The sequence below is a fragment of the Oncorhynchus mykiss genome, chromosome 1 (genome assembly GCF_013265735.2).
Source record: "Oncorhynchus mykiss isolate Arlee chromosome 1, USDA_OmykA_1.1, whole genome shotgun sequence".
NCBI classification, from domain to species: domain Eukaryota; kingdom Metazoa; phylum Chordata; class Actinopteri; order Salmoniformes; family Salmonidae; genus Oncorhynchus; species Oncorhynchus mykiss.
This window is the reverse complement of record NC_048565.1, coordinates 9,194,392-9,438,184: the sequence shown is the minus strand read 5'-3', so window position 1 is coordinate 9,438,184 and position 243,793 is coordinate 9,194,392. Positions and strand designations below refer to the sequence as shown.

The following is a 243,793-nucleotide window of genomic DNA, read 5'->3' as shown; positions in this document are numbered from 1 at the left end:
CAGCTTCTACCCCCAAGTCATTAGACTGCTGAACAGCTTCTACCCCCAAGTCATTAGACTGCTGAACAGCTTCCACCCCCAACTCATTAGACTGCTGAACAGCTTCTACCCCCAAGTCATTAGACTGTTGAACAGCTTCTACCCCCAAGTCATCAGACTGCTGAACAGCTTCTACCCTCAAGTCATTAGACTGCTGAACAGCTTCTACCCCCAAGTCATTAGACTGCTGAACAGCTTCTACCCCCAAGTCATTAGACTGCTGAACAGCTTCTACCCCCAAGTCATTAGACTGCTGAACAGCTTCTACCCCCAAGTCATTAGACTGCTGAACAGCTTCCACCCCCAACTCATTAGACTGCTGAACAGCTTCTACCCCCAAGTCATTAGACTGCTGAACAGCTTCCACCCCCAACTCATTAGACTGCTGAACAGCTTCTACCCCCAAGTCATTAGACTGTTGAACAGCTTCTACCCCCAAGTCATCAGACTGCTGAACAGCTTCTACCCTCAAGTCATTAGACTGCTGAACAGCTTCTACCCCCAAGTCATTAGACTGCTGAACAGCTTCTACCCCCAAGTCATTAGACTGCTGAACAGCTTCTACCCCCAAGTCATTAGACTGCTGAACAGCTTCCACCCCCAACTCATTAGACTGCTGAACAGCTTCTACCCCCAAGTCATTAGACTGCTGAACAGCTTCTACCCCCAAGCCATAAGACTGCTGAACAGCTTCTACCCCAAAGTCATTAGACTGCTGAACAGCTTCTACTCCCAAGCCACTAGACTGCTGAACAGCTTCTACCCCCAAGTCATTAGACTGCTGAACAGCTTCTACCCCCAAGCCATAAGACTGATGAACGTTAATTAAATGGCCACCTGCACTATTTGCATTGACCCCCTTGGTTATTGATGTATTTTTCTAATTGTTTTCCACTGACTCTCTTGAATTGGCTCGATGCACACTCACTACACTCTACCCACACATTCACTGTGACACTGACCGACTTTCACACTAGCTGCTGCTACTGTGTTTATTATCTATCCTGATTGACTAGTCACTTTTACCCTTACCTACATGTACATACTGTATTACCTCAACTACCTCGCACCCATGCACATTGACTCGGTACTGGTACTCCTTGTATATAGCCTTGTTATTGTGTTACTATTTAGAAAACATTTTCTTACTTTTTAACTCTGCATTGTTGGGAATGGGCTCGTAATAAAGCATCTCACAGTTGTTTTCGGCGTATGTGACCAATACGATTAGATTCTCATCTGAACAAATGAATGCTGTCGTTGTTATAATGAGGAATTTATTTAAATAAATGTGGTTTTCCTTGAAGATTTGAATGGGCTGAGAAAGCCTTTCGTGATGGATCTAGACAATCTGGTGAAAAGGGAGGGTTTGCGACTCTTCTCTTCAAGTGGGAAGGACGATGCGATATCATAAATTCCCTCTGGAGAAAAGGAGCCATGAGATTTTGTCATCGTCTCTGCAACGAAAGACCATCCAGCATGCCATCAATTTACATTTTTTCTCATTTATCAGACATCAGACAGACTTACAAGGAGCAATTAGGATTAAGTGCCTTGCTCAAGAGCACATTGACAGATTTTGCCTCGTGAACTCAGGGATTCTGAACCAGCAACCTATCGGTTACTGGCCCAACCTCTTAACCCACTAGGCTACCACCCAGCCCACAGTACAGTATGTCATAGGTAACAACTCAGAGGAGTACAACGTCTTTCCAAATGAATTAGTGGAATGGTAAAGGGATAATGTCTCAGTCTTGACTGAGCAGCAGCCTAAACAGCAGCAGGGCTTACCTGTAAAGTACACAGTAGGGGAAATGTTCTGAGGCTGGTACTCCAGAGACTCTTGAGGACAGAGGTTCTTACTAACATTCTTGGAACCCTGGTTGGTGGGAAAAGGCACATTAAAACAAACTGAAATGTTTTCGATATCTTAAAAGTACAGCATATCAACTGCAAAGAAGCAGTGCAATGCCATGACACAAAGAATCATATAAAAGGTCAACAGCAGTGTTATTCATGAAAGATGTATGTGTACTATACCTTTGTATTGAAGGTGAGGACCTGCTCTCCAGTACTGCTGATGGTATCCCTTTCCAAATCAAACACGCCTTCTACAATGTCACTGGTGGCCACGCTGGTAGCGGACTCAAAATAACATTTAGCAGTGGCTTTGGTGATCATTTGAAGAATGACCATGCAAGTAGAAGTCTTTGGATCGTTCTGGACTGAAACATCAAAGTTTATGTTTTCATACTCATCTGACCACTGTCTCAGGAAGCACTTCACTGTCTCTTCAGCAAATATCTGGAGAAGCTGAGAGGAGAGCTCCTTGGATATGGCACATTGTTCATTTCCCCATTTCAGCCTTGAAAGAATGGAGTCTGAAGCACTTTTGGCTGCTTCCAATGTTAAGACCTGTGGAGTGCTGTGGCTGTCCTGAAGGGCTATCACTTTATCCACCAATTCATGACTGAAAATGTGGATGGTCCAAGTGGAAATGATTTTTCTCAATTTCCTAACAGCAGATCGGAGGTCGTCAGGATGAGAAGCACCCTGTCCATCTTCCTGTGTGTTCTCAACACTTTCCACCATAATGTCCACTACCACCCCAGCAGCTTGCCTGACTTTGTCCACAAAGGTTACAGGAAGTAAGTCCTCTGTGTGAAAGAAGTCCTCAATGATTGTGTTTCTAACAATGGGAAAGTCAATCTGAGCAGGAAACTCAGTGGGGATGGGAGTCCCGGGTAAAGCAAAGTGCCATTTCGACTGCCTTAATTTTGAAGTAGGTGTTAGAGAGATAGAAGAGCGTGAAGAAGAGGTATTTCTTGTATTTTGGCCGTCAGCACTCCTACAACGGATCGTGTCAATATCCTCCAGCATGGATCCTGAGAGCTCAGTGGTTTTAGGTAGTAATTTGTGCGGAATGTCCACACAGGCATCGTTTCCACCAGGTGTAACACTGCTCTGGTTGACCTCAAGATGGCCGAGACTTGCTCTTTGTGATGCAGGACTGCTTTGATATGTAAAGATTTGGATTGAACCAAGTGTTGTGTCTGATCTTTGAAGATCTTTTCTGAGAAACTCCGTAATCTTACTTTGCAGACTGTAGTAGATGTTACGAGCAACAGACCAGATTCTTTTCTCAGAAACCTGTCCAGTGGTGAGCAGGGAGGTTCCAGATACCATGTCAGATGATTGGGTGGTCTGGGTGAGCTCCTGCTGGTCTTTCACCATGGTTTGTATAATATCAGTAGATGTGGTGGATGTAGATACAGACTGGAGGTACTTATCTGTTGTACCTTCCTCCACAATGTTAAATGATCTAGAGAGGACCTCACTCACTCCTTTCTCAGCTTTAGTTTGGAACTCATGACTAGAGAGTTTTTGGAGGCTCTTTGTTGAAAGACTGTGGGAAGATGCAATGCCTTTGGAGGCAGCCGTGCTACAATCTACACTTACTGGAGAGGTTCGCTCAGGAGAACCTTGGAGACGTTCAAACATGTCTTCACATGGTGTTGGGGACCTTGACAAGGAGATGTCCTTCAGCTGAGACAGAACACCACCTACCAACATGTTGACCTCAAGGGACATATCAGATATTTTCTTTCCTACTGTGGAGAAGCAAGGTGCATTTGATGCCTGATCCTCGCATGAGGTCAAGATTGTTGAAATGACCTCTTTGGTACTATTGGTCAGTAGAGCCTTGTCTGTTTCAGTCCAGAGAAGTTTTGAACTCTCGCTGACACCCCTGTTTAGAGCCACTTCAAGGTTCAAACTGTGCAAGTGAGGCACACTCTTACTAGCTTGCCTCAAGTCCTGGCTTGCCAAACAAATGTGCTCCTTAGTCCCAAGATGTCCAGAGTCCTCTGTGGGTATATGACTAGACGTTCTGCTCAGCATGTCTGACCTCCGCTGATGAATGATGAAGTCCTTTAATGTCTTCTGAAAATTGTTATATAAACTAGTGGTAGCAGACCAGATCCTGCTCTGTAACCTTTGTGAATTTTCCTGGAGGTCAGGTTCTCTCTCCTCTACTTCTGCAGGTTGCGCCAAGCTCTGCAGGTCTTCCGCAAATGTTTCAATGATGCCAAAGGCAGCAGAATCCGCACAAATATCCTTTGACCATGTGTACTGGTTTTGAATGGAACAAGACCTGGATGCTACAGAATAAGCAGGCTGTGCACTAGTTAAGCTACTGGTGGACTTTTTAACTAGGAACTCACTCACTGCTTGAGTGGCATTTCTCTTAAATTCCTCACTTGAGAGTTTTCTAATACAATCTAACAGACTGGTCAAAGAAGCTGTGGCCTTACTTCTGCTGTCCTCAATTTGACAGGGGAACTCACATACTATTGGTGATGAGGCCCTGGAATGGGCAATATCCCCAAGCTGAGCCAGAACACCCTCTACAAATGTATCTCTCTCAATAGAGAAGCCTGATCCTTTTTCTCCAACAGTGTACAGGGGGTCCTCCTTTGACATTTCAGTGTTGTACAAGACCAGAAGCTCTGAGATGACTTCTTTGGTGCAAGTTGTCAGAAGGAGCTTGCTTTCTTCTGACTCAGTTTTTGCCCAAAGAAGTTTTGAGCTCTCACTTAGGCCTCTTTGTAAAGTAACTTCACCAGTGGACTCTGGCAACTGAGGCTCAATCTTACTGGGCCTATATTTCATGTCTAAGCAAGGAAGTGGAACTGTCTCCTTAAACTCAGCATTTGTGATGTTGTCATCAGATGTGACAATGCTCTTTAGGGCAAATCTCTGAAGCTTGCCGAAATAATCTTTCAAGTTGTTTTGGATGCTGTGGTAAATGTGAACAGCAGCAGACCAGGCACTCTTCTGTTGGGGACTCTCTTCAGATTCAGCCAAGGACTTCATATCTGACACGAAAGTCTTAACAACTACTGACGCTGTTGAGCCCACTGGGTGAATTGACTCTGTCTTTACAATGCCAGACAATGTTTGACCTGATACAGCACCTGTTAACTCAGACTGAATGACTGAACTAGGAAAGCTCAAACTACTGACTTTTTTGTCAAGAACTCCACTCACTGCTTGTATTGCTGATGTTTGAAACTCCCGGCTAGAGAGTTTTTGGATGCTCTTAGATGTGAGCGTGCAGGAGGAACCAGATTCACTAATATTGTAGCTGCTCTCGTATTTCCTAATCAGGGCATCAAGATCCTCAATGAAGCCAACATGCGATGCCAAAAACGTGATCTTGTCCTTCAGATCTTCCAGCAAACTCTGTTCGTTCTCGTCAACAAAAGCCACCATTGTGTCAGAGATGGTGGTCATGACTTGCCCTGTTAGACTCTTGCTCTCTTGGTCAACTTTTTCAAGTTTAAAAGCCAGCTCTCTCACCATGCTGTCAGTCACCTTGGTCTGTGAGTCTCCCCTTACCGGTGTCACTAGAGAGATTTGACTTGCGGAGGCACTCTTAACGACCACTGATAAGGCCGACTTGACATCTTTAGCCAACTCTGCCATTACAGCAGGGGTTAGCATCATAGAGCCTGCACTTCCAGATGGAGAATTGGACATGCATGCAAGTTTGGAGAGAGAACATTGCAGGCTGTCCTGCACACAGGTGACAAGGGTGTCCTCTGAGACACCTAAGAGGACTTGTAGCGTCTCAGAGTTGGTTGTTTTCTTCTGCACATCAGACAGAGAGGTTAGAGTCCTTGGGAAAAAAACCCGCAGAAATCATCAAAGTCAAACAAATAATATGTAAGGCTGTGATGCACATTCAGTATGTCAAATACATCTGCACCATTGAAAACAATGAGGAAAACGCTGCTGTTTCTCTGAGAAAAAACCTTAGTGTGATGTCAGCCTAACTGCTTAATTTCTAAAGCCCAATAAAATGTATTTTGTATAAGTCATTTGTATTGAAACTGGCCTGTAGATATCTACCTATCCTGGCAATATCTATCCTCTACAAAAATCCAAATTGCTATAAACTTCAAATACTGTAACTTCTAATAACTTCAAGGACAATCATAAATACAAGGCAGTTTGAAGAAATGTTAAAGGGAAATTTCTAAATGTTTCAACTTCATATTCATCATCTCCAGCACCACCCCAACATCAGCATATGTGAAAAACGGGCATTTCTATGTTTTGTAGTAAAAAAAGAAAGAGGAAGATAAGTGTTTTCTATGACATCATCAACCAATTAGTAGGCAATGCCTACTCATAATTGGTTAAAATCACACGATGCACACTGATGATGTCATTAGAATCTACAGCTGAGCATTTAACCAACATTTTTGTTATTTTTCGGTTTTTAAACAATTAATTGACCGACGTCGGCTCAATTATTTGAATTCCATATAGTTAATTTTTTTCTTCTTCTGTGAGCTCGATGCTCAGTTTCTGTAGAGATAAATCAGATCAAGCACGAACTATGCAATGTAGTAGGGAGTTGTAGTTTCCAACAGGCCAATATTCTACATAGTTTAGCACAGAAAATACGGCAATTAATTCCCATAATCCATTGCACGCCCACTTGCTTGTCCACTCTGTGTGGAGCAGATACGGAAACCTCATTGACTGAGACGGAGAGACGAGAGAATGCATGAGAGAGATAAAAAGCAGTTGCGTTGCGAGGATTCTCTACCTGGAAATACATGACCTAAGTGATTGACAGTTGGTGTTCAGCGTTCATAAAAGTAGGTCTTATTTACTTAGAAGAACTACCAAAATAGTGGTTTTGTCAGACAGGATAAGCAGCAGCTCTATAGAGATGAGTTGATGACTTGGAATGAAATAATAAAGTCATCAAATACATATTTTATATGAGAAAGTAAATGATGGTTGATAAGTCATAAACAGTAATGGACAGTCACTACCATCATGGGACTTTTATTCATTGTTTTATTATGTGTTGTTACAGCATTCAACACACATAATCCATAGTGCATTCAATGTCTAAAAAAAGTATTGAAATCCAAAACCGTGATTATTTTTTAAATATTTGAATCGAAACCAAACCAACCTCAAAAAGCACTAATTTCTCAGCACTATTGGAAACAGTTACGTCCCTCTATATTTTTTTTACTACAAAGCATGGAAATGTGTAATTTTCACATATGGTGATGCTGGAGATGAATATGAAGTTGTTAAATTTCCCTTTAAGAACATACCTCATGGCCCCCTTGGGCAGGTAGCTTCCACTGCCCAGACTGCCCTTAGTCAGGTAAATCTCCTTGAACTTAAGTTGTGATTCCTGTTCTTCTTCCTCTTCCTGCTCCATACAGTTGGAGGAAGGGTAGGGAGTCGGGATGCGAAAGCTATTGTAAGACTTTCGACTGCCTGGCCTCTTAGGTACACCAGCCTCAGTAAATCTCACGCGGGACTTGGTGTTAGTCTTATCGTCTAACAGACTGGTGAGTGACGCTGTGAGAGATCTCTGTGACAATGGAGAAGAGGCAGCATCTTGGATGCCCAGTAGTTCGTAAAGACCTGGGATGATGATCTGCATCAGCTTGTCCGATAAAAACTGGACAATCCTCAGACACAAGCCGGCAAGCTGTTGTTTTGTCAGCTGTATTCCAGAAACAGAAGAAGTGTTTTAAAATGTTGCATAGTGCGTCTTTCAAAAGCTTATGAACAAGGTTAAACATTAGGCAGAGTTTTCATGGTAATCTGATTAAATTGTCAGTAACATGATCTTACCGGGTCAAACATGCCCTCACGAATCCCCCTCCATTGCCTGAAAACAATATTGTTATAAATGTTGTCATATCAGGATGCGTGGCAGAATTATTTTTATTTAATTATTTGCCTGATCGTGAAGTTATACTTGCTTTGTGTCAGTTGTTTTGACAAAATTGCAATGTGACAACTTTTCTAGCACTGAACATTTTTTTCAGATTGATCAGTTTCTAATTTGATCCTATTTCCTTGAAGGTGTGATAGTACCAAAGAAAACAGAACATACTTCTCAGTTAGGTTTTGAAGGAAGTCCATAAGTGTCAGATGTTCCACATTGTTGAGCTTTCCCTCTTCTGTGGTTTCCATCACTGAGGTTGCTCTGCTCCTGGTAGAATTGCTCTGCTCCTGGTAGAAATGTAATTATATTGCAAATAATCAAACTTAATTAACAACAAATATCATACTGAAATAATTATTAACTGTTAAAGAGGGGAGGAGCATTGGCAACGTTGGGGCAATTAAACAACTGCAACACAACAGAGATGGTTGTGGTACGTCAACATTGCCAATGATAGCATCACTGAAATGACAAGGTCAACTTACCATCTCATTGACAGCTTCAGAGGTCAGGTGGTCATCCATCACACAGACAGGCAGGTCTAGAGACTGGGACAAGGCTCTATGGTCATAACCAGGAGAGAATGGAAACATCAGAGCAGTCCCAATGGCAGAATCTAACCACTGTCTTCATGTCAAAGACTCACTCACTCATTTGCTTTGTCAAACCTACCCCTTAGAATGACTTCGATATTAAAAACCCAGGCTTTCCTAAAATGTTTACCTCAGCCAGTCTAGAACCCAGGTGTGTCTACAAAACACATGTACTCCTCCATAAGGTTCATGGCTTGCCTATTGTTTTATCCCAGTACAAGAGGGGCAACTGGATTCAGGATTAAACACAAGCAGTCTTTAAGGTATATCTTATTACAGTTTAGGCCTACCTTATTATTTTCTTCCATCTGGCAATATCATTTTAAGGAATGAAATCTGTTTTGTTGCTAGTATTATTAGTAACTGTAGGAAAATACAGCTGTAGAGTACAAGAATCAGCTACTTTCTGAAGGGCAGCCAAGCTCATAAGCAATTTAGAACCTACAGACAATTATGACAAAGTTGGAACGCATGAATGTGTCACAAACGCCTTGTGGTCACATGTTATTTTAGGGCGTGGCTCCGCATTCGTGACCGGTTCTCATATTTCTATTTCCCGGTATCCGTTAGTGCTGGAATTTGCGATTAATACTTTTCTCATGCCGAAACCGGATTAAATACATACCGGTTAAATGACAAAAAATATGATATTCGCAATGTCATTAAGCAACAACAACAAAAACATAAATAGCTACTACAATTTCTAAACATTATTTTGTCATCAGTTCAGTACCATTTGTTTGATTTTGTGGACCCACGACTAGACTTTATCCATGTTAGCTAGTTGCTAGCGATGCTAGTCAGCATAGGCTGCTACGTGATAAACAGTTCGCGTTAGCGAATTAGCTACCTAGTTAGCCAGCCTAACAAGCTGTCAAATCCAGTGGAAACCGATGCAACCCTGCTGCCAAATAAGGGCTAGCTCGATGACCCGTGGTAACAGTGAGGTCCCCATGAGTTTCAAGGCTTTAATAAGTGCTATCGTGCAGAAAAAGCGAATAAAATACTGGTTGATGAGCTAGCTAAGTTAGCAAGACGGGTATGACCGTTAACAGCGTGCATGCACAAATGCATGACGACACATTGTATCTCAGTGAAGCAGACATGCAGAACGAGATCGCCCCACCAAGCCAGATAGTAGAGGGGTGCAACAACGCCGGGACACAGAGGCATAGCTCATACAATTATATTTTGTTCCAGTCAATGACAATACATGTTGAAAAATAAATACCTGCGTCAAATATATGGCATCGCATGCTATTGCATAGATAGCTTGCATGAATTTTTTTTTTAATCTGGTGACCACTAGATGTCCTCGTATATCCACATTTAGATCAACTGTACTTGATTTTTCATCAGTACTGTGAATGACAAGCCCACTGAATCTAGTTTAATAATATTTATACTCAGCAGGTAGAGGCCTAGGTACTTCAAATCAGTGCTTAATTCGAGCCTTTCTGTTCTGGACAGTTTTTTCCGGAACCTATTTGGCCGAATCCGGTACCTCTCGTGCCATGAAAAAATATTTTAATTTTTGCTATGAAACAATTTGAATAAAAGCGATCAGAGTTCATTCGAGTTGCCTCCGTCAATTATCCTGCCCCCTCATCTCTCCAGAGTTGAACTTCATAATTTGTTTCCTTATATAATCATAGCTGCGTGAAGGGTTCTGGAGGAATTTTCTAAAGTTATGGAATTACTGCTGTCTGTTTCAGAAATAAATGAAATAATTCAGAATATTTTAATACGTCATGAGAAGCCCTATAATTTAGCCACAGAGGACCAATAGCTTCTAAGAAGAAGTTCTTATGACGGCTTACCAAAAGGCAAACGGCCTCCTGCGGGGACTGAGGCTGGGTTCAAAAATAAATGAATAAAATATAAATATAGGAAAACACACACACGACAAGAGAGACCTAAGACAACAACATAGCAAGGAAGCAACACACGACAACACAGCATGGTAGCAACACAACATAACCTGGTAGCGACACAACATGGTAGGAGCATAAAACATGGTACAAACATTATTGGGCATAGACAACAGCACAAAGGACAAGCACGTAGAGACAACAATACTTAATGCAAGGAATGCACAACTGTCCGTATGCGTGTCCAGGATTGGGTCTTTGAATGAAGAGATGGAGATTAAACTGTCCAGTTTGAGTGATTGTTGCAACTCATTCCAGTCGTTAGATGCAGCGAACTGAAAAGAGGAGCGACCCAGAGATGTGTGTGCTTTTGGGGCCTTAAACAGAATGTGACTGACAGAACGGGTGTTGTATGTGGAGGATGAGGGCTGCAGTAGATATCTCAAATAGGGGGGAGTGAGAACTAAGTGGTTCTTGCGACAGGTATGCAGAGAAGACGTGTTTACAGAGGAGTATGATGGAGATGGGGGTGTGAGCAGGTGTGATGTCGTTGATGTTTGTATGCCATCTTATGTTTTGTAAAAAGAAGAAAAAAAAAAAATATATATATATATATATCTTACAAAAATATGAAATCATTTTGATATGAGTATACGATGACACCTTGTGGTCGTAAGGTTGATTTGTCCCTAACCGTAATTTAGCTCCAGTTTCTGTTCAGCCTGTTGTGATCTGGCAGTGATACTTATGTACATTTGGGGTATTTGACAACTTAAAATATACTTCAATGTATGGGATACTTTTGTATCCCATACATTTCCCTGATAGACCACCACAAGTACATTTTGAATGGTCAGGCATGACATGGGAGGTCGAGTCGATGCTGACTCGCCTCCCAGTCCCTGAAAAAAATCCCCACAGCATGATGCTGCCACAACCATGCATAAGAATGGTGCCAGGTTTCCTCCAAACGTGACGCTTGGCATTCATGCCAAAGAGTTCAAGTTTGTTTTCATCAGACCAGAGAATATTGTTCCTAATGGTCAGAGTCCTTTAGGGACCTCTTGGCAAACTCCAAGCGGCCTGTTGTGCCTTTTACTGGGGAGTGGCTTCCATCCGGCCACTCAACCATAAAGGCCTGATTGGTGGAGTGGGGCAGACATGGTTGTCCTTCTGGAATGTTCTCCCATCTCCACAAAGAACTCTGGAGCTCTGTCATTAAGAATGGAGGCCACTGTGTTCTTGGGGACATTCAATGCTGTAGACATTTTTCGGTACCCATCCACAGATCTGTACTTCGACAGAATCCTGTCTCAGTGCTCTACGGACAATTCCTTAGACCAGATGGCTTGGTTTTTGCTCTGATACACACTGTCAACTGTGGGACCTTATATAGATAGGTGTGTGCCTTTCCAAATCATGTCCAATCAATTGAATTTACCACAGGTGGACTCCAATCAAGTTGTAGAAACATCTCAAGGATGATCAATGGAAACAGGATACACCTAAACTCAATTTCGAGTCTCATGGCAAAGGGTCTGAATACTTATGTAAATAAGGTATTTCTGTTCTTTTTAAATACTTTTGCAAAAATGTCTAAAAACCTGTTTTCGCTTTGTCGTTATGGGGTATTGTATGTAGATTGATGAGGAAAAATGTTTATTTCATCAATTTTATAAAAAGGCTGTAACGTAATAAAATATGGAAAAAGTATTACCGAAGAAAACTTTCCGAATGCTCTGTATGTCTGTGAAAACAAATCACAGAGGTTTGTGGCACCTTAATTGGAGAGGATGGGCTCATAGAAATGGATAGAGCGGAAAAGGTGGAATGGTATCAAACACATGGTTTAAATGTGTTTGATACCATTGCATTTGCGTCATTCCAGCCATTATTATGAGCCATTAGGCATTTTCAAGACACCAATGTTTCTTAAAGGGACTAGAAGAGAAGTAGTCAATTTCTCCTTAACCATTTTATATATATATATATATATATATGTGTGTGTTTACAAAACTGGAGTATGCGTATAACCCAGGGGTGGGCAATTCCAGTCCTCAAGGGCCTGATTGTTGTCACAGTTTTGCCCAGCCCCAGCAAACACACCTGACTCCAATAATCAACTAATTATGATCTTCATTTTAAAATGCAATTTGATTAATCAGCTGTGTTTTCTAGGGATGGAGACAAAGTGTGACACCAATCAGGACCTCGAGGACTGGAGTTGCCTACCCCTGAATTATAACCCAGTGCCACAATAAGTATGGCTACCTTTGCAGGTCACTGGGAAGAATGCGTTGTTATAGCAACTCTATATTCTCGCGATGATAAAAAAATAAGAGGGTGTCGGCGACGGTAGTCACTAGTTACCACAGCCATAAAATAAAATGGTTTATATCGTCAAAAATCATGAAAACTAAAGCTTTTTGGTCCTAATGTAAGGTTAGACATAAAGTTGGCAGTGATGCTATAGTTAGGGTTAAGGGATTAGAGTTAGATTAAAATCAGATTTTAAGAGGAGGAATTGTAGAAACGGGCGGGGTTTATGACTTTGTGTCTGTGGTAAGTCGTGACGACTGTCGGCGACTGCTGCGTTTTTGCCGCTAGTCGCCTCCTGTACTTCAGTGGTCGCCACAGACACAACAGCGTGCGACGTCGGGGGGCATGCCAAATACTGTCAGCGGTGAAGGTAAGCGTGTTAATGAGACAACCGAGAGTTTGGAGTGCAGGAACAGTTGTAACCTAATCGGGATTTTGTCTTTTTGAATCATAAAAGCAAAGGGCACAAAATTAAGGTGCATCCGCGTACCAACTAGTTCTGATAATTGACAACCACTCTCCAGTGAGTGACCTAGCGCTTGTGGAAATGGCAGCTCCCCGGCCAATAAAAGGTATTCTGAAGAACAAGAACAGCGGGTCGGGCATCAAAGTGGGCCCAGCCGAAGAAGTGCCAGTAGAGACTCCAGAACAAGGCGATCCTGGACTTCTGGAAGATGACCAACAGTGAGTAGACAGTCAGCTATCTTAGTTTCTTGTTGACACCGACAGTCTTGGTAGCGTTAGCTTAGCTTGCTCTGCGTTGTGTGCTGCCCTGGCTGAAAACTTTATGGACTTGCTAGCTAACGTAAACTCGTCAACAATGTGCCAGGTAGTACATTACATGAACTAACTAGATAACGTTAGCAAGTCAGTTGTCATGCTTGCTTTCCAATTCACTCACATTCTTCTCACTAGGACTGTTAACTTACCAGTTACTGTTGGCTAGCCAATTTGCTAGCTAGTTTTCCCGATAAGGTAACATTGGCTAGCTACGTTACCTAGCTAGCATTAGCAACGTCCCACATGTCTACTTGTCGATGTCAGTTGATAAGGTGGCTAGTTAATATTTTATCCGGTTTCACACCTGTAATCACGAGTAAATTTGAAATCTGATGTTCGTTGTTTTTTAAAGGTGGGCGATGAAATGGGTTGACTAGCTAGCTAGCCAAATTATAGTCTAGCCACAGACATTTTTTACCAGCGCAAACAAACAATTTTGAAGTAATTTTTTTTTCTACAGATATGTTTTTAGTAACAGACGATTTTAGTAATTTAGTTAAGATTTAAGAAACGTTATGTTGGCATCAGGTATGTTAGCCAGCAAGTTACCCATTCCTACTCTCCATCACACACATGATGTACAGCAGTAGCTGAAGGATTCAGACCTGTAAATGATATTCACTTATCATTGTGTGGTGGGCACAGACTGTCCGATACAGTTTAGTTTCTAAGACTGTGGGTAAATGTGGAAGCTGGATGGTAGCTTACTGTACACTCCACTCTTAGTGCCCAGAGTGCCATCAGAGAGTGTCTGCTGTCAAGGCACTGACTTCCACATCCCAAGCTGTCACGTTATATTTACACCATTGCCCTCTGGGGTTGTCAGAACTGTGGTGAGTTTATGCCTGAAGTCAGGCATTGATCTAATTCACTTTGCACATTAAACTGTCAGTGAGCTAGTCCTTTTGAGCTGTTCAGTTGCTCAAATGATACCTCTAGGAAATACACCTTGGCTAATTGCAACATGAGTGTTGTTTCTCAATTCCAGCTTGTCTTTTTAACAAAGAGCTGGTGGTCCATGTTTAGATGCACAGGTGGATAGAGATGGAGGTTGTTCGAGTTTCAATAATTCATGCATGTGATTTATGTAGTCCATTTATAGTGTTAGGTGGCTATCCTTCATATAACCTACTATGAGACTCATGTGAGACTGCCGTCCTTGTATGGCCTACTTATCAGTGAATTCCATTCCCAGCCGTCAAGTCAAGCCAGTTCTGTGTTGATACCAAAATATTTTCTCTGTAGGAAATGGGTAAAAAGGTTTCCTGAACGATTCTCTTTCTTCAAATGGAGTGGGATGAGACCAGCACGGCTGGCTGCGCTGTAGCCTACTCCTTCAGTTCAAGCTATGTCTGTAGCGAACAAACAAGAACACACGCAGACCGCTGCATGCACACACCCCTTCAGCACCAGAACTCATAGGGTGTTGTTTATATCCTGTCTCTAACAGTCCTCACAAACCAAAGCCACACACATGGCTTATTTTTTCATCACAACAATTTTTAGGCTCTTTCCCAAATGTTTTGCTTAAGCCATCTGTCCGTATTAGGGTACTACTTTCAGTCGAAATCAGATTTAAATTTGATGGATGAGCAGTAGGGTCGGGACGACAACATTGTCACAACGTTTTTTCCATGCCAAAAATAAAACCACAAAGCTGGCAACTTTTTGGTCCTTTAAAAACCTGCTTTGTGTAAAATATTGTGTGCCATAGCTTGGAAAATAAATATAATTCTGGATGACAACTGGTTGAGAGAATATCAAGGCAAAGGGTGGCTACTTTGAAGAATCTCAAATATAAAATATATTTATTTAGCACTTTTTTTGCTTACTACATGATTCCATATGTGTTTTGATGTCTTCAGTATTATTCTACAATGTTGAAAATAGTTTTAAAAGTTTAAAAAAAACTTTAATGAGTAGTTGTGTCCAAACTTTTGACTTGTACTGTATGTGCCAGTGTAATTATAACACTGCATGCTATTGTTATGGCGAAACAAGCCACATATTAAGTACTTTATCCTACTACACCAACACTATTTGGCTATACCATCTCAAGGTTAGCTTACTTCATTCAGTTTGCTGTGCTGGCAGACAAATGAATGATCTAAAGCTATTGGAATTGTATCTATGTTAGGCTCATTGCCACAGCAGTGAAATTTTCCCATGCTTTTCTAGATTTACAAAAAAAATAAAAAATCTCCAGGTAGACTAGTTGAGAACAAGTTCTCAATTACACCTGCGACCTGGCCAAGATAAAGCAAAGCAGTGCAACAGAGTTAAACATGGAATAAACAAACATGCAGTCAATAACACAATAGAAAAAGTCTATAGGCAATAAATAGGCCGTAGTGGCAAAATAATTACAATATAGCAGTTAAACACTGGAGTGATAAATGTGCAGAAGATGAGTGTGCAAGTAGAGATACTGGGGTGCAATGTAGCAAAATAAATAACAGTATGGGGGACGAGGTAGTTGGATGGGTTATTTACAGATGGGTTATGTGCAGTGATCTGTGAGCTGCTCTGACCACTGGTGCTTAAAGCTAGTGAGGGAGATATGAGTCTCCAGCTTCAGTGATTTTTGCAGTTTGTTCCAGTCATTGGCAGCAGAGAACTGGAAGGAAACGCGGCCAAAGGAAGAATTGGCTTTGGAGGTGACTAGTGAGAGAGAACTGCTGGAGCGAGTTCTACGGGTGGGTGCTGTTATGGTGACCAGTGAGCTGAAATAAGGCGGGGCTTTACCTAGCAGAGACTTATAGATGACCTGGAGCCAGTGGATTTGGCGACGAATATGAAGCGAGGGCCAGCCAACGAGAGCATACAGGTTGCAGTGGTGGGTAGTATATGGGGCTTTGGTGACAAAACGTATGGCACTGTGATAGACTGCATCCAATTTGCTGAGTAGAGTGTTGGAGGCTATTTTGTAAATGACATCGCTGAAGTCAAGGATCGGTAGGATAGTCAGTTGGGCAGCATGAGTGAAGGAGGCTTTTTTGCGAAATAGGAAGCCGATTTTTCGAGATTAAATTTTGGATTGGAGATGGTTAATGTGAGTCTGGAAGGAGAGTTTACAGTCTAACCAGACACCCAGATATTTATAGTTGTCCACATATTCTAAGTCAGAGCTGTCCAGAGTAGTGATGCTAGTCTGGCAGGTGGGTCCGGGCAGCGATCGGTTGAAAAGTATGCGTTTAGTTTTACTTGCATTTAAGTGCAGTTGGAGGCAACGGAAGGAGTGTTGTATGGCATTGAAGCTCATCTGGAGGTTTGTTAGCACAGTGTCCAAAGAAGGGCCAGAAGTATACAGAAAGGTGTCGTCTGCATAGAGGTGGATCAGAGAATCACCAGCAGCAAGAGTGACATAATTGATGTATACAGAGAAAAGAGTCTGCCCGAGAATTGAACCCTGTGGCACCCCCATAGAGACTGCCAGTTTCTCATTCTAGATACAGTTTCTCATTCTTTAAGTCATGTATTGTTTGGGAAAACGTGTTCCTATCTGTTGCTAGGTTTTCCTCCAATTGGTGGCAGATATTCTAAAACCTGCATAAAAACAATATGCAAATTTTTTCCACCTGAGATCGGTTTCCATCAAATTGACTTGTTGCCACTTAAAGGGTGTGCCTAACAAACAGCATTCTTTGCTGAGTTGTAATGGGAGGGACCACACAACATATCATGGAAGTTTACTGCTTGTTATATCAATATTTGCGGTTTCCACTGCCTTTTCTCACATGATTCATTTGACCAACTCAAAAAGATCCTACCTTGACTAGCATATATGGAAAATGTACTGATTTTTAAATGAGCTTTTTCCATCAGGCCTGTAGTAACATAATGTTTTTTTTTTTAAAGCCAACATGTACTTAATTCATGTGAAATGGTTGGATGGAACCCTGGTAAGGGTGGAAAGGGTAAGTGGTACCTAGTCAGTTGTCCAAGTGAATTTAAACCAACCCCTCTGAATCAGAGAGGTGAGGGACGATGACGACTGCCTTAATCCACGTCATTGGAGCCCGGGGAGCAGTTGTTGTTGGGGGTTAAGGGCATCTAGGGCAGATTTTTTATTATTTTTTTCTTCACCTTGCCGGCTTGGGGATTCGAACCAGCGACCTTTCTATCACTGGCCCAACGCTCTTAACCGCTAGGCTGTGTTGCCATCTCTTGTTTACCAAAGGGGACAGAAAAGACTGGAGCTTTCTTTCAATTCATTTTACAGCACCAAGGGGATATCCTGAGCCAGCTTTCCAAATATCCGTATTGCTGTCACAAAGAAGTTGTCCACTCTGCACCTGTCCAGAGTCCAAACAATCACAACTTCCTGCCATAGAGTTCTAGAAGGCCTGACTATTGGTGCCCCGTAAACAGTAGTCAAGTATCTTCTCAATTTCAATGTAGGCCATTTCATTGCACTCACTAATCAGTCAACATTGACGCATGGACCCCAAGCTCAGTCATTCATTATTCATGATAGTCAATGACTTTTAACTGAGTCACAGGCATGGTTCCATGAAACTCTATCTCTCCTCCATTGTCTTAGATGCCCAATCTGACCATTTCATGAGTGGGTTGAGGGACATTCATCGACTATCATGACTTTTGATACAGTGGGTTGAAAATGCCATTGGAGCAACCTGCATAGTAGCCTACTTCCTGCTACTTCCTACTTCCTGCTACTTCCTACTTCCTGCTACTTCCTGCTCCAGTATAGTAGATCAAATGGGCACTGCAGTCCCTTGACAATGGGCTTCACTGGGTTCAAGCAACAACAACAAAAATAAATGTATTTTTAAACAGATGAGTGTATTTCTATTCTTTCCCCGCCTACTACTCCCTATACTACTCCCTATTCTACTACTTTAGTGTGCTCTGGTTTTTACAAACAACACATCTTAACATTTTAGTCATTTAACAGACGCTCTTATCCAGAGCGACTTACAGTAGAGCACATACATTTTTCTACTGGTCCCCCGTGGGAATCGAACCCACAACGCTGCCGTTTTTGAAAGCACCATGCTCTACCAACTGAGCCACACGAAGACCACGGCTGGAAAGCATAGACCAGAGAGCTCTTTTAACACACTGCTTGTCTTAGCATATGCTATCTGATAGTGTAGTCACCTCCCACCTTTAGAGGGATGTACCCAGCTGTTGGCCTCTCCAAGAGATGCTCACTGCACACACACACTGAATGGGAGAGTCAAATAGCGTCCGTTCTCAAATCAAAGTTTATTAGTCACATCATGTGCCGAATACAACAGATGTAGACTTTACAGTGAAATGCATACTTACGAGCCCTTAATCAACAAATCAGTTGAAAAATAAGAATAAATAAGAATAACAGAAGTCAGATGTTTTTTTGTGTTTTTTTTTTACTTGAAGAGGTGGGTGTCGTCATTCCATTATGTATTTTTATTTTTTTAGAAGAGAGAAAATCTGACTGGCTGCGTCTGGTCTTGAGTGGATTTGCACGGGTGCTGTGTACTGTAAATCAGGCCAGGCTGGCTGGCAGTGTCTGGGATGTGTTGTATAACCAACCCCCTCACACATACAGAAGGATAAAGACAGACGCAGAAATACACAGACTGACATACAGACATTTTAGAGCAGTGAAACTGGCTCCTCTCCTCTACTGGCTTGTCAACACTCCTCACGTACAGACAAAACTCCCTATCTGCCCTGGCCCAGATGTAGTCACACTGGTTTGGCTAGTGTTTTCAAATGATTTAGAAATTGTCCATAAAGGTAGGGTTCAAAGTCTGGTGAATGTAGACCCATCAAAGTAGGGTTGGTGAAATTTAAAAAGTAAATGCAAACTAGTCATTTCCACATAAACAGTGAGCTCCAAACCTGTTTGGACAGTGACAGATTTTTGTTTTTGACTCTGTACTCCCAACACTTGGATTTGAAATAATACCATGACTATGAGGTTAAAGTGGAGACTGTCAGCGTTAATTTGAGGATATTTTCATCCATAAACCGTAAACCGTTTAGAAATTACTGCACTTTTTGTACATAGACCATTTTAGGCGACTAAAAGTATTGGGCCATTCACTTGTGTTCTCAAGCTTAGCATTTCATCTCATATTCATAGCACGCAATGATTACATCAAGCTTGTGACTCTCCAAACTTGTTGGATGCAGTTGCTAATTGTCTTTGGTTGTGTTTCAGATGATTTTGTGCCCAATAGAAATTCATTGTAAGTAATGTATTTTGTCATTTTAGAGTCACTTATATTGTAAATAAGAATAGAATATGTTTCTAAACACTTCTACATTGTGGAAGTGTACCATGATTACGTTTAATCCTGAATGATGAATGAGAAATACACACGCACAAATTCCATACCCCCAAGACATGCTAACCTCTCACCATAACAGTAACAGGGAAGTGTTTTTTGTTGTTGTTTTGGTTATGATAATTATGCCTCTGAATTTATCATTCATCCTTATTAATATTATTGTTATTATTCATTCAGGATAATCCATAATTATGGTAGCTTCAACATTTATGTTGACGTGTTTAGAAACATGCTATTCTTATTTACAATACATTCTTTACCATTTTACATTGGGCACAAAATCATCTGAAACAAACTGCAAATGCATTCAACAAGTTTGTAGAGTCACAAGCTTGATGTAATCGTTGCTTGCTATGAATATAGGACCAAATACTAAACTTGTGACTACTTTAAGACGCATATGAACCCAGCAAAAAAAGAAACGTCCTCTCACTGTGTTTTATTTTCAGCAAATGTAACGTGTAAATATTTGTATGAACATAAGATTCAACAACTGAGACATAAACTGAACAAGTTCCACAGACATGTGACTAACAGAAATGGAATAATGTGTCCCTGAACAAAAGGGGGGTCAAAATCAAAAGTAATAGTCTGGTGTGGCCACCAGCTTCATTAAGTACTGCAGTGCATCTCCTCCTCATGGACTGCACCAGATTTTCCAGTTCTTGCTGTGAGATGTTACCCCACTCTTCCACCAAGGCACCTGCAAGTTCCCGGAAATGTCTGGGGGTAATGGCCCTAGCCCTCACCCTCCGATAAAACAGGTCCCAGACGTGCTCAATGTGATTAAGATCCGTGCTCTTCGCTGGCCATGGCAGAACACTGACATTCCTGTCTTGCAGGAAATCGCGCACAGAACGAGCAGTATGGCTGGTGGCATTGTCATGCTGGAGGGTCATGTCAGGATGAGCCTGCAGGAAGGGTACCACATGAGGGAGGAGATTGCCTGCAATGGCAACAAGCTCAGTCAGATGATGCTGTGACTCACCGCCCCTGACCATGACGAACCCTCCCCTCCAAATCGATCCTGCTCCAGAGTACAGGCCTCGGTGTAACGTTCATTCCTTCGACGATGAACGCGAATCCGACCATCACCCCTGGTGAGACAACCTCGACTCGTCAGTGAAGAGCACTTTTTGCAAGTCCTGTCTGGTCCAGCGACGGTGGGTTTGTGCCCATAGGTGACGTTGTTGACTGCAATGTAAGGCTGGTCCTCACCAGACAACAGACCTACAAGCCATCAGTCCAGCCTCTCTCAGCCAGCCTCTCTCAGCCAGCCTCTCTCAGCCAGCCTCTCTCAGCCTATTGCGGGACAGTCTGAGCACTGATGGAGGGATTGTGCGTTCCTGATGTAACTCGGGCAGTTATTGTTGCCATCCTGTACCTGTCCCGCAGGTGTGATGTTCGGATGTTGTTACACGTGGTCTGCCACTGCGAGGACGATCAGCTGTCCGTCCTGTCTCCCTGTAGCTCTGTCTTTAGGCGTCTCACAGTACGGACATTGCAATTTATTGCCCTGGCCACATTTGCAGTCCTCATGCCTCCTTGCAGCGTGCCTAAGGCACGTTCACGCAGATGAGCAGGGACTCTGGGCATCTTTCTTTTGGTGTTTTTCAGAGTAAGTAGAAAGGCCTCTTTAGTTTCCTATGTTTTCAGAACTGTGACCTTAATTGCCTACCGTCTGTAAGCTGTTAGTGTCTTAACGACCGTTCCACAGGTGCATGTTCATTAATTGTTTATGGTTCATTGAACAAGCATGGGAAACAGTGTTTAAACCCTTTACAATGAAGATCTGTGAAGTTATTTGGATTTTTACGAATTATCTTTGAAAGGCAGGGTCCTGAAAACAGGACTTTTTTGTTGTTGCTGAGTGTAAGTGTATTTGTCCCCTACCATGGGGGGGACTATGTACAGAAAGTGCTGTAATTTCTAAACTGTTCCTCTGATACGGATGAAAATACCTTCACGTTAAAGCTGACCGCCTGCCCTTTAACCTCAGTCATTTATATAATTTCTGAAGTACAGAGCCAAAACAACATGTCTCACTGACATACTTTTGGAGCTCACTGTATGTCTCTGACAGTTTAATGTAATGATGTAATTTCATGTTTTGTCTTCACTAGCTTACATTGGTTTCTTACATGTATCCCATGGGTTATATATGTTGTGAAACAGTGGCTAAGAGCCGGCCTACCTCAGCAAGCCTGACTGAGCAGTATTGATATGTGCCTCATCCCATGATGTGCCATTTTAGTGTGAGACACAGCTGTACAGGGCACGTCTCCCATTGATTTAGCCCAGTGCCATCGACAGTCAAACTGCCTGCTGTGTGCCTGACTTATTGAGTACCCGTGTGTGTGTGTGTGTGTGTGTGAGCAGCTAGCGATGGCTCTGCAGGATTACTGCAGCAGGGAGCAGATTTATCACCCCCGCCGCCCCTCTCTACCATGATGGCAGGCCTCTGCATCCATAAACACGTCCGGGAGGCTGGCTACTTTGACAAAGGGAGGGGGGCGCACCAGCAGAGACAGTTTAACGGCTGTATTTGGCACTGTCTCCAAGTCCAGACAGCGGTGTTATTGAAGGCGCAAACTCTAGCCAGAAGCCCAGAGAGAGCCTACAATTTGTACCTGGGGAAAGTACATTTGTGAAGCATTTCAACCCACCCACTCACACTCACTCGCTTGATCAGCCTCAGCATCATGCTGAAGGTGAAGTGACCAACCTCTGTACAGGGCCACTGTCATTTTCCCAACAATGAATCATTTAATTGTACATAAGACCCTTTTTTTTTTTTAATTGCTGCCTTGTTTTTGTTCCCGAAATACACTACGGGAGTGAAAACTGGGTCACTGTGTAGTCCTAGATTAAATCTGCCAGGTCTCTAAGGTAATATCTGGTTGGTTTTTAGTACTACCCTGAGCTCATCTCTGGACTCATTCTTTTCAGGAAGAAGTCACAGAAATGGGACGAGATGAACATCCTGGCCACGTACCACCCGGCAGACAAGGACTATGGGTTGATGAAGATCGACGAGCCCAGCACGCCCTACAACAGGTGAGTTGCCCCATTCAATGTGTAAAGCACGATGCAATTCATTCTCATGAACAGGTCAGTACATAGTTACCCAGCGACTCTCAAAATGGCTTCCCATAGACAATGTTATCCAGTATTACCAGTTTTCGACTTTTTTGTTTACGAATACCTCATAATGGTATTCATTTATTCAATTAGTTAGGCCTATTACATGTGAAAATGACAGTTGGACTTTTCACAACATATTCTTTGCCCGGGGAAAACCAAAAGACAAACTTCTTTTCTCGAGTCAAATATACACATTTGTTGAGAACAGAAGTTTGTGATTGACTTGGTCTGAGAAGAAACTCTGCTCTGGTAAGTTTGGCATCCTGCTTTTATAATGTGTGTGAACAGTCCCTAGATCCCAGACTAATGTGACGTAGAAAGGAGACTATAATTTGATCATTTTTGTAGAGAATATGCTCACCCCGGATTAGATACAATTTCGATAGCAGATTGGCCTGCTCTCACAGGGCACCTCAATTCGTGCAGTGCAGGTTCAGTGTGTGTACGTGCGTGTGGATGAGTTTCTGCCTAGTCTGCATAAAGCGTAGGTGGGGTGGGCCATCTAAACTGGCACGTAACCCAATCTCCAAGGCCACTGCATAGAAGGTCACCGTTGTGACACACTGTTCTCTCCTTCTCTCTTCCTCAGGATGGTGGGGGACGAGGAGGATGAAGGGGCGCACAGCGACTCAGAGGTCAACTTGCCCACTGTGGGTGACCTGGCCTCCAAGTAAGTTATTTCTGACTGAAGAGGTCTGGGAGGGGGAAGGAGGGTCATTACTGACTGAATAGGTCTGGGGGGAGGTCATCACTGACTGGATAGGTCTGGGAGGGGGAAGGAGGGTCATCACTGACTGGATAGGTCTGGGAGGGGGAAGGAGGGTCATCACTGACTGGATAGGTCTGGGGGGAGGGGGGGGGGGTCGTCATCACTGACTGGATAGGTCTGGGAGGAGGGTCATCACTGACTGGATAGGTCTGGGAGGGGGAAGGAGGGTCATCACTGACTGGATAGGTCTGGGAGGGGGAAGGAGGGTCATCACTGACTGGATAGGTCTGGGGGGAGGGGGGGGGGGTCGTCATCACTGACTGGATAGGTCTGGGAGGAGGGTCATCACTGACTGGATAGGTCTGGGAGGAGGGTCATCACTGACTGGATAGGTCTGGGAGGGGGAAGGAGGGTCATCACTGACTGGATAGGTCTGGGGGGAGGGGGGGGGGTTGGCCTCACTGACTGGATAGGTCTGGGAGGAGGGTCATCACTGACTGGATAGGTCTGGGAGGAGGGTCATCACTGACTGGATAGGTCTGGGAGGGGGAAGGAGGGTCATCACTGACTGGATAGGTCTGGGGGGGGGGGGGGGGGGGGGGGGGGGGGGGGTCGTCATCACTGACTGGATAGGTCTGGGAGGAGGGACATCACTGACTGGATAGGTCTGGGAGGGGGAAGGAGGGTCATCACTGACTGGAATAGGTCTGGGAGGGGGAAGGAGGGTCATCACTGACTGGAATAGGTCTGGGATGGGGAAGGAGGGTCATCACTGACTGGATAGGTCTGGGAGGGGGAAGGAGGGTCATCACTGACTGGAATAGGTCTGGGAGGGGGAAGGAGGGTCATCACTGACTGGAATAGGTCTGGGATGGGGAAGGAGGGTCATCACTGACTGGATAGGTCTGGGAGGGGGAAGGAGGGTCATCACTGACTGGAATAGGTCTGGGAGGGGGAAGGAGGGTCATCACTGACTGGAATAGGTCTGGGATGGGGAAGGAGGGCTAAAGTTAAGTTATTGGACTCAAAGGTTTGGAATGTTAAATGTATCAAGGCTGTATGAGAAGGGTAGTGATGCAACTCAAACAGCATCTTGATACGTCTCGGTCTTATGAGACTGAAGGTGGGGGGGGGGGGCTCCGTATGGAGTTACGGCTTGAACGCGCTGTATAACAGAATGTACTCATCTGGATTTCAACTATTTGCAATAGGGTCTGGCTGCAGCAGAAGCCTTCTTACGCCACAGATGCTATGAGACATACGCACTCAGACAGGATGTTGAATGGTGCCAGAGAAGATGGTGCGTTACCGCCACCAACAGCACAGGTGGTGAAATTACGTTTAGAATTAGAAGATGGGTACTTGCTAGTGTGTGCTAGCTAGCGTGTGCTAGAGAGAGTTTGTGCTAGCTAGCGTGTGCTAGAGAGAGTTTGTGCTAGCTAGCGTGTGCTAGAGAGAGTTTGTGCTAGCTAGCGTGTGCTAGAGAGAGTTTGTGCTAGCTAGCGTGTGCTAGAGAGTTTGTGCTAGCTAGCGTGTGCAAGAAAGAGTTTGTGCTAGCTAGCGTGTGCAAGAAAGAGTTTGTGCTAGATAGCGTGTGCTAGAGTTTGTGCTAGCTAGCGTGTGCAAGAAAGAGTTTGTGCTAGATAGCTGTTAAAGCAACGGTGGTTAACGCAACACCCTGGACCAGCGTTAGTGCGCCGACTGGTATGTGCACAGCACAGTGACGCCCTGGAATAAAGCCACTGACTCGCGCGATACACCAGGCCCACAAAAGCCTACTGGTTGCACACAGCCGGATACTTCTCACTATTTGACGTCAAGGGCATGCCCCCCCCCAATAACGTTGAGTATAGAGTGAATGTTGATCTTGGTTAAATTGAATGATCAGCTAAATACTTTTGTAGCTGTCAGAAGACGGCCTCAGCAGTTGAGTTAACAGCAGAGGTAAAACTGCACAGGTGAAATCACCCCCCCATTTAAAAAAAAATACAAAAATCTCAAATTAACACCCTTGCCTTTCGTGAACTTAAACTGTCGTATATTTTTTTCCTACTAGCACTGACTTTGCTGATAGCTACTTTATTGAGGAAAAATGTACTTATTATGACTGAGATGTGGTTGTCCCACCTAGCTGTCTTAAGATGAATGCACTAACGGTAAGCTTCACTGGAAAAAATTGTCTGCTAAATGACTCAAATCTAAATGTAATCCATTTGAACTCTGCCATCAAAAAGCCTTATCCCACCGGCTCCATTTGACTAAAGGAGAAGTACTTTTCCCCAAGTATCCACTGTTATTCTCAATTTAGCCTACAGTCCAAGATTTTTTACATGTAACCTTTTATTGAAAGTCAGTTAAAAAATAAATGATTGTTTACAATGACGGCCTTCTCTAGCCCAGACGACGCTGGGCTAAATGTGCACCGCCCTCTGGGACTCCCGATCGCGGCTGGTTGTGTCACAAGCCTGGGAACGAACAAGGGTCTGTAGTGACGCCTCTAGCAATGCAGTGCCTTAAAGTCTACTGCGCCACTCGGGAGGTGTGTTAAGATAAGCCTCTTTCCAAACTCAAACATTGTGTGTGATAGACTTTTTCAGTAACCGATACCCTGTTTATTTACCTACAGAACCAGCCAAAAGTTTGGACACCTACTCCAATGGTTTTTCTTTGTATTTACTACTTTCTACATTGTAGAACAATAGTGAAGACATTAAACTATGAAATAACTTGGGAAGCACCGATGTTACGTTTTTGACAGATACCGATATCTGATATTTTCAAAGCCGAAAAAACTATTATTATTTTCTCAAATTTTAGCGGCATTTTAAGCATTCTAGTACAGTTTAATAGTTAACACACACATGAACTCAGCGGTCTAAGGCACAGTGCCAGCAGCATACCACCCTGCATACCACCGCTGGCTTGCTTCTGAAGCTAAGCAGGGTTGGTCCTGGTCAGTTCCTGGATGGGAGACCAGATGCTGCTGGAAGTGGTGTTGGAGGGACAGTAGGAGGCACTCTTTCCTCTGGTCTAAAAAATATCCCTATGCCCCAGGGCAGTGACTGGGGACACTGCCCTGTGTGGGGTGCCGTCTTTCGGATGGGACGTTAAACGGGTGTCCTGACTCTCTGCGGTCGTTAAATATCCCATGGCATTTATCGTAAGAGTAGGGGTGTTAACCCCGGTGTCCTGGATAAATTCTCAATCTGGCCATCAAACCATCACGGTCACCTAATAATCCCCAGTTTACATTTGGCTCATTCATCCCCTCCTCTCCCCTGTAACTATTCCCCAGGTCATTGCTACAAATGAGAAAGTGTTCTCAGTCAACTTACCTGGTAAAATAACGGATAAATAAGAGGCGTCAATACAGTCCCTTGGTTAGAATGCAGGCTGTATCACATCTGGCCGTGATTGGGAGTCCCATAGGGCGGCACACAATTGGCCCAGCGTAATCCGGGTTTGGCCACCCATTGTAAGTAAGAATTTGTTCTTAACTGACTTGCCTAGTTAAATAAAGATTACACACACCAAACTGACCGAAAAGGTTATTTGGTTGGCATTCATTCATGTCCCCATACCAGTAAAACATAATCAAAACATATTTATTTCACTTACTTACTATTCTGTTTCGTTGTTCAATCGTTTCATTCAACCAGGATTGCATCATACATGTCAAGCAGTGAAGTTTCAGCTCTGTCTGTTCGTGGCCTCTTCCTCGGTGCACACTGTCACTGTCTGTTTCCATCTTGTCCAGCTGTGTATGTAACATTTCACGTAAACCCTGTTGTCTGCATCGAAGTAGCGGTCCTTGTACACAGCATCGAGCATGGTGGCGACACCTAGCCTGTGTGGGCAGTTTTGTTGCCAGGGCAAACTGTTGTTAAGGGCAACTGTTTAATTCGACAATGTGGGCCAGTAAAAACATTCACATCGTCTGGAAAAGGGGCCATCTAACGTTACACACTAGCTGCTAGCTAACTGGTTATCTTAGTATTGGCGAAGTCAGAATGGGCATGCGCAACTCCACTGTCGTGACAGAATCGGCGGCGTTAGAATTAGGAATTAGAATACAAAGTCTACACTGAATAAAAATATAAACGCAACATGTAAAGTTTGTTCCATGTTTCATGAGCTGAAAAAAAAGATCCCAGAAATGTTCCATACGCACATAAAGCTTATCTCAAATGTTGTGCACATTTTGTTTACATCCCTGTCAGTTTTGTTGAGCAGGCGTTTGTATGACAACCAGCATATTCATGATCATGCAATACGACTTTCCTCAGTATGAAATCCTCGACGACCCACTGTGCTGTCAGACTCAGCATGCTCATGGGTCTGATATCGCTGGTCCAAATGTCAGTCGTGAAGCTAATAGCAAGGACGCAATTACTGTGTAACTCCGGTAGGGCAACATCGGAAAAATAGTACCCCTAAAAAAAAAAAGTGTACTAGACCAGTCGGCGAAAGCCAACATCACCCACGGCAGAAAACAGTTGATTGTCAAGGGCAATGAATTCCATTATCTTGGAGATAATGGATTTTGCCTTTGGGTTGTCTCGCTGAAATGTTCTTACTTTCAAATGACTGCTCGACTTGACTGCTCAATCCACACCGCAGACATTGTGGGCTAGGTTAGGAACGCTGTGTAGCGCAACATTTTACATGGTGTCGTTACGTTATGTACCTACGTTATACACAAAGATGTTCTTATCTGTGTTATATAGAGTATGCATGTAAGCTTTGACATCGGGTCGATGTTGGCATTGTTAGCTAATATCGGACGATTCCGATATGTTCACCGACTATATCGTGCATCCCTAGAAATAACCAAGACAGTGTTAAACAAATCTAAATATATTTTAGATTCTTCCAAGTAGCCACCCTTTCAATTGACTGCCAAGAGTGTACAAAGCTTTCTCTCAACCAGCTTCACCTGGAATGCGTTTCTAACGGTCTTGAAGGAGTTCCCACATATGCTGAGCACTTGCTGGCTGCTTTTCCTTCACTCTGCGATCCAACTCACCCCAAATCACCTCAATTGGGTTGAGGTTGGGTGATTGTGGAGATCAGATCATCTGATGTCGCACTCCATCACTCTTGGTCAAATAGCCCTTACACAGCCTGGAGGTGTGTTTTTGGTTACTGTTTTGTTGAAAAACAAATGACACTCCCAATAAATGCAAACCAGATGTGATGGCATATCACTGCAGAATGCTGTGGTGGCAAGTGTGCCTTGAATTCTAAATGAATCACGGACAGTGTTACCAGCATAGCACCATCACACCGCCTCCATGCTTCACGATGGGAACCACGCATGCGGCGATCATCCGTTCTCCTACTCTGCGTCTCACAAAGATACGCCGGTTGGAAGCAATAATCTGTCATTTGGACTCATCAGACCAAGGACAGATTTCCACTGGTCTAATGTCCATTGCTCATGTTTTTCTTGGCCCAAGCAAGTCTCTTCTCGTCTTCTTCTTATTGGTGTCCTATAGTAGTGGTTTCTTTGCAGCAATTCGACCCATGAAGGCCTGATTTACACGGTCTCCTCTGAACAGTTGATGTGTCTTTTACTTGAACTCTGAAGTATTTATCTGGGTTGTAATTTCCTTTCCTGTGGCGGTCCTCATGAGAGCCAGTTTCATCACAGCGCTTGATGTTTTTTGCGACTGCACTTGAAGAAACGTTCAAAGTTCTGGAAATTTTCCAGAATGACTGACTTTCATGTCCTCAACTAATGATGGACTGTCGTTTTCTCTTTGCTTGTTTGAGCTGTTCTTGCTGTAATATGGATTTGGTATTTTACCAAATAGGGCTATCTTCTATATACCACCCCTACCTTGTCACAACACAACTGATTGGCTGAAACGCATTAAGAAGGAAAGAAATTCCCCAATGCGCCTTTAACAAGGCACACCTGTTAATTGAAATGCATTCCAGGTGACTACCTCATGAAGCTGGTTAAGAGAAGGCCAGGAGTGTGCAAAGCAGTCAAGGTAAAGAGTGGCTACTTTGAATAATCTCAAATATGACATCTACTTTGATCTACAGTGAGGGAAAAAAGTATTTGATCCCCTGCTGATTCCCTCATTAAAATGCAAATTAATTTATAACGTTTTTGACGTGTGTTTTTCTGTATTTTGTTGTTGTTGTTATTCTGTCTCTCACTGTTCAAATAAACCTACCATTAAAATTATAGACTGATCATTTCTTTGTCAGTGGGCAAACGTACAAAATCAGCAGGGGATCAAACACTTTGTTCCCTCACTGTAACACTTTGTTTGGTTACTACATGATTCCTTGGGTTATTTCATGGTTTTCGATGTCTTCATTATTATTCTACACTGTAGAAAATTGTAAAAATAAAAAACTCTTGAATGAGTAGGTGTCCAAACTTTTGACTGGTACTGTATAAATATTAGATTGAGCAATGTCGGCGTGGCATTGACTAACATACAGTACGAGATGAGTAAAGCAGCATGCAAACATTTTTAAAGTGACTAGTGATTCCTGGGTCTATGTACAAGGTGCAGGGTTGCGTAACCAGGTGGAAGCCGGCTAGTGATGGATGCTTCCTTTCAGTCTCTCGGCCCCAGCTTTGATGCACCTGTACTGACCTCGCCTTCTGGATGATAACTGGGTGAACAGGCCGTGGCTCGTGTGGTCGATGTCCTTGAAGATCTGTTTGGCCTTCTTGTGACATCGGGTGTTGTTTGGTTTCCTGTGAGGGCAAGTATCCCCCCCCCCCCCCAGCGACGCGTTGTGCAGACAGCACCACCCTCTGGGGAACCCCTGCAGTTGCGGTGCAGTTGCCGTGCCAGGCGGTTGATACATCCCGACAGGATGCTCTCAATTGTGCATCTGTAACTGGTACCTTATATACCATAACACGGCGAGAGAGAGAGGGGCATGGCTATGATAACACTGTAGATTTTCAGTAGCGACGTAGTAGGAGCCAGTCTACTGCTTTAGCATTAGCCCTCAACATAGAGTGGAGCAGATGCTCCGTCACAGCCTGAAGGCCAAGCTCCACTGAGGCAAAGGTCTGTCACATGTTCTGTTACCACACGTTTTTATACCCACTTAACAGGCAGGGAGGTCAGCTCTTTGTGGGTGTAAGTAACATGCCATTATAGCAGTTTTTATCTAGTGTGTGTATACTTTTTTTGGCATATGTGTCCCATGCGGGAATTGAATCCACGACCCTGGCATTGCAAGCGCTGTGTCCACTCTACGTGTTTCTATTCCCTCTAAATCGACTCTGCCTTGGACGACTGCATTAATCTCAGCGTTACCTTTATCCCTCAATGTGATCACACTACTGATGCACTGAGTGTTTTCTTTGCGTTTCAGACAGCGTGATTAATGCATGTGGGTTAGAGGGAGTGAGTAAGCCCTTGTGTCTCTTCACTGGTATCTGTTCTCTCTGACATTTTCATCCCGGTGTTGACTACTAGGCCACAGATGCTCAAGGCACAGAACTATCTCTAACCTCACTGATATTACCTCTCGTCCTAATCTCCCCCCAGTGGAACGTATTGGCTAAACATCACGTAATGGTGTTAGATGGCTCTGCGCCCAGGAATTTGTTTCAGTGAAACAGCTTGGATCAATAAGTGCCACTCAATAGATCCCATCAACCCTGAATCCAGGGGAATGAGGACAATGTAACGGGAGGCGATTACAGACTTAGATCAGTTTACTTCCTGCAGCGTTGACTCGACCTGTCTGGTTGGTTTAAACCTGTGAAATGGAAATTAATAATTAACTTGCCTTATCTTGTGTTATGCCTCTTTGACATTTTCAAATCAAAATGTGTTTGTCACATGCTTCGTAAACAAAAGATGTGGACTAACAGTGAAATGCTTACTTACGGGTCCTTCCCAACTATGCAGAGGAAAAGGTAGCCTAGTGGTTAGAGCGTTGGACTAGTAACCGGAAGGTTGCAAGTTCAAACCCCCGAGCTGACAAGGTACAAAATCTGTTGTTCTGCCCCTGAACAGGCAGTTAACCCGCTGTTCGGGCCGTCATTGAAAATAAGAAATTGTTCTTAACTGACTTGCCTAGTTAAATAAAGGTAAAAAAATATATATATTTCCCCCCCACCATTTTTTTTTATATAACTCAAGGAATAAATACACAATAAGTAATGATAAATTGGCTATAATACACAGGGTACCTGTACTGAGTCAATGTGCAGGGATCGGAGGCAATTGAAGTAGATATGTACATTTACAGTGCTTTCTGATACAATGCATACCCCTTGACTTATTCCACATTTTGTGTTACAGCCTGAATTCAAGCTCTGTCAAATTGGTTGTTGATCATTGCTAGTCAGTCATTTCGGGTCTTGCCGTAGATTTATGTCAAAACTAACTTGGTCACTCCGGAACGTTCACTATCGGCTTGGTAAGCAACTCCAGTGTAGATTTGGCCTGTTTTTAGGTTATTGTCCTGCTGAAAGGTGAACTCATCTCCCTGTGTCTGGTGGAAAGCTGACTGAACCAGGTTTTCCTCTAGGATTTTACCTGTGCTTAGTTCCGTTTATTTATTTATTTTATCCCTAAAAAAACTCCCCGGTCCTTAGCGATTACAAGCATACCCATAAAATGATGCAGCCACCACTGTTTGAACATATGGAGAGTGGTACTCTGTAATGTGTTTTGGATTTTCCCTATAATAACATTTTTGTATTCACTTCAAAAAAATGAATTGCTTTGCCACATGCTTTGCAGTATTACTCTGGCAATTAGGTTAGTATTGTGTAGTAACTACAATGTTGTTGATCCATCTTCAGTTTTCTCCTATCACAACCCTAAAACTCTAACTGCCTCATGGTGAAATCCCCGAGCGGTTTCCTTCCTCTCCGGCAACTAAGTTAGGAAGGAGTCCTGTGTCTTTGTAGTGATTGGGTGTATTCATACACCATCCAAAAGGAGGGAATGTTTAATCCTGATCTTTAGTCTTGCAGTAACTGAGGGGTTGATACTTGATTCAAGACATTTCAGCTTTTCAGTTTTATTAATTAGTAAAAAAATGTGTAAAACAGTGCATTTGGAAAGTATTCAGATCCCTTGACTTTTTTCCAGATTTTGTTACGTTATAGCCTTATTCTAAAATGGATTACATTTTTAAAAATCCTCTTCAATTTACACAATACCCCATAATAATAAAGTATGCAAATGTCTTAACAAAAAATTGATACATTTACATAAGTATTGATCACTGACAGAGCTCCAGAGTTCCTCTCTGGAGATGGGAAAACCTTCCAGAAGGACAACCATCTCTGCAGCACACCACCAATCAGGCCTTTATGGTAGAGTGGCCAGACGGAAGCCACTCCTCCAGTAACTGGCACATGACAGCTCCCTTGGAGTTTGCGAAGAGGTACCTAAAGGACTCTGACCATGAGAAACATGATTCTCTGGTCTGATGAAACCAAGATTGAACTCTTTGGCCTGAATGTCAAGCGTCACGTCTGGAGGAAACCTGGTATCATCCCGACGGTGAAGCATGGTGGTGGCAGCATCTTGCTGTGGGGATGTTTTTCAGCGGCATTGGACTGGAGACTTGTCAGGATTGAAGGAAAAAATGAACGGCGCAAAGTACAGAGATCCTTGATGAAAACCTGCTCAGGACCTCCGACTGGGGCGAAGGTTCACCTTCCAACAGGACAATGACCCTAAGCACACAGCCAACACAACACAGCAGTGGCTTTGGGACAAGTCCCTGAATGTCCTTGAGTGGCCCAGACAGAGCCCGGACTTAAACCCAATCTAACATCTCTGGAGAGACTTGAAAATAGCTGTGCAGCAACGCTCTCCATTCAACCTGACAGCTAGAGAGGATCTGCAGAGAAAAAGGGGAAAAACTCCCCAAATACAAGTGCACCAAAACTTGTGGCATCATACCCAAGAAGACTTGATGCTGTAATTGTTGCCAAAGGTGCTTCAACAAAGTACTGAGTAAAGGGTCTGAATACTTACATAAATGTGATATAGCCTGGTTCCTCTCTAGGTTTCTTCCTAGGTTTTGGCCTTTCTAGGGAGTTTTTCCTAGCCACTGTGCTTCTCCACCTGCATTGCCTGCTGTTTGGGGTTTTAGGCTGGGTTTCTGTACAGCACTTTGAGATATCAGCTGATGTACGAAGGGCTATATAAATAAATTTGATTTGATATAAACTTGTTTTTTTTGCATTGTCATTATTGGGTATTGTGTGTAGATTGTTGGGGGCGGAATAAGGCTGTAACGTAACAAAATCAAGGTGTCTGAATGCACTGAAGTTCCACTTTTACCTCATGGGGTTTTGTGTGTAGGCCAGTGACCTATAATCTCAATTGAAAACATTTAACAAAAAAACTGTGGATAAAGTCTGTGGGAATAGTTTCTGAAGGCACTGTATATGTACATATCTACTACAATTACCTCCTACCCCTGCACATCGACTCGGTACTGGTACCCTGCAATAATAGCCAAGTTATGTAGGAGTGAAGTGACTAGGGGTTACTAGGCAACAGGATTAACAGTTGATTTAGGGTATGTGATGAGTCAAAAGTGTTTGTGCAAAGTGGGTCAATGCAGATAGCTACTAGGACTATTTGGGTAACTATTTAGTAGTGTTATGGCTTAGGGCTAGAAGCTGTTTCAGGGTCCTGTTGGTTCCAGACTTAGTGCGTTGTTACTATTTCCCGTGCGGTAGTAGAGAGAACCGTGTGACTTGGGTGGCTGGACAATTTGACCATTTTATTTTAGATCCTTCATCTGACACCGCCTGGTATAGCGGTCCCGGATTGCAGGAAGCTACCCACTGTAGCGCCATGCGGTCAGATGCCAAGCAGTTGCCATGCCAAGAGGTGACGCAGCCATTCAAGATGCCGTCAAATGGTGCAGCTAAAAAACTTCTTGAGGATCTGAGGGGCCCATGCAAAATCTTTTCAGCCTCCATAGGGAGAGGTGTTGGTGTGTGTGTGTGGACCATGTTAATTCCTTAGTAATGTGAACACGCTGTCGACCCGCTCCACTACAGCCCTGTCGATGTGCTTGGCCCTCCGTTTCCTGTAGTCCACAATCGGCTCATTTGTCTGATCGCGGTTATTTATTTCTACATTGAAATGAATGATATATCCTAGGCCTACACACTTAACTGTCTCAACGGATGCTGCACATTGCATATCCCCCATTTAGTTCGAGGGATGAAGACCACGTAGTTCAGTATTACATATTTAACACAGTATTCGTCACATGACACTACAAATGTAAAAAAAAATTCAGGCTTTGTCACCATCAACACGTCTAAAATAATGTTTGTTTGACTATTCAGTCCATTTCTCCCTCAACTGTCAAACTTAATGCACCGCCATCTTCAGAACAAGACACAGGATATCATGGCTGCTGTTCAAGGAAATAAAAGCACTTGGAAAGGTTTTAAAGGACGCTGTTTGAAGTATTACATCAGTGGCCGTCTGGTCGGCTATTGTGCAATCATATTGGGTCTGGTCTAGGCTTGAAAGAAATGTCTGTTTATGCTCTGGGCCTGTATGTGCATTGCTCGTGTCTACTCACATCAAAAGCCTGGTGTTGTGGAGATGGATGTCAGTAAATAAGTGAAGAGGATTGTTCTGCTCCGGCCTGAAACTCTATCTGAAGGCATTGTTCATTTTCACTCAGTGTACCATTGTTCAACCTCATCCTATTAAAATGGCTACTGCCTGGTCTCTCTCGCTCCTTCGTTTTCTTTGTCCCTCTTTCTCTTACTCACATACTCGTTTTGTTTCTCTCTACTTTCCCCTTACTCCCTTCGTCCTTACCCTCTTGCGTTTACTCGTTCTCTCCCCCTCCCCAAATCTATCCTCCCTCCCTTTCTTATTCTGTCTTTCGTCTCACTCTGTTCCTGTCCTCATCTGTATCCCTCTCCAAGAGAACCAGGGCCTGTTTTTAAATAATTCTGCTCTTCCTCCTTTAAAAGGTAATTTAGAACAAGAATGTTAATTAAGGACAACATTTTATTTTAGTAGAAGTGTTTCTCACAGTCAAAAGTCAGACTCTTGTGCCATATCCCAAACTTCACCCAGATTTTTTTATTTTTTTATTTATGAGGCAAAGAATTGAATGGTTTTGTCTGAAGGCGTGAAAGGTCACGCAACTGGAAAATGTTTGCCTGATTCAGCTGGTGGAAAATAAGGGAATTAGCAAGGCACTGACTTAACACCAGCAGTGTGAATCTGACTTCCTCTAGGGTGTGCGCCTGTGTCGTACTGCATTTTCACCCATAAGAGTATAAGCCCTGTTTAAGCCGCGGGGGGTCTTTGATACCAAGGATCATTTTGCTATTTGATTTTTGACCATTCGAAGTATAAAAATAAATATTTTAAGAATTCTATGACTTTTTTTTTTGTTTTTTTGGCCTTGCTGCTATTAGCTCATACAAACCCATTGAATAACAGATTCACTACATGGAACGATAGTTTGTTCTGAACTGTCTGTCCTATATCTGAAAGATCAGGAAACGTGGTTATTTTACATGTATTTAACACCTTATTTTTGACACTAAACAGTCTCCCATATATACTTCTATAAATGTTTCAACTGATACCGGGGAACCTTCAGTCGTGAGATCTGTGGGTGACCTAGTGCACGACAACCAACATGTTCATGATTCTCACCTTTTACACAGAGGGGTCATATTACTGTGTAGCCAAATCTGTAAGGACGCTACAGAGACGAGTTGGCAGATCGGCTGTACCGACTTCAGACAAGTCCCAAGACGCTTGTGGGGGGTCGTAGAGTGAAACGGAGAACACCATCGTGTTCGAGAGTCATCTTTCTGTAAAGGGGTCATAATAGTTTGTAGGCCACAAATGATTTTGTGAGGAGACCTGTTTTTTTTAAATTATATTTTATTTTTTGATTTCTCTTTCCCGGGATGTCTCATGGTCTGACAAACACCGCTCTAGCTCTGTCACCTTTCACCTCAGAAGTATTACGTAGGCAGAAGTGGTGGATTTGAGACTCATCCAATGCAAATAAAATATCTTAAACTGACTGTTCTGTCTGTAGCGTCCTTACGGTAATGGCTACACACTAATATGACCCTTCTGTTTAATGTGAGACCCTCGTGAACACGTACATGTTGGTAATTAGATTCCTTTGGGGGTGCGGACATTGATCTTGGAGGGTTGACTTTGATTCACTTGTGCTGATGGCCACATCTACTTCCCCTGCAAATTTTTTATTTCTGTCTTTGTTACATACTTTCTCACTTATTTCTCCCCCCCCCCAGGTTGACGGCAGCAGAAGGAACAGAACCTCGCTTCATGAGAGAGGAAGAGGAGGAGAGCAGTGAGGAAGAGGATGAACTAACCCCAGAGGCTCAAGGTGGGGCCTCTCACCCCCTCACGTCCCTATTCCCACTGGGCATCAGGCCCTGACTTTTCCCTGACCTCTCCTTGTGTTGTGTCAAGCGTTCTGTGCCTGATAACAGATTCTCTCAGCTCAGCAGCCCCGGGCACTGCCGACGGTCCAAACGGAGCTTGCTCCCGGTGACTGTTCCAATTGACTGTAGTCCATTTTGGCTCCAGACACACTTGTCTCTCTCCTCGCTTTCCTGCATTTTTATCTCTGGAGTAAAGGGGAAAGCAAGAGCTTAACGTGTAAATTCTCCCCAAATACTGAAATGTGTATCCAGACATACTCTCATAGATTTATAGTGTTGCAATGAGTTAGAACCCTACCTGTTTAAAAAAAATGTTTCTAAAAATAAATAAAAAACCACCTATAATATATTTGTATATGAGACCTGCTGACCTTCATACATACTATTCTTCAGAGTTAGACGGGCCATCAACTGAATATAACATGTATTTAATATTAGATTATCTTTTGATTTTCTAAATTGAGTGACCTGGATTTGAAGTAGTGTGCTTCGAACAATCAGCAAGGGAATTGATTGATTGGAGTGATCTTGACGACTAAGTAGTAACAAAATTCATCCCCAACACATTGAGCCAGCTGTCCCCTAACCTCACATTGTTACTCCATGAGACTGTACTAATGTGACATCACTAAGCCTCCAGACATTGGCTTCCAAATTTGAAATCTGTGTCACATCCTCTCTGCCACCTAGTTTCCATGTAACAATGTCCCTCAAGGTTGTTGCTTCACACTCCAAAGCTATTGTTTGCTAAAAATAAGCCTCTCCTGACAGCCTCTCGTGTACGGCTGCAATTGCAAGTCATCTTTTGAAAATGTCTCTTATTGCTTTCAGAAAGGGTTCCTGGTATGTTGGCTGTAAACATGTTATTTTACTATTTATTTTTTTAGCTCGTCGGCATTTACTTTTCATATAGCCACCATTTACTTTTTGCGGGGAAGGAGCAAGAAACGTTAAACTTTGACCCTGTTGCAACCGTCGTCATGATAACCGGACAGCTGCATGTGTTCTAAATGTCTTTTATCAATAGACTTTCCACTCCTTTTTAAATTCTTACATTCACTACACTAGATTAGCGGCTTGCCCTAGCCTACGCGTAAATCATTTGTAAGTACTTACCTTGTATTTTCCTGTTCTGGTGAGTAGAAAGTTGGCTAATGGTGAGACTATTAAATATGTTACAGCAATCGTGACTAGATCGGTTGGCAGAAATAGAAGTACAACACTATCAACGAGGCAGGTCCCACGGGCCCTAGGTTTGACACACCTGGACTACTGTTCAGTCGGGCCTTGTTTTGATAAAAAGAAAAGGTGGCAAAAACGTTGACTGAAACGTATTGGTATAAAAGGTATATTTGTGTAGTAGTAGATTGATTGCTGGAATTAGAAAGCAGTTATTTTGACGGTTTCATCTCAGAACCATGTCCTTGAAGGTAGATTAGATTCAACTGGAACTGGAACATCCTCAGGAAAGTTGGAACTGTTCAGTCAGGATCCTCAGGAAAGTTGGAACTGTTCAGTCAGGATCCTCAGGAAAGTTGGAACTGTTCAGTCAGGATCCTCAGGAAAGTTGGAACTCTTCAGTCAGGATCCTCAGGAAAGTTGGAACTCTTCAGTCAGGATCCTCAGGAAAGTTGGAACTGTTCAGTCAGGATCCTCAGGAAAGTTGGAACTCTTCAGTCAGGATCCTCAGGAAAGTTGGAACTGTTCAGTCAGGATCCTCAGGAAAGTTGGAACTGTTCAGTCAGGATCCTCAGGAAAGTTGGAACTGTTCAGTCAGGATCCTCAGGAAAGTTGGAACTGTTCAGTCAGGATCCTCAGGAAAGTTGGAACTGTTCAGTCAGGATCCTCAGGAAAGTTGGAACTGTTCAGTCAGGATCCTCAGGAAAGTTGGAACTGTTCAGTCAGGATCCTCAGGAAAGTTGGAACTGTTCAGTCAGGATCCTCAGGAAAGTTGGAACTGTTCAGTCAGGATCCTCAGGAAAGTTGGAACTGTTCAGTCAGGATCCTCAGGAAAGTTGGAACTGTTCAGTCAGGATCCTCAGGAAAGTTGGAACTGTTCAGTCAGGATCCTCAGGAAAGTTGGAACTGTTCAGTCAGGATCCTCAGGAAAGTTGGAACTGTTCAGTCAGGATCCTCAGGAAAGTTGGAACTGTTCAGTCAGGATCCTCAGGAAAGTTGGAACTGTTCAGTCAGGATCCTCAGGAAAGTTGGAACTGTTCAGTCAGGATCCTCAGGAAAGTTTGTTTATGGCGTATTGATCCTTCAACCGCCATTTTGAGGACAAGCATGTTAAAACTCTCCCCGTTCAGCTAAAACCTCCTCCCTTTTTTACTTTAGCTTTTAAATGCGCCATCCTAGTCTTTACTAAAGTAACTCTCTATGTATCACTGTCTCCTCCACAGACTGGAAATCAGGATATTTACAGTATGTGTCTGAGTTGTGGCTCCCCCTAGCCTCACTTTCTCTCTTTCAACCCACCTCAATTCAAAAGGCTTTATTGGCATGGGAAACATGTGTTTACATTGCCAAAGCAATTGAAACCTCTCTCTTTCTCCCCATCAGCGAAAAAGAAGCAGTTTGAAATGATGAGGAAGATGCATTACAACGAGGGCCTCAGCATCAGGATGGCCCGACAACTCATAGCCAACGAACAGGCGGAAGAAGAGGACGAGGACGAGGAGATGAAGGAGGACATGGAAACAGAGGACTTTATTGTAGATCCCCCGCATGACGGTAAGGCAAACAGGCATACTCAAACCTTAAGACGGTAAGCAGGGCGTATGCAGGTCCTTTACTATTGTGCCGTGTTCAAATACTCACACTAACCATACTATTTGTGACGTTAAATTGAGTACGCTTATTGGTCATAGTATGGATAGAGTTAGTGCGGATAGAGTTAGTGCGGATAGAGTTAGTGCGGATAGAGTTAGTGCGGATAGAGTTAGTGCGGATAGAGTTAGTGCGGATAGAGTTAGTGCGGATAGAGTTAGTGCGGATAGAGTTAGTGCGGATAGAGTTAGTGCGGATAGAGTTAGTGCGGATAGAGTTAGTGCGGATAGAGTTAGTGCGGATGGAGTTAGTGCGGATGGAGTTAGTGCGGATGGAGTTAGTGCGGATGGAGTTAGTGCGCCAAAAGTTCCCAGATGTCGCCAAAATACGAAGTATCCACCATATTTGAAGAAAATGGCGGAAAATATTCAGTCGAGGTACGAGCGCATACAAATTCATTACTTTAAGTAATTATGACAAATGTTGAGCACTGTAAGGAAGTAGTTACCTTTCTAATCAGTTACGTTACACGTTAGGTTGGCTGACAATTTGTTAGCTACGCTGTCCTTACGAACCACATAGCATTACAGCAGTATGTTTTTTTTATTTTATTTCAAAAAGTTTATTTAACTAGGCAAGTTCGATAAGAACAAATTGTTATTTTCAATGACGCCCTTGGGAACGGTGGGTTGACTGCCTTGGTCTGCCGCTGAACGACAGATTTCGATCTGGGATTCAATCTTGCAACATTACTACTAGTCCAACGCTCTAACCACTAGGCTACCTGCCGCGGGAATGTTAGTTACCTAACATTAGTTGGTTACTAGTACATCTAACTTGCCAGGCAGTAAATTAACTATAATCTAACTAACTACCCAACGTTCATTGACCTGATTATTCACGTCATTCTTAGCTAAGTGGTATAGTCGTTGTGCGTTCTCCATGGACATTGCTAATTCTGGCTATCTACTCCGATTTCAGAGCACTCTTGTCTGAGTGTGCCAGAGTGCAGAATAACTGATGAATTTACGAATTTACGCCCGTTAAATATGGCCGGGGCCAGTAAACGTCGGCAATGAAATTGTTGCCAGCAGCACAGTTACAAGCACCAACAATCTGGATAACATAAACTGCCTAACCGGCTAGGATGGGTAAAATGGGTAATGTGTTCTCTCATTTGTCTGGAAATAGCTAGTCAACGTTAGCCAGTTAGCTTGGGTGCTTGACTGCTGTTCTGAGGTCAGAACTCGGATCAACCCTACTCTTCGGCCAGAGCGTCCAGTGAAGCGCTCCAAGAGCGACGCGCTCTGAATTTACGAAAGACCAGAGCGCACTCCAGATTGAATTTACGAACGACCAGAGCGCACTCCAGATTGAATTTACGAAAGACCAGAGCGCACTCCAGATTGAATTTACGAAAGACCAGAGCGCTCTCCAGATTGAATTTACGAAAGACCAGAGCGCACTCCAGATTGAATTTACGAACGACCAGAGCGCACTCCAGATTGAATTTACGAAAGACCAGAGCGCTCTCCAGATTGAATTTACGAAAGACCAGAGCGCACTCCAGATTGAATTTACGAAAGACCAGAGCGCACTCCAGATTGAATTTACGAACGACCAGAGCGCACTCCAGATTGAATTTACGAAAGACCAGAGCGCACTCCAGATTGAATTTACGAACGACCAGAGCGCACTCCAGATTGAATTTACGAACGACCAGAGCGCACTCCAGATTGAATTTACGAACGACCAGAGCGCACTCCAGATTGAATTTACGAACGACCAGAGCGCACAGAGAGCGCCCCTGAACAGGCAGTTAACCCACGGTTCCTAGGCCGTCATTGAAAATAAGAATTTGTTCTTAACTGACTTAACCTTTATTTTAAAGGTAAAATAAAACACAGCTTTGGTCTTGAATGAATGAATAACCTTAATGGATTTAATTTAGTTTTGAACAGTCTTAGGAAGTGCGACGGATATGACTATGGTGACTATGCTGTTTGTGCCACTGCTTAGTAGTTTGCACGTCATGTGCATTTTTCAAACGTCAATATGTAGAGGAAATGATTCCACTTTACAGAGTATGTCATTGAGATGATGTGCCAGCAGAACAAAGCACATTTAGAGTTAGCAATCTAGCTAATGTGTTCTAAGTTCCCACTTCCTCCTGTGGTGAGTGATATGGGGCATAGCCTAGATCAATATGCACAAAAAAAAAACATGCAGGCAAATGAATCTCTAAAGAGACAAACAAGATATCTGATTATAATGGATCCTATTTTAAATATCCATCATGCATTGCCTGAACATGTTAGATGACATAGCAAACTTTTTTTTTCATGTCTCGCTTGACACTGGAAGAAGTCCGTCCAGAGCCACACTGCTAGACTACAGGAGAATGCTCACTGCTAGAATAGCACTGGTGAAAGAGCCCTCCCACACTGCTAGACTACAGGAGAATACTCACTGCTAGAATAGCACTGGTGAAAGAGCTCTCCCACACTGCTAGACTACAGGAGAATGCTCACTGCTAGAATAGCACTGGTGAAAGAGCCCTCCCACACTGCTAGACTACAGGAGAATGCTCACTGCTAGAATAGCACTGGTGAAAGAGCCCTCCCACACTGCTAGACTACAGGAGAATACTCACTGCTAGAATAGCACTGGTGAAAGAGCCCTCCCACACTGCTAGACTACAGGAGAATGCTCACTGCTAGACTACAGGAGAATACTCACTGCTAGAATAGCACTGGTGAAAGAGCCCTCCCACACTGCTAGACTACAGGAGAATGCTCACTGCTAGAATAGCACTGGTGAAAGAGCCCTCCCACACTGCTAGACTACAGGAGAATGCTCACTGCTAGACTACAGGAGAATACTCACTGCTAGAATAGCACTGGTGAAAGAGCCCTCCCACACTGCTAGACTACAGGAGAATGCTCACTGCTAGAATAGCACACCTACTTGTAAATATGAGCTATGTAGGTTATAGCCTTCGGTGAAAGAGCCAGCTCTACAAATACTACTTTTTTGCCAACATTGGCTCATTTCTTGAGAGGAATATTAGGAGTGTGGTGTGCGAAGAACTCAAATGGTATTGCATTTCAAGTGGTATTAAATTGATCTTGTCTTAAATAGTCTTAAATTTAACCTCCGGATACTTTGGGTAAGACATGGGGGTTCTCAGAAACCTTAGGACAGGACTAGTCAGAAAATGAACATTGGGATCACACTCTGGCGATATCCATTGAAAGAGAGAAAATGGTTGATTGTGTAACATTTACTGCAGCAAGCTGACAGCGTGCTAAGAATCAATAGCCAATCCATCACGGGCTGGAAGCTATAGCAAGCCTTTATTGGTCAATCATAGCCAAGCATTTTCTTTCTCCAACTTAAGCCCCGCCCACGCTCTTTTCGCTGAGCTTTTTTTTTCCCTTTCTTGCCCAGCTAACTTCGTTTGTAGTGAACAAACGTCACTGTGCAGACATCTCGGTGCTCTTCTGTTATTACCATGTATGTATATCCTGGGAGGATTTATAGTTTCAATGTCCCTCAGTCGAGCACTCGGATTTCCTTCAAGCCTTGCTGAGTAATATCAGATGTTTTAGCAGACGTTTTTTTTATCGCAGGGGTGGCGCCGGGAATCGAACCCACAACCCTGCCGGTGCATGCGCCATGCTCTACCAACTGAACCATACAGGACCACAGGAAGCACTGAGTACGCTGTGGAGACACTTCATTACCCTGTAGCCTGAAGTAGTAATATATAAACAGGGAAATTATAAATGTTCTCTTGGTTTTAAGACTTATGTACTAGCGTACATGCATGGGGAACCTTCTAGAAAGGCAGTTGGATTCTGAGAGGGTTAGATACGTGTAAAGCTCCACATAAACGTTACCATGCCCTGATTTTAGTAGGCCTTCCAAATTGCAAGAGGTCATGCAGTTCCTCCGCGGAGGACTGATGTGGCGCGTTGGAGAAAATATTAAAGGTGTTAATACTGGACTGTTGACAGAAAAGTCTGAATTGAGAAAGGGGCCTGTATTTAGGATCAGTTTGACCCACCCTTTTATTCATTGTGATTTAAAGGGGCAAAACTGATCCTAGATCAGCACTCTGACTCCGAGACACTTTGTGAATACAGGCCCCATGTTCACTCTACTATAAGACTACTAAAATGTTAGCGTTTCTGTTGTTTCTCTGTTCCAGTTACTGTTGTAATGAATTAACGCATATGGTGCTGTCACTCACATGTCCTCTCTTTTTGGATTGCAGCTCTGGATTCCTAGAGGAGGAGGACACGCCACCTCTCCTGTCCCCAGCCTGTGTGTCTCGGCTCTCATAAAACATTCAAAAGAGACACTTTGCTACATGTGCCGGGCCATAGAGCAGACCGCTTCATAACCTCACCTCGAACCCCCCCCCCCACGCGTGTGTATATTTCCCAGAAACACTGCAATGCAAAGCAAAGCATATCGACCCTGCCGGTCACTTCTCCTCGTTGCGAAAGAGTCCCTCTCAAAAAGTTGCCGTCACCTCAAAGGAAACCAGACCTATAGGAACCGAGACCTAAAGACTGTTATAACAGACTGTTATTATCAGTGAGGACTCCTGCCTCACTCCTTGCTCAATCACTCACCTGCTCGCTCGCTAGCTGCAGTCTGTCTTTGTTTGTCCGACTGTCCTGGCTCCTCCTGAGCCCCTGGCAAAAGCTGTCGGAAACCCCACTTCCTAAAAAAACAGCAACACCCATTGGATGGAAGTGGTGGATAATTATGATGATGATGGTGGTAGGAGGATTTTGGTCTTTTTTTTGTGTCTTAAGTTCCCCCTGTACCCGTACCTGTTTTTTATTTAATTTTAATTTGAACTAACTACCAACATAACCATCGTTGAAGAAACCTTGGTGAGAGAGCTTCTGTCCTGGGTTTTTGTCTCCGTCTTCTCCTCCGTTCCCCTGATCTTGGATGTAGGTTTGTCTGGTATGGATATAGGAACAACAAACTTAACATTTACTACCAGCCCGCAAGGCACCTCGATGTCCAAGGTGACCAGTATTTCAGTCCTACATAATATATACACGCCCACTATAGGATATTTGGTACAGAACATACATGTCCACTGACTAATGGGAATACATATGTTTCCAACAAGGTACCATCATCTTAATAGGGTGGCTAAATGTACTGTAATTGACAGCAAAACCAATTTATTCTCATGCAATAAAATGACCATTTTATTATGGATTGCGTTGTGATAAGTAACCATAAAACAGCGTAATATAACGTCATTTCTCACAGGACATCTGCATATTAAAATGGAGATGTCCAGGCTTGACATTATACCTATGGGACGCAGCTGTATTGTGCATGGCTACTAAAGCCTTGTGCTTATCAGCACTCATGCCATGTTCGCTCACGAAGATAATAAGAAGGACAACATTTGGGAAAGGAACCTCCCAGAGAAGGTTTGTACTACTGATAAGCAGGGGTGTATTCACTAGTAACCAAACGGGCCAAAACAGCGAGGGACTAAATAGCATTTTATCCAATAAGAAATGCTTGTTTTCATTGCAAAACATTTTGCTACAGTGTACACTAAGGAAAATACTCCAGGGCTGTTTCCTGTACAATGTGAATAATACTACTTACCATCCTGCAGTAGGACTTTTGGGGGTTTATGGGTTGATTGGCTGCATGAACGGAAAGATTTCTGGTATGTAGTTGATATTATGTTCACTCTTACATTCTGTATGAAAGGTATGGTATTGTGAGGTCGTTGATTTGGATCAATTTACCCCCATTTTAGTTTTTGCTTCCCGTTACCTTTTGTAATCTGCTAGCTAGCTTGGCGGACAAAATGAGTGATATCTGGGCAACCAAGACAGTTGGTTACTGTGTATTTATTGCCTCTGATATTTACGTCATGGCACATCAATCTACATGAACCTCGGAGAACCACTGTCCTCCAGTGATAAATGAAGTCTTAAACATTGAGTTTTGATGTCCTCTTCCTGAATGAGCACATTTTACAAAACAGTTTTTTTTGTTTTATCAGGGCATGTAGAGATTGTTTCTTTCTTCTCAGAACTAGACTACCAAGCCCTTTTAATTCTGGGGACTGAATGACCATATAAGCTAGGTGTCCATCCGTTGGATTCTGTCCTCACGATTTCAAAAGCTCAGCAGTGCTGGATTCCTTTTGAAAATTACAGCATCACATCCACAGGAAATACTGATTGAAACACTGACTGTTCCCACTATCCTCCTTGCTCTTTGTTTTTTTAATCTACTATTATCCAAATAATGAGGGAAGACACACAGGAGAAAAACAAAGTCATTAACACTTAAGAGTTATTACTATGAAGATTTATATTTTTTTTCTCCAATTTTCAGGACTTAAGACAAAAGGATGAGGTTGTCTGTGAATCAACTTGTATGACATTAACCCGGGGTGGTTATTACAAGGCAAATGTGCCTATATGATGTATTTATGTGTATTGTGAATGAATAGGCTATGCTCATGTTCTTCCCTGTGCAGTTCAAGGCTTGGATTCTACTGGCTACTTGTTGTCTTGCTTATATTCTACCATGTTTTCTTTCTTTACGTTGGACAGTGGACTAACATTCTGTGTTGTGATAATTTGTCTGTCCCCAAATAATGGACTTTTGATTTATTAAATTTTTTTTGTATCTTTAAATTGGCATGTTCTTAAACATAAGGATGTGTGTATTTTTGTCTCCCATAATTAAAAGATGCTGTTTATGAAGCGTCTGCTTATGACCTTGGTGTTTTTATGTGGAAGTAGAATGTAATACCATTGAACACCATTTTATTCTCCGGTTCATGTTTTTGATCCAGTGTACCTACGCCTAACAGATCACGCAGTACTTCTCTATGGCCACTAGATGGCAATAGTATCAAATCTTCATGTTGAGAGGGGCTATTACTCCATGCTGTTAGTTCTGTGGATTTATATTATATACGTTCTCCTTTTGTATTAGAATAATCCATTGGCAACTAGATGAGGTATGATACAGAAATTAAGGGTAGATATATTTAATTGAAAGAAATATTTAAACTCCTGATTTTTTTAATTTTTTTTCTCTCTTATGTTACTCTACAAATCCTTGTTTTTTTTTCAGTTGCTAACAAGCGTCGGTCAATACTGAAGCCAATTTTTCAGAACTCTTCAGTCTGCATTACCAACATGCATTTTTGCCAAAGCTCACCTCCAAAATGAACTCAAAACACTTCATACATGTCTCAAAATAAGCTCGTTCAACCATAACACTGGCAATAATTCTCACTCAGAAAGCATACATTGTCACTCATAACACACGGACCTAAAAAATACTAAGAGGGAGCATTACATAAATTATTAACTTTTATCTTTTAGAAGTTTCTATGATTTTTTACATCAGTATTTCTTTATAGAATAACACTTATTCACTTTGACTGTAAAGTCTATGTAACAAGAATGAATCAGAAATGCAGCAATTTGCTTCAATAGACTTTAGTTTTTCTTTATCTTTGCATATAGTAATTTACTTGTGGAAAAATAAGTTGAAACAAAACAAATTCCTGAGATTCTAAGGCTGCAATGATTATTACAACAAACATAGTATAATCACACATACAGTGCCTTGTGAAAGTATTCGGCCCCCTTGAACTTTGCGACCTTTTGCCACATTTCAGGCTTCAAACATAAAGATATAAAACTGTATTTTTTTTGTGAAGAATCAACAACAAGTGGGACACAATCATGAAGTGGAACGACATTTATTGGATATTTCAAACTTTTTTAACAAAGCAAAAACTGAAAAATTGGGCGTGCAAAATTATTCAGCCCCTTTACTTTCAGTGCAGCAAACTCTCTCCAGAAGTTCAGTGAGGATCTCTGAATGATCCAATGTTGACCTAAATGACTAATGATGATAAATACAATCCACCTGTGTGTAATCAAGTCTCCGTATAAATGCACCTGCACTGTGATAATCTCAGAGGTCCGTTAAAAGTGCAGAGGGCATCATGAAGAACAAGCAACACACCAGGCAGGTCCTAGATACTGTTGTGAAGAAGTTTAAAGCCGGATTTGGATACAAAAAGATTTCCCAAGCTTTAAACATCCCAAGGAGCACTGTGCAAGCGATAATATTGAAATGGAAGGAGTATCAGACCACTGCAAATCTACCAAGACCTGGCCGTCCCTCTAAACTTTCAGCTCATACAAGGTGAAGACTGATCAGAGATGCAGCCAAGAGGCCCATGATCACTCTGGATGAACTGCAGAGATCTACAGCTGAGGTGGGAGACTCTGTCCATAGGACAACAATCAGTCGTATATTGCACAAATCTGGCCTTTATGGAAGAGTGGCAAGAAGAAATTTCTTAAAGATATCCATAAAAAGTGTCGTTTAAAGTTTGCCACAAGCCACCTGGGAGACACACCAAACATGTGGAAGAAGGTGCTCTGGTCAGATGAAACCAAAATTGAACTTTTTGGCAACAATGCAAAACGTTATGTTTGGCGTAAAAGCAACACAGCTGAACACACCATCCCCACTGTCAAACATGGTGGTGGCAGCATCATGGTTTGGGCCTGCTTTTCTTCAGCAGGGACAGGGAAGATGGTTAAAATTGATGGGAAGATGGTTGGAGCCAAACACAGGACCATTCTGGAAGAAAACCTGATGGAGTCTGCAAAAGACCTGAGACTGGGACGGAGATTTGTCTTCCAACAAGACAATGATCCAAAACATAAAGCAAAATCTACAATGGAATGGTTCAAAAATAAACATATCCAGGTGTTAGAATGGCCAAGTCAAAGTCCAGACCTGAATCCAATCGAGAATCTGTGGAAAGAACTGAAAACTGCTGTTCACAAATGCTCTCCATCCAACCTCACTGAGCTCGAGCTGTTTTGCAAGGAGGAATGGGAAAAAATGTCAGTCTCTCGATGTGCAAAACTGATAGAGACATACCCCAAGCGACTTACAGCTGTAATCGCAGCAAAAGGTGGCGCTACAAAGTATTAACTTAAGGGGGCTGAATAATTTTGCACGCCCAATTTTTCAGTTTTTGATTTGTTAAAAAAGTTTGAAATATCCAATAAATGTCGTTCCACTTCATGATTGTGTCCCACTTGTTGTTGATTCTTCACAAAAAAATACAGTTTTATATCTTTATGTTTGAAGCCTGAAATGTGGCAAAAGGTCGCAAAGTTCAAGGGGGCCGAATACTTTCGCAAGGCACTGTACTTGTACAGTCCTGTGAGAGTTCTAGTAGTTATGACATCTGGTCATAAACCTTCCACCTCCACGCAGAGAGAAACTCCTCTATGGGGTTTAGGAAGGGGGAGTATGGAGGCAGGAATAGTACTGATATCCTGGGATGTGCAGCAAACCAGTCTGTGACTGAAGCAGCGTGGTGGAATGTCACATTATCCCACACAACAACGGAGGTAGGGGTGTTTATTTCCCTATCCTCTGCGTGCACAAATCGATTATGCAGGTCATTCAGAAAATAAATGAACCTCTCTGTATTGTAGGGGCCAGTGAGTGGCTTGTGTAACAACAAACCATCATTGGACAGTGCTGTACACATTGTGATGTTAGCTCCTCTCTGGCCTGGGACATCTATGGTTGCTCTCTGTCCAATCACATTTCTTCCCCGCTCAATATATTTCAAAATGTCAGTACATGTAAAAAATGTGAATAATACTGTTTGAACACTGCAGATTTGGTTGGTTGCACCCTTAAACCGGCCTCTCTCAAAGAGAGACCATGGTTTACAACATAGGCCACAATTATTGACTTTCTCATTATAGACCACCGCTCTTGGTCTTCCTCTCCTTTGTCCTCCACACATTCTCCCTCTGTTGTTGTTATACAAAATGAAGAACAGTGGGCCAAAATTAGAACCCTGCGGAACACCTGAGCACACCTCTATGGACTCAGATTTACAACCATCCGCCATTACACATTGTGTACGATTTGATAGGTAATTAATAAACCAATCTAGAGCATGACAATTTATTCCACAACTTTTTAACCTTTGCACTAACACAGCATGGTCCACTGTGTCAAAAGCCTTTGACAAATCACTAAAAACAGACACACAATGTAACTTCTTATCAAGAGCCCAGTGGATGTCATTTAAAACCTTCAATGTTGCTGAAACAGTGCTGTGGCCAGACCTAAAACCTGATGGCATTCCATTTAAGATGTTATCTTGGAAGTAGGTCTTTAGCTGCTTACTAAGGACTCCAGTACCTTTGACAGTACAGATAATGTTGATATGGGTCGATAGTTGTCAAGTAGCGAAGGATCTCTACCTATCAGGAGAGGCAGTACAAAAACAGATTTCCGTAACTTGGGGATTCCCTTCACATCAAGCGTGAGGTTAAAAATACATGTTAAGAGGGGAGCAATGATGTCAGCAGCTAGGTGTAGGAAGCGAGGGTCTAGTTCATCAGGGCCAGGGGATTTTTTTCCCACATAAATTTATTTCAGGGCTTTACACACTTCTGAAAAAAGAGAAGGATGAAAATTAGGAATTTAACCATCTCTCACACAGGCAATAGCACAGTGATCACATGTAATTTGCAAAAATACCAGAAGCATTAAAATGAAGAGTATTGGTTAAGATCAAATCAATCAAAGAGGATTTCAGAGGATACTTTATATTCAACCTTGTTACACACTTGACAATCTGAGTGAGATTTAATAGGTATTGCATTGAATTTATTTTAAATTGTTTGGTAACGAGACTAAAAACAGGACACCTCCGTAGGGTTTCAGCTGAAATTGCAATCAGCCGTCTTTGGAATGTTCAAATATTCTGCTGAGATGTTCCAATATTCTGCTGGGATGTTCCAATATTCTGCTGAGATGTTCCAATATTCTGCTGAGATGTTCCAATATTCTGCTGAGATGTTCCAATATTCTGCTGGGATGTTCCAATATTCTGCTGGGATGTTCCAATATTCTGCTGAGATGTTCCAATATTCTGCTGAGATGTTCCAATATTCTGCTGAGATGTTCCAATATTCTGCTGGGATGTTCCAATATTCTGCTGGGATGTTCCAATATTCTGCTGGGATGTTCCAATATTCTGCTGAGATGTTCCAATATTCTGCTGAGATGTTCCAATATTCTGCTGGGATGTTCCAATATTCTGCTGGGATGTTCCAATATTCTGCTGGGATGTTCCAATATTCTGCTGAGATGTTCCAATATTCTGCTGAGATGTTCCAATATTCTGCTGAGATGTTCCAATATTCTGCTGAGATGTTCCAATATTCTGCTGGGATGTTCCAATATTCTGCTGAGATGTTCCAATATTCTGCTGGGATGTTCCAATATTCTGCTGAGATGTTCCAATATTCTGCTGAGATGTTCCAATATTCTGCTGAGATGTTCCAATATTCTGCTGGGATGTTCCAATATTCTGCTGGGATGTTCCAATATTCTGCTGAGATGTTCCAATATTCTGCTGAGATGTTCCAATATTCTGCTGAGATGTTCCAATATTCTGCTGGGATGTTCCAATATTCTGCTGGGATGTTCCAATATTCTGCTGGGATGTTCCAATATTCTGCTGAGATGTTCCAATATTCTGCTGAGATGTTCCAATATTCTGCTGGGATGTTCCAATATTCTGCTGGGATGTTCCAATATTCTGCTGGGATGTTCCAATATTCTGCTGAGATGTTCCAATATTCTGCTGAGATGTTCCAATATTCTGCTGAGATGTTCCAATATTCTGCTGGGATGTTCCAATATTCTGCTGGGATGTTCCAATATTCTGCTGAGATGTTCCAATATTCTGCTGAGATGTTCCAATATTCTGCTGAGATGTTCCAATATTCTGCTGGGATGTTCCAATATTCTGCTGGGATGTTCCAATATTCTGCTGGGATGTTCCAATATTCTGCTGAGATGTTCCAATATTCTGCTGAGATGTTCCAATATTCTGCTGGGATGTTCCAATATTCTGCTGGGATGTTCCAATATTCTGCTGGGATGTTCCAATATTCTGCTGAGATGTTCCAATATTCTGCTGAGATGTTCCAATATTCTGCTGAGATGTTCCAATATTCTGCTGAGATGTTCCAATATTCTGCTGGGATGTTCCAATATTCTGCTGAGATGTTCCAATATTCTGCTGGGATGTTCCAATATTCTGCTGAGATGTTCCAATATTCTGCTGAGATGTTCCAATATTCTGCTGAGATGTTCCAATATTCTGCTGGGATGTTCCAATATTCTGCTGGGATGTTCCAATATTCTGCTGAGATGTTCCAATATTCTGCTGAGATGTTCCAATATTCTGCTGAGATGTTCCAATATTCTGCTGGGATGTTCCAATATTCTGCTGGGATGTTCCAATATTCTGCTGGGATGTTCCAATATTCTGCTGAGATGTTCCAATATTCTGCTGAGATGTTCCAATATTCTGCTGGGATGTTCCAATATTCTGCTGGGATGTTCCAATATTCTGCTGGGATGTTCCAATATTCTGCTGAGATGTTCCAATATTCTGCTGAGATGTTCCAATATTCTGCTGAGATGTTCCAATATTCTGCTGGGATGTTCCAATATTCTGCTGAGATGTTCCAATATTCTGCTGGGATGTTCCAATATTCTGCTGAGATGTTCCAATATTCTGCTGGGATGTTCCAATATTCTGCTGAGATGTTCCAATATTCTGCTGAGATGTTCCAATATTCTGCTGAGATGTTCCAATATTCTGCTGGGATGTTCCAATATTCTGCTGAGATGTTCCAATATTCTGCTGGGATGTTCCAATATTCTGCTGAGATGTTCCAATATTCTGCTGAGATGTTCCAATATTCTGCTGAGATGTTCCAATATTCTGCTGGGATGTTCCAATATTCTGCTGAGATGTTCCAATATTCTGCTGAGATTTTCTATATGTTTCAGTCTGGTTACTGCAGAAATGCAAGACATTTGCAATCATTCTGTTTTGAATCTGTTTTTAACAGTTTTGGAAACAGTGTTTTAGCATTTGAAAAGGTGCAGCAAATAGATAGTTTTGCAGGTGGTGGAGTATGAATGAGAAAAGAGTTCATGGATTTCAGAGAATGTGGTCATTGAATGCATTTTTGTGTGTGAACGCAATGAAAAAGTATTCAGTTTGGTCCACATACACTGCTGTTTCGCTGACTGTGTGAAGAATTTTGACAATGTGACTTCAGTTTTGACCAATGCATGTTAGCAAAACAAACTGTAATGTTAGATCGAGGAAGAGGCGATGTGAGAGGTTTTACTCTGCCCAAAATCTATCCACGAAAATAAGCCCACAAAGTGGGGGATTTTTGTATGACGGTCAGCTAACTGCTAATTTTCTACATGGGGCTCATTTGATTGAAAATAAGTTGCGTAATGTTTAGGTTGTTATGAATGACCTGATAGAAGTGGACACATGACATTTGGCCAATTGTTAAAACGACTACTATACGAGTGCTGTTCCGGTTGTCACAGAGAGAGAGGAATCATCATGGATATAAACCATCTTAGTATGAACATTGCCATTGAGGGCTTCCACCATTTTAAAGTAGTCAACTGGTTGGGGATTCCTATGAGTTGGGAGCGATCGGCCAATGAAGAAGAAAATTGCCAAATTTTGGCACTTTTATGGGCTCTTGAGTGGAGTGACGCTGCGGTCTAAGGCACTGCATCTCAGTGCTAGAGGCGTCACTACAGACCTTGGTTCGATTCCAGCCTTTATCACAACCGGCGTCGTTAGGGTTTGCCCGGGGTAGGCCGTCATTGTAATTAAGAATTTGTTCTTAATTGACTTGCCTAGTTAAATAAAATAAAACAATTCCGCTCACCACTAAATATGGTGATGAGAGGCAGTCTAGTGGGAGAAGATGGAGCGAGATGGATGGAACATTTTTATTTCAATAGAGTTTTCTATTCCCAAAACTAGACTCTGTTACAAACGGAGTGGACTACGTTTTGTAGACTTTCAGCCTTTGTCAAAAAAATGTTTTAATGACATTGTTTTGGAGTGCAAGAGCGAATTGATTTACTGCAGTGGGGCTGCTTCATAAAGTAAGCGTTCCATAACGGACAGCCAATAGAATCTCGCAAACTTGTGCTTGGCTCTGCCCACCTCCTTGCTTGTTCTGCCCACTATGATTAATTTGCTCCAATTGGACAACAGCCCCCCCCTCCCCCATCTTGGGTTAATTATAAACATCTTTGGCATTAACATGGGCAGGGCCATTTGAAGAGCGTCCACCATTTTAATTTAGTCGACTGGTTGGGACTTCCAATGTTATTGGCTGATCCCTCCTGGTGACCATGTTGGTGTCATGTCCAACCGGGTTATTAAAGAGGGCTCAGCCAATCTTTAAGAGGACAATGTACTTCATTCAGTATGGTCTATACGGTCACAGACGCTACATTCGCACAGATACACAAAGAGGAGTCCTCTATTTATCTCTATGGGTACAGTTCCCGACTATACCACATGTCCAGCCTCCTAGTCCCGAAGAGAGCCTTCTCTTTGGATGGTTCAAGTATCACTCAAGTCGTTTTTTCATGGATCAGGAAACACTGGACACGATGATTCGTAGATACAGCAGCAGCTTGTAATTGTATGCGTGAAATGAAAAGCCTCATCCCACTTGGCTGCTATAACCTAGCTAGTGAAGCGTTATTTTCCTATTCAATTTAACAAACAAAAAAACGATATCCATTTAAAAAATATATCTATTTTATTTACGTAGTTATTTTACTTGTAATTTGTTTATGGTTGCATTGTCGGGAACCTATTATTTGTCAGCCAGTTTTGCCGACGTGTTGTGGATTGATTCCCAGCTCTTTAACGGGGTAGCCGAGTCCAAAACAAGGGACAGCTGTTTAAAATCCTAGTGTTTTAATCCCTGTTTTTACTTGTTCAAGAAGATGAAGATAACGGTGGAATTCGAGGAATGTCTCAAAGACTCTCCGAGATTCAGGTAGACCAAATGTCCTTGCTACTTTTTGTTCCTCCTACATTTATCTGACAAGTTAGTCAAGTTTTAGCGAGCTAATATTACGGAGACGTTAGCTTGCTTCTTGTCAAAATAATAATTAGCTTTATTAGCTCCGGGGACTCAGCTCTTGTCCCCTTAGCTAGCTAAATTACCTAACCAGTTATCTGTGTATGTGAGACGGAATAACAACAAAATGTCAGTACAACGACTAGATTTATTTTATTCTGAAGAGGAATGTTAAGCTAGCGAAGTGATTGCTATTTTCACTGCCAGGGTCAACTCGGTTGTACAGTGCTACCTGCATTGTAACCTCATCACGAGCACGTATTTCCTTTGGTTTGTTTGGTGGATGGGAGGTGGTCATATGTTCATTTTTCATGTTGGTAATAAGAATATTTCCAGAGGTCTCAACTGGCAACCATAAAGTTGCAAGTTTATTGTTGCTCGTGATCCTACAGTAGTAACAAACATTACAGCTTGGTTCTAGGTTTTCAACAGTGCTGTCATTGACCTCCAATTACATTGTCTTCAATAATATTAGGCAGTTAATAGCTCCTAATATAATGCCCTGTGCTTGCTTTGAAACTGTAGAAGATGCGTCTGCCTCTCAAAGGTTTTCCACCTTATGTGGTTAAATGTTTTTGCTTTTTTGTTATCAAATTGTTATTTCATCCTATTCAGTAAAACGTGGTCTTCCCGAGCTTTGAGAAAGAGCCTCCACTTCCTCTCGGACTGCCCCCTTCTCCCTCCCTCTGCGCTGAACAACATCCTCTCTTACAAAATGACAAGCAGATGTTAGAAAGTTGTTGGCAGGAAACGTGGAAAGAGGCTTTACATTTTTTTTATTTTTTATTGTTTTTGTTGAATGAAAACATTTCCTCAAGGATCAGCTTGGGGGATGAACAAAAAAGCCTTACAATCAGCTGAGCTTGAAACGATGACTGGTACTCACTCTGGTTGGCACTGGTTGTGGCACCTGCGCTTTCGTTTTGGCTCCTTCACAAGACTCAAAATGCCTGCAATATCATAATATATGCCATTGAGCAGATGGATTTAGCCAGAGCACCTTAGGCATGCGTACATTTTTTAAATTTTTATATATATTTTTATAAACATATGCTGGGAATTGAACCCACTATTTTGAGATTGCAAGTGTCATGCTCCACCAACTGAGCTACAGAGGACGTTGTCATATCACACATCCTAGTTTCCCCTATCTGAATAATGTAAGAGGTGCTGCTCTGCTCTAGTGGACTGTCTGTGCCACTATTTAATTTTTTGTATTTGTTATCATATAAGGCAAATGTTTTTGCTCTTGATCGTGAGAAATGGCAGGGGTGTGCAAAAATCTTAGTCCAAAGGGTGTTACTGCCCCCCATGCTAACCAGGGTTGTCAGGTGCACAGTGTTTCCTCCGACACATTGGTGCGGCTGGCTTCCGGGTTGGATGCGCGCTGTGTTAAGAAGCAGTGTGGCTGGTTGGGTTGTGTTTTGGAGGACGCATGACTTTCAACCTTCGTCTCTCCCGAGCCCGTACGGGAGTTGTAGCGATGAGACAAGATAGTAGCTACTAAAAAAACAATTGGATACCACGAAAAAGGGGTAAAAAATAAATAAAATAAAAAAAGATAACATGCTGTAAACCCTCATATGCCAGGAAGTTGGTTCATCTGGGAGCTTTTGTCAGACAGCCATCAGTGCAGTCCACTGTGACAGGTAGACCTATGGACAGAGCCCAGGTTTCTACTGACCCCTGAACTGTGACAGGTAGACCTATGGACAGAGCCCAGGTTTCTACTGACCCCTGAACTGTGACAGGTAGACCAATGGACAGAGCCCAGGTTTCTACTGACCCCTGCACCGTGGGGGTCGTTGCTTCCAGTCACATGACCCTAACATGACCCTGGGGTTCATTGTGGGTTAGAATTTGCCGAAGATCCTTAAACAACATACATTCTTCCCACTTTGACCACCATTGATTCACTCTGTTTTCCATCGTGTTTGATTTGGCAGAGAAGAGGACAAAGGGAGAGCGGGCGAGTAATGGATGAAAACGGGGATGCAGACCAACAAAGAACTGTCTTTTGACATCTGTTTCCATTTGTGTGTGTGTGTGTGTGCACTTTCAACTCTGTGTCCAATGAATGTTTTCTTTTATTCCCAAGTGGGTAGGCTACACCCCACATTACCACCTCTAAGGTCTCATTTTTAGATGTAGCCGAAGTTATCATGTTGCCCTGAAACCTGTTTTCAACAACTTCTCCGGGACTCGGATGCCAAAAGGCTGCTGATTCTGTTATACCTTATTTGCGATATGTTATAAGATTGCTGAAATAAATACTCTAGCTCACTTATCTACAGTCAAAGTTTTCAGTGACAGACAGGCTGAGACTATATGTCAGCTTTTGATGAACTTTGAACCAAATTTTAGGCTTTAAAGCGCTTGTCAAACTCATTCCACGAAGGGAATGAGTGTCTACAAGTTTTCGCTCCACCCTTTTACTTGGTTAATTAAGCTCACTAATTAGTAAGGAACTCTCCTCACCTGGCTGTCTAGGGCTTAATTAAAAAGAAAAGCCAAAAAACCTGCAGACACTCAGCCCGTTGTGGAATATATATATTTCTGTGACAGTTTGGTTTTGCACACTGTTGTTCGACACATTCATTTCAGCCTACAGTATATTCAGCATTTTGAGGAAGTTTGCTGTTTAATTTTGCAATTCTGCATTGTCCTTATGTTCTCTTTCCTCCTCACCCTGTGACATTCTTTGTAATTGAAAGTGATGCAGAAACCGAGCTCGGCTGAGTGCCGTTTACATGATGTCACAGGCCGCTCGATAGTGGTAGCAATTTGACCTGCCTCATTGACAAACTCACAGCTGACACCTCATCACTGACATTGATAATGCAGAGCAGAGGACGGGCACCGGGATACATTCACCACAGTTCAAGAACGTTGATGGTGGGCCAGCCAGTCCCTGGGCTAACTTTAGTTAGCCTTTGAGTTTGTTCCTCACAGACGTCAAGTGGTGGTTGTACACTAACATCTTTGCTACCCTTCAGGTGAGCTCATTTGCACGCCCGATGTAGCCTCAGCCTAATCTACGATTCCCTTCGGATTTTACGGTATACCATTAGCAATGAACACACAGGACCTGTTTGCTTAACCGACTACTGAGCAGCTGTAACACTACTGGGTACAGGAGCTAATTAAATATTTATCGCTGTCTTTTTAAAATAGGTATGATCAAGGTTGAGGTTTATGGTTATGACTGATTTTTGGGTACACCTTTAGACCTGGCCTACAGTTGAGCAGAGCACTTGAGATGATGTCTATCAGCCGATTTACACTGCAACAGAGTAGTGGTATGGGGATCGTCAGAGTTATGGATGGAGTCAGAGGACTTGTGAAGCACTAGGTAACACACTGATTGTGGTTCTCCCTTGGACTGGCTCCCTAGTTACTGTAACTGAATGACACACCCAAACACACACATGCTTACTCATTGAGTCACTTAGCCTACACCATATGGGGCCATACTGTACTTTGCCTAAGATCCTTCATTTGAATATTACCACCAAGGATTTGATCTTGTTTGTTATTCCTTAGAGTTTGTGTGTAATGGTGGGTTCTTAACGCAGCGGACCCCCCCCCCCCTATCCAACATTCCCGTTCTCTAACAATTACAGGATATACGCCACAGCACAGGGGCTCGACCCCGGTCTTTAATTTTTCCGTCTAGAGTTACAGAGAAGTATGAAGTAGAAGTATCAATCGTTGGGACTGTCATCCTGTCCCTCTCAAACCACACTTCCTGCTTGTCTCGTAGGATCCTACATGATATCGACGTCCTCAAAAGTTGTCAGGAAGAGGCTGTGAGACACGGCTTTTGATTTGGGAGGTGTTACGGGGATTACAATTCCTGGATTCCTTTCAATAAATTCCCTTGTTTTCCAGAAATCCTGGTTGGAGGATTCTGGATTTTCTGCTTATTCTCTCCTGATTCTAGGGTACACCAGGGAATTTATAGAAAGTTCCCATAAATTTGCAACCCAATAGTGTGACTAACCTGTTTTTAAATACCTCACTACCGCTCTTAAACCTACCACACAACCCCCTCTTGGCTCACAGCCAGCAAACCTCCTCTAAGTAGCCAGAGGTTTACACAGGCAACGCTCAATGAGTCATTGGGAGGGAGTTCATTCACGTCTGTTTTTAGAATCTATACAGGTCAAAACCAGTGCTCCGCAACCTTTAGTATGGCCATTTGATTGTCTTTGTGGTGTGGGCTTGGGTGAGAAGGTTGGCTGAATGTAGGCTAAACGGACTCCCCACTACTCTCTGTCTTGACAAGCCTGTCCACACCCTCCCACTTGTAGCGCTGCATTGTGAAATGGTATAGCGGATTGTGTGTGTCAGCCTGGGCTACTTGAGTGGTTTGGCCTAAAAAGGGTGCTATATTTATTGAGAGACTTGGTACAGATGAAGTTGGACTTACATATGTGCCCTGTTGATGTCAAAGCTCCCCTAAACACCGATCTAGGATCAGCTTTCTCTCCCCTGATAAACTGAATCTAAACTACAGCAGCCAAACCCAAAACATTCTTGGACCAGTGCCTGGTCAGTGCCTGGTCATTCAGTGGACCAGTGAGTCTGCGTCTACCTCGTGGCCTAGACGGCCTCCTCTCTGTCGTTGCTGTCGTTTCCCCAGACCTGACTGAAATGAGTCTTCATGGACCTGTTTCAGCCTCTGTCATGCCACACACCAGCCTGAATCGCACTCGTACCCGAACTGCACAAAACACAGTTCCTCTGTCAATTTTTACATTTTCATACCGCAATAAAGGGCTATTAACCATGTGCTCGTGATTTATTTATTTTTTTGTAAACAATTGTTCTGTTGTCTGGCTTTTTCTGAGAGGGAAATCTGTATTCGCATACTTTCACACTGACTCAAATGAAGAGGTTACTGAGTGTGCAGGTCTTGCCGGTCAGACGTGGATTGTGAAATGGAAGTAGACCAGATGACTCCCTGTCTGCCTTTTTGGCAGCTAGCCGTCTTTATTATTAGATGGAGAGACGCAGATACCTGCATTTTGGCCAGGATCCCTGTGAGAGGAAGACGGGACACCTCTATCTCCTCCATAATGTTGCTTTTATCACAGCTCAGCGTGAGTTCTGGTGCTGCTCGGATGGAAGCTGGACTTACATTTTTTGTTTTATTTAAAAGCCATTATGAAAGGATGTGGTAATAACCAATGTATTATAACGATTTAAGATGTGTTGGCGCAAGATACAATCATTCTGCTACTGTAGGAGCCTTTTATGAATGAACAATATTCTTCAAGTGAGCGTCCAATTTCATTATTCTGCATCGTCGCCAGTTTTCTTTGACTGCATCCTATTTAAAGTCCAGAGCTGCAGACCGGAGGACTGTGTATGGGACTTTACCAATGCGTTTTAATGTTTGGAAATGCTGTGAAAGTATTCAGACCCCTTGATTTTTTTTTTTCACAATTTATTCTAAAAAGGATTAAATAGTCCCCCCCCCCCCCCCCCCCCCCCCTTATCAATCTACACACAATACCTCATGTCAAAGCAAAAACAGGTTTTTAGAAATGTCTGCAGATGTATTACAAATAAGAAACTGAAATCACATTTCCGTAAGTATTCAGACCCTTTACTCGGTACTTGTTGAAGCAACGATGACGGCCTCGAGTCGTCTTGGATATGACGCTACAAGCCTGGCACACCTGTATTTGTGGAGTTTCTCCCGTTCTTCTCTGCAGATCCTCTCAAGCTCTGTCATGTTGGATGGGGAGCGTCACTGCTCATCTAATTTCAGGTCTCCCCAGAGATGTTAGATTGGGTTTAAGTCTGGGCTCTGTCTGGGCCACTAAAGGACATGAAAATAAGAATGTGTTCTTAACTGACTTGCCTTGTTAAATAAAGGTGAAATAAATACACTCAGAGACTTGTCCTGAAGCCACTCCTGCGTTGTCTTGGCTGTGTGCTTAGTATTGTTGTCCTGTTGGAAGGTGAACCTTTGCCCCAGTCGGAGTTCCTGAGCACTCTGGAGCAGGTTGTCATCAAGGATCTCTCTGAACTTTGCTCCGTTCATCTTTGCCTTGATGCTGACTAGTCTTCCAGTCCCTGCTGCTACAATGTGATTTTCTGGATTTTTTTCCCCCCTCATTTTGTCTGTCATAGTTGAAGTGTACCTATGATGAAAATTACAGGCCTCTCTCATCTTTTTAAGTGGGAGAACTTGCACAATTGGTGGCTGACTAAATACTTTTTTGCCCCACCGTATCTACAACACAAAATCCATGTGTGTGTAGTGCATAATTTATTGTGTGTTTGTATGCATGTCTGCCTATGTTTGTGTGCTTCACATTCCCTGCTGTTCCATAAGGTGTATTTTTGTAAAAAAAAAAAAATCTGATTCTACTGCTTGCATCTGTGGAATAGAGTTCCATAGTCATGGGTATATGTAGTACTGTGCACCTCCCATAGTCTGTTCTGGACTTGGACTGGGGTATGCATGGGTGTCCGAGCTGTGTGCCAGTAGTTCAAACAGACAGCTCAGTGCATTCAACATGTCAAGACCTCTCACAAATACAGGTGGGGATGAAGTCAATCTCAGGCTGTAGGACCTGACTTGTTGATCGTGTTCAGAATGCAGAGCAATGCTTTATTATGGACAGACTTCTCCCCATCTTAGCTACTGTTGTATCAATATGTTTTGACCATGACAGTTTACAATCCAGGGTTACTACAAGCAGTCTAGTCTCCTCATCTTGCTCAATTTCCACATTTTCTTTTCTTTTTACTATTTTACTATTTTCTACGTTGTATAGTGAAGACAAACTAAGAAATAAGACCTATGGGATCATGTAGCAACCCAAAAAGTTTTTAAACGAATCAAGATATATTTTAGATTATTCAAATTAGCCACCCTTTGCCTTGATTACAGCTTTGCACACTTGGTCCAAGATGGCGGAGCAGTAGGACGTGTTGTCGTGTTCCTTGTATATATCGTTTGTTTTCGTTTCGTTTCCGTTTTTTTCTTCACATATCTTTAAAACTTTTTGCTGAACCTCAACTTCTTCTAAATACTCTCCTGCAACCCGCCTCACCCAACGTAGCTTTTTTCCTAAAGTATTTATATTTACTTCGGATCTGGAACCCCTCAACTGAAGCTAGCCAACTAGCCAACTAACTACCAGCTTCAGCAAAACATTGCTAGCGGTCTTCAGCTAACCGGTCAGCTAACCGGTCATCAGCTAACCTTTAGCTCGGAAAGCTCTCGCCAGTTCGAACAACGCGACTCTAACCAGAGCATAACGGACCTATCTATTATTTTATTTTATTTTTCACCCCCGGATTCCCATCGCAAACGGAACATTTTGAGCTCCTGGGCTACAATATCCAGACCCACGACCGGTCCATTGATGTCACCGCATGAAGAGGAATAAACAGACTCCCCCCATCGCGACGTCCCCAAAGGCTAACTCTCTAGCCCTTGCTATCTCCTTGCTTGCAAATTCGGCCTGCTAACTGCTAGCTTGTTTAGCCCGGTCCGCTAACTGCTACCGTGTTTAGCACCGTCTACTAACTGTTAGCTTGTTAGCACAGGCCTGCTAACCATCTGAATCGCCGCGTCCCAAACACTCACTGAACCCATATTTACTTTCTATCCCTTTTCGATTTTTAATTTGTTTATACCTTCCGGTAACCTGCCTCACCCAATGTGATACGGAACCGCTATTATCTTTACTTTTTTAGAACACACTCAAGAACCTTCAGAAGCTAACCAGCTAACTGGCTACAAGCTATTTAGTCATTGTTAGTTTTCTAACCTGGATAACACTCGCCAGTCCAGCTTCCCTGCCCCATCCACCGCTGCCCCTTGGACACTGATCACTTGGCTACATAGCTGATGCAGGCTGGACTGTCCATTAATTCACTGTAATCCATTCTGCTTGTTTATGTTTTATCTGTCGGCCCCAGCCGCACTTAGGCTCTGTGTGTAGTTAATCCGACCCTCTCTGCCTAATCTATCGCCATTCTACCTGCTGTTGTTGTGCTAGCTGATTAGCTGTTGTTGTCTCACCTACTGTTTTAGCTAGCTCTCCCAATTCAACACCTGTGATTACTGTATGCCTTGCTGTATGTCTCTCTCAAATGTCAATATGCCTTGTATACTGTTGTGCAGGTTAGTTATCATTGTTTTAGTTTACAATGGAGCCCCTAGTTCCACTCTTTATACCCCTGATACCTCCTTTGTCCCACCCCCCACACATGCGGTGACCTCACCCATTACAACCAGCATGTCCAGAGATACAACCTCTCTCATCATCACCCAGTGCCTGGGCTTACCTCCGCTGTACCCGCACCCCACCATACCCCTGTTTGCGCATTATGCCCTGAATATATTCTACCATGCCCAGAAACCTGCTCCTCTTATTCTCTGTCCCCAACGCCCTAGGCGACCAGTTTTGATAGCCTTCAGCCGCACCCTCATACTACTCCTTCTCTGTTCCGCGGGTGATGTGGAGGTAAACCCAGGCCCTGCATGTCCCCAGGCACCCTCATTTGTTGACTTCTGTGATCGAAAAAGCCTTGGTTTCATGCATGTCAACATCAGAAGCCTCCTCCCTAAGTGTGTCTTACTCACTGCTCTAGCACACTCTGCTAACCCTGATGTCCTTGCCGTGTCTGAATCCTGGCTCAGGAAGGCCACCAAAAATTCTGAGATTTCCATACCCAACTATAACATCTTCCGTCAAGATAGAACTGCCAAAGGGGGAGGAGTTGCAGTCTACTGCAGAGATAGCCTGCAAAGTAATGTCATACTCTCCAGGTCCATACCCAAACAGTTCGAACTACTAATTTTGAAAATTACTCTCTCCAGAAATAAGTCTCTCACTGTTGCCGCCTGCTACCGACCCCCCTCAGCTCCCAGCTGTGCCCTGGACACCATTTGTGAATTGATCGCCCCCCATCTAGCTTCAGAGTTTGTTCTGTTAGGTGACCTAAACTGGGATATGCTTAACACCCCGGCAGTCCTACAATCTAAGCTAGATGCCCTCAATCTCACTCAAATCATCAAGGAACCCACCAGGTACAACCCTAACTCTGTAAACAAGGGCACCCTCATTGACGTCATCCTGACCAACTGGCCCTCCAAATACACCTCCGCTGTCTACAACCAGGATCTCAGCGATCACTGCCTCATTGCCTGTATCCGCTACGGAGCCGCAGTCAAACGACCACCCCTCATCACTGTCAAACGCTCCCTAAAACACTTCTGTGAGCAGGCCTTTCTAATCGACCTGGCCCGGGTATCCTGGAAGGACATTGACCTCATCCCGTCAGTTGAGGATGCCTGGTCTTTCTTTAAAAGTAACTTCCTCACCATTTTAGATAAGCATGCTCCGTTCAAAAAATGCAGAACTAAGAACAGATATAGCCCCTGGTTCACTCCAGACCTGACTGCCCTCGACCAGCACAAAAACATCCTGTGGCGGACTGCGCTAACATCGAATAGTCCCCGCGATATGCAACTGTTCAGGGAAGTCAGGAACCAATACACACAGTCAGTCAGGAAAGCTAAAGCCAACTTCTTCAGGCAGAAGTTTGCATCCTGTAGCTCCAACTCCAAAAAGTTCTGGGACACTGTGAAGTCCATGGAGAACAAGAGCACCTCCTCCCAGCTGCCCACTGCACTGAGACTAGGTAACATGGTCACCACCGATAAATCCATGATTATCGAAAACTTCAACAAGCATTTCTCAACGGCTGGCCATGCCTTCCGCCTGGCTACTCCAACCTCGGACAACAGCTCCCCCCCCCCCCGCAGCTACTCGCCCAAGCCTCTCCAGGTTCTCCTTTACCCAAATCCAGATAGCAGATGTCCTGAAAGAGCTGCAAAACCTGGACCCGTACAAATCAGCTGGGCTGGACAATCTGGACCCTCTATTCCTGAAACTATCCGCCGCCATTGTCGCAACCCCTATTACCAGCCTGTTCAACCTCTCTTTCATATCGTCTGAGATCCCCAAGGATTGGAAAGCTGCCGCAGTCATCCCCCTCTTCAAAGGGGGCGACACCCTGGACCCAAACTGTTACAGACCTATATCCATCCTGCCCTGCCTATCTAAGGTCTTCGAAAGCCAAGTCAACAAACAGGTCACTGACCATCTTGAATCCCACCGTACCTTCTCCGCTGTGCAATCTGGTTTCCGAGCCGGTCACGGGTGTACCTCAGCCACGCTCAAGGTACTAAACGATATCATAACCGCCATCGATAAAAGACAGTACTGTGCAGCCGTCTTCATAGACCTTGCCAAGGCTTTCGACTCTGTCAATCACCGTATTCTTATCGGCAGACTCAGTAGCCTCGGTTTTTCGGATGACTGCCTTGCCTGGTTCACCAATTACTTTGCAGACAGAGTTCAGTGTGTCAAATCGGAGGGCATGCTGTCCGGTCCTCTGGCAGTCTCTATGGGGGTGCCACAGGGTTCAATTCTCGGGCCGACTCTTTTCTCTGTATATATCAATGATGTTTCTCATGCTGCGGGCGATTCCCTGATCCACCTCTACGCAGACGACACCATTCTATATACTTCCGGCCCGTCCTTGGACACTGTGCTATCTAACCTCCAAACGAGCTTCAATGCCATACAGCACTCCTTCCGTGGCCTCCAACTGCTCTTAAACGCTAGTAAAACCAAATGCATGCTTTTCAACCGTTCGCTGCCTGCACCCGCACGCCTGACCAGCATCACCACCCTGGATGGTTCCGACCTTGAATATGTGGACATCTATAAGTACCTAGGTGTCTGGCTAGACTCTAAACTCTCCTTCCAGACCCATATCAAACATCTCCAATCGAAAATCAAATCAAGAGTCGGCTTTCTATTCCGCAACAAAGCCTCCTTCACTCACGCCGCCAAACTTACCCTAGTAAAACTGACTATCCTACCGATCCTCGACTTCGGCGACGTCATCTACAAAATTGCTTCCAACACTCTACTCAGCAAACTGGATGCAGTTTATCACAGTGCCATCCGTTTTGTCACTAAAGCACCTTATACCACCCACCACTGCGACTTGTATGCTCTAGTCGGCTGGCCCTCGCTACATATTCGTCGCCAGACCCACTGGCTCCAGGTCATCTACAAGTCCATGCTAGGTAAAGCTCCGCCTTATCTCAGTTCACTGGTTACGATGGCAACACCCATCCGTAGCACGCGCTCCAGCAGGTGTATCTCACTGATCATCCCTAAAGCCAACACCTCATTTGGCCGCCTTTCGTTCCAGTTCTCTGCTGCCTGTGACTGGAACGAATTGCAAAAATCGCTGAAGTTGGAGACTTTTATCTCCCTCACCAACTTCAAACATCTGCTATCCGAGCAGCTAACCGATCGCTGCAGCTGTACATAGTCTATTGGTAAATAGCCCACCCATTTTCACCTACCTCATCCCCATACTGTTTTTATTTATTTATTTTTATTTTTCTGCTCTTTTGCACACCAATCTCTACCTGTACATAACCATCTGATCATTTATCACTCCAGTGTTAATCTGCATAATTGTAATTATTTGCCTACCTTCTCATGCCTTTTGCACACAATGTATATATAGACTCCCCTTTTTTCTACTGTGTTATTGACTTGTTAATTGTTTACTCCATGTGTAACTCTGTGTTGTCTGTTCACACTGCTATGCCTTATCTTGGCCAGGTCGCAGTTGCAAATGAGAACTTGTTCTCAACTAGCCTACCTGGTTAAATAAAGGTGAAATAAAAATAAAAAAAATAAAAAAAAACCCAGTTTCATGAAGTAGTCACATGGAATGCATTTCAATTAACTGGTGTGCCTTGTTAAAAGTTAATTTCTGGAATTTCATTCCTTCTTAATACATTTAAGCCAACCAGTTGTGTTGTGACACGGTAGGGGTGGTATACAGAAGATGGTCCATAATATTTTGCTGAGAACCGCTCAACTCAGCAAAGAGAAACGACAGTCCATCATTACTTTAAGACATGAAGTTCAGTCGATGCAGAAAGTGTCAAGAACTTTGAAAGTTTCTTCAAGTGCATTTGCAAAAACCATCAGTAACCTCTATTACAGAGGATAAGTTCATTAGAGTTAACTGCACCTCATATTGCAGCCTAAATAAATGCTTCACAGAGTTCAAGTAACAGACACATCTCAACATCAGGTCGAATTGCTGCAAAGAAACCACTGCCAAAGGACACCAATAAGAAGAGACTTGCTTGGGCCAAGGACCATGAGCAATGGACATTAGACCGGTGGAAATCTGTCCTTTGGTCTGATGAAATTTGAGATTTTTGGTTGTTGTGCTGTGTCTTTGTGAGATGCAGAGTAGGTGAATGGATGATCTCCGCTTGTGGTTCCCACCGTGAAGCATGGAGGAGGGTGGTGTGATGGTGTGGGGGTGTTTTGCTGGTGACACTGTCAGTGATTTATTTAGAATTAAAGGCATACTTAACCAGCATGGCTGCATCAGATGGCCTGGCAGCAACATTCGTGGTAGCGCCAGCAACATTAGTGGTAGCGCCAGCAACATTAGTGGTAGCGCCAGCAACATTAGTGGTAGTGGTAGCGCCAGCAACGTCGGTGGTAGCGCCAGCAACATTAGTGGTAGTGGTAGCGCCAGCAACGTCGGTGGTAGCGCCAGCAACGTCGGTGGTAGCGCCAGCAACGTCGGTGGTAGCGCCAGCAACATTAGTGGTAGCGCCAGCAACATTAGTGGTAGCGCCAGCAACATTAGTGGTAGTGGTAGCGCCAGCAACGTCGGTGGTAGCGCCAGCAACGTCGGTGGTAGCGCCAGCAACGTCGGTGGTAGCGGCAGCAACGCCGGTGGTAGCGCCAGCAACGCCGGTGGTAGCGCCAGCAACGCCGGTGGTAGCGCCAGCAACGCCGGTGGTAGCGCCAGCAACGCCGGTGGTAGCGCCAGCAACGCCGGTGGTAGCGCCAGCAACGCCGGTGGTAGCGGCAGCGCCAGCAACGCCGGTGGTAGCGGCAGCGCCAGCAACGTCGGCGGTAGCGCCAGCAACGCCGGTGGTAGTGGTAGCGGCAGCAACTTAAGCGGCAGCCACGATAGCAGCAGCCACATTAGCGGTAGCATTTGTGGTATTTAGCAGTACTGATAGCGGGGCCTGTTTTATTTATAGCTTTTGATGTGTCTGTGAATTCCTGGTCTAAAGCGCTGCCTTTGTCTCGGAACTTCCCTCATTAGTGTGACTCTTGCTCTCTGCTCATTATACAGACATACAATGGACTCGCTCCCAGGCTGTGACTGAGGCTACGTTCTAGATTTTGTTTGCCGGAAACACTCCTCAGCACTTTCACCAGTTCTCCCCTGAGGCAGAGTTTCATATGAAAAGAAAACATTCATTTTCTCTTGGCTATAGAGAGCAGGAAAGTGGGCCAATTCATTTAGATTTGGGTTTGATAGGAGTTATTGGGATTTTTTTAAAGGAATTGAACAGAACTAGCCTCCATTAATTACCAGACTACGTAGCCCTAGTGCTACATTATTCCCAGGGGGATTTGAAGTTGGGCCTAACCTTTTTTTTAAAATCTGTCCTTTAAAGTTGAATCAGGTTGGATATTGTTAGTTGAGTTAGTGTTGTCATTACGTTAATGGAAGCGGTAGCGGCAGCAACGTTAGTGGTAGCGGCAGCAACGTTAGTGGTAGCGGCAGCAACGTTAGTGGTAGCGGTAGCGGCAGCAACGTTAGTGGAAGCGGTAGCGGCAGCAACGTCAGTGGAAGCGGTAGCGGCAGCAACGTCAGTGGAAGCGGTAGCGGCAGCAACGTTAGTGGTAGCGGCAGCAACGTTAGTGGAAGCGGTAGCGGCAGCAACGTCAGTGGAAGCGGTAGCGGCAGCAACGTTAGTGGAAGCGGTAGCGGCAGCAACGTTAGTGGAAGCGGTAACGGCAGCAACGTTAGTGGAAGCGGTAGCGGCAGCAACGTTAGTGGAAGCGGTAGCGGCAGCAACGTTAGTGGAAGCGGTAGCGGCAGCAACGTTAGTGGAAGCGGTAGCGGCAGCAACGTTAGTGGAAGCGGTAGCGGCAGCAACGTTAGCGGAAGCGGTAGCGGCAGCAACGTCAGCGGAAGCGGTAGCGGCAGCAACGTCAGCGGAAGCGGTAGCGGCAGCAACGTCAGCGGAAGCGGTAGCGGCAGCAACGTCAGCGGAAGCGGTAGCGGCAGCAACGTCAGCGGAAGCGGTAGCGGCAGCAACGTCAGCGGAAGCGGTAGCGGCAGCAACGTCAGCGGAAGCGGTAGCGGCAGCAACGTCAGCGGAAGCGGTAGCGGCAGCAACGTCAGCGGAAGCGGTAGCGGCAGCAACGTCAGCGGAAGCGGTAGCGGCAGCAACGTCAGCGGAAGCGGTAGCGGCAGCAACGTCAGCGGAAGCGGTAGCGGCAGCAACGTCAGCGGAAGCGGTAGCGGCAGCAACGTCAGCGGAAGCGGTAGCGGCAGCAACGTCAGCGGAAGCGGTAGCGGCAGCAACGTCAGCGGAAGCGGTAGCGGCAGCAACGTCAGCGGAAGCGGCAGCAACGTCAGCGGTAGCGGCAGCAACGTCAGCGGTAGCGGCAGCAACGTCAGCGGTAGCGGCAGCAACGTCAGCGGTAGCGGCAGCAACGTCAGCGGAAGCGGCAGCAACGTCAGCGGTAGCGGCAGCAACGTTAGTGGAAGCGGTAGCGGCAGCAACGTTAGTGGAAGCGGTAGCGGCAGCAACGTTAGTGGAAGCGGTAGCGGCAGCAACGTTAGTGGAAGCGGTAGCGGCAGCAACGTTAGTGGAAGCGGTAGCGGCAGCAACGTTAGCGGTAGCGGCAGCAACGTTAGCGGTAGCGGCAGCAACGTTAGTGGAAGCGGTAGCGGCAGCAACGTTAGCGGTAGCGGCAGCAACGTTAGCGGTAGCGGCAGCAACGTTAGCGGAAGCGGCAGCAACGTTAGCGGAAGCGGCAGCAACGTTAGCGGAAGCGGCAGCAACGTTAGCGGAAGCGGCAGCAACGTTAGCGGTAGCGGCAGCAACGTTAGCGGTAGCGGCAGCAACGTTAGCGGTAGCGGCAGCAACGTTAGCGGTAGCGGCAGCAACGTTAGCGGTAGCGGCAGCAACGTTAGCGGAAGCGGTAGCGGCAGCAACGTTAGCGGAAGCGGTAGCGGCAGCAACGTTAGCGGAAGCGGTAGCGGCAGCAACGTTAGCGGAAGCGGCAGCAACGTTAGCGGAAGCGGTAGCGGCAGCAACGTTAGCGGAAGCGGTAGCGGCAGCAACGTTAGCGGAAGCGGTAGCGGCAGCAACGTTAGCGGAAGCGGTAGCGGCAGCAACGTTAGCGGAAGCGGTAGCGGCAGCAACGTTAGCGGAAGCGGTAGCAACGTTAGCGGAAGCGGTAGCAGCGGAAGCGGTAGCGGCAGCAACGTTAGCGGAAGCGGCAGCAACGTCAGCGGAAGCGGTAGCGGCAGCAACGTCAGCGGAAGCGGTAGCGGCAGCAACGTCAGCGGAAGCGGTAGCGGCAGCAACGTCAGCGGAAGCGGTAGCGGCAGCAACGTCAGCGGAAGCGGTAGCGGCAGCAACGTCAGCGGAAGCGGTAGCGGCAGCAACGTCAGCGGAAGCGGTAGCGGCAGCAACGTCAGCGGAAGCGGTAGCGGCAGCAACGTCAGCGGAAGCGGTAGCGGCAGCAACGTCAGCGGAAGCGGTAGCGGCAGCAACGTCAGCGGAAGCGGTAGCGGCAGCAACGTCAGCGGAAGCGGTAGCGGCAGCAACGTCAGCGGAAGCGGTAGCGGCAGCAACGTTAGCGGAAGCGGCAGCAACGTCAGCGGAAGCGGTAGCGGCGTCAGCGGAAGCGGTAGCGGCAGCAACGTCAGCGGAAGCGGTAGCGGCAGCAACGTCAGCGGAAGCGGTAGCGGCAGCAGCGGAAGCGGAAGCGGTAGCGGCAGCAGCGGAAGCGGAAGCGGTAGCGGCAGCAGCGGAAGCGGAAGCGGTAGCGGCAGCAACGTCAGCGGAAGCGGTAGCGGCAGCAACGTCAGCGGAAGCGGTAGCGGCAGCAACGTCAGCGGAAGCGGTAGCGGCAGCAACGTCAGCGGAAGCGGTAGCGGCAGCAACGTCAGCGGAAGCGGTAGCGGCAGCAACGTCAGCGGAAGCGGTAGCGGCAGCAACGTTAGTGGAAGCGGCAGCAACGTTAGTGGAAGCGGCAGCAACGTTAATGAAGCGGCAGCAACGTTAGCGGAAGCGGTAGCGGCAGCAACGTTAGCGGAAGCGGTAGCGGCAGCAACGTTAGTGGAAGCGGTAGCAACGTTAGTGGAAGCGGTAGCGGCAGCAACGTTAGTGGAAGCGGCAGCAACGTTAGTGGAAGCGGTAGCGGCAGCAACGTTAGTGAAGCGGCAGCAACGTTAGTGAAGCGGCAGCAACGTTAGTGGAAGCGGCAGCAACGTTAGTGGAAGCGGCAGCAACGTCAGTGGAAGCGGCAGCAACGTCAGTGGAAGCGGTAGCGGCAGCAACGTCAGTGGAAGCGGTAGCGGCAGCAACGTCAGTGGAAGCGGTAGCGGCAGCAACGTCAGTGGAAGCGGTAGCGGCAGCAACGTCAGTGGAAGCGGTAGCGGCAGCAACGTCAGTGGAAGCGGTAGCGGCAGCAACGTCAGTGGAAGCGGCAGCGGCAGCAACGTCAGTGGAAGCGGCAGCAACGTCAGTGGAAGCGGCAGCGGCAGCAACGTTAGTGGAAGCGGCAGCAACGTTAGTGGAAGCGGAAGCAACGTTAGTGGAAGCGGAAGCAACGTTAGTGGAAGCGGCAGCAACGTTAGTGGAAGCGGTAGCGGCAGCAACGTTAGTGGAAGCGGTAGCGGCAGCCACATTAGCTGTAGCATTTGTGGTATTTAGCAGTACTGATAGCTGGGCCTGTTTTATTGATAGCTTTTGATGTGTCTGTGAATTCCTGGTCTAAAGCGCTGCCTTTGTCTCTGAACTTCCCTCATTAGTGTGACTCTTGCTCTCTGCTCATTATACAGACATACAATGGACTCGCTCCCAGGCTGTGACTGAGGCTACGTTCTAGATTTTGTTTGCCGGAAACACTCCTCAGCACTTTCACCAGTTCTCCCCTGAGGCAGAGTTTCATATGAAAAGAAAACATTCATTTTCTCTTGGCTATAGAGAGCAGGAAAGTGGGCCAATTCATTTAGATTTGGGTTTGATAGGAGTTATTGGGATTTTTTTAAAGGAATTGAACAGAACTAGCCTCCATTAATTACCAGACTACGTAGCCCTAGTGCTACATTATTCCCAGGGGGATTTGAAGTTGGGCCTAACCTTTTTTTTTAAAGTCTGTCCTTTTAAAGTTGAATCAGGTTGGATATTGTTAGTTGAGTTAGTGTTGTCATCGCAATGTTACATTTGTGATCTATACCCTAGTCATCGTCCATTGATATTTTCCAGGAGGCATAGTCATCCAGTTGAACCTTTTTTTATTATGAATGATAAATCAATGAAATGGCATTTGTCTGTGGCCACCCAGACACAGCCATTTTGATTTAACAGTGCTCTGTTATTGTGGAGAGCACAGGGATCATTTTAAGCGGTTGAATCCATTTGTTTCTTTCATTTAGTACCAATCTATTTATTATTTTTTTAAACTGAAGGGGGGGGGGGGGGGATTATCCAATGCAAAGTAAGTGGTATTTTGTGCAGTTGGGGTGGAATCAACTGCTTCAGCAGCTGGAGTGTGCAGTCTTTGACGTGTCTATATTGCACATTGCAAGTCGTAATCAGTGGCAGCTCATATCAACCTAGAACTGCCCAGCGGAATTGTGAAACAAAGTAACGTGGCCTATGGGTATGACTTGGCTTCTTGTCTGAAATATACTCTGTGGCTCGAGTCATAGCTCTTTTGGCTTCAGCCAGCTCCTGATTTAACAGTTCTCATTTGGACTGCTGTCAAGACTGTGAGGATGCGTGGTGTCTGTAAATAGGCTTTTACTAATCCCAATTGTTTGTTAGTTTCGGTGTAGGTGTGTTGATAAGTTGTTCAGCTCCATGTTATGCCAGTAGGCAAACAACCATTTCTTTGACTCCATTCTGACAACTTAGTATTAAGGGAAAGCGTCTGTCTGCACATCTCCCATACACACAGACAAGGACAGACGGACGGAGTAGTCTTTAAGGGCTGAATTGGGATGATCTTTCGAAAAACATCTCACTGCTCTAGGAGTCGACGGCAACATGTTTTCATCTTGTTATTCACACTCCGCTGCCAGATGCTGTGGCGGGACGTGGCAGTCATAGAAACAGCTGTAGGGGTTTTGGATGGGCTCTTCCGCCTGTCCCCCCCCCCCCCCCCCCCCCCCCGCTACACTGTCTTCATTTGATTACGCCGGATGTACCATTCAACCCCAATGACATCGCATCAAACCCAAAGGGGATCATTCCAACTTTCCCAATCGCCACTATCACATGCTTATTCAGACTCGCTGATCCCTACCGTGATCCCTACAGTTATCCCGATGAGGAACGAGGCTAGGGATGTTTGGAGGAAATGAGATAAGCTTTCACTGCAGTATGTGTTTGCAGTGTGGAGGAATATCCCAGACTAACTCTGCACTCATTCATTTACAGTGTATTCAGAAAGTATTCAGACCCCTTGACTTTCTCCACATTTTGTTACATTACAGCGTCATTCTGAAATATATTTTGTTTTCATCAATCTACACACAATACCCCGTAATAACAGTGAAAACAGGTTTTTAGACATGAATACACACACTTTTAGAAATTTGTAAACATTTATGTATGCTTTGCATATGCAGGTACGTCAATTAATTTTCATACATTTGCTAAAAATGTCAAATCCCATTTTTGCTTGGTCATTATGGGGTATTGTTTGTAGATTGAGGGGGGGAAAAAACAATTTTAATCAATTTTAGAATAAGGCTCTATTGTTACAAAATGTGGAAAAAGTCGAGGGGTCTGAGTACCTTATGAACGCACTGTACCTTATGAATGCTCTGTATTTGGCACTGTTTGTGCCAAATTAAATAGTATAGGCCTACATAATTGATATTTAGGAGTGAGGGGGATCAATACAGTTAAATATCGGGATATTATTATTGAGCTAGTTTGCTGTACCTGCACCAAAACGCCGGTATTTCTTATTTCATAACAAAGCCCATTTTGTTATCAGCCCTTCTATTTCCATGACTGAGCAACTCGTTTTCTTATGTTCTCTTCCCTCTGCAGCGATATATGGTGAGCAATATGTTTTGGAACATCACATTGCAATAAAATCACTATAGATTCGCAATACCTATCCTATTGGCACCTAAGTATCGTGATCGTATCGTAGGTCCCTGGCAATTCCCAGCCCTAATATTTAGCTGGATTGCAGAATGTCTGGGTTACGTATTTTATTGATTTAGCAGGACAGATGCAAGTATAGCGTGGGAGATGGACATGGAGGGGGAGGGTACAGAAAGTCGTTAAGGGCACAGCGTATTCAAAGAGCTATGCCTGTACTGTATCGGTCTTCCATTCTACTCTCTGATCAAATGTAGATATGACGAGGAAAAAGTGCTAACATCACAAGCCAATGCGCCAGAAGGTTTTATTAGTGTTCAGTGGCAAGGGTCTCAAATACTTTTCACTAACCGGTCCTATATATGTTCACATAAGGGCTCAAAGTTCTCAGTCGAATTGAGATTCTGAAGCAGTGATCACCAATTGGTCGGCCTCCAAGGCATTCCTAGTCGATTGCCAAACATTTCTGAAAAAACAAAACAAAGACCAGCCTTGCGTTCTTATTTTTTTTTACATTTAAATGATTAGTCTCGTTCTGTTGTAGTTGCTTCCGCTTTTCTTTGACCATGTTGCTATGTGCATAATAGCAAAGTTACTCAGCTTGTTGGTGTTCAGAGAGAGAGAGAGAGAGAGAGCCAACTTAATTAGGTCTATAATCAACAGCCTAACTGTTAAAGAAAAGTTTATTTGTCACGTGCGCTGAATACCTTACACTGAAATGCTTACTTACAGGCTCTAACCAATAGTGCAAAAAAGGTATTAGGTGAACAATAGGTAAGTAAAGAAATAAAACAGCAGTACAAAGACAGGCTATATACAGACACCGGTTAGTCAGGCTGCTTGAGGTAGTATGTAGATATGGTTAAAGTGACTGCATATATACCTTTTATTTAACTAGGCAAGTCATTGAAAATAAGAATTTGTTCTTAAATGACGGCCTAGTGGTTCAACTGCCTTGTTCAGGGGCAGAATAACAGATTTTTACTTTGTCAGCTTGCAATCTTTTGGTTACTAGTCCAACGCTCTAACAACTAGGCTACCTGCCGCCCACGGCAGAGAGTGAACAGAGAGTAGCAGTAACGTAAAAGAGGGGTTGGCGGGTGGGACACAATGCAGATAGCCCGGTTAGCCAATGTGCGGGAGCTCTGGTTGGTCGGCCCAATTGAGGTAGTATGTACAGTTAGTGACTATGCATATATGATAAACAGAGAGTAGCAGCAGTGTAAAAAGAGGGGTTGGGTTGGGGGGTGGCACACAACACAAATAGTCTGGGTAGCCATTTGATCACCTGTTCAGGATCAGCACCTACCCTCACCACCTGGGGGCAGCCTGTCAGGAAGTTCAGGATCCAGTTGCAGAGGGAAGTGTTTAGTCCCAGGATCCTTAGCTTAGTGATGAGCTTTGAAGGTACTATATAGTGTTGAACGCTGAGCTGTAGTCAATGAAGAGCATTCTCACATAAGTGTTCCTTTTGTCCAGGTGGGAAAGGGCAGTGTGGAGTGCAATAGAGATTGCGTCATCTGTGGATCTGTTTAGGCGATATGCAAATTGGAGTGGGTCCAGGGTTTCTGGGATGATGGTGTCGATGTGAGCCATTACCAGCCTTTCAAAGCACTTCATGGCTACGGATGTGAGTGCTACGGGTCTGTTGTCATTTAGGCAGGTTGCCTTCGTGTTCTTGTGCACAGGGACTATGGTGGTCTGCTTGAAACATGTTGGTATTACAGACTCAATCATGGACATGTCTTCACTGATATTTTCAACATCTGCCAGTTGGTCAGCACATGCCCAGTGCACACGTCCTGGTAATCCATCTGGCCCCGCAGCTTTGTGAATGTTGACCTGTTTAAAGGTCTTATTCATGTCGGCTACGGAGAGCGTGATCACACAGTCGTCCGGAACAGCTGATGCTCTCATGCATGCCTCAGTGTTGCTTGCCTCAAAGCGAGCGTATACATGATTTAGCTCGTCTGGTAGGCTTGTGTCACTGGGCAGCTCGCGGCTGTGCTTCCCTTTGTAGTCTGTAATAGTTTGCAAGCCCTGCCACATAAGACGAGCGTCGTAGCCGGTGTAGTACGATTCAATCTTATCCCTGTATTGACGCTTTGCCTGTTTAATGGTTCGTCGCAGGGCATAGCAGGATTTCTTGTAAGCTTCCGGCTTGGAGTCCCGCATCTTGAAAGCGGCAGCTCTACCCTTTAGCTCAGTGCGAATGTTGCCTGTAATCTATGGCTTCTGGTTGGGGTTTGTACGTACAGTCTCTGTGGGGACGACGTCCTCGATGCACTTATTGATAAAGCCAGTGACTGATGTGGTGTACTCCTCAATGCCATCGGAAGAATCCCGGAACATGTTCCAGTCTGTGATAGCAAAACAGCCCTGGTTTTAGAAATCATCCATATAGAAACAAGACAGATCCTGCTTGTGATTCAGTGAACCAACCACGCAACCACATGGATAAACGATTTCACAAATTCTGCAGTTTTTTTTCATCTTTGCTGTAATAAAGGTTTGACTTTTTTTTCTTCTTCTTCTTCTTTAGAACATCCTCTCCGGTATTACTTATATAATTTTACTGTTTACACTGTTCTAAATTGTCAGAAAATAATAACCTACTTTCCTTGGTCTCCTTATTGTTATTACCATTGTTATTGTAATCATCATTATAATAAGTAATATCGTCATTACTAGGCTTTGTATAGTAGTCTTGTACAACCACTATTGAGCTGTGTGCCTAAGACTGCATCCTGTTTAGTGTTCATACCGTAGCTAACTTATATCTGTGTGTTTCAATGCTTTGTTATAGGTTACTGAATCATCCAATCGTTCGCCATCACAAGTCATTCATGATTTGTAATGCAATCAAGCATTTTAGTTATAAAATAAAACATCAAAGCAACCATTGAATATTTAGCGTAAAACAATAAATAAACCGTTCCGTGTTTAATGCATGAGACTGTTTTTAGCATTTTCTGTAATAAAGGCTTTCCCGAAAAATGTATTCCAACCGACTCTGGTACGCTTATAATTATTTTTTTTTTACATTGTTCCAAACGGTCAGAGTAATTACATTGTAATCTAACAGCACACAGCACTTGCTCCTTAACTCATTTTTCTTTATCTCCAGTATTTTCCACAACTAGTCTAATTTATTCCACACATCTGACTTTCCCTTTACCTCCTGAGCAACCAAACATTCCCCCGTTTTTCGAATTTATTTGTCACGTCGTCTGCATCCGTTATGGTATGCTGCTATAGGGCAGGCCCTGCTGGTCACGTCCATGTGTCACGTAAAGAGAGCAAGGGAATAGGGTATTTTTTCCCTAAACAAATGAGGGATTTTGGTTATAGAACCTTTCAGTCCGAAATGTAATTATTATTAATTATGCTGTAATTATGTTGGAGCGTCATTAACACGGACAGCGTGATTAGCACTGTTGCTGCAGCAGGGAGGCGAGGGCGACAACGAATGCTAGTCACACTTGCTGTCTTTTTTTTTTTTAACACAGCGTAGCAAGTCTGATCCCGTTTGCACAATCAAATCAATTGCGGTCGGACACCCTCTAGTCGTTTGTGTGTGTAATTTTTTTTAAACAGTGCGCTTAACATCTGACAAGCTCAGTGCATGTAGTTGATTAAAACACACAGGATGTGTCTATGGGAAAATTAATTGGTTGAAAGAACAGACGACTCTCGGTAGATTAAGATGTTGCTGTTGGACAGCCCTACTTTCTGTTGTTCATGTATGTTCTAAATGCATGTTCTCCTACTTCCACTCACGCTACAACCAGCACTGCAGCTGTAATGAAGGACTACAAAGGTTTATCGATAAGCTTGCTTTGTTATTAGCGGCTTGCTTTTTATCAAAGAATATGTCACTTTCTGTTGTCGTAGGAGTAACATGATTTTGTGCATGAGGCAGAATTAATGTGGTGCGACTTGAGTTTTTCAGCTGGAAGACGGTGTTCCTTTTGTGTCGGCAGGGGAACTAGAGAGCGGAGTGAGTTTGAGAGGTGGACCCTTAGTCTGCTGCTCTCTCCCTCCGCTGAGACTGACCATCAGATGCAGGCTCCATCAGCTCAGAGCCATAAAAATAAAACATATTTTTAAATGTATGCTCACTGAGCTGTGCCTCACATGTAAAACAACTGATCTATTGCCAGTGCTGAGAAGAACAACAAAGCATTGGCTGGGCAGTTCAAGCAAAACCAATATGCAGTGTTGTTTTGCCCCTACTGCCTCCACCTGCACAAACCTCATTACTACAGAACTGTTTTTAATTGGTTAATGTTGCATAGTCTTAAATAAATAAATAAATATATATTTAATTTTCTTTTGTCATGGGGAAAAAAAAACATGGCTGTCATTTTGACTGTGATCTCGATTCAAAAAGGTTGGTGACCTCTGTTCTAAAGTGACTTCTTGAAATTGTTATTCCAGTTTCCTCTTCCTCTCCAGTGGCTTGCTGCTGCTCCAAGGGTGTTGTTCCTGGGAAGACCAAAATGTGCTTTGCCACGTTTTAGTTGGAACAAAGTGCCAGATTTAGGCCCACGGCGTTACCCAATGTGTCATCTCTCAATCTGGCCCCTCGTGGGGTGTGTTCCCTTTTCCCTCCGTTTTTTGCTTCCTTTCTGCGTCAACCCTACACACAGCACCAACATCACGTGGAATGCTAATTTCAGTTGAATGACTCACCTTCCAGTAAAGCAGTGTATCGACCGTCCATTTTCCCTTGCATCCTTTAAAATAACTCATTGACTGTTATCAGTTGAAATGAAGCCCCCCCCCCCCCCCCCCCCCTTCTACAAGTAGAGTAATTGTTATGCTGTTTTTCTTCTCACAGGGCCACTATAGAGGAGGTGGAAGGGGATGTTGGAGAGTTGGAGTCCAAACTCGACAAGGTGAGTCCATATGGTCCAGATTTGGGCTTGGATGAACACAGTGATGGAACTCCTGCTGTTTGTGTAGATGAACCACTCCCTCGTCATAGTAACCCTGTGTCCCGGTCCCCTTTAACTGGCCTGAGATCAGTACGAGTTGACCTGGAGTGTCCTGGTCCCCTTTAACTGGCCTGAAATCAGTACGAGTTGACCTGGAGTGTCCAGGTCCCCTTTAACTGGCCTGAGATCAGTACGAGTTGACCTGGAGTGAGAAAACGAGAGTCTCAATCTGGAAAGATGGGTACATAAGAGGAGTGTGATGAAATCCCACTTGTAGTTCTATAAAGACCCTGCAGCCAGTCACTGGAGCATTTTTCTTTAAAAAACAAATTGTTTTGTTGGTGGAAGAGGTGGGATTTTACTTATTGCTTGCAAGGTTACTCACTATTCCTATATCTCCAGTGATTGCGGACTGCATTGTTATTGGTGTCTCCCCCACCTCTCATACAATACCCTGGTGTCACTTCCCTGTTGCTCTGCAGCGGAAGGATCTGCTCCAGGAGTCGTGGTGTGACTGCAGGGTGAGGGATGGAGGGGTGTGCCTGGAAGAGGAGGCTAAAGTTCAGGCTTTTCTTAGAAACTAGGCCTTGCCATTGAGAAAGGGAGCTACCCACACAACCAAGTTGAATCTTAAAGCAACACAGGTTTCATTGGGACAATATTAATTCCCCTTGGGTGTAAAGAATATAAACTACAGAGAATAACGTTGAATGACCAGTCATACGATCAAGGAAATCAGTGGCTATTATTATTATTATTATTATTATTATTATTATTATTATTTATTTATTTACATTTTTTATTCAAGATTGAATCTGCTGCATGACAAACATTGAAGTATCTAGGAGGTAGCAGTCAATGATGGCACGAATGCCCTGACTACACCGCCCGCGTCGCAAAATAAATGTAGGAATCTATGTTATTCAATTATTGCACCCCCACTGCTCGCGTGCGTCAACGAGCGTCTGCGTTGCCAAGGGCTAAAATAGAAGTCATTTCTTTTTCTGACGCAGATCGCGCTGCAAGTCCTGCCTCTCCCATCTCCTCATTGGTTACACACACATGGGTGATTGAAAGACTAACTTTGTTGCCGGTCGTCGTATGTGAAATATTATGAAAGTTTAGATGCCAATCACCATATAAGTTCTAAGATGAAAAAGCCTGGAAGGAGGAGAGATGACTAGAAATTATTCGGTTGACCATTTTATGTGTGGAATAATTGTCGGAGTAGAGGACCTTGTGCATTTCAGGTAAAATAACAACTCAATGTTTATATCTCAGGACAAATTAGTTAGCTTGCTGTTGCTATCTAAATAGGACAAATTAGCTAGCAAGTGCAAGCTAGCTAGCGAAATTGCCATACATGTTTAATGCTTTTCGACCTGTCCCCAAATTAATGTAACTGGTTCCGAGTTTGTTTTGATATTTTAACCTGCGTGTCGTGATCGCGTTTGGTGTGTGGGGGCAAAATAAATGTATGCATGATGGCGCACGCAGCCAATTTGGGTTCCGTGTTACACGGAAGTGCGCAGCTTTCTTGGGAGGGAAATGCAACCTCAGTGACCAGGTTTTATTTATTTTTCTAGCTCAAAAAGGGGCTTAGGTGGTGGCCGTGGTCGGCCCGTTGGTGTGTGAATTTGAGAACATTTTAGAGGCCCCCCATCGTTGGCGGTGTATAGACATTTTAGCAATTTTCTTGCGATTCTACAAATGAATCCATGGAGCTGAGACCTTTTTTTGCGGTTTTAAAGCTAATTTCCTTTATTCTACACATTTTGTCATGCCGCTGAGAGAATGTTGCCGTTTTTAAGGGATCCTTCGGTATTTTAACAATGAGGCCGTTGGTCTACTTCCCCAGAGTCTCATATGAAGTCGTGGATACCATTTGTCTCTGTGTCAAGTATGAAGGAAATTGGAGGTCGTTTTGTGAGCCAAAGCTAATGCAATTCTATGCATTTTGCCATGGCTAATGCTGTGTTCTTCTGCTCAAACATAACAATATACTGCTAAATATTATTATTATATTTTTTTTTATTCTTCCTGACTGTCTAGCTTTTATTTTGGTGATTGATAGTTCTCAAGGGTTATATAAAATAAAAAGTATATTTCTGGTGGATTTAAATTTTAGATTATCATCCTTTCTCCAAGTTGATTATTTATCAAACTTCCAGTGTTTGAACATGGAAAAGTGTCCTAAAGGGCCAGCGTGGAAAGCAAGCACTATTTCATCTCTCTCTCTCGTTCTCTCACCTCTAGCTGGTGAAGCTATGCATCGGGATGATCGACGCCGGCAAGGCTTACAACACGGCAAACAAACAGTTTGTCAATGGAATCCGCGAGCTCGCTGCGAGCTCCACCAAAGATGAAGTCATTGAGGTAAAAGACCTATGTTAACTTAGCTTGAGATTCTCAAGTCCAAACTGTCTGTTCATACTGTTAGACAACCGCCAGTTCCCTCGACTCTCTTTACTGGGACTCCTCTGTTATCTTCTCAGACATTTCTGCATTGAGGGTTCTGCATTTCTGTTCCTTTTTCGTGTCACTTTCCTTTACAGCTTCTCCCCTGGGTCTGAAGTTCAGCCATAGTGCATTTTTCTGAAAGAATGCCCTGGCTGAAGAATTCTCCCTGAAAGCACAATTGTTGCTCAAGGTTCCAATGACCTAAAGCAGCATAGCTCTACACTCGTGGATTTGCTCTTACCCATACCTCAGTCACCATCCGGAGGTTCTACTAGTCTGGGATTCAGTGTTTATGCCCCGTCGCTCATAAGTGTGTTGTGTGTCAGGGCTTGACTAAATGTCCACTGGTGCCACTTCATTTTACAGTTGGTGGCACCGGCCCATGATTTGGTCACACCAGGAAATAAATCTGAAACGTCGCTCAATAGAAAAAGCAAGTCATTTCTTATTAAGCCATTCACAGTGCATTATTAAGACATGTAATAGACTACTGGGATGGTAGTCAAGAAATCATTTGAATCCAACGTATCCATACAGGAACGGTAAATTCCATGTCCTAAATAAAACTATGCGGTTGTAGCCACTCGTAATGACCATATCTCATAAAGCCATATAAAAAAATCTTGGTTGTAAAATAGTTGCTATAGAGCACAAATGAGAAATAAAAAATGATACCTACAGAAAGCTGAGAACCTCCTCTCTTTTTAAGTGTGTTTCTCCTGCAATTGGATTTTGAAATGTTAGTTTACAATCAGGACAAACACTTTATTCTCCCAGTGTGCAGGGGGGAGAGGGAGTAAGTGGCTTGCTCAGCACAGCAGTAGGTCCAGCGAAACTGGCACAGCTGCAGGGCGGGACTTTTAATGACAGGATAAATGTGAGGATAATGCACATTTATGGTTTGACCAAATCCTGTTTTTAGCCTCCTAAAGAAAAAAAAAAGTGACCTTTGGCGTGAAGTGACCATGTAGAAAGGGCAGCCAAGTCAAAGGGTCGCAAAATGCAACTAAATGGTCGCAGCCTGGAGCCGTGTGTGTGAGAGACTATTTCATACAATAGGACTATTATCCATGGATAATACATTTTTGTCTTAGACGGAGGTTTTCACACAGCACTGTTCTGTCCCGTGTATCTGGACCTAACATTGCTGTTCTCTCCCGTGTATCTGGACCTAACATTGCTGTTCTCTCCCGTGTATCTGGACCTAACGTTGCTGTTCTATCTGGACCTAACGTTGCTGTTCTCTCCCGTGTATCTGGACCTAACGTTGCTGTTCTGTCTGGACCTAACGTTGCTGTTCTGTCTGGACCTAACGTTGCTGTTCTATCTGGACCTAACGTTGCTGTTCTCTCCCGTGTATCTGGACCTAACGTCACTGTTCTGTCCCGTGTATCTGGACCTAACGTCACTGTTCTGTCCCGTGTATCTGGACCTAACGTCACTGTTCTGTCCCGTGTATCTGGACCTAACGTCGCTGTTCTGTCCCGTGTATCTGGACCTAACGTCACTGTTCTGTCCCGTGTATCTGGACCTAACGTCGCTGTTCTGTCCCGTGTATCTGGACCTAACGTCGCTGTTCTGTCCCGTGTATCTGGACCTAACGTCGCTGTTCTGTCCCGTGTATCTGGACCTAACGTCGCTGTTCTGTCCCGTGTATCTGAACATAACGTCGCTGTTCTGTCCCGTGTATCTGGACCTAACGTCACTGTTCTGTCCCGTGTATCTGGACCTAACGTCGCTGTTCTGTCCCGTGTATCTGGACCTAACGTCACTGTTCTGTCCCGTGTATCTGGACCTAACGTCGCTGTTCTGTCCCGTGTATCTGGACCTAACGTCGCTGTTCTGTCCCGTGTATCTGGACCTAACGTCACTGTTCTGTCCCGTGTATCTGGACCTAACGTCACTGTTCTGTCCCGTGTATCTGGACCTAACGTCACTGTTCTGTCCCGTGTATCTGGACCTAACGTCACTGTTCTGTCCCGTGTATCTGGACCTAACGTCACTGTTCTGTCCCGTGTATCTGGACCTAACGTCACTGTTCTGTCCCGTGTATCTGGACCTAACGTTGCTGTTCTGTCCCGTGTATCTGGACCTAACGTTGCTGTTCTGTCCCGTGTATCTGGACCTAACGTCACTGTTCTGTCCCGTGTATCTGGACCTAACGTTGCTGTTCTGTCCCGTGTATCTGGACCTAACGTTGCTGTTCTGTCCCGTGTATCTGGACCTAACGTTGCTGTTCTGTCCCGTGTATCTGGACCTAACGTCACTGTTCTGTCCCGTGTATCTGGACCTAACGTTGCTGTTCTGTCCCGTGTATCTGGACCTAACGTCACAATACAGATTGATTAGATTTTTTTTATATTGAACTTTATTTGTCACATGTGCCGAATACAACAAGTGTAGCAGGTAGCCTAGTGGTTAGAGCGTTGGACTTGTAACCAAAAAGGTTGCTGGGTCGAATCCCCGAGCTGACATGGTAAAAATCTGTCCTTTTGCCCCTGAACAAGGCAGTTAACCCACTGTTCCCCGGTAGGCCGTCATTGTAAATAAGAATTTGTTCTTAACTGACTTGCCTAGTTAAATAAATAAAAACTGAAATGCTTACTTACAAGCCCTTAACCAACAGTGCAGTTTAAGAAAGAGTTTATTTATCAAATATTTACAGAATAAACTAAAGTAAAAAAAAAAATAATTCACACAATAAAACAATAATGAGGCTATATACTGGGGGTACCGGTACCGAGGGGTGCGGGGGTACAGGTTAGTCGAGGTAATTTGGACATGTAGGTAGGGGTGAAGTGACTATGCATAATTAATAAACAGTGAGTAGAATGATTAATTTGATTTAATTGTTCAGCAGTTTGGGGGGGTAGAAGCTGTTAAGGAGCCTTTTGGTCCTAGACTTGGTGCTCCGGTACCGCTTGCCGTGCGGTAGCAGAGAGAGCAGTCTATGACTTGAGACCTAGTATCTAACGTGCAGTCCTAGTATCTTTGTGTTACTCTTATTTTTTTTCTCCCACAGTCCAGTCTCACAACGTTTGCTGAGAGTCTGCAGGAGATGATCAACTATCACACGGTATGGCCGGCGACATTTGATTTTAAAACAGAACGTGGTTGTGATATACAGTTGGCTTGTGTGTCTAACCCAAAGACCATCAATGTTAAGTGCCAGTGGGTGGTTTTGACAGGAATGGGACCTTAAAATAGTCAGGCTTTCGTCTCGCTGAAAAGCAGAACTGCAAAACCAAAAACATCTCATGTTCCAAACACAGCCTTTAACCGCATGTAACAGGGAACAAACGTCCTGCCTGCTTAAATGCCTCCCTAGTCTCTTCTTTCAAGTGTGGTAGGACACTTGTTAATGTCCTACCCTCTCTACCATTCCCCCTAAACCCTATGGTGCACCAGAGCAGGTTTTAGATGGTGACTTAACACTGAAGAGACCTCCCTAGTCCTGTCTTAGTGTCCTACTGCCTAAACCCTAGGGTCTGAGACCATGACTCGACACTGGAGACTGCAGTGAGATCAGCTGAATGATTTGTTCCAAGTTTGCTACTCCAGTGTTAACCCCGAGCACATGATCCTTAAAGCACAGAGCCAAAAATCTGTTTTGTCACCATAGCACGGCCCTCCCCTCCTGTCCCAACCACACTGGTCTTATTGTCTGATCCTGCATCAGCAGGTTCAACACCGTGAGGCCTTCAACTTTGGTGTGTCTGAGGCTAATTTAGCTAACTGTCCGTTTTTGGAAGGAAGCTCTATGAGTCGGTCTCTGACTAACTAGCTGCTTCACGGCATGTCATTATTGAGCTGATTGGGTTTTGAAACCTTATAGGCTGGTGTGAATTAAAATATGCCTGAAGGGGGACAGTCCGAACAATGCTGATTTTTATTTGTCACGTTTTGTGAACTCTTCTATAAAGTAGAGGTACACACCCTGGTGCGATGGAGTGCTGACTTGCTGAACACACACCATTTGCGTGTAAATAAACGAGTTTCACACACTCCAGCTCGTCATAATTAAATGTGAAAAGGTTGCGGCTGTTACTCGGTTGGACAGGTACTTAATCAGTCATTTGTTTCTCTGCTTATAGATTTTGTTTGACCAGGCCCAGCGATCGATTAAGACACAGCTTCTAACATTTGTCAAAGAGTAAGTATGTCAACACATCACTGTTAAGTGTTCTTCTTGTACATAATAACAGTGGACATTAAGTTATGAACAGTATCTCTGTATTTAACATACAAATGGTTTCTGATAGATCATGATCTTGGTCGAAAATAACTAAGGAAGTAAATGACATGGTCGAGCCATGTAAAAAAATAAAAAAATAAATAATCACACCGCACAACTGCTCAAAAGGAGGAAGCCCACGCACACAAGCATCACATGCTTATGAATGAAGAGATTAGGGACAGCACATTGACACAATGGAGGATGGGATTAGACTCAGTCCAGGATGGCAATGTGTAATGCTAGGTTATTTGTTCAGAATATTAGCTTCTGTTAAAATAATGTACATTTGTTAACCTACTCGCTAATGCACCCACATTTTCCCAGAGAGTTTGCGTAAGAGTTTAAGCCTGCCTTTGCCCACACCACATACAGGCAAAACTCCTACATCAGGGTTCTTTTTTTTTAAAGAAACACTCAAAACTATCTAACCAAACAATTACTCACTCCTCCTAAGCAGTCCAAGGTGACTTTTATTTTACTCAGACTCGAGCAGTACAAGCCAAAAAACAAGATTTTGAGTACAAGCCAAAAAACAACATTTTGAGTTGAGGTAGTAACCTTTTCCTCTGTTTAGAGTAACTAGCGTCCTCCATGTCTGTACCAATTAATTTTAAATGTACAATGTCACACTGCACACACTAGCTAATGATTCAGGGTGCATGTGAGGCTAATAGCCGAATAGTCATTAATTGCTTTGTCAAGTACTTAACTCGAGCATATGACATCACTCTGAAGGCGGTAGACTCATTTGGACTCACAAGAAGGGAGAGAAATGATATGTTTATTGGACGTTACTTTCCTTTAAAATACCATAGACATAGAAGATAGACTTTTTCCTCTAATGATTAGCTAGACTGCTTGTTAATACAATTTTCAACGTCACACATTTTCTTATTTTCTCCTGAGTGGATTCAATTGGTCCTTTCTTCTTGGTTACTGGTATTTGGGCTATTACAGCCACTAGTTCTGTTTTTTGTTTTTTTTAAACAATGTGAATCATAGAATCTCACTTGCGCTTTTTAAAATGTATTTGAAAAAAGAAAATGAACTATGTGAAACCAGAGAGAATCTCATTCTCCATTTTTAACTTGTACAACCAAAACATGGCTGCAAAGAAGGTCTCAAAAATAAAATAAACAATTGAATGACAATGAATGAATGAAAGAAAGTAATGCCTATATTCCTGGATGAAGTACAATTTGACTAAATTGACAAACATTTAGCTGAGGTGAGGCTTTCCTCGGTGTGTCGTACGTATTTCTGACCTATGTTTTAACTCCCGCCCTTAGGGACCTGCGGAAGTTCAAAGAGGCTAAGAAGCAGTTTGACAAGGTGAGTGAGGAGAAGGAGGCGGCGTTGAACAAGAACGCCCAGGCGCCTCGCAACAAGCAGCACGAGGTGGAGGAGGCCACCAACATTCTGACGGCTACGCGCAAGTGCTTCCGCCACATCGTCCTTGACTACGTCCTCCAGGTACAGACCCAGGATCAGTTTACCTTTATAAATCCTTAACTTAACCTTCGGAGGTAAGTAAACATGCTTAGACTGACCTTTTTTATATATACGTTTTTCAACTTCATCCTACTATGAATTAGCAAAGACGTGTTCACCAAGCCCTGTCCTGGAGAGCAACCCCCCAGTGGGCCAGGTTTAGTTTCAGGCCAACACCTGCACATAGCAGATCATTGGCTGAATCGGTGTCACGATTGTATTCAAGGGCAAAACTTAGCTTTGCACTGGAAAACAAAAAATTGGTGTTTCATATTGGACTAGTTCAGTCCCTCCGTTTCAGTCCGTTTTCTTCTGTTTGTTGTCAAATTAATACGATTCAGGTGTGACCGTGTGAGGCTGGAACAATAGAGCCCCACAGTGGAGGTGTCATAATAACCATTGAACTGTTAGCTTAAGAGGCCCATCGGACATATTCTTTGGCCACTATACCTATTTTGCCAATTGGCCTGGTTTACCACACGGAGCCCTGCTGATCCGTCTGCCGATGTAACAACACGAGGGGGCCACAACAGACTTTCTTCCGTCGCGACGTCCCTCAAAGGCCCTTCTGCTAGCTTGCTAGCCCCTGCGCGCTAGCTGCCTGAAGCCACTCACTGGACTCCTATGATCACTCGACTACGAATGCCTCTCCCTAACGTCAAAATGCTTTGTCCATTGCTGTTTTGGTTAGTAATTATTCCCTTATTTCACTGTAGAGCCTCTAGCCCTGCTCAATACGCCTTCGTTAACACTTTAGTTCCACCTCCCACACATGCGGTGACATCAGCTGGTTTAAATGATAGTCTCTAGAAATATCTCTCATCTTCACTCTATGTACAGGTCTACCCCCACTGTATTCACATCCTACCATCCCTTTGTCTGTACATTATGCCTTGAATCTATTCTACCTTGCCCAGAAACCTGCTCCTTTTACTCTCTGTTCTGAACGTACTAGACGACCAGTTCTTTTAGCCTTTAGCTGTACACTTATCCTACTCCTCCTCTTTTCCTCTGGTGATGTGGAGGTTAATCCAGGCCCTGCTGTGCCTAGCTCCACTCCCATTCCCCTGGCACTCTCATTTGTTGACTTTTGTAACTGTAAAAGCCTTGGTTTCATGCATGTTAACATTAGAAGCCTCATCCCTAAGTTAGTTTTATTCACTGCCATAGCACACTCTGCCAACCTGGATGTCCTGGCCGTGTCTGAATCCTGGCTTAGGAAGACCACCAACAGTCCTGAAATTTCTATCCCTAACTATAACATTTTCTGACAAGATGGAACTGCCAAAGGGGGCGGAGTTGCAATCTACTGCAGGGATAACCTCTGCTGTCTTCAACCAGGATCTCAGCGATCACTGCCTCATTACCTGCGTCCGTAATGGGTCTGCGGTCAAGCGACCACCCCTCATCACTGTCAAACGCTGCCTAAAACACTTCAGCGAGCAGGGCTTTCTAATCGACCTGGCCTGGGTATCCTGGAAGGATGTTGACCTCATTCCGTCAGTAGAGGATGCCTGGTTATTCTTTTAAAAGTGCTTCCTCACCATTTTAAGTAAGCATGCCCCATTAAAAAAAAATTGAACCAGGAACAGATATAATCCAGACCTAACTGCCCTTGACCAGCACAAAAACATCCTGTGGGGTACTGCGTTAGCATCGAATAGCCCCCGCGATTTTTTACTTTTCAGGGAAGTTAGGAACCAATATACACAGGCAGTTAGGAAAGCTAAGGCTTTTTCATGTGCATCCTATAGCACTAACTCCCAAAGGTTCTGGGACACTAAATTCCATGGAGAATAAGAGCACCTCCTCCCAGCTGCCCACTGCATTGAGGCTAGGAAACACTGTCACAACAGATAAATCAGTGATTAATTGAGAATTTCAATAAGCATTTTTCTATGGGGGGCCTGTTGTCCTCTGGCAGTCTCTATGGGTGTGCCACAGGGTTCAATCCTCGGGCCGACTATTTTCTCTGTATAAAAACATAAAATACTGTAAAAGAAATGTAACACCGTGATATGGTGTTTGGCCGTATCGCCCATCTTCTCCAGGTTTGATGCAGTCAAGACCGGTGCTATGCAATCATATTAGATGATAAATAATATAGATATGGCAGCTATTATTCTACTATAGCAAGAGTCTGCTTGGTTGGTTGCGGTCTCTCGTCTCTCGCTCTCTCCTCGATGTTCCTGTGTCACTTGCTCACTTGGAGTAGCCTACACACACAGCATGGCCCCTGCTAGAGCGTCCCCTCTCTCTACCTCCTCTCACAGTAGCCTACGCACACAGCACGGCCCCTGCTAGAACGTCAACTCTCTCTCACAGTAGCCTACACACACAGCACGGCCCCTGCTAGAACATCAACTCTCCCCCTCCTCTCACAGTAGCCTACACACACAGCACGGCCCCTGCTAGAGGGTTACCTCTCTCTACCTCCTCTCACAGTAGCCTACACACACAGCACGGCCCCTGCTAGAGGGTTACCTCGCTCTCCCTCCTCTCACAGTAGCCTACGCACACAGCACGGCCCCTACTAGAGGGTTACCTCTCTCTCCCTCCTCTCACAGTAGCCTACACACACAGCACGGCCCCTGCTAGAGGGTTACCTCTCTCTCCCTCCTCTCACAGTAGCCTACACACACAGCACGGCCCCTGCTAGAGGGTTACCTCTCTCTCCCTCCTCTCACAGTAGCCTACACACACAGCACGGCCCCTACTAGAGGGTTACCTCTCTCTCCCTCCTCTCTCTCTCGTGCTTTATCAGCTCCGGATGTAGCTTAATAATGGCCTTTTCTGCTGTTTCTCTCCCTCGGATCGGACAGGGTCTGGGTCAAACCAGGTCTATACGGAATGTGTCTAGTTGTCCTCGGGTCCGTTTGGAACGGGTCTCTCTTTTTAAAATGTATTTCTGCGAATCGGGTCTTTCTGGCCAAGTCCCTGGGCCCTTTCGGAACAAGTCCAACTTTTTGGAACCGCGAAGGCCTCTACTCTGTAGCATGAAAGTAAAGGCCAAAGTGTCCATGCAATGCAGACCCTGATAAGAATCCTCACACTCAGGCACATTCAGCCTATAGGTCCAACAGGGTGCTGTTCACTCACTCGTCCCATAGATGGTCATAGTGTTTAGGGCTGTCACATTTAGTCTGAAGACCCAGGCTTGGCTTTTACAGTACACATGGCTTTTACAGTACACAAGGTATATTTCCCTGATAGCTTAGCTGACCTTTCACAATGGAGAGATTAGTTGTATATCACCAGAATACATTTACATGAATACAGCCCTGCCTGCTCCTGGTGTGGCTGCTCCTGGGCGGCTGCTCCTGGGCGGCTGCTCCTGGGCGGCTGCTCCTGGGCGGCTGCAGTGATGATTCATGGACAATGTCGGCTGATAAGGGGACCAGCCGTAGCCATAATGTGCGGCCCAAATTACACCTTATTCTTAATTTTAGTGGACTGCTTTTGGACTAGGGCCCATAGGACTCTGGTCAAAAGTAGTGCGCTATATAGGGAATAGGGTGCCATAAGACTCTGGGCTAAAGTAGTGCACTATATAGGGAATAGGGTGCCATAAGACTCGGCTAAAGTAGTGCGCTATATAGGGAATAGGGTGCCATAAGACTCTGGGCTAAAGTAGTGCGCTATATAGGGAATAGGGTGCCATTTGTGACGAAGACAGTGTTGCTGTGAATGGGGAAGTGGACTGTTTTCTAGTGCATACGTTTCACAATGAGGGCATTTTTCTGTTTTCAAGGGCTGATTGATAAATTATCTGTCTCTCTCGTCCCCTAAATGGGGTAGTGTAGTATTGAGCTTTTCTGCTATTAAGCACCGATAACCTATAGCCCATGCCTTGAAATCACAGCTGATAAAAACAATTTAAAAGGGGGCATTCCACCTAAGTTGTACATTTTTGAATGTGTTCTGTACGAGTGAGTTGTTCGTGTCGACGACCCCCCTTTTAATAGCTGTACTGGACTATTAAGACCTTTTCCAGTTGACTCTGTGCTTTACGTTGCTCAATATCCTCTCAACTGCCCAGTGGGTAAACAACCAACGCCCTAGAACCTTCCGCGGGTCTTTAATCCTTCAGCAGATATCAAGCAGATATGAAAGATGGTAGAAGCAACATGGTGATAGCACTCCAACTCTCCCGTCCTTTGTCGCTTGCTTCCACCGATCAAATATCTACACGCACTACATCATGAATTTGTCCGCGTTGGCCCAGATTAAGAAAAGCCCCCGTTTCTTTTATAGCTCCTCCGGCTTGAAATGAACCTGATTTGACCTGCAGACTGCAACAGGCGCTGTGTGTGTGTGTGTGTGTGTGTGTGTGTGTGAGACGTTAATTAACTCTGTCTAAAGGGTAAACCCGATAGGTCATAGCAGTTTGTGTACAGTGCAGCTGGGCATATGAGATCACAGGACACATCCTGACTGCAGCAGAGGGAGGAGGGGCTCCCCCTGATGTCAAAGAGAGGGATAGCCATCTATTCAATCTAGAGTGGCGTAATTCTTGCTAATTATATGCTAGTCATGATGCCCGTTTTAATGGGGACCAATTAATTTGAAATACATTTAAAGTTGACTGGTTGGAACTAGGAAGTGTTTGTGATTCCATAATTTCACTAGTACGGTGCTCTCTTTAGCTTTCTCATAGACATAATCTAACCCTGAACTCCCCCGCCCCCACCCCCCCCTCCCACACAGATCAATGTACTACAGTCCAAGAGAAGATCGGAAATTCTCAAATCGGTAAATATTGTTTTCCGGAGGACTTCCTCATATAAACCTAAGTACCAGTATGTTGATCCTACATCTCTTGCCTCATATCCGACATCATCTCTGATTGGTCTGTTCCTCTCCGCAGATGCTGTCCTTCATGTACGCCCACCTGACCTTCTTCCATCAGGGTTACGACCTTTTCAGTGAACTGCAACCGCTGATGAAACAGCTGGGGGGACAGGTAGGCCTTTACCCTGTTGTCTCCCGTTGTACTGTAGCTACACCTGGCCACAGCCCTGGGCCTCTCATGCCTTATAGCAGTGTTTTATCAAACCTCTCCTCGGGAGAGTTCAGGGCTATGAAACCTATCTCACCTGATTCACCTAGTCGGTCTTTATGATTAGTCGACATGTTGAATCAGGTGTGCTTGATCTGGATTATATCAAATGCATGTAACGTCAGGGCGCCATCCCGAGGAGAGGTTTGAGAACCTCGGTTATGGGCAGGGCATTCTCCAAGGAGAGATTTGAGAACCTCAGTCATGGGCAGGGCGCCCTCCGAGGAGAGGTTTGAGAACCTCGGTTATGGGCAGGGCGTTCTCCGAGGAGAGGTTTGAGAACCTCGGTTATGGGCAGGGCGTTCTCCGAGGAGAGGTTTGAGAACCTCAGTCATGGGCAGGGCGCCCTCCGAGGAGAGGTTTGAGAACCTCGGTTATGGGCAGGGCGCCCTCCGAGGAGAGGTTTGAGAACCTCGGTTATGGGCAGGGCGTTCTCCGAGGAGAGGTTTGAGAACCTCGGTTATGGGCAGGGCGTTCTCCGAGGAGAGGTTTGAGAACCTCGGTTATGGGCAGGGCGTTCTCCGAGGAGAGGTTTGAGAACCTCGGTTATGGGCAGGGCGTTCTCCGAGGAGAGGTTTGAGAACCTCAGTCATGGGCAGGGCGCCCTCCGAGGAGAGGTTTGAGAACCTCGGTTATGGGCAGGGCGCCCTCCGAGGAGAGGTTTGAGAACCTCGGTTATGGGCAGGGCGTTCTCCGAGGAGAGGTTTGAGAACCTCGGTTATGGGCAGGGCGTTCTCAGAGGAGAGGTTTGAGAACCTCAGTCATGGGCAGGGCGTTCTCCGAGGAGAGGTTTGAGAACCTCAGTCATGGGCAGGGCGTCCTCCGAGGAGAGGACCAGCATATTCCTTCCTTGCCAGGGGAGGTTTAAACGGAAAATGTGACCGAGCTCTTCCTCCTGCTGCTGATCCTCCTGCTGCTGTTCCTCCTGCTGCAATGATTATTATCTTGGTAGAGCAGAGTGGAAATGAGGAAGCTGGATGAGGAATGGTTATTTGTGGTTCATTGGAACTCTAATCCTAAGTAATACGTTTCCTCTGTCATCGGGTAGTGTTTTCCTCTCTGTGAGATGAGTTATCCTAGCTGCTGATTTAGATTCATTAAGAGGAGACTAGAATTACACTGATGTAGGAAACAAGCTCTGGGGTCATCCAGTGACCTAATTAAACAGTCAATAAATTACTCAATCTGAAGTTGTTTTAATGGAGTGGATGTGGCGCTAACCACGAAGGAGAGAATAAATCTCCCCACAATCCAATTTCACACATGATAACGCATCAATGGTGGCATCCATTTTGTTCAAGGAGGAGAGCTCATCTCTTAGAGGAGCAGCTGTTTATCCACGGTACATCGACATGTCTATGGGCTAGATTGAAAAGGAGCAAGCAGACTATCCTCTAGCTACATCAAAGGGCTGTTCAAGATAGTTTAGTAGCCTAGTTTGGGGTCTCTGGTTGCTAGTTTTCAGTTTCCCCTACAGACAGACTTGATCTCAAATACTTGCTAATCTAAAGTGTCTTCCTCGTCTCACGTCCTACATCTGCACTGTTCTGAAAACACTAGATCCCCTATACCCGACTGGTAGGGTCAGTACGGGCCACAGGTCCTGACTACAAAATCACACACCAGAAAATATATATTTATTATATTTTTTTGGGGTGGAACTGTCAGGCTTCGACTCCTGGTATCATAAAAACACGTCATGGAAAATGTGTCGAATTGCAGGAAATTAGCTTTAAATTAGCGTTTTCTCTCCGTCCACAAGAAGGGCGTGAACAGTTTGGGGTTGCGAGGTGGGGGGTTTGTTACTATGCCGATTTTAAATGACAATATACATATGAACCTTTGCCACCTAGGACATTTGTGTGCCCATCGGACCTTCTCAGACAGTACTTCAGCACCCTAGCACTTCTCAGACAGTACTTCAGCACCCTAGCACTTCTCAGACAGTACTTCAGCACCCTAGCACTTCTCAGACAGTACTTCAGCACCCTAGCACTTCTCAGACAGTACTTCAGCACCCTAGCACTTCTCAGACAGTACTTCAGCACCCTAGCACTTCTCAGACAGTACTTCAGCACCCTAGCACTTCTCAGACAGTACTTCAGCACCCTAGCACTTCTCAGACAGTACTTCAGCACCCTAGCACTTCTCAGACAGTACTTCAGCACCCTAGCACTTCTCAGACAGTACTTCAGTACCCTAGCACTTCTCAGACAGTACTTCAGTACCCTAGCACTGGAGGCATTAAAGCAATATTGCAGAAGCCTACTGGGGATTGTGGGGAACAGCGCTGGACCGTGTTCATTAGGCACCAGATGTAAGAGCGGGAGGGACTTCCTGGACTTGTCCAATCAGATAGTCATATTTGATTATTGCCCAATTGCCCCTGTTGAGGTGAAGGAAGCCTCTTTAAGACTACTGGTATGGGCACGAGGTATTTGTAGGCTTAAGGTGAGCAAAACCATGCAACCTACTTTTAATTTGACCTTTATTTAACTAGGCAAGTCAGTTAAGAACAAATTCTTATTTTCAATGACTGCCTAGGAACAGTGGGTTAACTGCCTGTTCAGGGGCAGAACGACAGATTTGTACCTTGTCAGCTCGGGGATTTGATCTTGCAACCTTCCGGTTACTAGTCCAATGCTCTAACCACTAGGCTACCTGCCACCCCACATTTACTCACACACTTAATGGTTTGTGTTTCAGCTGGACCTGCTGGTGGTGGATGCAGCCAAAGAGAAGAGGGACATGGAGCAGAAACACTCCACCATTCAACAGAAGGTACAACCCCCCCCCCGTTCCCCCGTCCCCGACAGCTCTATGAGCCTCTGGTCTAGAGTGGTGATCTGATGGGAGGGGATCTCTCAGCGATTTTAAAAAGCCTTTCTTATTATATTCCTACCCTTTTCTATTAGGACCAGCCCTGAAACTCTGCTGCGATTTTCAAAAATACCCCCCCCCCCCCCAGACATAGAAAAATACAGTATGTATTGTTATGAATGGAGCCATTATTAACTATCTACGTCATTGGAGAGGCTTGGGTAATGGCATCTCATTGGACAGGCTTGGGTAATGGCATCTCATTGGACAGGCTTGGGTAATGGCATCTCACAGGCTACGTCCTAAAATGGCGTTCTGGTAAAAAATGGTGCTCTACATAGTGAATAGGATGCCATTTGGTACACAACGTCAGGGTGATCTCATACAGTCACACAACTTACATTATTCAAGGGGGTCGGAAGCTCCAGAGGGCTCACTTAACAACGGGTATGTTTCACCACCACCGCCACCATCACCATCACAGCCCTCTAATGCCACCGTGTTGGGTGGTAGATGTCATCTAGGCCTAAGTCACCAACTAAATCCCCAGAAAAAGTCCCGTTTAAAATGTGTGCATGGAGGGGTCCCCTGCGAAAGAGACCTTGGTCTCAATGGAACTCCCCGTTTAAAGGTCAAATAAATGAAATTCCTTTTGTATTGGTAGTTAATGTAAGTCCAAGACACTTGGGACAAGTCTAACTGAAACCTGTTTTTGTACATTTGGTGAGTTTTTTTTTTTAAGTGCGTCTGTGTGTTTCTGCCTGGCCTCATGTAGTCTGCGTCTTCAAGGAAATGTCTTTCTCGCTCCCTTTTTTAGTGTGTGTAGGTGTGTGTGTGTGTGTGTGTGTGTGCGCGCACGCGGCACGTGGTGAGCAGCAGCTGGCTCTCCAGCCTAAGCACAATTTCCAGCCAGGACCTCTCTCATAGGTGGCCCGTGCCAACTTCTGCTCGTCCTTGAGCTCATTGCTTCCCAGCGCCCTCACTCTCCAACCCCCCCCTCCCTTTCAGTAGAATGCTATTTTTATATTGTCTCGCTCCCTCCATCTCCCTCTACCTCGGTACTTCATTCCCTCTTTCCCTCTCTCGCTGCCTCTTTCATACACTCCCTCTTTCCCTCTCTCTCTGCCTTTCTCCTAACTCCTTCTTTCCCTCTCTCTCTGCCTTTCTCCTAACTCCTTCTCGTCTTTCCCCTCCCGCTCGTTCTGCCAGTATGTATAAGCAGTTCTAATCTCTCCTCTTTCTTCCTCCTCCACTCTCTACTCTTTCCCAGGCTGCTCTGCAGGTAAGCCTTTTCCCCTGCCCATTTTTGTCTCTGTCCTGTTTCTGTGCTGTCTCCTGTTCTTTCTGCATGTTGACTGACCCTGACAGGGATTTAGTAGACTGCTAGAGCAAAACCGACCCAGTCATTCATGTAGACAGCCTAATGTAGTCACCATGATGTATTATTGACAAATGCCTGACGTGACCGGGTTAATTCCATGCCTGACGTGCTCTGTGTCGTGTGTATCCGTTGAAGTCCATGCATGCCGACTGTGGTAAATGCCAATCATTCATTCACCTTGTGTATTGTTGATACAGCATATTATTTAACTCTCTAGTCATTAAGCCTTGCTGCAAAGGGAATGGAAGAGAGATTTTGTTAGGTTGATAAATCTCAAACAATAAGCTAAATGCTATAGGTGCTATAGCTATTGACATTCACCTTGCCTAGCTAGACTCATGTGCATTTCATTTTCATGAGTGTGTTTTAGTACGTCTTATATCTATCTACCAGTGTGAATTACTAATTGCCAGAGGGCACCATCGTGTCACAAAGAACCTCATTGGACGAAGGGGGCTTGAAGTTTGTTCATGCTGCAGAAAAACATGCGTCTGTTCACAGGCGTACAGTGTGTGAGAGGGAGGAGTCGGCTCCATGGCTCTCAAACAGAAGCTGTATAAATGTTTCATGCCGGAGCTACTCTGCATGGAACTCCATGTTGGTTATTCTAACCCCATAGCACCAGCCAGCATCGACTTACTCACACACACACACACACACACACACACACACACACACACACACACTCTCACATCCCATCAACCTACACACACTCTCACATCCCATCAACCTAAACACACACTCTCTCACATCCCATTGACCTTCGCAAGCCGATGGGGCCTTAGCGGAAGGGGGAGGGGCCAAGCTCAGCCAGTAGCGGTGACAAGTGTTGATGACGGACGCACACAGAGGGAAGGGAGGGAGGTTTTGTTGTGGAGAGGCAGCTAACCTGCGACTGTGACGGGGCTGTCACTAGAGATGCTGCGACGGGACAGGTGAAGGTAGATAACGCTAGCTAACCATCGTCACGGTGACTGGGGCACACACACACACACACTAACCTGTCACAGACATGGAGATGGAGATTTTCAGCAGGTTCCACTATGTGTGGTATCTGGTGAGAGCGCTGGAGGAATAGGGCAAAACGTGTGTTTTTCTTTTCAGCTTGACATGGCTCTGTGCTATGGGCATTCTCTGTATGGTTAACAATCTCCATCTTGTATGTCAGAGAAACAAGTGTCCTCTTTTTATTTTTTTCAGTTTCTGTGTTTCTCAGCCTTTCTTGTTCTTCCGTTGTGAGTCTTTTAGGGGACAGAGGTTGATGGCCACAGCTTTTGCGCGTGGAGGTCCTCTGTACGTAATCGTTCATTTTAATTTGATATTTATCATTGACCCCAACCCCCACCCAACCCCACCTCTCCTGCCTGCACAACCAGAGTGATGACTGATTTGCATTGTCATGCTGTACATTAATGATTTTTTTGCCGAGGCGTGTTTTTTTTCTTCTCATTCTAATGTATGGCTCCAATTGTTTTTTTCCTCCTCACTACAAAGCATTAGCCTGGTCCCAGATTAGTTTTGGCTGCCATTCCAACTCCTTGGTCACTCATTGTCCAGTTGGCAAGGCCGGTTGCTGTCATTACTTAGGTCCCATTTTGAACCATTTACTTCCTCTTCTCCTTGAAGCAATACCTGATTGAACATGTATGGGAAGCTATGTGGTACAACCCTGCCTTCACCTTCCAATCCTGTTAGATTGCTGATTACTTCAAGGTAGGAGAGAAGGATTCAAAAAATATATATATATAACTTTTAAAGCAGGGCGATGGTTTGCCCACACAATCCATTTTTTGCCTTGGTCTTTGATTGGTTGGGGTTTGGATTCTATGTCCCAGTCTGTCTTCAGCCCTTGCTGATTGGCCGCTGTGCAGTATGGCTTTGTGTTTGGGTCTTACGGACAGGCTCCAGTTGTAGTAGTGTCTTCAGAGGGATGGCATGTTTTCACCGCTTCCCAAAATGAACAACTATTTCATTCCTCCAGGGTACATGCTGGGACACAGCCCCTGAATAATACATACAGCCCAAAAAGACTTAAGAGTCTGACTAGGTTACACACTAGTGAGGCTACACTGTACAACAAGGCTACACACTAGTGAGGCTATACTGTACAACCAGACTACACACTATTGAGGCTATATGGTACAACCATGCTACACTGTACAACGAGGCTACACACTAGTGAGGCTATACTGTACAACGAGGCTACACTGTACACCGAGGCTACACTGTACAACGAGGCTACACACTAGTGAGGCTATACTGTACAACCAGGCTACACACTAGTGAGGCTATACTGTACAACCAGGCTACACACTAGTGAGGCTATACTGTACAACCAGGCTACACACTAGTGAGGCTATACTGTACAACCAGGCTACACACTAGTGAGGCTACACTGTACAATCAAATCACATTTTATTTGTCACGTGCCGAATACAACAGGTGTAGTAGACCTTACAGTGAAATGCTTTACAGGAAACAACAAGGCAACACTGTAAAATGAGGCCTTAGTTACTGTAAGTAGACTGTGCACACTAGGGTAAATCATCTCCTCTTCCTCTGGTGTCTTTTTGAGCATTACATTGGGTGAATGATGCGTGTTGCCATAGAGATCCGGCATTTGACTAAATTCCCCCTGATTGGCCCTAAGGCTGGAGCTATGGTAATTACCTGGAATGTGTGAGTCACACCAGAGAGGAAGAAGCGAGGGGGTAACTTTTTTGAAGGCATTGTATTTTCAGTGTTCGATCGGCCCACTTGTATCTGGTCAATATATTGGATCATCTGTGGTCACACACAGTAATTGAAATGTGTTAGTCACATGCGATATCTCAATTGGCCCAAGTGGGCGGGGGGGGGGGGGGGGGGGGGGGGGGGGGGCTGCTGCATCATTTGTGGAGGACGACATGTTTACTGTTGCCTTGTTTGATCATGGTTAGTGATAAACCCAGCTGTCATATGAGACAGGATTTCCTTACCAAACTCTCTCACAAGACTGATTGGAGAGGGTGTGAGGACAGCTCTGTCCTTTTGTCTTATTTAGAGTTGTTATTGTCACGGTGGAGGGCTTAAACATAATTATTTCCCCCCACGATGAAATGGGAGGGGGGGGGGGGGGGGGGGACTACTATGGTCTGGATCTACCTCAGTTCGTATGTCAGTCACATGCAATATCTCACACCACTGACCTGACGATTGACCCGTCCTGCTCACCACTGACCCGTCCTGCTCACCACTGACCCGTCTTGCTCACCACTGGCCTGACGATTGACCCGTCTTGCTCACCACTGATCCGTCTTGCTCACCACATGCCCGAAGATTGACCCGTCCTGCTCACCACTGACCCGTCTTGCTCACCACTGGCCTGACGATTGACCCGTCCTGCTCACCACTGACCCGTCTTGCTCACCACTGGCCTGACGATTGACCCGTCCTGCTCACCACTGACCCGTCTTGCTCACCACTGGCCTGACGATTGACCCGTCCTGCTCACCACTGACCCGTCTTGCTCACCACTGGCCTGACGATTGACCCGTCCTGCTCACCACTGACCCGTCCTGCTCACCACTGACCCGTCCTGCTCACCACTGACCCGTCCTGCTCACCACTGACCCGTCCTGCTCACCACTGACCCGTCTTGCTCACCACTGACCCGTCCTGCTCACCACTGACCCGTCCTGCTCACCACTGACCCGTCCTGCTCACCACTGACCTGACGATTGACCCGTCCTGCTCACCACTGACCCGTCCTGCTCACCACTGACCCGTCTTGCTCACCACTGACCCGTCCTGCTCACCACTGACCCGTCCTGCTCACCACTGACCCGTCCTGCTCACCACTGACCTGACGATTGACCCGTCCTGCTCACCACTGACCTGTCCTGCTCACCACTGACCCGTCTTGCTCACCACTGACCCATCCTGCTCACCACTGACCCGTCCTGCTCACCACTGACCTGACGATTGACCCGTCCTGCTCACCACTGACCCGTCCTGCTCACCACTGACCTGACGATTGACCCGTCTTGCTCACCACTGACCTGACGATTGACCCGTCCTGCTCACCACTGACCCGTCCTGCTCACCACTGACCCGTCCTGCTCACCACTGACCTGACGATTGACCCGTCCTGCTCACCACTGACCTGACGATTGACCCGTCCTGCTCACCACTGACCTGACGATTGACCCGTCCTGCTCACCACTGACCTGACGATTGACCCGTCCTGCTCACCACTGACCTGACGATTGACCCGTCCTGCTCACCACTGACCTGACGATTGACCCGTCCTGCTCACCACTGACCTGACGATTGACCCGTCCTGCTCACCACTGACCTGACGATTGACCCGTCCTGCTCACCACTGACCTGACGATTGACCCGTCCTGCTCACCACTGACCTGACGATTGACCCGTCCTGCTCACCACTGACCTGACGATTGACCCGTCCTGCTCACCACTGACCTGACGATTGACCCGTCCTGCTCACCACTGACCTGACGATTGACCCGTCCTGCTCACCACTGACCTGACGATTGACCCGTCCTGCTCACCACTGACCTGACGATTGACCCGTCCTGCTCACCACTGACCCGTCCTGCTCACCACTGACCTGACGATTGACCCGTCCTGCTATGGAGATCCGGGAGGGAATCTGTTTTTTTATTTTTTATTTAACAATAATGCATTTTAAAACCGTGATGATCTCTAGTGGTAGTAAGAGTTGTGGTGCATTTAGAAGTTCCCCTCTCTTGGATTGAATGGGTTCATTTAGTAGTTACCCTCTCTTGGATTGACACAGTTGGGCATCTTTGTACAGACATTTTCCGTTCCCCCTCCATTTGTCTGCCTGCCATTGCCTACACTCTGTACTGTACCCCCCCATCCAAAAATAACCTCTGTTGTCCTACAGTATAAGTGTGTGTTTCAAACCAGGGGATTGCTAGGCTGAGGTGTTTAGCTCCAGGCCCCTTTGCTCAGGTTACAGTGCAGAGTGCAATCTGGTCGCCCCCCCCCACCACCACCACCACCACCACTACCCCGTTAGCTGTATGTAGAGGCCGAAGGTTTGATGTTGAAGCACAACACAGTGGTCAAACTCCTGTTACACACAGATCAACCAACGGCGTCTTGCAGACAGATGCAGACCTTACCCTGGAGCGATTGGGACGACTATAGGCCAGTGGAACCAAGATCTGACCGTATGGTTTTGTGTTGCCGGGGGCAGATTTGACCGTGCCACTCTAAGGACATGTTGTGTGCTAGTAGTCATTTGGAACTGAGAGGATATACTGCCATCGTTTTACACTTGTTTATGTTTATTATCCTACAATTAAAGTCTTATCTTTCCTACCACAGATAGAATTTGACTTGCCTTGTTAAATAAAAGTTTTTTTTAAAAACAAACAGAAAACAAATGATCTGTTTTTATTAAATCCTATTGTTTGTCTTCAAACTCTTAACAACAAGTTCAGCAGCACTTTGAACAGTGACACCCTCTGACTGCATGGTGTCCAGTGTCCCAGAGGCTTAGGAAAGTGTGGCAGGCTGGAGGGGGAGGGCTATCTCATGACAGTGGTGGCCGGTTGGTTAAGTTCACAGGGGTGTCGGTGGCTCTTTCAGAGAGAAGGCAACTCTGCCCCAGACCACAGGTGTTAAAAGGATTGAGTCAGCTTACTGTCACAGGAAACAAGGACGAGGACCGATGCAACAGAACTAGAATGAGTAGAATGGACGTCCCCATTCAAGTTAATGACGCTATAATGGGTGGATTGGCAGCTGTTTTAAGAGTCTATTTCTATGGTCACTGCTCCGTCCGCTTGGATCTCTCTTGGGCCTTGGATCTCTCTTGGGCCTGGATCGCTCTTGGGTCTTGGATCTCTCTTGGGCCTTGGATCTCTCTTGGGCCTTGGATCTCTCTTGGGCCTGGATCTCTCTTGGGCCTGGATCTCTCTTGGGCCTTGGGATCTCTCTTGGGCCTTGGATCTCTCTTGGGCCTTGGATCTCTCTTGGGCCTTGGATCTCTCTTGGGCCTTGGATCTCTCTTGGGCCTGGATCTCTCTTGGGCCTTGGATCTCTCTTGGGCCTTGGATCTCTCTTGGGCCTTGGATCTCTCTTGGGCCTTGGATCTCTCTTGGGCCTTGGATCTCTCTTGGGCCTTGGATCTCTCTTGGGCCTGGATCTCTCTTGGGCCTGGATCTCTCTTGGGCCTGGATCTCTCTTGGGCCTTGGGATCTCTCTTGGGCCTTGGATCTCTCTTGGGCCTTGGATCTCTCTTGGGCCTTGGATCTCTCTTGGGCCTTGGATCTCTCTTGGGCCTTGGATCTCTCTTGGGCCTTGGATCTCTCTTGGGCCTTGGATCTCTCTTGGGCCTTGGATCTCTCTTGGGCCTTGGATCTCTAGAACATTTCTATTTCAAAGGACCAGGCATGCTCAGTAGGCACTAAATAGGAAAATGTCTAGTTTGTGTGAGACTTCCTCACCCGTTTACGAAAATGCATTCTCCCTGTTTTAATTTTGATCAAACCCAAATATTTAACCAACATCTTTTCAAAGTACCCTGCTCTTCCTCTCCAAACTCCATAGAAATACAATTTAATGTGAGTTGTATAATTAGCCATGACTTTTATAGAAACCCATTGCTTTTGTTTTTGTGTTTGTTACTTACTGAATTTTTTGTAAGGTCAACAGGGTTGTTCATTAATGCCCACCGTAGAAAAACGTTGTGCAACGGAAAACGAAAGCAGGCTTTTCTTATTGGACAAGTTTAGTGGTTTTCTTCCGTTTCATGCCTAGTGAACATGACCCCAAAATGTGTTGCTCAATGGTGCTGAGTCGCTCTTCACCTGGACGCTCAGTGAATCGGGATCAGACTGTTTTGCCCGTCTTACTGACTGAACGTGTCTGTACGCCACAAGCCTGGTTGTGTGCTGTGTATTCTGTGTGAAACCAAGTGCTACCAACACCAAATGTTATTGTCCATTCAAATGTCTATTTTTCTCCCTCCCTTTCTCCCTCTGTGTTCCCCTACCTCTGCTCTCTCTCCCTCTCTGTGTTCTTCTACCTCTGCTCTCTCTCCCTCTCTGTGTTCTCCTACCTCTGCTCTCTCTCCCTCTCTGTGTTCTCCTACCTCTGCTCTCTCTCCCTCTCTGTGTTCTCCTACCTCTGCTCTCTCTCCCTCTCTGTGTTCTCCTACCTCTGCTCTCTCTCCCTCTCTGTGTTCTCCTACCTCTGCTCTCTCTCCCTCTCTGTGTTCTCCTACCTCTGCTCTCTCTCCCTCTCTGTGTTCTCCTACCTCTGCTCTCTCACCCTATCTGTGTTCTCCTACCTCTGCTCTCTCTCCCTCTCTGTGTTCTTCTACCTCTGCTCTCTCTCCCTCTGTGTTCTCCTACCTCTGCTCTCTCTCCCTCTGTGTTCTTCTACCTCTACTCTCTCTCCTTCTGTGTTCTCCTACCTCTGCTCTCTCCCTCTCTGTGTTCTACTACCTCTGCTCTCCCCCTCTCTGTGTTCTACTACCTCTGCTCTCTTTTTCAGGACTTCTCGAATGACGACACCAAGCTGGAGTACAATGTGGACGCAGACAATGGCATTGCGATGGAGGGCTACCTGTTTAAGAGGGCCAGCAACGCCTTCAAAACATGGAACAGGTTAGCTAGAGGACATGATGCAAATCTCTCTCCTTCTCCCCCTGTTCCCACTTCTCTCTCCTTCTCCCCCGCCTCCCCTTCTCTCTCCTTCTCCCCCGCCTCCCCCTTCTCTCTCTCTCTCCCCCTCTTCCCCCTTCTCTCTCTCTATCTCCAGCTGTGCCCTGTAATGACTTCACCGTTGTGCTAAACACCATGTTCAGTAGGTAGAACATTCCTGGTAGCAGTAATCTTTCTGTGTCCTCTAACCTTACGGTGGTTTTTGTTACTAGCTGGGTGGGGAGGTGATAAGTCACTGTTTAGTATTCATTCATCCAGGGCAGTCAGTCAGGAGGGAAGAATGGTGGGAGGGAGGTAGTGACGTGGTCATCTGACACCCGGGAGAGCGCAGCCTGAATGGCGTAGCGCTCCGTGAGCTGCATGGAGCTAGCAAGGAGATCTCCAAGCCTTTTATTGTCCTGTAGCCTCCAAACACATTCCCTGTGCTGCGAGATGGTCTCCATGCTGTTTGAAAAATGCAATATTATAGTGCCGGGAAGCTTTTTTCCAGACCTTCTGTCAAACCGTGACAAACGGTATAGTTTCCTACCAGCTCTTCCAGAATAGGATTTAATCACCATAATATCAGATAATTATTTTGTCAATTTATTTGTCCTTCATTAAATCTCTATCAATTTTAATTGACTATTAAATACTTCATATTGTCTCACCTGTTGACCGTGATGTGAATGCTCCTCTCCTTTCAGGCGCTGGTTCTCCATTCAAAACAATCAGCTAGTTTACCAGAAGAAGTTCAAGGTAAATCGGATTATTCCATTCGTATCCCAAATTGGTTCCCTGTATAGTGCACTACTTTTGACCAGAGCCCTATGGGTAGTGCCCTGTATAGGGACAAAGGGTCCCATTTGGGATGCGGCCAACATCGAATATACACTTCCAGCCCAAATTCCCCCTGCATTTGTAATACAACGAGGCAGCGTTGAATGTGGAGCACAGTTAACACAAAACAGATGAGTTTGTGGAATAGGGAGGAAAAACAATTAACTTTGCTGCAGGTAACCAGGTTACAATATGGAATTAAATTAACACCTGTGTTGTGTATACCTCTGAAGAAATTACATTTGCGTGCGTGTCTGTGTGTGGTCTCTTGAGGCTGCGCCGTACAATTGTGTGTGTGTGTGTACATTGCATTGTGTGTGTGTATATGAGTGTGTACATTGCATTGTGTGTGTGTGTGTGTGTGTGTACATTGCAGTGTGTGTGTGTGTGTATATGAGTGTGTACATTGCATTGTGTGTGTGTGTGTGTATATATGAGTGTGTACATTGCATTGTGTGTGTGTTACAGAGGCTGTGTGTACATTGCATTGTGTGTGTGTGTGTGTGTGTGTGTATATATATGAGTGTGTACATTGCATTGTGTGTGTGTGTGTGTATATATATGAGTGTGTACATTGCATTGTGTGTGTGTTACAGAGGCTGTGTGTACATTGCATTGTGTGTGTGTGTGTGTGTGTGTGTATATATATGAGTGTGTACATTGCATTGTGTGTGTGTGTGTGTATATATATGAGTGTGTACATTGCATTGTGTGTGTGTTACGGAGGCTGTGTGTACATTGCATTGTGTGTGTGTGTGTGTGTGTGTGTGTATATATATGAGTGTGTACATTGCATTGTGTGTGTGTTACGGAGGCTGTGTGTACATTGCATTGTGTGTGTGTGTGTGTGTGTGTGTGTGTATATATGAGTGTGTACATTGCATTGTGTGTGTGTTACGGAGGCTGTGTGTACATTGCATTGTGTGTGTGTTACGGAGGCTGTGTTCTCCTTTCCCAGGATAATCCCACGGTGGTGGTGGAGGACTTGCGGCTATGTACAGTCAAACACTGTGAGGATATCGAACGTCGTTTCTGCTTTGAAGTGGTGTCCCCCACCAAGTAAATACACACACACACATCCACACACACACACACACACACACACACACACACACACACACACACACACATACTTTTGTATATATGTTCATTATAGTGTATGTGGACACGCCTTCAAATTAGTGGATTCGGCTATTTCAGCCACACCCCTTGCTGACAGGTTTATACAATTGAGCTCACCGCCATGCAATCTCCATAGACAAACAATGGCCCATACTGTAGAGCTTAGTGACTTTCAACGTGGCACCGTCATAGGATGCCACCTTTCCAACAAGTCAGTTTGTCAAATTTCTGCACTACTAGAGCTTTCCCGGTCACCTGTAAGTGCTGTTATTGTTAAGTGGAAATGTCTAGGAGCAACAACGGCTCAGCCGCGAAGTGGTAGGCCACACGAGCTCACAGAATGGGATCGCTGAAGAACGTAGCGCATAAAAATTCTGTCCTCGGTTGCAACATTCACTGCCTAGTTCCAAACTGCATCTGGAAGCAACGTCAGCACAAGAACTGCTAGAACTGTTTGTCGGGAGGGGTTTCCGTGGCAGAGCAGCCACACACAAGACTATGATCACCGTGTGCAATGCCAAGCGTCGGCTGAAGTGGTGTAAAGCTCGCCGCCATTGGACTGTGGAGCACTAAGAACGTGTTTTCTGGAGTGTTGAATCACGCTTCACCATCTGGCAGTCCAACGGACAAATCTGGGTTTGGTGGATGCCACGAGAACGTAACCTGCCCGAATGCATAGTGCAAACTGTAAAGTTTGGTAGAGGAGGAATAATGGTCTGGGGCTGTTTTTCATGGTTGGGGCTAGGCCCCTTAGTTCCAGTGAAGGGAAATCTTAATGCTACAATGATATTCTAGACTATTCTGTGCTTGCACCAGTTTGGGAAAGGCCCTTTTATGTTACAACATGACAATGCCACCATTACAAAGCGAGGTCCATACAGAAATGGTTTGTCGAGGTCGGTGTGGAAGAACTTCACTGGCCTGCACAGAACCCTGACCTCAACCCCATCGAACACCTTTGTGATGAATTGGAATGCCGACTGCGAGCCAGGCCTAATCACCCAACATCAGTGCCCGACCTCACTAATGCTCTTGTGGCTGAACGCTGCACGGACTTGCTTCCAATGTTCCAACGTCTAGTGGAAAGCCTTCCCAGAAGATTGGAGGCTGTTATGGCAGCAAGGGGGGAACCAACTCCATATTAATGCCCCTGAATTTGGAATGAGATGTTTGACGAGCAGGTATCCACATACTTTTGGTCATGTAGTGTATATACACTTACAGATACAAGTGCACACAGAGTACCTAGACACCCCAATATTGTCACACCACACACAGTCTGGTGCTGCTCAGTAACAAATTGAAATCTAGTGTGTAGAGGTCTATCAGGCCAGGAAGGGGGAGGCTGACGTCCTGGTGTCCCTCCCCCTTCAGGAGTTGTATTATGCAGGCTGACTCTGAGAAGCTGAGGCAGGCTTGGATCAAAGCTGTCCAGAACAGCATCGCCACTGCCTTCCGGGAGCAGGGAGAGGACGCTGAGGTGAGTCACCACGCGCTGCCAGAACTAATGACCTCATGACATTTCTCCATGTTATTTATTTGCCATTTGTTTTCGTTTAGTACATGTCAGGATGTACGTCTGAACAAAAGTAAAGGATTTCCCTCGTGTGTGTGTGTGTGTGTGTGTGTGTGTGTGTGTGTGTGTGTGTGTGTGTGTGTGTGTGTGTGTGTGTGTGTGTGTGTGTGTGTGTGTGTGTGTGTGTGTGTGTGTGTGTGTGTGTGTGTGTGTGTGTGTGTGTGTGTGTGTGTGTGTGTGTGTGTGTGTGTGTGTGTGTGTGTGTGTGTGTGTGTGTGTGTGTGTCTGACAATAGACAATGAAGTAGCGGTCTTCTAGTGTTATATGTTGTGTATAACGGCGTGTTCATGACCCTCCAGAAGCTGGACCGGAAGTCTTCCACGTCCACTGGCAGCCTGGACTCAGGCGGCGAGCCCAAAGAGAGGTCACTGAAAGGGGAGAGCGCCCTCCAGAGGGTCATGGTCATTGGGGGCAACGCCTGCTGCTGTGACTGTGGTCAACCTGACCCACGCTGGGCCAGCATCAACCTGGGCATCACCCTCTGTATCCAGTGCTCTGGGATACACAGGTAAACTACCAGTACTTCTGTATGTAGTAATACACTGAACAAAAATATAAACGCAACATGTAAAGTGTTGGTCCCGTGTTTCATGAGCTGCAATAAAAAAAAAATCCCAGAAATGTTCCGTACGCACAAGAAGCTTATTTCTCTAAAACGTTGTGCACAAATATGTTTACATCCCTGTTAGTGAGCCAATAAAAGGCTTTCACCTGTGGGATTGTCTGGGGGGGGGGGGGGGGGGGGGGGGGGGGGGGGGGGGGGGGGGGGGCTGGCTGAGGAGTATTTCTGTCTGTCATAAAGCCCTTTTGTGGGGGGGGGTGAACTTAACCTGATTGGTTGCGCCCCTGCCCAGTCATGTGAAATCCATCGATAAGGGCCTAATGAATTTATTTAAATGGACTGATTTCCTTTTTATTTGAACTGTAGCTCAGTAAAATCTTTGAAATTGTTGCATATTGCAATATTTTAATTGCATATATTTTTGTTCACTGTATATATGTGTCACCCAATGCTCCCAGGATACACAGTACATTCCTATCACTGCAGATACTACACATCACGGTACTACGAACTTCATATGTATTCGTAGGCGTCATGCACATAGGAGGCACCGGAGGAAGTGTTTTGATTTTTATTGATTTTTTTTATTTGATTTATTATACTAGCCAGTTAGCAATGTTATGAAGATAGTTTTAGCTAGCCCAGACAGGTTCCCAACCTCATAACTAGGCTGTCAATCAAGTTAGAGTCGCTAGCTTGTCTAACTATCTTAGCAGACATGTCTGCTGGCATGATTGGTAAAAAAAAAAGCAAGCAATAACTAAATGTACCGAATAAGACTTGTATTCCTTTCAATCGTTTACCCAGATGTTAGTAGAGAAGCCTACTCAGTTCCTCTTCAATAAGAACCAGCAGTTCTGAGGATACAGACCGCTCGAAGTGTGCTTAGATATATATGTATTTTTTTTACATTTAATTAAGCATAATGGTGGTTACTCTAGATTTCAGGAAAAAGCTGTTTCAACTTTCAAATTCTCCAACGTACGGACGGACGGTGGACCGCATTTTAGACTGTAGAATGGTGCTGTACGACCCCATACCGAACTGTAGACTGGTGCTGTACGACCACATACCGAACTGTAGACTGGTGCTGTACAACAGTAGAAAGGTTCACATTTTTTTTTTACTAGATGGGGAATAAAACAATCAAAAGCTCAGTAAATCTGTCCCCATGTGCATTTTAGACTGTAGACTTACTCTTACTAGCTGCATACTCCCACCTTGTGGCCACAGTACAAACTACACCCTCAATTGAACAGCGTGTTCCTGTGATGAAGCTGTGTGGACTCAGTTATTTTTAGACAGTCTCTTTGATGCATGAGTTAATAACAGACTCTCACCATCTGCAGGAGTCTGGGGGTCCATTTCTCCAAAGTGCGCTCGCTCACCCTGGACTCATGGGAACCGGAACTACTCAAGGTGAGAAAAGAAAGGGGGGAGGGTGAGAGATGGAGGGGCACAAAGAGAGAGGCAGGAGATTTTCACAATCACATACTCCCTCTCTTGGATTCGCTAGTGACAGATCAATGCTAAAATGTAATGGTTACATATTACTGTCTTTTACATGTCATGAATTTGCATGAATGACATGCTGTCCTCGGAATGTGCTGGTTAATTTTGTCATAGTAACATAATTGTGTGTGTGTGTGTGTGTGTGTGTGTGTGTGTGGTGTGTTGAACACAGCTGATGTGTGAGCTGGGTAACGGGGTCATCAACCAGATCTACGAGGCTGGGAGAGAGGAGCTGGGAGCCATGAAGCCAAAGCCGACAGACCCCAGGTACTACCGCCGTGTTGTTCTATAGCTACCATTCATTGCAAGATGGCGCCGACAGAGATGCTCGCCTCGCTTCGAGTCCTTAGGATTATTTCTGTATTATTTCTTACATTGCTAGCCCAGAAAATCTTATGTATTATTACATACAGCCGGAAAGAAGTATTGGATATAAGTGCGACGTCAATTTACCAACAACCACCAGGAATACGACTTTCCCGAAGCGGATCCTTTGTTCGGACCACCACCCAGGACAGTGGATCTAATCCCAGAAGCTGACCCAAAACAACGTCGCCGCAGAAGAGGCAGACGGAGCGGCCTCCTGGTCAGGCTCCGCAGGCGGGCACATCGCCCACCGCTTCCGAGTATACTGCTCGCCAATGTCCAGTCTCTTGACAACAAGTTAGACTAAATTAGAGCAAGGGTTGTCTTCCAGAGAGACATCAGAGCTTGTAACTCTCTCGGGATACGTTGTCGGTTCAGCCACCGGACTTTTTCATGTGTCATGCCGACCGAGATACACCCCCGCCCTTCTTCCCAGAGAGGTGTTTATGCTTCATGATTAATGACTCATGGTGTAAACATACAGGAACTCAAGTCCTTCTGCTCACCCGACCTAGAATTCCTTACAATCAAATGCCGGCCATATTATCTCCCAAGAGAATTCTAGTCAGTTATCTTCACAGCTGTGTATATACCCCCTCAAGTAGACACCACGATGGCCCTCAAGGAACTTCACTGGAAACCATATATCCTGAGGCTGCATTTATTGTAGCCGGGGATTTTAACAATGAAAATTTGAGAACAAAGTTACCTAAATTCTATCAGCATATTGATTGCAGCACTAGCGTGGGCAATACACTCGATCACTGCTACTCTAACTTCCTCGATGCATACAAGGCCCCATTTCAAGATTGTTTTGATCACGCTGACTGGGAAATGTGCCGGGCAGCCTCAGAGAAAGTCTATCTATACGCTGACTCTGTGAGTGAGTTTATAAGGAAAGGCATTGGAGATGTTGCACCCACTTGTGACTATTAAAACCTACCATAACCAGAAACCGTGGATGGGTGGCGGCATTCGCGCAAAACTGAAAGAACGAACCACCACATTTAATCATGGAAAGAGGACTGGGAATACGGCCGAATATAAACAATGTAGTTATTCCCTCCGCAAGGCAATAAAACAAACAAAATGTCGGTATAGGGACAAAGTGGAGTCGGAGTTCAACGGCTCAGACACGAGACGTATGTGGCAGGGTCTACAGGAAATCACGGACTACAAAAAGAAAACATGCCACATAACCGACACCGTCTCGCTCCCAGACAAACTAAAGGATAATACAGTACCACAGTTGCGGCCCATTAAAAAAAGACTGCGCCCCCTTCTTCTCCATGGTTGACCTGAGTAAGACGTGTAAACCCTAGCAAGGTTGCAGCCCCATCCTCAGCATGCGCAGACCAGCTTTCTGGTGTGTTTATGGACATATTCAATCGCTCCTTATCCCAGTCTGCTGTCCCCACATGCTTCAAAATGGCCAACATTGTTCCTTTACCCAAGAAGGCAAAGATAACTGAACTAAATGACTACCGCCCCATAGCACTCACTTCTGTCATCATGATGTGCTTTGAGAGACTAGTCAAGGATCATATCACCTCCACTTTACCTGCCACCCTAGACCCACTCCAATTTTCATACCGACCTAACAGGTCCACAGACGATGCAATCACACTGCCCTATCCCATCTGGACAAGAGGAATACCTATGTAAGAATGCTGTTCATTGACTACAGCTCAGCATTCAACACCATATTACCCTCCAAGCTCATCATTAAGCTGTAGGCCCTAGGTCTCAACCCCGCCCTGTGCAATTGGGTCCTGGACTTTCTGACTTGCTGCCCCCAGGTGGTGAAGGTAGGAAACAACAGCTCTACTTCGCCTACCCTCAACACTGGGGCCCCACAAGGGTGTGTGCTCAGCCCCCTCCTGTACTCCCTGTTCACCCATGACTGCGTGGCCATGCACGCCTCCAACTCAATCATCAAGTTTGCAAACGACACAACAGTAGTAGGCCTGATTACCAACAATGATGAGACAGCCTAAAGGGAGGAGGTGAGGGCTCTCTGAGTGAGGTGTCAGGAAAACAACCTCTCGCTCAACGTCAACAAAACAAAGGAGATGATTGTGGACTTCAGGGAACAGCAGAGGGAGCACCCCCCCTATCCACATTGAAGGGACAGCAGTGGAGTCCTTGGCGTACACTTCACAGACAAACTGAAATGGTCCACACAGACAGTTTGGTGAAGGTGCAACAGCGCCTCTTCAACCTCAGGAGGCTCACCTAAAACCCTGACAAACTTTTACAGATGCACAATCGAGAGTATCCTGTCAGGCTGTATCACTGCCTGGTACGGCAACTGCATCGCCCTCAACCACAAGGCTCTCCAGAGGGTAGTGCGGTCTGCACAAAGCATCACTGGGGTCAAACTACCTGCCCTCCAGGACACCTACAGCACCCGATGCCACAGGAAGACCAATAAGATCAAGGACAACAACCACCTGAGCCACTGCCTGTTCACCTCGCTACCATCCAGAAGGCGAGGTCAGTACAGGTGCATCAATGCTGGGACCGAGAGACTGAAAAACAACTTCTATCTCAAGGCCATCAGACTACTAAACAGCCATCACTAACTCAGAGAGGCTGCTGCCTACATACTGACTCAAATCACTGGCCACTTTAATAAATGGATCACCAGTCACTTTAAATAATTCCACTATAATAATGTTAACATTTTTTCCATTACTCATATGTATATACTGTACCTCATACCAGCTATTGCTTGCCTATGCCGCTCGGCCATCGCTCATCTGTACCTACTCTCATTCACCCCTTTTTAGATTTGTGTGTATTAGGTAGTTGTTGGGGAACTGTTAGATTACTTGTTATATACTACTGCGCTGTCGGAACTAGAAGCACAAGCATTTCACTACACTCACATTTAACATCTGCTAACCATGTGTATGTGACCAATAAAATGTGATTTGATTTTAGCCACCACCATGTTTTATAGCTTTTAATTTTGTTTTCTATGAAGCAAATAAAGGGTAGTCCCATACAAGTCGGAGGTGTCGTACTACAGCATTGCACAAAGATTGCCATCTTTGCGTGGGTTGCCAGATTGGTTTAATTTGTTGATTTAGATAAAAATGTTGCTTGCTATCTTTGCCTGATTTGTTCAGGTTGTTGAATTCAGTCTTCCTCTCTCTCGGTGTCTTTCCCCAGGCAGGAGATCGAAGCCTACATCAGGGCCAAGTACGTGGACCGGCGTTTCGTGCAGCGCCCGTCCAATGAAGAGTTACGCGCCAAGGTGGTGTCCCTGGCCAAACGGGAGAAGAAGCTGAGCGGCAGCACGGAGCACCTGCCCCCCCGGCCGCCCCCGCCCACGCCCAAACTCCGGCCCTCCTCCAACGCCTCAGGTCAGTCAGGTAGGTGTCAACCCGTCCCAGGTCCGGTCTCTTAAAGGTGCACTCTGGAGCTCTTCCTCCTCGGTGGTGGTAGTATTGCGAATTCATGTATTCTGTGTACGCTAACTGTACATAAACACATAAACATGGCTCTAACCATGCAAATTCACCAAAAATGCCCATCGATAGCGCCTGTTCCGTTTAGATTTTACACTTGGAAAGACTTCCTCCCACTCAGTCCTTTAAAACGATCAAGCCGTAGGGCCTGTTACTGTTGACCCAGGAATACAGTACAAGCTACAGAGTGTGCCTTTTTTAAAGGATCAGCAACAGAATTGCGCTAATAGAACGATGTCATGCTCAGGACACACAACGGAAGGCACCCTCCCATCTTCTCTCTCGCGTTCTCTCTTTTCGTTGTAGTCTAACTGCCTGTGCTTCTATCCTCCTCTCCTCTCAATCCCCCTCTTCTCCACCCTCCTCCTCTTCTCCACCCTCCTCCTCCTTCTCCACCCTCCTCCTCCTTCTCCACCCTCCTCCTCCTTCTCCACCCTCCTCCTCCTTCTCCACCCTCCTCCTCCTTCTCCACCCTCCTCCTCCTCCTCCTTCTCCACCCTCCTCCTCCTTCTCCACCCTCCTCCTCCTTCTCCCTCCTCCTCCTTCTCCCTCCTCCTCTTCTCCACCCTCCTCCTCCTTCTCCACCCTCCTCCTCCTTCTCCACCCTCCTCCTCCTTCTCCACCCTCCTCCTCCTTCTCCACCCTCCTCCTCTTCTCCACCCTCCTTCTCCACCCTCCTCCTCCTTCTCCACCCTCCTCCTCTTCTCCACCCTCCTTCTCCACCCTCCTTCTCCACCCTCCTCCTCCTTCTCCACCCTCCTCCTCTTCTCCACCCTCCCCCTCTTCTCCACCCTCCCCCTCTTCTCCACCACTCCCCCTCTTCTCCACCACTCCTCCTCTTCTCCACCACTCCTCCTCTTCTCCACCACTCCTCCTCCTTCTCCACCCTCCTCCTCCTTCTCCACCCTCCTCCTCCTTCTCCACCCTCCTCCTCCTTCTCCACCACTCCTCCTCTTCTCCACCCTCCTCCGGCTGCTCTGTGCTTCTGGACTAACCCCTTTCCCCTTTGCTGCTTGTTATTTCTATCTTCCTACCCCTCCACCTTGTGCCCTTTTCTCTCTGACCTCATCCACTGCCCTTGCCTAGCTGCTGCCAAAGGCTTGAAGGCGCGCCGCGACTCTCTCTTCTGTCCAGACGAGCTTGACTCGCTCTTCTCCTACTTTGACACCTCTGCCAAGCTCAGGAGCAGTAAGTATAGCTCTGTGTTTCACCCTCCTTCCCTCCTTCCTTACATCCTTCCCTCCAGCCATCCATCTGTACTCACTGCTCTGGCTGTAGACTAATTCCCATTCCACGTTCCCTCGTCTTATTCCCTTGATGAGCCGTGCCGTCACGTTGAGTGTGTCGTTGTGGTCAGTGTCTGAGTTTCTGAGTCTCATTTGTCTTATTGTGGCTGTGGGGGTCAGCTGGGAAATTCTCACTGGCTGTGGTGACCAAAATGCACTGCGTTCTCTAACCACTTGGTTAAAGTTGGTGAATGTGTGTGTGTGCTGGTGTGTAGTGATTGACTGCTTGATCCCTTGCAGTAAGAAGTGCAGACAGTGGCATCCAGAACAGTGCAGAAGGAAGTAGGGAGATGCTGGCCACCAACAGCCTGGCTGAAGCAGGTGATGCTCTCTCTCTCACACACACACACACACACACACACACACACACACACACACACACACACACACACACACACACACGCCCGATGAGTCTCACTCGTATCCAGCTTATATTCAAACAGCTGTTCAATAACCCCACACACGAGCGCACACTGAAATGGTCCCACACACGGACGCACACTGAAATGGTCCCACACACGGACGCTCACTGAAATGGTCCCACACACGGACGCACACTGAAATGGTCCCACACACGGACGCCCACTGAAATGGTCCCACACACGGACGCCCACTGAAATGACCCCACACACGAGCGCACACTGAAATGACCCCACACACGAGCGCACACTGAAATGGCCCCACACACGGACGCCCACTGAAATGGCCCCACACACGGACGCCCACTGAAATGGCCCCACACACGGACGCCCACTGAAATGACCCCACACACGGACACCCACTGAAATGACCCCACACACGGACGCCCACTGAAATGACCCCACACACGAGCGCACACTGAAATGACCCCACACACGAGCGCACACTGAAATGACCCCACACACGAGCGCACACTGAAATGGTCCCACACACGAGCGCACACTGAAATGACCCCACACCTCTTAACTCCCTCTCCACCCTTCCCTCCACTCAGAAGCTGCCGAGGCGCCCCCCATGGCCATGCCTGCCACCCTGCCCCCTCCATCGCCCTGTAAGGAGCTGGTGGTGTTCTCGGAGCCCAAGGAGTACTCCTCGGGGCTGCAGCTGTACTGGGCCTCGTGTGCCCGCAGCCTGCCCGACATGGCCGAGGCCCTGGCCCACGGAGCGGAGGTCAACTGGGTCAACACCGACGACGACAAGAGGACCCCGCTCATCATGGCTGTGCAGGGGGTGAGGATACTTGAGTGTTGTGGACAGGTGTGGGGGTGGATCTGACCCTGTGTGTGTGCACTCATGCACGATAAATGTACTGGTACTTTTCTATTCTTCCAGGGCTCGTTGGTGACCTGTGAGTTCCTGCTCCAGAACGCAGGAAACGTGAACCAGCAGGACGCCCTGGGTCGAGGACCCCTCCACCACGCCACCATCCTGGGACACACCGGGTCCGTTCCCACCCCTTACCACCTATCACATCATCCAATCTGTCTGTTAGCAGAACGTTAAAGACCCCATGACCACGACTGCTCTCATAGAGAAGATATTAGAGAATACATTTATTTATTTAACTAGGCAAGTCAGTTAAGAGGGACGTCAGGTGGCCTAGTGGTTAGAGCATTGGACTTGTAACCGAAAGGTTGCAAGATCGAATCCCCGAGCTGACAAGGTACAAATCTGTAGTTCTGCACCTGAACAAGGCAGTTAAAAAATAAGAATTTGTTCTTAACTGATTTGCCTAGTTAAATAAAGGTCAAATTAAAAAATTTCAATGATGGCCTACAGGGGAACTGCCATATTTGTACCTTGTCAGCTCAGGTATTCAACCCAGCAACCTTTACTGGTCCAACTCTCTAACCACTAGTCTACCTGCCGGTCTGTTATTTCTAGATCTCACTTGGCAGACTGTTCCTTTTGTTCATGTGTTCTGGTTTAGATTAAAGCCTCGGCTAAGCCTTATTGTATGTTATATTTGATTGTAATAGACGAGGGTTGAGGTTAATTTGGGGGGGTTGAGGTTAATTTGGGGGGGTTGAGGTTAATTTGGGGGGGTTGAGGTTAATTTGGGGGGGGTTGAGGTTAATTTGGGGGGGTTGAGGTTAATTTGGGGGGGGTTGAGGTTAATTTGGGGGGGTTGAGGTTAATTTGGGGGGGTTGAGGTTAATTTGGGGGGGTTGAGGTTAATTTGGGGGGGTTGAGGTTATTTAGTGGGGGTTGAGGTTAATTTGGGAGGGTTGAGGTTAATTTGGGGGGGTTGAGGTTAATTTGGGGGGGTTGAGGTTAATTTGGGGGGGTTGAGGTTAATTTTGGGGGGTTGAGGTTAATTTGGGGGGGTTGAGGTTAATTTTGGGGGGTTGAGGTTAATTTGGGGGGGTTGAGGTTAATTTGGGGGGTTGAGGTTAATTTGGGGGGTTGAGGTTAATTTGGGGGGGTTGAGGTTAATTTGGGGGGGTTGAGGTTAATTTGGGGGGGTTGAGGTTAATTTGGGGGGGTTGAGGTTAATTTGGGGGGGTTGAGGTTAATTTGGGGGGGTTGAGGTTAATTTGGGGGGGGTTGAGGTTAATTTGGGGGGGTTGAGGTTAATTTGGGGGGTTGAGGTTAATTTGGGGGGGTTGAGGTTAATTTGGGGGGTTGAGGTTAATTTGGGGGGGGTTGAGGTTAATTTGGGGGGGGTTGAGGTTAATTTGGGGGGGGTTGAGGTTAATTTGGGGGGGGTTGAGGTTAATTTGGGGGGGTTGAGGTTAATTTGGGGGGTTGAGGTTAATTTGGGGGGTTGAGGTTAATTTGGGGGGGTTGAGGTTAATTTGGGGGGGTTGAGGTTAATTTGGGGGGGTTGAGGTTAATTTGGGGGGGGTTGAGGTTAATTTGGGGGGGTTGAGGTTAATTTGGGGGGGTTGAGGTTAATTTGGGGGGGATGAGGTTAATTTGGGGGGGTTGAGGTTAATTTGGGGGGGTTGAGGTTAATTTGGGGGGGGTTGAGGTTAATTTGGGGGGGGTTGAGGTTAATTTGGGGGGGTTGAGGTTAATTTGGGGGGGGTTGAGGTTAATTTGGGGGGGTTGAGGTTAATTTGGGGGGTTGAGGTTAATTTGGGGGGTTGAGGTTAATTTGGGGGGGGTTGAGGTTAATTTGGGGGGGGTTGAGGTTAATTTGGGGGGGTTGAGGTTAATTTGGGGGGGTTGAGGTTAATTTGGGGGGTTGAGGTTAATTTGGGGGGGTTGAGGTTAATTTGGGGGGGGTTGAGGTTAATTTGGGGGGTTGAGGTTAATTTGGGGGGGTTGAGGTTAATTTGGGGGGGTTGAGGTTAATTTGGGGGGGTTGAGGTTAATTTGGGGGGGTTGAGGTTAATTTGGGGGGGTTGAGGTTAATTTGGGGGGGTTGAGGTTAATTTGGGGGGGTTGAGGTTAATTTGGGGGGTTGAGGTTAATTTGGGGGGGTTGAGGTTAATTTGGGGGGTTGAGGTTAATTTGGGGGGGTTGAGGTTAATTTGGGGGGGTTGAGGTTAATTTGGGGGGGTTGAGGTTAATTTGGGGGGGTTGAGGTTAATTTGGGGGGGTTGAGGTTAATTTGGGGGGGTTGAGGTTAATTTGGGGGGGTTGAGGTTAATTTGGGGGGGTTGAGGTTAATTTGGGGGGGTTGAGGTTAATTTGGGGGGGTTGAGGTTAATTTGGGGGGGTTGAGGTTAATTTGGGGGGGTTGAGGTTAATTTGGGGGGGTTGAGGTTAATTTGGGGGGTTGAGGTTAATTTGGGGGGGGTTGAGGTTAATTTGGGGGGGGTTGAGGTTAATTTGGGGGGTTGAGGTTAATTTGGGGGGGTTGAGGTTAATTTGGGGGGGTTGAGGTTAATTTGGGGGGGGTTGAGGTTAATTTGGGGGGTTGAGGTTAATTTGGGGGGGTTGAGGTTAATTTGGGGGGGTTGAGTTAATTTGGGGGGGTTGAGGTTAATTTGGGGGGGTTGAGGTTAATTTGGGGGGGTTGAGGTTAATTTGGGGGGGTTGAGGTTAATTTGGGGGGGTTGAGGTTAATTTGGGGGGGTTTGAGGTTAATTTGGGGGGTTGAGGTTAATTTGGGGGGGTTGAGGTTAATTTGGGGGGGTTGAGGTTAATTTGGGGGGGTTGAGGTTAATTTGGGGGGGTTGAGGTTAATTTGGGGGGGTTGAGGTTAATTTGGGGGGGTTGATGTTAATTTGGGGGGGTTGAGGTTAATTTGGGGGGTTGAGGTTAATTTGGGGGGTTGAGGTTAATTTGGGGGGGTTGAGGTTAATTTGGGGGGGTTGAGGTTAATTTGGGGGGGTTGAGGTTAATTTGGGGGGGTTGAGGTTAATTTGGGGGGGTTGAGGTTAATTTGGGGGGTTGAGGTTAATTTGGGGGGGTTGAGGTTAATTTGGGGGGGTTGAGGTTAATTTGGGGGGGTTGAGGTTAATTTGGGGGGGTTGAGGTTAATTTGGGGGTTGAGGTTATTTAGTGGGGGTTGAGGTTATTTAGTGGGGGTTGAGGTTAATTTGGGGGGGTTGAGGTTAATTTGGGGGGTTGAGGTTAATTTGGGGGGTTGAGGTTAATTTGGGGGGGTTGAGGTTAATTTGGGGGGGTTGAGGTTAATTTGGGGGGGGTTGAGGTTAATTTGGGGGGTTGAGGTTAATTTGGGGGGGTTGAGGTTAATTTGGGGGGGTTGAGTTAATTTGGGGGGGTTGAGGTTAATTTGGGGGGGTTGAGGTTAATTTGGGGGGGTTGAGGTTAATTTGGGGGGGTTGAGGTTAATTTGGGGGGGTTGAGGTTAATTTGGGGGGGGTTGAGGTTAATTTGGGGGGGGTTGAGGTTAATTTGGGGGGGTTGAGGTTAATTTGGGGGGGTTGAGGTTAATTTGGGGGGGGTTGAGGTTAATTTGGGGGGGTTGAGGTTAATTTGGGGGGGTTGAGGTTAATTTGGGGGGGTTGAGGTTAATTTGGGGGGGTTGAGGTTAATTTGGGGGGTTGAGGTTAATTTGGGGGGTTGAGGTTAATTTGGGGGGGTTGAGGTTAATTTGGGGGGGTTGAGGTTAATTTGGGGGGGTTGAGGTTAATTTGGGGGGGTTGAGGTTAATTTGGGGGGGTTGAGGTTAATTTGGGGGGGTTGAGGTTAATTTGGGGGGGTTGAGGTTAATTTGGGGGTTGAGGTTATTTAGTGGGGGTTGAGGTTATTTAGTGGGGGTTGAGGTTATTTAGTGGGGGTTGAGGTTATTTAGTGGGGGTTGAGGTTATTTAGTGGGGGTTGAGGTTATTTAGTGGGGGTTGAGGTTAATCAGTGGGTTGAGATTAATCAGTGGGTTGAGGTTAATCAGTGGGTTGCGGTTAATTGTAGTGACAAAGGGGAACTCGGTCTATGATCTTAGTTCATGTTGGGGTATTACAATAGATTTTTTTTCCCTTTTTTAAATGTTATTCTCCAATCCAGTCAAGTGTGTTTGTTCCTGAAAAGAGGAGCCAATCAGAACGCGGCAGACATTGAAGCGAAAACGCCCCTATCCATGGCAGTGGACGCTGCCAATGCAGACATCGTCACATTGTGAGTGCCAAGTCTTTTGGCCTTTAAAAATATATATATACACACACACACACACTGAACAAAAATATAAACGCAACATGTAAAGTGTTGTTTCCATGTTTCATGAGCTGAAATAAAAAGATCCCAGAAATGTTCCATACGCACATAAAACATATCACTTTTTGTGCACACATTTGTTCACATCCCTGTTAGTGAGCATTTAGCCTTTTTTAGTTTCGTTTATTAGTTCGACCATTTAAAAAAACAAGCACACATAAAACTTAAAAGCCATACATGCACATGAATAAAATCATGGAGGATAACACGCAATAAAGTCTGGGACTTATTTCCATTGTGGTCCTCTTGAGACAAGATGGCTGGACAAGATCCAACACAGTTAAACACCGTATGGCAGTGAAACAATAAAACAAAAACAGAGAAGAACATCTCTCTCATCAAAAACAGAGAAGAAGAACATCTATCTCATCAAAAACAGAGAAGAAGAACATCTATCTCATCATTCCAGTTACATCATAGAGGTTATTCATATGGGCACAGAATACATATTTGACAAGGTAACCCATCCACCTGACAGGTGTGACATATCAAGAAGCTGATTTAAACAGCATGATCATTACACAGGTGCACCTTGTGCTGGGGGCAATAAAAGGCCACTCTAAAATGTGCAGTTTTGTCTCCCAACACAATGCCACAGATGTCTCAAGTTTTGAGGGAGCGTACAATTGGCATGCTGACTGCAATGTCCACCAGAGCTGTTGCCAGATAATTTAATGTTCATTTTCAACCACAAGCCGCCTCCAACGTTGTTTTAGAGAATTTGTCAGTACGTCCAACCGGCCTCACAACCGCAGACCACGTGTATGGTGTCGTGTGGGCGAGCGGTTTGCTGATGTCAACGTTGTGAACAGAGTGCCCCATGGTGGAGGTGGGGTTATGGTATGGGGCAATCATGAGCTACGGATAACTAAAACAATTGCATTTTATCAATGGTAATTTGAATGCACAGAGATACTGTGACGAGATCCTGAGGCCCATTATTGGCCCATTATACCACTGTTGGAGTTAGGAACCGAAGCATTTCGCTACACTCGCCATAACATCTGCTAAATATGTGTATGCGACCAATAACATTTGATTTGATGATAATGCACGGCCCCATGTCACAAGGATCTGTTCACAATTCCCTGATGCTGAAAATGTCCCAGTTCTTCCATGGCCTGCACACTCACCAGACATGTCACCCATTGAGCCTGTTTGGGATGAACTGGAGCAACGTGTACGACAGTGTGTTCCAGTTCCCACTACTATCCAGTCACTTCGCCCACCCATTGTAGAGGAGTGGGTACAACATTCCATAGGCCACAATCAACAGCCTGATCAACTCTATGCGAAGGAGATGTGTCGTTCTGCATGAGGCAAATGTTGGCCACACCAGATACGGACTGGTTTTCTGATCCACACCGCTACATTTAAAAAATATATATCTGTGACCAACCGATGGATATCTGTATTCCCAGTCATGTGAAATCCATAGATTAGTGCCTAATAAATTATATAAACTAAAACTCAAAAGTATTTTAAATGGTTGCATGTTGGTTTATGTTTTTGTTCAGTATACATATATATTAGATAAAGTGCATTTTTTTATGGAAAAGCAATTAGCCTTCTTTGTCACTTAATCGCAAATTCAAAATGGAGTACTGAGGCAACATTTTATTTGACTTTACACTGTCCCAATTCATATTGATTGCTTCTATAAGTCTAAAGGTGGGTTGGATAAAGATGACACAATGAATGACTGTCCTCCCCTCGCTCTCCTTTCCCCAGACTGCGATTGGCCAAGATGAACGAGGAGATGCGGGAGGCGGAGGGGCCCTACATGCAGTCAGGTCAATATTCCACCAACAGCCCCACAGAGATGCAATACAGGAAGTGTATGCAGGAGTTCATTTGCCTGCAGCTGGCTGAGCCTTAGAGATCATAGAGCCCCAATACAAAGACGAGAAGAAGCAACGTACTTTTATTAAGCAGACATTGGGCCCTGTGATGTCCTGTGTTCAATACCAGCCAGGTGGTGAGCGAAGCTGCACCTTGTGATTTAGACAGAGGTGCTCGGCTTTTTATTTCCAACCGGAGTCGAAGCCATTAGCTCCAGAGCCATTGTTTTGACTACTGAACAGCGGTGACATAAACAGTCCTTATTTTCTTTTCTTTTTTTAAAGTCGTCTGTTGCGTCCCAACTTTTAAACCGCCACGTCTTTATTAGTTGTGATGTCAGAAGAGCACGGTGCGACAGAGGTTGTCATTACTTTTAAACCGCCACGTCTTTATTAGTTGTGATGTCAGAAGAGCACGGTGCGACAGAGGTTGTCATTACTTTTAAACCGCCACGTCTTTATTAGTTGTGATGTCGGAAGAGCACGGTGCGACAGAGGTTGTCATTACTTTTAAACCGCCACGTCTTTATTAGTTGTGATGTCGGAAGAGCACGGTGCGACAGAGGTTGTCATTACTTTCGAACAGCAACGTCGGTCTTTACAAGCAGGCAGTAATCCCGACTTTTGAATGGCGGTTTTGACCATCAGGCTGTTGAGTGGCTAGCAGTGTGTTGCCATGCACCAGGTGTGATTTATTAGTGATTTACCTGAGGGAATATTTATGCACATTCCTGGTATGCTTATGCAATATCTCAGTGTGTTACATGTATAGTTCCCACAGTGAGTCTTAACCTCCCCCTTTTTAAAATACGTTTTCTTCTTCAGTTGTTTGAACTGTTTGTTACAATGATGAAGTATCAATTTTGGCACATTTTATGTATGCATTTTACTTGTATTTTATATAACGATTGGAACCATATAATGTCATTGTAAATGATGTATTGTACATAAATATACATACATTTCTATATCATATACAGTATAAGCAGAATAGGAAGTAAAGTTGAGCGAGATTCTCAGAAGCGGTAATGTCAGAAAGACAACACATTATGAACAAGGGTGAGTACTGTAAGTCGATTGTGCTTGCATCCTTGTTTTTGTGTGTTTTTTTTGTGTGTATTTTCTACACCTGTTTTAAGACTATTATGATTTCATTGATTGTTGGTCTAGCTGGAACATAGAACACCCCCCCCCCCCCCACTGGTAAGGGTGTGAATTTAAGTTTAGATGAGATATCAAGGTGGTAGAGTGTACCAAAAAGGAAGGGCAATAGTCTAGAAAAGTATCCACATTTACCCATGTACAGGATTTTACTGCATAATAGTTACATAATTAACTTTAACTTATTGGATAACAAAGAGACGTTCACAAAAATGTTTACTATAGGACAGTGTGAAGCCCTCTCCAGTGTTGTTGATAAATAATGAATGAAATGTTCCCCTTTTTAAATGTCATCCTTTCGTCTTCCCCATCACGCAGTCTTTGCCACCTGGCAATGTACCTGGGCCTGATGGGTAATTTTTAAATGGGCACCAAAAGCACTTTTATCAGCCTCATAGTTACTGACATATCCAAACTGAAGTCTGTACAAGCCAATATGCTCCCTAGTGCTTACTGAGTATCAGTGTTCCATGATCCAGGCTCTGTGGCCGAAGAGGATGGATATCAGCTGAAAGAGAACACGCTGGCCCAATCCCAAATCCATCCCCAAGCCCTAAGCACATGTGAAGATCTGAGAGGATTTTATTGGTGTACGCAATATGTTAAACATAGGATTTAGGGGTGGGATTGGGCCAGAGACTCCATGTCTCTCGTCAGCCATCTTATTGTATGTTGAGCCAGTTGGACATTTCAGAGGCAAGACGCGTTTCATTATGTCCATGGTGGTCTCATGCACCATGGAGTCTTGCTCTGACACCAGCCAGTGGTGATGCACCGAGGAGATTTGAATATCAGTTTAAATATAGCGATTTTAATGATTGCCCAATAGTGCTGTTCCTGAAAAGTCTAGTCTAAGGCTAGTTTGTATTGGGTCTGACAGGGTGAGGAAACAACTAGTTTGTAGTGGGTCTGACACAGTGAGGAAACAACTCGTTTGTAGTGGGTCTGAAACAGTGAGGAAACAACTAGTTTGTAGTGGGTCTGACACAGTGAGGAAACAACTAGTTTGTAGTGGGTCTGACAGGGTGAGTAAACAACTAGTTTGTAGTGGGTCTGACACAGTGAGGAAACAACTAGTTTGTAGTGGGTCTGACACAGTGAGGAAATAACTGGTCCAATTACCTCGTGTGGCCACTGGAGGGAGGGCTCCATTTAGAAATCCCCCACTTCACTCTGAGTGAGTGGAATATAAATGTAGAGTTTGACAGGGAGGTGACTGGGAGGGCATGCTGTTCTTTGGACTTAATGTAGTTCTACTGGATATAGTTCCTCCACTTCAAAAGTGTTTGGTCATTGAGTATTCCAAACTTTTGGAACACCTTCCACCTTCCTAATATTGAGTTGCTCCCCTTTTCCCCTCAGAACAGCCTCAGTTCGTCAGGGCATAGACTCTGCAAGGTGTCGAAAGCATTCCACAGGGATGCTGGACCATGTTGACTCCAATGCACAGTTGTCAAGTTGGCTGGATGACCTTTGGTGGTGAACCATTCTTGATACACACGGGAAACTGTTGAGTGTGAACAACCCAGCAGCATTGCCTGGCACCTACTATCATACCACCCCCCCCCCCCCCCCCCCCCCCGTTCAAAGGCACATAAATATTTTGTCTTGCACATTCACCCTCTGAATGGCACACAATCCATGTCTCAAGGCTTAAAAATCCTTCTTTAACCCGTCTCTTCGCCTTCATCTACACTGATTTGAAATGGATTTAACAAGTCACGTCAATAAGGGATCATAGCTTTCACCTGGTCAGTGTCATGGAAAGAGCATGATTTTGTATACTCGGTGTAGATTCAGTCAATGACCCATAGATTCTTGGACCTGTAACGAGAAGAATAGTTGATTTTAATACGGCTGGCTGTTCATGTACCGTTTTCTGTCATGATTTAAATCCAATGTGAGCGATATTTGCCTGTTATTACCTTGAAGTCAACAACAGACAGTTGTAGTAGTTGGGGATACAGTAGTGTTTTCTACAAAGACAATGTTTTACATTTTGTTAGTGTACAAACCTGAAGTGTATGAATGTGTTGTAGGGAAGGGATCCAATGGAACGATGCTGTCTGCTCAGTTACTTGTTGCACTCTTATTCTCTCATTGCTTGTCTCAGTGTCTTTCTCTCTCTCTCTGTCTATCACTTTGTCCTGTACTCTTTCTCTCTCCCCGGAGTTTGTGCCTTTCTTCTGTTCTCTCGTTTCTTTGGGATGCTGAGTCCAACACAGCTGTATTTTTGTACATAAATCCTGCACTTTAAATACAATACAGTTGGTAACAAAACTAATCTTGTGGGCATCTTTTTTTCTTCCACATCACAATTCACTGCAAAGAGTGGGGCTCCTTGCCTTAGTACTGCTTTAGGCCTGCACACTCCTCAAACATTGGGCTGCTTCTTCTTTCATTGTCACATCTTCCTCTGCATAATGCTGTTTCTCTCTACTGCCTCACAGTGGCGCTTTAAGGTATGGCCACATTTCTATTTCTTTCACTCCTTCTTCAAACCTTTGGCAATAAAACAAACCTTCCTATCTTACCTGTATTATGTGTGTCTGTGACAAAAGTCTGAGCTCTTGAAAATCTTCCTTTTGCAAGCTTGCATTTTATTCTACAGTACCAACTAGTTTTATTCTACAATACCAACTAGTTTTATTCTACAATACCAACTAGTTTTATTCTACAATGCCAACTAGTTTTATTCTACAATGCCAACTAGTTTTATTCTACAATGCCAACTAGTTTTATTCTACAATGCCAACTAGTTTTATTCTACAGTGCCAACTAGTTTTATTCTACAGTACCAACTAGTTTTATTCTACAATGCCAACTAGTTTTATTCTACAATATCAACTAGTTTTATTCTACAATGCCAACTAGTTTTATTCTACAATGCCAACTAGTTTTATTCTACAATGCCAACTAGTTTTATTCTACAGTGCCAACTAGTTTTATTCTACAGTGCCAACTAGTTTTATTCTACAATGCCAACTAGTTTTATTCTACAGTGCCAACTAGTTTTATTCTACAATGCCAACTAGTTTTATTCTACAGTGCCAACTAGTTTTATTCTACAATGCCAACTAGTTTTATTCTACAGTGCCAACTAGTTTTATTCTACAATGCCAACTAGTTTTATTCTACAGTGCCAACTAGTTTTATTCTACAATGCCAACTAGTTTTATTCTACAGTGCCAACTAGTTTTATTCTACAATGCCAACTAGTTTTATTCTACAATATCAACTAGTTTTATTCTTTAAGTGTCTGATAGTATTACTCCTAGTATTACTGAGTCGTACTTACACTGTAATGGTTTACTTTGTCCTTGCAGGAGATGAAACCTACCAAGACATTTTCCAGGATTTTTCCCAGATGGCTTCAAACGATCCGGAGAAGCTGAACCGCTACCAGCAGTATGACTCGCAGCAGAGGCCATGAGGGAGGGAGGCGACCTGGAGGTCTGTGGAAGCCGACTGGGCTTTTCCCTGGTCAGTGCTGTACTCAGCACGAGTATTGGAGGGTCTGTTTCACCTGAACCTCAATGGTGAAGTGGTATATCACTTTTAATTGGTTTGAATGGGTCTAAAATTGTACATTTTAAAGTAAAAAATGTATACATTTCATTGAGGCTGGATGGCTCAGGATTGTGAACCTAAACAATGTTTTATGAGACTCTGGACTGGTGCCTAGTTGGTAAAACAGTTCACATTTGAACCTGAGTGGTACAGTATTATGCTTTATATATAATGTGACAGTTTGGTTCAAAACATAGCCATAAACAAAAGTCGAGTCGTAATTGTTGTTTGTGAATTCATATAAACCAAATAGACCACTCATCGTGTCTTTTGAGGTTTAGTAGGCTTTTTACATGTAGATCATTTTTTTTTAAATATATAAAAAATAAAAAAACATTTTATTTGTGCTATCAATTTGCTTATCTCGTCCCAATTCAATGTGGTGTTTTTGTTGATAAATAAGCAGCACCTTTTTGTGATTTTAGCTATAGTGTGTTTTCACAGCGTTTATCTGTTGTATGTTAAAAATGAAAGTTAATGTTAATGGCTGGCCACCCACTTCCTCGTCAACACTGTTTAGTACGGTGAAACTTTGGTGTGAAGTGCTCGTGTCGCTGAGGTGTAGGTTAGTCACTCTTCCGTTACTGTTGAAAACCCTTAATGTGGCTCATGCATAAATGTTGATTGTGGGTATTTTGCTGTTTTACATTTTTTTGATGAGGCAATACTTTTGTTTTGTGATTTTTAAGATCTGAAGGAGGGTAATCCGTTTATTTTTTTGGGTGTGTGAGGAAGACGAGCCTTATGTTTTAAAGTATAATTTCATATTCAATCTTGTTTTAGACCGGAAACAATGACTGTTAAAAAGAGAAAAGATGACATGTTAGGCTCTTTCTGTACATGCATGTTTGAATTTAGGTCCCCATATTGTAGTATCCACTTTTTCCTGACATCTCACTATTTTAAACAGTATTATAGCATCCTGTTCATTGGATGGCAAAAAAACGACTTGTATAAAATATACCTTGTTTATTAATGTAGTAGTGTATTAGAAACACTAACGAGCATGTACCACCTTCCTGGATACGTACTACTGTGGCATTGCATTTACAATATGAGGAGCTCTCTTAAGCCCTGGTTATACTTGGTGCTATCATTTGCCTTTTGTCCTGATCTGGTCCACATTTTTAGATGATTAAAGCAACTGATTGTGATCAGATCCTCCTTACCACTTCTGGAGGTCTTTGTAAACCGATCTGGATTGTCAAACCATTTAAATCCACCCTCATCATTGACATGGGCCACCATGGACCGAAGGCATCAATATTGGTCTATAACGTAAAATAAAAATGATTATATCACATGTAAATGAAATGTGTAACTAGGGATTTTCCTTTCTTGACTTTTATTGGACTCTAACTTGTAAACTCTGCCCACTGAGCTTTCATCCAACCAATTAATTTGTCCCAACTACTTCTGTAGGTGGTCAGGAAGATCTGATCAGTGTTTTTTTAATTGTTTTGTTAGCACCAGTTATAAACTGGGCTATTCTTAAATAGAACATGATACAGATCTTTTACAGCTTTTGAATATGCATAAGTTAAATCTAAAGTAGTGGTACTTGAATCATTAAATATGCGCTTGTAAATGCTGATAATATAAAAAAAGACAATTACAAGATAACATTGTCTCCCTATACCACTCAGATATGCATATTATCGATATAATTAAGGACTATATTACATTTACTGCAAATCATGGACTGAATTTCTTGCTGAATGTTGGACTGTTTTGTTGTATTGATTTTATAAAAGCAATTTTCCGTTCTGATTGTCTGTTTTATTACATTAATTAAAGGGATACTTCACTATTTTGGCAATAATACCATTTTTGTCTGCATCCAGTGTGAAGTTATAATTGACTCCCGAAACTACCTCTAACTAGCGCAATAACTGTTAGTCTATTGTATCTACTAGTAGGCTAGCAGTTACCATAGACATTGTCATTGCGCTAACCCTAGTTAGCAACTTTAAACTGCACGCAGAGTTCATCTGACTCTGGGGAAAGTAGACAAAGGGCTTCACTCCCAAAATCTTGAAGTATCCCTTTAAGGGCTTTACTCTTATACACAAAAATTGGCGTCCTCATTTTATCCCTGACACATAGATGTTATCTGCTCCTTCTGAGAAATGTTGTCCACTCTTCCATGCAGAGTGCTTACCTCATGATGGATTGCTGTTTCTACTTCATAGAAGGCTGCCAAATATACTGAACAAAAATGTAAACACAACATGCAACAATTTTGAAGATTTGACTGAGTTACAGTTCATAGAATGAAATTGGTCAATTGAAATTCATTAGGTCCTAATCTATGGATTTCACATGACTGGTGGAGGGGCATAGGCCGGCCCACCCAATCAATCAGAATATTTTTTTTTCCCCACAAAAGGGCTTTATGACAGACTGAATTGCACCCCTCCTCAGACGAAGAAGCCGGATGTGGAGGTCCTGCCTGGGCTGGCGTGGTTACGCGGTTGTGAGGCGGGGGCTTGTGGTAGAGAAATGAACATTCAATTGTCTGGCAACAGCTCCGTTGGACACTTTACATGTGTTTATGTTCAGTATACAAACAATGCATGTGTGTCTGAGCCTCTCCAGCCATTCTTTCGCTGTGCTCACAGCTGTGATGACACAGCTATTCTTCCTTTCCCTATGGATCACCTTGTTGCTCCAACACAAGCCGCGTTTGTACCTGGGGCTAACATGCATCCGTTGTCCACATTCAGATTGTGCCCACATTTTCAGGAAGGGAAAAGAGATACCTAATTAGTTGCACAACCGAATGCATTTAACCTGTTGTGGAAATTCTACAAAGGGGCACTGTCAAATTTAAATTATTCTGTATTAACAGCATGCTGGAGAGGTCACAGTCAAATTTAAATGATTCTGTATTAGCATGCTGGAGAGGTCACAGTCAAGCTTAAATTATTCTGTATTAGCATGCTGGAGAGGTCACAGTCAAACTTAAATTATTCTGTATTAACAGCATGCTGGAGAGGTCACAGTCAAACTTAAATGATTCTGTATTAGCATGCTGGAGAGGTCACAGTCAAATTTAAATGATTCTATATTAGCATGCTGGAGTGGTCATATTCAAACTTAGATGATTCTGTATTAGCATGCTGGAGAGGTCACAGTCAAACTTAGATGCATAAAATACCAGTCTGAAGTGAGCTTTTCTGGTCTGGTTAGTTCTCGAATATACTGCAGACAAGTTATATTTGCACAATTTAACTTATCGTTCACTCATGTGACCGACCAATACTGGTTCATTCATAGCTGATCGTTCAGTCATAGTTTATCGTTCATTCATGTGACCGACCAATACTGGTTCATTCATAGCTTATCGTTCATTCATGTGACTGACCAATACTGGTTCATTCATAGCTTATCGTTCATTCATGTGACCGACCAACACCTCACAACACTTCTTCTCTCTAATTCCTTTACTTATATTTGTGTATTAGATATTACTGCACTGTTGGAGCTAGAAACACAACATTTGATTTGATTTTAAACAGATCTTTCATTCTCAAAATAAGGGTCTGTGCATACTGCCAAAATGCAGATACTGATGGTGAAGATTTGTTCAAACAGTCACTTGTATGAACACAGAAATTGGTCATTAGAAAAGCAAACATTTTCTTTCACAAACCCAAACCCTCAATCAGAGCTGTGCGGGGGGCTGCCTTAATCAACATTCACGTCATCGGGGAGCAGTTATCGTCGGGGGCTAACTGCCTTCCTTAAGGGGCAGAACGTCAGATTAAAAAAAATTTTTTTTTTAAATCCACGAGCGACCTTTCGGTTACTAGCCCAATGCTAGACATGGTATTAAAAGGAGTCTGTTATCTGTCCAATGTGTCTGCGTTGTGACCAGATTTTATTGTCCCTCCCTGTATGTAAACTATTTTAAAGATATTCTTTCATAATAATATATATTTTCAGCCACATTAAATCACCATTGACTTATGGCATCAAAATGGTCCATCGACACTTGCGTGCCTGACTACCTCAGGAGGTGGTCAGGAAGATCTGATCACAATGTGTATTTTAATCATCTACACCTGTCTGAAAATGTGGGCACAATCAGAATGTGGACAAGATCAGGACAAAAGATGCATGTTAGAACCAGGTATAAACAGGGCTTAAGAGAGCTCCTCATATTGTAAATTGAACATACGTCCCTGATGGTGTGTCACCCACTCAATAATTACACTGTTTATTTCTCCTGGTGCAAAAATGTAAGGCATCCAGTCCTCTAGTCCTTTCATGAGCTATGGTCCTCACAGCGGACATGTTTAGTCTGTTTCAAAGCATTGTCCTGGGCCACATCACAAAACTCCTACCCTGGTCACATACAGTAACTGCTATTGGCAATGGAAAACATCTGCCATGTAGGCCTGACTCCTGACTCCTATACTCCTGTAGGCCTGACTCCTGAAGGCCTGACTCTGCTATTTAAGATCCTATAGACGCGGAGTCAGCCTGTACCTGTCGAGCTCCAGACTGGTCGTGGTGGTAAAGGCTCAACTGTCCAGTCTGTACCCAGCCACAGGGCCTGGATCCTGGCCTTTTTTCTGGGAAGTCTGTGGTGGACTCCCCTGCAGAGAGGCAGAGTGCCGCTGCTGGAGACGTTTCCCCTCTATAAAAGAGAAATGTGCACAAAAGGCCAAGCTCCATTAATGTCACTAGCCGCAACGTCCAAGGGTCTCGGTACACTGAGACTCCCAGGACTACATCTACCCTGGAGGGGGAGGGGGGGTAGATGATGTCCCTGGAGGGGGGAGTAGATGTAGTCCCTAGGGGGGGGGGGGGGGGGGGGGGGTGTAGTCCCTGGAGGGGGGGGGGGGGGGGGGGTAGATGTGGTCCCTGGAGGGGGGGGGGGGGGGGTAGATGTGGTCCCTGGAGGGGGGGAGGGGTAGATGTTGTTGCTGGAGGGGGTAGATGTGGTCCCAGGAGGGGGGGTAGATGTCGCTGGAGGGAGGAGGGGGTAGATGTGGTCCCAGGAGAGGGGGGGGTAGATGTGGTCCCTGGAGGGAGGGGGGGGGGGTAGATGTTGTCGCTGGAGGGGGGGGGGGGGGGGGGGGGGGGGGTAGATGTGGTCTACATCTACCCACCCAGGTCATCTATAAGTCTTTGCTAGCCCCGCCTTCTCTCAGCTCACTGGTAACCATAGCAAAATAAGGCCTTAGGATCAGTCCTCTAGTTATGTTGCCATCTTGTAATCATATACAACATTGCAGACGCCTAAACTGACTTTTGCTCTTAAAACATTCAAAAAAGGAAGCTCCTAAGCCAGCAGGAGAATGGCAACTGTCACATGTCAAGGTAATAACTTAATCTACTGGACAAAGAGGCAGAGACTGAGGCCACATGGACAATGGCTTGGCAGGATACAACGGTTCCTCCCTCTCAGACCTTGATGTATCCACCTCATTAGCGGTAGCCCTCATTTTGCCCTCACCCTCTAACTCTCCAGTCCCACAGCTCAACGAGCTAACAACACTAATGGGTAGACCGCTCATGAGTTCACTCTGAAAGAATGGCTTGGGTTTCATACTTTGGAACTACTTGTGCAAAGAATCCAAAACAGTCCTGCCTGTATTTTCTAAATGCTGATGATGAATGGATGGCCAGAATGAATAGGCACAGTGTTACAGGCATTCTTTCACACCGCAAATCCTCCATCCTCCTCCACACATCCAGGGGGGGGGGGGGTAAAAGTGTAAGACGTGTCAGGTACTATACCTTCCCTTCCACCCCTCCTCTTACTTGCTACTTCCTTCTGCAGTTCTGCTGTTTATGTCTCTAGCCCTGGTTCCCAGAATGGGCTGGCCCTGTAGCCCCTCCCCTTTAGAGGAGACTATATTGGGGGGGGGGGGGGGGGGGGGGGGTGAGAGAGGGCTCCCTGGAGGCCTGTCCTCCACACCCGGTGAGCAGCCAGCGGTCAGCCTTTCCAGTGGGACGACCCGTATAGGAAAATGAAGTCCTCACCATCACAGGTCTGGCCTTCAGCTGTTCAGAGGGCCACAGAACACCCCTCTCTGCCAGGTGTGGGGAACCAAAGCTGGAGAGAGTGAAGAATGGCTAGTCTAGCCCATACTGACATCCCTCCTTTGGGTCAATTAGCTTTTACCATTACACCTTTATGGAAGTGCATGACATTATGGCTTCCATACGTCTGTGAGATTTGTTAGGAAGAGTAGCTGCTGCTTTCGCAATAGCTAATGGGGATCCTAATACAATACCCCTAGACTGCCTCATCTTCCACACTGGTGGTTGTGTCAGCCCTCCGAGAGCTGAAACCCAATATGTCTGAGGTTGACAGAAGAGGACATTTGAGGTGTTTAAATCAGCGGTCGCAGAAGCTTTGATGTTCCAAAAACCTTGCTGAGCAGAACCTAACCACCTGCAAAAGCAATAGGACTCCTGTTGCGGAGGGTGACTGGAATCAAACATACGAATCAAACATACAGCCATTCATGTAAAACACGAGAAAGCTAGGTCGCGTAAGAGCAGCTACTCTTGTGATGCAAACTAGACTCATGTCATTGGTACAGTATTTCTCTGCAATTGTACATTGGACATATTTATTTTTAATATAGCCAAACATTTCTTCCATTCTCCAATGTAATGGATTAAGGAAGAGTTCTGAACTCAGCTGCACTAGTTGATTGTAACCGGGGGGGAAAAAAGCTCAATTTAGTATATTTGAAAATAACATTTGTCAAGCACTTCAGAAGAAATTGCGACAGAGGCAAACAAACAAAACCACAGCATATTCATCACATCACGGAGGCATGAAAACAAACCACAGCATATTAATCATATCATCACGACCCAATAGATTGTCTCTTCATATTTTCCTAGATGATGCTCGTCTCAATGGGAGGTCTGACTGATGTACCCTGCCTTTTAGTTCAGAGATACTAGGATTTTGGACATCAGCCTAGATGCACAACATCCCACCCGTTAGATCTCAAGTCTCATTGAGGAGTCAAAACAGTCTGCCCTGTCCAGAGTCCCATGGACCGCCTGCATGTCACTCGCTGGCCTATAAGTCAAGCAAACACACTGGGGCCTTAACCCTGCCTTCAGCTCTATAGCCACACAATCAATTTAACAACCATCCCCTCCGACGATTCTATTGGCCCATCCTGACCCGGTGGGACTGCTTGTTTACCTAAACAACATGAGAGCTGTTGAGCTGCAGTCATTTCATCGACACCAGCGTTTCCAACAGACGGTGACTCCACGGGCGAGAGCGCCAAAGGTATGCTGGTTCCTTCTCTCATTCATCAGTATGCTGAAACGGCACTGGAGGCGCCAGTCTACCGCCTGGCCAGAACTGCTCCCCAGGGTTCACGGCTCGGACTGGCTGGACGCCACATCAGGAGTAACTTTTCGCCTTGTATGGTGTTGGGCATATTGTCCCCGTTGGGAAATGACGTCGAGGAGTTTCGCTTCTAACACCAACTACATCACAGCTCACCAATTTTAGAACTGATGTTGCGCCAGATATTGATTCATGAAGACAAGTTTGTGTTTTAGAATTTAAGGTTACATGACAGGTTCAGGTCACAGAATAAGGCCATGGTTAGAGTTGGTTACCTATAGAATTATTCCATTTGTCAGTACTGGGGTCATAAAGAACCAATGCTGCTGATGATGGAAAGGGTGCGTGTGCCAACATCTCATTACTCTGTTAAATTACTTGGTCAGATAAGTGAGTGCCAAGGATGGCATGTTGAAGAGGAGAAAAGCAGAGGCAAAATAAACAAAGACAAGGTGAACTATTTCAGATTTACAAGGTTCTTCCAGGAATTCAGATTTTCCACTTTTTCCCCCCAGAAATCTACAATATCCCACCCGCATAGAACAGACATACGGGAAGGGAAACATGGGCGGTCATCTCATCTCCTTTGGGAAACAGGGTGGAGAAGGGAGGCTCAGAGTATGACTAAACATTTCCTCGTGTCAGTTGGGGACTACAGGCTGTTACAACTTCCTGTGGCATGTTTGAGGTTTAGTTGTTCCAGTGTGACGTGTCACCTTTCCAACACCCAGGAAGCTCAGATTCAAACTCTCAGACAGCTATGCAAGCGTTATACCAAAATAAGTTTGTTACCTCACCAAATATGAAGTTTCACTGAGCAACTATTTTCATTTACTCTTGTATGTACTTCCAAAAAAAAGTCTAAATAAAAATGTACAAGCAACTGAAAATAATGTTTTTTCAGCACCTCCAACATATTGAGCTGTTGTCATTGGAGGTGCTGAATAGACACTTTTTAGGTTGCTTGTAAAAACAAATATTTAGATTTTTTTTGTAAGTACATACCGGCCGTAAATAAAAGATGGCTACTTAGCGAAACTCCATATTGGGTCAGTAATTAACATATTTAGACATAACGCTTGCAGAGCAGTCTAATGGGAGTTTGAATCTGAGCTTCCTGGGTGTGAAAGAGGAGACGACATCTCTAACACACAGATACTGGAGCTTGGTTGGGTACAATGCATTCGGAAAGCATTGTTTATTTTTTCACCTTTATTTAAATCAGGTAGGCCAGTTGAGAACAAGTTCTCATTTACAACTGCGACCTGGAGTATTCAGGCCCCTTGACTTTTTACACATTTTGTTCTTTTACAGCCTTATTCTAAAATTGATTAAATAAATCCTCAATCTACACACAATACCCTAAAATAACGAAGTGGAAAGATGTTTTTAGAAATAAAAAAACAGAAATAGCTTATTTACATAAGTATTCAGACCCTTTGCGCTGAGACTCAAAATTGAGCTCAGGTGCATCCTGTTACCATTGATCATCCTTGAGATGTTTCTACAACTTGGAGTCCACCTGTCGTAAATTCAATTGATTGGAGATGATTTGGAAAAATAAACACCTGTCTATATAAGGTCCCACAGTTGAAAGTGCATGTCAGAGCAAAAACCAAGCCATGAGGTTGAAGGAATTATTGATAGAGCTCCGAGACAGGATTGTGTCGAGGCACAGAGCTGGGGAAGGGTACCAAAACGTCTGCAGCATTGAAGGTCCCCAAGAACACAGTGTTCCCCATCAAACGGAGTAATCAGGGGAGATGGGCCTTGGTAAAGGAGGTGACCAAGAACCCAATGGTCACTCTGACAGAGCTCCAGAGTTCCTCTCTGGAAGGTTCTCCCATCTCCACAAAGACAAATTTCTCTGCAGCACTCCACCAATCAGGCCTTTATGGTAGAGTGGCCCGACGGAAGCCACTCCTCAGTAAAAAGGCACATGACAGCTGGCCCAGAGTTTGACAAAAGGGACCTAAAGTACTCAGACCATGAGAAACAAGATTCTTCTGTCTGATAAAACCAAGATTGAACTCTTTGGCCTGAATGCCAAGCATCACATCTGGAGGAAACCTAGCACCATCCCTATGTTGAAGCATGGCGGTGGCAGCATCTTGCTGTGGGGATGTTTTTCAGCGGCAGGGACTAGGAGACTAGTCAGGGTCGACGGAAAGATGAACAAAGCAAAGTACAGAGATCCTTGATGAAAACATGAAAACCTGCTCCAGAGCAGTCAGGACCTCAGACTGGGTCGAAGGTTCACCTTCCAACAGGACAATGACCCTAAGCACACAGCCAAGACAATGCAGGAGTGGCTTAGGGACAAGTCTCAATGTCCTTGAGTGGCCCAGCCAGAGCACAGACTTGAACCCGTTCGAACATCTCTGAGGATACCTGGAAATAGCTGTGCAGCAACAAAGTACTGAGTAACAGGTCTGAATGCTTACGGAAATGTGATTTTTGATTTTTCTAAATAAATTTGCTAACATTTCTAAAAACCTGTTTTTGCTTTCTCATTATGGAGTATTGTTAGTAGATTGATAAAACATTTTTTTTAATCAATTTTAGAATAAGGCTGTAACGTCATAAAATGTGGAAAAACTCAAGGGGTCTGAATACTTTTCCGAAGGCACTCTACATTGACATTTTCTGCATGCACTCAATGATACAGTAACTGGTTCATATAACCACGTTTAATTTGATTAGGAGCATTGAAATGCTCCCCTGACAAGCAGGAAGTTGGAGTGACATACTTTGTTTATTTTCTCTTCCCCCCCCCCCCCCCCGCGATGTAGGGGCATCACGTAGGGGGGGACAGAAGCTTGTTTTCAGGTGCACAGTAGACTTAACCAACCAGGGCTGTATTTCTTCAACCTTGTTTAACACGTTGTGGTGATAGACCACAGCTGCATGGGTTAGTGTTACTAAACAGCTGAGGTAGAAAGGACTATAGTGAGGAGGAATAACCATGGATTGTTCTCAAGCAGTGAAACACACTTCTCTCTCTCCCAAAATAGCTGAGGTCAAACGTCTGTAGCGACATAAAATGAGGTAAGTTAATTGTTTTCCGACATGCAACACATTCTACGGTGGCTTCACGTCGCCCCACTTGCTTTGTTAATTCTTGCCCAGCAGCATTTCATGTAAACTCCTCTTTCCCCCAGATGGTAATGGAATGAACAGGGCACATATTAAAACACTAACGACCTTAAAAGTATTAAGAACAGTTGCTTCTAATGTTACATTTTCAAACGTTAGCTCCATAACCCCAACTGGCATTCCACAGGCTTTCCTAAAGAACCGAACCCAACTTGGGAAACTAACCCCCACTTAAACTCAATGTGGAACATCCTCATCTAGTTCTCCGGTAACGGTTCGCACTTCGCAGCCAAAGACTAAAACGTCTGTTGAGATGTCAACATTGATCTTTTATTTATTTGTTTAGATCTGACGTGTATGTCTAAGAGTGTATTGCCCCTTGTGCATTCAATGTGAGTGTGTGTTCAAGCCCTGGGTATGGTAAGGAGACTTCAGCAGTGTGATGGGGAGACCGTTCACTGTGTTTTGTGTAAACTAGACTGGGCAGAATAATAGCAGGCTGGTGGCCAGGCTGTGATGAAACACTGGAGAGAATGTAAACCATCCTAAACGTGTATGATTAGGGGGAGTACACTATGTACACACAGCACATGCAGGGAAAAAAAATAAGCACACATGCTCCACTTTTTCATTTTATTGTACTGACAGAAAATGATACCATTTAACAAGAGAATGTCAAACATTCCCTGTCTGACAAAGGGGGCCATGACAGGGAAGGAGCATGTAAAATAAGTAAGGGGGAGTAGACAAAGAGGTGCATGCTGGGATGTGAAGATTATTCCTGTAGAAGCCTGGTAACGTCACCTGTGGAAGGAAAAGGACAGAGCGGTTAGGATACCACCTGACCAGGCTCTGTGTTTGATCACAAAACACCCATAATTCATAACTTTTTTTTTTTTACAGGACTGTTTTGTTTATTGGGCATATCTATATTCAAATGTTTATTAAATGACAATGAACTTTTAAATGATCATAATTTAAAAACAGTCATTAAAGTAACTGTACAGCGAAAAATCTTACTTTTAAAAGTTCATATTCTGTTAACTCGTACCCAAATAATGTTGACGACTCGTCATATACTCACTCGTGTGACCAAAGCAGAAATTGTAGAAAAATAAACACTTCAATAAACACTTCAAAAAAAGAATACTAAAACTTGTATGTCAGATAATTTAAAAAATGCCTGTCATTTCCTCAGAGGAGGATGAGTTGGCCAATCAGCAGTCTACTCACATTAATATTTTCAATTACAGGTATATTACACCCACAACATTCCAACACAGAAAAGCTGCTTTTTTTAACATAATCAATTACCATTTTATTGGAAGGAAAACTATTTCAACTAGATCTCTGGAAACATTGGACAGTTTAAGAGATTTTTTAAAATATTGACCACAGTGGTGTGTTTTTGAAATCACCGTACTCGCAGAGCAGGAGCATTTCTGATCCCAAAGGGCATGACAATATCTAAACTTTAATCTTGTTTAACATGGGGGGGATAAAATGAGGACCAAGACAAACATAACATTGTTTTGATGGCCAAAAATGACAAAACAATCTTGCTCGGCTCTCTATACCGTGCAATTACAGATGGAGGGTTTGGCGACGGCAGCACTGTTTACATTCCATAGGCACTGATGAACGCGAGCCAGGTTAGACATGGGAACAAGACCCCAAAGACCTGCACACTGTACCATTACCTCTCTCTGAACCATCAATGTGACATAGCTACTCTGAGACCGTTGCCTGTATAACTGTATTACAAGGCGATGCTGAATATTCAGGTTGCTTGATCCTGAAGGTTTGAGTTCTCGCACAAAGCGTGAGGAAATGGTCTCTATATTTACCCCTAGGCTGGGGATACAACGTGTTCAGCACTATCTACAGCATTTGCTGAAACAAAACTTGTTTCTAAGCAAAAACCCTCACTTTCAGAGTGAACCCATTCAAAAATGTTTTATCTGAAAACCATCAATTGTACCCAGATCCATCCTGTGGAAAACACTGGTGCAGGACACATACCTTTTTGCTTGGACAGCGTTCATTCGTCAACGTACTCGAAGGACTCGGGGGCCTCGGGCTCCTGTTCCTCCTCCTCGATCTTGGGGCCGTGGGCAGAGACAGGCTCCACCAGCTCCTCCTCTTCCTCGCTGGTGTCCTTCATGATGATAATGCCGCCGGTGTGCAGCTGGAGACAGATAAGGGACACGGACATGAGGGACACGGACATGATGGGTGTCTTTAAAAAAAAAAAAAAGTTTTAAAATTTTCTGGGGGTGGTGCGGGTGTCATATTACACAACACCTCGTCTACCTCCCCAAATTAGTTGGTTGTCTCGTCATACTCTGTGAGCACATTGCCCTTGTAGTGGTTGTACAGTACATCATGCAGCATGGTTATCACTGTAAATAATTTAGAGGTATGGTCAGGTCCAGACTAAAGCATCAGGTATGGTGAGTACTGCCCAGACTAGATTTTTCCTCCTACATTATCTCTGGGCAGCTAAGTAACACTAATTTACACACAGACCACACTACAAGACCTTTGGAACAGTTGCTGTGTGCTCGGATTGCCTTCTACGGAATAGGTGAAATGGAATCATCACAATATAGAAGGGGAGGTGGGAGGCATACCCTGGCCCCACAACAATGCTTCACTTCGTGTTAAAACACCGCCTTAAAAAAAAAAAACGAATAGTTTTAGAATACAGACAAGAGCAAAAACACTCAAGTGTCATATGATATGACCCATGATGCATTGCTCTCAGCTCGATGCGTGTTGATTTGACATGTAACCAAACGATAGTCCTCTTTATAGGAGTGGGATTAGGATAAGTGTGTGGGTGACTGCATCTCTCATGTTATTTACTGTGGAAAGCTGTCAACATTTTGCGCAGGGCCAGAGTGGTTTATTCTCAGGCAACTGTAAGACACCGTGGATATAACCAGGGCTTGGTTGGAAAGACGAAAAAAAGATGACTGATGACAGCTCCAACGCTGGATCCAAAAGCTAAAAAAAAAAAACGAACCGAAAATCTTTATTTTTGACCAAATTTAAAATGGCATTGCAGTTATCACAAAAACTACCGTCAACCGGTCTGGATCATCATCAAGGCTAAAATAAATAAAACATGCGTAATGCAACAATTCTGTCAATAGAAGGATAAACATCTTTCAAATCATTTGCCACGGATACAGTGCATTCGGGAAGTATTCAGACCCCCTCGACTTTCTCCACATGTCATTACGTTACAGCCTCATTCTAAAATTGATTAAATAAAATCCTCAATCTACACACAATAGCCCATAATGACAAAGCAGAAACTGGATTTTCAAAACGTTTGCACATTCATTATTTACATAAGTATTCAGACCCTTTGCTATGAGACTCGAAATTGAGTTCAGGTGCATCCTGTTTCCATTGATCATCCTTGACATGTTTCTACAACTTGATTGGAGTCCACCTGTGGTAAATTCAATTAATTGGACATGATTTGGAAAGGCACACACCTATATAAGGTCCCACAGGTGGCAGAGCATGTCAGAGCATAAACAAAGCCATGAGGTCGAAGGACTTGACCGTAGCGCTCCGAGACGGGATGTGTCGAGGAACAGATCTGGAGAAGGGTACCAAAAACAATTCTGCAGTATTGAAAGTCCACAAGAACATGATGGTCTCCATCCTTCTTAAATGGAAGAAGTTTATAACCACCAATACTTTTCCCAGAGCTGGCTGCCCAGCCAAAATGAGCAATAGTTCCTCTGTGGAGATGGGAGAACCTTCCAGAAGGACAACCATCTCTACAGCACTCCACCAAATCAGGCCTTCATGGTAGTAGAGTGGGCAGACGGAAGCCACTCCTCAGGAAAAAGGCACATGACAGCCCGCTTGGAGTTTGCCAAAAGGCACCTATAAAGGAATCTCAGACCATGAGAAACAAGATTCTCTGGTCTGATGAAACCAAGATTGAACTCTTTGGCCTGAATGTCAAGTGTCACGTCTGGAGGAAACCTGGCACCATCCCGACGGTGAAGCCTGGTGGTGGCAGCATCTTGCTGTGGGGATGTTTTTCAGTGGCAGGGACTGGGAGATTCAGGAACGAGGGAAAAATGAACAAAGTACAGAGAGATCCTTGATGAAGTCCTGAGCGCTCTGGAGCAGGTTCTCAGACAGGGGCGACGGTTCACCTTCCAACAGAACAACGACACGGAGCACACAGCCAAGATAACACAGGAGTGACTTCGGGACAAGTCTCTGAATGTCCATGAGTGGCCCAGCCAGAGCCCGGACTTGAACCCATTTGAACATCTCTGGAGAGACCTGAAAATATCTGTGCAGCGATGCTCCCCATTCAACCTGACAGAGTTTGAGAGGATCTGTAGAGTGGAATGGGAGAAACTCTCCAAATACAGGTGTACCAAGCGTGTAGCATCATACCCAAGAAGACTCGAGGCTGTAATCGCTGCCAAAGGTGCTTCAACAAGGTACTGAGGAAAGGGTCTGAATACTTCTGGAAATGTGATATTTCTGTTTTGTCTTTTTTAAAAACATTTGTAAACATGTCCTTGTCCCATTGCGCACTATCGACTCCTGTGGCGGCCCGGGTGCAGTGCACGCTGACATGGTCGCCGGGTGTACGGTGTTTCCTCCGACACATTGTTGCGTCTGGCTTCTGGGTTAAGCGGCCGTTGTGTTAAGAAGCAGTGCGGCTTGGCTTGGCTGGGTTGTGTTTCGGAGGACGCGCGGCTCTTGGCTCTCGCCTCTCCCGAATCCGTACGGGAGTTGCAGCCATGAGACAAGACTAACTAACAACCAATTGGAAGAATTAAAAAAAGAAAGAAAAGATTGCAGTTGATATGCAGCCATTGTCAATGGTAGGTAGAGTATGTTGGCTGCCCAGATGGCATGACTAGAACCAGACTACAAGATGACCCTGGATGAAAAATTGTATAATGATCGCTATGCAAGTATAAAGCGCGAGTTCTCAAACAACATAACAACAGATGGTTGAATGTCTATGAACACTCAAAGAAAAGTGAAAGACTAAAGTTACATACATGGGATGCTTTAGTGAATTTCAGAATGTCTGGAATAGAAAAGGCAGAAATAAAACAATTCATACATTCATACAAGATACATTACTGCAACAAGCCATCACATTGATGAGAAGTGGGAAATGAAGTCCAATGTACTACTGACAACCGAGCACATGGAGAGGAACACAGCAGAGAACCTGAAATGGCATTAACTACCATCGTTGCTGAGTGGCTGGGGGACAGCAGTAAGGTGAGTGCTGTCTACTAGGTAGCCAGGAGAGCAGTAGATTGAACTGCTCTGTCTACTAGGTAGCCAGGACTGCAGTAGATTGAACTGCTCTGTCTGGTAGGTAACCAGGACAGCAGTAGATTGAACTGCTCTGTCTGGTAGGTAGCCAGGACAGCAGTAGACTGAACAGCTCTGTCTACTAGGTAGCCAGGACAGCAGTAGACTGAACTGTTCTGTCTACTAGGTAGCCAGGACAGCAGTAAATTGAACTGCTCTGCCCCCTAGCGGTCATAAGCAGGACCATATCTGAATTGTGAATTCACGCCATTTTATGATTTTTTTAAAAACCCCAGTAAATTTTTTTTTTTGTGTGTGTCACATCTCTACCAGAAACGCACTTTTAAAAAAGTCACGTGTTCACAGAATCACACACCAACCGTACGTACCGGTTTGAAGGGCTGGTAGCGGCACGTCTCGGGCATGTTGAGCACTTTGAGCTGGGCGGGCATCACTCTGGCTGGGTTCTCCATCAGCTGGAAGTTGGGCTCGGGTTCTTTCTTCTTCTCCTTCTCCTTCTCCTTCTCCTTCTCTTTCTCCTCATCTTTCTTTTCTTTCTCAGCCTCCTGTACCTCCTGAGAATCCAACAAATACAATATTAAGCGTTTTCCCTCCCTTTTCCTGATGAAAACCCACGACTCAGTGAGTCCGCAATGCATTGGATGATAAAAAACATGACGATGGCAGTAAGGGTCACCTCGGAATAAAGTGAGTCTTCATTTCATATGTTTCCTGACACCACCACTCTGGAAGACGTGTTAATCTGGAGATGGGTGACACACTCCTTATTGGTTGTCTTGCACTTGTTGGCCAGTGATGTCAGGCTCTCCCTGCCTCCTATCTGTCCCTTGCCCAGGTCTCCCTGCTGCTACCACAAGGCCCTGCACCATCTGACGCTAGGCTGAAAACTGGACCATAGGTGTGCAATGACTTGTATCAGCAGTCCTGTTTGTCTACGTGTGTGTGTGTGTGTGTGTGTGTGTGTGTGTCAACTAAAAACAACACTTCCACACAGTGTTTGTGTGAGAGAATAAAACAAAATCTCCACTGTCCAATGCCTTTGGTTAAAACGAACAAACTGATATAACTGGGGGTTAAAATACTCCCTCCTTCTCGTTAACCTCGATGACACCAAGTCCAATCAATCAAACTGAGCGGATCCAACTTTGCCTGAGATCGCAGAGCCATCCCTCAACGAGGACGTGAAATCTAGCATGGTGGACGCCATCAAACATAGCGATTACGCCCAGCAGTCAACATCCCACTGAAAGCAATACTGGCACTGGGTTGACAGAGGCTGTCAGTAATGGTATGTATTCCAGCCGTGTGCTTCATGGATAACTTGGTCACATCAGTGGAGGGGGGGTTGGGGGACCTTGCCAGGGCTGGCAGATAGCTGCTCCTTAAAGGGATACTTCACTCATTTCCTGAGAACTGATATTTTAAAAAGGCCTAGTTCACTCACATTTCTTAAGAACTGCTACGTTAACCCATAAGAGTCTAAGCCCTGGGGGGCGGCGGGGGGGGACTTCGATTGCTGATTTGAAATTCTAAGAGCCCTTGAAGTATAAAAACAATTTTGTTGTTATTTGAATAAAAATATATTTTTGGCCTTTTAGCCGATACAAACACATGGAATAACAGATTCGCTACATGGACCAAAAGAAAGTCTCCTGCCCAAAAAATAATCTAAAGAAAGTTTGTTCTGAAGTGTCCGTTTTAAAAATGTGTTATCCTTTTATTTTATTTGACGTATTTTCATGTGGTCATATTAGTTTCTAGGCCAAACCGTTCGGACAATACAGACGTTTTCGTGAGAAGACTGATTTTCGGGATGTCTCATGGTCTGACAACACCACTGTAGCTCGGTCACCTTTCACCTCAGAAGGCCGCTATTGGCGGATGTGGAGGACTTAACGCGATGCTCATGCAAAAAAACAACGTATTTCTCTAGTTTAAACTGATGGATTGATGGGCATTTTATTATTACGCTAATTAGATTTCAGCTAGAGAGTTCACTCAAGATTTCCTGAGAAAATTCTTCTCTCTGCATGGTTGGTTAAGGGCTTGTAAGTAAGAATTTCACTGTAAAAGGTTGTTGTATTTGGCGCATGTAACAATTAAAATTTGATTTGGAACTGCTACTTTTAAAAAAAATGGGAGAGTTGACTCATTTCATTGATGGTTTTCTTACCTTTGAAATGGTCTCCTCTGCAGGTGTCTGTGTGCCTGGACATCAGACATAAGAAGCTTTGTGGGATACTGAGTGAAATATTAGTGGCGGAAGTTGCAGACTGCAGAGGTCCGAGACGTTAAGGGAGACTGTTTTCAGGTCTTAGAAACCATTAGTTCCTCACGACCAATTACACAGATCATTCCTCAATAGGCTGGTCAATACGAGCAAAGATCTGTTGTTTGGGACAGGGGCTACAGGATTCCTGCTTGAGGAAGGTTAAAAAACATCTACATAAAAAGCAAGACTTAATTTGAAGAAAAACTATTTTTTTAAACGATATAAAATAGAAAGTGGTCTCTATGAGGCTGGCCATCCTATGAAATGATTGTGTTCATACACTCACTACTTCCATCTTCTCCTCCTCTTTCTCCTTCTTCTCCTTCTCTTTCTCCTTCTTCTTAGCTTTGGCTGTGATGGAAAGAACAGCAGTAGACACCTATAATGGAGGAAGAGAGAGACAAAATGAAGGGGGTGTTGGCACAGTAAAAAAACAAGGCACTGAGGGACAATGACAAAACCTCTCAAAAATATCCGCTGTTTTTTTTTATATTACGTTATTAAAATGTACCCATGTTCTATAATGAGCCAAGACTCTGAGTGGCCAAAATAACATGGTCTCAGACTGACAAAATGAAAATGAGAGTTCAAAAGGGACTCTAATAACAATAAATGGATCTTGGCTGAGGACACTTCATTCAGGATGACCGTGAGAAGCTGCGAAGGCGACTTCAGTCCATTAAAACAGGGTGAACGTCACTATTGAGGGACTCTCACCTTCTCCTTCTCTTTCTCCTTGGGTACCTCCAGGGCCGGAGGGTAGGCGAAGGTGGAAGGCTTGCAGTTGGAGCGGTACTGCACCTTGGGCATCTGGACAGGGAAGACAACAGCTGAGAGAATAGTCTGGCATGGATACAGTGGGGTGGGAATGACATGGATACAGTGGGAATGACATGGATACAGTGGGAATGACATGGATACAGTGGGGTGGGAATGACATGGATACAGTGGGGTGGGAATGACATGGATACAGTGGAGTGGGAATGACATGGACACAGTAGAGTGGGAATGACATGGGTACAGTGGGGTGGGAATGACATGGGTACAGTGGGGTGGGAATGACATGGATACAGTGGGGTGGGTATGACATGGATACAGTGAGGTGTGAATGACATGGATACAGTGAGGTGTGAATGACATGGACACAGTGGGGTGGGAATGACATGGATACAGTGGGAATGACATGGATACAGTGGGAATGACATGGATACAGTGGGGTGGGAATGACATGGATACAGTGGGAATGACATGGATACAGTGGGAATGACATGGATACAGTGGAGTGGGAATGACATGGATACAGTGGAATGGGAATGACATGGATACAGTGGAGTGGGAATGACATGGATACAGTGGGAATGACATGGATACAGTAGAGTGGGAATGACATGGATACAGTGGGAATGACATGGATACAGTGGGAATGACATGGATACAGTGAGGCGTGAATGACATGGATACAGTGAGGCGTGAATGACATGGATACAGTGGGGTGGGAATGACATGGATGGGGTGTGAATGACATGGATGGGGAGTGAATGACATGGATACAGTGGAGTGGGAATGACATGGATACAGTGGAATGGGAATGACATGGATACAGTGGGAATGACATGGATACAGTAGAGTGGGAATGACATGGATACAGTGGGAATGACATGGATACAGTGGGAATGACATGGATACAGTGGGAATGACATGGATACAGTGGGAATGACATGGATACAGTGGGAATGACATGGATACAGTGGGAATGACATGGATACAGTGGGAATGACATGGATACAGTGGGAATGACATGGATACAGTGGGAATGACATGGATACAGTGGGAATGACATGGATACAGTGGGAATGACATGGATACAGTGGGAATGACATGGATACAGTGGGAATGACATGGATACAGTAGGGTGGGAATGACATGGATACAGTAGGGTGGGAATGACATGGATACAGTAGAGTGGGAATGACATGGATACAGTGGGAATGACATGGATACAGTGGGAATGACATGGATACAGTGAGGTGTGAATGACATGGATACAGTGAGGCGTGAATGACATGGATACAGTGAGGCGTGAATGACATGGATACAGTGAGGCGTGAATGACATGGATACAGTGAGGCGTGAATGACATGGATACAGTGGGGGTGTGAATGACATGGATACAGTGGGGGTGTGAATGACATGGATACAGTGTGGTGTGAATGACATGGATACAGTGAGGTGGGAATGACATGGATACAGTGAGGTGGGAATGACATGGATACAGTGGGAATGACATGGATACAGTGGGGGTGTGAATGACATGGATACAGTGGGGGTGTGAATGACATGGATACAGTGGAGTGGGAATGACATGGATACAGTGGAGTGGGAATGACATGGATACAGTGGGGTGTGAATGACATGGATACAGTGGAGTGGGAATGACATGGATACAGTGGGGTGTGAATGACATGGATACAGTGGGGTGTGAATGACATGGATACAGTGGGGTGTGAATTACATGGATACAGTGAGGCGTGAATGACATGGATACAGTGAGGCGTGAATGACATGGATACAGTGAGGTGTGAATGACATGGATACAGTGAGGTGTGAATGACATGGATACAGTGAGGTGTGAATGACATGGATACAGTGAGGCGTGAATGACATGGATACAGTGAGGCGTGAATGACATGGATACAGTGAGGCGTGAATGACATGGATACAGTGGAGTGTGAATGACATGATACAGTGGGAATGACATGGATACAGTGAGGCGTGAATGACATGGATACAGTGAGGCGTGAATGACATGGATACAGTGAGGCGTGAATGACATGGATACAGTGAGGCGTGAATGACATGGATACAGTGAGGCGTGAATGACATGGATACAGTGAGGCGTGAATGACATGGATACAGTGAGGCGTGAATGACATGGATACAGTGAGGCGTGAATGACATGGATACAGTGAGGCGTGAATGACATGGATACAGTGAGGCGTGAATGACATGGATACAGTGAGGTGTGAATGACATGGATACAGTGAGGCGTGAATGACATGGATACAGTGAGGCGTGAATGACATGGATACAGTGAGGCGTGAATGACATGGATACAGTGAGGCGTGAATGACATGGATACAGTGAGGCGTGAATGACATGGATACAGTGAGGTGTGAATGACATGGATACAGTGAGGTGTGAATGACATGGATACAGTGAGGCGTGAATGACATGGATACAGTGAGGCGTGAATGACATGGATACAGTGAGGCGTGAATGACATGGATACAGTGAGGCGTGAATGACATGGATACAGTGAGGCGTGAATGACATGGATACAGTGAGGCGTGAATGACATGGATACAGTGAGGTGTGAATGACATGGATACAGTGGGGGTGTGAATGACATGGATACAGTGGGGGTGTGAATGACATGGATACAGTGTGGGTGTGAATGACATGGATACAGTGTGGGTGTGAATGACATGGATACAGTGTGGGTGTGAATGACATGGATACAGTGGGGGTGTGAATGACATGGATACAGTGGGGGTGTGATGTTTACCTTGAGGTCCTTGTTGAGTCCGATGATGGCGGTGGGGGTGAAGGCCAGGGAGAGGAAGTGGGAGAGGGGGAACCAGAACCAGAACTGGGTGAACACCAGCAGGCCCACCACTGACGGCATGTGGGTGTGGCCCGTCCTCGACTGCAGGGAGATGGTGACGTTACGACCACCTGCACACAAAGAAGGGCACAGGGAAGTAGAGAGTTTCGACATTTCACTTTGATATGTATTGATTCCATTATAACGCTCAAATCTCATTATCACTTTGGTACATATTATGGCAATATATAATGTTATACTGTTATACTGTCATGCTTATAAAGGCTGCGTCCTTAAGGGTACTTTGGCCAAAATAAATACACTATGAAGGGAATAGGGTCGGGCACGCAGCCACAAACAAGAAGTGAATAATGAGGGGTTAATTAACTACCATACTACACTGACAAAGCCAGCCATTTCACTAAATCATCGTGATTACTCCTAAACCCAGGCCAGGGGACCCACTTTCATTTCCTTTAGATCATTTATGACCTTTAAACGTAAGATTTTTTATATATTTTTTAAATAACAAAATGGCAGTAAAACAATGTGGCATGGCTAGTGTGAGGTAATAAAGCCTTGTCCAGTGTACAAAAGGGGTCAAGGGCTAGGATGCAGACAAGTAGAACAATAGACCTCTTTTGCCCCCTGGGAGACCGCTAGGGAGAAGAGGATGAAGGGAGCTAGGGAGTGGGAGGAAGAGGGTTGCAGAGGGGTGACAGGATGGATGAAAAGGGGATTGGAATCAGTTGGGAGGTCCTTCCCCAATCCTCATACAAACATTGTAAAAACTCCCTTCAAAGCCAGAGTTACTAAGGAGGAACCCTTTGATTAAAATACATTATAACAGCAGAGACAGCTGGAAATGTTTCCAATGTGAAATCAGATCAGACAATGGTGGTTGAATCACGGGCCGTTTTTCATTTAAACAGCCCTACCCGCAGCCCAGTTGACTGGGCTGGTAATTACAATGATGACTTCTGGGTGATTTGATAACTTTATTTTGACGGCTGAAATGGGCTCCTAATGCCCCGAACAAATTGATTTACTGGCTGCCAGAGTGACTCACAGATTCTAGTTGCTGCGCCACAATGAGAGCGCACACACACACACACACACACACACACACACACACACGGTCTCTTAAAACTTGAGATGCAGCTTGACAGCAGTGTGCAATTTAATGGGGGGGGGGGACCTTTAAACTTCCTGTCGTTTTTGTCAACCTACTTTGTGGCAGTTACATTTTTATTCCTGGGGAAGGGGACATCCTTTCCCAGAATCCAAGGTGTTATGTAATTCCGAGATCAACTAGCGTTTTTCCGTGATGGCATAAGGTCCTTCGGCACAACAGAGCTGAGGGATTTCTGTCACACTTGATAAGAATGTCTAAATGATAAAATATATGTATTTTTTAAAAGGCTATAGAATGTCTGCTAAATGATAAAACGTGTATATTTTTTTAAGGTCTAGAGAGAGAGAAAGAGGGGGAGAGAGAGAGAGGGAAACATCTGGAGAGCGGGAACGTCCGGAGAGCGAGAATGTCTGGAGAGAGAGGGGGGGGGGGGGGGAGAGAGCGAGAACGTCTGGAGAGAGAGGGGGGGAGAGGGAGAGAGAGAGAGGGGGGAATGTCCGGAGAGCGAGAACGTCCGGAGAGAGGGGGGGAGGGAGAGAGAGGGGAATGTCCGGAGAGCGAGAACGTCCGGAGAAAGAGGGGGAGGGAGAGAGGGGAACGTCCGGAGAGTGAGAACGTTCGGAGAGAGAGAGAGGGGAATGTCCGGAGAGTGAGGACGTCCGGAGAGAGAGAGAGAGAGAGAGAGAGGGGAATGTCCGGAGAGTGAGAACGTCCGGAGAGAGAGGGGGAGAGAGAGAGAGGGGAATGTCCGGACAGTGAGAACGTCATGAGAGAGAGAGGGGGAGAGGGAGAGAGAGAGAGGGGGGAATGTCCGGAGAGCGAGAACGTCCGGTGAGAGAGAGGGGGAGGGAGAGAGAGAGGAGAACGTCCGGAGAGAGAGAGGGGGAGAGAGAGGGGAACGTCCGGAGAGTGAGAACGTCCGGAGAGAGAGGGGGAGAGAGAGAGAGGGGAATGTCCGGACAGTGAGAACGTCCGGAGAGAGAGAGAGGGAGAGAGAGAGAGGGGGGAATGTCCGGAGAGCGAGAACGTCTGGAGAGAGAGAGAGGGGGAGGGAGGGAGAGGAGAACGTCCGGAGAGAGAGAGGGGGAGAGAGAGAGAGAGAGAGAAAGGGGAATGTCCGGACAGCGAGAACGTCCAGAGAGAGAGAGAGAGAGAGGGGGGGGGGGGGGGGAATGTCCGGAGAGCGAGAACGTCCGGAGAGAGAGGGGGGGGGGAATGTCCGGAGAGAGAGAAAGAGGAGGAGAGGGGACATCCCTAGAGAGAGGGGGGGAACAGCCCTAGAGAGAGAAAGAGAGAGAGGGAACGTCCCTAGAGAGAGAAAGAGAGAGGGAGAATGTCCAGAGAGAGAGAGAGGGAGAACGTTCAGAGAGGGGGAACGTCCAGAGAGAGAGAGAGAGAGAGGGGGAACACCCAGAGAGAGAAAGAGAGAGAGAGAGGGAACGTCCAGAGGGGGGGGGGGGGGGGACATCCAGAGAGAGAGAGAGGGGGAACGTCCAGAGAGAGAGGGAACCCTTGGGCGTGTGGTTGTTTGCGAGAGCTGCTTCTGAATGCTAAACCTTCGGTAATGAACACCAGAGATCATGAGAAACGGAACCCTGTCTGTCACATTTCATATGATTATCCAACTGCCCCAAAAATCACAACCCCACTTATAACTAAAGACTAATACTCCCCATCACCTTATCTGAAATCAAAGTGGTACACTAGAAGTGAAGTGATGGTTCTTTGGGAGGAAGCTGCCTTCCTGACGTTACTCAACACCCTGCCTTCCAGGCCGTCTCAAAACACGGATGTGTATCAGGTAGCAGTGGCCTGACAGTTGTTAAGGGTAGTAAAGGGAGAGGAGAGAGCCTCCGTGTGCCATCTTACAATGACCCCATACTAAAGATTTTGTCTGGGCGGTTTCACACGACGGAAAACAGGGAGGGGGGGGGGGGGGGGACGACTCTGCAGTTCATCTTGGCAGGAGAACGAGGGCTCCCAGTTTGGTCTCGACTGTCGCTATAGTGACAAAGATCGGCTGAAAGCATTATGGGAACAAAAATAAACACTGCTACAGTACAAGAACAAGTACCACACACACACACACACACACACACACACAAAGGCCGTCAGACTAACAGTAATCACAAGTCATGTGGCTGTTGACATTGCTGACCCGCCAGGCGCTAATGCATCATAACATGATCGCTTCCAGAGGAAGCAGTTGGGAAAAATCACAGGGGGGGCGGGGGTGGGGTCAAGCCCTGAGGGGAGGTCTGGGACTTCCTGTAAACCACACACGTACGCAGACACACCTCCCCTTAACAGCAGACAGAAACAGATGAATACACCCACTTGTCTTCTAAAGAAATCCAACCCCTGTGACTCCACGTGTCACCACACACTGACCTGCATCCAGGATGCCCTGGGCCAGGATGGCCCCGAACTTGGCCATGACGTCATCGTGCTTGTCGTTGATGACCTTGGAGTAGAGCTGCCGGAACTGGTTCACCTGCGTGTCGGGAAAACAACAACAAATAAAAACACGAAGACTCCCTCCCATTGTTCAGTTCTTTTAGTGGGTCTCCACATTACAAATCTAACATTCTTATTAAATGAAATATGTTAAACATTTATTCTGCTTTGATTCGAAGTCAATGAGCACGCCAGGGCCCACAAGCCCTTACACCCCCCCCCTAATAATATTAAAAACAGGTTAAAACCCTTTGACGAGAGCCACTGTTGGTGGAAGGTAAGGACTAACTCAAGTCTATTTGACTCTAGAAATCCTTTTATGTTTCTCTAACTCAATTTTCCCTGAGAGACCGGCTATGTATTGGCTTCACTATTTGGAGAACAGCGGCACATACAATCTATAATAACAAAAGGTCATATGGCTAAAACACTTCCACTATGTGTGACCATGTAACATATGTAAAAGGTCATATGGCTAAAACACTTCCACTATGTGTGACCATGTAACATATGTAAAAGGTCATATGGCTAAAACACTACCACTATGTGTGACCATGTAACATATGTAAAAGGTCATATGGCTAAAACACTACCACTATGTGTGACCATGTAAGATATGTAAAAGGTCATATGGCTAAAACACTTCCACTATGTGTGACCATGTAACATATGTAAAAGGTCATATGGCTAAAACACTTCCACTATGTGTGACCATGTAACATATGTAAAAGGTCATATGGCTAAAACACTACCACTATGTGTGACCATGTAAGATATGTAAAAGGTCATATGGCTAAAACACTACCACTATGTGTGACCATGTAAGATATGTAAAAGGTCATATGGCTAAAACACTTCCACTATGTGTGACCATGTAACATATGTAAAAGGTCATATGGCTAAAACACTTCCACTATGTGTGACCATGTAACATATGTAAAAGGTCATATGGCTAAAACACTACCACTATGTGACCATGTAAGATATGTAAAAGGTCATATGGCTAAAACACTACCACTGTGTGTGACCATGTAACATATGTAAAAGGTCATATGGCTAAAACACTACCACTATGTGACCATGTAACATATGTAAAAGGTCATATGGCTAAAACACTACCACTATGTGACCATGTAACATATGTAAAAGGTCATATGGCTAAAACACTACCACTATGTGTGACCATGTAACATATGTAAAAGGTCATATGGCTAAAACACTACCACTGTGTGTGACCATGTAACATATGTAAAAGGTCATATGGCTAAAACACTTCCACTATGTGTGACCATGTAACATATGTAAAGGGTCATATGGCTAAAACACTACCACTGTGTGTGACCATGTAACATATGTAAAAGGTCATATGGCTAAAACACTACCACTATGTGTGACCATGTAACATATGTAAAAGGTCATATGGCTAAAACACTTCCACTATGTGTGACCATGTAACATATGTAAAAGGTCATATGGCTAAAACACTTCCACTATGTGTGACCATGTAACATATGTAAAAGGTAATATGGCTAAAACACTACCACTATGTGTGACCATGTAAGATATGTAAAAGGTCATATGGCTAAAACACTTCCACTATGTGTGACCATGTAACATATGTAAAAGGTCATATGGCTAAAACACTTCCACTATGTGTGACCATGTAACATATGTAAAAGGTCATATGGCTAAAACACTACCACTGTGTGTGACCATGTAACATATGTAAAAGGTCATATGGCTAAAACACTACCACTGTGTGTGACCATGTAACATATGTAAAAGGTCATATGGCTAAAACACTACCACTGTGTGTGACCATGTAACATATGTAAAGGGAGATTAAAATGTGACGGAAGTGATCCACCTGCGGGGCACATAGAACAGATCTGCTGCTTCTTAGACTTCCTTTCAAAGAGAATGACAGCTCTATAACATACTGCAGTGACATACTGCAGCTTTGAACAAGTGTAGTGCCTCCTGCTGTTTCTAGTTTAAAAACCAGTCTCTCGTGAACAATCTCTCGCACCGCCCCAAGCCTGTTGCTGTAACGTTACAGGCCATGACCAGATGATGCTTGAAAATGGGTCTGGCATTTCTTAAAACAGCTGTGACAGAGCTTGTTGTGCAAAATGGAGAGAGAGAGAGAGAGGGAGAGGGAGACAGAGAGAACAGCTATTTTTTTAGCAAGCCTCCCCACCTTTTCTCGCTCCCTCCTTGTACTTGGTATAAAGCTGTGGTCATATTAGGCACTGAGTCCCATCAACACAGCTGAAAGTTCAAAACACTTAGACAGCTTTTGGTTAGAACCTAGAGCCTCCACGGGAGTTAGGATTCATCAGGAGAGAAGATTTGATTTGAAGAAGAGGACTGGACTCAAAATAGAGAATAGAGAACCTTTCTATAGGATAGAATCACATTTAAAACAGATTAGCCAATCAACTTCAAGATATTTTAGTCTGAATAACAAAGTTACTGTTGGCCAATTTCTCTGGTAAATGTGGGCTGTGAATGAGATGGGCTGTTTCTCTGGTAAATGTGGGCTGTGAATGAGATGGGCTGTTTCTCATACACCCACCTTGGGACAGGTGACCTCGGTCTGCTGGATCATGATGAGGGCAGAGGAGATGAGGGCACCCTGTCTCACGTAGTTCACTGGGTCGTTGGTCATAGGTTCCAGCAGGTTGATGGCCTCCTGAAAAGGGAAAAAGGAAAATATAACTTGTCAATGACAATAAAATACACAAATTAAACTAACAACTAGGACACCCTAAAGATGAGGTAACCTAAAGGTTATCGTGCTGTGTCGCTTACAGTAAGTAAATAGAAGTTTGGTGATATTCCCTGAGTATGAGTGCAGTACTGCCAGAGTATAAGCCCCAGCTCCTTAAGGGAGAAGAGGCTCGGGAAGGTCAACGGTGAACTCTCTCAGCCTGGCTCAGAAACCTCTGGCCTAGTGATTGGACCAGCGCACTTCTGGGTATTAAGAGTTAAGCGCTGGCAGAGGGTGCTAGCTCAACCGCTTGGAAATCTTACCGGAGATGGGCTCAGCTGTGCCAGGAAAAACCTTAGCATTCAGCAGTGAGGATCCAAGATGAGGCCTACAATCACTTCAAATCTCTATCGGATTCATAGACTGAAACCTTATTGTCCTTAAAATTATTTATTTATTTATTTATTTACACCCTGCATATTTTATTTTATTTTTTTATTCACTTTACCTTTATTTAACAGTTAAGAACAAATTCTTATTTTCAATAAGGAACTGGCTGTTCAGGGGCAGAACGACAGATTTGTACCTCGTCAGCTCTGGGTTTTGAACTTGCAACCTTCCGGTTACTAGTCCAACGCTCTAACCACTAGGCTACCCTGCCTCCCCCTGAAAACAACTCAGAATCTTTGGTTATCTTTGGTTTTAGAATCTTTGCCACGGCAAGCAGAGAGGAGAGCTGTGGCGTGCAGGGAGCGATGGCGTAGGAGGGGCACTGGTAGAGCCCTGGCTACCACTATACACAGACATGCACATGGATTTTGTGTTGTAGATATGTGGTAGTGGAGTATGGGCCTGAGGGCACACAGTGTATTGTGAATTCTGTAATTAACATATTGTAACGTTTTTAAAAATTGTATAACTGCCTTAATTCTGCCGGACCCCAGGAAGAGTAGCTGCTGCCTCGGCAGGAACTAATGGGGATCCATAATAAACTCCAGGAAGAGTAGCTGCTGCCTCGGCAGGAACTAATGGGGATCCATAATAAACTCCAGGAAGAGTAGCTGCTGCCTTGGCAGGAACTAATGGGGATCCATAATAAACTCCAGGAAGAGTAGCTGCTGCCTCGGCAGGAACTAATGGGGATCCATAATAAACTCCAGGAAGAGTAGCTGCTGCCTCGGCAGGAACTAATGGGGATCCATAATAAACTCCAGGAAGAGTCGCTGCTGCCTCGGCAGGAACTAATGGGGATCCATAATAAACTCCAGGAAGAGTCGCTGCTGCCTCGGCAGGAACTAATGGGGATCCATAATAAACTCCAGGAAGAGTCGCTGCTGCCTCGGCAGGAACTAATGGGGATCCATAATAAACTCCAGGAAGAGTCGCTGCTGCCTCGGCAGGAACTAATGGGGATCCATAATAAACTCCAGGAAGAGTCGCTGCTGCCTCGGCAGGAACTAATGGGGATCCATAATAAATACAACTACAAAATAATCAACGTAAAACAGAATTAAAACTATAAAATAAAAACGTAATAAAAAAAAACGTAATGAGAAAGATAGGCTACAACAACCAAGAGCCAACAGGTGCTACTTAATAATCTGAATGGAGTTGTTATTTGCAACTGTAGGACAAGGAGGAAGCGCATGCAGTCTCAATTAGCCTCAATTAGCCTGGCTAGTCGGCTTGATGCAGTCAAGACGGGTATTAACGTAATCAGATTTTATAATAAATATCGAGCTATGACAAGCTAGAAATGAGTCGGCTTGGTATGCTTGATATTTTCTTCTGTTTTCTTCCGTCTCTCTGAATCTCCCTCCACGTGCCACTTGCTCACAGTAAACACTCCGCAAGGCCATTCCTCCGCCTGCTAGAGTTTCCCTCTTGCGCTTCATCAGCTCTGGTTAATAAAGTAGCTTACAAATGTACTTGTCTACTGCTTCCCTCACCTTGGAATGAGTCTGGATCCAACCAGGTCTATACGGAAGCAGCCTAGTTGTCCTCAGGTCCGTTTGGAACAGGTCTCTATTTTTTTTAAACAATCATTTATGCATATCGTGTTCGGGTGGGAAAGCCCCAGGTCCATTTCAAAACGGGTCCAACAACCTCTACCGTAGTCGGTTGAGGTTTCAATTGAGAGTATTTAATGTTAAGTTCAATCAGCAGAGCTGGCTGATACAGAACATGGCATACAGGGGCCTCAGTAGTACTGAAGGGTGACATCACTCCTTCGGGCTTGATGAAAGTTCTACACTGTCAAGAGGTTTAAATATATTGATTGAGCCAAACAAAAAAAACGGCTGCTATTACTTGCCTATTTGAAATGTATAGAATAGCTAATGTCAAACATGAAAAGGACTGCATAGTCACTCAGAAGAATGAAATCATTTCAATGGTTTACACGAGGCTGGTAAATACATTTTTTTTTTAAAAGTGGCTTCTCACGCAGAGTGCATTTTCTACCCAATTCGTCAAAACCCCAAAAATTGCACGTCGCATAAATGTTCATGACACCTTTGTATTGACGGATAGGGAGCGTGAAATAGGTTCCAATCCAACTCGCTTTCCTCAACATGTTTTTACCCAATACCAGTCAGCAAGAACCCAAATTACAGGGCAATAACAAAAATATCCAAACCCCCAGGATGTATAAATGATGACAGAGAGTATTAGCTCCATATGTAATAGCTAGCTGACCCACTTCTCCAGCCGCAACACCATTCCACTCACCAAAGGACGGAACTAAACGTACTGGAGGACTGGCTGTGTGAAGACTGGAGTCCTGGTCTGGCCCAGTCCAGTGTAGGTCTAGAACGTTCTCCCCTCTGGGCACCAAGGCCCGAGTGAAATGGGCTGTGACTGTTTGGGCTTCGGGCACCTGAGAGTGACCAGTCCCACATCATTAAGCAGTTCTGGGCCTGGCAGCAGCGTCTTCTCCCTCCCCACCCCCCCTCTATCCCTGACCACAATGTCCTTGCCTGGCCGACAGGGCCCAGTGGCAATATGACAACCAAACTGCGTGATATATCAAATGTATCTCAGACATTGTATTTCATTTATTACACTCTGGATCGACGTGTACGACAACGTGTTTCAGTTCCCGCTGAAATCCAGCAACTTCGCACAGACATTGAATAGAAGTGGGACAACATTCCTTAGGCTACGATCAACAGCCTAATCAACTCTGTGAGAAGGAGGTGTGTCGCGCTGAATGAGGCAAATGGTGGTCACACCAGATACTGACTGGTTTCTAGCAGAGCGGTTTCCTCAGAGTCCTGACACTTTATTCAGTCTGATAGACACTAACAGCTGCTAGAAATTCCTCCGGGGGGCAGCTTCCTAGGTAGGAAACAGTGGTATCCGTTTGTTTTGCTACATGCATGGTGTGGCAGGCTCGGAGCCGTCGGGGCAGGCTCGGAGCCGTCGGGGCAGGCCCGGAGCCGTCGGGGCAGGCCCGGAGCCGTCGGGGCAGGCCCGGAGCCGGGAGGAGCTGGCTAGAAGGAGCTTTCCCAATATTGCATAGACCCTTTTGATTATCTCAGAATCACGAGGCTGCATTAAGAAGTGTTTATTTTGGACTGGACAATGAAGTTGGCAGCTTGTTCACAGAGAAGTGAGGACGGGAGCGCGGTAGGGTGGGATAAGGAAAAGAGGGGCACTTACCTTGTTGCCTGTCCCGGCACAGCAGATGCCCAAGGCCATGGCGGCTCCGCAGCGCACATGGGGGTTGTAGCTCTCTGACAGGAGAGACACCACACTGGGGCATTGCTCTGGGGTCCTATAGAGACAGACAGAACGAGAAAGAGAGAGAAACATGGTTATCTTTTATTTATTTATTTCACCTTTATTTACTTGGGGGGGGCGTGTACGGTGTGTGAAAAGGGGCAATGATTTATAGGTCTGACACCTCCGCAAGTCTTGATGAATTGTATCCGGGGCTGCTGCTGTATGAAGAGAAAAACCTTATGCTTAACCATTTTGCAAGATTGAAATCTTTGACTTGAAGTATAATGGCACAGGTCTAGAGCAACATTTTTTTTTATCTCTTGCTTATCATAAATAGTTATTTCTTTGCTGACTGAAGCGAAAACTGAGCCAAGACAATTAAAACATACAGCAGGAGGAGACTCTGTCCTCTTAACTAGCCTACTACATTTGTCAAAATCCTTTAGTCTACCAAAAAGAACAGGCACGCTCAAACATAACGCCCGTCCAACAGGCACTGTTAATAATGATTTTTATATTAAAAAAAATATGATCAAGAACACCATTTAGGTGATGGGACATTGGCAGAAAAAACTGTGCCCCATGGCAACTTACGGTGTAATTTGGCAGAATGTTACCTCAAGTCTAAACACTGCCAGTGTAAGTGAATATTTCGGTCTAACCTTCCCAATCCACTACCTTCGACCATCGTGTTTTACATGTAAATGCCAGGGTTTCTTCCCTCCTCACATTTCCCTGGTTTCCACAGGTCCAACCGTTGGTTCATTTTGAACCAAGACCTTATACAAACTCTCCCAGGTCTGCAGCTGTGTCAAGCTGGTTTCTTTAAACAATTTACACAACGTAATTATAGTTAACCCCCTCTCCTCCCCTCAATAGCACCCTAACAGGAGTATGGGGTGAGAAAATAGAGGTAAGAGCAGGGTGGGATGTAGATTTTGGACCCTAACCTCATCTTTACTTAAGGCTCAAAGTGTCGTTAGGGTAAGGGCCATTTGCCATTAGGCGCTTGAGATTTAAAGTGAATTTAAATGGGCTCTATTCTAAGAGTAAAGTGGAGCAAGTGGCTCTGGGACAAGAAATGTAGGTTCTTTAAAGAGCAACTGAAGTCAATAAACAACGTATCATCTGATAGAAAACAGCCTCTGTGGCATCGATATTAAATCAGAAACATTTATTCTACTATCAAAATTGACTACAAAGTATAAAGAGGATAATTTTGGTCATAAAGTCAGTCTCATCCAAAACAGAGTTTTGTAAGTGAGTTCGTCATGATTTAGGGTTGTTCACTAACACAGGATACACAGGTTCGGTGATTGAGCTCTTTCCAATCCTACTGCAGAATACAGTGAGACAGACCTACCCAGAGGATCTGTCTTTGGTTATACTTGAGAGAAACACTGCATCAAACACCTCAGCTCGGGGGTTCCCAAACTTTTGTCGTCCACAAACCCCTTTTGATGTGAAAATATTTCCGGAACCAGATTTTTTTTAAATGCAATTAACGGCCAATGTTTCGTATATATATATAGATTTTTTTTCTTTCTTCTTTTTCCTCCCAGGGCTATGGCAGTCAATTACAAAACATTCTAACAGTATTTCTGATTGTCTTAACTCACGATACATACTTTTAATGTGGGGCTATGACAGTCAATTGCAAATGAGTCTGACAATGTCTCATCTCACCACCACTGATGAGATGGGTGTGTTTGATGCATGTCAGAGCTTCTCAAAGTGAGGGGGCATGGGGTCAGCATGGGGTCAACAGCGTGCACCTCACCTCTTGCGGTCACATCCAACCTAAATCGATATTTGGTTTTAATGCAGACGAGAGCACTGATGAATCCAGCGTCACACAGATATGAGCTGCCGAAGGGTACTGTGAGTTTTAATGGTCTGAGTGAGACTGCAGGGTATTTATTCCCTTCGAGGCAGGAACCAAAACACCTGTGAATGCTTTGTATGCAGCGCTCGGTCACACGACAGTTCGAAAGGCCGCACTGGAACCATTTCGATTCAAGAGCCACAGTCACGGCCTTTGCCCACGATCTAAGGGAACCGATTGAATTGATCTTTTAGATTTCAATACGTCTCATTTAGATTTTTAAGATGAACCACATTACAATGATTTTAAGACACAACGATGATATATAAAAACGTTCGTTATTTTGGAAATTCTCCCGCAACCCCATTTTCATACGACCCCTAGTTTGGGAACCGCGGCCTTAGCTAGATGTAAAAATTTAGCGACTAAAACATCCTCGTAAAAAAAAAAATCCTAATTAATTACAGATTTCTTTAGGTATCTTAGATTCATTCAGACTATTTTGAGGAAGTGATACTGGCTTTGTTCCATCCACCTAATCATCCTCAGCTTCCAATTGGCTCATTCATCCCCCCCGTAACTATTCCCCAGGTCGTTGCTGTAAATGAGAATGTGTTACTGCAATGCAAATGAGTCGTCTGTTGTATGTAACCTGTGCAATGTGTTCCAGTGTGTCTTTCAGTGAAAATTCCTGCCAAACCGGTCAGCTAAATCAAACATGTATTACTCATATTTGGTCACCAAAAAAAGGGAACGCAATTACGACTGGTCAGGAACAATACTGCCTGAGAAAGAGGGATTTCATCAGAAGTAGTGGTGACTTCACATTCACTTCTTACTCAAATCACTACAATGTGTGCTACATTATCAACACTGGAAATGTATTACAGCATAGCCCATGGTAATGTCTTGAATTAGGGAATCTGTCGAGACAGAGGCAAACAGCCACTATGGGATGAGGTCAGCAGCATTATATTGAGCGTGTTATCCAGCCTGCTATGCTGTAAAAAGGCAGTTGGATAAGACCAACACTGCCACGGCACGGACAGTGAAACCGATGAGGATATTACCATATGCCTTCAGATTTCCCAGAAAGGTTCCGTTCTCCGTAATGGTCATTGAGAGTCTGTCAGTTAGGTTTTAATCGTCATTCAGCCGAAAAAACGATAGGCGGTAAACCAATCCTCTATAATAAAAAAAGACCCCTCAGCCTTTTCCAAAAAAACAAGCATAATCGTCAACATCGCAAATCCCTCTCCATGACTCATGCCACTAACTCACAAATTTTTTTTTTTTAAATAGCGCAGCTCAACCAGAAAATATGACGCGTCCCTGCAATCGAAGAGGTCCTTTCTGTTTCTCAGAGAAAACCTCATCGGTTTGATGGCGTGAAGAGGCCAGGAGGACGTGATAATTATCAAGCGGCTTAAGAAAGAAAGCCCAGAGTAATATGGATCCCTTTTGCCGGACACCGAACACGTTGTACACATTATTACGGTTGTGCTACTGCTCAAACCATAGTCCTTCAAAACCAAAAACAGGCCGTCTTCATTTTAAAACCAATTTAAACTAGTAGTGTCAAACCAGCTGCACATTTCTCGTAGAAATGTGTGTTACAGATATGCCATTCTCATTGAAAGGAAGTCTAAGGAGTGGTAGGTCAGTTCTACGTGCACTTTTCTATGATTCCCATTTTAAAGTTGAGTTTTTACGTCTTTCACTTTTGTACACCAGCTTCCAACAGCTGAAAATACTATATTTTTGGTTATGGAAAATATTTCACTGCGGTTTGATGGTACAATGATTCTCTGCACTATCCTTGCTGGTTTTGTCACAAACTGAAATTAAGCCAAGTATTAGAATTTTAGCAACCTGGCAATGGCGGAGCGATTTCGGTATAGTGCATCTTTAAAATGTAATCCAAGTAGAGTCGCTAGCTGTAATCCGACACCACATTAAGCCCCTTACATACCGACCAAACTGGCAGTTTTTCTAAATAAATGTACACATTCATGTCATTCAATCATTTCTTGGTTCTATTTTATACGCTTGACGCACTGCGTCAAGTCCCGCCCTTTCCCCATCCCCTCATTGGTTTTACGAGCATATACCCACGTGGGTGATTGAAAGATGAACAAGATCCACACTTCAGTCCAGCTGGTGTCGGTAATGTACAACAACAAGAAGAAAAAAATCTGCATTTCAGGTAAAATAACAAACCAATGTTCATCTCCCAGGACAAATTAGCAACAGCGAACTAGCTAAATGTCCATGAAATGCCATGTCTTGAGGTTGAATATATGTGTTTTGCTTTGCTACCGTAGCAATATAAAATGGACAAGATGGTGCCGACAGTTTCTAGCTACTTTTTTTTGGATTGTGTGTATTATTGTATTTCTAGATATTTCTCCACTGTTTGAGCTACAAACACAAGCATTGACTGCACCTGCAATATCTGCAAATCTGTGTACACAACCAATAAACTTTGATTCGATAACATTTGGAGTTAATAAACACTGCTCCGAGAGGCGGCATGTAGCGTAGTGGGTAGAGCGTTGGGCCAGTAACCGAAAGGTTGGTGGATCGAATCCCAGAGCTGACAAGGTAAAATAAAAAAAAATAAAAAAATCTGCCTCTGAACAAGGCAGTTAACCCACTGTTCCTAGGCCGTCATTGTAAATAAGAATTTGACTTGCCTAGTTAAATAAAAGTTAAAAAATAAAAACACCTAGTCAATTGTACAATTGCTTTCAATCGAAAATGTGTCTTCCGTATTTAATGCAACCCCTGCTGTGCCTGCTGTGCGCGTAGGCTGTGCGTGTGCACCTGATGGTGTCCGACGCTGAATTTTAAAAATGATAATAATTCAAAAGCACAGTAGCACTAGCTCAATCCATCATGTCCCTTCCACTCAGCCGCCAGAGATGCCCAGCACAGTGGCACACGTAGGAAGCAGGGAAACACTAAGGCTAATCAAACCAATACCAGTTCATACATACACTGCCAAAAAGTCAATATGATTCACTTCGTCATTCCACTCGATCCAAATTAGTCATGAAAAGCAGTGTTTCTTTCCATACAGAGACATAAGAACATTTTGCAGGACTTCTCTGTACTCCATGAATCCCACTCCAATAAGAAATGACTACAGACTTAAACATGAGTGAAATCATGCCTATCCTGTCTAGCTAGAATATACGAAGAATTGGACATGTCATTGTCGTAAAATCTAAGTCAGCGGAATGTTCAATCAAATTGTATTTAAATAATTTTTTAAGTAGCATCCGCAGCGTTAATGCAGAAAGGTAGAAAACAGATGTGAGGCGCTAGCAGGAAGTCCCTGGGCAACTCCTAACATCAGAGGATCAGGAGCCTCCAAGTGATTCACATAGGAATCAGGCGAGGAGGGGGGTGACCTTTGGCTTTTGTTCTAATCAAAAGACAATTGCGCCGACTTGGCCGGGGGTGGTTAGGCTGGCAAGATTTGAGATGTCAAACATAACCAACCCCCTGTACAGGCACGGAAAGGGAGTCAAAAAAAACTTGGCTCTGCAATTTCTTATATAACCATCATCCGGAAAATGCGTTTTTAGTTTTTATCAAAAAAAAAAAAGAAGAAGTGATAATGCTGTTTCAACAGGACATGTGAAGCAACATTTAACCTACACAACTAAAAACCCTCTCCTCCTCCAACCACCATCCCCAGCCCCTACTGGAGGAGAGAACAGAAAGAGACAAACATAAACAGTAAGTCGGCTGTGTTGAAGGAAATTGCCTCCCAGAAACGTCGGCATTCGGCCAGCTCTGAGACATTCATCTGTCTTCTCCCTAGCCTGACTCATGGATAAGTGAGGTGGTAAGAGAGAGCGAGATAGGAGGGAGCGAGGGGGATGGAGAAGCAGTATGGGGGAGTGAGAGACGGAGTGCGAGAAGGGGGGAAGACAGGACATCTGAAAGTTTTCAACCTGTGATCGCGGTATGTGATGCGAATCGAAACCGGGGGCTCATCCAACAAGCGGGACAAAGGAATTTCCTACGGATGGAATGCACCAAAGTGAGATAATATTAGGCAAATATTTTCACAAGGGGAGGGCTGCCTGTGACATTTTTAGATTTTGGAGGAGTTCTAAGTTATAAAAACATGATCGGGAACAAGAAGGGAAAAAAAGCAGTCATTGAAGGAGTTTGAGGATCGAGTTGTTTGGTGATGAACAGCACTGGTTTTGCACGATTGAAAAAAAAGTGTGGATTATAGCAGCTCAGAAGGCGATACAAATGTACAGGACAAACCAAACAGGAGAACAGGGGCTGTTGCCTTTGATGAAGGTAAGAAAGACACTATTTGTTCATCATTCTAAAATAAAAAAATCAGTCAAATCTACAGGAAATGGTTCATGTTTTTGATCAAAAAGTCTGAGAACTTCTGAGCTGTGCTTGATTTTAATGTCAGACAGTTAACTTTAAAGGAAGATGAAACATTTTTTTTTTATGAGTTATAATTAATGATGGCATGGAAATAACATGTATAAGCGATTTAGAGATTGTGACAATATTGAGTGTAATATTATTGTCAATTAAATAATGACCAAATATGCTTGTGTTTGCATAGAACTTTGTTCTATAAAAATGGAGGGGGAATCATAATTACCCTAGTGCCACAGACTTAAACCACTATGATATGCAGTGAATAAGCTAGGTGTGTTACGAGTAACTATTTACACTACAAACCAACAGGGGAAAATTAAGGAAATTATATTTTACAAGTAAAATTGCTTTCAAAAGTGAAATGCAAAAGCTTTATTAAAATTGTATGTTCAAAACTGAACCATGCATAATTTAAACATTACTTCAATAAATACTTGTAGCAATGTTTTTATGACATGCAATCGTTTAACCTTACGTGTTAACAATTTTGTTTGACAATAAAATGTTCACACCACTACACAAAGAGACCCAGAACGACCATATACGCACTTGATAAAAAACTGTTTTTACACACACACACACAAAAAAAACATGTAGAAAAACATGCCAGAGTTAAGCGCGCAAGCAAGCAGTGATTACAGCCGATAGCTGTTTCCTTGGTCTAGAAACAATACTAACGACTGTGGAGGAAAAACCCATGACATTTGTTATGATAAATGTCACTCATCATTTGAGGTCTTCACACTGAAACTAATGTCCAAGGGGTTTAACATTGTCACTTTTGTTTCCTTCTAAAACTTTTAGTAGAAACTGGCCTGTTCTAGAGCGTACACAAACCAGAAGACAACGGCGCCCCCGGATTACGAGTCAGACAACCAACTCTTGACCTAACACCCCTTTTTCCTGTGGAGGTACATTCTGTGCTTAGATTACTGCCTTGAACACGTTTTGAGGCGACATGTTAAGTTTTGGAGCTGCTGGGCTTTTTTGATTGTAAAGTGGTCCTTTTTGGTTTATACGGTGCACCCGGTATGAGCCACCGCCCTGTGTACTGGACCTAAGCTGCCCTCCACCCACCCCTGCCCCTGCTCGCAGGACCCTGTGACCATGCTGACCAAGCCCCCTGAACCAGCCAGAGCAGAGCCCCGACCCGCGCCCAACCCAGCCGTCCTCCCCACAGCAGCATGTCCCAGCCAGAGGCACCCCCGCTGGCGGTCAACGGTTCGGGGTCCGGGGAGGTGGCTGGTGCTCAGCTACGCTGGGCCGCATTGCTCATCATTATGGTCATCATCCCCACCATTGGGGGCAACATCCTGGTCATCCTGGCAGTGTCGCTGGAGAGGAAGCTGCAGAATGCCACCAACTACTTCCTGATGTCCCTGGCGGTGGCCGACCTGCTAGTGGGACTCCTGGTGATGCCCATTGCCCTCATCACTGTGCTCTACAGTAAGTCACCTCCACATGGTTGACCTATTGCCTTGCCATCAGAAAGGACCCCTTCATTGGTACCTTCATTCAACCAATTGTAACTCAAGACCCTGCTGATACTAGGGTTGGGCGGAATACTGTATGATTTACACCTCACAAAAATGTTCAATTGGTTCTTTTAAAATAAATACCCGCAGTCAACTTGTGTCAATAGATAAAGCAGATGGCGTTCTTAATAAAAAGAAATATGCAACAGGAGAAATTAAGAAGCCATTCAACATAAAAACACCATGACTGGCTCAAAGAGCACATGGAAACTTTTGTGAGGAACCTACTAATGGTTTCCAGCGAAATATCTATAGACGCGCCAAATAAAAATTCTCTCCAAGCTCAGGGCTCCAGCTATGCATTTGGTTTACGAACCAAGTGTCTAGATGTCAAGATCAAGTTTCTTGGTTATAGCAGAGACAATCAATCCTCTCCCGGATCAACATTCTTGTTGTTTGATATTTGTTTTCTGTGTGCAGAAAAACTTTGAGTTAATTGTACAACTTTATGTGCTGGGGGTGTCTGTCTTCGCAATTGGTTTACATTCGCGTGCATTTAAAGAAAAAATTAAGCATAAAATGTATTTATTGTTACATTTTTTTAAATAAATGTCCACTAGTTTGCACTGACGATAATACTGTATACCCCAGGATGGTACAGGATTTAGGTATGAACATCTGTATACAACCCAACCACAGCTGATACTAAAAAGGTACTGATCCTACAAGTGTGAACAGTTCATAGAACTGCAACACCATGATTGCCTCAACATCAATTTGAATGATTATTTTTTTGGCCCCAACACAGCAGCTGATTCAAGCACAAAGGCTGGCCTCTTACTCGTGTTTAGCTTGGCTCCCATCGATCAGATCTAAATTGCACTTGGGTCGCCCCAGTTCCCATGGAGCCGCGATTATAAAGCTGCTGTCAGTTGAGACCAGAGAAACACCTGTAAATGTGCATTGCAAAGCAGATATCCACCTCAGTAGGTAAGCCACAACATTTTAATTTAATCTAGCAGATCTAGCATTCGATGACAAGAATTACCACCTTCTTTTGTTAACTGAACAACTGAGCAAAAAAAATAAATAAGCATATTCATAATATAATAATTCAAGAACAGTAGAGTTCAGACACCACGAGAGATGCTGCTGAATCTCCGCCAGCTACAGTATAAACAAATTAATAGCAGATGGCAAAAACACAAGATAGTGGACAATAAACAAGGTACTTCCTTTGGCTGTGTAATCACAGCAGAGGCACATTCACATCAGGTAGCAATGATCACGATGACCCAATTTCTGCGTGACTTATACAAACGACTTACCAATCACAAACCAACCTCTCCCTCGGCTCGCACACTCACGTAGGTCGCCAGGGAAAAATACAGATATAAGAGCGAACTGAAAAGATTTGCATTCGATTCCATTAAGTGACGTAGCTTTACAATTTATTTATTTAACCTTTAACTAGGCAAGAACAAATTGTTATTTACAATGACAACCTACTGGGGAACAGTGGGTTAACTGCCTTGTTCAGGGGCAGAACGACAGATTTTTACCCTGTCAACTTGGGGATTCGATCTAGCAACCTTTTGGTTACTGGCCCAACACTAACCACTAGGCTACCTGCCCCCCCCCCCCCCCTAACCACTAGGCTACCTGCCCCCCCCCCTAACCACTAGGCTACCTGCCGCCCCCCCCTAACCACTAGGCTACCTGCCGTCCCCTCTAACCACTAGGCTACCTGCCGCCCTCCTCTAACCACTAGGCTACCTGCCGCCCCCCTCTAACCACTAGGCTACCTGCCGCCCCCCTCTAACCACTAGGCTACCTGCCGCCCCCCTCTAACCACTAGGCTACCTGCCGCCCCCCTCTAACCACTAGGCTACCTGCCGCCCCCCCCTAACCACTAGGCTACCTGCCGCCCCCCTCTAACCACTAGGCTACCTGCCGCCCTCCTCTAACCACTAGGCTTTCAAAGCGCAAAATTAAAACCCCCCTCTCTAGCAGAGTCCTCTTTCTCCTGACACAGAATTTATAGTCGAGCCACTACTCCTCATTCATTCTGTTGGAGTAAACAGCCCTGTGACACACACACACACACCCCACCTCGACTGCTTGGCAGGAATCTGATTTCAAGTCATGCTTTCAGAAAACAGGCACCATCTTTGTATAAGAACCATATGTGCCGTGCAAACAGTGGGCACGAGGCTAACTGTATAGTGGGGGGTGGGGGGGGCTCCATCCTTCCATCAGACCTTAATGACGTCCATCAGGCCTGGGCGGAGGGGAAGGAGAGGATCAGGCCTAGACGAAGGAGGGGATCAGGCCTAGACGGAGGGGGGGGATCAGGCCTAGACGGAGGGGAAGGAGAGGATCAGGCCTAGACGGAGGGGAAGGAGAGGATCAGGCCTAGACGGAGGGGAAGGAGAGGATCAGGCCTAGACGGAGGGGAAGGAGCGGATCAAAGTCAAGGCCATGTGATCACATAAATAAGAGCCAGAGGCTTCCTGAGGAGTAGTAGCCCATGTTCAGTGGGAGGGGGGCTGTGTGTATACGTGTGCGGACATGTAAGTTCGCACAGAGTTCCATGTCTGAATGGACGCAAGGTACGTTTGTGCAGGGGCAGCTGTCATTTCTCTACTGGCTGGAGACCGAGCACACAGCAAGGGGGGCCCCTTTAGAGCCACTCGGCAGCTAAGGCCTGCAGCTCTAAGAACAGTGTGTGCAGGCAAAACGGCGAGAGAGGGAATTAGTGCAAACTTCCAAATACCACCTGAAATTTACCAGAGGACAGAGACAAGATGTTGTAGCTACAGTATTGTCACCACTAATACATCACCTCCACTAAACACTAGACTCTCTAAATTCCCAATAAACCACAATAACTACTTTCTTAAAATAAACAAGAGAAAGTAATAGCTACTTTGTTTTTTGACCATTTATCCACTTTTTTCTGTGTCTGCCTGGGTGGATCTCCTCTCCATCCCAAACCCTGGCTGCGGGAGAAGTTTCAGACTAACCGGGAGTAGCTATTGCCTCAAACTAGTGACGTGCGGTTGACTCTTTTACCGACCAAAGAGTTGAATCCCCACCGAGTAACTTGAACATTTATTTTGTTGTATGTTTGCCCGGCTGGCCGAAATGAAAAGAGCAGCATTAATACGCGCTACTCTAGAAAAATACATGTTTAGAACTACTGATTGCAAGGTGCACAAATGAATGCAATTAATTAATTATTGACCGCTATCGAAGGACAACAGGGATGTTTCTGACATAATAATTATTGGACGGGCCACCTCAGCGTTTTCAGGTCCAAGCAGTGTTTAAAAAATAAAATAACATTTTTAAAAAAGATAGCTAGCTATCGGTTTATTTTATTAAATGGAAAAATGCTTTCAGTGTAAACTTAACTAAAACCAGATAAAATATGTACAAAAGATAAAATGGACCTACATATTTGTACATAAAATCATCTTTGATAACTAACCAATCACCAGAATAAAAGCTAGACAGCTAGACAGAAAATTGAAATGTCCGAAAACAATGCAGTATTAATTGTTAGGTTACAGCGTTAGCCATGGCAAAACGCATAGTATGGCAGGAAACTAGCTTTAAAAACAGCAACGGAAAATAAATCTCAGAAATGTGTAGAATTGCAGGAAATCAGCTTAAATAAATAAAAAATGGGGGAAAAAAAAAAAACTCTACACCAACCAAATTGGGGCGTCTAAAATGTTGCCACGCCATCTGAACACCCCAGCCACGCCCACCACCTAAGTCACTTCTTGATCCAGAAAAAAAAATGGCTGCAGTTCACAAACGATAGTGCAATCTTTCTCAGCAGTCAAGCAACTGCTTCCCGCCAAGAGTCGTTCACTATCCATTTCGGTTGCGGCAGACAACAAGACCTCATTCCAGATGGTATCAATAAATAACTGTATTTGTATGCCTAGCAATCACAAAATGGACATTGAGTCATACTTTTATATGTCTCAGTAACAAAATTACAGATCCAATAAGCCCCCCTATGGTGAACGTGAGGCTTGTAGAATCATGATTCTTTTTAGTTTGAGTTTTTAGTTCATCGTTCATCAGTAGGGTAGTCCTTACTGAATCTAATGAACTACGATTATTTTGGAGTCAACGGAGTTGAAGATCAGTCACTAATTATTTATTTTTTTTTAAAGACGAACTTCCCATGATCACCTCAAACATCCAATATTAATGAGTTAGTGAGCCCAATCATAATTGGACCTTCTTCCAAAATTAAACATTTTACTGGAGGAGGACATGTCTAGTGTGCAATTGCTTTCGATAAGAGCTGTAAAAGAAGTCCCGAGGGCCCCTTTCACATCTGCCCAGCAGATGAATGTAAGGCTTTTACAGTCAACACCTTGAAAAATGACATGGTTCCAAATGTTTAACGGCTGCACTGTAGACTGACTACAGTGCTAAACTAAAAACATACAGCTGACTAAGGCTTGGGAGAACAATTAAGAAAAGCTATTTGAAGGATTCGGGAGGGGAGGGGGATGCACTAACCATAGCGCCATATTTACGAGGAAGCACCATTAGAAGTGTTTACATGACGGATAGAAATGTTTACCTCAATATATTTGGGCCGTGGCATAAGACAGTGCAGAAAACATGTTCATTGTTCTATAATCAGAATGAAGAGTAGAATTAAGATTTCACGAAATAGCCCACCAGGCCATAAGAGGATGACGACGGAACATTCTTACCCTTCTTCACTAATGAGCTTAAGACTGTTTCAGGGAGGGGTCACTCTTTTGCAAGACGAGCTTCGACCCCAGACTCACCCAGTCTCCCCACACACACACACACACACACACCTGGTAGGGCCTAGGTTTAGATCTACGTTTCGACCAGCGCTGTCTTTTAACCTAAACTTCCCCATAATTCATTTTGAGAACCCCGGAATGTCATTAAGTCAAAAACACGCCTCATTTAAAAATGTAAACAAAACCTCCAAGCGATCCATTTAGTGCTCTGGCAGAGAGCTTTATAACGAGAAAAATACAACGTATGAATTAATGAAGGACGTCGGTGCAGAATAGAAAACTCTAGAAGGGCTGTTGTTAAATCCTTCAAAATAATAATTATTTTCATCTGTGGGACATCTATTGTCAATCAAATTCCACGGAGTGCCGAGTGTCCCCGGGTTTTCGCTCCACCCTTGTACTTGATTGATGATTTAAGGTCATTAATTAGTAAAGAACTCCCCTCACCTGGTTTTCTTGGTCTCAAAAGGAAAAACCTGCATAATGATTGAGACACCCCTTACCTACGGTGCCTTCGGAGAGTATTCAGACCCCTTGACATTTTCCACATTTTGTTACATTTTAGAATAAGGCTGCCATAATGACAAAGCGAAAACAGTTGTAGAAATGTTGGCCAATTTCTTAAAAATAAAACAGAAATAGCTTATTTACCTAAGTATTTAGACACATTGCCATGAGACTCGAAATTGAGCTCATGTGCATCCTGTTTCCATTGATCATCCTTGACACTTTTCTACAACTTAGAGTCCACCTGTGGTAAATTCAATTGATTGGACATTATTTGGACAAACACACATCATAAGGTCCCACAGTTGACAGTGCATGTCAGAGCAAAAACCAAGCCATGAGGTCAAAGGAATTGTCCGTAGAACTCAGAGGCAGGGTTGTGATGAGGCAAAGATCTAGGAAAGGGTACCAAAATATTTTTGCAGCATTGAAGGTCCCCAAGAACACAGTGGCCTCCATATTTAAATGGAAGAAGTTTGGAACCACCAAGACTCTTCCTTAAGCTGGCCGCCCGGCCAAACTGAGCAATCGGGGGAGAAGGGCCTTGGTCAGGGAGGTGACCAAGAACCTGATGGTCACTGACAGAGCTCAAGAGTTCCTCTGTGGAGATGGGAGAACCTTCCAGAAGGACAACCATCTCTGCAGCACTCCACCAATCAGGCCTTTATGGTAGAGTGGCCAGACGGAAGCCACTCCTCAGTAAAAAGGCACTACAGCCCGCTTGGAGTTTGCCAAAAGGCGCCTAAAGACTCTCAGACCATGAGCAACAAGATTCTCTGTTCTGATGAAAACAAGATTAAACCCCATCCAACCTGACAGAGCTTGAGAGGATCTGCAGAGAAGAATGGGAGAAACTCCCCAAATACAGGTGTGCCAAGCTTGTAGCGTCAAACCCAAGAAGACTTGAGGCTGTAATCGCTGCTTGAACAAAGTACTGAGGAAAGCGTTCGAATACTTATGTAAATGTGATAGCAGTTTTATTTTTTAATAAGTTGGCAAACATTTCTAAAAACCTGTGGTTTTGCCTTTGGGGTATTGTGCCATTAGGGTGTAGATTGATTTAAATAGTTTTTTCCCCCTTCATCAATTTTAGTATAACGCTGTAACGTAACAGAATGTGGCCAACATCAAGGGGTCTGAATACTTTCCAAAGGCACTGTATATATCATACATAGAGACTATAAAACAATTGTGAGGTCTAGATGAGCTTTTACCAGATTTAGGATCAGTTATTCTTACAGAAGAAAAAAAGGATTCTCATATAAAGTATGGAGGCCCTTAAGAACTGTGGGCATGTCTTGTATAATCAGAGCCTGACAGACATCAATGACTCAGGTCAGATCGTTTACACCCCGGTATTTGCTGGAACGGGGACATTTTCTAAAAAATAAGCAATAATCATGATTTACATAATGACAATAATACTACTCAGACACAGCACTTCACCAAGACAGCGATCTCAGCGTAGTTTTTATTTTGAGTCCAACTCGGCTTTTTCCACAACTCTGGAATGGTGACCTCACCCCTAGAGGTTGGTAGCTCGGTTTTCATAGAATTCTCTTTCTCGCTCTTGAAGCTGGTGTACTGCAATGACTTCACACGTTTGTCTTAGAAATGTGGCCTTGGATGGACACCTCTGTAGCCTTGGCAACACTTATATATCAGAAACTTTACCAGCAAACAGATTTTTAAAATCTGGTATAAGCACACAATATCCTCACATGTAGAATTTGTTGAGTATTATTCCCATCGAAAGGAAGGGGCCCACAAAAAAAGTATATATACTCTTAGAAAGTAGCCTACCTATCAAAGTATAAATATCCCACAGAAAATATTTCTAAATGAAAAAAGGAGAAAGGGCAAGTGGTGCGTGGAGCTGAACAAAGCCCCTGAAATGGTGAGCAGTAGACGAGGAGCTGAACAAAGCCCCTGAAATGGTGAGCAGTAGACGAGGAGCTGAACAAAGCCCCTGAAATGGTGAGCAGTAGACAAGGAGCTGAACAAAGCCCCTGAAATGGTGAGCAGTAGACAAGGAGCTGAACAAAGCCCCTGAAATGGTGAGCAGTAGACAAGGAGCTGAACAAAGCCCCTGAAATGGTGAGCAGTAGACAAGGAGCTGAACAAAGCCCCTGAAATGGTGAGCAGTAGACGAGGAGCTGAACAAAGCCCCTGAAATGGTGAGCAGTAGACGAGGAGCTGAACAAAGCCCCTGAAATGGTGAGCAGTAGACGAGGAGCTGAACAAAGCCCCTGAAATGGTGAGCAGTAGACGAGGAGCTGAACAAAGCCCCTGAAATGGTGAGCAGTAGACGAGGAGCTGAACAAAGCCCCTGAAATGGTGAGCAGTAGACGAGGAGCTGAACAAAGCCCCTGAAATGGTGAGCAGTAGACGAGGAGCTGAACAAAGCCCCTGAAATGGTGAGCAGTAGACGAGGAGCTGAACAAAGCCCCTGAAATGGTGAGCAGTAGACGAGGAGCTGAACAAAGCCCGTGAAATGGTGAGCAGTAGACGAGGAGCTGAACAAAGCCCGTGAAATGGTGAGCAGTAGACGAGGAGCTGAACAAAGCCCCTGAAATGGTGCGCAGTAGACGAGGAGCTGAACAAAGCCCCTGAAATGGTGAGCAGTAGACGAGGAGCTGAACAAAGCCCCTGAAATGGTGAGCAGTAGACGAGGAGCTGAACAAAGCCCCTGAAATGGTGAGCAGTAGACAAGGAGCTGAACAAAGCCCCTGAAATGGTGAGCAGTAGACAAGGAGCTGAACAAAGCCCCTGAAATGGTGAGCAGTAGACAAGGAGCTGAACAAAGCCCCTGAAATGGTGAGCAGTAGACGAGGAGCTGAACAAAGCCCCTGAAATGGTGAGCAGTAGACGAGGAGCTGAACAAAGCCCCTGAAATGGTGAGCAGTAGACAAGGAGCTGAACAAAGCCCCTGAAATGGTGAGCAGTAGACAAGGAGCTGAACAAAGCCCCTGAAATGGTGAGCAGTAGACAAGGAGCTGAACAAAGCCCCTGAAATGGTGAGCAGTAGACGAGGAGCTGAACAAAGCCCCTGAAATGGTGAGCAGTAGACGAGGAGCTGAACAAAGTCCCTGAAATGATGAGCAGTAGACGAGGAGCTGAACAAAGCCCCTGAAATGGTGAGCAGTAGACGAGGAGCTGAACAAAGCCCCTGAAATGGTGAGCAGTAGACGAGGAGCTGAACAAAGCCCCTGAAATGGTGAGCAGTAGACGAGGAGCTGAACAAAGCCCCTGAAATGGTGCGCAGTAGACGAGGAGCTGAACAAAGCCCCTGAAATGGTGAGCAGTAGACGAGGAGCTGAACAAAGCCCCTGAAATGGTGCGCAGTAGACCAACATAATGAATGCCCACTACATTCATAGGGCACATCTAGAACAGGGAGGACACTAAAATATTGTGATCAAATGTGTATTTATTTTATAGTTTAATGTGTATATACAAATATTAAAAGTAATACTTGTTAACAAAAAAAATAAAAAACAGCCACTAATGCTTGAATTATGACATTACAAGCCATTAGTAAAACAGGTTAACAAGAAAAATCATTCAAGAACCTTTCCAACACACAATTATGGGGCAATTTCACGCCCAGGACCCAAAATAAACAAACACGTATGGCGAGAAGGGGGCAGAACACATCTACATAGCGCTTTCAGCTCCATACAAAGAGTCATAAGAAGCATTTCTCGGCAGTAAATGAATTATTTACTAAAATAAAACAGAATTCTTTACATCAGAGCTGGTTTTAAATCATTAGCTGGTGATGTCACTGATGTCCACAACACAAGTTCTGTTTAGAATGCAAAAGGTTTGCTGGACAAAATGGGACTAATCAGAAATTTGTCCCTTTTTCCAAATGGGCTACTTCCTCCTCAGGAATTAAAGAACATAAAACACCTGCGTCATAGGCCACCAAATTAAGAGAAACGGCATGAATAAATGTCCAACATCTTCACACTTCATTTCCTATTAGAAAAATATCCTACATTTCCACCTTTAATTTTGGCATCTTTGACAAATCTCTATTCCTCTCCCACACACACACAGCCCATGCAGTCCTTGACATTATAAAACGCAACAATTTCAACGATTTTTCTGAGTTACAAATCATAAGTAAATCAGTTCATTGAAATAAATGAATTAAACACTAACCTATGGATTTCACGACTGGTCAGGGGCCGAGCCAGGGCCAGCCAATCACAATTAGTTTTTCACCACAAAAGGGCTTTATTACAGACAGAAATACTCCTCAGTTGTCCAGGTCGCTGGTCTTAGACAATCTCGCAGGTGAAGAAGCCAGATGTGGAGGTCCTGGGCTGGCGTGGTTACACGTGGTCTGCGGTTGCAAGACCGGTTGGACGTACTGCCAAATTCTCTAAAATGACGTTGTAGGCGGCTTACGGTAGAGAAATTAACATTCTCTGGCAACAGCTCAGATGGACATTCCTACAGTCAGCATGCCAATCGCACACTACCTCAAAACTTAAGACATCTGTGGTATTGTGTTGTGTGACAGAACTGCAAATTTGAATGGCTTTTTGTCCCCAGCACAGGGTGCACCTGTGTAATGACCATGCTGATTAATCAGCTTGTTGATATTCCACACCTATCAGGTGGATGGATTATCTTGGCAAAGGAGAAATACAGTGGTGGAAAAATTACCCAATTGTCATGCTTGAGTAAAAGTAATGATTAATTTTCTATTAAAAGATGTCGCCTACCCAGTAAAATACTACTTGATTAAAAGTATTTTGTTTTATATATGCACACACTTAAGTATCAAAAGTAAAAAATAAAAGTATAAATCAGTTCAAATTCCGTATATTGAGCAAAGCAGATGGACACATTTTCGAGTTATTTATTTACGGATAGCCAGGGGCACGCTCTGACGAAGCACCCAGTAGGGATGACCAGGGAGGTTCTGTTGATAAGTATGTCAGTTAGACCACATTTTTCTGTCCTGCTAAGGCTAAGCATTCAAAACGTAACAAGTACTTCTGGGTGTCAGGGAAAACGTATGGAGTAAAAGTACATTATCATCTTTAGGAATTTAGTGGAGTAAAAGTTAAACAGATAATATTTTTTTCTTAAGTAGTTTTTTTTGGGGGGGTAAGTACTTCACATCACTGGAGAAATGCTCACTAACATGGATATAATCAAATTTGTGCACACAATTGAGAGAAATAAGCTTTTTTGCACATATGGAAAATTTCTGGGTTCTTCTATTTCAGCTCATACACTTTTACATCTTATATTTTTTGTTCAGTGCAGATGGTAATAAATTACTTGAATGGCTATTATGTTGATTTTTACAATGACTTAGAAACTAAAATCTAAATAGGCTCTTCTCAGGGTTAAAAAAAAAAAAAAAAACGATTTGGCACCATTGTAATGAAGTTTGAGAATTTGTCTAGAAGGGCATGGTTTACATTTCAAATGGTTCTGTATTGGCCTACGAGAGCAGCTAACAATCCAATGCTTCCCATCATCTGTCCATTTCTCAGATTCCGGATGGCCTCTTCCGGAGTTTCTCTGTCCAATCTGGCTCTTCCTGGACGTCCTGTTCTCCACAGCGTCCATCATGCACCTGTGTGCCATCTCACTGGACCGCTACATCGCCATCAAGAAGCCCATTCAGCACAGCCAGTATAAGTCCAGGGCCAAAGCCATGGCCAAGATAGCAGTGGTGTGGTTCATATCTATTGGTAAGCTGCTCAGTTTCTTTCTTCTTTTTTGTTGTCCTGTGTTGATATACTTGTTTCTTTACGCTATGACATTGCGGTTCAATTCCCCGGGCGCCTGTGACATGCCTCAGAAAAGCAGGATGCAATAAAAGCTGTATAAAAACGTTTACATACAGTACCTCCCTTAAAACTTAACCCCGACTTACACATTATCATAGTGTTAGCAGTCAAGGGGAACTGTGGGTAAACAGTTAATGAGCCGCAGAGATTTACACAAAAACGGCATCAAATTTAAAAAAGGGAGGTTTAAATGATCGAGTATGCCCCCAGGAAGGAAATTAATTTCACATCACTGCCCTTGTGATGAGCGTAGTGAAACACCACAAGGCTTAGCGCGCGTTATTTTTTGCAATTGTATCTTTGAGCAGTACAACGGCTTTACAATGTTGCTACAACGCTATGGATCACAGATTTGTTTTTCAGAAAAGTTTAAGCCAAAATAACATTCAAGACAAAACCAAGCATTCAAACCACAACCTTATTTGAGGACTCCTGGACCAGTAACCACTTGACTCTTCACAATAAGCATAAAATGTGCACTGCAGAACAGATCGAAATCTGCAATTTTACAAAACTGAATAGTAAAGCAACACTAAAGAGCCTCTGGTATTTTTCAGTAAAATTAGGTTACGAGACAAAAGGACATTTGGACTGAAGAGGATAAGGGGTAAGAGATAAAGCTAAGGACCCTTAGTCCATAAACAAGAGGGAGATGGAGCAGCTGAACCACTGGAATCCTCTTCACACAGAACGTGTTTCATACGACGGAATGTCAGACAAACTGGTTTCCTGTATTTGGCCCAATCATAAGTCTATACTCAAATTGGTCATTTGACACAGTCCAATAAGACAGTTCGAGACATAAACATTGGTTTTATTTTTCTGATTGTTGGGCTTCTTATTACTTCTTGTCCACAGAGTCTGTATTGTTAATGCTGTGGTAAATAAGGACACTGGTTTGCATTGAAATTATATATAAGCTTTCCAGTATGAAATTAAATTTAACACCCCTATTCTAGTTAACATCGTTAGCCATGACGGTTCCTCTGGCTGAAGCATTTAGGCGACTGGTGTGAGGACTTGGCAGAGTTCAGCCTGGCATTAATCAAGTTTCCAGTTTTATTAGTCACATGTACAGGATACACATGGTATACACCATCCAACGGACATGCTTACTAGCAGGTTAATGGAATTCATAGGGCGTTCAGACTCGTTCACAACAGCACGCTCTCAGTTTTCACCTCGGGGCGAAGGTTCGACACATTGACTTTCTTTCGGTGAGCAAAACCAGACGATTGCTTAAGAGTTACGCGAGCAGCACTTAGACGCCGCCACGACAGTAGAAGGGTCTCTCCGTCCAGGGTGTAGTGCTCACGGTCACTGTATTATAGCTGGTAATATATGATTTGTTTATTTGATTTTTAAGCAAAGAATGAGAACTTCCAGAAGTCCCAGAATGACCCTTTGCGCTACCTCTGCTGTCCTCAGTCGTGAAAGCCTGAAGCTTTAAACAGAGTTATACTCTGGCAACATGAAAAAGGAAAAGCAGATGTGAAGATTTCATGTGCTATAATAAAAGCAAAAAGAAAACCAGCATAAAGTCCACTGGCTGTGAGAAGATCCTGTCTCTACTCCCATAACACATTTAAATCCCAAACAACCAAAGTTGTTAGTCTTCCCATCTAACACTGTGTAGAGACAACAAAGTTTGGATTGATGATTTGACTGACCAAACTTCTCTCTCTCTCTCTCACACAGGTATCGCAATTCCCATTCCCATCAAGGGGCTGAGAAACTACCATCTTCCCAACAATGTCACCTTTAACAGCAACCACACCTGCCTACTGAAACCAGACAGCTTCCGAGAATTCATCATGTTTGGCTCCATGACAGCTTTTTTCATCCCTTTGACTATCATGATGGTCATCTACCTGCTCACCATCCAGGTGCTGCGCAAGAAAGCCTTTCTGCTCAGGTCAAAGGTGACCCAACGCTTCACTCGCCCAACCGTCGCCTCAGTCTTCCAGAGGGAGCAGTCTGCGGCTTCTCCCACAACTGAGAAACTGCCAGGAAAATCCATTTCTCCCGCCAACCCAATCATAGGTGACGAGATCCCCATCCGTCGCATGTCCACCATAGGCAAGAAGTCGATGCAGAACCTGACCAATGAGCAGCGTGCCTCCAAGGTGCTGGGCATAGTCTTCCTTCTTTTTGTGGTCATGTGGTGCCCATTCTTCATCACCAACATCACCTCTGTGCTGTGCGCCAGCTGCGACGTCCATGTGATCGGCCGTCTGATGGAGATCTTCGTGTGGGTGGGCTACGTGTCATCAGGCATCAACCCGCTGGTCTACACCCTCTTCAACAAGACCTTCCGCCAGGCCTTCACACGCTACATCACCTGTAACTACAGCAGCACCACTAACACGCCAGCCAGGCAATCTAGGGAACAGCATGGCTGCAGGAATCTGACACGGATCTCCTTCCGTTCATCTGTGGCGGAAAACTCCAAGCTGTTCGTGAAGCGTGGCATGAAGAACGGCATCGGGCCGGTGTGCTATCAGAGCCCGCCGAGGCGACGGCAAGCACCCATGGAGTCCTCTGCTAGCGTTCTACTGGACACTCTGCTCCTTACAGAGAATGAGGATTGCAAACCCAAAGAGCATGTCAGTTATGTGTAGTGCAAAAGGAAATAATTAGAACCAGAAAGTCATGTGAAAAAGACAAGACCAGGCTCGAGTTGTCCAGGGGTTCAGGTGACAAGACACCTTCCTTGAGCATCACTTCTGTGGATTCGGTGCTATTAAAAGAAAACAGTGTGCTCGCAGGGGCGAAACAAAAGGAGATGCCGATCTCTGTCAAACACTTTGGCGAGAAAGAAGAGGCCCTCCGATTCTATACAGATTGCTGAACATTAGGAATAAAATGAGACAGCAAATAGGTGCATCGAAGACAGACGGTCTGGAAACACTCAAGTGGATACAATGTGTATTCCCATGCTACCCATGTCACCTTGGGCTATTCGGTGGTCTGCTATGGACAATTTCCATGGAGGAGATGACATGCTTACCAATTGAAAGGACAAACACTCCTCCCACATAAACTAGACATTCAGCCTCCACATCACACAGAGTTCTGAAGGAATACACTATAAAATGCCACCCATTTTGACAGCAATGTTTTGGTAAGTGTTTTTATAAACTGTGAACAGATGTTATGAAAAGTCACAAGACCTATTTTCCCCAAAGTGTCATAATAATCCACTTGGATGTTTATATATATATATATATATATATATATATATATATATATATATACATTCAACAGACAAAACCTTTGCAAATGGGAAGCTAGTCAAATAGAAAATGTATAGCCTACGAATGGATGTGTGATGGTTCAGAAATGTATAAAAACTGTGCTTGGCTTAAAGAAAAGCCGTGTCCTTTTTTACAGTTCTTAAGAGGATCTTTGAAAGCAGATGTAACTACCGACCAAGTCATCTTATTTTAAACACGTCTTTTTCTCTGAAAATATGTGTTTTGCGGCCGCAACGGCCGATCTACTGTTTCACTTTCATCAGAGTTTATATAGTGTCTCCTTGATGGGGTGGTAATGAAGCAAAGCTAACGGGACACGAGAGCCAAAATAAACACACCATAAACCACGGTGCTCGGAGTTCATCGTCACAAACAACGACTACGAGGAGGCTGAATCCTGAACGTTAAGTGCGTAGGGACATGATCACTTTATGAGGGGCAATAAAAAGGGCATTTTGATTCATTCTCCGTACCAGTGAATTAAGTGACATAAAAACTCAAAAACAATTGACTTTATATAAACCTAAAAAATGTACTTTGATTTTTATGGTGAGTGTACCAAATTAGTCTACAGCATAAAATCTATAATAATAAGTCCCAAGGATGTACCACATGGCCAGAAAAGAAATGATAGAGCCCATGTTTGGTTCATTTACAAATTCAAATGCATATTTCTACCATCATGAGACTAGATGGTGGGGAGGAATATACCCATGCCCTTTCGAAGCAGTTGGGGAGTGAGAGACGCCAGCACACCAGCGTTCACTCTGACCTTTGACCCACTCAGAGACAGCAGCTCAGAGCACCACGTCCTGGTTTCCCAAGACTGTAAGGGGGCCTGGAAGCCATGGGGGGAGTGGGAGCTCAACTGAATGGTTGCCGCTCAGGAGGATCTCTAAACAGAGGAAGGATTTACACTAGGTTTATCTAACAGCCAATTGATCATGTGAATATCGCATAGCCTTTTTAGGGCTTAAAATAGTCCCTCCATTTTCCTCTGCTTGGCTCAGTGCCGTTTAATGCTGCAGTGCTGCCTGATGCTGTTGAATGCTGCAGTGATGCCTGATGGGTAAATTCACGTCAGAGAATGAGTGATAAGCCCCCGTAAACAGACCGAAAAACAATAATGTGGCTCGGGAGGATGACATGGCGCCAACGTCCTCAGACACTGAACTACCTGTAAAGGAGCCAGGAAGTAATTGTATCCTCTCAGCTAAAAGTTAACCTAAATTCTGTCATCCATTTGATGAGATGCTGATCACTATGTCATGTTGATAATCCGCATGCAAACCAATCACAGGATCACTCAAGAGTGCCAACACTAGGAAAGTGAGGGATAGTTTGCAGCTGATCAATGTAGGTTAGGCTATGCTTTCTGAAAAGTAAAATCACTTCCAAAAGTGTCATATCTTTGATCATGAATAGCATTTAAAAATGACAAGAGACTACTGAAACCATTGCACAGACCAAAACAAGGGTGGTTCAAAGATTATTCATGTTCCATAGATTTAACTTGGACATGAAACAAATTCTCACATTGCTGAAACTTAAGCACACTTTCAAAAACATTTAACTGTGTTGGTTTTTCAAACGACAAATGATACCCAGCGCTTACCAGGGTTGAGCTCAATTCAGAATTTTGGAATAGAATCCCATTCAACTCTTGACTTGAAATTCAAATTGTCTACACCCCCACAGGATGTAGAATTTGAATGACAGGAAGTAGAATTTAATTTGATTCAATTAAAAAAATTCCACTCAGTCATTGAATATGTGTTTCATTGAATGACAGGTGACACGCACAGACACCAAAGAATATCACTTTTCTGCAGAAACATTCTATTTGAACCTTAGTGCTTAGAATAGCCAATTAGATTTTCTTAACAAATAATAGTTATATTAGACCCTACCTTATATATTGTGTTTTATATTCTAAAGCCACGATCCGTGATTGGTACAAAGACATTGTACTTTTTGGGGTATAAATGTAAACCTATTGACTCCTGGAGAATATCACTCAGAGTGTATAGCCCGATGTGCTTAGAACTACTAATCGTCACCATTATACACACACACACACACACACCCCCCCAAAAAAATAGTAGGCTTTTATTTCTCTGTTTACAAATGTAGACAACCCATTTAAAACATATGGGATGATTGCTCTCACTATCAAAACATTTAATTTGTTTGTCTTTATTTTTTGAAGGCCTCAGGGTTAACTTGAGGGTATTTTCCCTATTTTGAACAGAATTTACAAGGCCCAGCACAGTCAAAAACTAGATTTACCTGTGTTTCATATATATTTCCATACCATGAGGTTGGAATAACACTGAAATTGTGAAAATTATGATACACTAAAAGGGCGTAAGAGCTGTTTGAAAAGACATTCCCTCATTGTGAAAAGTAAATAAGGTCTGAGAGGACAGAGGAAGTGGTAAACATCCTGCTTATCGATCAGTGGCTGCCAACTGACTTATGGCACTCGGTGGCATTGCGCAAACACACACAGCAGCACGTCTATCACACTACAGAGCGATGGAGTTTTGGCCTGCCTAGTGACATCACCAGGTGTTAATTGGTTAACAGACCAATAAGAAAGAGAGTTCCAAACCTCTGGCAATAACAGATCGTTTTCCTATCCCCACGCAGATCACTCCCAGACAGACCTAAAATTCTTGAATGACAAATTGGTCTTTGCTAAGAAGCAATTTTTTGAACACTTAAATATAAAACAATTACAGTAAGGTACTCAAAAAAAGGTGCAACATGAAGAAATTGCTACGCCATTTCCTGGTTGCTAAAATTCTAATAGTTCGCAAAATTTCACTTTGTGTGACAAAAACAAGGAAAATGTAATGTAGAGAATCATTGTACCATCTAAACCGCTGTGAAATACCTCACCAAAAATGTTGTATTTTCAGCCGTTTGAAGCTGGTGTACAAAACCGATAGTTCGACGAAAAAAAAAAAAACTGAATGGGAAGCATAGAAATAGTGCACATAGAACAGATCTGAAAGCAAGTCTTAGACGCAGTAGATCTAACTCACTTTTCTATGTGAATTTGGTCAGGTCACCCAAAAAGTTACTTATTGCAGTTAATTGTTACCCAGAAATGATTTGATATTGAGATAGAGAATATCTAAGGTCCAATGCAGTTGTTTCTGGTACTTTTGAAAGTAGTGCCTGAGCCAAAAGTGGTCCCTGAAAATTGAGTACTACGTCACATGTGCACAACATCATTGCTCTCTCGCTCTACTGTGTCTGTGTCTTGCTAGCTGTCACTCAAACCCCCACATGAGGGTAAAGGTAGGGAAAATGGCATCACACAACTTCTAGAAAACAGTCCATTTTAACCTAGGGATTTGGTGGCTAATTGAGGTAAGAAAGTAAATTTGCTCATAGATTATGCATGTATGAACTACAAACTGACACATCGAGTACAAATACTTACTATTTTCCAAAGTACCTGAGCAGGTCTAAGTGAATAATGAAATATAATAACTTAGAATATTCACACATAGGTTTTGTTTTCCTTGAGCATGAATTGAGTTTTTCTTGAAAATCTAAATTGCTTCAACAATTGTATTTACATACATACATATAAATAACGACATGGTTGATGTTATGTACAAGCTGTATTTGTATAGACTACTCCTAATATCGAAGAGGCAATTCTATTTCCTTTCATTCAAATAGCAATTCTGCATCCTGTTTATTACTTCAATTCAACAATTTTGAATTTCTGAGGCATTCTGAGCCCAAACATGGCGCTTACTAGGGGTGGGCGGTATACCGTATTTTTTTTAATAGATATACCAGTATTAATGCACGGACCGGTTTGGGTTTTTACTTTACCTTCTAAAACTGTATTTTATTATTTGGTTTGTTAAATGTGATACGCGGTGTTAAACGTCCATTTTTATAGTTTACTTTGCTATTTGAGTCATCTCTCTCCATGCTGCCCTTCCACACAGACCTAGCCCCGCCCCCCGTCACTCAAGGAGCGCATTTGTTGTTCCTAGAAAATGAGACACTTGCGTTCTCTCTGCATGGTCAATGCAGCACATGCAACAATGTTGATGACAACAATGCTGTTTTCACTTTGCTTCTTCATATAAATCCAGTAGCGTTCTATTATTACACTAGTCGTTTGTATTGCTTACATCTGCAAACAGCTAATTTGTCTTTTCTTAGCAAGTTGGGCCAAAATATTGTTAGCCGCTAATGCTAATCGCTAGGGAGCTAGCTAATAAATGTACTGAGTCAGAGCAAACATAATTAATTATACAGCCTGATAATACCAGTGGTGGTGTAGACCTAAATCAGCATGTTGTTTGTGCACCAGTACCTTCCACATCAAAGAGGAATACAAGAGGCATTAATATATGCTAGATTAAAGATTAAAGGGTCCCCTAGGAAACAATTAACATTTGATTCAAAATAAGGTTTAGATTATTTGCCCATATCGTGCATGGCAGTGTGGAAATACTCAAATGAACGCAGAAAATGCAGAAATTTATGAAAAATGCCCACTAAATAGTGTGGGTTGAAGTTGAATTGAACAGTAGAAAACAAAAATCAGAATGGAGACCCGTTGAAATCACTTAGAATGTATGCGTTACCACCCTGAGGTCATGCCCTATTTATAAAACAAATTTAGAAATTTCCTTACTTAAAAACAAAAATAGTGTCAAATACCATCATACATCATTTTCTTATAAAAAAAATAAATACAGTGATATGATATTTTGGCCATATCGCCCAGCACTAGCGCTTACATAAACAATTCAGCATATAAGAAAACGCAAATTAGCCCAGAGCTCCATCTGGGCTAAAGGTTAACCCTACTGCATGCCCTTGGTGGTTACTTAAAACCCCAAACAGTGTTCAGACAACAAATTCTTCAGGGGTGAAAATTCCACAGGCTTTGGTGAGAACTTGCGAAAACACCAATTCTTGATGGGGAAAACATGGAACTTGGAAATGTGGGTTAACCTCAGGGCCAAAGATGGGTGACAGCCCCGGTGGCAATCAGGAGTGGAAAAGCCCCATCTATTTATCTGAGGTCTAGGCGGAAGAAATCTCTCTCACTGTTTGTTTTAACGATCAGGATGAGGGGAGGGAGGCTACATAAAACTGCCAACAACACCCATCCCAAAATCATTTGGAAATGATGCCCGGGCTATGAGAGGAATGCAGCCTTTGTGTATACATGTAGGAGCTGATTGATCAGTTAGCTTGGGCTAAGAGAATAGCAGTGGACCAAGAGGCTGTAAAGTAGGGGGACCTCTGCTGGGCGGAAAGGGGATTACATAAGGGGATACAGGGTTGAATAAGGCCTTACCTGAACATGATGAATCCAATGGACTCCACCGCTGCCCTTCTGACATCATCGTTCACGTCGCTTACCTGACAGGTAGAGAACAATGTATTAATAGCAGAAGAAAAAAAATACAGTAGGGCAAGGAGATAACAGCTACTAATAACCATTTTCCTGCCCAAACACCAAACTCCCAATCTGCCCAGATATCAAAGATTTGGGGAAAGCCTATACTTGTTCATAAAAAGCTCTTAGCATCTTTATCTTGTGCAGGCTGCCATCTGTATGAATACCAACTCAACCATCTGCCCCAGTAACATTAATGAATCTATCAGGGCTTCCTGTACTACCCAGGAATGTATTTCATTACGGCGTTTAACATACCAACACATTTTCATTTACTGTGAGGTATACTCGTCTGTCATAACCATACTCCCAATTCCAATAATTCACAGCTTGACTATCCCTACTCTGTTTCCTGGTTGTCCGTGTTCTGCGTGAGGAAGGAGAATACTTACAGCCACATGCAGCAGGCGTCTGATGGCCTTGTTGTTCCCGGAGCCACAGTAGGCCATGCCCACTGTGTACATTCCGGAGCGGCGCAGGATGGGGTCCTACAACAAACGCAGTAGCCAGAACACAGAGCCTTAGCTAAGAGAAGAGTCTGCAGCAGTAAGGTTGCAACATTATTCAGTATTCCCGAAATCCCAGTTGGATAATTCCCGTAATCAGGAGGGAATAAGCAGGGGAGAAAAAAAAGGGATTTTATTGAAAGTTCCCAGATTTTGCAACCCTAGTAGGTAGTCATGGAAACAATGTATGGTCAACAAAAGGTATACCTCTTATTTGACAAATAACACATTTAAGTATGGGTACTGCATGTATCATTCATACTACGGTTCAGGACAGGTACTCATTGTCGCAGTAAATTGAAACGGATGACTACAGGCGGGAAGAAATAAAAAACACCCACAATAGGCAACAAGGTTAACAGTCATGGTTGCATAGCCAAGACATTAAAGGAATGAAGGTCAATATATTGGTAGTAGGGGATGAGGTGAGTTTCCCCTACAACGTATAGCGGAACCCATCCCCACGGCAGGCATAGCGGAACCCATCCCCACGGCAGGCATAGCGGAACCCATCCCCACGGCAGGCATAGCGGAACCCATCCCCACGGCAGGCATAGCGGAACCCATCCCCACGGCAGACATAGCGGAACCCATCCCCACGGCAGGCATAGCGGAACCCATCCCCACGGCAGGCATAGCGGAACCCATCCCCACGGCAGGCATAGCGGAACCCATCCCCACGGCAGACATAGGGGAACCCATCCCCACGGCAGACATAGGGGAACCCATCCCCACGGCAGGCATAGCGGAACCCATCCCCACGGCAGGCATAGCGGAACCCATCCCCACGGCAGGCATAGCGGAACCCATCCCCACGGCAGGCATAGCGAACTAGTGTGTGTGTTAGGGTGGTCCCGAGAAAACATTTTTTGGGGGTCGCCCGAGATTAGTCCTGTTCTTTCAACCAATCGATTGATCTAAATGTTTTTAAAAAATTCCCATATTATGCAGTTGAATAAATTCAACTACATACGCACTGAGCTTGTCTACATAAGCATATGGGTTGATGAAAGTTACAAATTAGTTACAAATTACTCAAGAGTGTTAAAACAAGTGACAGCGAGTGCCTGTGTGACTGGCAGACGTTCTCTCCTCTCTACTCCAGCGAAAAGGCACCACAGTAGGTGTTTAATCGCACTGCCTGTGCTGAAGCTGCTACAATTTCAGTCATGTAGTTTTACTTGTTTGACTGAAACGTTATCAAAATCCCTAATTTATTTAGGAAAACCTTTCCCCTCAATCCTTGCTCTCTTTATGTGAAACATGTAATTAGAGCTGGGCGATATGGTCAAAATTTCACATCCCGATAACGATACATATCACGATACAGCACATTTTCTGTAAATTCAAGGAATAGTTTACATAAAATGCCCACACGTAAAGGCCTATTTCTTGTTACATTTTGAATTAACTCAACAATAAAAGGTACTTACTCATATTTGATTATTTCTCTTTTACTTAGAACCTTTGTGCAAATGTTAAATTAAGCATTTAACAAAATCTAAAAAGGTAAATAGTTGCGCACAAAATAAATATAGGCCTAAAATATAAATCTTTTTGGGGGGGCTTTGCGTGTATTGCATGTTATTTTGGCATTAATACATGTCGCATTTCAATTTGCATGTGGTACCTTGGGTCGAGTGTTAGCACCAACTCACGAAACCCCCGTTTCTCCACCGTGTAAATTAGGGCCATGTCTTTGCAGATGTAAGTTGTAACGGGAGTTGTTATCTCCTTCCATCTTCATGGTTCTTTGCTGTGCCGCGGGCAAAAGCCTCTTGCAACGTCTGAGTCGAGGGTTTGTTTTGAGCACTCGACTGTACTTTTTTGGGTCTCATCCGTAGACTCTCTCCGAAATGTTTCACATGATTCTTGCGTAGGTGGTAAAGGAGGTTAGTGGCGTTTGAGCCTGTTGTCGGAGCCGGCCTGCGGAATATTTTGCAGAGGACGGTTCCTTGTCAGACTTTTCATATCCAAACCGAGACCATGCGACCGAAGTAGCCCCTCTTTTAGGTATGAGCTCCGTGTCACGTTCACTCTCCTCCATGTTTATTTGCGTTGCTTTGCGTGAAAGCGTCGTCCAATTGACGGAAAACATTACCGCAAAGAGTGCGATTTGCGACAACGAAATAAACAACAGAGCATAATATGAAACGATAGACTTTTCTATCGTCACACGATATATCGTCATATCGCCCAGCCCTACATGTAATCATAGCATGCACGTGACCAATAGGGCCAACCTATAGCCTTATCATAATCACATCAATAAATTGGTTATAACAAACTCCGAACACAGTAAGGTCGACTGCAAAACGAATGCGGAGGACGTGAAAAAGAAACTCAAAAAGGGTGGATGTTTACTGGTTGCTCAGGAGGGAAAGGGGAAGTCAGATGTGTGGAAGACATATGACCTAGTTGTGGAAACTACTGGAGATTAAGGAGGGTATAGGTGCAAGCATTGCGTGAGAATATACTTCTTTTTTTTTTACCATTTGGAACAGTGTAAACACTAATTAAATGTACTGTTCACCAGGGAAAAACACATATTATATATATACACACACACACACACCTATCTACACACACACACACACCTATCCATCTATATACACACACACACACACCTATCCATCTATATACACACACACACCTATCCATCTATATACACACACACACACCTATATCCATCTATATACACACACACACCTATCCATCTATATACACACACACACACACACCTATCCATCTATATACACACACACACACACACCTATCCATCTATATACACACACACACACACATCCATCTATATACACACATCCATCTATATACACACACACATCCATCTATATACACACACACACACCCATCTATATACACACACATCCATCTATATACACACACATCCATCTATATACACACACACACGCACACACACACACCTATCTATCTATATATACACACACACACACCTATCTATCTATATACACACACACACACACATCTATCTATCTATATACACACACACACACATCTATCCAAGTCTTTATTACAGCAGACTATTGCATGCATTCATGAATTGCAGTTTATTGTTTAGGCTAATTATTCAAAGCTCCCTTTGTCATTTAATGTTAAAACAAAAATGCTTGATTGCATTTCATGTCTCATTCTGCGTGATGGCATGAACGAATGAATGTAAATCTAATTCCTTCCGAATAGGGTTAAGGCATTGTTCGCAATATGCTGGTAAATTTTGCCATTATGCACATAGCAACGTAGGGAAAAATGCCAATTCTATGGCGCACTGAAGATTATGTTTCAGAACCACAGACAGTGACCATATCCAACACTGGATAAAGAGCCTTATTTACACAGTATATTAGCTGTAGTAGTGTTGCACTATTATTTTTACAATTTCACATCTTAGAGTGATGACCCAGTTGACTCCACAATGGATTAGTCCACTGAGACCAGCGTGAATCAAAAGAATAAAATAAAATAAAACTCAAAATAATTGCGACTGCTTGACTAAAGAAATATCGGTCAAACAGCCTAACGACCAAACAAAATAAATGGGGTCAGTCCTAGTACATGCGAATGCATTTCCAAGTCCCATTGTTACCTTGTCCCTGCAGAGGCTCTCGATGAGCGTGTCTGCCTCCTCCATGCGTCCGTACATCACCATGGCGATGCCCACGGCCAGGCCGCGCAGGATCTTCTCGTGCTGAGTCTCCTGGGCGTAGCCCACCATGTCCTCGATGGCCTGGGCAGACTTGGAGCCCAGCATGACGAGCCCCAGGGCCAGTCCTGCTGCCTCGCCTGTGAACAGAGGGTAAAAACATGAGCACCGCATAATGGCACCAAAGAAAAGTCCTTTATAAATCTGAACAACTGGCAGCACAGAGTTGATTTTGCTAGTATCACTGATCTCTTTTAAATTGCACAATCAATGCCGTTTTTGTTGCAAGCTTACTGTATATCAACAGATGCAAATATGTCAAGATGTTTTTAACTCTAAGGGCTGAACAAAAATATAAACGTAAAGTGTTGATCCCATGTTTCATGAGCTGAAATAAAATAAAAAATATTCCATATGCAAAAAAACACTTATTTCTCTCAAATTGTGTTTACACCCCTGTTAGGGAGCATTTCTCCTTTGCCAAGATAATCCATCCACCTGATAGGTGTGGCATAAAAAGAAGCTGATTAAACAGCATGATCATTACACAGGTTCACCTTGTGCTGGGGACAATAAAAGACCACTCTAAAATGCACAGTTTTGTCACACCATAATGCCACAGATGTCTCATATTTTGAGGTAGTGTGCAATTGGCATGTTGACTGCAAGAATGTCCATCAGAGCTGTTGCCAGAGAATGTTAATGCTCAAATCTCTACCATAAGCAGACTCCAAAGTAGTTTTAAAGAATTTGGTAGTACGTCCAACTCGCCTCACAACCGCGACCATTTGCATGGTGTCGTGTGGGAAAGCGGTTTGCTGAGGTCACGGTTGTGAACAGAGTGCCCCATGGTGGCGGTGGGGTTACGGTATGGGCAGGCGCCATAATCTATGGACAACAAACAATTCCATTTTATCGATGGAAATTTGAACGGACAGCGATACCATGACCTATTGTCATGTCATTCATCTGCCACCATCACTTCATGTTTCAGCATGATAAAGCACAGTCCCATGTCGCAAGGATCTGTACAGAATTCCTGGAAGCTGAAAATGTCCTGCATACTCAGACATGTCGCTAATTGAGCATGTTTGGGATGCTCTGGATCAACGTGTACAACAGCATGTTCCAGTTCCGACCAATATCCAGCAACTTCACCTAGCCATTGAAGAGGAGTGGGACAACATTCCACAATCAGCCTGATGATGAACTACACGCAAAGGAGATGTCGCACGGCATGATCCCGACCTGTTTCCTGATCCACACCCCTACCATTTAAAAAAAACAAACTGATCTGTACTCCCAGTCGTGTGACATCCATAGATTAGGGCCTACCAAATTTATTTCAATTGACTGATTTCCTTATAGGAACTATAACTCAGTAAAACCTTTTGAATTGTTGCTTTTATATTTTTGTTCAGTGTATAATAGTTGGCTAAATTTGAACTCGACTAGCACCAAATGCCTCACTGTCTGTTCAGGGTCGTGTACCTGTGACTGCATCGTCCTGGTACAGGTTAGACTTGAGCAGATCGTACACATCCTGCCTGGCTGTACCCAAAGCAGCCAATCCCAGGCCCAGACCTCCCCCGTGACGGACAATCTGTGGGAGGAAACAAAGCAAACCAAAACAGCTATCACAGACACGAATATAACTTTGATTTCAACTCAAATGTAACATGATATCCCCCTGATGGGCTTCGTTGGAATGATCTCCATATTGCTTAATGCATCAGCATGCTTCAGTTTGACTGGCACCTAGCCGGAACCGAACGAGTGTGTTCGCTTACTCCCTTAAAAAAGACCTACGCTTGAAAAACTAGAAAAAAGTGCCAATGTTTGTCCATCTTGAGATGCCGTAGCCAGTAGACACTTCCTCAAAATAGTCAGAATTCATCGAAGAGAACTCAAGAAATCAATTCAAGAAACTCAATAAATTAATTGTCATGTTTTTGCCGAGGAGATCTTAGTCACGCAATTGTACATCAAAAATGTTTGATGTTCTCAATTTAAAAAAAAAAACGTGTCAAATTGTTTATAATATAAGCACAAACTGTTCTGAACTGTTTCGGCTGGGTATCATGCAGATGCCTTTACACACACATCCGATCAAATCTAAGTAACCAAAGGGGTTGGGTGGGATATGGGTTGATTTGGAATTGATTAAGGGAAATGTGACGTGTCTGCATGTTGCCACTCACGTCGTTGCTGGCGTTCTTGAGCTGACTGAGCAGGTAGTCAATGATGTCCCCCCCGTGGTTGGCGTGGATTAGCCCGAGGGCATACAGGCCACCTCCCTCCTGGTAGGCTGATCCGGGTGAGGTGTCTTTGGGCAGATAAGTGGCCATCAACTGCAGTGCCTCTTTCTCGTGACCCTGAAAATATGAAGATTATTCAGCGAAACTTTTTTTTAATATATATATATATTTATTTTTTTATCAGAAAACCAGAGATATCCTTTTATGTTTTAAATAGTTTCCGCTAAAGTTTACCTTGTGAATGACGCCAAGACTGGCTGTGGCTGTGAACTTGGCCCAGTTGGTGGCTCTTGCAAGCCACTCCAAGTTCTCTCTGTTGAAAGAATGAATACAATCTCATCACACAGCCAAACACAGCATTAACCCTTTATATCCCCACACCAGGCTTCAGCCAAAAACTATTTTGATTATTTAAATAATATTAAAATATGTTTTGGGAGAAAATATAAGTAGTTGAATATTGGAATGTATTTGGAAAGTATAATTGGAAAGTATAAGCATTTATTAGAAAATGTTATTTAATACAGAGTACATACATATTTCAAATAAGTACTTCGATGCATTTGAACACAGGTCCTAGGAGTATTTAAAATAATGCATTTGGAAATAATAGTAGACTATTTATAGGAATTATTTGAAATACTTCCAGTAGAAGTAGTTGATTTCAGCCACATTATTTGAAAATACTCAGAAGCCAGGTCTGCCTCACACCAATAGAATGTACCACATTACCACCAACACAACGAAATATTATTTATATGATGTGAATTATTATTTATATATTATTAATATTATAATATATATATATTTTTTTTTTAATATATAAATATGACTTCCTGGAGGGTATGTTATGAAGTGTGCTGGCGAAACAGAAAGTGATATTCTCTATGTGTTTATGCTATAGCTGGTGATGATATAGTATAGTGGCTATACCTGAGGAACTGGTCACTTGTGGTCCCCGTATGCATGAAGGAGTTGGCTATGACCGTGGCTGTGTGACACACTGAATTTCGGACTGCATCCTGGATTAGGTAGACAAAGCAACAACAAAAATAATTGTGAAAGCCTTTTTTTTTTTACAATGCAGTACATGTCATATGCCTATGTCACATGCAATACATAGCCTGTTTAATACTCATAATGGCATCCTTTACCTTTGTGTTCTTGAGAATCATTAAGTCTGTGTTGTTGTTCCGGATGAGGAACTGCAGATGAAATTCGATAGCCATTTCTCCACTGAGAATTTTGATCATCTTCGCGTTCTGGTCCTTAGGCTCATCCTTCTATGCAAGCAGAGGAAGGGAAGGCCCATTCATTTGGGTGACAAGAACAGTAATATAAAATGGACAGCTTCTCTGCACGGCCATAAAGAAGCACCAAGTAGAGCTACTCACACTGTCTGCAGCTTTTCCTGCAGGGGAGCTGCTGGCCTTGTCGTCCGTCTCCATAGCGTCACTGAGACATTTTTTAAAACATATTGGCTAAATCAACTTTGTATCACAGTAGGTTACCTGTGATGTGTCAAGATAATTCACCTACACCGATCTTACTACATTTCATTCACATTTTCCCATAATCTTTTCCCAACCTACCCATCTCACCCTGTGACTACACCCTCATCCTCACGCACCTGTCTTTGTCTGGGATGGGCACAGTGCCTGTGTTGGTGGAGCCAGGCACGGCAGGGATGGGCGTGCCCACGGTGCGCAGGTTCTGGATGACGGAGGAGAGGAACTGCTGGCTGGCACTCTCGTACAGGTCGAAGCAGATTTGGTAGGCCATCAGCAGGTTGTCTTCCTTCACCAGCTTCTCCAGGATGTCGCTCACCGCCTGTGGGTCGTCCAGGAAGATCAGGCACTGTGGAGGAGAAAGAGAAGGAGGAGAGACAGAGTTTGAGTGTGATGCATGGTGGTCAAGTGGTTCCTTCCTCGTATTAGTTAGATGGGTTTATTTGATATTGTACATATTTGCAGCTAAAAGCTGAATTGCAGTAATCAAAAAGAGATTCAGGTGGGGTAAGGGGGAATGAAGAGCAATAGTCTGTAGTCAAGCCTCAAAGTGACTGCCTCTGCTGGTAACACGTGTGGGTTTGGGCACATGTAACCTGATAAAGATCCACCTCAGACAGAAGCATCGTTAGATTTAAGGTGAACAATATTTAGTGGATCTTTTCATTTCATTATGCACAGTTTCTCACCCCCCCCCTAACAGTAACATGTGCACGTGACTGTTTATTTTCAAAGAAATTCGCTATTGAATGACTATGTAATTCCACTGGATTAGGATGGTACTGTTTCAGATTGTGAAATCAGATAACCATCGCACCAAACTGCAGGCAGCTGAATGGATATTTTAAAAATCAGAGCCCAGTTTGAAGTGTGCTTTCTCCCCGTTACCTGGCAAACGTTGATGAAGTCAGGCTTCTCCAGATTCATGTAGAGCTTGACCAGCACTCGGAGGACCTCGTTGCGGAACTTCTTGTTCTGCATTAGTGACATGCAGACCTTCAGGCTGTAGGCCAGTAGGCCACTAACGTCATTCTGTACAAGACAAAAAGGAAGAGGGTTGGGATCTCAACATAAAATGTAAGTTGTTACTGAATGTTTTGTTGTTTTAAACCACAACAAAAAACATTTAAATAAAATGTAGGCTAAACCAAAAGTCATGGATCTGTGGATTTTCATTAAGCTAATTTTTTATTTATTACATTAAGTAGAAGTTGCGCCAAATTAAACAATCTGTGGAACCAAAACAGAATGTGTTCAGAAGACGACCAGGGAGCCACTGACCGATTCAAGGATAGTCTTCTCGAAGATGTCCAGGCGTCGAGTCTCCAAGGCAATGCCGATGGCCTGCTTGTACTTATGGTCGCCCAGGCAACGCAGGAACATCTTGTTGACGATGCCCTCCAGCCGGGGGTCGATGCTCTTCTTCTCCTCGTCCTCAGGAAGCTCGGCGTTCTCCACCCGCTGCTTGGTGTAGTGATCAATGCATTTGGCTACGGGGGAAAAGACCAGAGGTCATCAAAGAACTACTGTATACCGCTGTGGAATAATCAATTGGCATGATTAGTGGCATGCATCAGTGTGTTGATATCTAACAGTGGGTATACATAAATTGAACATTGTTGGAGGTGACTATGTGTAATGTAACTAAAAAGGTAAGCCTATGGATCAGCATAAGAAGCCCTTGAGGTCAGTACTAAGATGGAGTACTTGTGGATACCAAAACATGCAGTTGTAACATCACTCACCGATAATGGTCTCCACATATTCAGTGTCGTCTGTGACATTGAAAAGGTCTCCTGCACCCAGAGCGTAGTTCAACGACTCATCAAACGCCCCGAGGTGGTAGAACACTTTGGAAGCCACCAAGGCAGCAAACGCCCTGCTCCGAAATGTCTCATCTTCATACAGGACCTCGCTGTGAGGAGAGAACACATTTTTTCCCCCCTTGAGTAATTTCTTTATTCTAATTAAAAGTTGCACTATGCAGAAATTGCTCCGCCATTTCCTGATTGCTTAAACTAAATAGTTTGCCTAATTTCAGTTTGTGACAAACTAAGTTAGCTATAGTGTAGAGAATCAATGTATCATCTAAACTGCTGTGAAAAATACTTTACATAACCAAAAATATATTGTTGTTTCAGCTGTTTGAACCTGGTGTACAAAACCAAAAGTTAAAATAAGCAAAAACAGAACGTTAAGTGAATTTGGTCAGGTTGACATATTGCCAATTTAAACTGACCATGTAAATATTTGTGGCTTTTTTCCCCTTGTTTAAAAACTTACATTTTGTCAACAGATCCCGATATCTCAGCCCAGAAGTCATTGACAATGGAGTTCAGCTTGTGCAGAGCAAACTCCTACAAGCAAATTTTTTTTGTACAAATGTTAAGACACTTTACGCAAACAACAGTCAAGAATAATCATTGCCAAGTCAATAGGAATGTTAGTGGTCACCAAACATAGTCCAGGAGAGCTACGGTCCAGCACTAACGACTGCTTCCACTAACTAGCTACTTATGGTCTTTAATGTTATTAATGTTATTAATGTTATGTTATTAATGTTATTGTACAAGGCTTTTCGTCTTCTCTAGGTCCATGGTTGGTGACCACTGGTGTATTCTCACTGGATAACAAGCTTAAATTCATGATACCTTGAGTTGGGGCTCCTCCTCATCCAGCAGTGAGATGATTCCAGCTAAAAATCAAATGACGTGTAGTCAGTTTCAACATCATGGATAAACCCTGATGTGTGTGTGAACCCTGATGCACTTCAGTGTATGTAACGTAGCTAGCTAGCTAGGTTAGACAGAAAACGTTAACTTTCGCCTTCTCATTTATGACTGACAGAAAAGTTTCATGTGAAGCTTAAACAGGTCAAACTCGAAAGGGAAAGATCTTGTCAGTTGTATAACTGAATATATTCAACTGAAATGTGTCTTCCGCATTTAACCCAACCCCTCGGAAATCAGAGAGGTGTCTTAATCGACACATTTCAATTTAATAACTGGACTACGTCTCCCCTTTCCCTTCCGAGTTTGACCAGGGGCAGATTTAAACGTTGTCGGCTAGGGGATTCGAACCAGCTACCTTTCGGTTACTGGCTCAACACTGCTACTAGGAGCAGGAGTGACTAGAAATCCTAGCCGCCGGGCTACATGCCGCCCGTTTACCGGGCTATGAAAATATTACATTATAAACTAGCTAACTACGTTAGTTTGCCAGGGCACAGCTAGGTAACGTCAGCAGCTAACCAACGCGGTCGGTAAATTCCTAGCTAATGTTAGCTAGCCATCTGGCTAACGTCATTGTCCAACGACTAACGTTAATGGCGACTATAGACATGAAACAATATGATAGGAATAAAGTTGTTATCCAGCCACATAGGTAATTAGTTAACATGTGTTAACGTACAGCAGCTAAATTAGCTAACTGTGAGTTTTAAAAGTCTGTAAACTGGGTAGATAGCTAACTGGCTAGCTAACTAGCTATGTGACTCAGCTAAATCAATGGATGCTAGCTTGCTACCGTTAGCAATCTTTTACAAAACGCTGACATTTGCTAGTATGTTACTGCTTACCGGCAGACGTTATCATGGTTGGTTCTTTATTCTCCCCCTCTTAACTCCACGAACCCAGGTTATACCGTTTCAGTTAGTGACAATGAAATTATAAAACATCAACACCTTGAAAGTACAGTAGATGTGTCAGTTGTCCACAACAGCGGGACACTTGTCTGTTGAAAAATATTTTTGGTTCAATAATGAAAGCCCCCTTTCCAAAAACCCATAGTTAGGTATACCTAGATAGTGCCTGATGAAATTACAGCTCGTCGTCATTGTCAATTATTTAATCTCATCCTGATTCTTGGATAGGGGTAGGAAAAGTGATGAATAAAATAATTGTAATGGGCTGTATATTTTGTATTCTTAGCTAGAATATTTAAAACATCATTTCGGTATTCATTTTTTTATCCACAAACCGGCTTCTATTCTGCCAGTCTCGAATGAATCAGTTATTTTACCTGTCCTACACACGATGTTTTTCTGCCCCCTAGCGCCCCTTACAGAAAAAATATTACAGCTTTGAAACTGCATTCGACTGTGGTATTTTGGACACAGTAATAACATAATAAATATCGGAGTTGTGTCGGTTGGAGATCTTTGGTTATACGAAGGGAGTATCCGCTTGGTACGGTGCTGGCGCTAGCACTTTTGCTTTACGTATCAGTCTTTCGGGTTGAAAGGGAGTAAGCAAACAATCAAACTGGCGGCGGGTCGGCACGGCTGTGACTGGGTCAGAGATTGTAGGCAATTGTGATGGAGAAGGGAGTAGGAAAGAGAAAACAAAACAAAAGCAGTAGAGAAATTGAGCAGGGGTTTGAATGGGAGCACGAGGTCTATGGCGGCGGGGGCGGGGATTAAGTAGAAAAGGAAGTTTGAGGAGAGCAACAGTTTTAAATCTAATTGTATTGGTCACATACTTGTGTTTAACAGATGTTATTGTGGGTATGCTTGTAGTTCCGGCAGTGCAGCAATAAAAACAAAATACAGCAAGTTTCCTAAGGACTAGAAGCGAGGCAACCCTCTGTCTGCACCATTCAAGCAGTGGATTAAAGGGGTGATAACAGGATTGCCTGTGAGTGTTAGCTCTAAAGAGGTAAACTTGAAACGGAGGAGTATTTATGTCTGTAATAAAGCCCTTTAGTGGGGAAAAACTCAATGTGATTGGCTGAGCCTGGCTCCCCAGTGGGCGGGCCTATGCCCTCCCAGGTCCATGACTGCGCCCCTGCCCAGTCACGTGAAATCCATAGATCAGGGCCTAATTAATTTATTTCAATTAACTGATTTCCTTATATGAATTGTAACTCAATAAAGTCTTTGAAATTGTTGCGTGTTTCATTTATATTTTTGTTCAGTAGATAATCCTTGTCAGATATTGAACCTAAAAGTGCTGGAGAGGTTGGAGGGCCAGGATAGAAGTAAGGTAATGTGGTGTGGGGATTTTAATGCCCACAACACTCTCTGGGGGGGCAAACGGATGGATGGAAATGGCCAAAGGATCTGGTGTGTCTGAATGATGGACGAGGGACCAGGATTGATTTAGCCACAGGGAAAGAGTCTGCCTTGGACCTCACTCTGGTATCTAGTGCGATGGCAGGAATCTGTGTGTGGGAGGTATGGGAGGAGTCGACAGTAGGGAGTGATCATTACCCCATAGTATGCACAGTAGGCTGGAGGGAGGAGGAGGTGTCAGTGGATGGAGTAGGCAGGTGGGTGTTTGGAAGGGCAAAGTGGGATCAGTTTCAGGAGCTGAGTGAGCAGGTGATGGCTCGGGTGGATATGAGAAGGGATGTGGATAGTATGAATAACTGGGTGAGAACAGCTTTAGTGGTGGCAGCTACTGAGGCGATACCTAAGAGTTCAGGGAGGAGGAGGAGGAAAGCAGTCCCATGGTGGACGGAGGAGTGTGGGGCAATGCTGAGAAGTAGGAACGGGGCATTTGGAGTACTGAAAAGGATGTGTAACTTCCAACATCTGATTCAGTATAAGCAGGCTCTGGTGAGGAGAACCTTGGCATCGGTTCTTGGAAGGGCGACACCTGTGGGGAAATTGTGGTGGATGATTAAGAGGATGAGTGGGGTCAGAAGGGAGTGGGACTATCCAGTGTTGACGAGTGAGGAGGATATGGCAGTAACAGATGAGGAGAAGGCAGAGATGATGGCCAAAGCATTTGTCAAAGTGCATAGCTTAGCAACTTTTTCAGAGAATGGGGAGAGAGAGAATGAGAGAGGAGCACCCTGGAGTGCTGGATAGGAGGAAGGATGTAAATTATGCATTGAATGCACCATTTACCATGGCAGAGATGAAAAGGGCAATAGGTAAGGATGGGTTAACTTCACCTGGGAAAGACAAGGTGTGCAATGTTATGTTGGCCCATCTTAGTGTTGAGGCACTGGATAAGGTATTGATGTACAGATTGTGGGAGGAGGGGAAACTACCAGGCAGCTGAAAGGAGGCAGTAATGGTACCAATCCGGAAGCCATGGAAGGATCCAGCGAGACCAACAAGCCGGAAGCCAGGGAAGGACCCAGCGAGGCCAACAATCCGGAAGCCAGGAAAGGACCCAGCGAGACCAACAAGCCAGAAGCCAGGGAAGGACCCAGCGAGGCCAACAAGCTACTGCCGAATAGCTTTAACATCACATGAATGTAAGAAGAGCTTCTGGATATCAGGACAGCGATCACTCACCTCAGATTAGACAAAGATTTTTTCTTCAACAAGCAGGACGCACAGGACATTCTCCGAACACCTGACAATGCCAACATCCCTGTTATTTGCAAGAGGAAGAGACGCAGGTACAGAGGACACAGAGCGGGGTACCTCGTAAGGATCTGCAGAAGGCGATTGGGAAGCTGCCGTTACCATCAATATTACTCGCCAACGTGCAATCATTGGACAATAAATTAGACGAGATACGATCACTAATATCTACCAATGGGACATCAAAAACTGTAATATCTTATGTTTCACGGAATCATGGCTGAATGATGACATGGATATTCAGCTAGCGGGATATATGCTGCATTGGCAGGATAGAACAGCACACTACGGTAAGAAGAGGGGGGGTGGTCTGTGCATATTTGTAAACAACAGCTGGTGCACGAAATCTAAGGAAGTCTCTATATTTTGCTCGCCTGAGGTAGAGTGTCTTGTGATAAATTGCAGACCACACGACTTGCCTAGAGAGTTTTCAGCTATACTTTTGCGGCTGTTTATTTACCACCACAGACAGATGCTGGCACTAGGACCGCACTCAGTTGTATAAGGAAATAAGCAAACAGAAAACCGCTCCGGCGCTCGTAGTGGCCGGAGACTTTAATGCAGGGAAACTTAAATCAGTTCTACCTAATTTCTATCAACATGTTAAATGTGCAACCACCTGTACTCCACACACAGAGACATTTACAAAGCTCTCCCTCGCCCTCCATTTGGTAAATCTGACCACAATTATATCTTCCTGATTCCTGCTTACAAGCAAAAATTAAAGCAGGAAGCACCAGTGACTCGGTCTATAAAAAAGTGGTCAGATGAAGCAGATGCTAAACTACAGGACTGTTTTGCTAGTACAAACTGGAACATGTTCTGGAATTCTTCAGATGGCATTGAGGAGTACACCACATCAGTCACTGGCTTTATCAATAAGTGCATCGAGGACGTCGTCCCCACAGAGACTGTACGTACATACCCCAACCAGAAGCCATGGATTACAGGCAACATTCGCACTGAGCTGAAGGGTACAGTTATCGCTTTCAAGGTGCGGGACCCTAGCCTGGAAGCGTATGAGAAATCCAGCTATGCCCTCAGGCGAACCATCAAACAGGCAAAGCGTCAATACAGGGCTAAGATTGAATAGTACTACACCGGCTCCAACGCTCGTCTTATGTGGCAGGGCTTGCAAACTATTACAGACTACAAGGGGAAGCACAGCCGTGAGCTGCTCAGTGACACAAGCCTACCAGATGAGCTAAATCACTTCTATGCTCGCTTCGAGGCAAGAAACACTGAGGCATGCATGAGAGCATCAGCTGTTCCGGACGACTGTGTGATCACGCTCTCCGTAGCCGACGTGAGTAAGACCTTTAAACAGGTCAACATTCACAAGGCTGCGGGGCCAGACGGATTACCAGGACGTGTGCTCCGGGCATGTGCTGACCAACTGGCAGGTGTCTTCACTGATATTTTCAACATGTCCCTGATTGAGTCTGTAATACCATCATGTTTCAAGCAGACCACCATAGTCCCTGTGCCCAAGAACACGAAGGCAACCTGCCTAAATGACTACAGACGCGTAGCCCTCATGTCCGTAGCCATGAAGTGTTTTGAAAGGCTGGTAATGGCTCACATCAACACCATTATCCCAGAAACCCTAGACCCACTCCAATTTGCATACCGCCCAAACAGATCCACAGATGATGCCATCTCTATTGCACTCCACACTGCCATTTCCCACCAGGACAATAGGAACACCTATGTGAGAATGCTATTCATTGACTACAGCTCAGCGTTTAACACCATAGAACCCTCAAAGCTCATCACTAAGGATCCTGGGACTAAACACTTCCCTCTGCAACTGGATTGTGGACTTCCTGACGGGCCGCCCCCAGGTGGTGAGGGTAGGTAGCAACACATCTGCCACGTTGATCCTCAACACTAGAGCCCCCCAGGGATGCATGCTCAGTCCCCTCCTGTACTCCCTCTTCACCCACGACTGCATGGCCAGGCACGACTCCAACACCATCATTAAGTTTGCAGACAACACAACAGTGGTAGGCCTGATCACCGACAATGATGAGACAGCCTACAGGGAGGAGGTCAGAGACCTGGCCGGGTGGTGCCAGAATAACAACCTATCCCTCAACGTAACCAAGACTAAGGAGATGATTGGGGACTACAGGAAAAGGAGGACCGAGCACGCCCCCATTCTCATCGACGGGGCTGTAGTGGAGCAGGTTGAGAGCTTCAAGTTCCTTGGTGTCCACATCACCAACAAACTAGAATGGTCCAAATACACCAAGACAGTCGTGAAGAGGGCACGACAAAGCCTATTCCCCCTCAGGAAACTAAAAAGATTTGGCATGGGTCCTCAGATCCTCAAAAGGTTCTACAGCTGCAACATCGAGAGCATGGTTGCATCACTGCCTGGTACGGCAATTTCTCGGCCTCCGACCGCAAGGCACTACAGAGGAAGTGCTGACGGCCCAGTACATCACTGGGGCTAAGCTGCCTGCCGTCCAGGACCTCTACACCAGGCGGTGTCAGAGGAAGGCCCTAAAAATTGTCAAAGACCCCAGCCACCCCAGTCATAGACTGTTCTTTCTACTACCTCATGGCAAGCGGTACCAGAGTGCCAAGTCTAGGACAAAAAGGCTTCTCAACAGTTTTTACTGTCGGAAGTTTACATACACCTTAGCCAAGTACATCTAAACTCAGGTTTTCACAATTCCTGACATTTAATCCTAGTAAAAATTCCTTGTCTTAGGTCAGTTAGGATCACCACTATATTTTAAGAATGTGAAACGTCAGAATAATAGTAGAGAGAATTATTTATTTCAGCTTTAATTTCTTTCATCACATTGCCAGTGGGTCAGAAGTTTACATGCACTCAATTAGTATTTGGTAGCATTCCCTTTAAACTGTTTAACTTTGATCAAACGTTTCGGGTAGCCTTTCACAAGCTTCCCACAATAAGTTAGGTGAATTCTGGCCCATTCCTCCTGACAGAGCTGGTGTAACGGAGTCAGGTTTGTAGGCCTCCTTGCTCGCACACTGTTTTTCGGTTCTGCCAACAAATTTTCTATGGGATTGAGGTCAAGGCTTTGTGATGGCCAGTCCAATACTTTGACTTTGTTGTCCTTAAGCCATTTTGCCACAACTTTGGTAGTATGCTTGCGGTCATTGTCCATTTGGAAGACCCATTTGCGACCAAGCTTTAACTCCCTGACTGATGTCTTGAGATGTTGTTTATATCCACCTAATTTTCATCCCTCATGATGTCATCTATTTTGTGAAGTGCACCAGTCCCTCCTGCAGCAAAGCACCCCCACAACATGATGCTGCCACCCCTGTGATTCACGGTTGGGATGGTGTCCTTCGGCTTGCAAGCCTCCCCCTTTTTCCTCCAAACATAGCGATGGTCATTGTGGCCAAACAGTTCTATTTTCTATTATGGGTAAACAGTTCTATATCAGACCAGAGGACATTTCTCCAAAAAGTACAATCTTTGTCCCCATGTGCAGTTGCAAACCGTAGTCTGGCTTTTTTTGGCGGTTTTTGGAGCAGTGGCTTCTTCCTTGCTGAGCGGCCTTTCAGGTTAGGACTCGTTTTTCTGTGGATATAGATACTTTTGTACCTGTTTCCTCCAGCATCTTTACAAGGTTCTTTGCTGTTGTTCTGAGATTGATTTGCACTTTTCGCACCAAAGTACGTTCATCCCTAGTAGACAGAACGCGTCTCCTTCCTGAGCGATATGACGGCTGTGTAGTCCCATGGTGTTTATACTTGCGTACTATTGTTTGTACAGATGAATGCGGTATCTTCAGGCGTTTGGAAATTGCTCCCAAGGATGAACCAGACGTGTGGAGGTCTACTATTTTTTTTCTGATGTCTTGGCTGATTTCTTTTGATTTTCCCATGATGTCAAGCAAAGCTGCACTGAGTTGGAAGGTAGGCCTTAAAATACATCCACAGGTACACCTCCAATTGACTCAAATGATGTCAATTAGCCTATCAGAAGCTTTAAAGCAATGACATCAATTTCTGGAATTTTCCAAGCTGTTTAAAGGCACAGTCAACTGAGTGTATGTAAACTTCTGATCCACTGTAATTGTGAGTTGAATTATAAGTGGAATAATCTGTCTGTAAACAATTGTTGGAAAAATGACTTGTGTCATGCACAAAGTAGATGTCCTAACCAACTTGCCGAAACTATTGTTTGTTAACAAGACATTTTTGGAGTGGTTGAAAAACAAGTTTTAATGACTCCAACCTAGGTGTATGTAAACTTCCGACATCAACTGTATATGGGAGAAACCTGGAGAGGGTGGGGGCCTTCAGGTTCCTTGGGGTGTACTTTAACACTAGACTGACACCTGAAAAGTGTAAGAAGGTGATAAATGTGATGTGCTGTCTGATGGGGAAGGAGTGGGGGGGCTGTTCGTTCCTCATTGAGGACCATGTATGTTGTATTGATCCGATCTGTAATAGACTATGGCAGTATAGGTTATGGTTCGGCAGCCCAGACCTCATTAGAAAGGCTAGATGTCAATCAGGGGCAAGGAGTCAGAATATGTAGTGGGGTGTTTCGGACATCCCTAGTGTCTGCACTACAGGTGGAGATGGGAGATATGCCATTGCAGATTATGAGACAGCAGCTGGCAATGAATTATTGGGTCAACCTACAGGGACATGGGGTGTCTCATCCTGTGAAAGGCATTTTACAGGCATAGTGGGATCATGAGCGAGGACAGAACACAAGTTTTGGGTAGTTGGGTAATACCCAGGCGAAGGAAATGGGGCTGTATGGAAGGGAGTTTAGTCTAATGGTAGCTATACCTGTACATCCTCCATGGCTCCTCCCATCTCCAGTAGTTGATCTAGAAGAGTTGGAGAGACTACAGAAAGATAGGGAGGGTGTTGATCCATCTGGAGAGACTACAGAAAGATAGGGAGGGTGTTGATCCATCTGGAGAGACTACAGAAAGATAGGGAGGGTGTTGATCCATCTGATTTGTTTAAGAGATGTCTGCCTACTGTGTATCTGGATTTTATGGCCATTTACACAGATTCAAGAGATCCAAGGACAGGACGTACTGGGTCAGCATTTGTGGTGCAGGAATGTGGGGTGGAAATCAAGAAATGTATTACAGATCGTCTGGCTGTATACATGACAGAGGTGGTGGCCATACTGTTGGCCTTGCAGTGGGTGGATGAAGTCAATCCAGACAGAATAGTTATTTGCTCTGATTCATGTGCAGTGTTGATGAGTCTGCAGTCATTTAGTTCACATAGCAGACAAGACCTGCTTTATGACGCGCTACAAACCCATGGCAGGATTACATAGATGGGTATACAGATCAGATTTACATGGGTCCCAGCCCATGTGGGACTGGAGGGGAATGAGTCAGTTGAAGTACTGGCTAAACAACCACTTAGTAGTGGGGATGTTAAGGCTGTAGTTTCAATGAGCAAGGAAGAGGCAAAAAAGCCTGATATGGACAGTGACGGTGTAGAGATGGCAGGAGCAGTGGAATAGAGATACTAAGGGACGGCATTTAGTTCAAGTACAGAGGAAAGTCGGGGAGGGGAAGACGGAAGAAAGGGACAGAACAGAGGAGGCTATTTTTTACAAGATTAAGGGTGGGACACAGCCAGTAGATTAAGGGTGGGACACAGCCAGTAGATTAAGGGTGGGACACAGCCAGTAGATTAAGGGTGGGACACAGACAGTAGATTAAGGGTGGGACACAGCCAGTAGATTAAGGGTGGGACACAGCCAGTAGATGAAGGGTGGGACACAGCCAGTAGATTACGGGTGGGACACAGCCAGTAGATTAAGGGTGGGACACAGCCAGTAGATTAAGGGTGGGACACAGCCAGTAGATTAAGGGTGGGACACAGCCAGTAGATTAAGGGTGGGACACAGCCGGTTGAATAAGACTTTAAATGCGATAGGAAAGCATCCAACAGGAAAGTGTGATTATTGCCAGGAAACAGAGACAGTGGAGCATGTATTGCCACAGTGTGGGCATTATCAGAGGGAAAGAGAGAGGCTGAGATCTAGTATGAGGGAGAAGGGGATACAGGAAATTAGTTTAAAGAGTGTATTGAGTAGAACGTCAATACATAGTCTCTAAAAAATGGTGTTATCAATTTTAAGAGAAACAGGGCTGGCAGGTAGGATTTAGTTTATCTGTCTCTGTCCCAAACTCCAGTACAATAGTTGGCAGTAATGCACCATAACATTGGAAGGAAATCTGCCTCTAAACCCCACCGAAGAGTCAGAAAGTAGAGTCAGAAATAATGGCAGTGAATTCACATCAATTATTAATTATAGACCCATGATGTCACGTTCTGACCTTTATTTCCTTTGTTTTGTATTTATTTAGTATGGTCAGGGCGTGAGTTGGGTGGGCAGTCTATGTTTGTTTTTCTATGTTTTGGGGCATTTCTATGTTTCGGCCTAGTATGGTTCTCAATCAGAGGCAGGTGTCATTAGTTGTCTCTGATTGAGAATCATACTTAGGTAGCCTGGGTTGCACTGTTTGTTTGTGGGTGATTGTCTATGTCAGTGGCTTGTGTCAGCACAGGTCTATTTTGTAGCTTCACGGTCGTTTATTGTTTTGTATAGTTTTCAGTGTTCAGTACTTTCTTGATTAAAGATTTACCATGGACACTTACCACGCCGCATTTTGGTCTTCCGATCCATCTCGCCTCTCCTCTTCAGATGAAGAGGAGGACGACCGTGACACATGAGTAATTACAGGGTACACATGTAGCAGTTAAATATGAGAATAAAAATGTGGAGGATGTGGTAAGAAATATGAGATAAGAGCACCGCTCACAAGTGATTCCATTGTATTGAGTAAAGGTGTCCACATACATAGGTTCAGTTCGCTCCTTTGCGACTCAAATGTCTGTGCTCGCATACTCCTTAATGACATTAGCTTGAAGAACGAGGGAAAAAAATCTGCAATATTACTGTTGTTTGTCCCTTTTGAGCCACCATAGCAACAACATAGCCAGTAACACTTCCTCAAAATAGTCTAAATTAATCTAAAACAGAGGAAGAAATATGGGAGGGCACACCTCGTCTGTGTATGATTGTCAATAATAATGCAACGTATTCCTATAATGTCAGTCTTTTTATTTGGTGTTTGTTATTAGATATGAGGAGTAATGGGTTGAAGAGCCAACATTAAGTGAACTGCTGGGGAAATCTTCAGGGGATGTAGTATTTAATTATGTATTTAGTTTCCTTAGAGAGAGAGAGACAAGAATATTGGGTAGGATTTAGACCTTCTCTGTCTTTGATCCACACTCCAGTCCAGTTCATGGCAACAATGCAGCTTAAAGTTGGTTGCCAATCGTCATAAAAAAATCCACTGAAGAAGAAGCAATAAAACAGAGGAAGAGGAAGTGAAAGACCCAACTCGGCAGAAAATCTGTATCCCTCCAGCAGGTGGTGTGTTTTTGTTTCGCCCACCAAGCGAGGAGTTTTTGAATGTAGGTCAAAGAGAGTGTCGAATTTGAAAAAAATGAATGGCTTACACGCTGACCACACCGCTCCCGTCACGTGGGCGAGGGTTGCAAAATAAATGTACACATACATTATTCAATCATTGCACCCACACTGCTCGCACTTGTAAAAATCTATTTCCTCATGACATCCATACTGGACACACACGTGCATCCGCGTGCGCCATCTTGCGCACATTTATTTTGTCCCCCCACACCAAACGCGATCACAACACGCAGGTTGAAATATCAAAACAAACTCTGAACCAATTATATTAATTTGGGGACAGGTCAAAAGGCATTAAACATTTATGACAATTTAGCTAGCTAGCTTGCAGTTGCTAGCTAATTTGTCATATTTAGTTAGCTAGCTTGCTGTTGCTAGCTAATTTGTCCTGGGATATAAACATTGAGTTGTTTTTTTACCTGAAATGCACAAGGTCCTCTACTCCGACAATTAATCCACACATAAAATGGTGAACCAAATCCTTTCTAGTCATCTCTCCTCCTTCCAGGCTTTTCTTCTTGCGACTTCATATGGCGACTGGCATCTAAGGTGTATTAACACAACGGCCAACCAACCTCAGTTCATCTTTCAATCACCCACGTGGGTATAACCAATGAGGAGATGGGAGAGGCAGGACTTGCATCGCGTTCTGCATCACAAATAGAAGCAACTTCTATTTTAGCGCCTGGCAACGCGGACGCTCGTTGGCGCGCGCGAGCAGTGTGGGTGCCATGATTGAATAACATGTATGTGCAAATTTATTTTGCAACGCTCACACACGAGCGTTGTGGTCAGCATGTTATTTGCTACGTGAGGTTAATTTGATCGAATAGAAGTTTCACAATGATAAAGTTGTTACTAGTGTATTGATATAAGTAGGGGAACGTTACATCCTGGCAACTTTGAGAAAAATCACTTTATATCGGCGTTGCCTCAAGTAGGCTATGCATATTCATGGTATGAAGCTAGCAGAATAGCATCTCTCTCCATTGAAACCAGGCAGTTGACGTCAACATCTATAATCTAATATTCGAAAAAGAATTACAATACTGACATGTATCCACCAATCCAAAGAAAGGATAGGCAAGAGCTACACAGCCCTCTGTTCCCTCTTTCGAGGACAATGACTCCCATTGTTAGGGCAGAGAGAAATGTATCTTGCCATAATCTTTGTCTAATATAATCAAGAAATCTGTAATTATTTTTGACGTTATTGCCAAGGAGTTCTTAGTCGCACAATTTTACATATAGCTAAGATGTTTGGTGCATTTTTTTTTGCATGAAACTAGAAGTAGACTGCAGACAGCCGGTGCTTTCCTCGGCCAAGGCGGTGGGACGCATGCCAGATCTTACAATGCCTGGATAGGTATTTAAAGTATCAGCTAACCGCATCAAGTCTAGGTCAAAAAGGCTCCTGAACAGCTTCTACTGCCAAGCTGTAAGACTGCTTAACCCTCTTAGGCCTCACTCCCCCCTATCTGAGATATCTACTGCAGCCCTCATCCTCCACAAACAACACCAGTCACATTCTGTTAAAGGTCCCCAAAGCACACACATCTCTGGGTCGCTCCTCTTTTCAGTTCGCTGCAGCTAGCAACTGGGAGAGATCTGCAAAAAACACTCAAGCTGGACAGTTTAATCTCCATCTCTTCATTCAAAGACTCAATAATGGACACTCTTACTGACAGTTGTGGCTGCTTCACGTGATGTATTGTTGTCTCTACCTTCTTGCCCTTTGTACTGTTGTCTGTGCCCAATAATGTTTGTACCATGTTTTGTGGTACTACCATGTCGTGTTGCTACCATGTTGTTGTCATGTCAAATCAAATCAAATTGTATTTGTCACATACACATGGTTAGCAGATGTTAATGCGAGTGTAGCGAAATGCTTGTGCTTCTAGTTCCGACAATGCAGTAATAACCAACAAGTAATCTAGCTAACAATTCCAAAACTACTACCTTATAGACACAAGTCTAAGGGGATAAAGAATATGTACATAAAGATATATGAATGAGTGATGGTACAGAGCGGCATAGGCAAGATACAGTAGGGTATGTAAACATTATATTAGGTAGCATTGTTTAAAGTGGCTAGTGATATATTTACATAATTTCCCATCAATTCCCATTATTAAAGTGGCTGGAGTTGAGTCAGTGTCAGTGTGTTGGCAGCAGCCACTCAATGTTAGTGGTGGCTGTTTAACAGTCTGATGGCCTTGAGATAGAAGCTGTTTTTCAGTCTCTCGGTCCCAGCTTTGATGCACCTGTACTGACCTCGCCTTCTGGATGATAGCGGGGTGAACAGGCAGTGGCTCGGGTGGTTGTTGTCCTTGATGATCTTTATGGCCTTCCCGTGACATCGGGTGGTGTAGGTGTCCTGGAGGGCAGGTAGTTTGCCCCCGGTGATGCGTTGTGCAGACCTCACTACCCTCTGGAGAGCCTTACGGTTGTGGGCGGAGCAGTTGCCGTACCAGGCGGTGATACAGCCCGACAGGATGCTCTCGATTGTGCATCTGTAGAAGTTTGTGAGTGCTTTTGGTGACAAGCCGAATTTCTTCAGCCTCCTGAGGTTGAAGAGGCGCTGCTGCGACTTCTTCACGATGCTGTCTGTGTGGGTGGACCAATTCAGTTTGTCTGTGATGTGTACGCAGAGGAACTTAAAACTTACTACCCTCTCCACTACTGTTCCATCGATGTGGATAGGGGGGTGTTCCCTCTGCTGTTTCCTGAAGTCCACAATCATCTCCTTAGTTTTGTTGACGTTGAGTGTGAGGTTATTTTCCGGACACCACACTCCGAGGGCCCTCACCTCCTCCCTGTAGGCCGTCTCGTCGTTGTTGGTAATCAAGCCTACCACTGTTGTGTCGTCCGCAAACTTGATGATTGAGTTGGAGGCGTGCGTGGCCACGCAGTCGTGGGTGAACAGGGAGTACAGGAGAGGGCTCAGAACGCACCCTTGTGGGGCCCCAGTGTTGAGGATCAGCGGGGTGGAGTTGTTGTTGCCTACCCTCACCACCTGGGGGCGGCCCGTCAGGAAGTCCAGTACCCAGTTGCACAGGGCGGGGTCGAGACCCAGGGTCTCAAGCTTGATGACGAGCTTGGAGGGCACTATGGTGTTAAATGCAGAGCTGTTTTCGATGAACAGCATTCTCACATAGGTATTCCTCTTGTCCAGATGGGTTAGGGTAGTGTGCAGTGTGGTTGAGATTGCATCGTCTGTGGACCTATTTGGGCGGTAAGCAAATTGGAGTGGGTCTAGGGTGTCAGGTAGGGTGGAGGTGATATGGTCCTTGACTAGTCTCTCAAAGCACTTCATGGTGACGGAAGTGAGTGCTACGGGTCAGTAGTCGTTTAGCTCAGTTACCTTAGCTTTCTTGGGAACAGGAACAATGGTGGCCCTCTTGAAGCATGTGGGAACAACAGACTGGGATAGGGATTGATTGAATATGTCCGTAAACACACCAGCCAGCTGGTCTGCGCATGCTCTGAGGGCGCGGCTGGGGATGCCGTCTGGGCCTGCAGCCTTGCGAGGGTTGACACGTTTAAATGTTTTCCTCACGTCGGCTGCAGTGAAGGAGAGTCCGCATGTTTTGGTTGCGGGCCATGTCAGTGGCACTGTATTGTCCTCAAAGCGGGCAAAAAAGTAATTTAGTCTGCCTGGGAGCAAGACATCCTGGTCCGTGACGGGGCTGGTTTTCTTTTTGTAATCCGTGATTGACTGTAGACCCTGCCACATACCTCTTGTGTCTGAGCCGTTGAATTGAGATTCTACTTTGTCTCTATACTGACGCTTAGCTTGTTTGATTGCCTTGCGGAGGGAATAGTTACACTGTTTGTATTCGGTCATGTGTCCGGTCACCTTGCACTGATTAAAAGCAGTGGTTCGCGCTTTCAGTTTCACGCGAATGCTGCCATCAATCCACGGTTTCTGGTTTGGGAATGTTTTAATCGTTGCTATGGGAACGACATCTTCAACGCACGTTCTAATGAACTTGCTCACCGAATCAGCGTATTCGTCAATGTTGTTGTCTGACGCAATACGAAACATATCCCAGTCCACGTGATGGAAGCAGTCTTGGAGTGTGGAATCAGATTGGTCGGACCAGCGTTGAACAGACCTCAGCGCGGGAGCTTCTTGTTTTAGTTTCTGTCTGTAGGCAGGGATCAACAAAATAGAGTCGTGGTCAGCTTTTCCGAAAGGAGGGCGGGGCAGGGCCTTATATGCATCGCGGAAGTTAGAATAGCAATGATCCAAGGTTTTTCCAGCCCTGGTTGCGCAATCGATATGCTGATACAATTTAGGGAGTCTTGTTTTCAGATTAGCCTTGTTAAAATCCCCAGCTACAATGAATGCAGCCTCCAGATATATGGATTCCAGTTTGCAAAGAGTCAAATAAAGTTTGTTCAGAGCCATCGATGTGTCTGCTTGGGGGGGAATATATACGGCTGTGATTATAATCGAAGAGAATTCCCTTGGTAGATAATGCGGTCGACATTTGATTGTGAGGAATTCTAAATCAGGTGAACAGAAGGATTTGAGTTCCTGTATGTTGTTGTGGCCACACCACGTCACGTTAACCATGAAGCATACGCCCCCGCCCCTCTTCTTACCAGAAAGATGTTTGTTTCTGTCGGTGCGATGTTGTGATGCTACCATGCTGTGTTTTCATGTGTTGCGGCCATGCTGTGTTGCCATGCTATGTTGTAGGTCTCTCTTTATGTAGTGTTGTGGTGTCTCTCTTGTCGTGATGTGTCATTTGTCCTATATATTTTTTTATTTTATTAATTTAATTCCAGCCCCGTCCCCGCAGGAGGCCTTTTGCCTTTTGGTAGGCCGTCATTGTAAATAAGAATGTATTCTTAACTGACTTGCCAAGTTAAATAAAGGTTAAATATAATAAACAGCTAATAAAATGGCTTCCCAGACTATTTGCTCGGACCCCTTTTTTATGCTGCTGCTGCTCTCTGGTTATTATCTATGCATAGTCACTTTACCTCTACCTACATGTACATATTATCCTGATTACCGTGACACGACTGTACCCCGTATATTGACTCAATACTGGTACACATGTATATAGCCTCGTTATTGTTATGTTACATAATTATTATTATTTTTTTTCTTGCTTAAGGGCTTGTAAGTAAGCATTTCGCGGTAAGGTAACCTGTTGTATTCGGCGCATGTGACAAATATAATTAGATTTGTTTCTCCCCAAATGAATATACAGTAGTTGTTTCACAGCTGTTTTGTTATTTTAACCTGCATGTCTTGAACGTGTCTGGTGGGATAGACAAAGCAACATGCGCACGATGGCCCACACGGATGCCCGCTCGGAGCCGGTTTTGTCATCATGTTAGGCAGGTTTCGATAAAAAGCAATGTCGCAAAAAAAAAATCTTTGCGACATGGGCAACGGAAATGGCAGTTATAGGAGACAACATTTTTATCCGTTCGAGAGGGGTGGATTTTTCTTTAGAAAAAATTATGATGGAAACTGTGTTTTTAGAATGAATGATTTTTGTCGAATACTTTTGAAGGTATTCGGGGGACGTGATATCATCACCTAACTATACACTCCACATTTAATTCTAAATCCCTACTGCTTTTTAAAAAAAAAAAAAAAAAAAAAAAAAAAAAGTATGTCTCTTGGCCTGACTTTGCTTCACCTTGCTTTCTTGGTTAACGTGATGCAAGTTTCACCATCCAATTATTTCAGATCTACAGTTGTATTCAAGTTTCACTTTGCACAGACCTTGGCGAAACATGTCAAATATTAGTTAGTAATTGCATTGAGTTCTTGGGGACCTTCAATGCTGCAGACATGTTTTGGTACCTTTCCCTAGATCTGTGTGTAAGGGATCTCATCCTCCTCTTCTGAGGAGGAGTAGCGAGAAGGATCGGAGGACCAAAACGCAGCATGGTAAGTGTCCATAATTTAATGAAGCAAAAAATGAACACTGAACAAAAACAACAAACGAACAGTCCCGTAAGGTGAATTACAAAACACTAAACAGGAAATAAACACCCACAAAACCCAGGTGGAAAAGGGCTACCTAAGTATGATTCTCAATCAGAGACAACTAACGACACCTGCCTCTGATTGAGAACCATACTAGGCCGAACACAAAAACCAACATAGAAAAACCAACATAGACTGCCCACCCCAACTCACGCCCTGACCATACAAAAACAAAGACAAAACAAAGGAACTAAGGTCAGAACGTGACACTGTGCCTCCCCACAATCTCGTCTCGGAGCTCTACGGACAATTCCTTCAACCTCATGGCTTGGTTTTTGCTCTGACATTCACTGTCAACTGTGGGACCTTATATAGACAGGTGTGTGCCATTCCAAATCATGTCCAATCAATTGAATGTACCTCCAATCATGTTGTAGAAACATCCCAATGTTGATGATCAATGTAAACACAATTTATCTGAGCTCAATTTCGAGTCTCATAGCGAAGGGTCTGTAATTAAGGTATTTATGTTTTTATTGTTAATACATTTGCAAAAATGTCTAAAAAACATTTTTCGCTTTGGGTATTGTGTGTAGATTGATGAGGAATTTTTAGAATAAGAATAAGGCTGCAAACGAAACAAACCTGGGCAGAGGAACATACCGGAAGTCAACTACTATAGTGGATGACCCTAGTGAAACTGCAATAAAAGGCCCCTGAAGCAATAATGTCGTTTTACTCCATTGGTTCAATAACAAGCAGTGGCTTCAAAACTATAAATGAATTGTATTAAAACAGTGAATGAGGCGTACAAGAAATATAATGTAGCAATACATATACAAACTATATACGGTGCAATTATACAATCCTTTAGTTTCAAATCTAAATACAAGTTCAAGTAAACCCATAACCCATTGGATTATGGTTGGATTAGTGCAACTGCTATTGTCATTACACAAAAACAAATGTTGGGTTAAAAAAATTGGGTTGTTGATTTTGAGTCATTGAGCTTTGATCCACTGGGTCAGATCAGAAGACTGGAGATGTGGCTTTGTGGGGAACTGGCTTTCAGATAGTTATTTTTGGCCACCTGTGAGAGTAAATGTCATTCCTATTATTCTGTTCTGTTGTATTGTCAACACATGTTAAGGTTGGGCACTGACACTTTTGTAGCTTTAATAAGGCTTTAATAAGGCTTACACATGAGTTCCTTAAGTGCCTATGCGTATCGCAATGTTGGGATATTTACCACTTTGTTATATTTAAATAATGTTATACATTTTATATAAAAACATGTCATGTGCAAAAATATTAAGGAAAATTGAAATTTGCAGTGTACAAACTTAACAATGGGGTGGCAGGTAGCCTAATGGTTAGAGCGTTGGGCCAGTAACCAAAAGGTTGCTGGATCGAATCCCTGAGCTGACAAGGTAAAAAATATGTTGTTCTGCCCCTGAACAAGGCAGTTTACCCACTGTTCCCCGGTTGTACACCAGTATTTCTACTTGCACATCCTCATCTGAACATCAATCACTCCAGTGTTAATTGCTAAATTGTAATTACTTCGCCACTATGGCCTATTTAGTGCCTTACTTCATTTGCACATACTGTATACATATTTTCCATTGTGTTATTGACTGTACGTTTGTTTATCCCATGTGTAACTCTGTGTTGTTGTTTTTGTCATACTTGCTTTAACTTGGCCAGGACGCATTTGTAAAAGAGAACTTGTTCTCGACTGGCCTAACTGGTTAAATAAAGGTTAAATTAAAAATGTAACATTTTTAACTGGGCCAGGACGCATTTGTAAAAGAGAACTTGTTCTCGACTGGCCTAACTGGTTAAATAAAGGTTAAATTAAAAATGTAAAAGGCTGTCATTGTAAATAAGAATGTGTTCTTAACCGACTTGCCTAGTTAAATAAAGGTAAAAAAAAAAAGATGAACATGAATGACATTTACTCTCACAAAAGGCCCAAAATAATTGCCCCAATAGGCCACACTTTTCGATTAATTTAACCATCTATTGGGTTTTTATTCACTTTTATGCTTGGTTTACCCATCAGATGGGTGTTATTGGGGGTGTGGCTTTCAGATAAGTATTTTTGGACAGCCATGAAAGTAAACTTCATTCCTGTTCATCGTGATGTTTGTACACTGCAAATATAAATTTGCCTTAAATATTTTTGCACATTACATATTTTTATATACAATTAATAACATTATTATTTAAATATCATAACAAAGTGGTAACTACCCCAACATTGGGATACACATAGGCACTTGAGGAACTCAACTTGGGTAAACATCATTAAGCTACCGAAGTGTCAGTACTCAACCTTATCATGCGTTGACAATACAACACAACAGATTAACCAGAATTACATTTACTCTCACAGCTGGCCAAAAATAACTATCTGAAAGCCACTTCCCTACTAATCCACATCTCCAGTCTTCTGATCTGACCCGGTGGATCAAAGCTCAATAACCCAACTAAGTGTCCCAACTGGCTGGGTCAAATATAACTCAACGTTTGTTCTGTCCATTATTTACCCAGGGCTGGGTTGTTATTTTTTATATCCAGGGCTGGGTTGTTGTTTTTATACCCAGGGCTGGGTTGTTGTTTTTTTACCCAGGGCTGGGTTGTTGTTTTGTTTTTTTTACCCAGGGCTGGGTTGTTGTTGTTTTTTTACCCAGGGCTGGGTTGTTGTTTTGTTTTTTTTACCCAGGGCTGGGTTGTTGTTTTGTTTTATCCAGGGCTGGGTTGTTGTTTTTATACCCAGGGCTGGGTTGTTGTTTTTTTTATACCCAGGGCTGGGTTGTTGTTTTGTTTTTTTTACCCAGGGCTGGGTTGTTGTTGTTTTTTTTACCCAGGGCTGGGTTGTTGTTGTTTTTTTACCCAGGGCTGGGTTGTTGTTGTTTTTTACCCAGGGCTGGGTTGTTGTTGCTTTTTTACCCAGGGCTGGGTTGTTGTTTTTTATATCCAGGGCTGGGTTGTTGTTTTTTATATCCAGGGCTGGGTTGTTGTTTTTTTATATCCAGGGCTGGGTTGTTGTTGTTTTTACCCAGGGCTGGGTTGTTGTTTTTTATACACAGGGCTGGGTTGTTGTTTTCTATCCATGGCTGGGTTGTTGTTTTTTATACACAGGGCTGTTTTTAAAAAAAATTTTACACAGGGCTGGGTTGTTTTTTATTTTTTACACAGGGCTGGGTTGGTTTTGTTTTTTATCCAGGGCTGGGTTGTTTTTTATATCCAGGACTGGGTTGTTTTTTTACCCAACATTTTTTTTGTGCCGACTGAATTTCTAAGGCACACATTTTGGACTTTCTAATTGTTTCTAACTCTTTCTCATTGCGCCTATTAAATCTATATTGTTTTAAAAAACACTAAAACTCACTAGTTGCTGAATGTTAATTGAAGTCAAGCAAAAGAAAATAACAAATAAACAAATCAATTCTAAAAGCTTTAACAAGAGCAAGGTATTGTGTTTCGTTTGAAAACAGCATCCCATCACACTTACCGAACAGAATGAAGTAAATGGTCATAGTGTTTGTTGGTCACACATTTTTTCATTGTTGTTTTACAATTCAAGATGAGCTCATTGTAACAACAAAAGCAGATATTACATGACAATTATTTAAAGTGACATCATACATGGATGGTTATGTAACAGAGTAACCTCACAAGATACGCATGTACACTAAATGTATTAAGTTGCGTAACTTGAGTTATCGCTAAATTCAAATTGTTCATAATCACAGGCTAATGTATCAACTCTTCTCTGACCGATTGTAAGGCCAATGTGCCAGACATGTGACTTGTACAGACACCAATGTTCCTTGAGACCAACGTTTGAGTATTGTCCACAGTTGGACATGGGAAATCATGACCCACGAGTGTCATCATGACTGTCCTTTTTGGTTACACCACAGTCGGACTCTGCCTGGGGTCCAGAGGACAAAACACCCGTCTTCAGAGGGATCCCTTCCTCTGCACTAGCAGCGTCACCTGAAAAACAACAACATTTAACTGTTATCTACCCTATTTACCACCAAGGACGTACATGGAAAGTGGAATGGTAAGAGAGACAACGTCTGTTATACCTCTTTGCCTGTTTGCTGAAGTGTTGTTGGCCTGGCTGTTGTGTCTTCTAGGCCAAGGCAAACATTGGAATGGCCTTAAAAACATGTTCCCTCTTTCCTCAGAATTATCTGCAAAGGCAATAATGAGCATGAACATTTGGCAGCAAATCTATGGGGCAGATTGCTTAATGAATGTTTATTTTGTTCTGAAGTCAGCTAGCCTGTGAGAATATCGAATGCATGAAAAATGTCCCCAGTCTTGTGTGTCATGAACTGACCTAAATAGGCTATATGCCTACTGCCAAACATTTGTTAAGATTATAAAAATTATAAAAGTACAAACAATTCATAAGGCCTATGAAACGGTGCATAAAATAACTGACCATGGTTTACAAACCACAAACATCTGAAAATGTGTATTTCACCTGAGGATTGGGCCGAATAGATGGCTTTGCAGGCGTATTTCTTGATGGCCAGCATCCTATCCTCTGTCTTGGGAATGAAATGCCCTGCCCAGATGGCTTCTGGTGGATGTTTCCGAAACACCGAACGAAGCAGGCCCTCCAGAAATCCCACTGATTCACGCGTCTCGTTGCTCTCACCTGTTGAGCGTATTAACCCGACTAGTGCTGGGCGGACACCGCCACGTTTCGCACGTGACCTAACATCCTTCAGAATTTCTTTCAGGCAAATTGCGTTTGCACTGCCACTGAAAAACTCCTGTCTAAATATGAATATTATAATAGGATAGTCTATTATTCGCTTTCCTCTACAACTATTCATGCTTGAGGTTTTGGTCTTTTGGACGTTCCCATTGAGCCTCGGTGGTCCTTTATCCTCTCCCATAGATTTGGCACTCAATACTAAATCCTTTGGCCTCGTTGACAGAGGTATTTCGTTCCCCTGGGCTTGAGGCAAAGTCTTGCAGTTGTTTACTGTTTCGCATGTCCCAATATTTTCGCTTGTAGTATCCCCTTGACTATTTGGAGAGGAATAAATCTGACCGTTAGTGTTGTTGTTGGTATGGCTCGTGCCAAGGTTTTCAGTGCGCCCGCTATGAAACATGTCTTGAATGAACTCCTTTAATATCCCACTGGCTTCGTCCTCCTCATCCGATTTAACGGTATCACTTACTAAGTATATATTCTCTTTACCTCCAATTTGACGCAGTACTTGCTGAAATTCGATGTCCTCTGTGGGCTGCGGTGTGTCCTTTGGATAAATCGGACAAGCCATAGTAAATCGCCCTCTTTGCTCTTTAGCTACAAGACAACGCACACCGCTCAGACCACGCTCCGAAGAGTTTAAAAAACGTCAAAAGATACGTTTTATTTACACGGACTATTGTACTTCGGAGCTCCATGCACAAACATAAAATGTGTACATAAGAAACTTCCAAAGCGCTTAAGGAAAGAGGCACCGGAAGAAAGGGTGGGATTAAAGACTATGCCTATTGCTATTGGTTAGCCAGTCTTATGGGCGGGGTTGTCTTGTTTTTTGAGCCAACAAATATACCGTAAAATGTTTCATCATAATGAAGTTCATTTTTAATACATCTGATATAATAGGTAAATAAACCAATTTGAGAGTAATATTGACAGCACTACAGAGATAGACTATAAACAAACAAGAAGACAACAGAGAATAAAGAACTGAAGGAGGTCTGCATCCTCAGGTGGAGAGGTTCAGAAGAGTCCATGATGTGATGCAATCACAGTGGTCAGAGGTCACTCTTTCTTATTCCCAGTATTCGCAGGGAAAGCACCCCTCTGTTCTCTCCAAGACTGTAGAGAACTGGCTTCTCGAAAAGAACAGAGAGATCATGAAGTTACTTATGAACACAACTTGAGTATACAAACACAGTTGACTATGCCTATGTTATTACAGTGTCATTAATCCCCAGTTAATCCATAGTGTGTCCTGCTGTTGCTTTGTTTTTAATGCACTCTGAGTATTAGTGTTTTTTTGCTTGCTTGCTACATTGTGTTTCTTAATCTATTGTGTGCATTTTCAGTGTGAATAACCCTAACTGAATCCTAAACCTTGTAACTAGCCACAATCTCTGATAACATTAGTAATGTATTGATTATGGCTTTCTTTACAAGAGCTTATTTAAGCTCTTTTAAGTGTCAAGCCATAAAATATACAAGCGCCACAATAGTTGACTCTTTTACAATAAATGAATGATAAACCTGAGTGACTGCCCAAAGCTAACATAAACTGCTCAGTCATTGAACTTTAGACTTGCTGATTAATGGTTGACAGGAGGCCGTTTCACTTTGTTTGAGATTTATACTGTTGACATTCAGATTATCATCATTGGGATGTTTTGGGGTATTTTACATTTACCATTATTGTTATTAACAATTTTTTTATTTTACAGTATCAGTATCAGTATGATCGCATAAAGTTTGATAATTTGTGTAAACAGAACTAACCTCTTTGTATAGGGCAAGAAGTAACTCAGGGACAATAAATTCTCCTGGACCAAAGAGTGCCACATGCACACCTAAACGGACTGAAAGATGTTTTTATTTCAAAAGTGTATTAGAAAATGGACACAGTATGAATTCAGCTATTTTGGCCATAGTGTGGAGACGGTCTGGTCAAGGTCAATCGCCTTACAACATATTTCCACAGAATAACACAAACTCTGTCACAAACTCATTCATTATTAAAAAGTAAACAGCAGATATGAAAAGTTAGCACTACCTGTGATGTTTCTCTTTGACCCTGGATCCTTTTGACTGGCAAAGTTAGTTGGTGGACCAGAGTCTAGGTTTGGGAGGACAGAAACTTCAGAAGGCCTAGACACGGAGTTGTTTCCCTCACGTGCGACATATCTCTCTTCAGTTGTCCATTCTGCAGACAAGCCTGTTGGATATCAGGGTAATATGTACATGTAGGTCGAGGTAAAGTGACTATGCATAGATAATAAACAGAGACTAGCAGCAGCAGCATACAAAAGGTGGTCAATGCAAATAGTCTGGGAAGCCATTTGATTAACTGTTTATTATATTTAACCTTTATTTAACTTGGCAAGTCAGTTAAGAATACATTCTTATTTACAATGACATCCTACACCGGCCAAACTCAGTCGACGCTGGGCCAATAAATGGTGTATATCAGTTTCAGATTTCCAGTCAAAATAGCTTTATATGGTTTCAATGTTGCCAGAAACTATACTAATTACCAGGGAGTTTGCAAAAATAATAAAACACACAACAAAAAAATAATGAACCGATCCGTTATATTGTACCTCTTCATTTCAACTTTTGTTTTACATTTCATGATTCACTTCCTCTGACAAATAACAAGTGTACTTAGTATTTATACTATGTAAATCTGTCCCAGTGAGCAGGTGACATGGTAACCTGTTGACATTGATGGTTCCAATGTGAGTTTTTGCCCCTCAGTTGACCCTCTGCGTGTGCTCCTTCACCCAGGACATTCCTGTGAGCTAGCAGGATCTATGAGTAGTATCTGGCTAGTCCTGTGAGCTAGCAGGATCTATCAGTAGTATCAGGCTAGTCCTGTGAGCTAGCAGGGTCTATCAGTAGTATCAGACTAGCCCTGTGAGCTAGCAGGGTATATCAGTAGTATCAGGCTAGTCCTGTGAGCTAGCAGGGTATATCAGTAGTATCAGGCTAGTCCTATGAGCTAGCAGGATCTATCAGTAGTATCAGGCTAGTCCTGTGAGCTATCAGGATCTATCAGTAGTATCAGGCTAGTCCTATGAGCTAGCAGGGTCTATCAGTAGTATCAGACTAGCCCTGTGAGCTAGCAGGATCTATCAGTAGTATCAGGCTAGTCCTGTGAGCTAGCAGGATCTATCAGTAGTATCAGGCTAGTCCTATGAGCTAGCAGGGTCTATCAGTAGTATCAGACTAGCCCTGTGAGCTAGCAGGATCTATCAGTAGTATCAGGCTAGTCCTGTGAGCTAGCAGGGTCTATCAGTAGTATCAGGCTAGTCCTGTGAGCTATCAGGATCTATCAGTAGTATCAGACTAGTCCTGTGAGCTAGCAGGGTCTATCAGTAGTATCAGACTAGCCCTGTGAGCTAGCAGGATCTATCAGTAGTATCAGGCTAGTCCTGTGAGCTAGCAGGATCTATCAGTAGTATCAGGCTAGTCCTATGAGCTAGCAGGGTCTATCAGTAGTATCAGACTAGCCCTGTGAGCTAGCAGGATCTATCAGTAGTATCAGGCTAGTCCTGTGAGCTAGCAGGATCTATCAGTAGTATCAGGCTAGTCCTATGAGCTAGCAGGGTTTATCAGTAGTATCGGGCTAGTCCTATGAGCTAGCAGGATCTATCAGTAGTATCAGACTAGCCCTGTGAGCTAGCAGGGTCTATCAGTAGTATCAGACTAGCCCTATGAGCTAGCAGGATCTATCAGTAGTATCAGGAACATTTGTTTGGAGTAGTTTGACCGGATATACTTTCTAAAGCAGACAAGGTCTTGTTGTCATTGTTCAATGTAACATTGAGATGGTGGCTATTCATGTTCTTTTCTTTTATGAATATAGGCTGAAAAGAAACTATTATGACCGGTAATGTTCATCCTTTGTTCAGAAATTGGTGAACTGGAGTGGTTTCGGCAACCAATGGCAGTTTGTCTGTTTACAACTGTTATTAATTACAATATTAGTCTCAATTGTAGCTTGAATACAAATCAACATAATTCTCTGAATTCCTTACCTACTGCTGCCACAGAATAGGTCCTGAAGACTAGAAGGGAAAGTAGTTGACCAACAACAAAAACGGCCTGGAGTCTATTGTTAAAGGCCCAATTGGCCTGCTCTCTGCTCATGTTGGTGAGCAGAATTGTAAATGTAGCAATTGAGAGACTACAGTCACAATGTGATGTGGCATTGTGAGTATAGAGTTCAAATACAATACCTGAAGGGCCAGAGCTTTTTTTGCAAAGGGTGTAATTTCAGCTACCTTTTGTCTGCAACCCAAAAGAGGAGCAAATCCTTAAAGGGCTGGATTCCTTTTTGAAATAGTGGTGGGACTAATACGAAGATGACTAGTTTGACAAAATAGTTTTTTTAGACCAAACAAACAAATAAACAAACTAAGCCATATCAATGCAGTTAAACAGGTTATTGTATTATTTGCATTGACCCCCTTTTGTATGCTGCTGCTAGTCTCTGTTTATTATCTATGCATAGTCACTTTACCTCAACCTACATGTACATATTACCCTGATATCCAACAGGCTTGTCTGCAGAATGGACAACTGAAGAGAGATATGTCGCACGTGAGGGAAACAACTCTGTCTCTACACCTTCTGAAGTTTCTGTCCTCCCAAACCTAGACTCTGGTCCACCAACTAACTTTGCCAGTCAAAAGGATCCAGGGTCAAAGAGAAACATCACAGGTAGTGCTAACTTTTCATATCTGCTGTTTACTTTTTAATAATGAATGAGTTTGTGACAGAGTTTGTGTTATTCTGTGGAAATAGGTTGTAAGGCGATTGACCTTGACCAGACCGTCTCCACACTATGGCCAAAATAGCTGAATTTATACTGTGTCCATTTTCTAATACACTTTAGAAATAAAAACATCTTTCAGTCCGTTTAGGTGTGCATGTGGCACTCTTTGGTCCAAGAGAATTTATTGTCCCTGAGTTACTTCTTGCCCTATACAAAGAGGTTAGTTCTGTTTACACAAATTATCAAACTTATTGCGATCCCACTGATAAATTAAAATAATGTTAATAACAATAATGGTAAATGTAAAATATATCCCAAAACTTCCCAATGATGATAATCTGAATGTCAATGGTATAAATCTCAAACGAAGTGAAACTGCCTCCTGTCAACAACTAATCAGCAAGTCTAAAGTTCAATGACTGAGCAGTTTATGTTAGCTTTGGTCAGTCACTCAGATTTATCATTTATTTACTGTGAAAGTGTCAACTATTGTTGTGGCGCTTGTATATTTTATGACTTGGCACTTAAAAGAGACATATACGCTCTTCTAAATTACACTTACGGCACTTCTAAGGCCATTTCTTTATGATTTTTACAGTTGTGTCAATCATGTTATATACTTAGGCTATTGTAACACGGTATTATAGGCCTACTGCCCAGAGGCCTAGTAGGCTTTTCATGGCAATGGCTGTTAGAGTCCTTGTTGCAGCTTTCACTTTCTTCCGCTACACTGGTGGCAGCATTGGGATCACGCCCAGCTCACGTCTAGCCTCTCTGGATTAAAATCTAATTATGACAAGCGTACCACATTACGTATTGGATCGTTAAAAAAGACAGTGTTTACACTACCTTGTAGTTTACCAATAAAACGGGTGGATGGTGAAGTAGATATACTTGGTATTTACATCTCAAAAAATATAAATGAATTTACCACAATTCATTTCTATAGAAAGTTTGCAAAAATAGATAAGATTCTGCAACCATGGAGCGATAAATGCTTGTCTATTTATGGAAAAATCACATTGATTAACTCTTTGGTCCTATCACAGCTTACTTACTAATGGCACGGCCTACTCTAGATGACTCGTTTTTTAAATCATATGAGCAAAAAAAAGATTTAATTTTCTTTGGAAATTCTAAGCCAGACAAAATTAAACGTGCCAATTTATATAATGAACATGAGTTTAGGGGGCTAAAATGATTAAATATTAAAGCTTTAAACCTCTCATTAAAAGCTTCACTCATCCATAAGTTATACTTAAACCCAAAATGGTTCTCCAGTAGATTGTTAAGAAAGGCTCATATTTTGTTCAAAAATGGCCTTTATACAGATTACAATATCTAATTTCCAACTAATTGATTTTGGACATTTTGGTTAAAGTATCGCCCTTTCTTAAACAAGCTATACAAAGCTGGTTACAACAGTACGCTCTGGACTGGGTACTGTTGCCGGATGCTCTGGACTGGCGAGGCGCACTGTAGGCCTGGTGCGTGGTGCCGGCACTGGTGGTACTGGGCCGAGGACACGCACCTCAGGGCGAGTGCGGGGAGGAGGAACAGGGAGTACTGGACCCTGGAGGCACTGGTGGTACCAGGCTGGAGACACGCACCTCAGGGCGAGTGCGAGGAGCAGGAACAGTACTGGATCCTGGAGGCGCACTGGTGGCCTGGTACGTGGTGCTGGCACTGGTGGTACTGGGCCGAGGACACGCACCTCAGGGCGAGTGCGGGGAGGAGGAACAGGGAGTACTGGACCCTGGAGGCGCACTGGTGGCCTCGTGCGTGGTGCCGGCACTGGTGGTACCGGGCTGGAGACACGCACCTCAGGGCGAGTGCGAGGAGCAGGAACAGTACTGGATCCTGGAGGCACACTGGTGGCCTGGTACGTGGTGCCGGCACTGGTGGTACCGGGCTGGAGACACGCACCTCAGGGCAAGTGCGGGGAGAAGAACAGGGCGTGCAGGGCTCTGGAGACACACAGGAAGCCTGGTGCGTGGTGTTGGCACTGGTGGTACTGGGCTGGGTACACGCACCTCAGGGTGAGTGCAGGGAGCAGGCACAGGACGTACTGGGCTGTGGAGGTGTACGGGAGGTCTGGAGTGTAAAGCTGACACAACCCTTCCTGGCTGGATGCTCATTCTAGCCCGGCCAATGCGAGGACCTGGAATATAGCACACCAGGCTAGAAATGCGCACTGGAGACACCATGCGCATCTCTGCATAACACGGTGCCTGACCAGTTACACGGTAAGCACGAGGAGTTGGCTCAGGTCTCCTACCTGACTTAGCCAATCTCCTCGTGTGCTCCCCCCAAAACTTTATTGGGGCTGCCTCTCGGGCTTCCGTGCTAGCCGTGTACCCTTATATCTTCGCTGCTCCTCCATTCTCCCGTATCCCTCCTCACACTGTTCCAAAGAATCCCATGCAGGCTCTGGCACTCTCCCTGGATCAATCGACCAACTCTCAATCTCCTCCCAGGTTGTTACCCATTCGTCCTTCTCCCGGGTCCATTTCTCCATTAAGCGCTGTTCCTCCCATTCACGCTGCTTGGTCCTTTTAAGGTGGGTAATTCTGTCACGTCCGTCGTATGGAGTAGATCAAGGCGCAGCGTGAATTGAATACATATTATATTTTAATGAAGACGGACACTAAACAAACAACAACAACAACAACAACAACAACAACAACAACAACAACAACAACAACAACGACCGTGACGCTATACTACAAACGTGCAGACACAGGCAACTAGACATAGACAATAACCCACGAAATACCCAAAGAAGATGGCTGCCTAAATATGGTTCCCAATCAGAGACAACGATAAACACCTGCCTCTAATTGAGAACCAATCTAGGCAACCATAGACATATATAAACACCTAGATGATAAACAACCCCATAAACCTACAAAAGCCCTAGACAGTACAAAAACACATATATCACCCATGTCACACCCTGACCTAACCAAAACAATAAAGAAAACAAAGAATACTCAGGTCAGGGCGTGACATACTCAACTAGTCTAAAGAAGGCCCTTTTTATTGCTTCTTTAATCAGAACAACAGTTTTCAGTTGTGCCATCGTAATTGCAAAAGGGTTTTCCAATGATCAATTAGCCTTTTAAAACGATAAACTTGGATTAGCTAACATAATGTGCCATTGGAACACAGGAGTGATGGTTACTGATAATGGGCCTCTGTACGCCTATGTAGATATTCCATTGAAAATCAGCCATTTCCAGCTACAACAGTGATTTACAACATTAACAATGTATACACTGTATATCTGATCAATTTGATGTTATTTTAATGTTATTTTAATTTGCTTTTCTTGCAGAAAAAAAATACATTTTTTGAAGTGACCCCAAACTTTTGAATGGTATTGGATATACTGAGAGCTGTTGCAGGTAGGAATGCTATATAATACATATACAACACAGCTACAGGTACGAGGATAGTTATTATAGGCAGGGTTGGGATGCTGACCACAGGTCATACTTTGGCTTGGCTTTAAGGCAAGAGCAATATCTGCACTTGCAATGTCATCGTAAGGTAAGACTGATTCCTCGGTGTGTGTAGTGTGATAGCATTACTATTACTATTAAAACCTGAAATTGTATGTATGTTGCATGATGTATCTGATCAATTACATTTGTATCTAATAATATTTCCCTCTCTATGAAGCAATTCAGGAGCCAAGTAGAGAGGAGGCTCGTCAAGAGGGGGCACTTGAAGAAGAGGCTCAGAAGAGTAAAGATCTACAGTATGTTAAAGCTAAGTATGTTAAGTACAATTTCACCAATCTGAAATGGTGGCAGCATCTCACACTATGCACTGGGATCTGTGCCTCAAATTCAAAGCACACTGCACAACATGGCCTGATAGTAGCCTTCACACTGGGCGATTTCACAAGCCGATTGTTTACACTCGTGAAATAAACACTCGAGCCCCCTGCCTTCCTTCTCTACCTAAATTCTGTGTTTACGATAGCTAAAAAGACATTGGTAGAAGTTGAAGGCCATTATCATAACGTTGTTGACCCTCTCATATTGTGAGCAAGGGAGCCTTGACCTCCTCATATGGTGTCCTGATGACAAGCAATCTAGAAAAAAAATCGGTATGCTGTGACTCGTGGCAAATTCATAGCTAAAATTACAGTGACATATCTGTTAGACAGGACTAGTTCTAGTTAATTAATTCACTTGGCAGAATACAATTGAATTCTGATAAATAAATAAAAAACATACATGCAACATACATTTAGGGAACTATTGTTGTGGATGTTGTTTGGAGTTGGCGTTCATGTAAGTCAGGGGTAGGAAACCCTGGCCATGTTTTTGATTTAACCGACCTGGAAGACCAGGTGTGTTGAATTAAGGCAATCACTGAACTGATCAATTAGCTCAGTTGATCAGGTGTGGTTTGTAGTTGGAACTAAATCCTGCAGTAGCTGCAGCACTCCAGGAACAGTGTTGCCTATCCCTGATGTTGGGGATGGATGATCTTAGAGATCATTCAGTTCTTGCTTTGATAGGTATCATTTTCATTCAGAGGTTGTGATGTTTGGTTGTGGTACGAGGTTCCTGTTGTCAGACTGGAAGAGACGATGGCAAGCGGTTGTGATGATTGGTTGCGGTAAGAGGTTCCTGTTGTCAGACTGGAGGAGACGATGGCCAGAGGTTGTGATGTTTGGTTGCCGTAAGAGGTTCCTGTTGTCAGACTGGAGGAGACGATGGCCAGAGGTTGTGATGTTTGGTTGCCGTAAGAGGTTCCTGTTGTCAGACTGGAGGAGACGATGGCCAGAGGTTGTGATGTTTGGTTGCCGTAAGAGGTTCCTGTTGTCAGACTGGAGGAGACGATGGCCAGAGGTTGTGATGTTTGGTTGCCGTAAGAGGTTCCTGTTGTCAGACTGGAGGAGAGGATGGCCAGAGGTTGAGTGTTTTGACATGTAGCTGCTGTATCATGGTCCAAGAATATTCCAGCATGCACGCTTCTGTATTCACTCTCAATTGTGCAGTCATGGTTGAGGTGAAATAGGAGTGCCATGCCTGGGCACCATATTGTAGTACAGACCTAAAGTTGGTGGTGAAGATGGCCACCAGGCCGGGTCTGTTGACACTGAAACACTCGAGACGGCGCAGCACAAATATATATATAAAGTAATAAATATATGCAATTTAGTTGACGCTTTTATCCGAAAGCATCTGTGCACACATTTTCTGAATGGGTAGCCCCAGTGGGAATCGAACCCACGATCCTGGCGTTGAATGTGTCATGCTACTGAGCCACAGAGAACCACAAGGACCTTCTGGAGCCCCTTTTTCACCAAGGACTCCACCTGCTGGTCAACCTGGACATCTTTGCTCCAGGGTCCCAGCAGTTAAATATCAGATGTTGTTTGCAGTGTGTCCATTTAGGTACAGGGGTTCCAAAGGGGTGTGGGTTGTTTGTAAAGAAAATATGCAGGACTTTGCACTTGTTTGGGTTGAACTGCATGGAGTGCACATTGACCTAGTAGTGCATCTGTTCTAGAACACGTTGAACACAATCTTCCCTTAAAAATGCAGTTAGCTTAAATCAGGTGTGTTTAGTAGGGATGGGGGGAAAACATGTGAAACCAATCAAGCCCCCGAAGACTGGAATTGCCCAGGCCTGGTCTAAAGCCTTGTTCACACTACAGGCCATAATGCTGAAATCATGTATTTCTTGTAAATCCGTTTTTGAATACTGACTGTCCAAAACAGCAAGTTACAAGTGACCAAATCAGATGTGTGTGTTCAGACAGCAGTAATTTGCTGACATGGCTACACTAGTTGTCATAGTAAAGAGGGGTGTGTGCCGCAGTGGTGTAGGCTGATTGGTGGTGGAGCTTGTGCTTCTGATTACTCGGCTTGCCACATGACTTCTAAGGTGACAACAATGTCTGCCACGGACGTTTCCCAGTTGCTCTGAATGTTCAACATCAAGTGTTAGAACATTTTTAAAGCTTTAAATGATAAAATAATCCAACTTCCAAAACAAGTCCTTTTTTTGGCTAGCCACAGTAGTCAACTATCTCAAATTTTATTTGTCACATGCGCCGAATAGACAGGCGTAGACATTACAGTGAAATGCTTACGTACAAGCCCTTAACCAAAAATGCAGTTTTAAGAAAATACCTAGGTATCTGTTTAGTTTTCTGGAACATTCACTAATTAATTAACAAGCTAGTTAGCTACCTACCACATGTTCTTCACAAATTGGCAACAAGATATGCCAAATAACTCTAAAAACCACTTGAGGGCAAATCAATCAGATTTGAACATTCAGACACGGTTCACATGACCAGGAATCAGATTTGAACATTCAGACACGGTTCACATGACCAGGAATCAGATTTGAACATTCAGACACGGTTCACATGACCAGGAATCAGATTTGAACATTCAGACACGGTTCACATGGCCAGGAATCAGATTTGAACATTCAGACACGGTTCACATGGCCAGGAATCAGATTTGAACATTCAGACACGGTTCACATGACCAGGAATCAGATTTGAACATTCAGACACGGTTCACATGACCAGGAATCAGATTTGAACATTCAGACACGGTTCACATGACCAGGAATCAGATTTGAACATTCAGACACGGTTCACATGACCAGGAATCAGATTTGATCATTCAGACACGGTTCACATGACCAGGAATCAGATTTGAACATTCAGACACGGTTCACATGACCAGGAATCAGATTTGAACATTCAGACACGGTTCACATGACCAGGAATCAGATTTGAACATTCAGACACGGTTCACATGACCAGGAATCAGATTTGAACATTCAGACACGGTTCACATGACCAGGAATCAGATTTGATCATTCAGACACGGTTCACATGACCAGGAATCAGATTTGAACATTCAGACACGGTTCACATGACCAGGAATCAGATTTGAACATTCAGACACGGTTCACATGACCAGGAATCAGATTTGAACATTCAGACACGGTTCACATGGCCAGGAATCAGATTTGAACATTCAGACACGGTTCACATGACCAGGAATCAGATTTGAACATTCAGACACGGTTCACATGACCAGGAATCAGATTTGAACATTCAGACACGGTTCACATGACCAGGAATCAGATTTGAACATTCAGACACGGTTCACATGACCAGGAATCAGATTTGAACATTCAGACACGGTTCACATGACCAGGAATCAGATTTGAACATTCAGACACGGTTCACATGACCAGGAATCAGATTTGAACATTCAGACACGGTTCACATGGCCAGGAATCAGATTTGAACATTCAGACACGGTTCACATGACCAGGAATCAGATTTGAACATTCAGACACGGTTCACATGACCAGGAATCAGATTTGAACATTCAGACACGGTTCACATGACCAGGAATCAGATTTGAACATTCAGACACGGTTCACATGACCAGGAATCAGATTTGAACATTCAGACACGGTTCACATGACCAGGAATCAGATTTGAACATTCAGACACGGTTCACATGACCAGGAATCAGATTTGTATAATTTAAAACCACCTGAGAAGGTGATTTGAAATGTGGCCCAAAATATCAGATTCCTTTTTGCATGTTCAGACTGCAGGAAAAAGAACAGATACGAATTGCGTATGCATTTTAATTTTATTTTAGTCACTTCAAATTGCAAATGTGAAAACGGCTTAAGAAGCGTCTCAACAGGTCAGCTGTTGCAACTTGCCACGATGAGAGGGTACCTTAATACCTCATCCTCTGCTTCCTGTTGGAGATGACGCTACAGACTCAGGGGATAATGGACTCTTTGACCCATAGCTGAATCATGCACTTTGTTACCACTGTATGGTCAACTTTGTTTGAAGGCGTTGGCAATCTGTTGTTATTATAGTGCAGATGGTCTTGCTTGCCTCAGTGGAGTTCATGTCTAGCAGGCTGACCAAGGAATCTGTCGTCGACCTTCCCTTTCTGCATCCAAACTGCCTTGGTGTCAAGCTTGTGTCCGATGTTTTCCAGCATCCAATCGGTGGCATGGGTTCATTCGCACTGTTGATAAACTGGGGTAAAGAGACAAACTGATTGAGGCTTAAGTCATGTTGACGTATGATCCGGTCTGTAGCAGCTGAGCGCATAAATGCTGTCAAGGGGCGCCAAACTCCAAACAGCCTACCCGACGTGTCCCCAGTGAAAGTTGCGCCACCTGAATGCTTTTGAAAACATAGTTTGATTGGGATGTGAGGACAACAAAGGACGATGACGTTAGTACTAAAGACTGACTTGAGAAGTCTAGAGTGGTAGATTGGGGCTTTACAATTGAACGTGTCATACCTTAGTGTGCATACAGTTTATTTGGTGTATGTTGTCCGACAGTGCAGACTACATTCCTTTTAGAGTGAACAGTGGTTAGGTACAATAAGGTGCTACAGGACCAAATCTAAAGGCAGGGTATCACAGTACAGTCAGGCATAGATAGCACAAGGTCATGCTAAGACAACAACAAAGATTGAGGAGTACATTCAAAAAGAGGACACAAACGCCCATGTGTTATAACACACCTCTCCACCCTGATAGCTGATGTGTAGTGAACGTTCTGGCACAATATGGTTGCTATGCATCACCAAGTGGTGGATAAGGTGAAGTGGTTTGAGAGGTCTTTCTGATTTAAACATTTATTTCACGTCTGCAGAAATAGTTTTTCAGACCTAGTGGTAATGTTTTTTTGTTCATTATCTGATTGTAGTCCCAGTTCTTCCTCAAAGATTGTTCAGTAAAGGAAGTTGGTCCAGTAAAGGAAGTTGGTCCAGCAAAGGAAGTTGGTCCAGCAAAGGAAGTTGGTCCAGCAAAGGAAGTTGGTCCAGTAAAGGAAGTTGGTCCAGTAAAGGAAGTTGGTCCAGTAAAGGAAGTTGGTCCAGTAAAGGAAGTTGGTCCAGCAAAGGAAGTTAGTCCAGCAAAGGAAGTTGGTCCAGCAAAGGAAGTTGGTCCGGCAAAGGAAGTTGGTTCGGCAAAGGAAGTTGGTCCAGTAAAGGAAGTTGGTCCAGCAAAGGAAGTTGGTCCAGCAAAGGAATGAGTGATTTCTGAAGGTAGGCAAAGTTATTTTTCAACTAACCTGTTTCATCTGCAGCAGATGGTGGCGAGACACTGGGCACCTTCCTCTGCCCAGGCGTTGCTGAATCCTGCCAGATCTTACAACGTCTGGATATGTATTTTACGTATCAGCTAACCACATGTTATTTCATTCTGTCAGTCTATGATGAATGGTTATTGGTTGATGTATGCAACATATGATGTCGCGTTCAAAACAACTGGCAACTTGTAAATCTCCGACTTCAGTGTGTCCAAGAAAACTGGGAACTCTGGTAAAAAACGAGCTTCGACTGGGAAAATCGTTTTGAACGATCATCCAAATTCGAAGAATTCGAAGAAAAACTATGAAACTGGGCAAAGGTTATTGGATGTGACATATTCAGAAATTTACTTGTTTCCTGAGAAGATTAGTTTAACACGCTGGGCATAGGATTCAACGTATCAGTATCTCTGGGAAGCCCTTTCACAGAGGGTTCCTCTGGGAAGCTCTTTCACAGAGGGTACCTCTGGGAAACTCTTTGGCAGAGGGTAACTCTGGGAAGCCCTTTGACAGAGGATAACTCTGGGAAGCCCTTCGACAGAGGGTACCTCTGGGAAGCCCTTTCACAGAGGGTACCTCTGGGAAGCCCTTTGACAGAGGGTACCTCTGGGAAGCCCATTGACAGAGGGTACCTCTGGGAAGCCATTTGACAGAGGGTACCTCTGGGAAGCCATTTGGCAGAGGGTACGGTACCTCTGGGAAGCCATTTGGCAGAGGATAACTCTGGGAAGCCATTTGACAGAGGGAACCTCTGGGAAGCCCTTAGACAGAGGGTAAGAAATATAATGGAAAATGTTCATTATTGCTCATCAGTATTTGGCCAAATCATATAATAAGTTAATTGAGCCTACAACTAACTCATTTAAGGCCCTGCAACTTTTACATCACTGCCTAATACTGTCCATATTAAGTTAATCAGAATAATCCTTGTCAGGGACAATTTAAGGATATTTAGTTTTATGGTTGTGGTGTAGCTCTATTTTCTTCTTTGAACTTCTTTAACAGTACAGCCATATACAAATACATGGTCGGACAGTAGGCCAGACAGTAGGCCAGACAGTAGGCCAACGAGTAGGCCAGACAGTAAGCCAGACAGTAAGCCAGACAGTAGGCCAGACAGTAAGCCAGACAGTAAGCCAGACAGTAGGCCAGCGAGTAGGCCAGACAGTGTAAGCCAGACAATAGGCCAGGCCGTAAGCCGCAGATACTTTGAAAATATGTGACTGGGGTACTCTTTCTAGTTTTCCAAACTGCATGTATTATATAGTGTGTTGTGTTTGTGTATTTGTATGTCGATTTCATGAAATTAATTTCCATGTATATTTCATTTTTGTAGAATCGCTTATTAAATGGGTTAAGGTTATGTATAGTAACCCTGGGTGTAAAATAGTAAATAATGGCTACTTCTCAGAAAGTTTTAAACTGTCAAAAGGAGTAAAACAAGGCTGTCCACTATCGGCATATCAATTTATTATTGCCATCTAAATGATAGCTGTTAAAATCAGATCCAACAATAATATCAAGGGGCTAGAAATCCAGGGATTAAAAACAAAGGTGTCATTGGACGCTGATGATTCATGTTTTCTTTTAAATCCACAATTTGGATCCCTCCACAGCCTCATAGAGGATCTAGATACTTTTTCTAAACTCTGGATTAAAACCAAATTATGATAAATATTACTTACTGGATCACAAAAAATTGTAACTTTTACATTACCTGGCAATTCACTAATAAAATGGTCTGACGGTGTTGTGGACATACGCGGTATACATATCCCGAAAGAAAGAAATGATCTCACACCAATACCAATACAAAAATAGATAAGATCTTGCTACCCTGGAAAGGAAAATACCTGTCTATTTGTGGGAAAATCACCCGGATTAACTCTTTAGTCATATCCCAGTTTCACCTATTTGTTTATGACCTTGCCTACACCTAGCAACCTGTTTTTAAAATTATTTGAGCAAAGAATATTCCATTTTATTTGGAATGGCAATGAATATGAATATGAATTCGAAGGACAGAAATGATGAAATATTAAAGCATTAAGACCTCTCATTAAAGGTGTCAGTCATATAAAAGTTAGACTTAGTAATTGGTAAGAATGTCTCACCCCATGTTCAAGAATGGCCTCACTTTCGATTATTTGAAAATTAAATAATCTCCAAAATATAGTTATGTTTTTAAACAAGCCATAGAAAGTTGGTTGCAATTTCAGTTTAATCCACCATAAAAGACAGAACAAATAATAAAACAAATATTGAGGTTGAACTCAAATATACCAATTGATAAAAATGCATTATATTTTTTATTTATTTTAAATGTATAAACTTTGTAAATTCTATCATAAATATGACTGGTGGAGTTATGTCACACACGCAGCTAACAAAAATATATGGAAATGTCTGCTCTACACAGAATTACAACCAACTAATTGCAGTATTACTGCAATAAATGGAAGAGGCAGGGAGAGGAAGGGAGAAAAGTAAGGAGCTTGTCTGTTGGCATTAAAGACCAACATTGTTTAAAGAAAATTGTGATCAATAAATATACCAGTTTCATTTAAGGACCAAAAAATGGACAGCTGTGCCATATAGATTGCAAAAAAGCTGGGAAGAGATTTTCGATGTTGCATGGCACATGGTTTATGAACTGATATGCAAAACGACGCTGGATTCAAAACATATCATTTTTCAATTAAAATTATTATACAAAGTTATTGCAACCATTAGAATGTTATATATATATGAGGGATACAACCTTCCCAGCTCTGAATATTGTGCTGTGAAGAGACAAAGTCATGAGATCATTTATTTTGGTACTGTCCATATGTAGCTTGTTTTTGGTCACAGGTCCAGGAATGGCTGAAGATATACAGTGCCTTGCGAAAGTATTCGGCCCCCTTGAACTTTGCGACCTTTTGCCACATTTCAGGCTTCAAACATAAAGATATAAAACTGTATTTTTTTGTGAAGAATCAACAACAAGTGGGACACAATCATGAAGTGGAACCGCATTTATGGGATATTTCAAACTTTTTTAACAAATCAAAAACTGAAAAATTGGGTGTGCAAAATTATTCAGCCCCTTTAATTTCAGTGCAGCAAACTCTCTCCAGAAGTTCAGTGAGGATCTCTGAATGTTCCAATGTTGACCTAAATGACTAATGATGATAAATACAATCCACCTGTGTGTAATCAAGTCTCCGTATAAATGCACCTGCACTGTGATAGTCTCAGAGGTCCGTCAAAAGCGCAGAGAGCATGATCAAGAACAAGGAACACACCAGGCAGGTCCGAGATACTGTTGTGAAGAAGTTTAAAGCCGGATTTGGATACAAAAAGATTTCCCAAGCTTTAAACATCCCAAGGAGCACTGTGCAAGCGATAATATTGAAATGGAAGGAGTATCAGACCACTGCAAATCTACCAAGACCTGGCCGTCCCTCTAAACTTTCAGCTCATACAAGGAGAAGACTGATCAGAGATGCAGCCAAGAGGCCCATGATCACTCTGGATGAACTGCAGAGATCTACAGCTGAGGTGGGAGACTCTGTCCATAGGACAACAATCAGTCGTATATTGCACAAATCTGGCCTTTATGGAAGAGTGGCAAGAAGAAAGCCATTTCTTAAAGCTATCCATAAAAAGTGTCGTTTAAAGTTTGCCACAAGCCACCTGGGAGACACACCAAACATCTGGTCAGATGAAACCAAAATTGAACTTTTTGGCAACAATGCAAAACGTTATGTTTGGCGTAAAAGCAACACAGCTCATCACCCTGAATACACCATCCCCACTGTCAAACATGGTGGTGGCAGCATCATGGTTTGGGCCTGCTTTTCTTCAGCAGGGACAGGGAAGATGGTTAAAATTGATGGGAAGATGGATGGAGCCAAATACAGGACCATTCTGGAAGAAAACCTGATGGAGTCTGCAAAAGACCTGGGACGGAGATTTGTCTTCCAACAAGACAATGATCCAAAACATAAAGCAAAATCTACAATGGAATGGTTCAAAAATAAACATATCCAGGTGTTAGAATGGCCAAGTCAAAGTCCAGACCTGAATCCAATCGAGAATCTGTGGAAAGAACTGAAAACTGCTGTTCACAAATGCTCTCCATCCAACCTCACTGAGCTCGAGCTGTTTTGCAAGGAGGAATGGGAAAAAAATTCAGTCTCTCGATGTGCAAAACTGATAGAGACATACCCCAAGCGACTTACAGCTGTAATCGCAGCAAAAGGTGGCGCTACAAAGTATTAATTTAAGGGGGCTGAATAATTTTGCACGCCCAATTTTTCAGTTTTTGATTTGTTAAAAAAGTTTGAAATATCCAATAAATGTGGTTCCACTTCATGATTGTGTCCCACTTGTTGTTGATTCTTCACAGAAAAATACAGTTTTATATCTTTATGTTTGAAGCCTGAAATGTGGCAAAAGGTCGCAAAGTTCAAGGGGGCCGAATACTTTCGCAAGGCACTGTATATACAGCACCAGTCAAAAGTTTGAACACACCTACTCATTCAAGGCTTTTTCTTTATTTCTACTATTGTCTACATTGTAGAATAATAGTGAAGACATCAAAACTATGAAATAACACATATGGAATCATGTAGTAACCAAAAAAGTGTTAAACATATCTAAATATAATATTTCCTTCTTAATGCATTTGAGCCAATCAGTTGTGACAAGGTAGGGGTGGTATACAGAAGATATACCACCCCTACCTATTTGGTAAAAGACCAAGTCCATATTATGGCAAGAACAGCTCAAATTAGCAAAGAGAAACGACAGTCCATCATTACTTTAAGACATGAAGGTAAGTCAATTCTGAAAATGTCAAGAACTTTGGAAGTTTCTTCAAGTGCAGCCGCAAAAACCTTCCAGCGCTATGATGAAACTGAGAACCGTCAAAGGAAAGGAAGACCCAGAGTTACCTCTGCTGCAGAGGATAAGTTCATTAGAGTTAAAACTGCCCATCAGATTTCAGCCCAAATAAATGCTTCACAGAGTTCAAGTAACAGACACATCTCAACATCAACTGTTCAGAGGAGACTGCGTGAATCAGGCCTTCAGGGTCAAATTGCTGCAAAGAAACCACTACTAAAAGACACCAATAATAAGAAGAGACTTGCTTGGGCCAAGAAACATGAGCAATGGACATTAGACTGGTGGAAATCTGTCCTTTTGTCTGATGAGTTTAAATTTGAGATTTTTGGTTCCAACCTCCATGTCTTTGTGAGACGCAGAGTAGGTGAACGGATGATCTCCGCATGTGTGTTTCCCACTGTGAAGCATGGAGGAGGTGTGATGGTGCTTTGCTGATGACACGGTTGGTGATTTATTTAGAATTCAAGACACACTTAACCAGCATGGCTACTACAGCATTCTGCAATGATACATCATCCCATTTAGTTTGCGCAAGGTGGGATTATCGTTTGTTTTTCAACAGGACAATGACCCAAAACACACCTCCAGGCTGGGTAAGGGCTATTTGACCAAGAAGGAGACTGATGGAGTGCTGCATCAGATGACCTGGCCTCCATAATCACCCAACCTCAACCCAATTGAGATGGTTTGGGATGAGTTGGACCGCAGAGTGAAGGAAAAGCAGCCAACAAGTGCTCAGCATATGTGGGAACTCCTTCAAGACTGTTGGAAAAGCATTCCAGGTGGATGAGAGAATGCCAAGAGTGTGCAAAGCTGTTATCAAGGCAAAAGGTGGCTACTTTGAAGAATCTCAAATATAAAATATATTTAGATTTGTTTAACACTTGTTTGATTACTACATGGTTCCATATGTGTTATTGCATAGTTTTAATGTCTTCACTATTATTATACGTGTGTAGAAAATAGTACATATAAAGAAAAACCCTTGAATGAGTAGCTGTTCTAAAACTTTTGACCGGTAAAATATTTTGATTTGTTTAACACTCTTTTGGTTACCACATGATTCCATGTGTTATTTCATAGTTTTGAAAATAAAGAAAAACCCTTGAAGGAGAAGACGTGTCCAAACTTTTGATTGGTACTGTATGCATATGTAAATGTATGTACACTACCATTCAAAAGTTTGGGGTCACTTAGAAATGTCCTTGTTTTGGAAAGAAAAGCAAATTTTTTGTACAATAAAATAACATCAAATTGATCAGAATACAGTGTAGACATTGTTAATAATGTTGTAAATGACTATTGTTGCTGGAAACGACAGATTTTTTATGGACTATCTACATAGGCGTACAGAGGCCCATTATCAGCAACAATCACTCCTGTGTTCCAATGGCACGTTGTAATTTTAAAAGGCTAATTGATTATTAGAAAACCCTCTGCAAGTTTTTTGTTTCATTAGAAAACCCTTTTGCAATTATGTTAGCACAGCTGAAAACGGTTGTTCTGATTAAAGAAGCAATAAAACTAGCCTTCTTTAGACTAGTTGAGTATCTGGAGCATCATCATTTGTGAGTTCGATTACAGACTCAAAATGGCCAGAAATAAATAACTTTCTTCTGAAACTCGTCAGTCTATTATTGTTCTGAGAAATGAAGGCTATTCCATGCAAGAAATTGCCAAGAAACTGAAGTTCTGGTACAACGCTGTGTTTGACTCCCTTCACAGAACAGTGCAAACTGGCCCTAACCAGAATAGATAGAGGAGTGGGAGGCCCTGGTGCACAACTGAGCAAGAGGACAAGTACATTAGAGTGTCTAGTTTGAGAAAAAGACGCCTCACAAGTCCTTAACTGGCAGCTTCATTAAATAGTACCCGCAAAACACAAGTCTCAACGTCAACAGGGAAGAGGCGACTCCGGGATGCTGGCCTTCTAGGCAGAGTTCCTCTGTCCAGTGTCAATGCTCTTTTGCTCATCTTAATCTTTTCCTTTTATTGGCCAGTCTGAGATTAGTCGCCTATTCACTGTTGACGTTGAGACTCGTGTTTTGCGGGTACTATTTTGCGGGTACCACCACCAAGACTCTTCCTAGAGCTGTCTGCCCGGCCAAACTGAGCAATCAGGGGCGAAGGGCCTTGGTCAGGGAGGTGACCATGAACCCGATGGTCACTCTAACAGAGCTCCAGAGTGCCTCTGTGAAGATGGGAGAACCTTCCAGAAGGACAACCATCTCTGCAGCACTCCACCAATCAGGCCTTTGTGGTAGAGTGCCCAGACGGAAGCTACTCCTTAGTAAAAGGCACATGACAGCCCACTTGGAGTTTGCCAAAAGGCCCCTAAAAACTTTCAGACCATGAGAAACAAGATTCTCTCAAGATTGAACTCTTTGGCCTGAATGCCAAGCGTCACGTCTGAAGGAAACCTGGCACCATCCCTACGGTAGAGCATGGTGGTGGCAGCATCATGTTGTGGGGATGTTTTTCAGCGGCATGGACTGGGAGACTAGTCAGGATTGAGGGAAAGATGAATGGAGCAAAGTACAGAGAGATCCTTGATGAAAACCTGCTCCAGAGCTCTTTGCCCCAGTCTGATGGTCCTAAGGTTCACCTTCCAACAGGAGAACGACTGTAAGCACAAAGTGAAGAGAACGGTCGAGTGGCTTCGGGACAAGTCTCTGAATGTCCTTGAGTGGCCTAGTCAGAGCTCAGACTTGAACCTGATTGAACATCTTAATTAATTCCTACTGACATCACTTGTCCATATGTATATAGTCTTAATTCATTCTTACTTAGATTTGTGTATACTGGGTATATGTTGTGTATATGTTGTGTAATTTGTTAGATATTACTTGTTAGATATTACTGCACTGTCGGAGCTAGAAGCACAAGCATTTCGCTACACCCGCAATAACATCTGCTTATCACGTGTATGTGACCAATAAAATTTGATTTGATATCTCTGGAGAGACCTGAAAATAGCTGTGCAGCAACACTCCCCATCCAACCTGACTGAACTTGAGAGGATCTACAGAGAAGAATGGGAGAAACTCCCCAAATACAGGTGTGCCAAGCTTGCTGCATCATACTCAAGAAGACTCGAGGCTGTAATCGCTGCCAAAGGTGCTTCAACAAAGTACTGAGTAAAGGGTCTGAATACTTCTGTAAATAAATACCTCTGATAAATACTTCTGATATTTAAAAAAAGAATACTGACAACTTCAGAAAACCTGTTTTTCCTTTGTCATTTTGGGGTACTATCTGTAGATCCCTGAGGTAAAAAAACAACTTAATCCCTTTTAGAAAAAGCCAAGGGGTCTTAATACGTTCCAAATGTATTGTAACTATGACAGTAACCACTGTAAAAGGCCATAGCGTTTTAGTAGCGTAACACAACACATCAGGTAAACTGGAATGGCACTCTCACTCATAGTTGCCCAAAAAAGAGCTGTGCGCAAACCACACCCCGAAATATGCTAATGTGATCAGAAACGCCATGAAACATGTTTTTATTGACACGTTACCCAATGTGGTTTCGTAACAGGTTTGTTATCAGCCATAATCTCTATGTTGCCACCAGATGGCAATGTTTACCATGTACACTGGGCATCTCATTTTAGTTTTTATGTGCTGTACTTACTACTACTGATTTAAATAAATAATAAAAATACAAAGAATATATCTTTAAAAAGTATTGAAATAAAAATAATAAAAGCTAGAAATATTTAGCTAAAAATGAACATTTTCTAAAAAGTCTGCAATCATTTATAGAAAAAAGTGGTTTAAATCTTCACAAAGCAGAGCCTTGTATTTACAACATCCAAGTTCAGGGTCTATGGAGATATTTCCCCATATTAATCTAAACTTGTTGATTACAATATCTATCAGTCCCTGTCATTTTTATTTATTTTATTTTTTATTTCACCTTTATTTAACCAGGTAGGCAAGTTGAGAACAAGTTCTCATTTACAATTGCGACCTGGCCAGGATAAAGCAAAGCAGTTTGACACATACAACAACACAAGTTACACACAAGTTACACATGGAGTAAACACAAGTTACACATGGAGTAAAACAAACATACAGTCAATAATACAGTAGAAAAATAATTATATATACAATGTGAGCAAATGAGGTGAGATAAGGGAGGTAAAGGCAAAAAAGGCCATGGTGGCAAAGTAAATACGATATAGCAAGTAAAACACTGGAATTGTAGATTTGCAGTGGAAGAATGTGCAAAGTAGAGATAGAAATAATGGGGTGCAAAGGAGCAAAATAAATAAATACAGTAGGGGAAGAGGTAGTTGTTTGGGCTAAATTATAGGTGGGCTATGTACAGGTGCAGTAATCTGTGAGCTGCTCTGACAGCTGGTGCTTAAAGCTAGTGAGTGAGATAAGTGTTTCCAGTTTCAGAGATTTTTGTAGTTCGTTCCAGTCATTGGCAGCAGAGAACTGGAAGGAGAGGCGGCCAAAGGAAGAATTGGTTTTGGGGGTGACCAGAGAGAGATACCTGCTGGAGCACGTACCACAGGTGGGTGCTGCTAGGGTGACCAGCAGGCTGTACATTACCAGAACATTACCAAATCCAATCCAATACTGTTAATTAATTGTTTATGAACTGTTACCAATAACACTTACTTTAAATATCATAGTTATTCCTTTTATAAAGGTAGAGTACGCATTTGCTTGACATATATTTATATACCTACATTTCAAGTTGCCTTTCGAAGTTAACAGTCAACAAGTAAGCTATACAGTTTTCTAATAAACCAGTGAATATTATGAAACTGGACAGGTGACTGGATGGGAAGTGGGGGGTGTGGTGAGTTGAGGGCTAGTGCAGGGTTGCTCCTGGTCTCCACACTGGGGTTTGAGGGCCAGTGGTGGGTTGAGGGCTAGTGCAGGGTTGTTCCTGGTCTCCACACTGGGGTTTGAGGGCCAGTGGTGAGTTGAGGGCCAGTGCAGGGTTGTTCCTGGTCTCCACACTGGGGTTTGAGGGTCAGTGGTGAGTTGAGGGCTAGTACAGGGTTGTTCCTGGTCTCCACACTGGGGTTTGAGGGCCAGTGGTGAGTTGAGGGCTAGTGCAGGGTTGTTCCTGGTCTCCACACTGGGGTTTGAGGGCCAGTGGTGAGTTGAGGGCTAGTGCAGGGTTGTTCCTGGTCTCCACACTGGGGTTTGAGGGACAGTGGTGAGTTGAGGGCTAGTGCAGGGTTGTTGCTGGTCTCCACACTGGGGTTTGAGGGCCAGTGGAGGGTTGAGGGCTAGTGCAGGGTTGTTGCTGGTCTCCACACTGGGGTTTGAGGGCCAGTGGAGGGTTGAGGGCTAGTGCAGGGTTGTTCATGGTCTCCACACTGGGGTTTGAGGGCCAGTGGAGGGTTGAGGGCTAGTGCAGGGTTGTTCCTGGTCTCCACACTGGTGGTTTGAGGGCCAGTGGTGAGTTGAGGGCTAGTGCAGGGTTGTTCCTGGTCTCCACACTGGGGTTTGAGGGCCAGTGGTGAGTTGAGGGCTAGTGCAGGGTTGTTCCTGGTCTCCACACTGGGGTTTGAGGGCCAGTGGTGAGTTGAGGGCTAGTGCAGGGTTGTTCATGGTCTCCACACTGGGGTTTGAGGGCCAGTGGTGGGCTGAGGGCTAGTGCAGGGTTGTTGCTGGTCTCCACACTGGGGTTTGAGGGCCAGTGGTGGGCTGAGTGTCAGGGGAGGGTTGAGGGGTAGTAGAGGGTTGAGTGTCAGGGGAGGGTTGAGGGGTAGTAGAGGGTTGAGTGTCAGGGGAGGGTTGAGGGGTAGTAGAGGGTTGAGTGTCAGGGGAGCGTTGAGGGGTAGTAGAGGGTTGAGTGTCAGGGAAGGTTAGAGGGTCAGTGGTGGGTTGAGGGGTAGTAGAGGGTTGAGTCTCAGTGAAGGTTTGAGGGCCAGTGGTGGGTTGAGTGGTAGTAGAGGTTTTAGTGTCAAGGGAGGATTGAGGGCAGTGGAGGGTTGAGGGGTAGTAGAGGGTTGAGTGTCAGGGAAGGTTTGAGGGCCAGTGGAGGGTTGAGTGTCAGGGGAGGTTTGAGGGCCAGTGGAGGGTTGAGGGGTAGTAGAGGGTTGAGTGTCAAGGGAGGGTTGAGTGTCAGGGAAGAGTTGAGGGGTAGTAGAGGGTTGAGTGTCAGGGAAGGTTTGAGGGCCAGTGGAGGGTTGAGTGTCAGGGAAGGTTTGAGGGCCAGTGGAGGGTTGAGTGTCAGGGAAGAGTT

The 243,793-nt window shown here is 44.1% G+C and overlaps 6 protein-coding genes and 1 long non-coding RNA gene across 18 annotated transcripts; 4 read left to right on the top strand and 3 right to left on the bottom strand.

Moving 5' to 3' along the window:
- Positions 1–1,305: 1,305 nt before the first annotated feature.
- Positions 1,306–9,668, bottom strand: LOC118966743. 6 transcript variants are annotated; one of them, XM_036990199.1, is made up of 8 exons: positions 9,638–9,668; positions 8,299–8,374; positions 7,982–8,100; positions 7,717–7,753; positions 7,185–7,585; positions 2,080–5,719; positions 1,831–1,918; positions 1,306–1,496 (listed from the first exon to the last, which is right to left on the bottom strand). In XM_036990199.1, the coding sequence occupies exons 2-8, from the start codon at positions 8,335–8,337 to the stop codon at positions 1,321–1,323; spliced, it is 4,500 nt and encodes a 1,499-aa protein (XP_036846094.1). In that variant the 5' UTR covers positions 8,338–8,374; positions 9,638–9,668; the 3' UTR covers positions 1,306–1,320. The 6 variants fall into 6 exon arrangements, with proteins under 6 accessions (XP_036846094.1, XP_036846060.1, XP_036846166.1 ...); XM_036990165.1 differs by lacking the exon at positions 9,638–9,668 and adding an exon at positions 8,697–8,884; XM_036990271.1 differs by lacking the exon at positions 9,638–9,668 and adding an exon at positions 8,697–8,884 and having other exon boundaries at positions 7,504–7,585.
- A 2,844-nt stretch (positions 9,669–12,512) lies between these two features.
- On the top strand, positions 12,513–46,522 carry ppp1r2 (protein phosphatase 1, regulatory (inhibitor) subunit 2). The gene is made up of 6 exons (XM_036990081.1): positions 12,513–13,280; positions 22,631–22,738; positions 23,415–23,495; positions 36,817–36,911; positions 39,532–39,702; positions 44,018–46,522. The coding sequence occupies exons 1-6, from the start codon at positions 13,144–13,146 to the stop codon at positions 44,029–44,031; spliced, it is 606 nt and encodes a 201-aa protein (XP_036845976.1). The 5' UTR covers positions 12,513–13,143; the 3' UTR covers positions 44,032–46,522.
- Positions 46,523–54,123: 7,601 nt separating this feature from the next.
- LOC110530621 (arf-GAP with coiled-coil, ANK repeat and PH domain-containing protein 2) lies at positions 54,124–128,832 on the top strand. 4 transcript variants are annotated; one of them, XM_036989910.1, is made up of 27 exons: positions 54,124–54,225; positions 54,685–54,737; positions 78,920–78,977; positions 81,273–81,392; positions 84,499–84,552; positions 85,571–85,629; positions 87,003–87,186; positions 91,912–91,956; positions 92,072–92,167; positions 94,970–95,044; positions 96,354–96,365; positions 97,713–97,757; positions 103,998–104,110; positions 104,854–104,905; positions 105,945–106,045; positions 107,483–107,588; positions 107,984–108,192; positions 109,596–109,665; positions 109,931–110,025; positions 113,302–113,504; positions 114,687–114,788; positions 115,127–115,207; positions 115,860–116,095; positions 116,198–116,307; positions 120,287–120,397; positions 122,225–122,286; positions 126,822–128,832. In XM_036989910.1, exons 1-27 carry the CDS (start codon positions 54,139–54,141, stop codon positions 126,926–126,928), a joined length of 2,646 nt encoding a protein of 881 aa, XP_036845805.1. In that variant the 5' UTR covers positions 54,124–54,138; the 3' UTR covers positions 126,929–128,832. The 4 variants fall into 4 exon arrangements, with proteins under 4 accessions (XP_036845805.1, XP_036845846.1, XP_036845922.1 ...); XM_036989984.1 differs by lacking the exon at positions 54,124–54,225 and adding an exon at positions 54,242–54,374; XM_036989951.1 differs by lacking the exons at positions 96,354–96,365; positions 97,713–97,757.
- A 9,287-nt stretch (positions 128,833–138,119) lies between these two features.
- On the bottom strand, positions 138,120–198,066 carry psmd1 (proteasome 26S subunit, non-ATPase 1). 3 transcript variants are annotated; one of them, XM_021614129.2, is made up of 25 exons: positions 197,850–198,066; positions 196,924–196,967; positions 196,556–196,629; positions 196,018–196,187; positions 195,554–195,762; positions 195,161–195,304; positions 194,395–194,621; positions 194,159–194,219; positions 193,919–194,047; positions 193,698–193,786; positions 192,999–193,077; positions 192,708–192,881; positions 191,998–192,109; positions 190,450–190,646; positions 186,711–186,806; positions 186,217–186,281; positions 158,688–158,802; positions 154,890–155,006; positions 152,246–152,348; positions 148,681–148,850; positions 145,833–145,925; positions 145,396–145,494; positions 143,212–143,397; positions 139,523–139,688; positions 138,120–138,304 (listed from the first exon to the last, which is right to left on the bottom strand). In XM_021614129.2, the coding sequence occupies exons 1-24, from the start codon at positions 197,863–197,865 to the stop codon at positions 139,542–139,544; spliced, it is 2,916 nt and encodes a 971-aa protein (XP_021469804.1). In that variant the 5' UTR covers positions 197,866–198,066; the 3' UTR covers positions 138,120–138,304; positions 139,523–139,541. The 3 variants fall into 3 exon arrangements, with proteins under 3 accessions (XP_021469804.1, XP_021469929.1, XP_021469877.1); XM_021614254.2 differs by having other exon boundaries at positions 145,402–145,494; XM_021614202.2 differs by having other exon boundaries at positions 193,919–194,044.
- htr2b (5-hydroxytryptamine (serotonin) receptor 2B, G protein-coupled) lies at positions 164,328–182,607 on the top strand. Its single transcript, XM_021614349.2, has 4 exons — positions 164,328–164,901; positions 165,805–166,446; positions 177,313–177,513; positions 179,311–182,607. Exons 2-4 carry the CDS (start codon positions 166,185–166,187, stop codon positions 180,231–180,233), a joined length of 1,386 nt encoding a protein of 461 aa, XP_021470024.1. The 5' UTR covers positions 164,328–164,901; positions 165,805–166,184; the 3' UTR covers positions 180,234–182,607.
- Positions 198,067–216,776: 18,710 nt separating the features above from the next.
- On the bottom strand, positions 216,777–219,527 carry LOC110531147. Its single transcript, XM_021614393.2, has 3 exons — positions 218,538–219,527; positions 218,134–218,241; positions 216,777–218,038 (listed from the first exon to the last, which is right to left on the bottom strand). The coding sequence occupies exons 1-3, from the start codon at positions 219,346–219,348 to the stop codon at positions 217,914–217,916; spliced, it is 1,044 nt and encodes a 347-aa protein (XP_021470068.2). The 5' UTR covers positions 219,349–219,527; the 3' UTR covers positions 216,777–217,913.
- Positions 217,996–227,689, top strand: LOC110531326. 2 transcript variants are annotated; one of them, XR_005053569.1, is made up of 3 exons: positions 217,996–218,108; positions 223,335–223,496; positions 223,691–223,779. It is a non-coding gene; the product is annotated as an uncharacterized LOC110531326 (long non-coding RNA). The 2 variants fall into 2 exon arrangements; XR_002474663.2 differs by lacking the exons at positions 223,335–223,496; positions 223,691–223,779 and adding exons at positions 226,889–226,958; positions 227,236–227,689 and having other exon boundaries at positions 218,005–218,108.
- Positions 227,690–243,793: the final 16,104 nt, after the last annotated feature.

Bases quoted from the DNA above. Each gene is read 5' to 3' on its own strand.
- LOC118966743 (XM_036990127.1), bottom strand. From the start codon at position 8,406: ATGTTTCCATTCTCTCCTGGTTATGACCATAGAGCCTTGTCCCAGTCT. The intron at 8,101-8,298 runs GTAAGTTGACCT...CATTTCTACCAG, and splicing joins CTGAAGCTGTCAATGAGATG to GAGCAGAGCAATTCTACCAG. The intron at 7,586-7,716 runs GTAAGATCATGT...TCTGGAATACAG, and splicing joins GTGAGGGCATGTTTGACCCG to CTGACAAAACAACAGCTTGC.
- LOC110530621 (XM_036989910.1), top strand. From the start codon at position 54,139: ATGTACTTCATTCAGTATGGTCTATACGGTCACAGACGCTACATTCGC. The intron at 54,226-54,684 runs GTACAGTTCCCG...TTGTTCAAGAAG, and splicing joins TCCTCTATTTATCTCTATGG to ATGAAGATAACGGTGGAATT. The intron at 78,978-81,272 runs GTGAGTCCATAT...TCTCACCTCTAG, and splicing joins TGGAGTCCAAACTCGACAAG to CTGGTGAAGCTATGCATCGG.
- ppp1r2 (XM_036990081.1), top strand. From the start codon at position 13,144: ATGGCAGCTCCCCGGCCAATAAAAGGTATTCTGAAGAACAAGAACAGC. The intron at 13,281-22,630 runs GTGAGTAGACAG...CATTCTTTTCAG, and splicing joins CTTCTGGAAGATGACCAACA to GAAGAAGTCACAGAAATGGG. The intron at 23,496-36,816 runs GTAAGTTATTTC...CCCCCCCCCCAG, and splicing joins GTGGGTGACCTGGCCTCCAA to GTTGACGGCAGCAGAAGGAA.
- psmd1 (XM_021614129.2), bottom strand. The intron at 195,763-196,017 runs GTGAGTGATGTT...TTTCCCCCGTAG, and splicing joins ATATGTGGAGACCATTATCG to CCAAATGCATTGATCACTAC. The intron at 192,110-192,707 runs GTGAGTGGCAAC...TTCCTCCCACAG, and splicing joins TCAAGAACGCCAGCAACGAC to ATTGTCCGTCACGGGGGAGG.
- htr2b (XM_021614349.2), top strand. From the start codon at position 166,185: ATGTCCCAGCCAGAGGCACCCCCGCTGGCGGTCAACGGTTCGGGGTCC. The intron at 166,447-177,312 runs GTAAGTCACCTC...TCCATTTCTCAG, and splicing joins CCTCATCACTGTGCTCTACA to ATTCCGGATGGCCTCTTCCG. The intron at 177,514-179,310 runs GTAAGCTGCTCA...TCTCTCACACAG, and splicing joins GGTGTGGTTCATATCTATTG to GTATCGCAATTCCCATTCCC.
- LOC110531147 (XM_021614393.2), bottom strand. From the start codon at position 219,348: ATGGCTTGTCCGATTTATCCAAAGGACACACCGCAGCCCACAGAGGAC. The intron at 218,242-218,537 runs GTGAAATACACA...TTGCCTTTGCAG, and splicing joins CTATTCGGCCCAATCCTCAG to ATAATTCTGAGGAAAGAGGG. The intron at 218,039-218,133 runs GTATAACAGACG...GTTGTTTTTCAG, and splicing joins TTCAGCAAACAGGCAAAGAG to GTGACGCTGCTAGTGCAGAG.